The following is a 208,550-nucleotide window of genomic DNA, read 5'->3' on the forward strand; positions in this document are numbered from 1 at the left end:
CTCCGCCCTCGTCAGTGCAGGGGAGACAGGAGTGGAAAATCCGATTGTTTTTCCTTTTGCTCTAGCCGCAGGGTGGAGACCTCTGGCCCACAGACGTGGGTAGACCAGGAGGCTGGAGCCGATAATAGTCTGAACAGGGGTATGTGGAGCACTGGGTAGATTCGAATGTACTGTACTTAGGGTGGAGGGAGTGTGAAGGGGCTCCTGGTTTCTGCCTGATTGGATGGAAGGTGGTCCATGAGTGAGGAAAGTGGAGCAGGGTAGTTTGGCAGAAGGAACATGAGGCCTCTGCCGTGCACCAGGCCTCCAGAGCCACTAGGTGGGGAGTTGCTAGTCCTTAGGGAAGCCAGGCAGGTATATGTGTGCGTCTTTGCATGGGCAGGTATTGGTGAAATGGCCTCGGGAGCGAGGAAAGCAGGCCCAGGTCCAGCCAAGAGGCCCTGCCTCTGGGGCAGGGAGGGAAGAGAAGTGGGAGGAGGCAGAGCAAAGAGTCTAAGGATGGAGAAAAGCCTGGTCACTTCAAACTGCTGAGAAGTCAGCTGAAACTCCCCCATGGGAAAGGGGATGGGGCAGGTATCCATACCACCACCTCCTGGCTTTCCAGGGGACTTCAGCTTCTCAAGTCCAACAGCTCCCCCACCCTCCTGACCTCCTCACCTACTCCCCCGCATAGAGCTCATGGTCCTTGCTTTGCTTTGAAGCACACTGCCTTCTATCCATCTTTGTCTCCACCCCTCCCCTGCTGCCTTCTCCAGACCAAATTAGTATCCCTTCTGCTCTGGCCCTTTGGGGGCCCTTACCCCTTTCCCTCTTTCCCACTGTCCTAGTCTCCTGAGGCTGCCCTAACAAAGTACCGTAAATTGGGAGGCTTATGAAAACAGACATTTATTCTCTTACAGTTTTGGAGGCTGGGAGTCCAAATTCAGTGTGTTGGCCGTGTTGATTCCTTCTGAGGCTTTGAGGGGGCATCTGTTCCCATGCCTCTCTCCTAACTTCTGGTGATGGGCAGCAATCCTTGGTGCTCCTTGACTTGTGGCTACATCACTCCAATCTCTGCCTCCATCTTTGCATGGTTATTTTCCCTCTATCTATCTCTCTGAATCTCTTCTCTGTTGTAAGGACACACCCACGTGAGGTTAGGACCCACTTCACTCCAGGATGACCTCATGTTTTCAAAGATCCTATTTCCAAACAAGATCACATTCGCAGATACAGGGGTTAGGACGTCAGCACATCTTTTTGAGGAACACAGTTCATTCCATAACACCTGCCTTCATCTCTCTCCGTAACCCTGCACACTTTCTCCTGCCTCGGCTTCAAGGGTTCTTGGGTTTTGGGTGGGGGTATTTGAGAGAAAGTAGAAGCAATGAACAGTGCAACTTCCAAACACGTCAATCACCTCAGTTCCCCTCAGTCCAGTCTCCTTCCCAGCAGCTGAGCCCCTGCCCCTCTTTAGGATGGCCAACCGCTCCCTTGTGGACCCTAGACCTCCCCCACCCACTTGAGGGCTCTGCTCCCTCAGCCTCTTTCCTACTCCAAGAGGTGTTCCGTATCCACTGAGTCACTCTCCTCAGTGCACAAGCATGTCCCCATCATCCTTGGTGCCCTTTCTTGCTTTCCACGCAGTCAGACACCACAGGCTCGTGTCATACATGCCATGCCCCAGCCCTGGGATCAATCATTTCCAAGGAGCCTGGTTCCTTTAGCAGAGAGTGGTGTTTAGAAGCCAAAATATGGGCTCTGGAGTGCTCATTACTACTGGGATGTCTCTGCATGCAGGCCCACTCAGCTCACAGAGCTAGGGAATCTATGCACATGCACACACACACATACACATATATGTACACACACAGTTACATCTGTATTTTTTTGTATATCTGTCTATGGAAAATCCAGAGTTCACACTGACCTCTCCAAGTGCCAGTTGACACAGGGAATAGGAGGCGAGTTGTCTCCTATTCCCTGTGTAACTTCATACTTTGAGAGTGAAAAATTGGCTGCAATTATCCTTAATATATTTATTTCAACTACCCCCCGCCAAATAACCGGCTTCCCAGCACCACCACCCCTGCCCCCATGCCTGCACCCTCCTTGCTCTGCATGAGCTTTGTCTTAGTCTCCCAGGAATGCTGTAAGAAAACAACGCAAAGTGGGGGAATTTAAAGAACAGAAATTTATTATCACAGTTTTGGAGGCTGGAAGTCCAAATTCAGGGTGTCAGTAGAGCTATGCTTTCTGTGGGCTCTAGGAAAAGATCCTTCCTTGTCTCAGCTTCTGGTTTGTAGACAGACCCTCTCATGATGTCATCCTCTTTTGTGTCAGTTCTCCCTTTTGTAAAACACCGTTCAGAGGGGATTAGAATTAGAACCCACCCTACACTGTTAACTGATGATGTCTTCAAAGAAAGACCTTAGTTCCCCCAAACAGGGTCACATTCACAGATACAGGAGTTAGGATGTCAACATACCTTTTTTGGGGTCACAATTCAACCCATGATAGGCTCTGACACCACTGGGCCATCACAGCTCCCCCACACCCAGCACGGGTGTCCACCTGGCTCGGCTGAGCCAGGACTGAATTCAGTTACTCTCGTCATTCCTTCATCCAAAACCTCAGTAGCTTCCCATCAGCCCACCCTTCCTCCTAAACTTCCCAGTCCCCTCACCCCCTAGGAAGCACACACATGAACCCATCTCCGTCTGCCCCGGGGTTCTCGCCCATAACCTCAGGTCCTTCAGGTCTTTGCTCAGGCATGGCCACACAGACCTGTCCTGCCTGACCACCTGCCCTAGTGACCCATGACCTTGCTCCCTTTATTCATGGCCAGTTTGCTTCCTGCCCATCCCCCCTGCTGAAGGGTGGGTTGCCTGCTGGCTGCTTCTCCCCAGTCCAGGGCTCCAGCCTGCCTGGAACATCATGGCAACATTGTGGGCCCACAGAGAGTGGTGAAGGGGTGGGTGGAGAGGTACAGACAAAGCTGGCATTCTGAGTGGGGGGCACAGAAGCCATCCAGCATGATACCCAGAGGCTGGCATGAGGAGTGTGGCAAGGGCATGGACAGCCACTGCAGCCAGGATTCGAGGCAGCAGACAGAGGACCACGAGTGCAGGGTGTCTGGGGAGCCCAGGGCCTGAGTGTGCTGGCTGCCAACCTCTTGGCAGGGCCTGGACATGGCAGGAAGGAAGGGGTGCACGGGTTCGTCCAGGTGATGGGGGACTGGGGTGTTCTAGTCCTGGCAGTTGGGTCCCAGGAACGGTGGACCAAGGGCCCCAGGCCCTGAAGTCAGAGCCATCCCTCAAGTCCAACAGGCCTGATGCTGGCCTTCAATGCCCACCTGAACCAGGACTTAGAGAAAGAGGTGGGGAAGATGGGTCAGAGGATGGCAGGAAGTCTGGGAACCCTTGGAACCCAGCCCTGCCATCCTGGCCCCTGCCTGCCTGGCTCTGGTGGAGCTTCAGAAGGGTGGGCATCAGGCTGCAGGCTGGACCAAGCATCCCAGCAGCAAGGGGCACAGGCAGGACTGGGCCTCAGGGCTCCTGGTGGGGCCCTTCTGCAGTTACAGCTGGGGTTACAGGGCAAGGTCCCAGCAAAGGACATCCAGCCAGCGCCTGCCTAGCCATCCAAGGACTTGGGGTACAGCCTTGGCACCCCAGCTAATCTATCTGTCAGCAGGGCAAGGCAGGCCCTTCCTGGAACTTGCCCCATGCCCAGGCCAGAAACCTCATTTATATGTTTATGGTTGGGGTTCGAGGGGCAAAGTTGAGGAGAAGGAAGGAGGGCAGGAGTGGGGGGGGCCCAGGTTCTCTTCCCCCATACCCTGCCCCCACCTGGGGCTGCCCCCTGGCTTCACCCCCCACCCGCCACACAGGCTGAAGGGTCTGAGGTGCCACCTCTCCCCATCCCCAGACCAGTTCCTGCTGGGAGGTGGTCACCTGGGCAGTAAGGGCCCTCTGGCCCTGGGAACTCAGGAAGCCAAAGGGGCCTTCCAGCTTCCAGCCACTCCCTCTCAGAGCAGATAAGGAGCCATCCTAACTCTTTGGACTTTGGAGGGTCTGAAGGACAGCCAGGTCCCTTCCCCCTCCACCCCACCCTCCACCCCTGCTGCCCAGCCCCCTCCGCAGCAGGATGTCAGTCGGGCCCTGCTTGGGGAGCCTGTGTCCAGCAACCAGGAACCCTGGTTTCTCCTGGTGGCCCAGTCACTTACCCCCTGCTCTAGATAAGTGTCTCAGAAGTCAGGCTGCCATCTTGAGTCCACAGCCACCTGGTCAGCTGTGCAGATAGCCCAGGCCAGGCCAGACACTGCCCTGGTGGCCCTGGTGGCTGGCGTACCCTGCAGTCCTCCACCCAGCCATTCTTGAATGCATAATGCAGATGCCCTCCCCGCCCATCTGCTCTTTAGGAGGAAAGGGCCTAATGGGAAAGTAGGTCTTTTTACAAATCTGAATTATTCAAGTGGCTGAGCACATGATGAGGACCACAGCCATCCTTGCTGGCTGCTCCAGTGCATGCTCCTGCCCTCTGTTAAGGCCTTAGAGCCGCAGGGACACCTCCAGATCCCAGCGGAAAGGGTAGGGCAGTGGCCACTGGCTGCATTGGACAGTGATGCCCCATGGTTTTAGGGCCCAGACTTCAGGGTGTCCAAACGTCCTGCTGAGCCTGCCCAGATGCTCCATCTGCCCTATGGCCACCCTCCACTCCTCCACTAAGTGAGATGGAGCTCGACCTGCCTCCACGCCCCAGAGGGTGAGAGAAGAAGGGGGCACAACATGACTGTGCCCAGGGGATGCAGAATGTAGGTAATCAAGAAGAAAATGCTAATTAGCTCATCAGGCCTCCAAAGGCAGGCTCCGTAGAAGAACAGGGTCACGTTCTGCTGGGGGAGTGAGTGCGGGAGGCGCGCACCTCATTCATTTTTCCTCAAGCCCTCATCAGGTGCCGAGGAGCTGGTCCTGGCCAGGCCACACAGTGGGCAGCCTGCAGGCTGAGTCCCTGACAGTGGGGGCATGTCTGTCCTCATGCCGGGGGCAGCCCTGATGGCGAGGTCTGTGCCCCTGGGGAGAGTGAAACAGGAGGGGCGTGGAGGGGCAGGTGTGACTTTGGAGTAGCCAGTGAGTTGGGACAGCCCAGGTGCCCCTGTGTCCCTCCTGGTGGAGCCACAGAGTCCCTTGGGACAGAGGATGGCTTGTCCTTCCCCATGCCCAGGGGGTGCATATCACCTCTTCCTGCCATGCCTCCAAGCTGTGACCCTCCTGGCCACTACCTTTGGCCACATTCTGAGCTTCCCTCATTAGAGCACCAAAACGTGGAAGCGAGGGAATCAGAAAGAGTCCGGAAGGGCCAAGGAAGGGCCGCCTTCTCATCTGCATTTCCTGGGCAGAGGGCTTCCTTCCCTGAGGTTTGGATCAGAAGCCCTAGCCTCCTTGCCTCCTCTAGGGAGCCACCACGTGCTTACCACCCTGAAGACTGGTGCAAGGCATCTTGGTAGCGCGGAGGCAGGTGCCCGGCACTCGCCCACAGGGGCCACCGGCTACTGCATCCCGGAGATATGTCCTGAGGCCCTGCCTTCCTCTCTGGGCTCTGTGAACTCCTGGGACTGAACTTATGGAGATAGACCTGACACCCTCCTGGCTCGGGGGCCACAGGTGAACCTGAACTAGGGCTTTCATCACCATCCATGGAGGGACATGCCATGGTCCAGAACACAGACCTCTGAAGGGGGAAAGACACTATGCAAGTGGAGGAATCAGGTCTCCCCTCGTGTGCCCACACGTGTGCACACAGGAGTATGCACGTGGATACACAAACACACTTGTGGACCTGGTTAGCCAGGAGTCAGGGTAGCAAGTGGCAGGAGCTTCAAGCAGCTTATGTGAAAAGGGGATGGCCTGGCCCAGTGAGTCTGCGTCCAGATATCTGGACTTAAGGCATAGCTGGATTCAGGGGCTCGATGAGGTGGCTGGGGCTCCCCCCTTGTGCATGCTTGGCTCTGCTCTTCTTCCTGGTGCCTTGTTCTCTCTCCCAGCAGGGGAGACTACTGCAGGGCCCACCTTCCCATCACCCCTGTGGTGCAGCCCTGCTCAGAGACTGTCAGAGGTCTGTACAGCTCCAGAAGGCCTCACCCAGATCTATGTGCCTCTGGGGCCAGGGGGCGGGGCACCTCGATCGGAGGTCAGTAACCCATTAGAACAATGCTGCAGCACCCAGAGCAAAGGCAGCAGAAGGAGGAGGGCTGTGGGACAGGGAAACACGCAGGTGTCCCTACCTGCTTCTTGCCTAAAAACAGGACTTGGGCAACACCTGAGCTATTTATAAACATGGCCTCTGTTGGCTGTGGAGCTTCAAGGCCTACACTGGCTAATCAGCATCTGCTGCTCTGCCAGCCATTGTTTGAGGCCGCCCAGTCCAAGGTGAGGGGCCAGCCTGGGAAGGGTCAGCCCCAGAGCAGCTCTGAGGCCTGGGCTGGTCTGCTGTCTAGTCAGCCCCAGAAGGGATAGTTGAGAGAAACACAGGCCCCAGGCCCTCACTCCTCCCTGAGGCCAGGCAAGGCCCCAGCATCTGCCCTTCCCCCTTCCCACCAGGGACCATCTGTTCCCAGTGTGGCAGCCCCTGGGCCTCCCTGGGTGGCAGCACTACAGGCCTGGGCCCCCTGCAAACATGGTGACTCCAAGGGGGCCAGTGCCTCCACCCACCCTGACCCCATTTCCTGCAGGGCCTGGGCGGCTCCTTGGCAACCAGACCACAATTGTTCTCTGTAGGCGCTTCCCTAGGGCGGTGTCTGGGCCTGAGAGGGGCCCCAGGCAAGTCCTGGGCCTGGGCTCAGGAGCGCTGAGCTGAGCCAAGATGGAGAGTGTGTTACAAACACAGAGAGAGACCAAGAGTCAGAGGGCCACCCAACACCCACACAGCTGGGGGAAGAGTGGCCAAAACCAGCACCGAAGACAGGAGAGGTCATGGGGTGTTGGGGGGGGGTGGGTTAAAGGGTGAGGGTTGATACAGAGGGGAGGGGGAACTGAGGGGATGGGGAGGCCCAGGGAATGGGGGGATGTTGAGGGGGACACAGAGGAGACAGGGGCTGAGGGGACAGGAGGCAGAGAGGACAGGGAAGGGGCAAGAGGATGGGCGTGGGGGAGACTGAGGAAATGGGAAGGACAGAGGAGATGGGGTGTTGAGGGGCCAAGGGGAGCCAAAGGGACAGGAAGGCTTTGGTGCCCAGAGCCAGAGAGAGGGAGGGGTGGGGAGAGGGTGTCAGCTGAGCAGAGCATGAGGCAGGGGGGTGGGGAGCTTGTGGAGAAGTAGCCACCCTGCCCAGGCCTGGGAACTCAGAGAACTTGAGGCCCCTTCTAAGCCTCCCTTACCTCCTATCTACTGGGCCTGGCCCAGCCTCCTGGCACCAGGTGCTGCCTGGAGACTCTAGCTCAGTGGAGGAGAGGTCCCTAGGGGTGGAAGGGGAAACACAGCCCCAGCATGGTGCCTACCCTGAGTGGGCCACCCTTGCTTGGCAGGCCTCAGGCTGGCACAGAATGACAATGGCTTCCCAAGGACCCAACTCTTGTGGCTGGCCCCCCAGCCTTAACATCCTCTGAGATGGGGGCAGTCCGTGCCTCCCCAGCAGGGATGGAGAGTGGTCACAGTGTCTTGGCTCAGGAGCTGGGGGGTGCTCTGGGGCTCCTGGCCCAACCCTTCTCCAGCTCCCCATGCCTCCCTGGCTGGGCCCTTCATAGGAAGGGGAGGTTCAGGCTATTCTGGGATTTGTTTCCCTGAGGATTGCACCCTGCGATCACGCCTACAACAACCCCAGGTAAACAGCTCACACCTGTGGCACCAGCAGCAGGAGGCAGGTGGTCCCCGGGGTGCCTGCTGAGGGCCACAGGGACAGAGCTTTCCCAAGTCCCTCCCCGCTGTCGGGGAAGGGAAAGCCCACAGCATGCCCAGAGCCCTGAGCCCAGGTACTGGAACCTGATCTTCTACCCCCAGGAATCCAAGCTGAGAAGTCCTTAACCCAGAGGTGCTATAGGGCCACTGACAGCGGGTGGGTGGACACTGAGCAGCCATTCCTGGGGGAGGAGGCTCATGGAGGTGCTCTCAGCCCAGCCAGAGAAGCATACTAGGGAGCTGGGGTCCTCAAGCCAGCCAGGGCCAGAGCCCCTCCTCCCACTCCAGCCGGGTGCCATGCCGTGCCATGCCACCTTATGTGACACCATGCCATGCCACATCATATCACAGCACATAATACCACTACGCTACACCACGCTGTGTCATGCCATGTCTGACTGCACCACTCCACATCACGTCACCGAGTGCTAACACCAATGACGCACCCTGGCCCTGGGACACCTAGCAGGGACAGCCCCTCCCTTCTGGGCCTGGATCCTGGTCATTGTCCAAATTGCCCCTTGGGGCTCTTGGTCTCTGCTCAGATCACAAAGCTTAGAAGACTGTCCTCTCCAGCGGCAAGAATAATGCTCCATTGTATGGGTGAACCACATTTTGTTTATCCACTCATCTGTTGATGGAGTTTGAGCTGTTTCCACCTTTTGGTGCTGCAGTGGATATTGGTGTACCTGCTTTCAAATCCCTTGGGCACATACCTAGGGGTGGAATTGCTGGGTCGTATGGTAATTCTGTTTAACTTTTCAAGGAATCACCAAATTGTATTCCACAGTGGCTGCACCATTTTACATTCCCACTTAAAATGAAGGAGGGTTCCGATTTCTCTACATCTTTATCAATGCTTGTTATTTTCCTTTTTTAAGATATAACTGTCCTGGTGGTTGTGAGGTGGGATCTCGTTGTAGTTTTGATTTGCATTTCTCTAATGATTAATGATGTTGAGCACCTTTTTATGTGCATGTTGGCCATTTGTATATCTTCTTTGGAAAAGTGTTTATTTAACTCCTTTGCCCGTGTTTTATTGGATTGTTTGCTTTTTTGTTGTTGAGTTGCAAGAGTTCTTTATATATTCTGGATACTAGGCTCTTGGTTGAACCCACAATCAATGCCCATGGAAGCAACAGTCAAGAAATCAAACACTGCAAAAGACCTCCTTAAAGTGTTAAAAAGCGAAGATACTACTTTAAGGACTAAGGTGCACCTTACCCAAGCCATGGTGTTTTCAATTGCCTCATATGCATGGGAAAGCTGGACAATGAATAAGGAAGACTGAAGAAGAACTGATGCCTTTGAATTGTGGTGTTGGCAAAGAATATTGAATACAGCATGGGTTGCCAGAAGAATGAACAAATCTGTCTTGCAGGAAGTACAGCCAGAGTGCTCCTTAGAAGCAAGGATGGCGAGACTTTATCTCACATACTTTGGGCACTTTATTAGGAGGGACCGGTCCCTGCAGAAGGACATCATGCTTGGTAAACCAGAGGGTCAGTGAAGAAGAGGAAGACCCTCAACGAGATGGATTGACACGGTGGCTGCAACAATGGGCTCAAGCGTAACAACGATTATGAGGATGGTGCAGGACTGGGCAGTGTTTCATTCTATCGTATATAGGGTTGCTATGAGTCGGAACCAATTTGACAGTACCTAACAACTTAACAACAGACAGACTCTTGCCAGGAGCCCTGGTGATGCAGTGGTTAAACGCTCAGCTGCTAGCCAAAAGGTCAGCAATTTAAACCCACCAGCTGCTCCACAGGAGAAAGATGTGGCCATGGGCTTCTGTAAAGATTACAGCTTTGGAAACCCTGTGGGGCTGTTGGCAACAGGGGTACTAGACTCTTATGAGGTACATGATTTGCACAATTTTCTCCCATTCCTTAGGTTGTCTTTTCACTTTTCTGATGACATCATTTGATACACAAAAGTTTTTTTATTTTGATGAAGTCCAATTTATTTATGTTTTCTTTTGTTTCCTGTGCTTTTGGTGTCATATAAAAATTCATTGCCAAATCTGAGTTCGTGCAGATTTACCCTTAAGTGTTTTTCTAAGCCATTTATTGTTAAACTATTATTGTAGATCTTTGATCTAATTTGAGTTAATTTTTGTATGTGGTGTGACGTAGGGAAGGCAGGACAGGGTGGAGATCCAGTAGTCCCATCATCGTTTGTTGAAGAGACTATTCTTCCCCCATTAATGGTCTTGGCATCCTAGTTGAAAATCAATTGACCGTAGACATTTGTATTAGGGGACTCTGGAGGCTGAAGATACTGAAAACACCTAATTAATTAGTACTCCACCAGGCATCAGGCCACTCCTGGTCCACCTCCCTACCACATCACTAACTTCCTCTAAGTTGTTTTTCAGACTCTCCAGAGAGCCCTGGAAGAGTCCAGATCTAACTGGCTCAGAGTAGCCTGACATGGGCAGGGCAGACTGCCATGACCGACAAACAACCCTGGCTGCCACACATGCTCAGTAACACAAGAGAACTTATGTCAAGGAACCAAAAAACTCATGCCAAAGAACCAAAATCACCAGAAATGCATCATCGACAATAGTCCTGCCCATTTCAAAAGCGTTTGGTCCGTCAGCCACTTCCATGCAGAGTCTTCGCACCGCCTTGTCATAAATAATCAGTAGAAACTATGACTAGGTAAAACCTCTGATCCTGCCTACCATTTCCCTCCACCCTTAAATGAATACGTGTAAGTGTAAATTGTACATTGCTCGCACAGATCAGGGAACTCAATCTGAGGTTGATACCTCTGGGTTCCCCTTTGCTAGCCTGCGAAATAAACTTTCTTCCTCTCAAAGACAGCGTCTGAGAGTTTGGCTTCTTGCACGCTGGCTCAGACTCATCGGTCCAGTTTCAATTTCGGTTTATTTAAGGGCTCTCAATCTTTTTCATTAGTCTTTATGGTCACCTTCATGCCATTACCACACTGTTTTGATTACTGTTGCTTTGTAGTATGTTTTGAAATTGGGACATGTGAGTTCTCCTACTTCGTTCTTTCTGAAGACTGTTTTGGCTATTCGGGATTCTTTTCAAGTCCATAGGAATTTTAAGATCAACTTGTCCATTTCCGCAAAAAAGGCCATTGGGGTTCATCAGCTACTTAAAAAAAAAAAAAAAGATAAACTTGGAAAAAAGGCCCGGAAGAAGGGGGAGTGGTACCTTGGACTGCAGAGTGGTATCTTGGTCCTTCCAGTCTAAAAAGACAGAAGAGGCAGTCATTGGCAGTCAACTCTGAGGAGGACAGGTCTGGCTGGGTGTATGGTGGTGATCAGGTGTACAGGGCCAAGCAGGGCCAGGCGCCCAGTGAGGAGGACGCATGGATGGGCTGCAGAGGCAGGATGGGGCCATGAGTTGTGCAGTGATAGGACTTGCTGGCAGCTCAGGGACAGGGAAGAGGGACATACAACAGTCACGGCTGACACCAAAGTTTTGTCTGAGCAGCTGGGTGGCGGTGCTGGGAGGACTAGGGAGGGGCAGCTGGGGCTGACCTTTTCAGTGGGTATTTTAGTTTGCTGTGGGGCTGCCATGATAAAGTACCACAAAGTGGGCGGCTTTAAAGAGCAGAAATGAATCTCACAGTTCCGGAGGCTGGGAGTCCAAATTAGGGTATCGGCCCTGTTGGTTCCTTCTGAGGGAGCAGAGAGGAGTGGTGTCATGCCTTCCTCCCGGCTTCTACGACTGCAGGCAATCCTTGGCATTCCTCTGCTGCTTGTAGCTGCGTCTTCATGTGGCATCTCCCCCTCCCCCCAGGTGACTCTGTCTCGTGTCTATCTTCTTTCATAAGACACCACTAAAAAGGGATTAGGGCTAGGACCCACCCTACCAAACTAAACCAGTTACTATTGAGTTGATTCCAACTCATAGCAACCCTGTAGGACAAAGTAGAACTGCCCTATTACGGTTTCCAAGGAGCAGCTGGTGGATTCGAACTGCTGACCTTTTGGTTAGCAGCCAAATGCTTAACCACTGCACCAACAGGGCTCTAGGACCCACCTTACTCTGGTTAATCTGACTGATAATATTTTCATATCATCAAAGAAAATCCTATTTCCAAACAAGGTCATGTTCACAGGTGCAGGGGTTAGGACTTCAACATATCTTTTTGGGGGCTTAATTCAATCTGTACCAAAAAACTCAAACCCATTGCCGTCGAGTCGATTCTGACTCATAGTCCATTCTGACCTTATAGAACAGAGAGTAGAATTGCCCCACAGGGTTTCCAAGGAGAGCCTGGTGGGTTCCAACTGCCAATCTTTTGGTTAGCAGCCATAGCTCTTAACCACTATGCCACCAAACCAAACCTGTTGCCACTGAGTCCATTCCAACTCATAGCCACGCCATAGCAGTGGGGAAAGGGAAAGAATTTGCACTTTTTTTGGATCCTCCTAGCCTGAGGTGCTTATTAGACATTCAGATGGAGATAGAAGTCAGTGGTGGCTCCTAGGAGAAGGTTGGGTAGGGACATGGTTGTGGAACAGGTGTGTCTAGGTCCTGGAGAGCCACAGGCTGGACATAGGGCCGGGTGGATTGTCAATGTCCCCATAAGGAGGACTGGAAGGGACTACCAGCCAGGCTGAAGGAAACTGGAGGGAGCAGCACTTTGGGTCCAAGAGGAGCGCCAACATCTCTGGGCCTCCCCCAGCCCGGTTTGGCCAGCCATTGGGAGAGGTTGGGCCCTAGGTAGGGCATGGGGGCAGATCCTCTCCTGGATAGACCTTGGGGTTTCCAGAGTGCACAGTGTCAGGGTTGGGGGGCTCCCAGGACCAGCCAAGGGCCCAAAGTACAGAGGGTGATTCTCCCAGGGACCGCTGCACCCCATAGAGAGGCTGAGACTTCGAAGACCAAAGCATCTGTGTGGTGGGGTCCCAGGCAGGGACCAGGGAGCTGCAGGGTGCCAGCCTGGGCCTCAGGGTATGAGAGGGGCCATGCCAGTCTGGCTAGGAGTTAGGACAGGGTTGGCCAGGAAGGGGAGGCCCTTCTGGAGGTGTGAAGCCCGGGCCTGGGGACCTGGGAAGGAGAGGGGGCTCTGTTGTGGGCGGGCTTCCCGCTACTCAGCTCTGCTGTCCAGGGCCCCCTTGCCCACCAGCCCCAAGGAGCGCCCCACTCCCCCTTCTGCTCCTGTGAAGCTCTGCTTGTTCTGGAGATTGTACCTGTCACTGCTCCCTCCCTGTCCCCCACTGGAAGGAAACTCCTTGAAGCAGAGCCCAGAGCAGGCATTAAGCAGAGGAACAAGCAGGCTCTAGGCAGCAAACATGGGTCCAGGTGGGGTTGGCTCCCTGGAAGGAACCGCCCAACAGCCCCTGGGCCCCTCACTCCCAGTACAGCACCTGGCACCAGGTTGCTGGGGCAACCTGGAGCGAGAAAGACTGGCTCCAGCAGCTGAGCCTTCTGAACATCTCAGGGTCCTGTTGCCTCCTTTCCTGCCCCCTCCCCATGCTCCCTCAGCCCTCTCCCCATGCTTCCTTCCCACCTGCCCCCATGCCCCATGCCCCATGTCAGGTCCACAGAATGACTCCAAGACCCAACCATGATTCAAGCGTAGACCCAGTACCCAGAGCCCTCAGCTGCCTTCTGAAGTGCCAGTAGCTGTGGGGGTGGCAGGGGTTGGGGTGGGCTACGGCCAGTGGTGTCAAACATGAGAGGGTCCCGGGTCCCTGGCCTCTCCCGCCCACCTGTCCCTGTCCACTGAACTCTCTCAGGGTCACTTTCAGGGAATATTTGCCTTCCCGCCTGGGGGTGGGGTGAGGCAGCAAGTCTGTTTGCAGGCCCACCCAGGCCCCGCCCAAGCCCCAACACCCAGGATCTTAGCTCCTCAGCCCTGGGAGGGATCTTGATCCTGAAGGCTCAGTCCGAGTGTGCCCCTGGGGCCAGAAGGGAGCCCTGGTGGTGCAGTGGTTAAAGCGCTTGGTTACTAACCAAAAGTTTGCTGGTTCAGAGGGCTGTTTGTCAAGAATCCTTTCCCGGAGGCCTGGCTGCCACCTGGGAGGTGATGCAAGGTATGTTTGGATAGGGCAATGCATGGGGGTGGGGGCCCGAGGGCTGGGCAGGTGGAGGCTAAGTGTAGACCCCAGCAGCCAGGGATAGGGGCCCAGGGGGTTAAAGAGAAAACGTGGGATGGGACCCTCAGCGACAGGTCACTCCTGCCCCTCAGCTGCCCCTCCCGGAGATGCCTGGCCTTTAGGTGCTGGATGTTTTGGAACCTGGCGGGCGTGGGCTGGCACATGGCAGCTGCTGGGAGCCAGGGGCCCTGGAGCCTTCTGTTGTGACATCTGTCTGGGACTGGCAGCTCAATACAAGCCCAGTGGGCATCTCCCTGAGCTCAGGCCCAGGACTGCTCTGAGGTTCCTTGAGGGCGGGCCTAGCCTGTTGGATCCAGCCTTCTATGGGCTGGCAGGAATGGGAAACTTCAGCCTGCCCAACCCCTGATGTGTTCCCCCCACAAAGCATACAGCCTGGCCCTCCCTCCTGCCTGGCCTGCCCCTGCACAGGCCCATGGGGGCCACCCTAGGGGCTTGCCTCTGTGAAGGGGCTGGGCAGTACCAGGCCTTCTTGGGCCTCAGTTTCCACCCTGTGCAAGGAGCTGAGGGTAGGACTGACCTCCAGGGCAGCTGCCATTATGGGATTCCTGGAACTGCAGCCGGCAGAGAGGCTCTAGATACATTTTAAAGTCTCTTTACTTTTGGACAAATTAATTCTGAGGGTCTGGAACATGGATCCCTCCACCCTGAACCCCACAGAGCAGGTGGCTGGAAGAGAAGGGCGGAGAGGCTAGCTCTGAGCCCCTGTGGGGCCTGGGCAGAGCAGGGCCCATTGAGGGTCACACAGTAGCCAAGTAGCCTGGGCTGGGGGCCCCTCAGCGTTCCCCTGTAGTGTCTAAGGTCAAGGCCGCCGGCCCCTCAGGGAGGAGTCTCACTGGGCCAGCTCCCTTCCCCTGGTATTAAGGCTGCGGGGTGGATGATGGAGCCAATTTTCTCAGGGAATCTGGTACCTGCTGAGGACTCCCTTGGACCTGGGCCTTGGGGGTCCCGGGTCCCTTCCAACTCTGGCCTGCTGACAATGTCCAGGAGGTGGGGGCAGGCCTGTGTGGCGTGGGAGGGCACCCAGGGCTGGGGAGATAGAGTGGTGTAGGCCGTCCATGTGGAGGCCACTTGCTGTTCTCCCCCTGCCCGAAAACTTTCCATCAACTCTTCACAAACTCCTCGTTTGTGCTTCAGACCCCCTTAAACGCCCCTCTTACGAGAGGCCTTCCCAACAGCAATAATGATGCAATCATAGTGCTTATGGTGGGAGAGGTCCCATGCCTGGGAAGGGTGCCCCAGGATCCCATGGCCCTCAGCCCCTCGGCACCCCACCATCTGTCACGGCAGATCTGCTCTCGAACTTTCCTAGCAGGAAGAGAGTGTGCCATCACTAGTGCTCAGCCCACCCCAGGGCCTCCGACCTTGCCTTTGGCTTGTGCTGATTTATTACTGAATGGAATTGAAAATAGTGAGATTTTAAAAATTCAACACTTTTTTTTTTAGCCAGTTTAGCCATTTATTTATTTATTTTTTAATACTTTTTATTGTGCTTTAAGTGAAAGTTTACTAATCAAGTCAGTCTGTCACATACAAGCTTATATACACCTTACTACACACTCCCATTCACTCTCCCCCTAATGAGTCAGCCCGCTCCCTTCCTTCAGTGTCTCCTTTCGTGACCGTTTTGTCAGTTTCTAACCCTCTCTACCCCCTCATCTCCCCTCCAGACAGGAGACGCCAACACAGTCTCAAGTGTCCACCTGATACAAGTAGCTCACTCTCCATCAGCATCTCTCTCCAGCCCATTGTCCAGTCCCTTCCATGTCTGATGAGTTGTCTTCGGGAATGGTTCCTGTCCTGGGCCAACAGAAGGTTTGGGGACCATGACCGCCAGGATTCTTCTAGTCTCAGTCAGACCATTAAGTCTGGTCTTTTTATGAGAATTTGGGGTTTGCATCCCACTGTTCTCCTGCTCCCTCAGGAGTTCTCTGTCGTGTTCCCTGTCAGGACAGTCATCGGCTGTGGCCGGGCACCATCTAGTTCTTCTGGTCTCAGGATGATGTAAGTCTCTAGTTCATGTGGTCCTTTCTGTCTCGGGCTCATAGTTATCATGTGACCTTGGTGTTCTTCTTTCTTCTTTGATCCAGATGGGTTGAGACCAATTGATGCATCTTAGATGGCCGCTTGTTAGCATTTAAGACCCCCAGATGCCACTCTTCAAAGTGGGATGCAGAATGTTTTCATAATAGAGTTTATTATGCCAATTGACTTAGAAGTCCCCTTAAGCCATAGTCCCCAAACCCCGCCCTCGCTCCGCTGACCTTCGAAGCATTCAGTTTATCCCAGAAACTTCTTTGCTTTTGGTCCAGTCCAGATGAGCTGACCTTCCCTGTATTGAGTATTGTGCTTCCCTTCACCTAAAGTAGTTCTCATCTACTAACTAATCAGTAAATAACCCTCTCCCACCCTCCCTCCCTCCCCCCTCTCGTAACCACAAAAGAATGTTCAACACATTTTTCAAAAAAATTTTTATTGTGCTTTAAGTGGAAGTTTACAAATGAAGTCAGTCTCTCACACAAAAATTTATATACACCTTCCTATATACTCCTCGTTGCTCTCCTTCTATTGAGACAGCACACTCCTTCCCTCCACTCTCTATTTTCGCGTCCATTCGGCCAGCTTCTGAACCCCTCTGCCCTCTCATCTCCCCTCCATACAGGAGTTGCCCACATAGTCTCATGTGTCTACTTGATCCAAGAAGCTCGCTCCTCACCAGTATCATTTTCTATCCAGCCCAATCCCTGTTTGAAGAGTTGGCTTTGGGAATTGTTCCTGTCTTGGGCTAACAGACAGTCTGGGGGCCATGACCTCTGGAGTCCCTCTAGTATCAGTAGGACCGTTAAGTTTGGTCTTTTTACGAGAATTTGAGGTCTGCATCCCACTGCTGTCCTGCTCCCTCAGGGGTTCTCTGTTGTGTTCCCTGTCAGGGCAGTCATCGGGTTCAGCCGGGCACCATCTAGTTCTTCTGGTCTCAGGCTGATGTAGTCTCTGGTTTATGTGGCCCTTTCTGTCTCTTGGCCTCATAATTACCTTGTGTCTAAAAGGAATACATTCACGTAGTAAACGTCATTCATTTAAAAAAGTAAATGTTTTCCAGTTAGTCCCCCCCTCTCCTTCTCAGTCTCACTCCCTATTGCCTATTGTTAGCAGATTCTGGTGGATCCTTCCAGACATTTCCTATACACATGCTTGTCCTTTTTCATATTTTATCTTTATACGAACAGACTCATGCTGTTTCCCAAACTACAACTTGTTTTTCCTGGCTCAGGGTTTGGACATCTCTAAAGCCCAGTTGCCACCAAGTTGATTCCGATGCAGGGTAGGACTGTGCTCCATAGGGTTTTCTTTTTCTTTAGAAGAAAACAGATTTATCTTTTTCATTTTTTAAAATAATTTATTTTCGTTGTTGAGAACGTATACCAAAGCAGTATTTTCTACAAGTGCAATTCAGTAACGTTGATTACATTTTCTAGTCGTGCAACCATGCTTATCCTCCTTTTATGAGTTGTTCCTCCTCCACTAACATTATTAACTCACTGCTCAATCAAATTTCTATCTAATCTTTCAAGTGGCTGTTGTCAATTTGATCCCATATACAATAAAACCTGTGCAAGCTGGGACTAGTGTAAATGGAAACCTGTCAGAGAAAGAAAACAGAAATATTTTCCACTAAAAGGAGAGGTGGAAAAGTGGAAACACCGCACCCTGTCAAAAGTGGAAAACTTGGGAGACCTGGAAAAACAAGGCAGTCGCAACAAGTTCGGCTCTCACAGGTTTCACTGTAGATAGATCTGAAGAGAGCATAATGCTTAAGGCAAACCTCCTTTACTAGTTAAGATACACTATTGTTTGGTTTTAAGAAGACTTCAGGGGGATATTTTTGGTTTAAGGTTTAAAGATTATCTCAGGGCAGTGGTTTTGGGGGATCATCCAGCCTCCATGGTTCCAGAATATCTGGAGTCCATGAGAATTTGAAATTCTTTTCTGCATTTCCCATCTTTTGATCAGGATTCTTCTACAGAATCTTTGATCAGAACGTTCAGTAATGGTACCTGGGCACCACCCAGCTCTTCCGGTCTTGTAGAAAAGGTGGCAGTTGTTCATGGAGGCCGTTAGCCACGCTTTCCATTTTCTCCTCCTATTCCTGGCTCTCCTTCCTCTGTTCCTCCAGGCGAATACAGACCAATTGTTTTAACTTGGATGGCCGCCTGCAAACTTTTAAGACTCGAGGCACTGGGTACAGTGAACTAGGAGGTAGAACAGAAGCTGTAAACACGTTATCAGGCCAATTAACTGGGATGTCCCATGAAACCATAACCCTAAACCTCCAAACCAAGGAACCAAATCTCAGGTGGCGTTTGATCGTACATAAGCAGTTTCAGCAGCTACTCTTTTTTTTCTTTTTTGTCCTTGTTGTAAAGATATCTATCACAACTTTTACCAATTCAACTTTTTATAGGTGTACAACTTGTTGACGGCAGTTCTATTAATTGGCTGCACAACCCTACCCATAATCAATGTAAATTTTTCCATTACTGCAAGCCAAAAGTCAGGGCTCGATAAGCAAATAACGCCCCCCTTTCTCCCTCCTTCCCGACCCTGGTAACCACTAATAAACTTTGGTCTCTCTACATTTGCCTGTCTTTGTCTTTTTATATGTGAGGCTTAAGCAGTATTTGTCCTTTTGTGATTGACTTATTCCACTCGGCATATCTTCAAACTCCTTCCATTTTGTAGCATGTACCAAGACTCCATTCTTCTTACTGGCTGAGTAGTGTTCCATTGTATATATGTACCACATTTTGTTGATTCATTCACTTCTTGCTGGGCGTTTAGATTGTTTCCACCTTTTGGCTATTAGGAATAGTACTGCAGTGAACATTGGTGTACCAGTCTGAGTCTCTGCTTTCAAGTCTTTTGGGTATATACCCAGGAGTGGAACTACTGGGTCATATGCTTGTTCTGGAAACAGTGGTGGCATAGTGGTTAAGTGCTACGGCTGCTAACCAAAAGGTCAGCAGTTGGAATCCGCCAGGGGCTGCTCGGAAACTCTATGGGGCAGTTCTACTCTGTCCTATAGGGTCACTATGGGTTGGAATGGACTCGACAGCAGTGGGTTTTGGTTTTATTCTTGTTCTGGACCTCTGGTGGTGTAGTGGTTGTTCTACTTTAATTTTTTGAGGAACCTCTATGTTATTTTCCACAAGGGGTGCACGGTTTTGCATTGCCAGCAATGGATAAGGGTTTCACTTTCCCCACATCCTCACCAACATATGTTATTTTCTTTCTTTTTTTAATCTTAGTGAAATGCTATCTCATCGTGGTTGTGATTTGCATCTCTCTGATGGCTGTTAAGTGGACCATCTTTTCGTGTGTTGCGTGGCCATTGGAATGTCCTCTTTGGCGAAATGTCTATTCAAGTCCTTTACTCATTTCATGATCGGGCTGTGCTGATTTATTAAAATCAGTCCAGCTCTTGGCGTTTACATGCGGAGAGACCCCACACTGGACTCTCCACTTCTCAGCCATTCTTGAAGAATCGGGACGCCTGCAGCCCCTGCCCCACTGCCCCACAGGCGGCCGAGAGCTAGTCCACCTGCCGCGGCTGGGGGTGCCGTCCCTGTCCCCTTACATCGAATGAAAGGGCAGTTATGTCTGTTTTTTGTCCCTAGTAAGTGTTAAGGGCCCAAAAGTGAGCCTCACCGGCAGGGTGTGAAATGAGGGGCGCTGAGAGGCCCTGCGCTCGTGTAGGCGGCTGAGCTCGCACCGTGGCAGTCCCCCACCCCTGCCTGCGACAGCGACTCCTGCCCGGCCCCTCCCCAGGCAGGCGGACCTCAGACACTCCGGAGCCTGAACTGCTTCCCGGCCCACCCGGCCCGGTCCTGCCCAGCCCGGCTCTACTCCACCCAGCCCGGGGTTCCCGCTACTCGCGGCCCTCGAGCGCCGCCTGGTGGAGACGTGCGGAGCGGCCGCCGAGGGCCTCGCTTCCGGGTCGGCACGACGGGGCGGGGCCGGAGAGACGGGGCGGGGCCGAGCTAGGCTGGGCTCAGGCTCCTGCAGACCACCCGCCTCCCGACCCCCGCACTCATTGGCAGCGGGCTTCCGCGCGATCCAGACACACAGTAAAAAAGAAGCAAAGTAGCCGCTCGTTACAAAAATATGGCAAAGATAGGTCTCACCACCGATGGCTCCCCTTTCTTATTTCACAGACGGGGAGACTGAGGCACAGCCTGGTTGGCGGGACCGGCTCATGAACTTGGGGCGGAAGAGGCTGCCCCTCCCCTGGGACGCCGGTGGGATGGTAGGTTAGCACTGCCTCCAACCCCCCAGGTCCAGGAGGGCATCCCCTCCCCCAGACTCCAGGTCCAGGACAGCACTCCCTGCATCCCACCCCCAGATCCAGGACCCAAGCCCGCAAGGTCCGCGGTGCGCGCAGGTATTTGTTCCAGGCCAGTTGTTCCATTTTACCAAAATCATGCATGCTTTTCAGGGCTGGTAGCCCACAGCGTCTCCCAATCCCCGACTCCCCACCCCAAAACCCACTTTCACTGCTTTTGGCTGTTTCCTCTGGTTTTGATTTGATGGTAATCGCTCCCCTCGAAGAATGTGGCCATTTTTTTTTTAATTGTACTTTAAGTGGAAGTTTACAATTCAAGTCCGTTTCCCATACAAAAACTTATGCACATTGTTATGTGACCCTAGTTGCCCTCTCTACAATGTGACACCTTTATTTCCCACGTCCATTTGACCAGCTGCTGTCCCCCTCTGCCTTCTTCATCTCGCCTCCAGAGAGGAGCTGCCCACATAGTCTCATGTGTCTACTTGAGCTAAGAAGGACGCTCCTCACCAGTATCACTCTGTTTTATAAGCCAGTCTAATCCTTGGTGAGTTGGCTCCAGGAATGGTTTTAGTTTTGGGCTAACAGAGAGTCCGGGGCCCAAGACCTCTGGGGTCCCTCCGGTCTCAGTCAGACCATTAAATCTGGTCTTTTTACTAGAATTTGAGGTTTGCATCCCACTTTTCTTCTGCTTCATCAGGGATTCACCATTGTGTTCCCTGTCAGGGCAGTCATTGGTGGTAGCTAGGCACCATCTAGTTCTTCGGGTCTCAGGCTGATGGAGTCTCTGGTTTATGTGGCCCTTTCTGTCTCTTGGGTTCATGTTTTCATTGTCTTTGGTGTTCTTAGAATGTGGCCTTTTCGATGCTGATCTTTGGTGTTGAGCTTTGTGGCTCAATCAGTGGTTGATTTTTAAACCAATTTAGTGGTAATCTTGTGCCCCAGAACCCGCAGGCACATGGAGCACCCCGTGGAGGGGCTTTGGGACCCCAGAGGAAGGATCCTCAGTCTGTATGTTTCTAGGGGCACCAGCAAGGACAGGAGAGCCCAGCCTGCTGCTGCCACGAGTCACACTGAGTGCCCCAGCAAGACAACATCTGCTGGCTTGTTTTCAGGGCATTTCACTGCCGACCTTTCTGCAGCCAACCTACAAGTGAAGGTTGTGTCTCATCAACACTGAGCAGCTGGAGTGTGGCTTTTAATCCAGTCTGACAGTCTGTCTTTTAAGTGGCAAATGTTTTAAATGACATTATTTTGGTTATTGATATATTTGGATTTACTTCTTGAAAATAAGATTTATTTTTAGAACAGTTTTAGACTTACAGAAAAATTACAAAGAAGATACAGAGTTCCCCTATTCCCCACACCCAGTTTCCCATTTTAACTCTTGCCTCAGTGTGCTATATTTGTAATAATGTATCAACCATTTAATCAACCAATGTTGATACATTATTATTAACTACGGTACATGCTTTTTGTAGATTTCCTTTGCTTTCCCGGGAGCTCTGGTGGTGCAGTAAGTTAAGAGCTCAGCTACTGACCTTTTAAGGTCAGCAGTTCAAATCTACCACCTGCTCCTTGGAAACCCTATGGGGAAGTTATACTCTGTCCTATAGGGTTGCTATGAGTTGGAATTGACCCCATGGCAACAGGTTTTTGTTTTCCCCTAATGTCCTACCCAGGACCAAAACAAACAAAAAAACGCACTGCTTTTGAGTCATAGTGACCCTCTGGGTTCAAACTGTGGACCTTTTAGTTAGCACCCGAGTGAGCACTTACCCACTGCACCACTGGGTCTCCTCCCACCCAAGACATCGCATTATATTTAGCCCTCATGTCTCAACAGACTCCTCTTGGCTATGACATTTTGTCAGATTTGTTTTTGATGACCTTGACAGTTTTGAGGAGAGCTTGTTAGATATTTCATAAGATGCCTCAATTCTGATTTGCCTGATGTTTTCCTCATGATTAGACTGGGGTACTGTGTTTTGGAGTCTCTGGGTGGCACGATGGATTAAGCGCTCAACTACTAGGTTGGAGGTTCGAACCCACCCAGAGGCTTCTTTGAAGTAAAGCTTTGTGATGTGCTTCTGAGAAGTCACAGCCTTGAAAATCCTATGGAGCACAGCTTTACTCTGCACACATGGGGTCACCTTGAGTCAGAGTCGACTCCATGGCAACTAATAGGAACAAAAACAATGTGTTTTGGAAGACCACAGAGGGGAAGTGCCCTTCTCAACACATCATATCAAAGGTACTTGCTCTCAACATGACTTATCACTGATGACGTTGACCTTGATCGCCTGGCTAAGGTGTTTGCCAGATTTCTCCGTGATAAAGTTCTTCTCTCCCCCTTTCTACACACAGTCCTCTTTGGAAGAAAGCCACTACACGCAGTCCACACTTAAGGGTGGGGACTTGGCTCCATATCCTTGAGGCTGGTGTGTCTGCATAATTATGCTTCTTCCCCCCTTGCTGTGTCTTATTGGGTCTGTCATATTTCCTTTATTCTTTTTTCAGGTGTGGAAGTTTTACAACATATTTCTATTATTTCAGTGATTACCTTAACATGTTTGAGATGTTTCAAATCTAAGTCAGTATCTCTTACCACCTCCTAAACAATACTGGGATCGTGGGGCTCTTGAACGAGTGTCCTCTCCTGTCTTACACTTTGCTGGTTCAGGGTTTTGGTTTCACTTTTTAACATCACTTGTCCACACTGGGCTGCCCCAGACTTAATAGTACCCAGTTTATTCGGTGGTCCCAGGAAGCCCCAGTGGGGGCGAGAAGTAGTGAGGCAGGGAAGGGAAGGAGACAGTACAGGGGTGTCCCTGAGCAGGTGATGCTGTGGTCATTGGGGCTCAGTCCCCGGAGATGGGGCACCTGCAGTGTGGCCCCACCTATGGGACCAGGAGCTGGCTGAGGGCTCAGCTGAGCTTACTCCAGAGGCTAGAGGAAGCCTTGGGCAGATGCCGCAATAAGAAGTTGTCAGGAAGAAGGAAATTGGCAATGAGAAGCCATTGGGGGCATGGAGAGGTGGCCTCCCAAGCGTGTGCTCTCGCTCCCTCAATGGAGACGCTCATATCCTGTCCCCTATGGGCTTCCTGGAAACCCTGGTGGCGTAGTGGTTAAGTGTTATGGCTGCTAACCAAAGGGTCGGCAGTTCAAATCCACCAGGCACTCCTTGGAAACTCTATGGGGCAGTTCTACTCTATCCTATAGGGTCGCTATGAGTTGGAATCGACTCGACAGCACTGGGTTTGGTTTTTTTTTTTTGGTTATGGGCTTCCGGGCTCCTGCCAGTGCAGTTGCAGGTCCTGCAGCTCCTGTAGGGACAAACCCTAGTTAGGCCAGCGTGTCCCCAGCTGGGTTATGCTGCCACTTAACTTCCTTGTCAGCTCGGTGGCTAAAAGAGCAGGTGGGAGGTCCTGAAGAGACAAATATTTCCTTGAGTCGGGGTAGGGGTGGGAGAGAGCCTCCCCACTGTTTTCTGCAGGGGAGGGGGAGTTGGTTCGAGTACCAGCAGTTCACAGGGCTGTTATTGTTAGGTGTCTTTGAGTTGGCTCCAACTCGTGGTGATCTCATACATGGCAGAACGAAATACTGCCTGATCCTGCACCATCCTCACAATCATTAGTATGTTTGAGCCCATTTTTGCAGCCACTGTATCAAGCCATCTTGTTGAGGGTCTCCCTCTTTTTTGCTGACCCTCTGATTTACCAAGCATGATGTCCTTCTCCAGCAATTGGTCCCTCCCGATGACATACATGTCTTACCGTCCTCGCTTCTAAGGAGCATTCTGGCTGTGCTTCCTCCAAGACTGATTTGTTTGCTCTTCTGGCGGTCCATGGTATAATCAATATTCTTTGCAACACCGTAATTCAAATGTATTAACTCATCTTTGGGCTTCCTTTTTCATTGTTCAGCTTTTGGATGCGTATGAGTTGATTGAAAATACCATGGCTTGGCTCAGGTGACCCTTAGTCATCAAAGTTACATCTTTGGTTTTTACCGCTTTAAAGAAGTCTTTTGCAGCAGATTTGCTTAATGCAATGCGTTGTTTGATTTCCTGACTGCAACTTCTATGGGTGTTGATTGTTGATCCAAGTAGAATGAAATCCTCGACAGCTTCATTTTTTTCACCATTTATTATGATGTCGTTTATGGGCCCAGTTGTGAGGATTTCTATTTTCTTTCACATGGTGAAACCTGCAGGTGCTGAGGTTCAGAGGATTCTGGGGAGTACCTTTGGAGCACCCACCCAAATGTCCCTACCCATGTGTCAGGGAGTTAGGTTTTCCTTGCCATGGCCCTGACCTTGGCCTAGCACACCTGCTTTGGGTGGACCTTTAATGTTGTTGGAGGTCAGCTGCTCTGGCTATGAAGTCCTGACTTGGGCCTTGGCTTCTCTGCCCTCCTGCTGCAGGAGTGGAGTGCAAAGAAGCTGTATGAAACCAGAGGCCCCCTGGTGCTCACACCTGGCACTCACACCTGGCTTTCAAGTGCATGTTACTTGCCTGCCCTCGCTGTTTGCTACCTTTCTGGAGAGCATCAGTGGTCCTTGGCAACAGCCATCAGACCTCCTAGCACTTCCTTCCACGCTCCACCAGTGAAAGTTGCAGTGGGTGAGCCATCTCAGGGACGCGTGTGCCTGTGCCGGGACTGCCAGTGGGGGGCTTGTTGCAGCTGGGTGGTGAGGAATCCAGCTCCCACACTCCTTCTTACCCCCTGCTCTCTTTACTGGCGCCAGCTGGCTGCTTGGGTATTCTGAAAGCTGACCCTGAGATGGAGTTTGGGGTTAAGAGCTGTGTGTTAGGGTCAACCCTGTGAAAGGGGAGGGGTGGAGGCAAGACTAGGCAGAGGGAGAAGTCACACCTCAATGAAGGAAGCCTGGGCCCACCCGGTAGGTGCTCAGTAGTCAGCTGCCTGTATGTGAGAGTATGTGTGACTGTGAGAGTGTGTGTGTGTGTGTGTGTGTGCACGTGTGTATATGTGTGTGTGCATGTGAGAGTGAGTGTGTGACTGCATGAGTTTGTGCATACGTGGGGCCACAGAGTCTGCTGCTTCCTGTCCCTGCCCGGCTCAGGTGAGGGGGGTCTGCAGCCAGGCTGCCCTGGAGGGATGGAGGCCCCCAGTGGAGTGGCAGTATTTGTGGGCTCCCTACTTGCAGGCTCAGTTTCTCGAGGAAAGGGTCATTGCTCCCCTGCCCAAGGGAGGCGCTGGCTTAAGTCCAGAGCTGAGTGGGGAAGGGCTGGGGCTCCATGACCGCATACACCACCTTCCTTGAGCCTGCCTGTCCAGAGATAGGCTCAGACACCAGTCCAGAAGCAGCCCTCATCCACGGTCCAGTTGCTCCAGAGGACAGCTGTTATGTGGCCTGCCATGGGGGTGGCCCTGCTGATCTGGTGTCTTTCCTGTGGGCCACCTGCCTCGGTGCCTGGAGCCTTCCTGGACGCTGAGGGCCTGGGTCTCATCTCTCCAGTAACTTTCTTTCTCTCCCGGCCTTTGGGGCTCCCTTCCAAGTACACTGAGTCCTCCACCATCCCGTAGGGGTTTCTTCACATGTCATGTTGGGTTGACAGAAATCACCTAGTTTTGTTGAAACACTGTTTTACTTCTGATTCATATTCTTGTTTTGGGATTTTTGAGGGAAAAGAGTGGGGAAATCTCTTACTACCTTTGAGTCAGTTATTAGATGGTAGGGCCACATTTGCATCTCCCCCTTGGAGCATCAGGGTTGGGGGCACCGTCTTTGCTCTAACTTGGGTTCCATGAAACACAGCTTTGTATTCAAATTGTGAGGCCACCCAGATGTCTGGAACCAGGAATTTCAGAAGATAAAGTTCTGGGCAGACAATGATTGGAGCCCTCACCTCCCCATCCATTGGGCTTTGAGAGACACATAAGGGGAAAGATGTCAGCAGAGTTGACCAGTGCCAAGTGGTCATAGCAGTCCTCCATGTTTCTGCAGCCCCAGCTGGCTGGCCTCCTCCACGTCTCCTGGGTGTCCTGGAGCCAGGAACCCAGGGGGAACCCTGCCCTGGGCACTGTGACCTCTCTGGAGCTATGCCCTTTGGGAAAAATGTTCAGTGCAGGATTCCCGCACCTCAGGCCAGGGTGAACCACGGCCGGGGAGGGACCGGGCTGAAGGAGGGGACTCCTGTGAGCTGGCCCCTCCTCTAATGCTTGCCCAGCGGGAGATGCCCAGGGTGGAGGCGGCCCCTGGCCTAAGGCCTGGTGCCTTCTGGAACTACTCTGTGCCCGTCAGCACAAATCTTGTCGTCTCAGCAGCTGGCCTAGGCTGTGGATCCTGGCAGGCTAGGAGCTGGGCTGGCGGATGCCAGGTGCTTCACCTGCTCAGACTCATCAGGCAGTCACGGTCTCTCTCTGGGTGTTTGTGTGTGACTCTGGAGGCCATACACAGGGATGAGGGGGACTAGGTGGGGTCCTGGTCTGTGAGTACCTGGGTAGGGAACAGGCGGGTGTGGGAGAACCCCCACCTCCGTAAGTGCCCTGACCTGCACCCCCAAACCTCTGAGGACCTTGGCCAGCCCAGCAGGCCTCACATCCACAGCCTGGATGAGGGCAAGAAGGACCTTTAAGCCAGCTTGGGGAGCCTAGGGTCCCTGCCAATGGTGGACCATTAGATGCAGACAGGGAGGGGGTCGGCGTGTATATGTGTGTTTGTGCATGCGTGTGCACGTGTGATTGAAGAAGAGTAAGTCCATGTGTGTGGGCATGTGCATGTATATGCAGACGTGTCTGAAGGAGACTGAGCCCTCACGTGCATGCATGAGCTCCATGGCGATGTCTGTTCCTCACCACCTCACCTTGCCTCCCGGGGCTAGCTCTTTTGCTCACAGTGGAGGTGGTCAGGTTTCCCAGAGAAACCCCAAAATAGCCCAACTGCCCAGGGAGCTGGCCTGGCCCCTGCCTGCAGTCCAGCTCTGACCTGTTTGCCTCATCCCACCCCCAGCCCAGGCCCAGATCTGTCTCCTTCAGGACTGTGGCCCCTAGTCCCTCCTGCAATGGGCTGGCACCATTGGGTGCTGGGCTCTGGAGATGTGAGGGTCAACTCTGCTCAGGCCATTAGGGTCCACCTGGCCAGAATGGACCTCCAGCAAGAAATCTCATGAATAAGCAATGACATGCTGTGATGGGGGTCCCGCAGCAGAATGGGGGGGCCTCCAGGGAAGTAGATTCAGATGAAGAGGGAACAGCCGTGTGAAGGCCCGGACCACACCTCTGCCCCTCTCCCTGCCATGTGCTCCCAGCTGGCCCTTGGTGTCTAGTCAGCCCTGCCCAGACTCCCAGGAGGGCTGAGGCTGGGGTGTGAGTGGCGGCACCAGCCCTTGGCTGGGGACCAGGGAATGCCCAGGCCGAGGATAGAGAGGAAGGGGCTATGTGGGGAAGGAATGAGCTCATCCCAAAATAGGGCTGAAGGATCTTCCTGGCCATAAAAGGCTCTTGGACTCTGGACCCAAGGGACCCCAGACAACCTGGCCCAGCTAAAACCCCATAGCCACCTCTGCCTGCATATTCTGCCCACAGCAGCTGTGTGCCGCCATTCCTGCAGTGCCCTTGGGCAGCCATAGACATGGTAAGGATGTTTCCAGAGTTTCCAGGTGGGCGGGTGGTGGTCTGAGCCAGAGCTGGGACTGTGCGGTGGGGGAAGCTGGGGAAGGGGCCAATGCAAAAGGAGCCCCCAAAGGGCCCGATGAAGCCTGTGATCCCGGGCAGGAGAGAATAGTCCTTTTTGAAAGCTTTCCCATGACCCACTTCAGCAGCGGTGGAAGGCAGGGGTGGCCAGGTCCTGGACTCCTCCAGTTCCCTGGAGCTTTGCCTAGGCCTGGGCTGGGCTCCCTCAAACTAGGCCAAGGTATCCTTCATCTGCTGTCACCTGGCCCCATCACCTCGGCCCTGCAGCCATGCTGCTTCCTTGTACCTGTTGCCTGGCCCCTCCACAACTAGCTCCCCACACCTGGCCCCTTCCCCCTTAAGCTGCTTAGCGGTCCTCAACACTCACTGCACAGGCCACCTTCCCCTGGAACCCTGCTTGCACCCTGGATGGGCAGGGGGCCTTCTTTTTTTAACCACAGAGCCTTAGAGTGTCCAAGTGGATGGATAAGGGCGTGTGCACCATGCACCCCATGTCACCCGGGACCCCCAACCCTCCCCTGGAAAGAGGGTGGCTGAGGCCTGGCTGGGGCCCTGGAGTCCCTGGTGAGGGGGGTAGTGTGTGCCCCACAGACGGAGCGATTGACAGCCGAACAGATTAAGGAGTACAAGGGGGTCTTCGAGATGTTCGACGAGGAGGGCGACGGGGAGGTGAAGACAGGAGAGCTGGAGCAGCTCATGAGCTCACTGGGCATCAACCCCACCAAGAGTGAGCTGGCCTCCGTGGCCAAGGACGTGGACAAAAACAGTAAGGCCAGGGAGGTGGGGTGGGTGGGCAGCTGGCGGGGCCACCTATGTATGTGTGTGGAAGTGATGGAGCCCATGAGGGTGGGAGGATGGGGGAAATGGGGGACCCAGCCTGCACCTCACATGGCCCCTTGCAGACAAAGCGTTTTTCAACTGTGACGGCTTCCTGGCGCTGATGGGCATTTACCATGAGAAAGCAAAGAACCAGGAGGGTGAGCTGAGGGCAGCCTTCCGAGTCTTTGACAAGGAGAGCAAGGGCTACATTGACTGGAACATGCTCAACTACGTCCCTATGGGCAGCCAGGTGAGGGCTGGTCAGGAGGGCTGGGCAGGCTGGGTGCATGTAGTCTTGGGCTGGCTGGGTGGCCGGCCAAGGCTTAGCTCAGTGTGGGGGTCAGGCAGGTACGTGCTCATGAATGCGGGTGAGCCCCTCAATGAGGTGGAGGCTGAGCAGATGATGAAGGAGGCTGACAAGAACAGGGATGGGACCATCGACTATGAGGGTGAGCTGGGGGGATAGGCAGGGGGATGGGTGGGGCCCGGCAGCCGGGGCCAGGTCAGGCAGCTGATGTGTTTCTCTGACCTCTAGAGTTTGTGGCCATGATGACTGGAGAGTCCTTCAAGCTGGTCCAGTAGGAGCAGCTGCCACCCTCCCCACCCCTGCCCCCTCAGTGTCCAATAAATGTCTGTCTTGACTCTTGTGTGAGCCTCACTGTCCAAGGTGGGGAGCGTCGGTGGCTGTGAGGATGGGCCTGGGAGGGTGGAGGGTTTCCTGCCCAGCCACTAGGGCTTACTTGGGTCAGGTCACTTCTGCTGAGACACCTGATACCCCCTCCTGGCTCTGGGCTTCGGCACTCATGGCATCTGGTGCCTGGGCGGCAGCTCCATCTCTCTGCACCCCATGGGACCCCAGCCCGCCCTCCCAAGCCCTCTCCACACTGGCAGAGGCCACTTAGATACAAACTTTATTCTGTTTCTGAAAAGCTGTAGACGTCACAGCTGGGAGGTGCTCCTGGGGCTCAGGCCTGCTGGGGAGGCCAGGGGCTGGGGCAAAGCAGCCACTTGCCCAAGGTGGGGTGGGTGACTCTCCCATCCCTGGCCGTTACATAGCAACGAGGTTGGGCTGCAGCAATGTGCTGGATGTTAACCTTCCCCCTGGACGTTAGCCTTCCCAGGGGGAAGGTGGTGGGGATGGGCTGGCACGAGGTGGTGGGAGGCAGTGGGAGGCTCCAGTCCAAAGGCTCTGAAAGAGATTTCCACCCTGCAGGGGTGCCAGGGCTACAGCTGGGGGTGCTGGGCACTAGGGGCTGGCTCCTGGGGCACTGGAGCAGCCTCTAGGCCTGAGGCCCCAGGGAGGGGGCTGGCCCTTGAGAAGGGGGTTCCGGGAAGGGGGTTCGGCCTTAGGGAGGGGGCTGGCTCTTGGTGGCTGGGCTTGGCTGTCTTGACCGCTTCATCATAAGAAGGTGGCAGTTCCAGGACATACAAGCTGTAGGCAGGCGGGGCCTCGGTGTCAGGGTCCAGCTCCCAGAACGGCAGGGGCAGCCTCAAGGCCAGTGGGTATTGCACGGAGCTGTAGGCTGTGGGAACCGGGAGGGAGTCAGCCAGGGGCAGGGCTCAGCCCTCAACTCCCACCCTGGCAGACAGCCTGGGTCTATGAGCACTCACAGGTCACCGTGCTGTGCACGGGGCTGTCACTGTCCACAGAGATGACCGTTAGGTCGCAGGGCTGCTGTGGTGAAGGCAGGTGTGGCTGGGCTTGTGCCCGCTTCCGGAGGCAGCAGAACCGAACGCAGCTGGCCGTGACCGCGCACAGCAGCAGCAGGAGGACTGCGAGCAGGATGAGCCTGGTGGGAGGAGCAAGGCCCTGCCGCTGGGCTACTGCGGCCACCAGGCCCCTGCTCCCCAGGGCAGGTACAGCCATGCCACACATGACAGGTAAGAGAGCCGGAGAGTGTCTCTCCAGGCTTCCTCCCTGGCTGAGCCGCCTGAGGAGCCCGCCTGGCTGTCTCCCTAGGGCTGGCCAGAGGTGGCCTTGGGTTCGCTCCCAGGACACACTGTCCCCAGCAGCTGCACAGTCCTTGTGCCCAAATGACTGAGGACAGAGAACACCCACAGGGGCAAAGGATGAGGGGAGGGAGGGGTGTTAGAGGCCACTAGGGCAAGACTCACACCCGGGCCACTTAAGGTTGGGCTCCACATGGGGGCTCCAGCAGTGGCTCTGAGGCTGCCCAAATGCTGAGGGTCTGCCCAGGAGGCAGGTGAGGGCCCCAGCGCCTTCCCCTTGTGGGGAGCAGTGCTGGCATCGCCTCTGCGCTGGGACCAGCGGAGGCGGCCAGGATTGGGGGTCTGGCTTGCTGGAAGTCTGGCAGGCCTGACCCGCGGGCTCCCTCCCCGCCCTGGCTGCCTTATCCGCTGACTGGCGGCTCCGCGCCTCCACTTACCCCACGTGCCACAGGCTGCTCCAGCGGGCCTGGGGCGGGCACCTGCGGGGACGGCGGCACCTGGAGCGGGCGGGGCACCGGGCGCGGACCTCACCGCCCGACCCCTCCCACAGGCGGGGCCGGCACAGCCCCGGCGCCCGGACCCTCCCCCCGACTTACTGGTCCGAGTGGTCGCAGCTGCCGTCCGCGAAGCCCAGCGCCACCTGTGGGGACAGGGGTGAGCCGGGGCGGGGGCGCGGCCCGAGTGCAGACCCGCCCTTCGGGGTCCAAACCCAGCTGCGGCCCGACCCACCTGCGGCAGCGGCCAGAGAGCTAGGAGCAACAGGAGTCCGCGGGCCACTGGCTCGCCCAGGGCCATCCTCGGGGATGGCGGGGCGGGGGAGCCGGCGCAGAGCCGCTTTATGTAGGCCCCGCCCCGGAGCCCCGCCTACCAGGGGCCCCTCCCGGAGACACCGCCCCCGGAGCCGTCCGCCACCGCAGGTTTGTCCCCTGGAGGCCCCGCCCCTCGAAGGCCCCGCCCCAGGCCCCACCCCTGGAAATCCCCGCCCACGGGGCCTAGCTCCGGAGTCTTCTCCCACCGAAGGCCCCGCCCCGGAGGTCCTGCCCAATGGAGGCTTGGCCCTCAGAGGCCCCCCCTTCCCGAGCCCCGCGTGGCACCGCCCACTCCCTCCTCGCCCGCAGGCACAGTCTGCCCGCAGGCCCGGCCACACTCTGGGATCGTGGAGCGGGCACACCTCCAGATGGGCCCGCGGTCCCTCCTCGACTGGTCCAGGCGCCCCCGGGGCCGGCCCTGTGGGGGGCGAGGACAAATGTATGGAACCAACCGCACGGCTGCGCTCTCCACAAACTACTCGAGGTTAATAGTCGAGACGCCGAGCTCTCCAAACGCGGTCGTCCCGTGACGCCTGTGGAGTCCCCCGCCGGAGCCTGCGGGGCCCCGAAGTGCACGCCCAGCGCTTGGCCCCTGGGGCCTGGGATCCAACACAGCCTGGTGGCAGCATGCGCTTCCTCTCTGCCCGGAGCCCTCATCATTCTCCCGGGAGGGCTCGGGCCCATTTCTTTCCGGAGGGCCCCGACCTCTCCCCCACCCCACCACCACGGGTTAGGCCCCGGAAGGCAGGTAGTATGCCCTAGGCTCCCTGGGATCCCCCGCAAGACAGCTCCTGGTCAGGCTAAGGGAGGGGCCAGCAGCGAGGGGCAGGTGGGCCAGTCTTGTCTGCAGAGGGTGGGAGGCCCCCAAACGGTGGGTGTAGTCTGTGTCCCCCGCAAAGGGAAATGTCCTCCGAGAGGCCTCCTCTGCTTTGCCCCGCGTAGGCGTCGGTAGCTGCCAGGCCTTTGCTCCCTCCCCAGCATCACTCTGCCCTCCCAGAGCCTGCCACTGTCCCCAAGCCCCCCCCCCACCAAGCCCAACTGGTTTCTTGCCCCCCCCCTTCTTTCTGACTGAACTGAGCTTGGCTTTCGAGAACCAGCACAGGCAGGAGGAAGGTGGAACCGGCAGAATCCAGTCCTAGGCCAGGAGTCAGGGGGAGTCTCTGTCCTCAAGCAGCACTTGGGCAGACCCATAGCCGGCCAGTGGGCCAGCCAGTGAGCAGTTGAAGAGCAGCTGGCCTGGGGAGGAGATGAGGTCAGTGCCCTCTGGGGCACCTCACCTGGGGCCTGGGTCCTCTTCTTGTCCTCTCTGGTGAAGCAGGGCCCTCCAGCTTTGGCTGGTCAGCCCCACTGGGGGCAGGAAGGGACCTGGGGTGCTGCCTTCAAAGCCCAAGCCTCTGCTTGGCAGACAGTCCTGCCAAACCACAGCAGGGTCAAGGTCACTGGCCTCCAGGCCCTAAAGGCACCAAGAGTCAGGGCAACAACCCTAAAGTCCCCCTCTTCTCCACCCTGCTGAGTGAGGAGGACCAGTGGAGGGCCCAGGAAAGCCCCAGGTGCCACCCCCTCCACACCTGCAGAGAAGGCTGCACGTGCTTTGGTGGCTGCACGGGGTGGGGTGGGAGACTGTGCCCAGGGGACCAGGCTGAGTGGGCTCTGTAGGGTCCATGTCCAACAAGCCACCCTCCAGTGAGCAGGGTCGGTGGGGTGGGGTAGGGTAGGAGTGGGCATAACTCTGAGCTCAAGGGAGCATCTTCTTCTGGGCAGGGTCAGCTGTTGTTGTTAGGTTCTGACTCATAGTGACTGTATATACAACAGAGTGAAACGCTGCCCTGGCCTGCGCCATCCTCACAATCATTGCCATGTTTGAGCCCATTGTTGCAGGCACTGTGTCAATCCATCTCATCGAGGGTGTTTCTCTTCTTTGTCGACTCTCTACCTTACCAAGCATAATGTCCTTCTCCAGGGACTGGTCCCTCCTGAAAACGTGTCCAAAGTATGTGAGATGAAGTCTTACCACCCTCGCTTCTAAGAAGCATTCTGGCTGTACTTCTTCCAAGACAGACATGTTTGTTCCTTTGGAAGTCCATGGTGTATTCAATATTCTTCACCAACACCATAATTCAAAGGCAGCAATTCTTTGGTCTTCCTTAGTCATTTTCCAGTTTTTGCATGCATATGAGGTGATTGAAAATATCGTGGCTTGGGTCAGGTGCACCTTAGTTCTCAAAGTGACATCTTTGCTTTTTAATACTCTAAAGAGGTCTTTTTGCAGCAGATTTACCCAGTGCGGTACACATCCTTTGATTTCTTGACTGCTGCTTCCATGGGCGTTAATTGTGGATTCAGGTAAAATAAAATCCTTGACAGCTTCAGTATTTTCTCTGTTTATCATGATGTTGCTTATTGGTCCAATTGTGAGGATTTTTGTTTTCCTTATATTGAGGTGTAATTCTTACTAAAGGCTATAGTCTTTGATCTTCAGTAAGTGCTTCAAGTTGTTTTCACTTTCAGCAAGGAAGGTTGTGTCATCTGCATATGGCGGGTTGTTAATGAGTCTTCCTCCAATCCTGATGCCATGTTCTTCTTCGTATACTCCAGCTTCTTGGATTATTTGCTCCGCATACAGATTGAATAAGTATGGTGAAAGGATACAATCCTGATGCACACCTTTCCTGACTTTAAACCACGTAGTATCCCCTTGTTCTCTTCGAACAACTGCCTCTTGGTCTATGTACAGGTTCCTCATGAGCACAATTAACTGTTCTGGGATTCCTATATTTTGTAGTGTTATCCATAATGTGTATGATCCACACAGTTGAATGCCTTTGCATAGGCAATAAAACACAGGTAAACATCCTTCTGGTATTCTCTGCTTTCAGCCAGGATCCATCTGACATCAGCAATGATATCCCTTGTTCCAGGTCCTCTTCTCAAACCGGCCTGAATTTCTGGCAGTTCCCTGTCGATACACTGCTGCAGCCGTTTTTGAATGATCTTCAGCAAAATTTTGCTTGTGTGTGTTATTAATGATATTGTTCTATAATTTCCACATTTGGTTGGATCACCTTTCTTGGGAATAGGCATAAATATGGATCTCTTCCAGTCAGTTGGCCAGGAAGCTGTCTTCCATATTTCTTGGCATAGAGGAGTGAGCACCTCCAGCGCTGCATCTGTTTGTTGAAACATCTCAATTGATATTCCATCAATTCCTGGAGCCTTGTTTTTCGCCAATGCCTTCAGAGCAGCTTGGACTTCTTCCTTCAGTACCATCAGTTCCTGATCATATGCCACCTCTTGAAATGGTTGAATATCGACTAATTCTTCTTGGTATAATGACTCTGTGTATTCCTTCCATCTTCTTTTGATGCTTCCTGCATTGTTTAATATTTTCCCCATGGAATCCTTCACTATTTCAATTCGAGGCTTGAATTTTTTCTTCAGTTCTTTCAGCCTGAGAAACGCCGAGCGTGTTCTTCCCTTTTGGTTTTCCATCTCCAGCTCTTTGCACATGTCATTATAATACTTTATTTTGTCTTCTCGAGAAGCCCTTTGAAATCTCCTATCCAGTTCTTTTACTTCATCAATTCTTCCTTTTGTTTTAGCTGCTCGACGCTCAAAAGCAAGTTTCAGAGTCTCCTCTGACATCCATCTTAGTCTTTTCTTTCTTTCCTGTCTTTTCAGTGACCTCTTGTTTTCTTCATGGATGATGTCCTTGATGTCATTCCACAGCTCATCTGGTCTGTGGTCACTAGTGTTCAATGAGTCAAATCTATTCTTGAGATGGTCTCTAAATTCAGGTGGGATATACTCAAGGTCATACTTTGGCTCTTGTGGACTTGCTCTGATTTTCTTCAGTTTCAGCTTGACTTGCATATGAGCAATTGATGGTCTGTTCCACGGTCGGCCCCTGGCCTTGTTCTGACTGATGATATTGAGCTTTTCCATTGTCTCTTTCCACAGATGTAGTCAATTTGATTTCTGTGTGTTCCATCTGGTGAGGTCCATGTGTATAGTTGCTGTTTATGTTGGTGAAAGAAGGTATTTGCAATGAAGAAGTCGTTGGTCTTGCAAAATTCTATCATTTGATCTCCAGCATTGTTTCTATCACCAAGGCCATATCTTCCAGCTATTGATCCTTCTTCTTTGTTTCCAACTTTCACATTCCAATAGCCAGTAATTATCAATGCATCTCGATTGCAGATTGCATGTTCGATCAATTTCAGACTGTAGCAGCTGATAGAAATCTTCTATTTCTTCATCTTTGGCTCTAGTGGTTGATGCATAAATTTGAATAATAGTCGTATTAACTGGTCTTTCTTGTAGGCATATGGATATTATCCTATCACTGACAGCGTTGTACTTCAGGATTGATCTTGAAACGTTCTTTTTGACAATGAACGCAACACCATTCTTCTTCGAGTTGTCATGCCCAGTATAGTAGACTAAATGATTATCCAATTCAAAATGGCCAATACCAGTCCATTTCAGCTCACTAATGCCTAGGATATCGATGTTTATGTGTTCCATTTCATTTTTGATGATTTACAATTTTCCTAGATTCATACTTCGTACATTCCAGGTTCCTATTATTAATGGATGTTTGCAGCTGTTTCTTCTCATTTTGAGTCGTGCCACATCAGCAAATGAAGGTCTCGAGAGCTTTACTCCATCCACGTCATTAAGGTCGACTGTACTTTGAGGAGTCAGCTCTTCCCCAGTCATCTTTTGAGTGCCTTCCAACCTGGGGGGCTCATCTTCCAGCACTATATCAGACAATGTTCCACTGATATTCATAAGGTTTTCACTGGCCAGTTTTTTCAGAAGTAGACTGCCGGGTCCTTCTTCTTAGTCTGTAACCTCTGCTGAAATCTGTCCACCATGGGTGATTCTGCTAGTATTTGAAATACCAGTGACAGAGCCTCCAGTATCACAGCAACACGCGAGCTACCACAGTACAACAAACTGACAGACACATGGGGGAGGGACTTTATAGGACAAAGTAAAACTGCCCCATAGAGTTTCCTAAGGAATGGCTGGTGGATTTGAACTGCCAACCTTTTGTTTGGCAGCAGGGCTCTTAACCACTACGCCACCAGGGCTCCTTGCCCATAGAATCCTTCAGAATTGCAACTCAGGGCTTGAATTTTTTCTTCAGTTCTTTCAGCTTGAGAAATGCCGAGTGTGTTCTTCCCTTTTGGTTTTCTATCTCCAGGTTTTTGCACATGTCATTATAATACTTTGTCTTCTCCAGCTGCCCTTGGAAATCTTCTGTTCAGCTCTTTTACTTCATCATTTCTTCCATTCATTTTAGCTACTCTACATTTAAGTGCAAGTTTCAGAGTGTCTTCTGACATCCACTTTGGTCTTTTCTTTCTTTCCAATGATCTCTTGCTTTCTTTGTGTGTGTTGTCCTTGATGTCATCCCACAACTCGCCCGATCTTTGTTCATTATGTTCAATGTGTCAAATATATTCTTGAAATTGTCTCAGAATTCAAGTGGGATATACTAAAGGTCATACTTTGGATCTCATGGACTTGTTTTAATTTTCTTCTGCTTTAGCTTGAATTTACATATGAATAATTGATGGTCTGTTCTGCAGTCAGCCCCTGGCCTTGTTCTGACTGATGATATTGAACTTTTCCATTGTCTCTTTCCACAGATATAGTCGAATTGATTCCTGTGTTTTCCATCCAGTGAGGTCCATGTGTATAGTTGCCATTTATGTTCTTGAAAAAAGGTATTTGCAATGAAGAAGTTGTTAGTCTTGCAAAATTCTACCATGTGATCTCCAGCATCATTTCTGTCACCAAGGCCATATTTTCCAACTACTGATCCTTCTTTGTTTCCAACTTTTGCATTCCAATCATCAGTAATTATCAATGCATCTTGATTGCATGTTTGATCAATTTTAGACTGCAGAAGTTGGTAAAAATCTTCTATTTCCTCATCTTTGGTTGGAGTGTATATTTGAATAAAAGTCATATTAACTAGTCTTCCTCATAGGTATATGGATATTATCCTATCACTGACAGTGTTGTACTTTAGGATAAATCTTGAAATGCTCTGTTTGGTGATGAATGCAATGCCATTCCCCTTCAATTTGTCATTCCTGGCATAGTAGACCATATGACTAATTCTAAATGGCCAATACCAGTCCATTTCAGCTCACTAATGCCAAGGATATCAATCTTTATGCATTCCATCTCATTTTTGATGACTTCCAATTTTCCTAGACTCACACTTCATACATTTCATGTTCTGATTATTAATGGATGTTTGCAGCTGTTTCTTCTTGAGTCGTGCCACATCAGCAGATGAAGGTCCCAAAAGCTTGACTCCATCCATGTCATTAAGGTCAACTCTACTTTGAGGAGGCAGCTCTTCCCCAATCATATTTTGAGTTCCTTCCAACCTGGGGGGCTCATCTTCCCACACTATATCAGACAATGTTCCACTGCTATTCATAAGGTTTTCACTGGTTAAATTTTTTACCACTCTGGGCTCAAAGGAGCATCTTCTCCTGGGCAGGGTGGGTCAGCCCTGCGGAAATGAAACCAGGTGCTGAGTCTCTCCCTGAACCCTAGTTGGGCTTTGGTGTGAGGACTTAAGCAAGGGTGTGTCTTTGACCTTCGTTCAGGGTCACTGGGGTTCTGCACCTTGGGAGGAGCCTGAGGCCTAGGTGCTGTCTCAGGGCTTTGGAACCATCTGCCCTCTCCCCTGCTCCCTGGGCCTCTCCGGGCCTGGGCAACCCTCAGCTCCAGCCTGCCTGCTGTGTTCCCCATGCTCCAGGCTTGGGCCTCCCTTTGGCGGCCGGCAAGACCCTCATCCTCCTGGAAGCCGTTCCTTAGCCTTTCTTAATTGTTTGATGGACTGAAGTGTGTGTGTGTGTTTATATGTGTGTGTGTTTGCACGCGTGATCCTCCAGGGCTCTGCGCCCACCAGCGAATGACTTGGTTGCTGCAAATGTGGTGGCTCATAGAGGTTTATTGACAGGCTGTGGGCCGGCTCTCCCATGTGGCCCCTTAGGGCTGAGCAGGGCTGGTGGCTATGGCCCCAGGGGCTTAGGGTCCCAGCAGGCTCCCAGATGGCTATATCTTGGTACCGGAGAGGGGTGGGGGGCTCCAACCCTGGGCTTGCTGGTCCAGCATAGATGGGAGGCTTCAGGACTTGAAGTAGCAGCCCTGTATGTGGGGCTGGAGTCCTGTATGTGGGGCTGGGGTCCTGTCTGAGGGGCAGTGCTGAGGGTGTCCTGACTATTTGGTAGACTTGCCCAGCAGAGAGTGGCCAGGTTCCAGCGAGGATCTGCCTGGCCCATGGCTGATGGAAAGGGCTTTGAGGGGGATGAGAGGGTCTGAGACAGGCTCTGTGAAGTGGCTCCTGTGCCTCAGGGGCCAGTTACCACCTGGGCCACCAAGAGGACCTTGTAGGTCTCCTTCACGTCCCCTCTGAGCGTCAGCAGGGCTGACACCATGAGTGGGCGATCTGGCTGGAAGGGGCAGAGGAGGAGCCTTTTGCCACTGGGCACCCCATGCTCTGCCCACCTCTCCCTGCCCAGGACCCCCATGCTGCCCATCTCAGGGTGGGGCAGGGGTGTTATCCCACCCAGGGTCCCCCACGCCGCCCCTCCCTGGGTGTGGCAGGTGTCACCCTGTTGCCCACCCACTAGCTGCTTGGGTTCTGGGGCCCGGGGCTAGGGCAGACCCCAGCCTACGTCAAAGTCGGCAGTGGGCATCCATGCGATGTTGATGGTCTTGGTCTGACCTCGCTCCACAAAGCCCCGGGAGGGCTCCACAGTGAAGCCCTTGTGCTGCAGGGCTGAGACGCTATCTAGGCTGAACTCCACGCTCTGCAGGGCATGGGGGGGGCGCTCCTGGGACTGGGAGCATGGGACGGCCACTCTGCCCACCTCTCAGTTCTGACCAGCAGGCTGCCCTCCCCGAACCTGCTGCAGGATAAGCCAGCCAAGGACAACTGGGGGCAAAACCAGGGGCTCCCAGGGCAGGGCAGTGCCATCAAGGCAGAGGGGCCATCACCTTCTTCAGAGACAGCTGGGAGGTGCGGATGCAGCCCACCTGCAGCTCGCGGGTGGCAGGAGGGGCTGGCGTGTTGGTGTCCAGCTGCAGGTATTCCAGGGTCACCAGGATGGACTTCAGCTCCTCAGTCTCTGAAGAGAGAGGGAGGGCCTGACTCAGGCAGGGGGTGCACAAGCAGAGGGTGCAGGGACAGGGTATAGGAGTAGGGTGTCCCCCCTCGCAGGGCTCACCCTCTCTGTGCTCCGGGTCAAGGGCAGGAATCACAGTCAGAGACTCCACAGGAACGTCCAGGGGGTCGCCACCCTCCACGAACATCATGTGCTCACGGGCAGCACCCTTCAGGAGGATCTGATGGGAGATTCTCTGGGGACAGAGGAAGTGGCCCTGTCCCTGCCATTCTGGGCTCGGGGGGTTAGACTGAGAGAGCTGGGTGCAGACCTCCTTGGACCTGGGACCTGAGTCCCTCCACCCTGAGGACCCCAGGTCGGTGGCATGCAGGGCAGAGGCCCTCAGCCTCAGACAGACAGCAGGGATCTCCCAGTGCTGGGTGGGGATGTCGGGCCCGTGGAGTGGGGGCGTGGGCGGGGCGCACCTTGTCAAAGAGCACCACCTGGAGCCTGTCAGAGAAGTACAGGCTCTCGTGATCTGGGCTGAAGGTCACGGTGAAGTCCTGCGCCCTCCCAGGATCGATGACGCCCTCGACCGGGACCACGCTGAACACGCTCTGCCCATTGTGGTTTTGAGTGCCTGTGGGCGGTGGGGCGTGGCCTGACTGCAACACCCCCCGCCCCCGGCGCCTGACACGCCCCGCCCTGTTCCTCCACTGCCTCTCTCCCGTCCACCTCAAGCCCCCCACCTTCTTGATCACCCTGCTCCCTCAGCCTGCATCCCCACCCTCAGTCTCTCGCCTCACCATCCCCCAGACCACCCTGTCTCACCTAGCAGGAGTACAGTGAACTCCTTACCCTCCCATTGGCTTAACCTCATCCTGCCCCGCCCCCAGCTGCACCCCTGCCCCTCCTCTTCCCAGTGTCTCCTCCCCAGCCCACAACCCTTTGCCCTGAGTGCTGGGCCCCTCCCACAGTTTCCTTGCCTGCCCCTGCGACCTCCCTTTCCTTCTCCCCGCCTGCAACCTCACCGACCACGTCAGTCCTCTGGGCGGGGGAGACTAGGAACTGTGGCAGCTGCTGCCGGTCCTCCCTCCGGGAGCAGGACAGGCTGTCCAGCTTTATGGAGAACTTGATGGGCAGCGAGGAGAGGTTCTGCAGCTGTGGGGGCGGGGGGGGCCACAGGTGCGTCCCTCAGTCCCAGCTGCCTACCCTAGCCCAGGGGCAGCAGCGCAGCAGCAAGGCGGCCTGTAGGCTGGAAAAGACCCAGCACCCACATCTCCATGTAGTGTCTCTCTGCCTCACCCACTGCCTTCTCCAGAGGGCCCCTCAGGAAACTGTGCCCATGTTCTGCTGTGGGGGAGCCCACCTCTTGGAGGTCTCCACTTCAGGGGGTCTTACCTGAGCTAGGCTCCTAGGAAGGAGTTTAAGAGCAAAGCAGGAGGGCGAAGGAAGGGGCATCAAACAGAGGGGATGGCCTTGCAGAGGCCGAGGTAGGGGGAGAAAGACCTGGGGAACAAGTGACCACTGGCTGATGGGTAGAGGGAACCAGTGCCCTGCCTGCACTTCACCAGCCCACCCTTTTCAAGATGGGGCTGACCCCTCCCTGGTGGAAGGCCCTCCACCTCTGTGGCCCTGCCCAAGGGTGCCCAAAGGAGGTTGGAGGCCTCGGCTGGCCTGAGTACGCTTCACCTTGAAAGTGGAAGACACAGACTCCCTGGCTATCACGTAGCCCATGTTGAGGATGTCCCCTTCAATGGAGCAGACGATCATGGAAGCGACACCGGTGCCCAGGAGGGTGAGGGTGAGTGTGCCCCTCTTGGTGATAATGTCCAGTGTCTCCTGGGCCTGAGGAGACCCCACCCTCAGCAGGAGGCAAATACCTCTCAGGTCACAGGGGATGGGGTTTTGGCACAGGCCTGGCCTGATCAGCTGTGGCCTGAGCACTTGGGCAGCCCTGCAGAGCCCCCAGGCCCAGCCCCGGCCCAGGACAGCCAAGACTCACCAGGATGCTTTCACGGGGTGAGAAGGACAGCCCCAGGACCTGAGTCTCACCCATGGGGAGCTTGTTGAAGGGGTTCAGCAGGACAAAGGGGCCGTTAGGGTTCAGCACGGAGAACTCCACCTGAAAGCCGCTGTCAAGGAGGGGACTACGGGCTGTGTCTTAGGGTGGGGGGCCCCCACCCCGTTAGCTGCTCTTGCCAGGGCATTGCAGGGAAGGATATGGCCAGGTCCTCGGAGGAGATGTTCTGGACAGAGATCTTCTTTATGCTGCGATGTCCTAAAACAGCCGGAGGACAGGCGTGGGCAGGTGGTGACTTGGGTGTGTGGGTGGGTGTGGGCCCCAGAGCCTGGCCCAGCTGGACTTACCGACGGCCACGTCTCCAAAGTTAAAGACGTTCTTGCCTTTGTCAGATGTCACCACAATGGACGGTGCCACCGTTGGACACCACAGCTCCAGGTACAGGGTGTTTTGAGGGCTGGGAGCCAGGATGAGGGCCACATTCAGGGTGGGGTGGGGTGGGTAGGCACCCTAGCACCCCAGCCCCACCCACTGCCCAGGCCGAGTGGCCTCTAGGCCAGAGCAGACAAGGCCCAGTGGCCTTGTTACAGACCCACCCCATCCTGGGTGCCCCGCACCTGAAGCTCAAAGTCTCTGTTTCCTTCCTGTCCTTGATGTCCCCACTGGCAACGACACAGGGGACCACAAACTTGTCAAACTTTCCCCTGAAAGCTCTGGCCAGGGCAGCCTGGGCAGCCTGGAACTCTTCAGAACTGGAATGAGCCAGCAAAGTGCGCTTGTGTCCTGTCACTGTCTTATGGCAGCACTGGGTCCCACCTCCTGAGCACAAGCCAGCTCAGGCAGCAGCCCCACCCTGAGGGCCCTGGGTTCAGAGCAGCCTTTCTGGGGAGGACAGGGTGGTGAGAGGCAGCAGCCTGGGGCCACACCGTCTGAGTTTTGTCTGACCAGCCGGCTGTCCCACCTCCTTCCCTGGTTCCTGTGGAGACCCTCTCCCTGACCCCAGGGCCCTGGTCGAGTTAGCCATGGGGTGCGCAGGTGCCCTCAGCCCCTAAACAGAATGCCATGTTCTGGGACCCCAGGGATGGGTCCAGGGCTGTCAAGAAACCCAAGCCTATTAGAGCATCCTGGGGTCCACTTTGGGCACTGGGAAGGCTGAGGTTGCTGAGCTGGTAGTAGCCTCTCCCCAAGCCATGCCTGGGACACTCCATGAGGTTGGCAGATGCCCAGGAAGGCAGAGCCCAAAGGGCTTCGAGGTAGCACCTGGATCCAGCCATGCCTGAAGCCAGTGGTCCTGACCTCTCAGTCATGTGAGTCAGTACAACCCTCTGCTCTAAGCAGTTGAGTTGCTTCTCATGTCTGTGGGGGAGGGTCTCCATGGGGCCATGTCTGGGTCCCATCAGAGGGACCTGGAGGGGAGCAGGTAGGGCAGCCTCTTCTGGGCCCACCTGGCCTTGAGCTTCTGCTTCTGCAGCTCTGGGTTTGGGGGAGTAGAGATCTGGAACTGCCGCTCCCGGTTCTGCAGTCGCGTGGGGGTGATGGACTGCCTCCGGAGGTCCCTCCTCTGAGTGACTGTGTCCTTGCGGGACTGTAGGGAGGACAGATGGGTTGTGGGGCTGCCCTGAGGCTCCACCCTCAGCCTGGCAATCACCACGGTGCCCATATGGGCTCTTCTAGGGCCCAACCCAGGTGTGGACCAACCGCCTGGCATAGGAGCAGCAGGAGCCATGGGTTTGGAGGTCACAGTGACCTGAAAACTAAGCGGCTTCATAAGAGGGACTGACAGCAGGTGCAGACAGGACAAATGATGGAGACAAGTGAGTATGGGGGGATGGAGACAGGTGAGTGTGTGGGGAGATAGAGACAGGTGAGTGTGGGGGGATGGAGACAGCTGAGTGTGGGGAGGAGATAGGTGAGTGTGTGGGGGAGTGGATAGGTGAGTGTGTGGGGGAGTGGACAGGTGAGTGTGTAGAGGATGGAGATAGGTGAGTGTCGGGGTAGGAGATATGCAGAGACCACCACAGGTCTGCTGGGGCAGGAGTTGGCCTTTTGCCTCTGCAAGTGGAGAAGTATCTCACACGGTACCGTCGAGCAGATGACTACTTTCATTCCCTGGTTCACAGATGAGGAGTCTCAGGCCCCCAGTGGGGAAGGGAGTGGGGTGCTGGAGTGCACCCCATAACGCCACAGCCAGGCCAGGTGCTGGAGCCTTGTAGAACGGCCCCTGACTCCAACCCCCACCCCCCTCCCCCCCACTCCCCACAAACCAATTTGGCCTCAGCCTCCTTGCTCAGCACCTGGAGGGCTTCCTGGTGCACCAGCTCCTCGGGCAGCACAGGCTGGAAGGCCACCTGCACCAGGCACCTCTGTGGGGAGAGCAGTGATAGTTTATAAAATCAAACTGAGGCTCTCAGCAAGGCCAAGATGGCTGAACACCTAGGCTCTCAATAAAGGGTTAATCCAGATCTCTCTGAGTAAGCAGGGGCGAGAGACAGAAAGAAAAGTAATGTATGTGCTTAGAATGTTCCAGGAAGCATGTGATGCAAATGTGATGTCCTCAAAAAGAATGTTTGCACAGATGGCCTGGAAGGAGATAAGATTAACTGATATGGAGAAAACTGTTTTTGAAACATTTGTGTAAGGAGCCCTGGTGACATGGTGGTTAAGATGCTTGGCTGCTAACTAAAAGGTTGGTGGTTCGAACCTTCCAGCTGCTCCGTGGGAGAAAGATGTGGCAGTCTGCTTTTGTAAAGATTTACAACCTTGGAAACCCTATGCGGTGGTTCTACTCTGTACTATAGGGTCGCTATGAGCTGGAGTTGACTTCAAGGCAGTGGGTTTGGTTTTTGGTAACTTTGTATATAAAAGCTCAACTTTGTTTCCAGAAAAACAGGATTTTGGGAATTCTTCCTGAATACTGCCCAATTTGAATTGTTATATTCCCTCAATGAAACTCTTTACTTTTGCTTTAAATAGACTCAGAGACTTTACTCTGTGACATTTCTGGTATCAGATGTGTGGAATCCGAAGGCACATTTTCTTCAGTGTCTCCTGAGACATTGATGATTTGGGCTTCTGGTACCGGCAGAGCTGTTTTTTGGCTCACTTTTTCTGCACTTCTTCGGAGTCACCTAAGGTAAATAACCTCTCAGATTTCAAGCTCTGTTTCCTTGAGTTGAAGCTCTCTGAGTATTATTGAGGGATCTATTTTGTGTTCATGAAGGCGAGTTAAATTAACTTCACTTTGTACTTGCAAATCTGTTTTCTGGTTTGTTTCTGCAGAAATCTGTCACTAGTCCTGGTGAATTTGTTTTGAGAAAATACTGTCTGGTCCTTGCAAGGTTGAAAATAGGTAATGCCAAATCACAGGGGGAGGTCCTGTCTGGAACTCCTGCCTGTTTTGTGAACAAATGCTTTGGTCTTGTAACATGCTCATTCTTGTCTAAGTTGGCATCACCTGACCAGGAACAATTTAGAAAATCACTTTGGAGATCTTTTGATCTCTCCAAATTAATTTTTCTGCGCAGTAAATTGGAAAGCAAAGGCTCTTGAATTAAACAATCACAGTAGAATGTCTATTTTGATTGGTATTTAGAGGTCTCCAAAAGACACCAACATAGCAAAATTGCATCCCTGCAGGATACTGTTTCCAAGTTAACTAAACAAAACAAGGAGCTGCAGAGTCAGGTTTCTGTTTCACTTACCCCTGCTGCTCTGATACCATCTGCCCCTTTGCCGGCTGCTTCTTCCTTACACCTGCCTTTACCCTCTTACTCTTCTAACAATACTTTGAACTTCCTCTTTTCCAAAGGAACCTGTTAAAGAGCCTAAATCTGTTTCTGAAATGCCTTTTAAGATAAAATACCTGGAGAAAGCTAACACATCTCTGCAGATTACTTTCTCCCCTTGGTCTAAAGCAAAATTTCTGTGGTGGTAAAAGAAATTCCTAACCCTTGAGAGGACCCTCAGAAATACATAGAGGAATTTAAAATCCTAACTGAAACTTATGAGCCCGAATCTCCCCCCTCCGCCCCGCACCTACTGGGACACTGGCTAGTCTGGGGTTCATGTTCAGAAGCACTATAAGCTAAATATAATTTAAATCTCAGTGATCACTTTAGGAAAATAAGTTCCCATTTGCATTGTCTCTTTTAAAAAATTTTGTTTAATGCTCAGTTTTAGTCAAAGGGTTTGAATAAGATCCCTCCATCTGAGACTAGCAAATTAATAAGTTTATCTAGGATCTGTTTTTCTGAATTGATATCACCCAAGATTTACTGTATACATTTTTAAGGAATTAAGTAGTTTATGTTGTGTGGTATTGCATAAGCCTGGTTTTTGAGATGGCCTCACAGACTGGTGAGTTTATGTGTTTTTTTTTCTATTTAATTTTGTTCTGAGAGCTTGCCTTTAGCCTAGAATGTTGTGTCTTTTCTTGTATCAGGTTGAAGGCCATGGCTAGTGTTCTTCATGAGGCTGTCTAAAATCTCAGTTCTTTTCTCTTCCAAGAATACTACTCTAAGAAACTTTGACATAAATCAGTCTATTTGAAAAAAGCACTGAAAAAAAGAATAGATTATTTATTTTAATGGTATAACAAGGCATTAAAAAGGGACAAATTATTCTAAATTGCTTCTCCAAAGGATCCTATAATGAATGCAAACAACAGAGTTATGAAAATATAATTCCTACCTCCAGATGGTATTATTAAATTAGATTATAATATTTCTTCAAAGAACTTACTCTGATTGATAAATGAGCACTTATACAAATTAAATAGTCCTAATATCCCCCAGGAATTATTGAGAATACATTCATTCTGACAAGGGCATATAAGTTACTGTTAAATTATAGTCTTTTTTTTTCTTAAAGATATAATTTTCTTGGTTTATTTAGAACATGCTAGCCTGGAAAGAAAGAGAAAAGGCAAAATGACTGGAATTTTTAAGAGACGGGGGGAAGAGAGAGAGAGTAGTTTTGTCTTACAGTAGAATGGTTGTGCCAGAATATGAAAAATAATAAAAATTTGAGGGTATGTAGGAAGTTGTAGAGGGCCTGAGAGTAAGTGACCTTTATTTGCCTTAGTTTATAATACCTACGAATAGTGAGTTTGAAAAGAAACAATGACATGTCTTTAAAATACTTTTTCAATATTAGATAAATTTTAGTAGATTTATTCATAAGATGGGAAAAGACTGGTTAATTTTTACTGCAAAATATTACAAGGTAAATATACTTTCTATTAAAATAGCAATAAGATGATAGGCTATAAAAAGGGTTAAGTGGGGTGAACCAAAAGCCTTTTGTCATGGCTGAGTTATAATAGTGATAAATTCTAGTAAATGTTAACTATTATGTGAAATATATTTGGTCAATGGATATGAAAATTAGAAAAGATGGTAAATGGATCACTCCAAATGATTTTAACTTAAATTACATATATGAAATATGTTTTGTTTAAGGAAAATGAGTACTTTTTATTAATTCAAGAATAAAAACAAAAATACATAAAATCCTGGATGGGTACAGAAGGTTGTGGAAGGTTAGAAGAAGATTAAGTAGAAGGTTATCTAAGATTTAATGGGTTGTTTAAAAGCTTCAGTATCAAATAATATGCAGACCTGGAAATTGATTTTCTGCTAGGTTGTTCTTACAGAAAGGTTGTAAAATGACAGAAGGCTAAACATATTGTCAAGAGAATAGCAAATGACAAAGGAAAGAGTCAAGAGACCCCTTCCCAACAGAATAGAAATCTTTAGAAGGTTATTGAAAAATAAGATAAATAACATGGACATGAATGAGGTCTAAAACAAGAAAGGAGCCCTGGTGGTGTAGTGATTAAGAGCTTGGCTGCTAGCAGAAAATTTGGTAGTTCAAGTCCACCAGCTATTCTTGGAAACCCTATAGGGCAGTTCTACCCTGTCTTACAGGGTTACCATGAGTCAGAATCAACCCGACAGCAATTTTTTTTTTAATAAGAAAAATACTATCTGTTATGGATTGAATTGTGTCCCCCCAAAATGTGTGTCAACTTGGCTAGGCCATGATTCCCAGTATTGTGTGACTGTCCACCATTTTTTCATCTGATATGATTTTCCTATGTGTTGTAAACCCTACCTCTATAATGTTAATTAGGCAGGATTAGAGGCAATTATGTTGATGAAGCTGAACCCAACCTACAAGATTAGGTTGTATTTGAGTCAATCTGTTTTGAGATGTAAAAAAGAGAAAAAAGCAGAGAGACAAGGGGACCTCATGCCACCAAGAATGAAGAACCAGGAGGGGAGTGCATCGTTTGGACCCAGGGTCCCTGTGCTGAGAAGCTCCTAGACCAGGGGAAGATTGATGACAAGGACCTTCTCCATGAGCTGACAGAGAGAGAGCCTTCCCCTGGAGCTGGCACCCTGAATTCGTACTACTAGCCTCTAAGACTGTTAGAGAATAAATTTCTGTTTGTTAAAGCCATCCACTTGTGGCATTTCTGTTATAGCAGCACTAGATAAATAAAACACTGTCTTAATACAGTTATCAGAAATTGAGTGGATCAACAACATAAAAACTCATGGACAAATCTACGGTTAGATTAAAAAAATATAAGAAATGGTAAAAATCTGGAATGAGAATATAAACTGTTATGGATTGAATTGTGTCCCTCAAAAATGTATGTCAACTTGGCTAGGCCATGATCCCTAGTATTGTGTGATTGTTCACCATTTTGTCATCTGATGTGATTTTCCTATGTGCTGTAAATCCTTCCTCTATGATGTAAATAAGGCAGGATTAGAGGTAGTTATGATAATGATGCAGGACTCAATCTACAAGATTAGGTTTATCTTGAGTCAATCTCTTTTGAGATATGAAAGAGAAGTGAGCAGAGAGACAAGGGGACCTCATGCCACAAAGAATGAAGAACCAGGAGGGGAATGTGTCCTTTGGACCTGGGGTCCCTGCACCAAGAAACTCCTAGACCAGGGGAAGACTGATGACAAGGACCTTTCTCCAGAGCTGACAGGGAGAAAGCCTTCCCCTAGAGCTGGCCCCCTGAATTTGGACTCCTAGCCTCCTAGACTATGAGAGAATAAACTTTTGTTTGTTAAAGCCATCCACTTGTGGTATTTCTGTTGTAGCAGCCCTAGATAGCTAAGACAGAATTTGGTACCAGGAGAGTGGGGTGCTGCTCTAACAGATACCTAAAATGTGGAAGTGGTTTTGAAACTGTGAATGGGTAGAGGCTGGAAGGGTTTTAAAGTGCCTAATAGTAAAAGCCTGGATTACCTTGAAGAGAATGCTGGTGGAATTATGGACATCAAAGACAATTCTGGTGAGGCCTCAGAAGGAAGTGAGGAGAGATGTTACACTGGAGACAGCACAGATGGTGAGAAGCAGCAGAAGAGGAACAGCAGTAGCAGACTCAGGAGACCAGCATGAGAGGGTGTGGGAGCTGATGCACAGAGTGATACAGCTGAGTGCCTTTGTGCAGGTGGCTTCCTGCTGGAGTGGGGTGCCTCTGGGCACTTATTGGTGAAGCTAGGCTTGCTGACCCATGGAGAAAGGCAGCGGAGTTTACTGGTGAAGCAGGGTGCCTCCAGGCACTTACTGGTAGAACTAAAGAGTTTTGGAACTCTTGCCTAAGCAGGGCAGATGCTGGCTGGCCCAAGGGCCCAAGTTGCTGAGAGGCCAAGGGACCAGGCAACAGAAGCTGAAGAAACAAGGAGCACAGGATTCAGAGCTGCCTCAGTCTCAAAGCGTAGGGCTACGACTTCTGGGGTCTCAAAGGATGGAACCACGGCCTGCTGGGTCCCAGGGGTGGGGCAACAGCCTGTTAGCTTTCAAAGAGTCAGATCTTCACCAACTCAGTTCCAGAGTGTGGGGCTGCCTTTCACGAGAGCCAGCAGGATGAGGCCAGATCCGCTACCCAAAGCTGAGGAGTTAAGGCTGCCATGCCCAAAGGGCAGAAGAATGGGGCCTGGCGGGGCCGAGGGGTAGGGTTGCCACTTAGACAGACTAGAAGAATGGGGCTGCCTTAATCTGAGGGAGCAGAGTTGCTGTTCCAGTGGGCCTGGAAGGGAGAGTTGAAGCCCAGGACTGAGGGGCCTCCACCCAGAATCCAGAGAATGTGGCCAACACCCAGAGTTTGGGTGGCAGGACCATTGCCTAAATGGTCTGAGAATAGAGGATTATTTTCAAGCCTTGAAGGTTAAAGTAATATGTTCTGCTGACTTGCTCGGTACCTGTTATCCCTTCTTTCCCTCCAGTTTCTCCCATTTGTAATGGAAATGTCTACCTTGTGCCTGTTCCACCATTGTGCTTTGGAAGGAGATAACTTGTATTCTGGATTTCACAGATGAAGAGGAATTTTGCCCCAGGATGGGATTTGGACTTGGAGTTGATTTGGGACTTCTGGGATGATATGATGGGGTGAAAGTGTTTTACATGTGGCAAGGACATAAATTTTGAGGGGCCAAAGGGCAGAATGTAATGGACTGAATTGTGTCCCCCCAAAATGTGTGTCAATTTGGCTAGGCCATGATTCCCAGTATTGTGTGATTGTTCACCATTTTGTCAACTGATGTGATTTTCCTACGTGCTGTGCTGTAAATCCTACCTCTATGATGTTAATGAGGCAGGATTAGAGGCAGTTATGTTAATGAGGCAGGACTCAATCTACATATTACGTTGTATCTTTAGTCAATCTCTTTTGAGACATAAAAGAGAGAAGTGAGCAGAGAGACAGCGGTACCTCATACCACCAAGAAAGGAGTGCCAGGAGCAGAGCTTGTCCTTTGGACCTGGTATCCCTGTGCTGAAAGTTTCTAGACCAGGGGAAGACTGATGACAAGGACCTCCTCCCAGAGCCAACAGAGGAGAAAGCTTTCCCCTGCAGCTGGCACCCTGAATTCGGACTTCTGGTCTACTGACTGTGAGAATAAATTTGTTTGTTGAATCTATCCACTTGTATTTCTGTTATAGCAGCATTAGATAACTAAGACATAAACTATTTAAACAAGCTTTACTTCAACCGTAATTATGTTTTATAGCATGTAGGCTTAAATTAATTTCCAAGATTTTAAGGTAACTTACTGATATTAAATTGAGTTAATAGATATTCATTATAATTGAAGTTTATATGCTCTTTTTTATGCCACCTATATTTAGTGTGTTCATTTTTGCCACTTAAAGGGTTGTACTATAAGAGATATACAACAAAGACAAAAAACTAAAAGAAAGTTTATTAAAAGGGAATTTATTTGATATAGTCAAAGTTCTTACTTGCTGCAGCTAAAAGTTCCATGGGTTAATTTATGAGAATTTTGGGGGTCAAATAGCAAAGAATTAAATTTCTCTCTGTTAAGATAACACAATTTTCTTTGATTACGGGGTTGAAGAATTTTCTTATTCTTTGTGCAATCTGCCTTGAAGGCAAAGTTCTGACAATAAATTCCTGAGTCAAGAACCAAGCCACATGGCTTTGAAAAAAACTAAGGTTTTTACCTTTAAGATCTTTAGTTAAATAACTCAGGTATTGTTCCTCAGTTACCTATAATAAAGTCCTGACTATTCTGAAACTTCATGGAGAGCCACAAAAAGATTCGCTTCTGTTTTATAAAAAGAAAAGTGCTTAAGAAAAAGGGTTTATTTAATATGGTATGAATTACATGAAACATGTTGTCAAATCAGGAGAAGTACCAAATTGTCTTTGAATTAAAATTTCTGTGTCACTGTGGTGCGTTGCATCTAGGGTCATAAAAGCTAGTGAGCGGCCATCTACGATGCATCAATCGGTCCCAACCCACCTGGAGCAAAGGAGAATGAAGAATACCAAAGACACAAGGAAAATATTAGCCCAAGAGACAAAAGGTGCCACATAAACCAGAGACTTCATCAGTCTGAGACCAGAAGAACTATATGGACCCTGGCTACACCAGTAACCACCCTGACAGGGAACACGACAGAGAGTCCCTGACGGAGCAGGAGAAAAGTGGGATGCAGAAGTCAAATTTATGTAAAAAAAAAAAAAAAACAGACTTAATGGTCTGACTGAGACTGGAGAAACCCCAGAAGACATGCCCCCCGGGCTCTTCGTTAACCCAGAACTAAAACCATTCCTGAATAGATTGGACTATAAGACATGAAATGATACTCGTGAAGAATGTACTTCTTAGTTCAAGTAGATACACCTAGTTCAAGTAGATACACCTAGTTCAAGTAGATACACCAGACTAAATGGGCAGCTCCTGTGTGGAGATGAGATGAGAAGGCAGAAAGGGATAGGAGCTGGTTGAATGGACACAGGAAATTTAGGGTGGGAGGGAGGAATGTGCGATCACATTATAGGGATAGCAGCTAGGGTCACGTAACAATGTGTGTATAAATTTTTGTACGAGAAAGTAACTTGAGCTGTAAATTTTCGCCTAAAGCACACACACAAAAAAATCATGTGTCAGTAATGTTTGCCCTGTATTAGACAGCAAGTGCATAATTTTATTATTTTTATTGCTAACTTGGTTGTAGCTTTGTTTCCTTTGACTCTCAGATCATCAAAGCCAATGTTTTTTTTTTTTTAATAATTTTTATTGAGCTTTAAGTGAACGTTTACAAATCAAGTCAGCCTGTCACATATAAGTTTATATATACCTTACTCCATACTCCCACTAAAGCCAATGGTTTTAACTAGGGAATTCACATGTTTACCCACAAAGTCTTTATTATTATTCAAATGTTTAGAGACTTGATAATCTTAGTATATTCTTAGTATATCTGACTATTTAGCATTATGTCTCAAGATGATTACGTGTTATAGCTGAAGTTCTTTGAAAATAAGGTTATTCATCATGTTTAGAAATATTTTTGTCTGAAGTTTCTTTTTAATTCACTTTGGCTTTGCATTATTTTTGTAATTAATTCCCATCAAATCATTTCACTTTTAAGAATTTATTAATCATGGACATTTTGTCATCTGCAGGTAAGTTTTATGTTGTTGATTTACTGAAAATGCTTGACCAAAATATTTGAACAAAAATAGACTAAATCAAGATTTCTAGAACTCTTATATAGAAGCTGATGGGGTTTTCAGACTGCTACTGATCCAGAATTACATGTAGCCAAAATTAACTACATAGGACTGAGTAAACTAAAAGAATTACTATAAGGTTTATATGAGAATACTGCTGATGTTCAATGTTCTGTGGTGTAGAATAATTACTGGAAAGCCCTCGGTCCTCCCTTATGTTGCTCCTACTGACTCCACATTTTTCAACTTGGATTGTTAAAATATTGTCACAGGTTAAAGAAGCCTTTGATAACCAAAGCCAGACTCCCAAAATCTGCCTAACCTTATCCTGGAGACTAAGTATATTAGAAAAGACACCAATTAAAGGACCCATTAGAACCCTGTTGAAAGGGACCATACCTAATCATATCACCAACCCATGTGCTGCCAAAACCAGGAGTCAAATTCTGAATCCATTTATCACAACTGAGAAAAGGCCAAGCCACATATGTAGACCAGCCAGCTCTCTGGGTAACTAAAAATTACCCTGAGATGCTCCAGATGCCAGAACCAGACAACATTTGAGTAGACAGCTAATCCAAAGATCATGGAACAAGATTCCATGTATCTTGCTGAAATTTGTGGACTTTGTTTAATAATTATAGCTATCTTTATGCTGTTTGCTTTACTCCACTGTAATCTTGTTCTTTAATAACACGAGTTTCCATTTAGCTCTTATACTTCTCTTTCTAATAGTTTCTTCTCTTTTTTTTGATGTCTTCAGTTGGTTACCCAATGGTATTAGTTCTCAGTTATGCTCATTATCACAAACTAGACTAATTCATTTGATCATTATAATGTTAGTTATAAGACTTGTTAAATGTATTACACATCACATATCTAACTTTTACAGTCATACCGCCAGACCCAAAGTTATGCGAAGAATTATGTATCTTGAGGAAACTCAAGTTTCTGGAACTTTCAAGCTTTTGCGCTAGCAACTCCATCACTTTGTGTACTGCTGAGATGTTCCTCTAAAGAATTTGGCCTTTTTTTTTTTTACTCCAGGTGCCCCTTACCATCAGATCACAAGAAGCAGAGTGACTAAGCAATGGCATGGGAAGATAAGAATATAATTATTGAATAAAAGCTTAATAGTGTTTGGGGTCTTAAAGGCTTGAAAGCAGCCATCTATGTTACAGCACAACTAAAAGACCATGCAGAAGATAGCACTCTTTTAGTGGTCATTGTGATCTAAGAATTTCTATAGAAATACTTGATCAAAAGGGGGGAATGATAAAGAGTTTCTAAAATCAAACTGAGGCTCTCAGCAAGGCCAAGGTGGCTGAAGACTAGGCTATCAATAAAGGGTTAATCTGGATCACTCTGAGTGAGCAGGGGAGAGAGACAGAAAGTGATGTATGTGCTTAGAATGTTCCAGGAAGCGTGTGACAAAAATGTGATGTCCTTGAAAAGAATGTTTTGCACAGATGGCCTTCTGGAAGGAGATAAGATTAACTGACATGAAGAAAGAACTGTTTTTGAAACATTTCTGAAATTAGTCATGCCTTGTGTAAGGAAAAAAAAAAAATTTTTTTTTTTTTTTTTTTTTTTTTTTTGTGTAAGGAGCCCTGGTGGCATGGTGGTTAAAGTGATCGACTGCTAACTGAAAGGGTGGTGGTTCAAAACCAACAGTGACTCCGCAGGAGAAAGATGTGACAGTCTGCATCCATGAAGATTTACAGCCTGGAAACGCTATGGGGTCGCTATGAGTCAGAATCTATTTGACGGCAGTGGATTTAGTTTTTTTAACTTTGAGCCACCACTCACCATCATGGGCAGCAGCCAACCCTCAGGCCCTCCTCCACCAGGGCAACTGACCTCACAGGCACCTGGCCACAGAGGTGGACTCTAGCCCCAGGCCACACAGCTGTTCACCTCATCAACTTTCTGTCCAGAAAGAGCATTTTGGAAATTCTTCCTGAATGCTGTCTGATTTGAATCGTTATATTCCCTCAATAACCCTCTTTATTTTTCCTTTAAATAGACTCAGAGACTTTACTCTTTGACAGCAGGAATGGCCCTGAGTGCTGCCATCGCACCCCAGGGGACCTGGCATTCCTGCTCGTGCCCCTGCCCTCCTCGCACACCCCACACCTCCCACCTTGATCCTGGTTTGCCAGTTGTCTCCTCTCCTCTGCAAGATCTCTTTGGGAAGGCCCCACCCTCAGCACTGTCCTGCAATTGTGGTAGGCTGCCTGCAGGACTTCCAGGCCCCCCTTACAATGGGGCAGGGTCCTGGTGACGGAGACACTGAACCCAGATCTGGAATTGGCTGGGCCCTGCCTTGAAACATTTTGAGACTGGGGGTGGGGGTGGAGTTCTGTGCCCTAACTTGTCTGCCCAACTTTCTAGCCTCTCCAAGCCTGTATCTGTTCCCTCTACAACCTGTCCCTCAGATGTCCCCTCCTTGACAGGGCATGGGGGCCACTCATCATGGCTCCAAGTGCTTAGTGAGTATTCAGTATATTTGGTGGAAGGAGAGATGGAGACACAGAAAGACAGAGAGACAGAGATAGAGACAGAGACACAGAAAGACAAATAGAGACAGAGAGATAGAAGACAGTGAGAGAGACAGAGAGATAGAGAGATAGAGACAAAGAGAATAGAGATAGAGAGGCAGAGACAGAATGTCCCAGATCCCCCATTGGGGATGAGAGCATTCTTCAGTAGCATTTGCGGAACTGAGTGGACTGAATTTAAACCTCCTGTTGACTGAGTCACACTGGCCAGGCCTTATCCAATCCTGCATGCCAGTTCTGCTCAGTCCTTTCCAAAGCCCTCAGCGTAGCTGTCACCCCGTTTTTTAAGGTAAGCAGTTAAGCTGCAGGCAGGGAAGGGAGCGAGTGAGCCCATGATCCTTCTGTCCCCCGCCATAATGCAGGGGGAGGCAGATGAGGTAAACAGCTGTGTGGCCTGGGGCTAGAGTCCACGTCTGTGGCCAGGTGCCTGTGAGGTCAGTTGCCCTGGTGGAGGGGGGCCTGAGGGTTGGCTGCTGCCCATGATGGTGAGTGGTGGCTCAGAGTTCAGTGATCTCCTCCCATGGCCTGGGATGGCCCTGGCTCCATGCTCATGGGCCAAGGAGGCTCTGGCCCTGCTTGGGTTCGATGAGGGCCGGATTGGAGCCCCCTCTGCCACCCAGTGAATATCCGTGGTCCGAGTGGACAGCTCACCCCCCACCTGCTTTTGGGGCCTGCACCCACCTTTCCAGGCAGCACCGTTCCCACTGACGGCGAGATGGTGATGGGCGAGTCTGGGGGCAGTAGGAACTCGAAAGATGTGGGCCCCACTGGGGCAACGTCCTGGGAGCTGATGCGGGGCACTGAGTGGGTCAGTGAGTTCATGCTTAGGTGGGAGTTGATGACGTACAGGGTGGTCACGGAGGTGTCATACAAGGCGGTGGCTGCAAACTTGATGTGGTAGTGGGACAGCTCCAGGGGTGGGTGGATGCCCACAGCCCGGCAGGAGAGCTTGAACTGCCTGGGGTAACAGAAAGGGCAGGTTCAGCCAGGTGGGGCATGCTGAGGGAGACTCCTATGTGTGGACATGCCTGACCCCCAAGGCACTGACTCAACCCTAAGCCTGTGACCTGTTACTGTGGGTGCCAAGTGTTTTGCTCCTGACTTTGTTAATGAAGCAAAGGTCCCTGGGTGCTGCAAACGATTTGCACTGGACTACTAACCGAAAGACTGATGATTCAAACCCACCCAGCGGTGCCACAGAGGAAAGGCGAAGATTATAGCCGAGAAAACCTCTGGAGCTCAGTTCTACTCTGTAACACACGGGATCACCATGAGTCAGAGTCAACTTGATGTCAGCGGGTTTGGTTTTTGGGATTCATTACGGAATTTTGAAAATACCATGTGCTCTGTGCCCATTTCAACTGGGTAGCTAAAATTTTAATCATAAGGTTAAAAAAACAGCTGCAAAGGAGGTAATTTCTAGCTTATTCTGTTATGTAGTAAAATGTATAGATTTCTCTTTAAACACACGAACCCCTCACCCCCACCCCATGGTGAGTTAAAGCCCACCATCATCCATTAATAAAAAAGAGCAAGGTTTTGAGTATTTCAACCATTGGCAATTTTACTTTCCATAGTCTCCTTGAGCTTCTATTTCCTTTGCCCTTTCCCCATCAAATTTTATCTTAATGACATATATTTTTATGCTTTAAAGGATGAGACTGACTACCCCATCATACTTGTCTGGAACAAAAATGTGTCCATACATTGAAATATTTCGATGTATATTTTTAATGTTCTATGACCACAGAACTTTAAATGTTAAAATAAAAAATTCCTTCTGGATGGAGAGATCCCTGAAGTAATTATTAGTGTCAATTCACTGAACACTTCAATATATAAAACTGCATGTGCAAAGGAAAGCTTTGCTGAAAGTTGCTTTTTGACCAGATGGATGGCACTGTGGTTTGCCATGGCCCCAGTGTCCCTGGGAGACCACAGTTTGTCTGAAGGGGAGATGGGGTTTGGTGTGTGGATGTGGGTGCTGGGGAGTGGAGGGCACTTTGTCCCCAGCTCTGTTCAACCCTTTGAACTCCTTTTGATTTATATGCTGCCGATTCTCACATTAGCATACCATCCACCCTACATTGCCTTTAACAGTCTGTCTCTGGCACTCAGGTCCTAAAGGTTTTTGTCAGCCACGGGGGCCTCTGGGTGGCACATCACCGAGGCTCTCCTGAGACTTGCCAGATCCCAACATAGATTTCAAGGCAGTGGCTTTAATCCAATCCTTTCAGAAAGGACTGGGCCATGATGACACTGTCCACCCCAGACATGTTAACCAATATCGCATTTGGGGATACAATGCTTTTATCTCAGCAAGTGCTTTAAAACTTTCTTTTCCCCAAAAACCATTGGGTAAGGGTTTGTTCTTTCAATGCTTGGAAGATGTTCTCCATCTAACCTCAGAGGTAGAGCTGACCTTCCCATCAAACTGTTGGCCCAGTCAAGTCTGACTTTGGTTCCAAAGGCAAATGTCTGGTTTCATTTTCATTTCTCACAGGTGTACTGACACCTGTGCCTAGAGCCACACTCCTGCATGATGGATACAGACTCTCTGGGGTGTGTGAGGTGCAGACCGAGGCCCCTGGAGCATTTCTGAGTTCCTGGCTCATCACTCACTCAGCTGTAGGGGCCCAGGGACGGGGACTAGCTTGAGGTATGGCGTGGCCCGTTGTCTGCTGCCTGAGGTCATGCTGACCCCCTAACCTGAGCTGGGAAGTTTTCTTTCCTTTTCTATTCTCTCGAAGATCCATGTGAGATTTGGCATCGTTAAAAAAAAAATGTTTGGAAGAATTCATCAGTGAGGCCATCTGGGTCTGAATTTCCATTGTGGGAAGTTTCCACATTTTGGATTCAATTTTCTTGATGGTTGTAAAAACGAGTCAGATTTTCTATTTTATCTTGTGTCTGTTTTGGGAAGTTGTGTTTTTTTGAGGGGCCTGGGCACGGTGACTAGCATGACCTGGGCCACAGGCATGAATACAGAAAGGGTTGGCTCTCTTCAGGCATGAAAGGCAGCATATTTTCAGCTCTTGCTGTGGGTCTGTGGTCCTAATCCCACACTGCAGACACAGCTAGGTTTCACGTCTGCTTCTGAGTGTTAGTGTTGGGGTGAAGGTATTGGTGCCACGATGGCAAAAGAGCACTACGCTAGTTCCTCATGGATGGTTGTTTGGTTTATGGCTAGGAGCTGGGGCTGTGGGGGTGGCCCCTGACCTCACAGCTGTCTTCCTGGGGAGTTGCTTCAGTCAAAGGGCCTCAAGCTTCTTGGACTGATCTAGGCCATCAGCTTTAGAGTCCCAGGTGGTTCCCCAAGGAGGGTGCAAACTATATGAATGAACGAGTAAAGGCACTGGGCCAGGAGCAGAGATGGGATGCAGTCCTAGGAGTAAGATAAGTGTCTCCCTTTCCTTCCTGAGTATTACAGAGGAGCAAGGATGAGAAGAGAGAAAAAAGAAATGAAGAAAGAAACCACACATAGACTCCTGCATTTTCTGCTAGTCTAGGGGCAGCTATACCCCACAGGCTCAAAAACAAGTGCTGTCAGAGTCTGCCCAAAACCCCCCAAAACACTCAGCACAACTAGGATGGCACAACTCAAACCAGAGACATCTGGGACAGCGCTCGGGACATTTACTCAATTTCCACAGGTCCCTCCCTGGCTCCAGCCACTGCATCTTTTGCTTGGCTAACAACCCTCAGAATATGAGTGACCTCTGGCACGGCAAGGAGATGGTGGGCATTTGGTGGGCCAAGTGGACACCACGGACAGCAAGCTGAATGTCCTCTGTCTTGCTGCCCTCCACCTGTGAGGATCTCCTATTGAGAGTCTCTGAGCAGCCAGGGCTGTGGGGCTGGCTGCCTGTGGCAGGGGGAGAAGCAAGGAAGAATTCAGAGCAAAGGCAGACCTCCTGCACAGGGGCTTGCTCCCTGGATTAGATACAGGCTCGATGTTGGATCATAATGGAGTTGAGTTTAAGAACCAAAATGAGACTGACTAACCCTAGTGACCTAGAAAACAATGGGATCAGACTGTGATGTTGTAAAGGATGGGAGAGGGTGTACAACTCAGTGAAGAGCATTACTGATAAAAGTAAAATGATTTCATGGTTATATTTCCAAAGAGTTGAGAAAACTACAAGGAATGGTTACTGGAGCATCACCTTGTGGTGCAGTGAATTATGTAATATGGCCCTTCTAGCCATAGCCTTTGTGACTCCCACAGAATGATTTGGTGGGACTATGCAAATAAGGTGTTTGTGGCCCACCAAGGGGACTGGATAGTCTGCTAAGAATGCAAATAAGGTGCAAGAAGCCCCTGTGGGGGTGGGACCATGCAAATAATGTGTATGGAACCCTAATGAGGGGATTGGTCAGTTTTGCCATCCCACTAGGCTTAAAAGGAGGGCCAATCCTAGAGCAGAGGGAGGAACCTCACTACCACCAAGAGGAAGAGCTGGGAGTGGAGCGTGTCTGTCTTAGTTATCTAGTACTAAAAGTGGATGGCTTTAACAAAGAGAAATTTATTCTCTCACAGTCTAGTAGGTTACAAGTCCAAATTCGGGGTGTTAGCTCCAGGGGAAAGCTTTCTCTCTCTGCCAGCTCTGGACGAAGATTCCTTGTCATCAATCTTCCCCTGGTAGAGGAACTCCTCAGGCACAAGGACCCCAGGTCCAAAGGATGTGCTCTGCTCCTGGTGCTGTTTTCTTGGTGGTATGAGGTCCCCAACTCTCTGCTTGCTTCCCTTTCCTTTTATCTCCTGAGAGATAAAAGGTGGTGTAGGTCACACCCCAGGGAAACTTCCTCCGCATTGAATCAGGGAGGTGACCTGAGTAAGGGTGGTGTTACAATCCCACCCTAATCCTCTTAACATAACACTACAATCACAAAATGGAGGACAACCACACTGAGACAGATAGGGTTAACTGTGCTGGTAGCTAAACAAAAGAGCTGTTAAAAGATTATCATCTAGAAGTTGGGTACAGGAACCACACCCTGTTGTGAGACAGATAGGGTTAACTATGTTGGTGGAACAAAGAAGCTTTTAAAAGATTACCATCTAAAAGTTGGGTAAACAGGAACCCACCCTGTCAACATAAGATTGAAACAATCCATGAATTACTATCTCCTTCTTAGTGTTTTTCTAGTCCCCTCTTCCTTTACAGGCTCCGCATGTGCAAAAGAACAAAGTGTGACCTCTGTTAAACCTTCCTTAGCCTTCTGAAGATGGCGATGTAGTGCCAAAGATCAAGTGTGCTTGCACTATATCCCATAATAAGTGATGCCAAGGGCTGCCAAGAGGGCTCCATCTTGAATATCAGTGGGTTCCATCTTAGATTCCAGATGTGCACACAACCTAATTAACATACACTACCATTCTGAGAAGTACCCACCTCTTGAAGAAGTCCACTAAATATTTCATTACTCTGTTGTCTTCAGCGAACCCATATAAGTCCTAGCCTTGCTTCCCTTTTTGAGTCAGTCTTTTGGAGAGGCTTAGGTCCTCGCTGACTCCTTTTGCTTGACTCAAGCAAAATAAAGCTTGCTGAAGATAAAGTTCGTCTTTCATGTGTATTCTTACTCAGGAAAAGACAAGGACCCTTTGTGTCAGATTGGCAATTGGTAACAAAATTTGGTGAGCCAGCCAGGATACTAGGGGCTCAAATTAGCCCCAGGTTAGGAGACGCAGACCAGAGGGATGGAGCCTCCAGAATAGACCTCTACTCAGAGACAAGTGGCCACCTGGACCTTTTTGTCTGGTGTCTCTTTGAAGCAGTAAGTTTGGGGGACTCTCCCCTCAGTCCTCCTTCCCCCTTCAGCAACTTTTATTATCCTCTTTTTTCTGCGTACCTTGTCTCCATTTTCTTTCTCTCTTCTTCTTTCCTCTTTCCACTGAATGGGTTGCGAGTCCCAAGGAATGGGGGTTTGTGGAGAGTGTTCCAGTAATTTGGCTTCCACGAAAGGAGAGTTGGGAACAAGGAGTGAGTTCTTGTGAGGAGCTGATCACCCCATATCCCAAGGGTGGGTCGCGGATCTTGGATACAGCTGCAGAGTGCCCGCCGAGTGGGTTGTGAACCCCATCAGAGGGTCATGGAGAGCCCTCAGTAAACTGAGCGGGTTGCGAGCCTCCAACAGGAGGAGGCTGGGTACAGCACTCTGCAGCGGGTCACGTACCCCCAGTGGGAGGTTGTGGAGAGCACTCTGATAGTCTACTTCCTTGACTTTGTTTTTTTCTTTTCTTTCCTTTAGCTTTTAAACTATTCTCGCAGGAGGCTCTTCTACTGGTCTCTGGTCCTCCAATTTTTTTCCTCTCTTCTTTCCTCTTTCCACTGAATGGGTTGTGAGCCCCAAAAGGGGGTGCATGGAGAGCGTTCCGGTCATTTGGCTTTCGCAAAAGAGAGTTTGGGGACAAGGAGTGAGCCCTTGTTAGGGGATGATCACCCCACATCCCAGGGGCTGGTCGTGGACCTCAGACAGAGCCACAGAGAGTGCCTGCCAAGTGGGTCGCAAACCCCATCAGAGGGTCACAGACAGCACTTGGTAAATTGAGTGGGTCTTGAGCCTATGACAGGAGGAGGCTGCAGAGAGCGCTCCAGAGCATGTCATGTACCCCCAGTGGGAGGTCGCGGAGAGTGCTCCGATAGTCTACTTCCTTGACATTTTTCTTTCTTCTTTCCTTTCGTTTTTAAACTGTTCTTGGTGTTGGTGACTCTAGAGTTTGGGCAGATGTATAAGTGTGTGGCGGCCGTCATTTTTGCGTGTCTGAATGTTGTCCATCTCTGGTTGGTGCACCCTGCTTCTGGGGAATGGATGTAGACATCTCTGTCTATTTAGATTGAGAGATTGAAGCCCCTCCGTCTGGCACTGGGGATAAGAGGCATCAGGAAGATTGAAGTGGAGATTCAGACAGTCTTAGTAATGTGTTAGTCCTCACTAAGATCATCCTCACCCCTTTCCCTTTCTGGCTTGTCAGGTCTGAGTGCTCTTTGTTCATCTTATGTGTGACCAGGGCTGTCTGGGAGGTTGAGATTGCAAGATTATCTCAGTTGCCTCTGTCTGAGTCTTATGTGTAATTTGTGTGTGATGCATAGAAATTAGTTGGTGAAAAGAAATTCAGGTTGAATTGGAACATACTTATAGAGACTCCTGAGAGTTTATGATTGGGCTGGAGAAAAAGATGCATGGGGAGAGCAGATTTTCAGTTTAGACAGGGATTCAAATGAAAATACAGAGAACACTCCAGGCAGAGTGTGAAGATAAAAAAAAAAAAGAGAGAGAAAAAGAGGTTTGATCCCAGGGGTCCACCCATTTCCAGGACCTTTAATAATTGACTATCAGATATATAAACATGGGAGCAAGACCTAGCATCCCTAAAGATTCCCCTCTGGGATGCCAACTTCAGAACTGGTCAAAGTTCAAACCAAACAAGCTAAAGAAGCTAATCTTCTTCTGCAACATTGCTTGGCCCCAATACAAACTACAGAGTGGAGAACAATGGCCAAAGGATGGGTCACTCTTGAATGACACCATTCTGCAACTTGATTTGTTTTGCAAGAGACAGAAAAAGTGGGGGGAAATTCCCTATGTGCAGGCATTTATGTCTCTCTACCAAGACCCAGATTTAAGGAGAAAGTGTAGGATGTGTGTGTTCGGGTGGCGGGGGACAGCAAGACTAATTCCAAAGATCCAGATCCTGACATACTAACTGATCCACTGCTACAGCCTCCACCTAAGCCAATGGCCCCTTGGGACCCAACCACCCTGAGAACCAATGACCTGGGCCAAGAGGGCCTGAAGGCAGAGCCCCAGATTTCGCCTCCATATCATTCACCACAGGCCCGCTCTTCAGGAGTTCAGGTGGAACCCAAACCTGATCCCTTGCCCATGGGGTTAAGGTCTGGAGCGAAGTTGTATCCTCCCTTACCGACCTCACCACCATGTCTTACTCCACATCCAGGCTCCACTGCTTCTCTAATTCCAGGTTTGCGTAAAATCCCTCAGATCCTTAGTTCTCCACACGGGGCTCCACAAGCCTTGACTTTTCCCTTAAGACAAGTAGTGGATGGAGAGGGTGGGATGACAAGAATACATGTTCTCTTTTCAGTAGCAGATATCGTACAATGCAAAGAGAAGTTTGGGATTTTTTCTGAAAACCCTGATAAGTTTAGAGAAGAGTTTGTAAAACTTAGTCTGACTTTTGATCTAACCTGGAAGGATGTGGTTGTGGTTCTAACAAATTGTTATACACCATATAAGAAGACTAGGATTTTGGCTAAGGCCAGAGAACATGCAGACAGCCTCATATTGGCTAACCCACAGCACAGTATTCTCAGGGTAGGAGGGGAGGCTGTCCCCGATCAGGACCCAAAATGAAATTATGAGGATAGATCAGGGGAGGATGAGACATTTTATTACTTGCATTTCAGAAGGGGTGAAGAAATGCATGTCTAACCCTGTGAACTATGATAGAATAAGGGAGGTGACCCAAGAAAAAGAAGAGAACCCAGCAGTGTTCCTCAACAGGTTGACCGAGGCCTTTAGGAAATACACTTACACCGACCCTGAGTCTGCTGAAGGAAGGCCCTTAGTGGCCATGCATCTTATAACTCAATCCTCAGTGGATATAAGGAGGAAATTGCAGAAGTTAGAGGCAGGCTCACAGTCCCCAACCTTGTGACTAGTAGAGGAGGCATTTAAAATGTTTAACCACTGGGACACTGCACAGAAGGCAGAAAAGAATAGAAGGATGGAATGGAAGGCTCAATTGTTAGCTGCTGTCATCCAACCCCCACCTCAAGGCAACCCCTGGGGAGCTCAACAATGAACCACATCTGGACCATCAAGAAGACCAAACCTGCGGCTGGGCCTGAACCAATTCGCTAACTGCAGGGAAGAAGGGCATTGGGCAAAGGAGTGTCCCAAATGTCCCAAAACGGGGCATGTGGTTGACCCCTACCCCAGAGGCTGAACCCTCGCAGTGGCACTGTCAGACTGACGGGACCCAGGGGACTGCCCAGCTCCAGGACAACAGCGTATGTTGACCATCTCCACTGTGGAGCCTCGGGTTGCCATCGACGTGACAGGTAGGAAAGTTGAATTCTTATTAGACACTGGAGCCGCCTACTCTGTCCTGACCCACCATAGAGGGCCCTTCTCTACCCATGCCTGTTGTTACGGGGGTCGACAGGATGCCAGAGATAAGGAACTTTACCTTTCCCTTCGCTGTGCTGTGGGGTCTATTGCTTTGCAACATTCCTTTCTGTATATCTCAGAATGCCCAACCCCTTTGTTGGGCCGTGACCTTTTGTCCCAGTTGGGAGCCACTGTCTCCCTCCAGTAGGCTCAGGGAGGTCTAAATAGTGAAGAAACTTTAGATATTAGCCTGCTAGCCACCTTAACCACAGATCCCCCAGAGCAAAGGCTCCCACCGTCAATCCTAGCTTGAGTAAATCCAACAGTTTGGGACAGCTCCACCCCAGGATGTACCAAAGATGTTTCCCCCATTGTTGTTAAACTTAGGCCAGGGGTAGGGTACCCGTGGAGAAGACAGTACCCCCTGAGATCAGAAGCCCAAAAAGGAATTCTCCTGGTCCTGCAGAAACTCCTAGAACAAGGACTTAAACGTCCTTGCCAATCCCCCTGCAATACTCCTATTTTACCGGTGAAGAAACCAAATGGAGAATACCAGTGTCTCCAAGATCTGTGAGCTGTGAATGAAGCAGTAGTCCCCATCCACCCAATAGTTACAAATCCATACACCCTCCTGACGTTAGTACTAGGGGATGCACAGTTCTTCACTGTTTTAGATTTAAAAGATGCTTTCTTCTGCATCCCCTTACACCCAGACTCCCAGTACCTATTTGCTTTTGAATGGAGAGATCCAAAATCTCAAGAAGCTACCCAGTATACAAGGACTGTGCTTTTACAAGGGCTTAGAGACAGACCTCATTTGTTTGGAAATGCTTCAGCCCAAGATTTGAGGGAATGAACACTCCAAGATGGAGTCCTCCTCCAATATGTTGATGATCTCCTCATAGCTAGCAAAACCAAAGAAATCTCAGATGCTAACTCAGTTACTGTCCTCAACTTCTTGGGTGAAAAAGTCTACAAAGTGTCACCCCAGAAGGCCCAAATATCACAACAGCAGGTTCAGTATCTGGGCTTTGTGCTAGTTCCAGGGGTCAGAATGCTGGGCCCCGACAGAAAAAGAGTAATTAAGTCCCTTTCTACCCCCACCAACCGGAAACAGCTTAGAGGATTTTTGGGCATGGGTGGATTCTACTGGATATGGATACCAACTTTGGCCTTATAGCCAGGTCCTTGTATGAGGCTTTAAAGGGAGAGGAGAAAGGGCCCCTAGAATGGAGGTCAGAATACCAATAGGCATTCCAGACCCTTAAAACTAAGTTGTGCCAAGCCCCTGCATTAGGGCTCCCTGATCTAGCCAAACCTTTCAAATTGTATCTCTATGAAAGATGAGGCCTTGCACTGGGAGTCCTGACCCAACAGGTGGGCCCTGCAACTCACCCCGTTGCCTACTTTTCAAGGCAGCTAGATTCAGTTGCCCAAGCATGGCCCAGCCGCCTTAGGGCTGTGGCAGCTACTGCCCTATGGGTAAAAGAAGCCTCTAAGCTTACACAAGGTCAACCCCTAGAAATTCTTACACCCCATCAAGTTCACACAGTACTAGAAATAAAAGGAAACCAATGGCTGTCTGGGGGTTGGATTACTCAATGCTAGGCCATTTTGTTAGATACCCTAAAAGTATGTCAGACTCTAAACCCCACTTCCCTACTTCCCGACACCAAAACGTCAGAATTAGAACATAGCTGTGTAGAAACAATAGAGCAGGTCTAGTCTAGTCGAGAAGACTTGCAAGGAACACCACTAGAAAACCCACTGATGGGAGTAGTCTGGTACAAAAAGGAAAGCAGAAAGCAGGGTATGCAATTGTTAGCACTTGTGAAGTCACAGAAATGAAGGGACTACGACCTGGTACTTCAGCCCAAAAGGCAGAGCTTATAGCTCTGATTCGGGCCTTACAGTTAAGACAAAATAAGGTCCTCAATCTATATACAAAGTGTGGATTCCTTGTTCTTCATACCCATGCAGCAATTTGGAGAGAAAGGGGGTTGTTGACAGCTCAAAATTCCACTATCAAACACAAGGAACTTATACTAAAACTATTGGAGGCAGTACAGCTACCTAAGAGACTGGTAGTGATGCACTGTAAGAGACACCAAAAAGAAGATACTTTGATAGCCCAGGGCAACAGGAAGACTGATCAAACAACAAGGCAGGCAGCCATAACTATGACACCTGAACCAGTGTTAGGACTGTTTCCAAGCCAAGTTGTGACTGAAGGTCCAAAATATGAGGCAGAGGAACAGAGCTGGGCAAAGGCCCAGGGCTACAAGACAAATTCTGAAAGACAGTTTGAAGATGAGGAAGGAAAAATATTAATCCCTAGCCCAATGGTTTGGAAAGTTGTCAAGGGCCTATGTGACTCCACCTACTATGGACAGGAAGCCCTAACTAATCTACTAAAAAGAGTAGCCAAGGGAAGAGGCCTAGAAAGAACAGTCAAATGAGTGGTAAAGGCCTGTGAAACTTGCCTATGTAAAAATCCACAAAACCACCCGATTCCCCCTCCTTTGGCCCAACCAATCCAACACCAAGGCTTATACCCGGGAGAAGACTGGCAAATAGGCTTCACTGTGATGCCTCCTAAGCAAGGATGTAAATATCTGCTTGTCTTCGTAGATATGCTCACAGGGTGGCTCGAAGCCTTCCCCACCAGGTCAGAAAAAGCCACTGAGATATGTAAGGCCCTCCTCAAAGAACTTATTCCCCGTTTTGGTCTGCCAAAATTGCTCCAAAGTGACAATGGCCCCGCCTTTATAGCAAAGATTACCCAGGGCCTAGCATCATCTTTAAGTATTAGATATAAACTACACATCGCCTGGCATCCTGAATCATCGGGAAAGCTAGAAAGAATGAGCCAAACCCTTAAAAGACATCTGGCAAAACTTTGTCAGGGAACTCAAGAGACCTGGCTACAGATGTGGCCTGTGGCCCTGTTAAGAATAAGAATGGCCCCCAAGAGTAAGTTAAAGCTCAGTCCTTTTGCAATGTTGTATGGAACGCCATCATTAACAACAGACCTTTTTTTGACGCTGAAAAAACTAATGCCCTGCAGTATGTTATAAATCTAGGCCAGGTGCAGGAAGCCCTCAGAGAATATGGAAATAAAATACTGCCCGCCCCCACTAAAGGTGAAGATACCACCCTTAAACCCAAGGGTTGTGTCTTGCTAAAATCCTGGAAGAAGGGTCTCTGGTGGACCAACTTCAAGAGAAATGGGAAAGAACTCACCAGGTCATATTAGCTACTCCAGTATCCATAAAACTGAAGGGAATAAAACCATGGATTCATAACTCTCGGCTTAAACCTTATCTTCCTCAGGAAATCAGGGAGCCAGAAGAGGCCCTACCTGAATATACCTGCAGCCCCATCGAAGACCTCCGGTTCTTGTTCAAAAGGACAGATAAGTAACCCTAAATGGCCAAGAAACTGATACTCTCCCTCCTGCTACTTCTCCTCTTGCACAGAGTAGCAGGACAGTGGGAAGACAACTCATTTAGTCAGACTAGTCCAGGCATACAACTCAGGGTCAAACTTAACTAACTGTTGGATGTGTTTTCATGAACGACACTCTGCCACGACCAGCCACATCTCTTTTGAGGTTTTTCCAGTCACAAATTTTTCTGACACTCCCAATGCATACATATATCTCTATTACCCTGTCTTACACACAGCTGCTATTCCTATTGGTAGGGAAGATATTTTCTAACCATGCCTTATGGTTCAACCCAATGAAACTTTCCCTATCCTATGACCAAAACAATAAATAGAACCTTTAAACTAAGACCCACTAGGCACCCAAATACTAAGTTCCTTTAATTACACTCATGAACGGAGTTGCATTCTAACTGATAGATTGCAAGAAGGTGGCACACACCAATGGCTCTGCACAAAGCTCCCTTTTAATACAGGCATCCGATTAAGCTGTTACCAACTCAACTCCACCACATTCCAAGTGCTGCACCTTAATAGAACAAGTTCTACCACTGACTGTACTCCACAAAAGACCATCTGTATTTTCCCTTCAACTACTTCCCAGGTCTGGCTCTTACAACCCTTTAAGAGCCCCAGAATATGGAGACCTTTCAATACAAACCCAATTATTTATGCTGTAGTCCAGACTCAACATAACAGCTCCCTATTTTCTTGGTTGCTTAATGTCAATACTTCTATAAAACTACACAACACTGACCATAGCCCACTCCTATGTGTCCCTAGGGGGTTCTGGTTTGCCTGCCTAGACAAAAATAATTATACCTGGGCATTGGGATGCCTTGACCTGGCCGTGGTGAATGCTGGCTGCTTCCTGGGTGTTGTAACACCTAACAACAAAACAGTTACAATCTTCCAAGCCTCTTCAACTCCAAACGCAGGTTCTTCAAGAGTCCTTACTTGAAGAAAAAGGGAGACTATTACCCTTATAGCCCTAGGGATCACTGCGTTAGTTAGAGCCCTCACCAGACTCACAGTGTTTATAATAATGCCCAGGTCCAAAATGTGTCTGGGATCCTTCAAGAAGTCAGTACTGACCCCAGACAGAGTCTGTTGGCCCTGCAGAAGTCCCTGGATTCGCTAGCCAACATGGTCATGGACCACTGGATTGTCTTAGATTTCCTCCTGGCTGAACAAGGGGGCATCTGCACAGCTGCAAACACCTCGTGCTATATGTATGTTAATACCTCTGGGGAGGTAGAGCTTCGGGCTCAGAGAATCCTCCAACATGCTGAATGGCTAAAGACAGCCCATACCCAAATGAGTAACAATATCTGGAACCAGCTTAAGGGGTACCTGCCTTCCCTGACTTGGTTCCTTCCCCTTCTGGGACCCACAGTAACAATCCTCTTATTGCTTTTGTTTGGCCCATGTTTATTCAAACTACTGGTCAAATTTGTGACTTCCAGGCTTAAGCAATTCCAAATAAAGGTCATGATGCTACAGGGATACCAACCAGTCTCAGCTATAAATAACCCTAGTTCCTATAAATCTCTAGAACAGGCAGAGAGAGATTTCTGCTCTATTAGGCAGCACAGCACCCATTTGCCAGCATGAAGAAGTTACAGAAGAAGAGACCTTCACCCATGTTCCCTTTAAGAATAAAGAGTATGAAATCTCTCAGGGGGGATTGAGACAGATAGCATTAGCTGTGCCAGTGGCTGAACAAAAGAGCTGTTAAAAGATTATCATCTAGAAATTGGGTAAACAGAAACCACACCCTGTCATGAGACAGACAGGTTTAACTGTGCTGGTGGAACAAAAGAGCTTTTAAAATATTACCATTTAAAAGTTGGGTAAGCAGGAACCCACCCTGCCAACATGAAATAAGATCGAAACAACCCATGAATTACTATCTCCTTCTTAGTGTTTTTCTAGTCCCCTCCTCCTTTACAGACTCCTCATGCACAGAAGAACAAAGTGTGACCACTGTTTAACCTTCCTTAGCCTTCTAAAGATGGCGATGTAGTGCCGAAGATCAAGTGCACTTGTGCTACATTCCATAAGTGATGCCAAGGGCTGCTGAGAGCACTCCATTTCAAATATCAGCAAGTTTCATCTTAGATTCCAGATGCATGTGCAACCTGATTAACATACACTGCCATTCTGGGAAGTACCTGCCCCTTGAAAGAAGCCCACTAAATATTCATTACTCTATTGTCTCCACCGAACCCACACAAGCCCTAGCCTTGCTTCCCTTTTAGAGTCAGTCTTTTAGAGAGGCTTAGATCCTTGCTGATGCCATTTGCTTGACTCAAGGAAAATAAAGCTTGCTGAAGATAAAGTTTGTCTCTCGTGTATATTCTTACTTGGGAAAAGACAAGGACCCTTTGTGTCAGATTGACAATTGGTGACAACACAATACTGGGAATCATGGCCTAACCAACTGGACACATATTTTTTTGGGACACAATTCAACCCATGACAATGTCATTTGGACCCGCCGGGGTCCCTGCGCTGAGAATCTCCTAGACCTAGGAGACAGAGAGCTGTAATACTGGAGATAGCACAAGACAGCAAGATGCAGGAGCAGAGAAATGGCAGCACAGCAGAGCCAGGAAGCAGGTGCAAAACAGTGCAGTGGGCTTCCTGGCCCATGGAGTGAGGTGGCTACAGTGGGTGTGCTGACCCACAGAGCAAGAAGGCTAACAGCCTTCAGGCAGGAGGCTTACTGGTAGAGTGAGGTGCCTCTGGGCATTTATTGGTGGAGCTGAAGAGATTTGTAACACTTTCCTGAGCAGGGCAGGGCTGAGGGGCTGAGAGGCCGATGGCCAGAGAGAGGCCTGCCTGTGACAAGGCTGAGAAGAAGCTGTTCTGATTGAAGAACTGCATCCTGAATCATTCCTGATCCTGAACTGTAATGTGTTAATTCCCTAATAAACCCCATAATTATAAGTATTGTCTGTGAGTTCTGTGTGGCCATTGCAATGAATTATCGAACCCAGCAGAGAAGTAGAGAGCGCCATGGGACAGATGGCTGGTGTCAGAATTGGTAAAAATAGGAAAAGAATTGGAAAGAGGAAGTATGTCTGACCTCTGCTCATGGGAATTAGCCTTGGGCTGTTGATCTTGATTCTCCTTTCCCCTTGTGATGTTAGAGGAGGTCTGATGACACTGTTGTGCCATTTTTACACACCTGATGCCAAAGTTAGACAAAACTAAGAGAAAATGGTGCCTAATCTTAGATAAGGCATGGTGAAGAGATCCACAATCAGGGTTAGTGAGGCAATGCCAAACTGAGCCAAAAAAAAAAAAAATTCTAGCAGACCAGGAATAGAAGGAAGACTCCTTAACTAACGAAGGGTGTCCAATAGACTTTAATAAATTCAACCACCGTGGATGGAGTTATTTCTGGCATCTGTGCAGGAGAAAAGGAGGAGAGCAACAAGACATCTGCCAGGCTGAGAAGTCCTGAGGAATCAAGAGATGCTCACTCAAAGGTGCAGGGAGCCCATCTTAGACCAGCAGCTGGACCTGGGAGGGATGTGCATGGTCCCAAAATGGGTGTGCAGCAAGGAAAAAATGTCCCTCCTAGAGCAAAGTTCCATGCTACTGAGAAACTTCTGGGAATGAAGTCCAAATGTAATGGACAGGCATAAAAGACAAAGCAAAAAGAAGGTTCAAATAAAAGGGGGGAAGGGAACAGAAAAGATAGAGCCAAGAAAGCTGGAGATGGAGCTCGAGGGCCAGAAGTTAGAAAAACTATCTAAACTGGGCCCCTTGTAGAAGTCCAGGAAAAGTAATTGCATATAAAAATGAGCAAAAAGATTAGGATTAAACAAGATTAAGATCAAATCACAAATCAAGTTGTTATAAGACAAAAGAGAATAAGGGGCAGAAAACACTTAATCAGACAATAAAAACATGCCAGAAAGATGTGCCATGAAAGACTCAAAAGTGCAAATGCAGTAATTCAAAATGCACTAAAAAGCTTGAGGAAATACAAGATAGGAAGTGGCTACATAAATCATAACAACAAGAACTGAGAAATGAGGTGTTAGAATTCAGGAAAGAATTACAAATAAAAGAAATTTCAGAAATGAAGCCTCAACTAAAAGAAACTCATGAATGAAGGAACACAGCAGATAACTCCTTAAGAGAAATATAAGATTAAAAGGTAGAGTATTTAAAAATTAAAAAAGAAAAAAGCAATGAAAAGAATTCAAGAGACAGTGGCAAACACAGAAGAAAGGCAAAGAAGATCCATCATACATATAACAGGAGATCCCAAAGAAGGAAACTGAAGAGAATAGAACAGATATGAAGGACTAAAATTCAAGGACGCTTTCCTGAAATGCAATTAAAAATTTTTGAAAAATACTGTGTACCTGAGAAAATCAATCAAGAACAATCAACTCTGCAATGTAATCTTATAAAATTCTTGAATTTTAAATAAAAAGAAAAAAATGTCTTTAAATATCCAGGAAAAAAGAAAATCTGATGTCATCAGATTTTGACAGACATGCTTCATGCCAGAAGACAGTGGAAGAAAGAAAACATAAGCCTTTTTATTCAGCTAAACAAACTTTCAAGAATAAAAGGCACAGGCAAACTATCATCAACATATAAAAAATCAGGGAGTACTGTTCCCACAAACTCTTCTTTAGCAACGTAACAGAGAATGAGCTCTATTCTCATAGTCTCTAGACCTCAACATAGGACTAGTGGTAAGCATCACGTACAATTACCCATAGAATTAAGACCAGATGTGAGACATAAGGCAGAGACTATAGCATATACTAGCTATATGCTTTGTCAACATACGTAAAATACAACTATAAAACATGAAGAAAGAATGGGGAGAGCATATGGAAACATGTTTACATTGTTTTTTGTTATATTGTTGTGGCAGTGCTGATATTGCTTTCATGAGATTTTGTATGAAACATGGGATAAAACAGATGAGTAGTTATGTGATATTTTGAATTCTCTCAGGAGGGTTCTCAGTGTGGGAGATAGGAGACATGGAAGATGTCAGATATAGACAGTCCTGAATTTGAATTGGATGTGTCAGTGTGAACTTTTGAGGTATTTTATCTCCTAGCTTTGTCTACTGAAAAGACCTGGAAACAGTGACCAACATCCATGAGCAACCCCAGCATCGAGACTGTGGTCTCTAAATGCTACTCCCATTAAAAGGAGTCAGCGAGTGTGCAAAGATGGGGGTGTGAATGGGTCCCCCAGGAGGAGGGATGGGGGGTGGCTGGCCAGGAAGCCTTGAGCAGTGGGCATGAGTTTACCAGGAAAGTGGGCAGGCAGTGGACATGAGCTTTCCAGGAAGGTGGACAGCACATTATAGGTTTTCTCCCTGTCACTGCAGAGGTGGAGGGTGGAGAATCAGAAGTCAGCCGTGGAGGCTGTGTTGAGTATGATGCAGGGAAGTGTGTGTGGGTAAGTTGGGCTACACTCCATTTGGCTGGAGGGTAACCTGGTAAGCAGGAGAGGACATCGGGGGTGAGGGGCAGTGAGGAGGGGATCAAATCAGTGGACTGGACATCCCTGAGGGGCACTCCAGGAGAAAGGACTGGTGTACATGAGTCACATTTGGGAAACCAGGCAGGGACATGCTTGTCCCTTCATGCTGTTTAATTACTGAGGCCTTATGACGTGAACTTTCCGTAGCCCTCTGCCAGATGGCTCCTGTCTTAACTTTTGGCAGTTTCAATTTGCATGTAGATAGTTCTTTAAAAATTAAACACATACATTTGTTCATCCAGCACATATTTATGGCGCTTCTGTGATGGGCTAGATGCTGTTATAGGGCACTGGCTTACCTTAACAATGAAAACAGACAAAACCTCCTCTTCTCATGGGACTTATTTCCAGAGGGCCAGGAGAGAGCTAAACAAGCTACCAAAGTTTCACGGTATGTTGTTGTTATGGAGTCAGCCCGATTCATGGCAACCCCATGCACAATGGAATTAAATGCTGCCTGGTCTTGTGCCATTCTCATGATCAGTTGCAGATCAGACTGTTGTCATCCACAGGGTTTTCACTGGCTGATTTTCAGAAGCAGATTGATAGGCCTTTCTTCCTAGTTTGTCTTAGTGGGGAAGCTCCACTGAATCCTATTCAGGATCATAGCAACACACAAGCCTCCACTGACTGGCAGATGCACGGCTGGGAATCTAACCTGGGTCTACTGGATGGAAGGAGAGAATTCTACCACTGAACCACCACTGGCCCATTCACAGTATGTTAGAGGGTGAGAAAAAACTGAACAGGGGTAGAGGGTTGAGGGGGGATGGTAGGAGCCCCCACTGGAAGGTGCTTTTTCTCTGCGACTCTAACTCTCATTTCACCCCATAATATCACACTGCCCATGAACCCATTCCCCCTTCCAGCAGGTCCTGGCATACTGTGGAGCCACTAGCCAGGCTGATTTCACTCAGTTGTCTAGACCTGACCTCACTTGGTTGTTGAGGTCCAGCCAGGACAGGGTAGCGTGAACCTGGGAACACGGTGGAGACAGAATGAGATGGAAGGAGAGGCAGGTGGAGTGGGCGCAAGCACAGAGGGGAGGAAGGGCCTCTGGCGGGCCTTGACACCATCTCTGAGGCTGTCCTCACGCACACTCACATCCCCACCCAGGGTCCCCCGGGGTTTGACACACTGCTCCCAGCCTCTGAACCAAAACGTTTTCACTTGAGGCGGATGACTGAAGCTAGCAGTGAGAACCAGCCCTTATTACAGAGTGCTTCTCCCCTTCCTGCTTCATCCCCACCCTCCATGACCTCCTTCTCCCTTCTCTTAAGGAGGATCAGGGACCCCTCAAGTCATGCAGTGTTTCAGAGCAGGCTCATGTCCAGATCCCCCTGCTGCTAGAGGGGTGCTCTCTACACACATGCAACTCTCACACACACTGAAACATGCACACTCACACACATGCACTCACATATGCATTCATATACATGCACACAAAGACTCACACATTACACATTTACAAGTCCTCGTACATGCAATAATACACATGCAAACTCACACACCCTCATACACACAAGCACACTCACATATACTTGCACATACTCACATACACACAAGCACACTCACATGTACTTGCACACACTCATACTCACACATGTGCAGTCACACACATGCACACACACTCAAATGCTCACACATTCGTAAACATACATGCATGCACATGTGCAAACACACACATGCACTTATATATACAAACTCATACTCATACACACATGCACTCACACACACATGCAGGCATGAACTTATACACACATGCACACACATATAAAACTCATATGGGCACATATATATGCATGCACACACATGCTCACATACAAACGCCCTTTTATGTGCTCATACACACAGTGCACTCACACATATGCACACACACATGCACACTCACACATGCACACACAGGTGAGCTGGCCAGTGTGAAAGTCAGCCAAACTCCCAGGCCTGTCTCTGTCTGCCCAGGTCTGCGGTGTTGTGCAGCCCATCTCTGTGGTCAGCCTGGCCCCACGTTCAACTGCTGAGACTTCTTGGCAGGTGGGGTCCAGAAGCCAGGCTGGTGGCACAAGGGTAGGTGGGGAGGTCGCCCTGAGCTACATGTGCCAGGCCCTGCACATGGCCCTCACCTGGTAGCCTCACCTGTTAATCTCTGATTTGCAGACCAGCTCGAAGCTATACTCCCTGGCCTTGGTGGGCTGGAAGATCACGTCAAGTTGCAAACTTTCCAGTGGCAAGATCGTCCCAAACCCATCGTTCGGCTGAATGTCCACGAACTGGCAAATGAAAAAAGCCATTGATGCCAGAATGAAAACTGTTGGTCTTGGCTGGGGGAATGTCTCAGAGGGAGCTGTGTGGACATGCAGGTAGCAGAGATGTGTGTGAGTGTGTGTGTGAGAAAGTGTGAGAGTGTATGAGTGTGCGATGTGTGCATATGTGCATGAGTGTGTGATGGTGCAGTGCAGTGAATTACTTAATATGGTTCTTGTAGCCATAGTCTTTGTGACTCCCACACAATGATTAGGTGGGGGTATGCAAATGAGGTGCTTGTGGCCCACCAAGGGGGCTGGACTGGACAGCTTGCTAATAATACAAGGTGCATGACACCCTTGTGGGGGTGGGACCATGCAAATAAATTGTATGGAACTGTAATGAGGGGATTTGTCAGTTTCGCCATCCCAGAGGCAGAAAGGGGAGACCTGACTACCATCAAGAAGAAGAGATGGGAGTGGAGCACATCATACAGACCCAGGTTCCCTTCGCTGAGACCCTCCTAGACCCAGGAGATGGAGAGAGGAGCTGTACCACTGGGGACGGCAAGACTGTGAGAAGCAGCTGTAGAGAAATGGTGGCAGCAGAGGCAGCAGAACCAGGAAGCTGGTAAGAGATGGTGAGGCGAACTTCGCAGCCCATGGAGCATGAGAACTGACTGCCTTCAAAGCAGGAGGCTTGCAGGTGGAGTGGGGTGCCTCCAGGTACTTGTCAATGGAGATAGGCTTGCCAATCCACTGAGTGCTTTCAGGCTGAGGCTTACTGGTGGAGTGGAGTGCCTCCTGGCACTTACTGACAGAACTAAAGAGCTTTGTAACACCTGCCCGAGCAAGGCAGAGGCTCGGCTGAGGGGCCGAGGGCTAGAGAGAGACCTGCCTGCAGGCACGGCTGAAAAAGAGGCTATTCTGATGGAAGAACTGTATCCTGAATTGTAACCTGTTACTTCCCTAATAAACCCCATAACCATGAGTATGGTCTGTGAGTTCTGTGTGGCCATTGCAAATGAATTATTGAACCCAGCAGAGAAGTAGACAGTGCCACGGGACGGACAGCTGGTATCAGAATTGGTAAAAAGGTTGGAGGGTGGAGGTGTGTTTAACCTCCACCTCATAGGAATCAGCCTTAAGCTGTTAATTTTGATTCTCTTTCCCCCTTGAGAAGTTACAGGAGGTCAGACTCCTCTACCACATCATTTTTACGGATGGGTGTGATGGGTGTGTATGGATATGCAATGGGTGTGTGGGTGTGTGCATGAGTGGACGGCAGGATCAGTGATGAGGCAGCCCAGGAGGGGTGAGGAGGAGGCTGGGGCTGGGCTTGTTTGCCTGCCCTGTAAGGCCCGGGCAGGCATGAGTTCTGGAAGGAAGGGTGGGGAGAGGAGTCTGGAATCCAACAGAGAGGGGGCTTCAGGGGTGTGGCGGAGCAAGGAGGGAAGGAGAGACAGAAACCAAGAGGAAGAGGCAGAGAGAAGGGGCAAGGCAGAGATTCATGGTAGAGGGTGGGGTTCAGGGAGAGGATGGGCAGAAAGACACAGGTGGCAGTGGAGTCCAGGGGAGGGTCTGAGGCCTGTTGCTACCTAGGACCGGGGCCCATGGCAGCAGCTGCCTGTGACCTGGCCCCCATGGCATTCCCACGCTTGGTCCCCCTTCCCAGCCCCCCAGCCATGGCTGACCACGGGAGGTACCTTGGGAAGTCCAACGAACCCAAACTCCTGGGGTAGGAGGGAGTGGTTGTGGAGGGTGATGTTGGTCTTAATTGCCTCGTAGATGGTGCAGTATCCAAAATCCACCTCTGAGGGGCTGATTTCCAAGTCCGAGGTGGTCACGATGGCGTGGACAATGAACCCCACAGGCCTGATCTGGGTACAAAGGGCAAAGACGCATGCCCCGTCACCGGCAGTAGGTTTTACTCCGAATGTTCCCAGGAACAGCAAAGGCACCATGACGAAGAACGAGTACCACTGCTGCCTTGTGGGCATGGCACACCAATTCTTCAGGAACACAGAGTCTGTCTTTAAAGGAACCACGGTTTCTTGGGAGTGCCCTGGCTTGTGAGACTGTGAGGCCGAGTCACAGGCAAGTGGCCATGGGGAAGCACATGTGTGGGAGGGCACATTGTCCTGATGTGAGTGCACATATGTGTGGTAGTGTGCCTGTGAGTGTGGCGTGTTTGCTGCACTGGGTGTGTACATATGCACACCTCTGTGTATGTGTGTGTGCACACATGTGCCTGTAAGTCTGTGTGGTGCACTGGCTGTGTACGTGTGAGTACCTGTGTATGTGTGGTGTGTTGAGTGTGAAAATGTGCACCTCTGTGTATGTGTGTGGCTGTGAATGTGTGCGGTGCACTGGGTGTGTACACGTATGCACTTCTGTATGTGCGTGCACGTGTCTGCCTGTGTATATGGCACACAGGGTGTGTACATGTGCCCACCACTCTGTATGTGTGTATATGAGTGTGTGCATATCTGTGCACGAGTTTGGAGGCCTGGGGCAGCCCGCCCTGGACAGGATTTGAGGCTCTTGGATCATCCAGGCTCCCCTTTGGCCGACAAACCACCCGCCTACTTCCCCCTTGTGCTCTTGGTGGCTTGGGCAAGAGACACCTCTAGCCATCAGCCATCAGAACCCGTCCCAGAAGGCAGGTGATGGTGGGCTCTGTGGACCCAGCACCCTACTTTTCAGAGGCTCACTCTGCACAGAGCCCAGCCTCCCAGAGCACTATGGTCCCCCAGAGCAGCCCAGCTTCTAGGGACTTGGGGTAAGGTGCTGTGCCCGGAATGGGGCCACACGGACCTGGTCAGCCACCCAGATGGTCATCGGGGCCTCCAGGACTCGGGACTCCTTGTCAAAGTATTTCCCTGCATCTTCCGGGAGAGAGTGTCTGAAAGAGGTGAGTACATGCATATGTAATTTTTCTCCTTTGTATTTTCTGCAATGCCAGTACAACCATTTATAAACAGCACTTTGGATCATGGCAGCGCTGAGACATATGAAACATGGAGCTCCAGAGCAGATCCTGTGGCAGAACTCCTGGGCAGGGCGACAGACCGTGCTCTGCAGGCTGAGTCTCTCCAAGCCGAGTCTTTGAATCAGCTCAGCACTCCAAAGAACACCACCATTGTCTGACTGGGGGTGTCGGCCTGTTTCTGAACAACTGGGCTCAAACCCACATACGTACATTTATTATGTTTTAAATTAATAAGCCATTTGCAACTTAAAGGAATCCAAAAAAACCCCTTTCAAAATGCATAATCACTTGTTTAAAAGTTTGCCGTCTCATTATAAAACGAAACCAACAGCGTGATAAGAAATTTCAGGGACTGCACAAATAAGAAAAAGGAGCCTTGGTGGCACAGTGATTAAGCACTTAGCTGCTAACCAAAAGGTCGGCAGTTCAAACCCACCCAGAGGCTCCCTAGGAGAAAGATGTGACAGTCTGCTTCTGTAAAGATTACAGCCTTGGAAATTCTGTGGGGCAGTTCTACTCTATAGGGTCGTCATGAGTTGGAATCGACTCAATGGCAATGGGTACAAATAAGAAAAGAGCTCATTGTCATTATGATGGGCAGCTGCCAAGGCCAAGTCAGGGAGGCAGCTCTGATTTCAACAAACTACCTCAGCCGCCGCCCCCCACCCCCTCCTTGGCCCTTTCCCGCTCCCCTCACCGTGGCAAGAACTTGAGCTGCACCGAGTAGGATGACAACGCCTGGATGTAGCCGGTCTCAGGCAGGAGCTCTATGTGGCCCCGCAGCTCCCTGCAGACCTCGAACCTCAGGCGCAGGGCTGCCTTTGACCTGAGGATGTTGGACATTGAGACAGGGGCTCAAGGTCTTGGGTTCCAGAGGTGGGTTTTCCTGAAATGGAATCTGCAGCAGTGTTAAAGGTAAAAGTACTTCAACTGGAAAATGGCGCTAACGATCAGTCCTCAGAGCCCAGAGTCTAGAGGGAGGGTCTGTGGGGCAGGGGGTTGTGGGACCTGGGAGGCATGTACGGTGGGACCCCCAGGGGCTCTGCCCTCCTTCTGCCTGGGCCAAGGCTTGGAAAACGGTGTGCAGGTCCTGGCCCAGTCCTGGGGCAGGCAGATGCCCACACCCCCACACCCCCGGCCTCCCCCCTCTTCTCTCACTCCTGTACCCCTCTACCCCTCCACCCCCAGAGCAGAAGCCCCTGCAGAAGGAACAAGGGGGGCAAATGTTGTGGGGTGAATTGTGTCCCCCAGACATGTTCAAGACCTAACGCCCCCCACCTGTGAAATGACCTTGTTTGGAAATATGGTCTTTGCAGTGATCATTAATTAACAGAAGGTCATAACAGAGTAGGGTGGGTCCTAACTGTATCTAAGTGGTGTCCTTGTAAAAGAGGGGAAGAGACAGAGAGACACAAAGGGGGAACAGGAAGACAGCAAGTGGCCACTGAGGCAGAGACTGGAGTGATACAGCTACAAGCCAAGGAACTCCTGGGGCCGCCAGAAGTTGCACCCAACAAGGGAGGACCCTGCCCCAGAGACTTAGGAGAGAGCAAGACCTGCTGACACCCTGAATTTGGACTTTTGGTCTCCAGAGCCATGAGAAAATAAACTCCTGTTATTTAAATCTGCCCACATTGTGGTCCATAGTTACTCCATGAGTACAGAGTAGAACTGCTGTATAAGATTTTCAAGGCTGTGACCTTTCAGAAGCAGGTCACCAGGCCTTACTTCCGAGGTGCCTCTCAGTGGGTTTGAATTGCCAACTTTTTGATTAGTAGTCGAGCACTTAACTATATGCGCCACCCAGGTCCTTACGAGTCGGAATTGGCTTGAGGGCAATTAACAACAACAACTTTGTGGTTCCTTGTTCTGGTAGCCCCAGAGGACTGAGATGGGGGCCTGGGTGCTCGAGAGGCGGCTCACCCTGTAGAAACATGACTCCGTGACCCGTTCCATCCTCCCAGCGCACCCTCCCGAGACCATGGGGGAAGGAAGAGATGGGTGCAGGGGGATCAGAGGGGTCTTCCAGGTGTGGTCTGTCGCGTGGTGCCATGGGTGGTGTGGCAGCTCCTGTGCTGTCACAGAGCTCTCCAACACAGCGCACACCCAGCCCGCCACCTACTAGTACCTGCATGTTGATGATGCGTGCCACATCCGGGCACTATCTCTCTCCAGCCTCACGTTTAGCTGCCTTCCAGATACTTCCCAGTGGTCATCAACAGGCCTCTAAGACTCCTTATAATCCCCGCCAGCCTTCCTGAGGAGGGCTGGACACCTCAAAATGACGTCGCATATGCCCCCACTTGGGCAGACACCGGACCGTGTTGACATGTGTGGTGTGTCAGCGTGATGAAGGCACTCTGACCCATGATCTGCTGTCATGAATTGAATTGTGTCCCCTGAAAATGTGTGTCAATTTGGCTAGGCCATGATTCCGAGTATTATGTGATTGTCCACCACTTTGTCATCTGATGTGATTTGTTGTTACCGTATGATGTTAATGAGGTAGGCTTAGCGGCAGTTATGTTAATGAGGCAGGACTCATTTTACAAGACTAGGTTGTATCTCTTAAATCAATCTCTTTTGAGATATAAAAGAGAGAACCAAGCAGAGACACGAAGACCTCATACCACCAAGAAACAAGAGCCAGGAGAACAGCATGTCCTTTGGACTTGGGGTCCCTGTACCTAGAAGCTCCTAGACCAGGGGAATATTGATGACAAGGACCTTCCCCCAGAGCCAACAGAGAGAGAAAGCCTTCCCCTGGAGCTGGCACCCTGAATTAGGACTACTATCTTCCTAGACTGAGGAAATAAATTTCTGTTTGTTAAATCCATCCACTTGTGGTATTTCTGTTACAGCGGCACTAGATGATCAAGACACCTGTACAATGAGTCTCTGCGGCAGCCGGCCCAGACAGCCAGGGCATAGTCAATGACTGGTGCTTCCCTATTTTGCTCCCCATCCAGCTCAGGACCAGCTAGAGAAAGCCGAATATGTCCTCCTAGCCAATTACAGGGATACCCCCACCTAGTCACCTGCCCCGGTCTCCCCAGCTAGCGCCTCCCTCAGGGCGCACTGAAGCCGTTCCTACTTCACTCTTGGCTCCCCACCCTTGCCTGCCTCTGAGTCTCTGTGGCTGACACCTGCGTGTCCGCTCCAAGTAAACGGCTTCTCTTCTCCACTGAGAGCCTTGTTATTTCCACAGGAGGGGTGATCTCTAAGCTAAAGAAGGAGAAGGTCCAGCCGCAGGGTGCTGGGTCCTTGGTCCACACAGAAGCAGTAGTTGCAGCTTGGAGACTCCCACCCTCATCTGTCTCCTGGCTGCCCAGGCCTGCTGCCCAGTGCCCCAGCTTCTGGACTCCCACCGCCCTGAGCCTCCCATCCACAGAGAATTCAACGGCAAAACGAAGTCGGCTAAGGGACACATACAGGGAGCCAGGCCCTGAAGGGGAGCCCCCACATGAGACACCCCTCGGGGCACGAGGGTCTCTCCTGTGGCCCAAGTGGTAGAAAGCCTCCCTCCTTCCTCATGTCCTTTGTACAGAGAGGCCTGAGTCGGCTCCACCAGTTTCACGTTTTATCTCAGATGCTGCTGGTGGGCCTTCCTTGAACACATGCGTTAACACCTTTTGCTACCTCTCTGTCCATAAAACTGGCCAATGAATCAAATCCACAAATGGCTCGTACTGAACTACAGCAATCCTTAAACAAACTTACATTGTCAATCTGTGCCTGGGAAGGGGGCTACCGAGAGAGTAAATCCGACCCTCTGGTCCCTCCACCCATTACGATAAAGCACATGGCACACACAGTCAGAAGCAGACACCCTTTCACCCTGAGACGGACTCAAGAAAGCACAATGCCCCGTCTCCCGGTCTCCCCAGTAAACACATCTGAGCTCTTCCTTCAGGCTCCCACCTCTCTAGTGACACCGCTTTATCCCTGACTCTGTCACACCCTCGCAGATCAGCCAGCCATGGGAGGAAATTGCATCCCCCCACCCCCGCCCTGTAACCTTGGTAACCTGTGCTTTTTCCTTCAAGTTCCTGATGTACAAAGAGATGAATGCAGAACAATACAGGCTTGGGGCGGGGGGCGGGGGGAGGAGGCACGAGGTGCTTGCCAGTGAAGCGGGCTGTGTGGGAGGAGTGGGGGCACATTGCACTTCCTTGTCTGCCTGGGTCAGAAGCACGGGCATGGGGGGACAGATTTCGGGGGTCAGTGATGCTCTGCCCTCTCACCTGGGGCCACATACACACACGGGTATGATTCATGGAGGTTTACTGTGCTCTCTTCTGAGGACCTGCCCACCTTTCTCCAAATGAGGGTTACATACCAATAAAACGGACAGGGCTGCGGGGACCCGGATGCCCTTGCACACATGCAGGGCACGCACCTTCTGTTCTCGGTGCCCTCTCTGAGCTTCTGGCCCAGCTGTGCTCCTCCTGCCCTCCCCCCAGGTCCCTGGCCCAGGGGCTGCAGAAAACTCTCCACAGCATGTGTGTCTTTCCCTCTGCCCATCCAGGGTTAGGGGCTCGCGCCGTGTGACCTGAGCGTGCGGGTTGGTTAGGTTCCTATCACTGCTGTCACAACTTCCAACAAACTCAGTGGCTTAAAACAACACTGATTTGACTGTCTCACAGTTCCGGAGGCCAGAAGTCTGAGATGGTTCTCACAGAGTTAAAATCATGCAGTCCGCAGGGCTGGTTCTTCCTGGGAGTTGGGAGCTGGGGAATCCATTTCCTTGCCTTTTAGGGCTTCTAGAGGCCTCCCATATCTCTTGGCTCTTGGACCCCTCCTCCATCCCCAAAGCCAGCAACTGCATCTTTCCATCCTCTGCCTCTGTCATCACATCCCTTCTCTTGACTCTAACCCTCCTGCCTCCCCCTCCTAAGGACGCTGTGATGACACTGGGCTCACCTAGATCATCTAGGACAACCTCCCATCTCAAGACCCTCAGCTTGATCCCATCTGCACAGTCCCAGGGCCTCTCCCAGCACAGAGTCCTGGTACAGCCGGGGCTCACCTTGTGTGTACGAGCACGGAGTCCTGGTACAGCTGGGGCTCACCTTGTGTGTACGAGCACGGAGTCCTGGTACAGCCGGTCATACATGCAGATCTTCAGGTCCACGTTGGGCTTTGGCACCCAGACAGGCACGTCGATGGCAATGCCAACGACTTTGAAATACAGCTGGGTTGGAAACGGAAATTCAGCAAACACTCACATCAGTGCCTGGGGTAGCAGAGGAGTGCTGGCCGGCAAAGAACTTGCCAACGTTGCTCCATAACTTGTTAAACTTTTTCAGGTACCAGGAGGTCAATAATCAAACAAGCCATGCTCTGAAGTTCTGTGGCACTTTTCATGTCGTATAATTTCTAAAAACATTTTCTTATAAATATTTCCAAACATAAAAAAAATAGTCTATTGAATTGCCATCATCAGCTTCATAATTACCAACATTTTAGGCTGCTTAAAAGAAAACTTTTACTAAAATATAACTCATCATACAGAAAAGTGAGCACATTATGAATCTTTCATAGATTATAAAAAATGCAAGCTCACCACCAGCCCATGAAGGTGGGGCACACATGGACTGGGGTGGGGGCAGGGGCGTTGCGAAAAACATAACCTGTTTCTGGGGTCAGAGATAAGAAGATCGGACAGAATAAACAGAAAACTTGCCCAACAAAATGGAGCTGCTGGAAGGGAAAAGCGGCAACATAATGTAGAGATGGTGGCGTGCTAGCAAATGCTTACAACCAGCTCTGGGGGTGGGTGCAGCACCGTCCGTCTGCTGAAAGCCAGCCACCTTATGAACAGCCCCTCTCAGATGGCCTGGCTTTCAGGTGTCACCTGTCTCCTGCTGACCCTGGTGATTCATTCATCAGACAAGGGCTGGGGAGAGGAGATGGGGTGAGTATGAGCCTGCCTGTGCACAGGAGCTCCTGAAACAATGGGGGTTTGGTGGGAGGGAAATTCTAACAATTCTAATGACAGCTGCATAAAACCTAGGGGTCAAGGGCCGAAAAGGGGAAGAAATAAAAAGGTTCCAGAAAGTTCATTTTATGTTGGCCATAAGGAAGTGTGGGAATTCTGGAACGCTTAATTGTGCTCATGTAGAACCTGGAAACCCTGGTGGCGTAGTGGTTAAGTGCTACAGCTGCTAACCAAGAGGTCAGCAGTTCAAATCTGCCAGGCGCTCCTTGGAAACTCTGTGGAGCAGTTCTACTCTGTCCTGTAGGGCTGCTATGAGTTGGAATCAACTCCACGGCAGTGGGTTTTTTTTGGTATGTAGAACCTGTACATGGATCAAGAAGCAGTCATTCAAACAGAACAAGGGGATACTGTGTGGTTCAAAGTTGGAAAAGGTGTTCAGCAGGGATGTATCCTTCCACCGTACTTATTAAATCTGTATGCTGAGCAAATAATCTGAGACGCCAGATTATATGAAGATGAACTCGGCATCAGGATTGGAGAAAGACTCATTAACAGCCTGACATAGGCAGATGACACAACCTTCCCTGCTGAAAGTGAAGAGGACTTGAAGCACTTGCTAGTGAAGATCAAAGACTACGGCCTTCAGTATGGATTACACCTCAACATAAAGAAAACAAAACTCCTCACAACTGGACCAATAAGCAACATCACAATAAACGGAGAAAAGATTGAAGTTGTCAGGGATTTCATTTTTACTTGGATCTATAATCAACGCCCATGGAAGCGGCAGTCAAGAAATCAAATGATGTATTACATTGGGCAAATCTGCTGCAAAAGACCTTGTTAAAGTTTTAAAAAAAACAAAGATGTCACTTTGATGACTAAGGTGCACCTGAACCAAGCCATAGTCTTTTTTCAATTACCTCATATGCATGCCAAAGCTGGGCAATGACAAAGGAAGACAGAAGATCTGATGCTTTTGAACTGGGTGTTGGTGAAGAATATTTAACATACCATGGAGTGCCAGAAGAACAATTAGTCTTAGAAGAAACAGAACTAGAACACTCCTTAGAAGTGAGGATGGTGAGACTTCAGCTCACTTACTTTGGACCCATCATCAAGAAAGACCAATTTCAGAGGTAGGGCCAAGATGGTAGAATAGCCAGATGCTTCCAGCGATCCCTCTTAAAACAAAGACCAGAAAAATCAAGTGAAACAATTGTATTTATGACAAGCTAGGAGCCCTGGACATCAAAGGTAAAGTTAGAAAATGGACTGAGCGGCAGCGGGAGGGAGAGTCGGTTCAGAAGCAGAGAGGAGCTACCGGACCTGAATCGCCAGGAGCCCTCAGGCACCATTCCCGGGAGCGGCTGTGGTGGGCTGGTACTAGCGTTCGGCCACAGTTTCCTCAGGAGAAGCAGCCAGCCGCACAGCCTACTCATACCTCCGGACCCAGAGAAGAACGGTGTTCTCGCCAAAAGCTAAATTCTTGTGTATATTTTACCATGCCCCCTGCCCCCAAGCTGGCTTTAGTGGCTGTTGATTTCCCTGGGCCTGAGGTAGACCCATTTGAGCACCCTGAGCCATGCTCTCGGCCTTGAAGAAGGAATAAATTCACAACAGGGGGAAAAGATAATTTGCCAGCTCCACTAACCTGGGGAGCGCAGGACAGAAGTGGCTCCTGTCCAGGCATAAATGTTCTGTGGACTTTGAATAACTTTTCCTCTGCATGGACCCGTGTGGGCCTATTTCAGGAGAATAGGCCCTTGCTGGCAGACTGCAACTGTTTAAGCTGTGCCATGGAGAGGTGGGTGTGTGATATTTGACACTGCTTTACCTGTTAAAAAGGGTCCTCACCTACCCACATCAGGGACACAAGGACTGGTGGCTCCACTCAGGTCACCCAGCCACCCGCGACAGGGGTCCAAGGATAACTGGTACCTCCCAGTCTTCACAACCAAGAGGATTGGGTGCCCATGGTCCATCTGCAGAACCCACCCACTTGTATGCTCTAAGGAACAAGGACATGCTTTCCTCAGATACACTCGGGGGATGGTTCTCAGCCCTCTTCCTTGTTCAGAGCATGACCCCCTGCTGCAACCAGATACCAGTATCTACACCAAACACCCCTGCCCCTCTAAGACTGTAGGACAGAGCCTGTACCACACGCTTGATGACCAGCTACCTGGACACCTGAGCTGAAGCCACACAAGAAAAGTAAATGGACTCATAAGCTCATATACCTGATAACAGCTCTAGCCATCTGGTGACAGGACGTCAGAGCTCCAAAGGTGAAAATAATCAAGCTAGCTCACTCAAGCAACCCATTTGGACATATCAAAACAAAACAAAGCATGAAACTAGGATACAGTCAACAAACATAAGAAAGACCAATTTCTAGAAAAGTACATGTGTTTGGTAAAGCAGAAGGTCAGCAAAAATGAGAGAAACAGTGAGATAAATTGACGAAATAGCCACAATGATGGACCAAATGGCGAAAGGCTGGGCAATGTTTTGTTCTGTTGTATGTGGGGTCACCATTAGTTGCAGCTGACTCACAACTAACAACAAGAAAGTGTTGGCAGGGCACCTTGCTGGGGGACAGTGCATTTTGGAAGATTCTCCTCTTTCCAAAGAAGCAGCAGAAAGTCATGACTGAGTGTGAGGGTAGGAAAGGAGAGCGAGCTGTGAGTGGAATGGAAAAATAGAATTTCCAAAATAACACAGGGGGAATGGAATAAGTAGCAACTCAATGAAAAGAAGAAAATTAAAAAAGAGGAACGAATGTTGAAAGATAAAAAAATTTACCAAGATGGCAGTAATGACATAATGCATGTTCATTATTAAACTCTGTGAACCTGCTGGATTTTCTCATTAAAGGCAGAGAATGATCATCTGGGTTGATAAACAAAACCAGGGCATAATTTATTAAAAAAGAACGACTATGGGGCGGGGTGAGCAAAATGTGAAAGGAAAGCAGATGTGGTTGTAACATCATCCTAGACCAGCCAGAGCTTGAGGGAAAACGCAAACAGCAGGATGAAGAGGGTGTTTGTGCTGATGAGAGGCACAGCTCATGAGGAAGAAAAAGCAGTTATAAACGTTCATGCACCAAACAATACAGCAGCTATACAAAGCCCATCTATTAGAAATGTAAAGAGAACTTGCTAAAAACATAATCACAAGGGAAGATAGATACTATGGGAAGAACACAGAGGAACCCAATAATCCTGTTAACAAATTTGTTTACAGCCCTTCAGCAAATACACTTTTTTCATAAGCACACATCACATTTACAAAATCTACCTTGCTTTTGGTCACAGAGAAAACCTTAACAAACTTTAAAAACAGGTCATTTACAGATCATACCCTCTGATCATAATTTAACTTAATAAACTTAATAAATGATAAAAAGTAATGAATAAAAGTTTAACTGGAAATTAAGAAAGACACTTCTAGGGATTAAAAGTAAGGGCTCTGTGTGTGCGGGGGCACATGTACGTACATGGTGTCTGCATACATGTGCGTGTGCATGTGTATCATATGTACACATGCATGTATATGTACTGTGTGTGCATGTGTATGCATGCACGTGTGTGTGCATGTGTGTCTGTGTGTGTATGTTGGTTCTGCTGCTAACCATCTGTGTCACCAACCAGCCACCTGATCATAGCAACTGCTCCTGTGGCTGTTGGGGTGCAGCGCAAAGGTGAGTTGCTGCTCAGCCTGAGTGGAGGCTTATGTGGTGGGAATGAAGCGTGGGAAGCAGCAGCAGGAGTACTCACTGTTGGGCACTGTGGATTCTTAAACACGACCTTGAACTTGGTCTGGACCTCTCCTGGGATGATTGGGGTGAAGATGACAGGCACTTTGATGGAGCTGAAGGGGCCAATTTCACCTTCTGTTACCTGCACAGGGAGAGACACACCTAAGGGCCTTCTACTGACCACCATGACACATTCCTGGGGTGGCCACTGGGCCACACACAGATGCAGGCTGAGGGGCTTTGCCCAGCCTGGACCTCCCCCATGAGGGTTTATGCCTGCAGCAGGGTCGCAGCTGAGAGGCCACCTGCCCCACAGCTTGACCCTGTTCCCACCCTCCCCCCGCCATGCCTCATGCTCTGGCCCAGGAAGCACCAGCTTTAGGGTCTCCCCACACTGGGCCAACCCCACCCCTCAGGAAGCAGGCTGGTGGCTCAGGTCTCGCCTAGTGCCATTGAGATCCAAGCTGCCCAGAGGCAGCCAGCCAGAGGTCAGACTACAGCCTCGTTTGGCTCAGGTCGAGCAGAAACCTGAGCGGGGCTGGGCTGCCATGGAGATGTATGGCTGCCCCAACTTGGGTAGTGTGGGTGTGGGGGTGGCTGGGCCTCCTGACCTCTCCCAGTTGGATCTCCACTTCGTCCTCGCCATGAGGCATCTCCATGACGGTGGTCATCGTTACCCCTTCGGATTCTGGAAAAGAGGTGTGTCAGATATGAAGTGGGGGGGGGGGTTGCAGCCCCCACCTCACCCCCACCAGGAGCCTGTCCTCTCTGCCCCATAGCTCAACTGTGGGTGGGCCTCTGTGGGCCAGAGTGGGTGCTTGGGTGCTGGGCCGACCCACTGTCCTTTCATTGTGGGGCTCACCCTTGGGGTCCTGCCTGCCACCCGGGCTGCTGGTCAGAGTACTGCAGGGTACAGATGAGACCCCAGAGAGGGTTCTGGGAACTCCACCTTGCCCCCTCCTCTTCCTGGGGTTGTTCTAAGGCCCTGATGGGGGGCGGGGCAACCAGGTCTGCCTCCCCTGCCCCCCCGCCCCATTTCTGGCCTGGCTCACAGATTTGCTTGTTCAGACAGGCAGAGAAGGAGGAGTCTGGAAGCACAGGAGGGATAGACTGGGGTTCGTGGGGGCCTGCAGGCAGCAAAGGGAAGTCCCTGATTTCTGAGCCCCTTCCCCTGTCTTGAGATGGTGAGGATGGAGTCGCTGGTGTGAGACCCATGGTGCTGGGCGTCCTAACCCCTCATGGAGCTCAGGGTCCCGAGTGGTCGTGGCATCTTCTCTGACCGAGGTCTTGTGAGTTCAGGGTGCGATGGCTACTCCCTGTGGATGCCTGCTGAGGAGCCCCCAGGCCCCTAAGCCCAACACTGTGGTGGGGTAAGCTCATGGCTGAACTGTCTTGGGGTGTTTCTTAGGTGAAGACGTTGAGGCTGTGTAAGCAGACCACCCACGGGGGAGGGGAGAAAGCCTGAGTCTTCGAGGGAGGTTGCCATCATAAAGCCCCACACACTGGGGGCTTCTGAGAGCAGACACCCACGGCCTCAGTTCTGGAGGCTGGGAGTCTGAATTCAGGGTTTTGCAGGGCTGTGCTCCCTTTGAAGGCTCTGGTGGGAAGGGAGATCCCTCCTTGTCTCTCCTGGCTTCTGGCGGCCCCAGGCGTTCCTTGACTTATAGATGCATCGTCACATGGCCAACGTTCCTCCCCATCTGCGTCTCTTCTCTTCTATAGGACACTACTCAGATGGAGTTAGAACCCACCCTATTCCAGTATGACCTCATCTTAACTGACACCTCCAAAGGCCTATTTCCAAACAAGGTCATGTTAGGACTTGAACATGAATTTTTGGGGGACACAATTCACTCCTTAAAAGGATGGAAGGCAGGAAGAGAAAAGGCCTAGGTGGGGCGCTGGGACAGGTGTGCTGGGAGGGCAGCGAGGAGGAGAGGACAGGGAGCCAGTGAGCAGGTGCACCTTGAGGGTGTCTACCTGTAAAGCTGATGAACAGGGTGGCAGTAGCTGAAGGAAGAGGGGTCATAGAGGTATTCAGTTGAGCTGAGGAAATAATAGAGCTAGTGCCACAACGATGGAGGAAAGACAGGTGTGGGGGATGTGGGCAGAGGAGAGCTGATGTAGACTGTGGCCCCTGTGCAGCAGAAGGGGGTTCAGCACAGGGGAGGCGGTGGGCGCCTCCCCCACCACAGCCACCATTTCTCAGTAAACTGCCATCTGGGGAGGATTCAACGCAGTTCAGGGTTTTGTAGGTCTGCATGCTCTGCATCCTGACTTGTCGGCTTTTGGTTTTGACTCATTCCTGGGGCTCACTGCCTGTGGCTGATGGGAAGGGCCTGGGGAGTGGATTCTGCCTCCGTCTGAAAACGGCTTTCTGTTCAGTTGCACAGAACAGACACCTAATTCACCATGGGAAGTGTAGCTCAGCAAAGCGTAGGTCAGCAGCCTTTCCCAGGGTCTCCGTGCCTCCGGCCTAGCTCCAGGCCAGGTCAGGGTTGTTAGGCGTCTGCAGCCAGACTGGCTCAGGTTCCTCTGGGCCAGGCTACTGTGGAGCACCCTAAGCTGATGTGCTGGGTCCACCTTGGGACTTAGTACCCTGGACTCCAGGTCCTGCTTTCCTGACTCTCTGGTAGCAGCTTCATTTCCTTACAGAGCAGGATGCATCATCCCTGGGGGCCTAAGGCTGTCAGAGGCAGAAGACCCCCAGTTTTGGGCTTCTACTATTGTACCCATGACATCAGTCTAGGCCAGACGGCAGGGGGCAGAGTTGGCTGTCCACCACCTGGACCATTACATTCTTTGCTGCATCAGGGGTAAGCGCCATGGCAGCCTGGAACTGAGCCTTGAGTCCTTCTCTGCACCCTGAACTCCAGCTGGACGCTGGGTCCATCCTGCTTCATTCTGTGTGGATTGTGCTGTGGTCTCTCGGTGTCCAAGTGTGGACCCATGTTTATCCATTTGTCTGGAACATAAGCTTGCATACATTCTAGAATCAGACTCTTCAATGATTAGGAACGTTGTATTTAAACATGTGTCCAATTTTATCTGCTCCATGAATTCTGTTTCAATCTTGGGCACGTACTCCCTGCCTGGAGTTTAGGTATGTTTCAACACAATATTTTAGAATATTCTCAGCAAATATGTCTTTAAGTATTGTCTTTTCCTGACTCTAATAGGTAACAGTAGACCTTCTCACTCTGTCCTCAATGTCTCTTACCATTCCTTTCATGTTTACATCTCTGTCTTTCTGTCTACATTTACATATTTTCTCTGAATTTGTTTTCTAATTCACTATTTCTCTCTTCAGTAATGTCTAATCTGCAGTTTAACCCATTGATTGAGATTGTATTTTCAGTTATATTCTAGACGTTTTATTTGGCCCATTTTCAAACCTACTCGATCTTGTTCCATCGTGATGTTTTCAAGTCCCTCTAATTTTTCAATGTATTAAATATACTTGTTTTTATTTTTGGTGTATGATAATACCAATATTTGAGACATACAAGATTGCAATTACCTTAGTTGTTTCTGTGCGTGTTCAGTGTTTTTTTTTTTTATTTCCTTTTATTAAGGAATATTTACATACATTGAAAAATCACTTTTTTGTGTAAACTCTTGGTGTTTTGACATATGCGTACAGTTGCATATCCACTACCACAATAAAGATACAGAACAGTACGATCACTCCAGAAAATACCCCCATACCTTTTTGTAGTGAACTCACCCCCATCCCAAGCAACCACTGATCTGTTTTCTGTCCCTATAGTTTTACCTTTTCTAGAATGTCACATAACTGGAGTCATATGGTTTGCAGTTTTTTGCACCTGGCTCTTTTCACTAAGCATAACGCACTTGAGCATCACCCAGGTTGTCATGAGCATCAGTAGTTTGTTCCTTTTTATTGCTGAGTAGGAGTGCATTGTGTGCATGTCCCATAGGTGGTTTTTCCATTTGCCCGTTGAAGGACATTTTGGTATGTATCAGTCTTTGGCAATTAAAAATAAATCCTCTATAAACATTCACATACAGGTTTTTGCGTGAACAAATACCTTGGCAAATACCTAGGAATGGAACTGCTGAGTTGTATGATGCTTACCTTTATAAGAAACTGCTAAGCTGTTTTCCAAAGTGGTGGTACCATTTTGCATCCCCAGTGGAAATGTATGTGAGTCATTGTAGCTCCTCGCCAGCACTTGGCATTGTCAGGTTTTCTTTTCCTTCAAATTTACCCATTTTAATATGTGTGTAATGAGATACCATATTATGGTTTTAATGTACATTTACTTAACTAGTAATGATGTTAAGAATCTTTTCATATGTTCATTTGCTATACATATGTCTTCTCTGGTGAAGTATGTGTTCAAATCTTTTGCCCATTTTGAAACTGGGTTTTTTTTTTTTAAATTATTATTGAGTTTTGGAAGTTCTTCAAGTATTTTTGATACAAGTTCTTTATCAGATATATGATTTACTAATATTTTCTGCCAGTCTGTTGTTTGTCTTTTCATTCTCTTATTGGTGTCTTTCAAAGACCAGACATTCTTAACTGGAAAAATGGATCATGCTTCTGATGTCATATCTAAAAAAATCTTTGTCTAATCCAAAGTCACAGATTTCTTCCAATGTCTTCTTCTAGAAGTTTTACAGTTTTAGGTTTTACATTTAAGTCTATGATCTATTTTGAATTCATTTGTGTCTACGGTGTGAGGAATGGATCAAGGTTAATTTTTTTTGGCATATGTCTGCCCAGTTGTTACAGCATCATTTGTTGAAAAAATAATCCTTTCTCCAAGGAATCATCTTTGCCCCTCTGTTGATCATATTAACTACATATGTGTGGGTCTATTTCTGGACTCTCCATTCTCTTCTACTGAATCCATGTCCTATCCTTTTGCCAATACCTCATTGTCTTGACTATTGTAGAGTTACGCTGTTAACTTCTGTTGAGTTGGCCCCATGCACAACAGAATGAAACACTGCCCAGTCCTGCACCATCCCCATGATTGGTTGTAGACTGGACCTTTGTGATCCATAGAGTCCACTGACTGATTTTTGGAAGTAGATCGCCAAGCCTTTCTTTCTAGTTCGTCTTTGTCTGGAAGCTCTGCTGAACCCTGTTCAGCATCATAGCAACATGCAAGCCTCCACTGACAGATGGGTGGTGGCCGTGCGTGAGGTACATGGCTAGGAATCAAACCTCGGTCTCCCACATGGGAGGCAAGAATTCTACTTCTTAACCACCAATGTCCCTGTCCAAGTAGCCTAGCCGAAACTAAAACAATGGAAGATAAATTTTAGCTGCTGTCCAACACAGACAGAAAAGACAGAATTTGAAGTTTTAGTTCAGCCAAATTAGTGGTATGCTTGAATAAAAGTACAATACTCTTTAAATGAATATAGTTTTAACTAAGTGAATAAGTTAGTCTCCAGGAGATGTGCATTATAAGATGTGCCAGAGGCAGAAGAGAAAGAGTGCCAGGTGAAAGCCTGGATCATCAGAAAAGAATGAAAAGCATTATAATGGTAGATATCTGGTTAAATGCAAAAGGCTATTTTTTCTTTTTCCCCTCTAAATTTCTTTATAATACATAAAACTATCTAAAACAAAACATGTAACACTATATCATGTGGTTTATAATGTATGTTGCTGTAATATATATGACAACCATTGCATAAACGGTGGGGGTTATAGATGGGCTCATACGACTGCAAGGTTCTTACATTTTTACGTGAATTGGTACAATTTTAACTCTAAATAGACTATGAAGAATTAACAATGTATATTGTAATCCCTAGGTCAACCATTAAGAAATGCAGAGAGAACAGCTGTGTGAAAAGTGAAATTTCACTTCTCTGACACCAAATGTGTTGATGAGTCCAAATTAATAATCAATTCTCTTCTCCTTCATTCCACTTCTGTCCTGATACCAGCAGCACATGCAGCAGTTACTCCATTCCTCTGAGCCTAACCACTTGGAGCTAGCTCAGCTCTCACAAGTTAAAGGGCACAGTCCTCCAGATTGGCAAGTCAGCCCAAGACCTCAGATGCTAACTCAAGCTCAGGGGTCCCCACGACACCATCATTTCTGATCTGCTGGTTACAAACTTGCAGTTTTCCCACTACTGCTTCAGGATGCCAGCCATAAGCTCAGGAGTCTCCAGGGCTCCCCCTACTTCTTACCTGCTGGCTTCCACTACTTCCATAACTCACTAGAACAACTTAGAGAACTTATGGAAAGTGCTCTACTTACAATTACAGCTTTATTATAGCAAAAGGATACAAATAAAGAGACACACAGGACGAGGTCTGGGAGCTTCCAATATGGAGCTTCCATGCACTATCCTCCCACATGCACCCATGTCTTTCACCAACTAGGAGGCCCATGGAGTTTCTGTGTCCAGAGCCTTCACTGGGGCCTCATTACATAGTCCTGATTAATTTACTCAACCTTCAGGCCCCTCCCCTGAAGTCAGCTAATATCACACAGCAGTCTTTCTGGCTTGGCCAGCCCACATCCAGGAGGCACCTCATTAGGATAAAACCTCAGGCTGGTCTGGAGGCCTCATCAAAGATACTTCCATCACTGGGGAAATTCTAAGGTTTTAGAGGTTCTCTCTTAGGAACCAAGGACAAAGACCAAATTCTTTAAGTAAAGTTAAATTCTTTACCCCACAATAGCCAGAAAGCCAACAGATTAATTAAAATGGAATTCTAAAAAAATATTAAACCCCAAAGAAGACTAGAAAAGAGGAAAAACAGCAGAGAAAACAACAAACAAACAAAAAACCAGATAGGACAAACAGAAAAGAGATAGTAAAATGATAACACGAATCCAAACATATCAATAATTACATGAAATGTAAATGGACTAAAACACTCTGATTAAAAAGCGGAGATTGTCGGAATGGGTTAAAAAAGAAAACCCAACAGATACCTGTCTGTAAGAAATACACAGAAAAGTTGAAAACAATTGGTTGGAAAAAGACACACCAAGCAAATAGTAAGCATAAGAAGACTGAGTGACTATATTAAAATCAGATGAAATAGACATTAAGATAAAGTCGTACGAGGGAGAAAAAGGGACCTGTAATAGTGATAAAAGAGACAATTCTTCAGGAAGGCGTAACAATTGTAAATGTATATATGCTTAATAACCAAAAAAATCATAGCTCAACACACTGCGTGACCAGGGATCTTACTGCTTAATAACAGAGCTTCAAAAATTCATAGAATTAAAGGGAGAAGTAGATAAATCCACAATCAGAGATTTTTATATCAGCCTCTCTGTAACTGAAAAAACTAGACCAAAAAAAAAAAAAAGACACGGAAGATCTGAAGAACACTATCAACCACCTAGATCTAACTGACAGATAGAACACTCTATCCAGCAGGATACAATTATTTTCAAGTACACATGATATGTTCACCATGGTAGACCACATGCTGGTCTATCTCACAGCCTCAACAAATTTAAAAAGATTGAAATCATACAGAACACGTTCACTGAACACAACGGCACTTAATTAGAAGTCAATAAGTTATCTAGACAAACTCTAAATACTTGGAAGTTAAACAATACTCTTCTAAATAACCCATGAATTAAATAAGAAATCCCAAGGGGAATTTAGAGTACTTCAAATTGAATGATAATAAAAAACAACATATTAAAATTTGTGAGATTCTGCTAAAGCAGTGCTTAGAGAGAAACGTATAGCTTTAAGTGCTTACATTCCAACAGAAAAAAGATTTAAAATTAGTAATCTAATTTTCTAGCTTAAGGGGGAAACCTTAAGAATAAAGCAACTCCAAAGCCAGTAGAAGGAAGGAAATAATGAAGATAATCAATGAAATAGAAAACAGAAAAACAATAAAGAAAATGAACAAAGCCAGCAGCTGGTTCTTTGAAAAGATCAACAAAATTGAAACCCCCCCAGTTATATGGATCAAGTAAAAAAAAAAAAGAGAGAGAAAGACTACAAAAGGACCAACATCAGGATGAGACAAGAGATTTCAATGCAGAGCCTACAGATATTAAAGGAATAATGAGAGAATATGATGAGCTTCCTGCCAACAAATTCAACAATTTGATGAGTAGAAAACCTGAATAGCCCTACATCTTTTTAAGGAGTTGAATTTATTTATCGAAAACCTTCCCACTCCTCCACATAAACTCCACGACCAGAAGGTTCACTGGTGAATGCTACCAAACACTTAAGAAAGAAAACACAGATTTTACACAAACGTTTTCAGAAAATGGGGAGGGGAGTGCTGAGAACATCAATTTGTTTTGTGGGTCCAGCATAACTCTGATACCAAAACCCGACAAAGACATTGTAAAATTATCGAACAATATCATTAACACCATATGGTAGCAAAATTTTGCAGAAGATGATTAAAAAATGGCTGCAGCTATACATCAACAAGAAACTCCTGACTTTCAGACTAGATTCAAAAGAGGATGTGGAACGAGGGATATCACTGCTGATGTCAGACAGATGTTGGCTGAAAGCACCGAAAACCAGAAGGATGTTTACCTGTGTTTTATCGACTATGCAAAGGCATTTGACCGTGTGGATCACAAATTACAATAACATTGGGAAGGATGGGAATTCTAGAACACTTAATTGCGCTCAAGCAGAAGCTGTACATGGATCAAAAGACAGTCGTTTGAACAGAACAAGGGGATACCGTGTGGTTTAAAAGGTGTACAGCAAGGCTGTATCCTTTCACTTTACTTATTCAATCTGTATGCTGAGCAGATAATCTGAGAAACTGGGCTAGATAAAGAACGTGGCATCAGCACTGGAGGAAGACTCATCAACAACCTGTGATATGCAGATGACACAACTTGCTTGTGGAAAGTGAAGTTGACTTGAAGTAATTACTAAGAGGATTAAAGACTACATATAGCCTTCAGTATGGATTATGACTCAACATAAAGAAAACAAAAATCCTCACAACTGGGACCATAAACAACATCATGACAAATGATGAAGAAATTGAAGTTGTCAAAGATTTCATTCTACATGGGTCAACAATCAACGGCCACAGAAGCAGCAGTCAAGAAATTAAATGACGTATTGCATTGGATGAACCTGCGGCAAAAGACATCTTTTAAGAGTTAAAAAGCAAAAATGTCACTTTGATGACTAAAATGTGTCTGACCTAAGCCATGGTATTTTCAGTAGCCTCATGTCTTTTTTTTTTTTTTTCATGTCTTAGTCATCTAGTGCTTCTATAACAGAAATACCACAAGTGGGTGGCTTTAACAAAGAGAAATTTATTCTCTCACAGTTAGGAAGGCTAGAAGTCCGAATTCAGGATGCTAGCTCCAGGCAAAGTCTTTTTCTCTGTTGGCTCTGGGAGAAAGTCCTCGTCATCAATCCTTCCCTGATCTAGGAGCTTCTCAGTGCAGGGACCCTGGTCTGAAGGATGTGCTATTCTCCTGGCTCTTGTTTCTTGGTGGTATGAGGTTCCTGTGTCTCTCTGTTCACTTATTTCTTTGATATCTCAAAAGAGATCAACTTAAGACACAACCTAATCTTGTAGATTGAGTCCTGCCTTGTTAACATAACTGCCGATCATCCCACCTCATTAACATCATAGATACAGGATTTATAGCACATAGAAAAATCACATCAGATGACAAAGTGGTGGATAATCACACAATACTGGGAATCATGGACTAGCTGAGTTGACACATATTTTTTGGGGGACACAATTTAATCCATAACACCTGCCATCTCCAATGACCACACATCTCCTCATAGATGCCATGAAGAAGTAATGGCTTCTCTTTCTCTTTCATGTTCCAAATCCCACAAGAGGGCTTCCCATTCATGGAATCTAACTGGAACTCTGCAGACAAGGGAGTCCAGTAGTCAGGCTACACATCCTAATGTAGGGGAGAACTTACTGGAGGGGCTAGAATGAGATGTAGCATCAACAATACCCCTCACATTTACCATCTATTTTGGCCACCAAATCAAGTCCAGAGACCCAGGGTTAAACAAAACCGTTGCGGTGTCTACTTTCATGGAGCACAGTTTGGAGACAATTTAGATGAAAAGCAAGTGAAACCTGGTGTCTTAGGCTGCGTTCTCTAGAGAGGCAAAACCCGTAAAGCATATAAATATATATATAGAGAGAGATTTATATCAAGGAAATGCCTCACGTTGTTGTAGAGGCTGGAATATCCCAAGTCCGTGGGTCAGGATTGAGGCTTCTCCTGATTCATGTAGCTGCAGGGACTGACAAACCCAAAATTGGCTAAGAAGATCAATGAATCCCAAGATTGGCAGGCAAGACTGCAGGTAGGCTGCTAGCTCAAGTCCCAAGAACCAGAGGTCAGACAAACAGACATCAGGTGCAGGATCTGGCAAGAGCAAAAAGCCCCCGAGCCTTGCCAGGATGTCAACTTATATTTGATGCAGGCCATACCCCCAAGGAAACTCCCTTTCCACTGAATGGCTATGCACAGCAGATCCCATCATGGGGGTGATCACACATCAACTCTCAACAAGGATTAAAACCTGTAAGCGGCCATCTAGGATACTCCACTGGCCTCAACCCTTCGGGAGAAGGAAGAATAAATAAACTAAAGATACAAGGAAAAGATTAGTCTAAAGGACTAATGGACCACATTCGAGTCCAGTACACTAGATGGTACCTGGTTACCACCAATGACTGCTCTGACAGGGATCACGATAGAGGGTCCCAGGTAGAGCTGGAGAAAAATGTAGAACAAAATTCTAACTCACAAAAAAAGACCAGACTTACTGACCTGACAGAGACTGGAGAAACCCTGAGAGTATGGCCCCCGGACACCCTTTCAGCTCAGTAATGAAGTCACTCCTGAGGTTCACCCTTCAGCCAAAGACTGGACTGGCCCATAAAACAAAACAAGACTAAAGGGGCACACCAGCTCAGGGGCAAGGACTAGAAGGCAGGAGGGAACATGAAAGCTGGTAATAGGGAACCCAGGGTTGAGAAGGGAGAGTGTTAACATGTGGTGGGGTTGTTAACCAATGTCATAAAACAATATGTGTACTAACTGTTTAATGAGAAACTAGTTTGTTCTGTAAACATTCATCTAAATTACAATTAAAAAAAAATCTCAACAGGGAAGTGATCACAACATTATACTACTGCCAAAACACTGAGAATTGTGGCCCAGCCAAATCGATACACAGTCTTAACTATCACGCCTCATGTGCATGAGAAAACTGGACAATGAATAAAGAAGACCAAAGAAGGCTTGATGCATTCAAATTGTGGTTTTGGCAAAGAATATTGAATATACCATGGACTGTCAGAAGAATGAACAAATCTGTCCAGGACGATGTACAATCATAAAGATCCTTAGAAGCAAGGATGGAGAGACGACATCTCACATACTTTGGACGTGTCATCAGAAGGGATTACTCACTGAAGAAGGACATCATGCTTGGTAAAACAGACTCTCAGTGAGATGGACTGACATAGTGGTTGCAACAATGGGGTCAAGCATAGCAGTGATTGTGAGGAAGGTGCGAGACTGAGTAATGTCTTGTTCTGTTACACATAAGGTTGCTGTGAGCCAGAGGTGACTCTATGGTACCTAACAGCACTATGCCGTCCCACAGACCTCCCAGATGACTTAACTGTGCAGTCTGGCCTCCTTGTGCACGCATGGATATGGAGTGAGGAGACTCTAAACCAGTGCTTGATAAACAGCATCCACAAAACCCTGTAACAAACGTCCTATTTAAAAAAAAAATAGCGACTTTCTGTGATGAAGGGGATGTTCCATTTCTGTGCTGTTCAGTGTGGCAGCCCCTACCCACATGCAGCTCTTAAGCATCTGAGTTGTGGCTAGTGTGAAGGAGGGACTAAAAGTTTTACTATTATTTACTTTTAATTAATTGAAATTTAAATAGGCACAGCGCTGTCTTGTACATCCACTGCTGATGGGAGTGTGATGGTGCAGCCACAATGAAAGCCACGCTGGCTCTAGCTGATGAAAGTGGAGGCTGCACACCCTGCACTGCAGCAGGGACATGCCCAGGGAGGTGCCCTGTACAGATGGCACAAAGAGATGCCTGTGGGGATGATCACAGCCTCACTGTCCCCCATAGCACGTGCCTTGGAAGTTCCCAAATGCCCACTGGCAGGAGGACAGATCCCCACCTTAAGGGACATTCACAAAGGTGATGTGGTTCAGACAGGGAACAATAACCTCAGCAACAATACCAACTCAAAGAAGGACACGTTCATTATGGTTCCAGTGATATAAAGGCTGAAAACCAGAGAAAACTGCGCCTTCTGGGTCTATGTGCACAGGTGGAGAAAGTATAAAGAAGGCAGGGAAAAGGTAAAGATGGTTCAAGCCTATAGGCGCAGGTGGGTGTGGCAAAAGGATTTCCGCTCTGTGGCCTTTTGCCTTGATTCTTTGGAAAAATAGCTTGAGAGATTTTGCCCCTAAACCCTGAGGAGTCACCTTTGCCCTAGTTTCTACCCCAGAGGGTTTATTACTTTTGTCTAGGTTGGTTCACATTTCCCGGGTAAGCTGTAAACAACTTGGTTTTGATACTTTTCTTTTGGTCCTGGGCTGCAGCCTGCCCTGTGATTAGTACGGTCAATAGACTATGCAAATGAGGTGAGCTGTAGCCCAGCCCTGCTTACTATGCAAATGAAGTATCTGTGGCCTACTGAGAGGGAATTTGTCAGTTTGTGGTCCCCTCGCTGGGAGGGGCCCTGACTTGAAATTGAAAAGGGGTTGTGTATATACATGCAGTGAGTCCCACTGTGGTTGGTGAGACAGAAGCAAGAAGAGAAGCATCAGGAAGAAGCAGAGAGAGAGAGAGAGAGAGGAGGCAAGGCAACTCCTAATAGACCTGTAACGGGTCAAGGACTGTAACACTGACGACAGTAAGAGGCCGGGAAGGGGCCCAGAGGCAGAGCCAGTGGTGACATACAGCAGGGCCAAGAGGAGCTTGTCTTCACGGGGCCGAAAGGAGCTGGGAGAGCTGCCCTGCACTGGAGAACGGAGACTCTGCCTACATGCTTCCTGATCCTTATTCCTCAGTGTAGCCTGTTCCTTAATTAACCACATAACTGTAAGTATGGTCTGTGACTTTTGTGTAGCAATTGCAATGGATTATCAAACCCAGAAGAAAAGTAGAGTGCCATGGTTGGGATGGCTGGTATCAGAATTGGTAAATAAGTTGGAAGGTACAGGTATGTCTGACCTCCACCTCATGCGGATCAGGCTTGGGCTGATCATGATTCACATTATCCCCCCTGATGTTAACCCGGTTTGGATGCTACTAGTACTACTACTATTACTACTCTTCCCCTTTTACAGCAGGGACCCTAGAGGGTGGCAGGGGGCTTCCAATTTGAGGTTTGTCTTCCTTCTTGAGCTCGGGGCTGGATGCATGATGCTCGCTGGAAACTGCATGAGCATGTTATATATGCTTCTGTATACACAACCACAATGACAAAGTGCTGTCAGAGACACATCAGCTCCGCCTTTGTTCCCTGGAGCCCTCCCTCCCTACCCTCCTTCAGGCAGGCCTGGCAGTTCCAGAATCCTCTGTTAACTAAACTACAAATGCAAGTTTCAGTCTGCTCCACAGCCATATTTATCTGAATATAAGAGCATTTTCTTACTGTCGACAGTAAAAACTGAAGCCCTGGGAAAATCCAACAGCCTCAGCAGCATAGCCACCCACCGTCCTTGGGGTGAACTGTCCCTTTGGCACTGTGGGCTCCTGAGACACTGTGCCCTGGGATCCTCAAACCTGCCATTCCCTCTCCTCTCAGCCTGTCACATGCAGCCCAGGGGGGAAAGTCTCCATTCTCACTTGTGTAGTCAGGGGCAGAAAGGGGGGCCAGGGTCCTGTGCTGGGGTCGGCTGAGGGCCACATGCTGGACGACCGGTGGGGCCAGCTCACCTGCGTGGCGCCTCTCCTCCGGCTCTTTGCTCTCTGCCTTCCTGGTCTCCATGGGTGAGTACTCATTGGCCTCAAACATGTTCTCAGAGACACTGGGCCTGATGACTTTATCGTACAGATTTTTGTCGTCGTACATGAAGAGACTGCTCTAAAAAGAGAACAAGACATCAACATTTAGCGGCTTTCCCATCTCATTTTACTGTCAATACCCCTGACAGCCAGCAGGGCCCCCACCCTCTGGCTGTGGTCCAGTGCTGCCCATGCTCTGCCTGCCTGGGGCTACAGACCCTCAGGGCCTGTGCGGAGCTCAGGTAGCATCCCCCCTCCACTCCGTCACAGATGGCCTCCAGCATCACAGACTCTCCCTCCTCCTCAGCTGGCCTTGGGGACAGACCCTCCTCCCGCCTGAGTACTTTGAGGTAGACCCAGGCACTGCTCTCTCCTTCTATACTCTCCCTGTGGGGTCAGCCCCCCCAGGCTCCATCCTGGTCTGGCTCCCCTGAGCTTCAACCCAAACTCCAACTAGCCTACAGGCCAACCCAGGCAGCTCACTCACCGTATTCAGGGAGGTTGCCTGCTCGCAAGACTCAGAAGCGGGCTGGAACTTATATCCTGTGCCCAAGCCACCAATGTTGGTCAGCGTGATGACCCGGGATGCAGTCTCACCTACCACGTAGCTGCCAAAGTCGATGAGGTTCTTATCGAGGGACAGCTGCAAAAGGACATGGCAGCCTGGGACCCTGTGGCTTGGACACGCTGTGGCGGCCCCAGCAGGTCTCCACTCTCACTGGCCCTCTGCCCACCCTGGACATGTTCACACTGGAGAAATACTAGGTTTATGTGTGGATTCGTGACTAAAATAAGCGACTATGTTCTGGCAAATGGCAGAAAAGACTCTCACTCTGACAGAATTAAAGTGTTTCCTTTTTTAAAAAAATCTGTGTAAAGGCCCTAGAAGCAGAGCTGCGGAGTTAAGACATAGAGGTCAGGCCTGAGGCCCCTACAGGACACACTCCTGTTTCCTGCCCACCTCCCCCTGCCCTACCCTTGGGCAGAGCTGTGGAACAGCTTCATGAGCCCTGTCCTCGGTTTCCTTTGCTGTCTGACGTAAGTGCACTTTAGGGCAGAAGTCTGTTAAGGGTGAGGGGTGGTATGTTATGATGTCACTAATTTACTTGGAAGTGGGTCAGCAAACACATAGGTAGCTGGATGAAACAAGTGTGGCAGGAAAAAAAAAAGACTCAAGGGGACACAAAGAGCTGTGGGAAAGAGCACCATCTTCTCAGATGAGTCCTGGGATCTTGGACCAGAGGGTCCTGCAGTCTGAGGACACACAGAGCAGGATCTGGCCTTGTTCTTTCAGTGTTGTGTGAGTGCCCATCTTTTCAGAATACCCGCTACATGTCACCCACCTAAGGACAGGCCAGAGCCACCCAAGCTGTGCCCCACATGTCCCCCACCACAGGAGCACACGGCCCTCACTGTGCCCATACCGTACCTACACACACGCATGTGTGTGCACATACACGTGCACACACCCTGAAGCATGCGGCCACCACCAAGTCCACACTCCATGCCCCCCCACCACAGAATGCACATTTCCCTCATGGGGTCCCTGACCAGGGGGTCCTGAGAAATGTCACTTTAGACATTTTGGAACTTACGGAACATTTCTTGGTTGAACATTTTAGTGGAACAGAAAATCCACCCGTCTGAGCCAAAAATGAGACGTTTCCTTCCAGATCTTTATTTACCTAAACAATAAAGCAATCCCAATCACTGTAAGTTTTTGTAACTTTACCCAGTTGCACATACTGTGTGTGTCTACATACCCATGGTCTTACTGGGCCTGCCTGCTGCCTGAAACCCCGGGGGGAAGAGGTCAGCAGAACATGCTCAGGAGGGTCACATACGCTGTGTCTAGACCTGAGGGTAAAGAAGGTAAGTCCTGGACCCTCCCCACAGCAAGGAACCAAGGGCAGTACTGTAACCGTGTTCAGGATTGCACAGACACGTGAATATTTCTTGGAAATAAAAGTGCAACAAAGCAGAGACCCGTGTGGCCTTCCTGAGACACAGAGTGGCCCTTCCTTCATCCCAGTGTTCCACAGGGATCTGAGGACCCAGCAGCACCCAATTCTATCCACCACCCCACAGAATAGTGTGAGAACAATTCCCTTTTACACTGCCTGGCTTCGGGGTCAAAGCACTCACCATAGGCTTGAAGGTGACAAGCACTTCACAGGACATCCCGGCTGACATAGGACCAGGGGGATCGAAGCTGTAGGCACAGGACCAGAGCACATGTAATTACATCTACACAAGGGGAGACTTGCCATCTATACAAGTGACACAGGTCAAGTGGGATAGACTATGTAGAGTGGTTACACCTGGGCAGATGAACCTCCTCCAGGTGAGCTGGGCCTCTGGCCACCCCCGTCCTGCCCAGCCTGCCTTGATGAATGCTGGGGAGCAATTCTTGGTCTGTTGGTTGTACTGCCATCTGCCAGACAGTGCCCAGTTCACAGAAGATGCTCAATTAATATTTCAATATTTGTGAATGAATGAATGAGGCAAATCCCAGAGGCTGACTCCAGAGGATGTGGTGGGTGACCAGTGGCCACAGCTCCTCTGGGGACATGTGACCACCCTAGAACCAGAACCTAGAGTGTGAGCCAGGGAGGAAGCTAGCATTAAAAGCCCCATATACATACTTCCGTAAAAGACCTAAAAATTGCTAAAAATATTTCTTTAGATAAAGGATCACAGTATCTGAAACTTACTCTCAAATATCTCAGAATAAAAATAGTATGCATGTATCTAGGTGAAGTATGACAAAGCACGTAAAATTTAAGAGTCATTATGAGATGAACAGAAGTAGAATGCATATTTTTGAAACTAATTGAGAAAAAGAAGGGAATAATAGCAACAGAGTATAATAAACTGCCCCCCGCAAAAAAACCCCAGACCGGTGCCATCAATTCCAACTCATAGTGACCCCATAGGACGGAGCAGAGCTTCCCCATAAGGGCTTCCAAGGAGTGCCTGGTGGATTCAAGCTGCCAACCTTTTGGTTAGCAGCTGTAGCTCTTAACCACTACACCACCAGGGTTTTTATATAAAATAAGATGGTAAAAATAAATCCAAATACATAAATAATCATAGTAATGTAGTCAGAATTAATTCTTCAGTTAAATGAAAGAGATTAGAAGATTGAAAAAATTTTAAGTAAATACTTCTACAAAACAAAATCACACAAAAAAATAAAAACAAAAAGAAGAACTTTGGAAGTGATGCCAAAACAATGAGAGAACTAAATGTAAGTTGGTAGAAATCAGGAAGGAAATGGAAGAAAAAAAATAAAATTTTCTCAACACTGAAGGTAAAATTCTAAGGAGCAGAAGAAAACACAAGAAAGATCATTGTGAGAAAAATGAGAAATAGAAAATGTGAAAAAAATAGAAAAGAAGAAAGTATTAAAGAGAATCAGAAAGAAAATGATAGACATAAAAAAACCAGCAAAGAAGATCCAACATATACATAAATGGAGTCTCAGAAGAAGAAACATTCAAAGAGAATAAAATTTAAATGTACAGCTCAAGGAAACAGTCCTGAAATAAAAGATGGCTTTAATCTTCATACTGGAAAGACACAGTAACTGTCAGTGAAAACTTACCCAGAATGGTCAACATCGAAACAAACAAAGAAAGCAAGCTTGGGCAGCCAGGCAAAAAACTCAAGTAATTTATAAGGGGAAAAAATTGAGTTGGTCTCAGGCGTCTTCAACACAAGAAAGATGGAAGAGCAACCTCTAAAAAATCTTCAAGAAAATTTGATGACAAACTGTCATTCAAGTACAAAGATCCTACATAAAATATTCTAAACATGAAGGAACTCTGGCATTACCACTGCCGTGTGCCATTCTTGAGACGATTCTTCTAAGGATGGGTTTCACCCAACCTGAAGAGATAAAATCCAGCCAAAGGTCTGGCTGTGAGCACTGGATATATTTAACAGTAAAACTGAGATTAAAACAAATGTAGGGTTGGGTGATAGAGCAGAATATAATTATTACAAATCATGACAAGGCAGAAATTATATGAAAAGAGGCATTTTAAATGGGTTATTTGATGGGACGAATGTTGCTGATAATCCCCCCGCCCCTTCTGAGCCCAAGTCCATCCTCTTACTCAATGTGGATGAAATCTCTGAGGTGTTCCTCCACACCCACTAGCTTGCAGTAGTTAATTGTGTATGTTGCGTTTATCAATGTGATCTTTTTCTTGTACACTTTGCCAATATCAAAGTCCTAGAAATATCAGAGGAGAAGTGTCAGAGAGAAGCTGCAGCTATAAGCATTTAAGAAGCTTTTCTACAAGATGACTCTCTTCTCATGGGCAGGAAAATGGTGAGTGTGTATGGTTTCAATGATGACACATGAGTGATCAGCATTCTAAAAGCTAGCTGGACCACCTAAACTGTTCTCAAGGGAAGGCTTTCCCCTGAATTAAGAAGGGCTTCCCTCCCTTCCTTGGGGTCCATGAAGAGCAGGGGAAGGAGGTAGCCAGGCTTATAAGAGCCTAGGCAGGAGTGGGCTCTACAGGGACCAGGGCGTCAGCGCTGAGAAGGGAAGGCTCGGACAATGTAGGCTCTAGGGTTGGCACCTGACTCCACTGAATGGACCATGGAACAGGTAAAATCCAGGGAACCCACTAGATTACTCTCTTCTACAAACCTGGACAAACGCAACCAGATAAACACAACCTCCTTAAACTCCCTCGTCTGCCACTCTGCACCTGCCAAAATCCATCCTCTCTGGGCTCAACTCATGTGATATCAAAATCTTCCCATTGGAAAGGGCCTGGCCAGCAAGGGCCTGCCATGTCCCCCAGAGGCTCAGCACTGCGCAGTTTTCTGAGGGCCCTGGCATAGAGCTTCCTGCCCTGAGTGTGCCCTCTGCAGGGTGGTCCCAGGTCCCTCTGATGAGACCACCCCTCTCACACTCAGCCTCCCTCTGAATGGCAGATGGCACCCCCCTAGGCCCCTGCCACCTGAGGAAGGCTCCTGGGTACAAGGGTTAAGAGAGAACACACCAGATGTAGGATGGTGGGGAAGGACTCCTTCACTGCCAGGACAGCCCTGATGGCAGGGGCTTACCTTGAAATGGATGAGCTCAGGCTTGCTGTTGAAGGGGCAGCCTTTGAACTCATGCCCAGATACCACCTGTTTTTGTACCACCCCACTCCGCAGCCGCTCCATGGTATGGGCCAGGATGTCCTTGTCCATCTTGGTTCCACCCACAGGCTTCCGGTCCATGTCCTCCTTGGGCACCTGGTTCAGATACGGATGGACAGAGGTCCAGCTCACTGACTTCAGCCTGGACTGCAGGCTCTCTGCAAGACCCCTAAGGGCAACTTGGAGGTGACAGAGTTGGCCAGATGCAGAGCCAAAGATCTCCAGGTGCCAGCAGAGCAGGAAAGAGTGCATCATCCTGGTGAGACCCCTGAATTCCCGCCTTAATTTCTGGTCCACAACCATTGCAGAAGGAAAAGAGAAAGGAATGAAAAACAGAGACGTCCAGGATTCAGGCAGATTTCTGGGAAACAGAGGCAAGGAGTGGACTTTTCTCACTTTTTAAATCAAGCAAAGAGAGAGTTTTCCAGAAAGTTCTACAGGAAGCACTATTTCCTCAGGGGCCATGTCAGCCTGGTTTGGAGGAGGGGCAGCAGCCTGTATGCAGAGGGTGGTAAGTGGGAGATAGGCGGCACAGCTATGGGAAGTGCCATGGCCGCTGGCCACGAGTCAGGCCCAGATGGGTCTGCGGGACAGAGAGGAACCTGGGAGAGCCAATGAGAAATCACATACAAAGGTGCACAGCTGTGAGGGGTTCAGGGAAGTGGGCTGTCACCTGGTATGGCTTGTAGTCCTCTTTCCAGAGCCCTGAGATTTCTGGCACCGCAAGTGTTTCCTCCTCTGGGTTGGTGAGGGCCCCAGGGTCACCCTGCACGGACTCGCTGGAGAGGGCTTGCAGTAGCTGGGAGGCTTTAGGGTACGCCAAGTACTCAGGATCCTATAATCAGGGGTAGAGATGCCTGTGCTCTAGGGATGGCCTGGGAGCTCCTGCAGCCCATGGGCCTTCTCTGGACCAGGCTGTCCTGGTGACGGGCTGGAAAGGCAGGGCTGCACTACCTGTTCTGAAAGAACCCTGTACTCCTTGTTATAGAACTAAGACACCTTCAAGACGCAGGTACAGGCACGAAGGGAGAAAGCAGAAGTCATGTTGACCAAGCAGGGCACCGTACTTCCAGTCTCTTTATTCTTTACACAAGGAGATGCCGGCACACCCTGTCCTGTAACTTTTTCCATTTAAAATATAAATTAAAATCTTGATGCATGCATCATTAAATATTTTCTACAATGCCCACAAGAGTCCATAAAATATTCCATCTTAGTCTGCAGAATGCTCTAATGTATGGTATGCTGTGGTTGTTGGCACTGTCTCTAATCTTCGCTACAGGAGCTGAGCCCTGAGGAAGCCTGCTGCATTGGTTGACCCCTGGGCAGCTGTGGTGCTTCCTTAGACTAATTCCTCCACCTGGGCGTCCTTCCTTGGTTCATTTGTAGGCAGCGTGACTCCACCAGGCCACAGAAGAAGTGGGAACGTGCTAGTGAGCCCCTTAGACGGAACTTCCCTCCTGGAGGGAGAGACGTGAAAAGGGGACATGGACAGGAGGATGGTGTTGCCCAGGGTGAGAAATGCTCCCCCAGAAGCCTCCTGGGCGCTGTCCATGGAGTGGAATAACAAGAGCGGTGGGTCATGTGGGCAGGCAGGGGAGGCTTCTCTGTGAGTTGACCAGAGCATGCAGGGAGAGACACTGAGGGCAGAGGAGCTGATGGGGGCTCAAGGCAGAGGAAGAGCCAGTCAACAGCATGGATAGGGCAGCCAGGGAAGGGCCTGGGAGAGAGAAAAGCACCTTCTGAAGGGCATGGGCAGGCAAGTGAGGGCCCTAAGGGACAAGGTGAAGGAGCTGAGGCTGGCTTTGCCAGTAGCCCTTTGCTGGAGCCTGTAGCTTTGATCTTTAGGTTAGGGTGCTCACTCACTCAGAGGCAGAAGCTAAATGCCCAGCACAGGAGGTTTGAGAGGTGAGTGCGAAATAAACTATACTCCTATCCCCACCCTGCAACTGATGACAATGGACACAGAGCAGGCCTATGGTACCAAGGAAGGAAAGAAAGAGGGGAAGAGAGGGAAGGTGAGGAAGGAGAGGGGAGAGCAAGGGAGGGAAGGAAGGAAAAACAGGGAGCAACGGGAAAGAGAGAGGGCCAGAGGGAAAAAGGGAAGGAATGGAGGGGGGACAGGTGGGTATGTGTGGCTGAACAAGTTCACAACTCTTTCCTCACAAGCTGCCCTCGATCCCCTGCCTGGCCCTGCTGCTGGGAGTCATGTAAAATGGTGAGGGTCCATCTTGTTGGCAGGCTGCTGGGATGTGGGGGAAGGCCCTGGCAGGTATGCCAAACCAGGACACTGAGTCCTGTGGGGAGGGCATGGCTGTGGGCACCCATGTGTGGGGCAAGCCAACAGGCTGCTATGGGAGAGTGGCCTGTGGGAGGCCAGACACCCACAGCATGGGCCTTGGTCCCTTGCCCCTGAGCTGGCACCGGGAGGACACATCTCCAGGCAGGTGCTGCTTAGGGCAGGAATGATTGATGCCTCCTGTGGTGGCTGTGGCTTCTGTCCTGTGACCATCAGAGGGGGACTGCAGCGGGCGGGGGGGGGGCACTTTGCAGGCAGAAAGTTTAGTTGAACCTGAGAAGACTCCTGGTGGGCGTAGCAACGTGTATACGTGAATAAACATCAACATTCTAAAGCCTACCCTTTATCCATCAGACATATGCTGTAGAATGGCTTGTCCAATAAACCATTCCAGCAACTCCTGAGTCCTGTCCTGGGCTTTGTTAAGAGCTACGACTGCTAACTGAAGCGGTGGCAGTTCGAATCCACCAGGCGCTCCTTGAAAACTATATGGGGTAGTTTTACTCTGTCCTATAGAGTCTCTGTGACTCGGAATAGACTCTACGGTAATGGGTTTGGGTTTTTTTGTTTGTTTTTTGGTTCTGGGCTTTAGGATTTGTCAACATGACTGACTGTTGTGCTACGGCCAGCAGCAGGGGGCGCCCTGAGCCAGGACTGGGGCGGAGCCAGACGTGGAAGGGGCAGCTGGGCTGGGCCCTCAGAGGCGCTTTCACACCTGGAAGCTGGGCCTCTGTGGCTGGCGGGACAGGCACGTCTCTCTACTTTCTGAATTCACTTCTCAGACGTGGAGTGCGTGAAGGTGGGACTGAGCCCTGGTGGCCTCTGCTGGCTCAGCCTTACCAGGGCACAGGGCACTCCAGCTCTCTAGGGGCCAGGGCTGTGGCGCACCAACCCCTGTCTGCTACCAGAGGGTTGTTGTCAGGTGGGGGGAGCTTGGCACTCTGCCCTGTGACACTCTGACAACCCTGCCATATAGGGTGCAGGTTGAGGGCAAGACAGGCTTTGCAGAGTACGGGAACTTCACGGGCAGCAGGGCACATGACACCCAACACTGCTGGGGACGGTCCTTGCGGAGGGGACAAGGGGAACAGACAGAGTCATGGGGGGGCGGCCTCAGCAGCACACAGGCAAGAAGGTCCTTGCATAGCAGGAACACGCTGAGGATGAGAAGGAGCGAACCCCGGTGGCAGGACTGGGCGGTTTCTTCTGCCTTGATTTTCATCGAGAAGCTTATATAACAATTTGGATGTGGGTCCCCAACGCCCCCTCCACCCAACATGAGGTGTGTGGATGGGGAACAGGAAGGGTGTCTCGCTCACCATCAGGTACAAGGGGGCCGTGGTGGCCAGGCCCTCGCAGAAGTCAGACACATAGCACCAGGTCTTGTCCCTCAGCGTGAGCCTGTTCGTGGACTGGGCAGGGGGTAGCTGCTGCTTCTTCCTCTTCTCCTCAGCCTCCTCCTTCCAGAGCCGGCTCACGATCTCAAGCCTCCGCTGCTTCTGCTCCTCCTCGAAGGCCCTAGGGGAGGATGCTGCTTCAGAGCAGGGAGGACACAGCTGCCCTGGCTGGGGGACAGGGTTTGGCCCTCCCAGTCCCTCCCCACCACTCAGGCCCAGCTCGGCTCTGGGGTGGGAACACAGTCCTGGTAAGCCCCAGGCTCCTGTGTGGGGAAGATGGAAGGAGCCAGAATGCTGCCAGGTTGGACGTCCAGGGCCTGAACCCTAGCCTGGCCTAGTTCCGATGTCCAGCCCTGCCCAGTCCAGCCCAGTTGGCCCAGGGCCTGTGAGGGACCTTGGCCCCTCATGAACTGCTCCTACCCAAGCTTCCAGGCTGAGGCACACGGAGGGCGGAAGCAGAGCTGAGGCCATTCACTCACTCATTCATTCATTCTCTCACTTGCTCTAGCTGCCCCTTGCTGGGTGCCTCCCATGTGCTGGGCCTGTGCTGAGCTGAGGCCCATAGTAGGCAAGCGGGCAGGTGACTGCAGAATGCCTGGGGTGTCCAAAGTGTGGTCAAGCCTGTGGACACACTGAGGCTCTGTGACTCTCAAGGGACAGACCACCCTGACCAAGGGAGGATGAGAAAAGCAGTCCTCGTGAGGGTAGCCTCAGGTAGAAGCATCTCGAAGTTCAGCCTTGCTACATGACATCACCAGAGCTCCGGCACCATGCAGGGCTGAGAGGCAGGAAGCAGGTGGGAGGGGACAGGGGCATGCACAGGGGCCTCATGGAAACCAAGCTGGACAGCTTGAATCCTGCAAGTCCCACTTCTGTGGCACTGGAGGCTGTGGACAGCAGGGGCTGGGCAGGAATGGGGGGCTGGCCAGGCTGAATCACAGGCCAAGGTCAGGCCCCGGGCCTCCAGCCCCAAAATGGGAGCCCAGGAAGAGAAATCTCCCCAAGTCCCCCCATGCTGCCTCCTGCCCACCCTCACCGTTTCTGGGCCTCCAGCTCCTGGCGCCGGCGCTGATGGAAAAGCTGCTTGAACGCATCCCCGCCTTGGGCCAGGATTGCCTCCTTCTCGACCTGGGCCTTTCGCTCGGCCAGCTCAGCCCGGGCCCGGCCCCATGCCTGGAACTTTCGGAGCGTTTCCTTGGACATAGAGGTCACAGCATTAGCATATGCACATGCACATGCACCCACACACACAGGTGCACACATGTACATATGCACACAGATACACGTGTGCACACGTATGAGCACACACATGCACACATACCCATACACCATGTATACACATGCACATACATGCATACATGTGCACACATGCAAATAGACTTTCTTTCAAATGAGTATCCCTAAATCGATTCTGACGCTGTAGATGGCTGTGGTGAAATGTTTGTGAAAATCACCATCATTCCTTACCCATCCCCCGCCCCCATGTTCTCCACCTGAAGTCATGAGCCCCAGCCCCAGTTCTGACCCTGTTCCTCCCAGACTCAGGACCCTGCAGGAGCCTCCCATGTTGAGCGCAGTCTGTCTCTGCAGGTGGTGCTGGCTGCTCGCTCCCCAGCCTCCTTCCCATGGCTCCCACTGCTTAGTCCCTCGCCATTTCTGCCTTGCTGCATGCTCCTCTCCTCTTGCCTCCGACTCTTTGCGGATGCTGTTCCGAGTCTTCCCACTCCACTTTCCAGCATAGGGCTTGTTCCTTCATTACCAGCTTCCCATTGCCTGGTCTCCCACTTAGCCTAATCTGGGTATAAGGCTCTCCCACACGACTGGGCCCCAGGAGAGCAGGGTGGAGACTGTTCTCTTCCTGGTGGGCAAGAGGCCCATGGCAGGAGTGCAGTAAGCCTCCAGGAGCACCTGGATGAGGGTCCAAGTGCAGGGGCTCGGGAGGACATGGTTGGCAGGCGGGCCAGGTGTTGGGAGGGGAGGCTGTATACCCGGTTTGCAGTGATATTGTTCTTCAGCGCCAGCACGGCGTCCATGCGCCTCTTCAGGCGTTCGCGTGACTCCATCTCCTCCTTCTGCTCCTGCTCCCGAATTCTAGAAGAAGGAAGTGGGCACGCACCTGGGTCATGCTGGTGGGGCAGTCATTACAGAGCAGGAAGGGCCCTTGGGTGTTGGACATCGTCACCAGGAAGTTATAAAACATGACCACGGAAAAGGTAAAATAAGAAAGCACTGTGGTTAACCTCCAGCTTACAAGGAAAAATGGTTTAAAATACACTTCTCTAGACTCTAGAGGTTCCTTGTATCTTGTGGCTCTCTTTCAAAAAATAAATAGATAAGCAACTCAACACTAAAACGCAGACTTATTGCTCTTTGATAATGTGGTGTCGGTCTAACAATAGAGTCAGGGAACTTCAGGGCAAAAGCAAGTGGCCCTCGCTCCCTGCGCCTCCCCAAATGCGTCAACAAGGACGGGTCTGGGGAGACGCCAGCACCTGCCCAGGGAGGCCTTCAGGAACTTGATTGCGATCCTGTGGTTCTTCTGGGCGTCTTCCACCAGCTTCTGGTGCCGAAGCCCATGTTCCTTCTGGACATACATGGATTTCCTGCAGGGACACGGAGGAGACAGGAAACAGGAAGTTATGCAATAGCACATAAGCGCATCCGCTCCGAGGCCTCGTGCTGCTAGAACAGCCGAGTTTGGCCTGCAACAGCCGCTCTCTCACACTTTGGCCTCCATCCTGTGCTCATGCTGAGGGCTGGGGCATGGGGCCAGTGGAAAAAATAAGACAGCACTGGGTACCTGAAATAGCAAAAATGTGTGTGTGTGTGTGTGTGTGTGTGTATACATGTGCGTATAGTGAGGTTTATGGGTTCAAAGAAAAAAAAAAAAAACGGTATAAAAGGGGAGGAGGGGGAGAGGCAGACAGAGCCAGGTGGGTGTTGGCAGACTGCAGCAGGGGACAAACTCTGTAGGGCTGACAGTGGGGAAAGCAGAGGGCAGTGGGCAGTGAGCAAGCATAGGGTTAGGGCTGTAAGTGGGCTGGGCCCCACTCACCGGATCCTCAGCAGCCGGTTCCGCTCGGCCTTCCTGAAGGCTGCCTTCTCCTTGCAGAGCCGCTCGGCTGCCCGTGCCTGGAGGCGCCTCCCCTCAGCTGCATCCTCTTCCCTGAGGGCCTTGCGGGCAGTATCTAGCTGACCCTCCAGGATCTCGATGTGCCACATGGCATTCCTTGCAAGCAAGAGGTACTTGTCATTCTTGTCGAAAAAGGGTTGGGCCAGGATTTTGGAATCTCGGGGTAGGAGCCTGAGGCAGAGCTGTTCGTGGAGCATCTCTCCAGCGGGAGTGGGGGGCCAGGCTCTGAGTTCTGCAAACATCCCAGGGGCACATGGGCCCCACGGGGAGAGGGGGCAGCCCCCTCCTCTTACTCCCATAGCTCTGCCCACATTCCTAACATCAGAAAATCCACTGTCATATCCACAGCAACCTGGGTCCCACCTGGCTCTGCTACCTCCTTGGTGGCCTTGGCCAGTGTGCCCCTGGCCCGCTTGCCAGGCTGTTTGGGACTGACTTACCAACCTGTGGCCAGCCCACCGCCCAGCCTGAGGAAAGCACTTGCGGATGTGAGCTGTGACCACCTTCTGCTGGGATGGAGGTCATGGGAGCTTATGAACCCAGACCAAGCACTCCATCTTCCCATGCCCCCTATGTGTCTGTCCCGTGGCCCAGGAAGCACATGGCAACTGTGGCTTCTGTCAGGGACATTCCTGGTTAACTCTCAGCCAGTGACATTCCGTTTATGCAGCAATATGCTTGGCAGAGAGTGCTCCTCAGGACAGAAAAGTCTGTCTGGGAACTAGCTGTCTTCCAGGCATGCCTGGCAATGCCATCTTACAACATACTTTCAGTGTGCAAGAATTCCTGCCAACTGTGGTGGTGCAAGCTGCCACCTGCAGACGAGTCTGCTCGTGGTGACATGTGCCAGAGCACCTGGTGGATGAGGGTTCGGCTGGAGTTGGCCCTGGTAAGGTGCAAACCCTTGATGAGGTTAGGCAGAGAGTTTCCAAAGGCACCTCTGCCTCCTCTTCCAAAGGAAATGTCTCAAATGTGTTGTTATTCAGCATAAAATTTGCTGTAGATTTTCAGTTGTTGTTAGGGAGGAGCCCTGGTGGTGCAGTGGAGCGGACTCAGACTTGGGGAACCAAAACCAGACCCATTGCCATGGAGTACTCATAGCAACCCTATAGGACAGAGTTGAACTGCCCCATTGGGTTTCCAAGGCTGTAATCTTTACTGAAGGAGCCCTGGTTGCGTAGTGGTTAAAGTGCTCGGCTGCTAACCAAAAGGTCAAAGGTTTGAACCCACTACAGCACCTTGTGAGAAAGATGTGGCTGTCGGCTCCCATAAAGACTACAGCCTTGGAAACACTATGGGGGAGCTCCACTCTGTACTACTGGGTTGATAGGAGTCAGGAGCAACTCAATGGCAACGGGTTAATGGGTTATTAGGTGGCATAGAGTCTATTTTGACTCATAGCGACCCCATGTGAAAAAACAGAACTGTCCCATAGTTTCCCAGGCTGTAATCTTTACAAAACCAGATCACTAGGCCTTTCTCCCACAGAGTCGCTGGTGGGTTAGAACCACCAACCTTTTGATTGGCAGCCAAGCACTTAACCGTTGCACCACCAGGGTTCCTTTTAGGTTTTTAGGAGATACTCCTAATCATGTAAAGAGCGTTTTTTTCAATTCCTATTTTGTTGAGAGTTTTTTTCAAGGGGGAGTTTTGTTTAGGGGACACTGAATTTATGCTAAGAGTGGTGAGTAATTTGAAAAAGGATAGCGAGAATGGTTACACAACTTGAAGAATGTAATCAGTGTCACTGAATTATATATGCAGAAATTGTTGAGATGGTGTATGTTTTATGTATAATTTTTGTCACAATAAAATTGAGAAACATTTTTTAAAAAGTCTTTTTTATAAAATCGTGAATATATATTGAACTGAGATGCTCATAGTTTTTTCTCCTTTACTGTTTAAATGTTAAGAATTTCTAATGCTAAGCGCCTTTTTTGGCTTTCTTGGATATAAACTCCAACTTGGCATGGCGTGCACGCATGCGTGTGCATGGTGAATGGCTAGATTCAGATGTTTAATATTTTATTTAGGATTTTTCATGTATTTCATAAGTGAGATTGGCCCGTAAATTTCCCTTATAGTGTCCTTGTTTGGTTTTGTCCGTGTTTTACACCAAATTTGTACAACTTTATTTTAAAAACTGGGCATATGATGCTCTTTGTGGGGATAATTTTAAATAACTGATTCCATTTTTCAGGTCTTCTGTGACTGGAAGCATTTCCTGACATTTGCTGATGTGTAGTGTTTTCTTCTCTTCCTGGGTCAGTTAGCCTCTATGGCACATCCAGGGTGGGATGACTTTTATTCACCCTGCTCTTGACTCATGGTGATTCTTCAATCTGAACATTTGTGCTCTCATCTAGAAAATTCTCAGCCATTATTTAATTGACTATTGCTTCCCCCAATTCTCTGATCTTTCAAGTGGCTAAATGACAACTTAAGGTGAACTAACAGCTGATGAGATCTGTGTGTGGAAGGCAGGACACTGACTGGGAAAGGTTGGGATTCTGAGTGTAGAAACGAGGACGTTTGTGTAGATTTGCACAAGTCTGAGTACCCTGAGCTCTGAGCCCCCTTGAACTTCCCTTCCCGGTGGTGGTGGCCTTTCCCTCCCCTCTCTTGGATAAGGCTGGCCCTGCTTGGCCTGAAGACTTTGTGATGCCACACCTGGGGCCCTATGACCCCTCACCTGAAGCCCTGTGATGCCTTTCCTGAGGCCCCATGGCCCCTCACCTGATGGCCTGGGGCATCTTACCTGAGGCCCCGTGGCCCCTCACCTGAGGCCCTGTGAACCCTCACATAAGGTCCTGTGACCACCTGAGCTTGCTGCCCTGTGAGGGGAACCCAGTTCTCTTTGTGCTCCTCCTGGCTACTCCTCACTGCCTCAGAACCCAGCACGCTGTAGGGGCCAAGCGCAAAGTCTGACCCAACAGGAGGCTCCAGGACTAGACAAATACAGCAAATGTCTTATCAGTAGAAACCTGGGCAGGGGTATGCACCTGTAGCCCACCTGTGCAGCCTGCCCAGAAACTTAGGTCTTGCAGATGGACCGTGGGTCACCTCAGGGGGCCAGCCAGAGAGTGCTGGACATAATTGGGTATGCTTACCAGCCATTCTGGACCCCTGTGGTCACCCGAGCAGCCAAGGGTGGCTCTGATGGTCTGCTCAGCTAGCTGGCAGAAACCTGGACTCAACAGAGACCTATGCTGCATAAAGCTGAGACACCAGATATTCCATGGCATCATGTAGAAGAAGGAATTCAAGTCTCCAGAGTGATACTATGTTGGAGAGGTTTTATCATTTGCTACTTGTTTGTCCAGGGCTTAACTATGTCCAGAGAAGATTCAGGGGACCCTCAGTTCACCGAGGCTTTGGGAAATACTCTGGTCAGGAATGTTCCAGGACCCTTGAAAAGCACTGTTGTGGCACTCTGAGTCAGGGACATAGGCAGGAGATGCTGCCTTGGGAAGGGGCCTCCTGTTTCACCGGGAGGATGAAGTCCTGGGGAGACAGGCTTCACTTGTGGAGGGGGGTGGGCAGCAGGCACTGTGCCTCTGCACAGACAGGTCAGCAGGAACATCTGGCCATGGCTCATTGATTCTGGGGTCCTTAATCTGTCAGTTTGTCGTACTCTGGTGGCTGGCATGTTACTGGAATGCTGGAAGCGATGCCACTGGTATTTCAAATACCAGCAGGGTGACCCATGGTGGATATGTTTCAGTGGAGCTTCCAGATCAAGACAGACTAACAAGAAAGGCCTGGTGATCTACTTCTGAAAATTAGCCAGTGAAAACCTGATGGGTCACAACAGAATATTGCCCTATCGCCCAATTCACTTGCTTTGGACACGTCATCAGGAGGGATTAATCAATAGAGAAGGACATCACATTTGGTGAAGTAGACAGCCAGTGAGGGGGAGAGAGACCTTTGGCTGAGGTGGATTGGCAGAGTAGCCACAATGAGCATGCTGGCAATAGTGAGGATGATGCAGGACCAGGCAGCATTCTGTCCTGCTGTACATGGGGTGGCCATGAGTCGGAGTTGACTCAATGGCAACTAACAACAACAAGATTGAAATAGATGAGGATCCCAGTGAAGTCCGACTTCATCTGAATAACTGGAAAAACTCCAGTTTTGACAAGAAGAAACCTAATTTCAGCAACCAAAAAAGAGTCATAGACCTTCACCCAATTCTCTGACCCTGGTGGATTCACAGACCCAGAGTCCCCTGAAAGAGAGGAGGCAGGCTCCCTCGAGGAAAGGCCCTGCGATAACATCTCATGATAGTTTGTAACTTTCTCTCCCAGCCCTCTGTGAGACACCTGCGGCCATCTGCCAGGGTAACTGTGCCCTGGGGAAGTGAAATGCCTGTCCTTTTTGTGCTGCTGGACACTGGCTCTGAGCTGACATTTAAGGGAGCCAGAAGGCCACTGTGGCTGCTGATGAGAGTGAGGACTGAGAGGTAAATGAGGTGCCTAGAGGGTCCACAAACGCACTCTGTAATAATTTTCTGAGTTGGAAATAAATTTTTGGCAATTGGCAGGATCCTCACAATGGCCTCCTGACCAGTGGAACAGAAGCTGTTGTGGCAGAAAGGCCAACAGAAGCCCCTCGAGCTGCCTCTCCCTTCAAGAATCAACTGAAAGCGCTATTGCATGCCTGGGGAATAGTTGAAATAAGCACCTAGCCATGAGGATGTGGGGGTAACAGTCTCTACCATGTCCCCTGCAGCCCAGCTCTGCAGCCTGCCCAGAAGCTTGGGTCTTACAGATGGACGGCGGACTGCCTCACCATTGTGTGGTCTCTGTACAGGGCCATTGCTGGGGCAAAGCACCACAGACACCAGCACTTCGTATGCAGCTTCCATCTAGAAATACATTTTTCTCCATTCCACTAAGTAAAGAACACCAAAAGTTGTTTGCATTCACCTGGAGGGAATGGCAGCACGACCTCAATGTCCTCCATCATACCTGCTTAGATTTTTCAGCTCTGTGATCATCTCACCATCCAACAAGACATCATGCTGGTCCACCACACTAGCCCTAGTAAGGCCCTAGTAAATAGCAGCAGGTATTCTAGGGGCCCAAAATAAGACACAGGTATGCCACAGGGTGGGGGACAAATCCCATGAAAATAGGGGGGTCTGCCACCTCAGCAAAGTTTCTAGAAGTCCAAAGGTCTGAGGGATGAGAGGCTATTTCTTCCAAAGTAAAAGACAAATTGTTGCACCTTGCATCCCCTACCACCAAGAAAGAGACAAAAAACATGGAGGACATTTTTGGATTTTAGAGGCAGCATATACAGTAAAAACTGCAAAAGCTGGAACCTGTGTAAGGTGGAAACCTGTCAGAGAAGGAAAACACAAATATTTTCCACTAAAACAAGCAATATAGAAAAGTGGTAAGACTGCACCCTATCAAAGGCAGAAAACTTTTGGGACCCAGAAAAACAAGGCAGTCCTGTCCAGTTTCGGCTCTCACAGGTCTCACTGTTCTTCATGTACTCCATTTACTGAGTAACTCGTAAGGCTGCCAATGTTGAGTGAAGCCCAGAGTCAGTTTCATAGCCAGAATAATGGTGTCCCTAAATATGTCCATGCTCTAATCCCTGGCATCTGTGAATGTTACTTTACATGGTGTTATGGATTGAGTTGTGTCCCCCAGAAAGATGTATTGAAGTCCTAACCCCTGTTCCTGTGAACGTGGCCTTATTTGGAAATAAGTTTTTTTAAGACGGAGTAGGATGGATCCTATAAAAGAGGAGGACATGGAGACTGACAGGCAGAGGAAGAACAGCCATGTGATAATGGAGACAGATGCGGCTACAAGCCAAGTATTGCCAGGACCCACCAGAAGCTAGGAGAGAGGCATGGAACAATTCCTCTCTCAGATCCCTCAGAAAGAATCAACACGGCCAACATCTTGACTGGGACTTCGTGTCTCCAGAATGGACAGACAATAACTTTATGTTCTTTAAAAGGGAATTTGCAGATGTGACCATGGCCCTTGCGATGGGGAGATTGTCCTGGATTATCTGGGTGGGCCCAAACTAATCACATCATTTCTTAAAAGCAGAAAATCTTTCCTAGTGTGGTCAATCAGAGAGAGAGTTGTGACGGAGGAAAAACAAGGGATGTAATGTTGGCTGGCTTTGAAGATGGAGGAAAGGGGCCATGAGCCAAGGAATGCAGGTGGCCTCTAGAAGCTGGAAAAGGTAAGGAAATGGAGTCTACCTTAGAGCCTCCAGAAGGAATGCAGCTCCCTAACACCTTGATATTAGCCCAGTGAGACTGGTGTTAAACTTCTGACCTCTAGAACTGTAAGACAATAAATGTGTGTTGTGTTAAACCACTACGTTTGTGATAGTTTGTTATGGCAGTGATAGGAGGCTCTTAAGTGCAATGCAAGCAGCCCTGCTGTTGGGATTCAAGGGCCCTTCAAGCATCTGTGGCTCACTGGGATGTTGTATGGGTGCTCTGGTTTTAGAGCAAAGCCATGCCTGCTCTGTACATTACCATTCTCCTGTTCTCTATTGGCTCCTCAGGAGACTGAAGCTTGTGCCTAGGAACCAAATGATCATGGGATCTGGCTGCGATCATGACCTGCATGCTATTGCTTATCTCCTGTCTCCCCATTAAAACGTAGGCTCCACGAGGCAGGATTTATCATCTGTCCTATTCACTGATGAATCCTAAATACTTAGAACAATGTTTGGCACAAAGCAGATGCTCAATAATTATTTGTTGAATGAATGAAGGAGTAAATGAGTTTATACTAACCACCAAGCCATAAATTCTGGCAGGCCTAACAGCACTCTATTACCAACTAGAATAGTATATATGAGACCCCTGGAGGACGCCCAAAAGGAAAAGGTAAATTGTGTGAGCAGGTAGCCCACGCTCCCAATGCACCCACTCCAGCTGCACTGTCACCCCTTCCCCAACCCACATGAGGGCCTCACTGGGAGATGTGTGATCTGTTGACAAGTGAAGTGCAGTGGAGCCTCGTTTACAGAAGATTATGCCCAACATGCTGACTCCAGCAGAAGTAGACTCCTGCAGCATCACAGGCCCACTGAAGGAGGCCCTGAGGACAGTGGGGAAGGGAGTCCTCCCTGTGGAGGACCGGTTGGTCCTGCTGCCTGCTCCCTGGCTGGTCATGCTGCCTAGGAGAGCTGGCGAAAGTACAGATCTATGGAGACTCAGGGGCAGTGGCTGACAGTTTGGCTGGGTAGTCAGAGGCTTGGAAAGAGTGGGCTAGGGGATGCCAGACATGATTTAGGGAAGAATTGAGTGTCTGGACTTCTCAGATGGGCCCAGAGTGTGAGACATCAGGGTCAGTAAGAATGATCACCAAAGAGCCCTTCTTAGAGAAGGCTTTCATAGGTCAGATGGACAAGATGGCCAGGCTCATAGATGTCAGTCAGCCTCTTTCCCCAGCTGCCCAGGGCTTGACCAATGGGCCATGGTGGCAGAGGAGGAGGCTATGCATGGGGCAAACAACAAGGACTTGCCCAATCCAAGGCTGACCTGACCACTACCACTGCAGAATGGCCAAGCAGGAGCAGCAGCAACTAATGCTCAGCCCCCACTTTGGCATTTTCTAGAGGACTAAGATGGCCTTTCATCATGATGAGAGGAGTGATTTGTACTCTTAGGAATAGCCACTTACTCTGGATATGGCTCTCCCTTCTCTGTCCATAGTATTCTTCCCATCATCACAATTCTCTGAGGGTTTATAGAGTTTTTCACCCAACATGACTTCCAAGCAAGAAAATAATTTTACAGATGAAAGAATAGAGGCAATGGGCAAACACCCACAGAGTTCACTGGTATTATCAAGTGCCCCACATACGGAGCAGCTGGTCTGGCTAACAGAATGGCTTATTTGGGACTCAATATGTGTCATAATCAGTCTCCAAAATGACCCCGAATAATCTCTGCCTCCTTTTATTCATACCTTTAAGTGGTCCCCTCCTATATAGTATCTGGTTTAGTCTGTGTGACCAAGAGAATACAGCAGAAGAGCTGTTATGTCATTTCTAAGATGACACTGCAGCTTCTGTTTTGGTCTCTATCTCTCTTTCGTTCTTGCTCTTTTTCTATCTCAGATCCCTCACTCTGGGAGAAGCCAGCTGCCATGTTGTAAGCAGTCCTATGAAGAGGCCGAGGTCATGTGTCCCCCCAAAATGTATATCAACTTGGCTAGGCCATGATTCCCAGTATGGTGTGGTTGTCCACCATTTTGTAATCTGATGTGACTATACTATGTGTTGTAAATTCTAATCTCTGCCTGTGATTAATGAAGCAAGGTTAGGTTATGTTAAAGAGGATTAGGGTGGGATACAATATCCTTACTCAGGTCACAGCCCTGATCAATATAAGAAGAGTTTCCCTGGGGTGTGGTCTGTATTACCTTTTATCTTACAATAAAAGAGGAGAGAACTGAGCAGAGAGATGGGGACTTCCTGCACCAAGAAAGCAGAGCCAGGAGCCAAGTGCGTCCTTTGGACCTGGGGTCCTTAAGCTGAGACACTGCTAGACCAGGGAAGATTGATGACAAGGACCTTCCCCCAGAACCAACAGAGAGAAAGGCTTCCCCTGGAGCTGGTGCCCTGAATTCGAACTCCTAGCCTCCTAAACTGTGAGAGAATAAATTTCTCTTTGTTAAAGCCATCCATCTATGGTATTTCTGTGATAGCAGCACTAGATAACTAAGACAGGCCTCAACTCAGGCTGGGCCTCCATCAGGAGACGGAGGACAGAGGCCACCATGCAATGGCAGAGGTGCGCCACTCAGATCCGTGGCCCAGCAGCACATCCTGCTTCTCAGCCTCCTGCTCCTGAAGGAGGTGGCAGCTCCTTGAGGGGCCTGGTGTGGCTGTCTGCTTCTCCAGGTCTCCCAATCACTCTGTGAGCTACTTATAAAAAACCAGTTGGTGTCATGGCAACCCTATGCGTGTCAGAAGAGAGCTGTGCTCCACAGCGTTTTCAATTTTTCAGAAGTAGATCTCCAGGCCTTTCTCCCAAGGTGCCTCTGGGTGGGCCTGAACCTCCAATTTTTTGGGTAGTGGCTGAGCTCATAACTTGTTTGCATTACCCAGGGACTCTTGAGCAATTTATGTTGTTGTTGTTGTTAGTTGCTGTCAAGTTGGTGCCAACTCATGGCGACATACAATCATTGGTATGTTTGAGTCCATTATTGTGGCCATCATGTCAATTCATCTCATTGAGAGTTTCTCTCATTTTTGCTGACCCTCTACTTTACCAAACATGATGTCCCCTTCTAACAATTAGTCTTTCCTGATGATGTGTCCAAAGCAAGCAAGACAAAGTCTCTCCAGTCTCGCTTCAATGGAGGATTTTGGTTGCAGTCCTGACAATCAGCCAGGCACTCAGGAGGCTGGCTGCTCCCCCGCTCCCTCACCCCGTACTCACTCATTTTCCTTCAGTGAAGAGGTGATGCTCCTCTCCAGGTCCCTCTCGTTCTCTAGCTCTGTGCCCAAGCGGCTGCAGGTGGCCTGGAGGCGCCCCACAGCAGCACTGGGAGGGCAAGTGGCAGGAAAAAGGAGAGAAGGCGGGAAAACAAGTGAGAACCTCAACCACACAGAGATAGTCTGTGAACCTGTGGCCAAGGGGAACTCTGGAATCTTCCCCTGTCTCTGCGATACCTTCACCTAGCCTTGTACTTACTGCTCATTGAGAAATCGATCTAAACAATGAAGGGCTACCCTCATGGACTCACTGAGAACATGCACCGTGCCTCACGGCCTTGGGGAGTCCCACGAGGATGTGGCCCTTCGTCACCTTAGCTCTGTGCAGGCCTGGAGGGGGCGTGGGCTGCACAGGCACACTTGCTGAATGACTCGAGGGGCAAGGTGGTTTAAAAGCCTGGGAGGGCCTCCTGGTTTCAAGTGGCCACGACTTCTTTACTTCTCCCTCTTCCCTCCCACGGTTGTGGCTGCTCCAGCGCATGGGGCCAATCAGCTCCGGTGGTTACGTTTTGAGACAAACCTATCCATGGGGAGGGGTGAATGGGCGATGCCTCCTCTTGATGCCGGCCAGCACCCGGTACCCAGCATCCAGTTCTGCTGGGAGAGCAGGTGGGCAGGACACCTAAGAGAGCTGCTCAGGGCGTCTGGCTTTCCACAGTGATCAGAGGGCCCACTGTGTGTGGACGAGGACAATCCTGGGAAGCAGGAACTGAGCAGCAGGATTGGTCCTAACGACTCTGGGAGACACCTGGCCTGCAGGACTGCGCTGCAGAGACCACTAGTCCCCCCATGCCAGGCACTGCCCAGATGCCAGGGCCCTGTCACAGTGGGGGCTACAGGCTCACCGGGCCCAGGGGCTTTGAGGCTGCATCTCCATGAGCTGCCTCATCCACCTGGTCTGTTCCGTGGCCCTCAGGCCCCTCCACCCTCCAGGGGTACAGTATCTGCCCCACTCAGTCATCACACCTTCTCTCTCCTGCAGCACAGGGCCAGTTACAGGTCAGCACCCTGGGGTTCAGACTGCCAGGGCCAAGACCTGCTTGTCCCATCAGCAGGTTACTCTGGGCTGGTCACCCACCGTCCCTGATTCCGAGTTTCCCTGTCTGTACAACGTTGCCTACCCCAAAGGGTTGCTGTGATGGTCATACAAGCTGAGGCACATTTAGCTCTCATGCCCATAGTGACACTCAGTGCATGTCATGAGCGTGGGCGACTCACCAACCAACACCCTGCCCTGCTGTCGGGCTGAGCCCAGGCTCAGAGCTTCACATCCTGGCAAACACCATCCACCCTACTGCTCAAGAAAAAAGGCAGTTCTGACGATTTCTTTCCTTAACCTAAACCACCCGGGATCTGTCCACCTGCTTGAGTCAACAGCCCCCAATCCTGTCCACCACTACCTGCCTCCCCCACCATGCCAGTCTATCGCACTTGGCCCTGCTCCTTCTCCCCTCCCCTCGCCTGCCCTACCCTGCTCACCGAGGCCCACCCTGCCCACCACACCTGGCCCTGTGTGGAGCCCCATGGCAACTACACTCCCCCACTCACTGGGGCCGTGTCCTGTCCTGGCCTTTGCCTGTGCTTTCCCACTGCCCAGGACGCTCTTTCCCCAGGTAACCACATGACAGGCTTGTCTTGTCACTCAGGTCCCACCTAAGGTCGTCTTCTCAGGTGGCCACCTTCCTGGCCACCTGCCTCCAGAGTGGCCTGTCACTCTTCATATTTCATCATCTTGTCTGCCCTCCTGCCTGCCTGAACACAGTAGGTGCTTCGTAAACTATTTGTGGACCATGGATGAAGCTCTGCTGCCCTATGCTTATGAGCCAAGTGACAAACACTGGCTTGGTGCTCAGTCACCTCCTGGTTCCCAGCACAGATGTACCACCCACCAGGCCACCTGGAGGGAGACCGGACAGCCGGCTGGATGCCAAGACCTACATGTTGTTGGCCTCTTTCTCCTCAGCGATTTCTGCCTCCACGGCTGCCTGCTGTCTGGTGATGAGGTCGATCCTCTGGCGGCAAGCACGCAGCTCCTCTCTGGAAATCGGGGCAAGAACTTGGATGAATGGCTCCTGCAGTTCAGTCATCGCCCCCTACTCAGGAGCCTGCACTGTACCTGGCCTCAGGGAAGGTGCAGTGGGTGGGGTGGGCTGGGCACCAGACACATTCACAAACCTCAGGGGTCTCCCCCAACCCTGTCCAGGGCGGGGCCACAGTCACCCGGTGTTCCCAGGGGTCTTCCTAACTCGCTCAGGCTACAAATGCAGTGTTCTGTCATCTGTTTTCTGGAAACCCTGCTGAGGGGGGCACCTGTGTGACCTCCACGCCCAGGTGGACATGCTCTCAGTAGCTGAGGACAACTTCAGGAATGGGGAGTTTACTTGAAGCAGCTTAAGTGAGAAATCTCTGCAACCAGAGCACCCTGGTGAGGGAGTGGGAGGGCCACAGGGGCCACAGGCCACAGCTCCCCGGCAGCATTCTATAATTGCAGACCGGGGAAGACAACCAACCAACCTCAACTGTGTGACGCGGACCGAGTCCCAGCTCACACCCTCGCTCTAAAACAAACCTGGGGTCACATGGGGGACTCCACTATGACACTGCTACAGGATGATATTAAAAAAAGAAACAAAAAACAGTTGCCTTCGAGATGACTGCAACTCGTGGCGACCCCATGTGTGTCAAAGTAGAATGGTGCTCCAGAGCTTTTTCAGTGGCTGATTTTTTGGACGTAGATTGCCAGACCTTTCTTCTGAGACACCTCTGGGTAAACTTGCACCTCCAACCTTTCACTTAGGAGCCAAGTGCATGTACTATTTGTGCCACCCAGGGACTCTGGGATGATATTAGAGAAATATTATTAATTTTCTTAATTGCAACAATGGTGCTGAATTTATGAAGAATGTCCTTATTTTCAGAAGATGCTGAAGTATTTAGGAATAAAGTATCATGATGTCTGCAACATGCTTTCAAATACATCAGAAAAAAAAACCTATTACACACACACACACACATACACACACACAAAGAAGTTACAGCAAGAAATGCTAACAGTGGTTCCAGGCGGTGGCACCCTGGTGATGGCTGTGCTGTTTTCTACTTTTCTGCATGTTTGACATTCTCCTTAGTCAGTGTTTGGGGGAATCCTCTCTTGGGGCTGTCCTAATCAAGGTTAAGTGGGGAATGCGGCAGGGCCCTCCACTTCAGCATAAACACCACAACAGGTACCACAGACGTTCTGACACTGTACCCTGGGTCCTGCCTGGAGAGCTGTGGGCAGTGTTGATATCAGGAGCCCACCTGTCATCTGGGGCCTCACAGAACCAAGAAGCACACTCCAGGAGACAGCATGGGAGCAGTTCTCCCAAAGCAGATGGTACCAGAGGAAGAGCAAAAGGGGCTAACAACCCTGGATGCCAACCACCCACTGCATGGGGTTTGCTAAGTCTTCTTCCAAGCAAAGACTTGAAGAAGGGCAGGAGACTGGAAGGACTCTTAGTACCTGCCACAGACCATGTTACAGCAACGCCACGTGCCAAGGGGAGCCAGCAGCCCGGCACATAGTGAGCGGACAACCCAGATGGCAGGGAGGACCCTGCCTGGGCCAAGGTGTCCTGGAGAACCTCGGGGACGACCGCTTGCTGGGCCTGATGTGGTGGCTCAGAGTATGCTCACCGACTAGTGCTCACCTTGTTTTTTGAATGAAAAGATCTTTCTCTTCATGTACTGTATCAAGGTGTTTCAGGTCCCTTCTCAGGCGCAGAGCCCGAGTTCTGTCTTTGTCAGCTGTTTTTGTTTTCTCTGCATCAGCATTTTGTTCTTTCCCTGGACTTAAAGAAGGACACCAGCTGCCATTCGCACCTACCAGGCCCTGGTCCTTCTCCTGGGGCCCAACCCAGCTCACTCCTCGCTTGCCCCCTTTCTGTGGGAGGTGGAGGTGACCCAAGGGGAGCAAGCTGCAGCTTGGGTTGATTACCAGCAGTTTTCCAGGGGAGCATCGCTCTCCACTTCCTGAAGAAGAGCTTCAATCTCAAACTCTTCATCTTCTAATCTACCCATGTCTAGAAATCAAGACGAGAGTTAGAATAACAGAAAGTAGGTTTAGATGTTCAGTCTGAAGTTCTAGGATCAGTCCTTGTGGTGAAATGAGTTTCTTGATGTCATGAATTGAATTGTGTCCCCCCAAAATATGTGGCAATAGGGTTAGGCCATGACTCCCAGTATTGTGTGGCTATCCTCCATTTCGTGCTTGTAATTTTAAGCTAAAGAAAATTAGGGTGGGATTGTAACACCACCCTTACTCAGGTCACCTCCCTGATCCAATGTAAAGGGAGTTTCCCTGGGGTGCGGTCTGTACCACCTTTTAACCCTCAAGAGATAAAAGGAAAGGGAAGCAAGCAGAGAGATGGGGACCTCATACCACCAAGAAAGAAGCACCAGGAGCAGAGCAAGTCCTTTAGACCCAGGGTTCCTGGGTGGAGAAGCTCCTAATCTAGGGGAAGACTGACGAGAAAGACCTTCCTCCAGAGCTGACAGAGAGAGAAAGCCTTCCCCCGGAGCTGATGCCCTGAATTTGGACTTTTAGCCTACTTTACTGTGAGAAGACAAACTTCTCTTTGTTAAAGCCATACACTCGTAGTATTTCTGTTATAGCAGCACTAGATGACTAAGATACTTTATGTGGCCTTTTACCTTGGTTCTTTGGAAAAACAGCTTGAAAGCTTTTTCCCCTAAGCCTGGAGGAGTTACCTTTGCCCTAGTTTTCTACCCTAGAAGGTTTGTTACTTTTCTCTAGGCTAATTGACATTTCCTGGTTAAATTGTAAACAACTTGGTTTTGACATTCTTTGTCTGGTTCTGGGTGGCAGCTGCCCTGTGACTGGTATGCCCTTGCAAAGACTGGTTAATGGACTATGCAAATCAGGTGAGTTGTAGCCTACTATGCAAATGAAGTGTCTGTGGTCTATCAAGAGGGAATTGGTTCATTTGTGGCCCCCTGCTGGGAGGGGCCAGGCCTTGAAATTGAAAAGGAGTTGTGTATATAAGCAGCCAAATCCACAGAGGTTTCTGACACAGAAAGAAGCAGGAAGAGAAGCAACAGGAAGAAGCAGAAGGAATCAAAAAGAGAGAAGCAGAGAGAGAGGAGGCCAGGAACCTCCTGAAAGAGGTGTAACACGGGTCAAGGGTTGTAACACTGAAGACAGCGACAGGCCCGGATGGGGCCTAGCAGTAGAGCCAGTGGTGACAGGCCCAGAAGGAGCCCAGTGGTAGAGTCAGCAGTGACAGACAGCAGGGCCAAGAGGGGTCTGTCCCAAGGAGGCTGAGAAGAACACGTCCTGAAGGGACCGAGAAGAGGCCTGTCCTCAGGAGGTCAAAAGGAGGCCTGCATGGTTGAGAGGAGCTGAGAGAGCTGTCCTGCACTGCAGAAGGGAGATTTTACCTACGTGTTTCCTGATTCTGATTCTAAATTGTAGCCTGTTGATCCCAAGTTGTACTCTGTTCCTTAATAAACCACGTAACGATAAGTATGGTCTGTAAGTTCTGTGTGGCCATTGCAATGGATTATGGAACCCAGCAGAGAAGTAGAAAGTGCCGTGGGAGGGATGACTGGTGTCAGAATTGGTAAAACATTGGAGAGTAGAGGTATGTCTGACCGCTACCTCATAGGGGTTAGCCTTGGGCCCATCTTGATTCACATTATCCCCCCTGAAGTTAGACAGGCTGTGACATTACTACTACTAACCAAAAAAAAAAAAAACCAAACCCCTTGCCTTCGAGTGGGTTCCGACTTATAGTGACCCTATAGCCCCATTTTATAATCCTGACAAGCTCAAACTGGGCAGCAATGATGGCAACCACTTCTTAGAGCAGCAGCTCTCAAAGTGTGGCCCAGGGAACCCCAGGGGGTCCCTCAGACACACTCAGGGAAACTATGGAGTCAAAACTGTGTTCATGATAATACTGACACATCATTTGCCCTTTTCATTCTCATCCTCTCACAAGAGTACATGGAGTTTTCCAGAGGCCACATGGCATGCGGTATCGAAACAGGCTGAATGCAGATGCAGATAGGAAAATCCCGCTGCTGTCTATTAAACCAGACAGTAAAGAAATACTGTTATTCTGCTCACTAAACTTTTTTGGTTTGGGAAAACATGGCTTTTTTTTAATTCAAAACGTAATGTTAACGTTACATGTAATGGGTTTGTTATTGTTACTTTAAAAGGATAAGTAAATGTTTTCTAAAAATTTCAGGTCTAAATTCTAACACAGTAAATGTAGGCAGATTGAACACATAACAAAACTCTTTGGGGTTCTCGATAATTTTAAGAGTGTAAAGGGGTCTTCAGACCAAACAGTTTGAGAATCGCTGCCTTCAAGCAGACTTCCAGCAAAGAATGGTGAGTTGAACTGTATTGGGTTTATCTCCACTCCCTCATGTTAGCTCAGTAAAATAACTGAAAAGGAGTCTTAAAAAGCATATAAATCCCCAATGACAAGGAGAACAGAAGAGGGAAGACAGGGGATGAAAGAAGCCAACAAAAGTTTAGACGATGGAGAGCACGTGGACAAGCGGACAAGTGGCGACTGACTTAATCCGCCACAAAAGCTGAAAGATGAGCCTGGGTAGGGGCAGCAGGGAGCAGGGAAATGAGTTTCTAGATTGGAATGGCCCACCCAGTGCCCAGCATGTGACCCAAATCCAGGCACATCTTTAAAAATTCAGATCATCAGAGATTTTGTTTTTGAAACTCCAAAAGCTTCCAGGAAAAGAAAAAAAAAAAAAATAGGTCACAGCTAAAGGATTATGATAAAAATGGCATCAGGTTTCTCAGTAGGGGCACTCAGTAGGAAACTAGAAAAGTATGGTCCGCCGCTTTCAAAATTCTCAGCCACAATTTATCTTTCACTCAAGTAAAGACAGACTAAAATAAGCTCTCTCTCAAAGAAAAAAATATGAAGTTAAAAAAGGTAGTCTCCCTGCAAGAAGGGAACTAAAGGGCAACTACGAAGTACATCATTTGTCTTCTTCCTTGTTGCTGAAAGTTATTTGTGAGAGAACCTTCGTAAATGTTGTCCAAAATCGGGCCGTCATTCAACTCCTCCTCAGGGAACAGGCTCATATCTTCTTCCATTTTGGGAGGTGGAAATTAGCTACAAACGAACAAACAAACAAAATTTCATTCTTTCTACTACATAGCTTCTGCAGAATCACAAAACACAGGTAAACAAGACCACAGATTTAAGGAAAAATAAATAAATAAAAACAAACCCCTGCAAATTGGATTTCTTCCTTTCTTTTTTATCACTGCACTTTAGATGAGGGTTTACAGAACAAATTAGCTTCTCATTAAACAGTTGGTACATACATTGTTTTGTAACACTGGTCACCAACCCCACGCCATGTCAACACTCTCCGCTTTTCGACCTTGGGTTCCCTGTCACCAGCTTTCCTGTCCCCTCCTGCCTACTAGTCCTTGCCCCTGGACTGGTGTGCCCCTTTAGTCTCATTTTGTTTTAGGGCCTGTCTAATCTTTGGATGAAGGGTGAACCTCAGGAGGAACTTCATTACTGAGCTGAAAGGGTATCCAGGGGCCATATTCTTGGGGTTTTTCTCGTCTGTCAGGTAAGTCTGGTCTTTTTTTTTATGAGTTAGAATTTTGTTCTACATTTTTCTCCAGCTCTGTCCAGGACCCTCTATTGTGATCCCTGTCAGAGCAGTTGGTGGTGGTAGCCAGGCACTCAGTCTGGTGGAGGCTGTGGTAATTGCAGTCCATTAGTCCTTCAGACTAATCTTTCCCTTGTGTATTAGTTTTCTTCATTCTCCCTTGTTCCTGACAGGGTGAGACCACTGCAGTTTCTTAGATGGCCGCTCACAACCTTTTAAGACCCCAGACACTACTCACTGAAGTAGAATGTAGAACTCTTCTTTATAAACTACGTTAAGCTAATTGAGCTAGATGTTCCCCGAGACCATGGTGGATTTCTTAATAATTAAAAACTTCTTTTAAAAAAAAGACATTAAGAAAATAAATAAACCACAAACTAGGAAAAAAAGTATTTGTAGCACATATATCTGACAAAGGTCTTGTATCTAGAATACATAAAGAGCTCCTAAAAATCAACAATATAAACTTCAAAAACCCAATTTAAAAAGAGCAAAAGATTTAGAACAGACATGACAAAAGAAGATGCACAAATGGCCAATAAGCATATAAAATTGCACAACATTGTTAGTCATTAGGGAAATGCAAACTAAAACCACAACGAACTACTGTACATCTATTAGAATATCTAAAATAAAAAAGACTGATAATACCAAATGTTGGCAAGAGTGTAGGATGATTGGAACTCTCACACATTGCTGGTGGGAGTGTAAATGGTACTTTGGAGAATTGTTGGGCAGTTTCTTATAAAGTTATAGTTACCACATAGCTTAGTCACCTAGTGCTGCTATAACAGAAAATACCACAAATGGACAACTTTAACAAACAGGTATTTATTTGCTCACAGTTTAGGTGGCTGGACATCTAAATTCAGGGTGTCAGCTCTAGGAGAAGGTTTTCTCTGAAGGTTCTGGAGGAAGGTCCTTGTCTTTTTGAGATTCTGCTTCTGGACAATCTTCTTGTGGTTTGGCATTTCTCTTCTCCCATCTCTGCTAGCTAGCTTGCTTTTTTTTTTTTTTCCCTAAATTTTATTTATTTTGTTGTTGTTGAGAATATGCACAGCAAAACAATGATTCAACAGTCTCTACATGTACAGTTTAGTTAAATTCTTCGAGTTGTGCAACCATTCTCATTGTCTTTTCTGAGTTGTTCCTCCCTCATGAACATAAACTCACTGTCCCCTAAGGTTCGTATCTAATCTTTTGAGTTGCTGTTTTCAATTTGATTCCATACAGATCATTCTTAAAAGAGCATAATGCTCAAGGCAGAGGTTTTTTTTTTTTTTTTTACTAGTTAAGCTAAACTATTGTTCAGTTTTAAGATGAGGTCAGTGGATATTTTTGGTTTATGGTTTTAAAGATTATCTCAGGGAAATAGTTCTAGGGGTTCATTCACCCTCCATGGCTCCAGAAAGTCTAGAGTCCATGAGAATTTGAACTTCTGTTCTGCATTTTCAGGATTCTTCTATGGAATCTTTGATCAAAATGTTCCACTTGCTTAACTTTTGATACCATAGCCTGACAATAAAAGTAGACAAAGGAAAATTACAGCCCACCCTCACTCATGAACACAAACAAAAAAACTCAAAGTATTACCAGCCTAGATCCAATAATATATAATCAGGATAATATATGCTGACAAAGATGAATTTATTTAGCATTAGAAATCAACTAATTTAATCCACACATTAACAAATCAAAGGAGGGAAATTATATGATCAACTCAGTAAATGCAGATGAAAAAAATTATCTGATAAAATTCAATATCCCATCTATAATATTTAAAAACTTAGCAAACCAGGATTAGGAGAAAACTTCTTTAATGTGATAAAAGACATATAACAACAACAACAAAAAAAAAGCCTAAAGCAAACTTACTTAATCAAACAGCTTTAAAAGCATTTAGGACTGAGAACAAAACAAGGATACCCACTCAAACCACTTCCATTCAATATTTACTAAACTCCCAGCCATAACAATCAGATGTAAAAAAAAGTAAAAGACAAAGAATGAAAGGAAAAAACAATCATTATTTTCAGATAATATGACTGTGTATGAAGAAAATCCAAAAGACTATACAGATAAATTATTAAAATTATCAAGACAGTTTAGTAATGTTGCTTGATACAAACTTAGTAATAAAAATCAATTCTATTCTTATTAATCAGAATAATGAGAAAATAAGATTTTGAAAGCTACCGTTTATATTAAGATAAAAAATATGAAGTCCTTAAGAATAAATATAACAAAAGATGTGCAAAACCTCTAAAGAGAAAATGATGAAACTCCCCCCAAGAGACATTAAAAGAGACCCAATAAAAATAAAATATTAAACACATGTATATTCATGAACTGGAGACTCAACGTTGTCATGATGCCAGTTCTCTCTAAATTGATCTATTGATTCACTGAAACTCCTATCAAAATCCTAGTGTGTGTGTATGCGTGTGTAAGAGAGAGAGAGAACTGACTGGTGAATTTGAAAATGTGTATGTAAGAACACAGGTATAAGAACAGCTAAGACAATCTTAAAGAAGAACAAATGGGAAGGGACACCCTACCAGATAATGAGACGTATTATAAAATTAAGACAATATAGTGCTGTGGCTGGGACAAACGGACCAATGGTACAGAACAGAGAGGCCAGAAACAGGCCTTGTGAGTGGAAAGGAGTGGAGCTCTCAATCAACATGCCAAGAATCTGGCACCCACCTTGAAGAGAGTTCCACATGGGTTAAAGGCTCACATGTGAATGGCAAAACTCTTCTATGACAGGGGGAGGAGCAGTGGGGGGGGGGGATACTTCATAACCTCAGGGTTTCTTTAAACAAGGCACCAAAAATTGTAACCACAAGGGAAAAAGTTAGTGGAGTACCCACTGCAGTTGAGTTGATTCCGACTCATAAAGACCCTATAGGACAGAGTAGAACAACCATATAGAGTTTCTAAGCAGACTGCCACATCTTTCTCCTGCAGAACAGAGTGGCTGGTAGGTTTGCTGACCTTTTGGTTAGCAGCAAAGAGCTTAATCACTGCACTACCAGGACTCCTACTGGTTGAGTAACCTAGTAACCTACATTAAAATTTAAAACTTTTGTTCAGACGACAGCCGAAGGAGAGTTAAAGAACAGTGACACAGTAGAAGGTAATTACAACAACCAACAAAGGCTTACTGTCAAGATTATTTATGGATAAATAAAGAAGACAGCCCAATGGCAGCATGGGGAAAGGGCTTTAGCAGGCACTTTACAAGAAGGGATGTTTCAATGGCCAGTAAACAGGCGGCCATATGTCCAGTTTGTTGGCTTGTCCTAGCTAATTCCTGTTTTCCTTATATTAATAATCGTGTCCCTTTAACTCTTAATAGAGTCCTGGTTTGGATGATAAATTATATGGTCATCCTACCAACAAACCAAGAAAAGTTAGTCAACCTCATTCCTAATTAGGGAAATGAAAACTAAAGCCACAATGAAATACTATCACATACTCATCAGACTTGGGGAAAGGATATGGAGCAGTGGGGATGTTCACATTGAAAGAGGAAGTAAGAACTGGGACAACCACATTGAAAAGAACTTGGTGTTACTGGGAAGGCTGAAAATAGCTGTAGCTCATCTTCATTACCACATAGCATTCCATCGTACAATTCATGTCAGCCTACTGTTGGTGGCCATTGGAATGGTTTCCAGTGTTGCTGCTGCAACAAACACTGTTGCTCTGTAGAATCTTGTTATGTCTTCTGGTATTTAAGCATAAGAGTTTCTGTACTCACCTCAGAGAGGCACTGCTAGCCCTCAGTATTAGTTTTCTATGGCTGCTATAAATTACCATAAACTTAGTTGCTTGAACCAACATAAATTTATGATCTTACAGTTGTGGAGGTCAGGAGTCAGAAATGGGTCTCGCTGGGCTAAAATCAAAGTGTCAGCAGGGCTGTGTTTCCTTCTGGAGGCTGTAGGAGAGAATCTGTCTCTTGCCTTTTCCAGCTCCTACAGGCTGCCCATAATCCTTCACTAAGGCCCCATTCCTCCACCTTCAAAGGCCAACAACATTGGACCGAGTCCACTGCCACCTCTCTTGTTCTTTCTCTTCTGCCTCCCCTTTCCACTCATAAAAGCTCTTGTGATTACATTGGGCCTACACAGATAATCCAGGATGATCTCCCCATTTTAAAGTCCGATGATTAGCAACTTTTATTCCATCTGCAACCTTAATTCCCCTTTGTCATGTAACCTATTTACAGGTTCCAAGGATTAGGACATGGACATCTTTGGGGTGGCATTATATTCCCTACCATACCCTCTGACTCAGCAATTCCTCCCCTAGGTGGGTACCCTTCAGAAACTCTTACACATAAATACCAGGAGACATAACATGATTCTACAGAGCAGCAGTGTTCATAACAGCGGCAATGCTAGAAACAATTCCAACAGCCTTGAACAGTAGGCTGATGACCCATTCGATGGAATACTATATGGTAACAAAGATGAATGAACCACAGCTAATGACATGGATGAATCTGTCTCCTATAAGCACCTCTAGCGTAGTCAGTGAGATAGAGACACAGCACAGCTGAATTAATGCTAACCACACAATCTGACCCTTGATCAGATTTTCAGCTTTACAACTCTGAGTCACTAAGGAAATGTTTGTCCTTGGCGGTCAAAACCAGGATGTGAAACAGTGTGTCCTGAGGGGTCTTGACACAAATATCCATCTGCATCCCAAAAATGCATGTGCTTAGGAAGAGTACCGCCACCAGTAAGGTATTTTTTGCCAGACAAAGAAAATTACGTGTAAGTATTTTGTGACCATTGTCTAAGTACCCTGTGACTATTATCTGTAATCTCTACTTACAGCCATTAATGATTTATAACCAATCAGTCTGTTACAGCTGTACCCTAAGGACCAATGAGGTACCCCTCCTCGCCTCGCCAGATCCCGCCTTGCACTTCCCTAACCGAAGATGCACCAGTCACAAATATCCTGCAACTAGTTCCCACTCTAGCAGTATAATTGACCCAAACCTGGACCCCCTCTTTGGACACCACTGTCCCATTTTGATGGGCTGTGTTGTTCCCAGTTAGAACTGTAACCTGAGCCTAGAATAAACCTCTGTGTTTTATTTGCACAGCTTCTGTCTTCTGTACCATGGCAACGTATTTGGTGGCAATGATGGAATCCAGAAGTACTCTGCCTGCATTGACCCTGTAGACTGAGGACTCAGAACACCAGGTGCTGGCAAGGGCCTTTTCCGTCCCCTCCACCTCCCTGGCTCTTGGGGATCGACAGGTAGGCCTTTCCAGCCTGAATTCTGCTCTTTTTTGGATTGCAGCTTGCTGGGTTCGTTTGGGGCTCTTTCTACTTCCCTTCACTTTTGGTTCGCTGCTGGCCCTAAGTTGTTGAGCAGATTTTTGCAGTGCCTCTCCCCAGTCACTGTTGTTTGCTTCTGCTTCCCTAAAGAGCTAATTCAGGGTCTTAAGAGTGCCTTTTTTCATTCCAGAGTTTTAAGGCTTATCTCTTTGTCACGAGTGGTTGTTATATTAGCTACTAACATTTAGTAGTTAAGTGCTACCTCTGCTAACCAAAAGGTTGATAGTTCCAATCTACCAGGTGCTCCTTGGAAACTCTATGGGGCAGTTCTACTCTGTCCTATAGGGTCACTATGAGTTGGAGTCGACTCCACAGCAATGGGTTTTTTCTAAGGAAGAGAACACCCAGCCCTCAGGGACTCCTGCTGGCTTTATGTTCAAACATTATAGTCCAGATTCCTGTGCATATTTAGATCAGTGGCATGCAATAACCAAGGATAGTGTTGAAAAATGTTAACCAAAGTGGGGAACTTCTGACATGTCAAAAATTACCTTTTTGTGTTCAAAATTAGAAAAACAGGGGGCCTGTAGAGAAACAGGAAACCCTGGTGGCATAGAGGTTAAGTGCTACAGCTGCTAACCAGGAGGTCGGCAGTTCAAATCCGTCACATGCTCCTTGGAAACTCTACGGGGCAGTTCTACTCTGTCCTATATGGTTGCTATTAGTCAGAATCGGCTTGACGGCAGTGGGTTTGGTTGGTTTTGGGTACAGAAACAACGGGACATTTTTTTACAACTGGTACCAGGAATCTGCAAAAAGGCAACTGGAAGGCAGGCTGGCTTCCCTTGTGAAGTCACTCTCCAAACTGGACAAAGCACAGAAGTCTACTCCCTCCTCTGATTCTTCCCCGACCCTTCCTGCTGCTTCTTCTGCAACCTAACTTCCCCTTCCTTTGTCCCTGCTTCCCCTACTCACAATCCCCCTCCTATTTATCCTGCCTTGCCTACCTGTCCCCCTGTCATGGATAGAACTTTGTTCCCCAAAAATGTGTGTCAAATTGGCTAGGCCATGATTCCCAGTATTGTGATTGTCCACCATTTTGTCATCTGATGTGATTTTCCTTTGTGTTATAAATCCTGCTTCTGTGATGTTAATGAAGCAGGATTGGAGGTAGTTATGTTAATGAGGCAGGACTCAATCTACAAGATCAGTTTGTGCCTTAAATCAATCTCTTTCAAGATATAAAAGACAGAAGCAACCAGAGAGACATGGGGACCTCTAACCACGAAGAATGCAGAACCAGGAGGGGAGCGTGTCCTTTAGACTTGTGGTCCCTGCACTGACAAGCTTCCAGGACAGGGAAGATTGATGACAAGGACCTTCCCCCAGAGCCAACAGAGAAAGAAAGCCTTCCCCTGGAGCTAGCATCCCAAATTCGGACTTCTTAGCCTCCTAGACTATGAGAGAATAAATTTCTCTTTGTTAAAACCACCCACTTGTGGTATTTCTGTTGTAACAGCACTAGATAACTAAGACACTCCCAATATCTGCCGATGCTTTCCTTACATCGTCTATCCCTCTCACTGGTGTCCCTATGGGGCCAGAATCTGAAACGATTTTAGAAATGCCCTTTAAGGTATGATACCCTGAAGAAACTAATAAACTTCCCCAAGTAACTTTTGCCCCATGGGCTAGGACTGAGCTTCATGCCATTATTAAAGACTTCCCAAATCCACACAAGGACCCTCATACTCACCCAGGAATTTCTTATTTTGACCCAAATTTATGAGCCAGGATTGGCCAATATGTACAACTTTATCCATATGATAGTTGGGCCACGGGATGCCTCTAGAGAGATGGAAGAAGCTAAGTGGAAATTCCCTGAAAAATCTTTAACCATAGATCCTAAAGCCCCTGCAAATAGACTTTTAGTTGAAACCAAGGCTATTATTGATTTACTCATTAAAGTTATACCTAAAGTCTTCACAAGAAAGGTAGATTGGGCTAAAATTCGAGGTTGTACTCAAGAAAAAGGAAAGAATGTTTACAACTACTGTGACTGCCTCACCAAATTATTTGATGAATATTCAGGATTAAAGCTAGAGGATACCAGGGCCAACATTGCTTTCAATTCAATCTTTGTTAACAGACTTCAGCCCGAGCTTAGTCATCTAGTAAGGTGTCATAAAACGGATTGGGAAAACACTGAAATCAGCAAATCAGCTACACTAGCCTGTAAACTAAGTCAGACTTTAGAGCAACAAGCTAAAGAAGCACAGCAGAAAATCAGGAATAAACAAAACAAGTTAAAGGCTTTGCAAATGCAGCAATTACAAACCTCCACTAGAGGGTAGCCCTGACCCGCTGAGAAAATTACGGGAAGAAAGCTGCTGGAGTATGCTACTATTGCAAGAACCTGGAACATTTTAAAAGATATTGCCTCAAGCTTAAGAACAAGGCAGTACCCTGCCTTTGGCCCCTTCGGTGGCCAAGTGACGGAGCACTGGGGATGAAATAGGGACTTTTCTGTATGTTCCCCTGGACTCAAAAGAAGAAATTGCCATCAATTGATAAGACCACGTGGCTCTTGTTTTTTGTTTTATTTATGCGATGGATACATGGATTGTTTTTCTAATGTTGAACCATTCTTGGACACCTGGTATGAAACCCACTTGGTCGTGATGATTTATGTTTTTGATATGTTGTTGAATTCTATAGGCTAGAATTTTGTTGAGAATTTTTACATCTAAGTTCATGAGGGATATTGGCCTGTAATTTTCTTTTTTTTGTGGTGTCTTTTTTTTTTTTTTTTTTACCTGGTTTTGGTATCAGGGTTATGCTGGTTTCATAAAATGAGTTTGGGAGTATTTCATCCTTTCCTATGCTCTGAAATACCTTTAGTAGTAGAGGTGTTAACTCTTCTCTGAAAGCTTGGTAGAGTCCTCCAACGAAACTGTCAGGGCTGGGGATTTTTTGGGGGGCTTTTTAAATTACCTTTCGATCACTTTTTTGTTATAGGTTTATTTAGTTGTTCTACTTCTGTTTGTGTTCATTTAGCTAAGTATGTGTTTCTAGAAATTTGGCCATTTCCTCTAGGTTTTTGAATTTGTTGGAGTACAATTTTTCATAGTATACTGTTATGATTCTTTTAATTTCAGTTGGGTCTGTTGTGATATCACCCATCTCATTTCTTTTTTGGGTTATTGGCTTCCTGTCTTGTTTTTCTTTTGTCAGTTCAGCCAACTGTTTATTGATTTTGTTGATCTTTTCAAAGGACCAGCTTTTGGTCTTGTTAACTCTTTCAATTGTTTTTCTATTTGCTATTTCATTTAATTCTGCTCTAATTTTTATTATTTGCTCTCTTCTGGTGCCTGAGGGCTTTTTTTTCTTCTTTCTTTGAGTTGCAGGGTTAATGTTTTGATTTTGGCCCTTCTTTTTGGATGTGTACGTTTATTGCTATAAATTGACCTCTGAGCACTGCTTTTGCTGTGTCCCAAAGGTTCTGATAGGATGTGTTTTCATTCTCATTTGATTCTGTGAATTTCCTTATTTCATCCTTAATTTCTTCTATAACTCAGTAGTTTCTGAGCAAGGTGTTGTTCAGTTTCCATATGTTTGATTTTTTTTTTCTTGCTTTCTCTGTTATTGATTTCTACTTTTATGGCTTTATGGTCAGAAAAGATGCTTTGTAATATTTCAATGCTTTGGATTCTGTTAAGGCTTACTTTGTGGCCTAATATGTGGTCTCTTCTGGAGATGTTCCATGTCTGTTGGAAAATATACTTGGCTGCTGTTGGGTGGAGTGTTCTATATATGTCTATGAGATCAAGTTGTTTGATGGTGCCATTTAGATCTTCCATGTCTTTATTGAGCTTCTTTCTGGATGCTCTGTCCTTCACCAAAAGTGGTGTGTTGAAGTTTCCTACTAATATTGTGGAGCTATTTCTCTTTTCAATGCTGTTAGAGTTTGTTTTATGCATTTTAGAGCCCTGTCATTAGGTGCATAAATATTTATTATGGTTATGTCCTCCTGGTGTATTAACCCTTTAATCATTATACAGTGTCCTTCCTTATCCTTCGTGGTGGATTTTACTTTAAAGTCTATTTTGTCAGAGATGAATATGCCACTCTTGCTCTTTTTTGATTGTTGTTTGCTTGATATATATTTTTCATTCTTGCAAGGTGAAACTGTTATTAGGATCAACAGGGAACTTGTAAATTCCTTGCGGACACTGAGGCAGATTTATCAGGCCACAAACTCCACAAGTTTGGAAAAGCCTCTACCCAGAGAACTAGAACTTTTAAAGTTGTGGGGGTTGCCAACTTAGAACAAACATTAATGCACTCTCTCAACCTGTCTTTAGGATCCATTAAGGATTTACATCCTTCCCTGCTTAGCCTCAACATCCCTGTTAACCTACTAGACAGAGATCTTCTCTTTAAGTGGAAATGCCACTTGAAATTTACTGAAAAAGGAAAAAAATTATTATGTATACACCTTTTCCTTACACATGACTCTGAGAATGATCAGAAAGATGCCTTGTGCTATGCCCATGCCCTTAACTTATCTGAACCTCAGATTTTAGCACCTTTACTTCCTCTTCCTATGGACCACCTCAGATCAGTGCCTGATTATCTGTGGGCCACCTCATCCACTGATACTGGATGCGTCCATTCAGCTGAACCTATTAAGGTGCAAATCGATACCACTAAATTTTTACCCAAGGTTTTCCAATATCCTATTAAACCTGAAGCCTGAGAAGGGTTGGCTCCTATAGTTAAAGAATTTTTAGAAAAAGGTGTCATTATTCCCTACACCAGTCCACGTAATACTTCAGTGTTCCCAGTCTGTAAAGCTGGTAACCGAGGTTGGAGATTTGTTCAAGACCTGTAGGCCATCAATAAAATGGTAATTCCTAGATTTCCCATAGTTCTGAATCCCCACTTATTATTATCCAATGTTCCAGCTAATGATACTTACTCTACAGAAGATTTGTGCAGCATCTTCTTCAGCATTCCTGTTCATCCTGAGGGTCAATATTTATTTGCATTTCCCTGGCATAATCAACAATACATCTGGACTGTTATGCCCCAAGGTTTCACTGAGTCCCCCATTTACTTCTCACAGGTTTTGCATGCAGACCTACAATCATTAAGATTTACCCATGGGTTGGTCCTTCTCCAATATGTAGATGACCTGTTTGTTCTCCCACCGAGGAGGCTTGTTTAAAGGGTGCCATCATCCCGTTAATTCACTTAGCAAACAGAGATCACTAAGCTTCTAAGAGAAGCTCTAACTTGCACAACAATCTGTCAAATATCTAGGACGTATATTTATCAGTTATCTATTGACCCCAAGAGAAAAGATGCCATTTTGGCTTTTCCTATGCCTAAAACAAAGAAGCAACTTAGAGGATTTCTTGGCCTTTGTGGTTACTGTCATTCTTGGAAAACAAATTTTTCATTACTAGCTCAATCTTTATATCATCATTGGAAAACCTCTGGGCCCAATTCCTTTCAATTATTGGGAGGAGGAGAAACAGCCATCTACAAATTAAAGGGCTCTCTCATACCCCCACCTTGGGTTCCCTAATTACATTCTAAGTTTTTCATTCTATGTGCATGAGGTAAATGGAAATGCCTTGGGGGTGCTTACCCAGGGGCAGAGGACAGCAGAGACTGCTTAAATATTATAGTGTTTGACTGGACCCCGTGGCTAGGGGATACCCACCATGCCTCAGGGTGGTCGCTGCCACTGCCTAGTTAGTAGAAACTACTTCTAATATTGTGTTGGGAAATGATTTAAATGTATTTGTCCCTCATGCAGTGTCTGCCATTCCAAACTCAGGGTTAACCCAACACGTATCTGCTGGCTGGATGACATCTTATGAAGTTCTGCCTCACACATATGCTTACACACTATCTCAGGGTTAATCTCAGCAACCCGTATGCCCTTGCCAGATGATTAAGAAACACCACTTTCATGACTGCATTGGTTTAACTGACCATTTATTAACTATCAGACCTGACTTGCAGGAAATCTCTCTTGACAATGCAGATCTTAATCTAATTGTAAATGGTTCTTATCTAAGGTTGGTCAGCTCTCATTTCCAGGGAGGTTATGTTGTCACTACCTCCACTGAAGTCCTTGAGAGTGGGCCTTTTGTTGATGGTACCTCAGCCCAGCTGGCTGAATGGATTGTGCCTGCCAGGGCATGCAGGCTGGCTTCCAAACTGTCAGTAAGGATCTACACAGATTTAAGATGTTTTTGGAGTCATGCATAATTTAGGATGCTATGGAAACATAGAGGGTTTCCTTATACCTTTAGGGACCCAAATAAAAAATGGCTCCTTGGTGGCAGACCTTCTGGAGCCCATGCTGCTTCCCTCTGCAACTGCAGTCATTAAAATCCAGGCCCACCAACCTAAAGGGGCTCCTCATACAGAAGAAGTTAATAGAAACAATTTAGTCAGCTGGGTGGCTATATCAGCTGCCTCAACTAAATTCTAGGCAGCAGCAATATCCACTGAATGCCAGGAATGCCAAGGACTCCATGTAAGACATACAGATGGGGACACTTACGTGTAGGATAACACTACTAGTGAATCTATAAGGCATGATTTAATAAGTCACCAATGGTTGGTTCCAGATGAAGAAAAGGACCAAGGGAAAAAAGGAGGGTGCCACCTTAACGGTGTCTCTAGAATCTAGGAAGGATCCAGTGGAAAACCCAGACCCCACCATTGGAAGCCAGTCCTCCTTAAGTCTTTACATGTTTCCTTCGCTCAGACACTTCATTCTAATAATCACTGGGGAAGAGACAAGCTTATAGATATCTTATCAAAAGAATGGTGGGACACTTCTGGGATGCAGACAACCATGTACCCCCACACTAAACTACTCAATATGCTCTCAACTTAATGCTGGTTGTGCCTGTGAGCCTCCCTTGGGGAGGTACCCCTTACTTCTTGGTGCCAATGCTTGAATGACAGGTTGATTTTATCCAGCTGAAACCCTCCAGTGGATATAGATTTGTCTTAGTTATGGTTTGTAAGTTTTCACACTGAGTTGAGGTTTTCCCTAGCCAGAATGCTGTGGAATCATTTGCAGCCAAAAAAAAAAAAAAAAAAGATTTTAGAAAGGAGTGCCCCCAAAATACTATGTAGTGACCAAGGCACCCATTCTACTGGACAAGATATAAAGGACTTATTCAAGGTTTTTTCCATCTTTCAGAGACTGCATTGCCCCTACCACCCTCAGTCCTTAGGTTTAGTTGACAGAACAAATGGTATCATTAAAAATCAATTGGCAAAGCTATCTTATTCTTTAGGGCTGTCCTGGGCACAAGTCTTACCAATAGTTTTACTAAATCTGAGGACAGCAACTTTCTGCCCACACAATCTGACACCATACACAATTGACACTGGACGTCCCTTGGCTCTTCTTTATAGATCAGCCTGGATTGATTCAAATTTTATACAAGCCAGCTTTCAAAAATACTATAAAGCACTTATGCATTATGCTCAGACTTATAACAGTTAACAAGGGAAGCCTATAACCAGGAGAAGCCTATTAAGCCTGCCAAAAGGGCTATTCAACAAAGAGATTATGTATACTGGAAAAAGCATCAACTAAAAGACTCCTTGGAGCCACGAGTCTTTTCCCAACACAATATTATTAATAATTCCTGTGCTGTAAAGTTAGAAGGAATTAAAGCTTGGATATCTCTGTCATAACTGAAGAAGCCTGCAACCCCCAAGTGGGCCATGTAACCCACCAAAGTACTCAAGTTAAAGTTAAAAAAAAAACACCAGGATGAGAAGCAGCAAACAGATGAGCAGATAGCTTCTGCCCAAGATATCAGAGCCAGACCTGTATAAAGCCATTTGAAATTCTTGGACTAAGTTTCTTTCTAATTGTTGTATCTATAACTTTCACCATAATCTTCCTTCAGACTTTTAATGTAATTCCATGCGTGTTATTTTGAAGAACTAAACCTTTGTTTATCAACAGTATTCACCACTCATAGTAAATCACAAGTAACTAACTTCCTACAGAAATCCTGTTAGTCATAGCCTTATGCTTAATATTGATCACCTTTGAAATTGTTCTGTTCCTTAAATTAGGATTGTCCTGTGGTAATCTTGAAACCTTGCTATATCTTTTCTTATTAAGTCTAATAGCTATTTGTTTTTTGTTTTTATTATAGCAGCAATCCAAGCTCTAACTCCACATACTCATATCTTATTTACTGGAGGTTTCTATCTTGTTATAGCTGTCATTTGCATGTTAGTAGCCCTTATGTACCTTTTTTGGACAATTTTCTTGCACGATGAAGCTTACCTTATGTATTCTTCTATTTTGGCTCATAGTTCAAACTGATGCGTGGCACAAAAATGCCTTTGTCTGGTTGACCCAAGCAGTGGCCAGTGTGGCCAATCTAACTAAATGCTGGATTTGTCACCCTATTACCCAGACAGTGCATGGAAATTTTGACCCACTTGCATTGCCCATTTTGGACTACATACATATTCCTATGTTTACTATTAATTCTAGTGTCATCACCAAATGAGCTGTGTGTGACTATGGCATTCCTCCAATTCCCCTACTTACCTCTCAGTGTCTTGTTTCTGGCTAACCCAAGCATCTAACTAACCTGGAGTTAACTATTGGAAAGAGGCCCCTCCTAAACCCTTTGTCAATAGTAGTAGGTACTATACGTCCCTAGTACATTATTGTAATTATGAAGATCCAGAAGCCCCAGTCTGCCTTAACCTTGCTAATAGGAATTTGTTAGCAGGGCTGCCTGTCTGCAACAGTTCCTGTGCAGAAAACTGGCTCATACAAGCCAATCAAACTAGTCCTCCTCCCTATAATCGAATAGGGGAGGGGGCTGTGTGCCCTCCTTACGGGTATTTGTGTTATGTGGTGGAGCAGACTACTTTGAAACACAATTCAATGGTAAACCACTTACCTGGGCTTTATTATGCTTAAATTGGTGGAGTATGTATGGTCAGTGTACAGTTGGGACCCTTGGGGTACCACTTCTATAATGAAAGTATACTTTGGAATACATGATTTAAAACACCTCTCTTGGTTCCACAGGGAAATTTTTGGGTCTGACAGCAGAGGAATCAGGAGATGGATGAGTGTTTCTCTGAGTACTCCTACCAGTCTATGGTATCCCTGAGCTTGAAAGATCTATTCACAACCTATTAGCTACCATGGAAAAGATAGTTAATGATGTTGCTGAAGGAATGGCAGTCCAACAAAAATCTTTAAACTCCCTAGTTAAAGTTGTGCTGGACCAAAGAATAGTTCTTGACTTCATGTTAGCCCAAGAAGGAGGTGCCTGTACTATAGCCGATACCTCCTGTTGCACTTGGATTAGTACCTCTGGGGAGGAAGAATAAGATATGAAACAAATCTGTCAGAAATCTACCTTGATATAGGGCTGGGTTTTTCTCTCACTGATATGTTTAGTTGGCTTCCCAAAGGAATGGGAGCCTAGATCAGATCAATTTTGTTGGAATTAAGATTTTAATAGTTATTGTCATCTTAATCAGCACCATTACATGTTGCATGAAACTGATCACCCATGTTTTGATCTCGAGAACTAATATGATGCCCATGAAAAGGATAATGTATGTGGAAATCATTTAAGTTGGTGATGACTTGGATGAAATCCTGTTTGAGGGACCATAAGAACAGATCAACCTCTAGTGGCCCCTGGTCCACTGTACTGGACACTATCTTTTCTGGGGCTGGCCCTCCTGACTGTTTCCCTCTAGAGTATGGTGAAGATCACTAAAGGCTGCCCAACAACCAGATAAACCTTGTAGAAGACAAGTTACTCCTTTGTGGGTGACATGAGACCAGCTCACCCTAATGATGAGAACACTATGTCAAGTTAAATGAGTTACTCCTTTGTGGATGACATGAGACTAGTTCATTCTGAAGATGAGAATTCTGTCATACCCAGGTAAAAATACCTACTGGTGCCCGGTCACTGTTGCCAAGTGGTGTCTGAGGTCTTAAATGCTTGCTGGATTAAGTAGACACTAGAGTACAGCCACTTGAACGTAGCAGTAGAAAGCATGCAAGGGAGACCACTCTGTTCATCTGTGATAAAAGGGTGCTCTGTGAGATCTTTGATCAAAAGGAGGGAATTGTCTCCTGGAAGCACTCTGTCATGGACTGAATCGTATTTCCCCAAAATATGTGTCAACTTGGCTAGGCCATGAATCCCAGTATTGTGTGGTTGTCCTCCATTTTGTGATCTGATTATTCTCCATTCTGTGATGTGTTATAAGTCCTAGCCTCTATGCCTGTGTTATGGTCCCATTCGGGAGTGAGCTGTCTGTTAATTAGGCAGAATTAGGTCATGTTAATGAGGAATAGGGTGGGATTCAACACCCTTACTGAGGTCACAGCCCTGATCTGATGTAAGGGGAGTTTCCCCAGAGTGTGGCCTGCATCACCTTTTATCTTACAAGAGATAAAAGTGGAGAGAAGTGAGCAGAGAGGGACCTCCTAAAACCAAGAAAGAAGAGCCAGCAGTGGAGCACGTCCTTTGGATCTGAGGTCCCTGCAACGGGAAACTCCTAGACTCAGGGGCAGATTGATGACAAAGACCTTCTCCTAGAGCCGACAGAGAAGGCCTTCCCTGGAGCTGGTGCCCTGCATTCAGACTTCTAGCCTCCTAAACTGTGAGAGAATAAATTTGTTTGTGAAAGCCATCCACCTGTGGTATTTTTGTTATAGCAGCACTAGATAACTAAGACACACTCCCCAGTGTTGTCAGTGAGATAGAGGCACAATATGACTGAATTAGTGCTAACCACATGAATTAATGCTAACTCTTGATCAGATTTTTAGCTTAACAACTCTGAGTCACTGGAAATATGTTCGTCCTCTGTGGTCAAAACCAGGATGTGAAACAATGTGTCCCAGTGCTCATCTGCATTCCTGAAAATGCACATACACAGGAAGAGTACTGTCACCAGTAAGCTGTTCTTGCCAGATAGACAAAGAAAATATATGTGTAAGTATCTTATGACCATTGTCTAAGCATCCTGTAACTATTATCTATAATCTGTAATTACAACCATTAATGATTAGTAACTAATCAGTCTCTTACAGCTGAGCCCTACGGGCCAAAAAGTTACCCTTTGTCGCCCCACCAGATTCCACTTTGTACTTCCCTAATTCAAGATGCACAAGTCAGGAACATCCTGCAGCTCGTTCTTGCTTACTGGTAGAATTGACCCAAACCTGGAACCCCTCTTCGGACACCACTATCTCATTTCGGTTGGCTGTGTTGTTCCCAGTTTGAACAGTAACCTGAGCCTAGAATAAACCTCTGTGATTTTATCTTGAACAGCTTCTGTCTTCTGTACCTCGGTGACATATCTTGTAAACATAAGTGTGAAAGGAAGAAGCAAGACACAAAGCCTTCTTCCCCTTCTCTTCACTTTCAAAGTAGGTGCCCCATTTGAGGCAGGTGAAGTGGAATCTGCAGAGGCCCAAACTGAGGTATCAGAGGGTGTCCGTGTCTGGAGGTTCAGGATCATAGTGGGATGTCCAAATTTGAGTGGGAGGACAACATCCCTATAAGGAGGTGGTCTAGCATAGGGTGTTGGAGCCCAAGTAGGAAGAGGCAGGCATCCATTGTGAGGAACACCCAACTTGAGCTGGGGAGAAAGGGGCATATTTCTGTAGTCTCAAAGCATCTCCCCACAAAATACTTGTTAACTACAAAAGGGAAAAGAATAAGTCCCAGGGAAAATGCCTGGTAGAAGCACCTTAACTGTGGGATCAAATCAAGCATTGTCCCTGATATAACAAATCGACTACTGGGAGCCACTGAACACGATGGAACTAACAGAACGTGGAGTCACTTTTGTGATTTTCCTGTCAAAGATGCAAAACAGGAATTGAATCATGAGGAAATATAGGACAAATCCAAATGGAGGGACTTACTACATGACTTGCCTGTAACCTTCAAAGGTATCAGGACACGAAAGCCAAAGACAGATTGAGGAATATTCCAGACAGAAGGAGACTAAAGAGACATGACAACTCAGCGCAACGTGTGACGCTGAACTGGGTTCTTCTGCTATTTAAGACCTTATAGGATCAACTGGCAAAACACTCTTGAAGGGATCTGAGGATTAGATGTAGTGATATGTCCATTTTCATTTGCCTGCCTCTGATGGCTGTGGTGTGGTTATGCTGAACATAAGAATGTCTTTATTTGTAGGAAAAACACTCTAAAGTATCTGGGAGTGATAAGAGCATCATGTAGTCAATTTACTCTCAAATGGTTCAGGAAAAGAAAAGGTTTTAGTGCTGAACTTGCCATTTTTCTCTAAGTTTGAAATTGTTTCAAAATTAAAAAACCAAATACACATATAGTATCATTCCTTTTATATTATGTTTAAAACCAGGTAAAAACTAACTGTATTGCTCAGGAATGCATACACAGATGGTAAACTAAAGAAAAGCAAGGAAAATAGAATCACAAAAGGCAGCTATGGTCAAGAGGGAGGGGTCTGTGAGTGGCAAGAGGTGACCCTTGGAGAGCTGCCAACATTCTATTTCTTGGTGTGGATGGTAGCTACCTGATGTTCTCTTTATAACCAATCCTTAAATTGTACATGTGAATTTATGCACCATCTGTATACAGGGAATATGGATTAGAGAATTCTTTTAAACTGTGTGCACCACCCAGCCAGGTCTGCTCAGTACCTAGTTCAGTACCTGCCTCGATGTTCAAGAAATTTTTGCCAAATAAATGAATTCATGCAGATAAAATGAGTTATTAGTTTACGGAAAATACAGTAACAGAAGTCTATCCGCTTCCAAAAACTGGCTATACATTTAAAAGCCAATTAGAACGACTTCGGGATTATGACTGGTGTTCTTCCTTCCAGCCAAGTTTATCCTTAAGTTTTGTTCAGTATTTCCAGAAATTTTCAGAAACATTGCAACACCTGCTTCAAAATCAGAAGCAGAATCCTCAGCTGAAGCTGCACCACCACTCTGAGGGTCCCTCAAACGAACCAAGCAAGCCAGTTGCCGTGGAGATGACTCATGGTGACCCCGGGTGTGTCAGAGTAGAACTGTGCTCCACAGGGCTTTCAATGGCTGATTTTTTGGAAGCAGATCATCAGGCCTTTCTTCCTAGGCGCCTCTGGGGTACTTGGACCTCCAACTCTTGGTTAGCGGCCAATTGCATTAACCGTTTGCGCCAGCCAGGGAGTCCTTAAGCGAAGCAAAACATAAAAACCAAACCCGCTGCCGCCGAGTCGATTCCGACTCATAGCGACTCTATAAACTAAGCAGGAGGCAAGAACGGAATTAACAAAGTTATTTCTCTTGCAGAAATTCAGTGATAAAGGCGTTTTATCGCTGTGGCCAAGTTCTGCCTCGGGGCGATCACAGCCACTGAGCCCCAGGCTCCCGCCCACTCCACCCACCTCTCCACCGGCCAGGTCCCAGCGGCCGGCTCCTGGTAGGAAAAGTCCCTTGGCGGACGCCCCTAGAAGGTGGAGGCCCTTCAGCGACGGCGGCTCCTCAGCGGCGGCGGCTCCTCAGCAACCGTGGCCCTTGAGCTATCGCTTCTCCAAGGCGAATAGACGCGGGCTTTGGTGTGGGAAGCTCCATGGCAACGGAAGGTTCCATAGCGGGCGGAAGCGTGCTCCCCTGTTCGAGAGAATGGTTCGTTCCAACGGTGCGGCGCCTGTGCCTACTGCGCCGGCGCTAGGGCAGACGCTGGCGCCAGGGCAGACGCAGGCGCAGGCGCAGGCGCAGGCGCAAGCGCAGGCGCGGGTCCCGAGTTGGCGGCTGCGCGGGGACCACTGGGTATCCTTGAGCGTTTGAAGAGCTGAGTTCCCGTCGCGGCGACGGCTTGCTGACCCCGCGCGTGGGGAAGAGGCCTCTGGCCGCGAGGCGGAGGGGCCGTTGGGGGCGCCCCGGTGCTACGACCCGTAGCTGACTGGAGGAAGCGCGCCGTGAGGGAGGTCAGCGGCGGACTGTGTGAAACTCGCGGAGACCCTGTCTCGGCCCTGCCTCCCGTGGCCCAGAATCCGGGAGAAACACGTGTATGTTCGTTTGGCCCAAGTCGTGGCTTAAGTGTGGATTAGTTCCTGACTTAAAAAAAATCACAGGATTTCCATCTTCTCTTTGAAGAATGAAAGATCTGGCGCAATGTGTCTGCGTGCCTACGGCTACACTAGATCAGGGCTGAATTCAGTTTGTCCCCTGTACCTCCCGCTGAATGTTCCACAGTCCCCGCCACTTCCTCCCGGGGCCCAGGGTCTTGCTGTTTATCCCTTTATACCTGGTCTTCCTTTCTCTCTACGTGGCCTGCCTGGCCCATGGGGATTTGTATTTACAACCGGGATGTGAGAAAAGGGAGTGACCCTTTCACCGCCCCACCCTACGCCAGGACCAGGCACCCAAGTTGAATCAGACATATTCCGCTGCCCTTGCAGAGCTCAGCATCTGCATGTGTCTGGCAAGGTGGTTGACCTTCCTAGCCGTATTCTGCCTCTCACCCGTGGCTCCTGATGCTACAGTGAGGCTGGTAAGTACTTATTTTTATGCTGAGGATGGTGATCCATCAGAACCAAGATGCTTGCAAAAAGTATAGCATCTGTGAGAAATTACATTGAACTAGTCCGGCGACACCACTTCAACTCTGCCTTCATCTCCCTTTAGTAGTGCCCAGATCTTCCCCCTCAGAATTCTGGGCTTGAGGAATAGGGCTGAGTTACCAACTCAACCCATGGTTGTTTTTTCTAAGAGAAATTATACTTCTCTCCGCCGCCCCCGCACGAAAAAAAAAAGTGCCCCTAAAGTACAGAGTAGAACTGCCCCATAGGGTTTCCAAGGGCGTAAATCTTTACAGAAGCAGACGGCCACATCTTTCTCCTGTGGAGTGGCTGACGGGTTCAAATGCTGACCAGTCAACAGTTGAGCACTTAACCATGGCTCCACCCATCAGCGTTGCTTCTCTGAGCCTCTTTGTTAATGATTAATGCCTTTTCTACTAAAGAAAGGGAAGATATCAAAAGACTGGAGACAGACCAGTGTCCATCAATAGGGAACTGGTTGAAGAGACTGTGCTACAACTAGTTACACAACAATATACAGTTGTAAAAGGAATAAGGACTGTTTCTATATTCTGTTATGGAATGATCTCAGGACATATTGTTAAATGAAAAAAAAATCAAAATGCAAAAGAGCATGTGTAGTATTTTATCTAAGAAGGGGCAGGGGACAATAAGAATATGCATGTGTATTTTTTTTTTACATTCCGCCATGCATCTGTCAGTTTGTCGTACTGTAGCGGATTGTGTGTTGCTGTGATACTGGAAGCTTTGCCACTGATATTTCAAATACCAGCAGGGTCACCCTTGGTGAACAGGTTTCAGCTGAGCTTCCAGACTAAGACAGACTAGGAAGAAGGACCTAACAATCTACTTCTGAAAAAATTAGCCAGTGAAAACGTTATGAATAACAGTGGAACATCGATATAGTGCTGGAAGATGAGCCCCTCAGGTTGGAAGGCACTCAAAATACAACTGAGGAAGAGTTGGCTCCTCAAAGTAGAGTCAGCCTTAATGACATAGATGGAGTCAAACTTTTGGGACCTTCGTTTGCTGATGTGGCTTGACTCAAAATGAGAAGAAACAGCTACAAACATCCATTGATAATCGGAACGTGGAATATACGCAGTATGAATTTAGGAAAATTAGAAGTTGTTAAAAATGAAATGGAATGCATAGTTTGGTATCCCAGGCTTTAGCAAGCTGAAATGGACTGGTTTTGGCCATATTGAGTCAGACAATTACATGAGCTTCTATACTGGGAATGACAAACTGAAGAAGAATGGAGTTATGTTCGTTGTCAAAAAGAACATTTTAAGATTTATCCTGAAATGCAGTGCCGTCAGTGATAGGATAATATCCATATGGGTACAGGGAAGACCAGTTAATACAACCATATTCAAATTTATGCACCAACCACTAAGGGCAAAGATGAGGAAATTGAAGATTTTTACCAACCTCTGAAGTCTGAAATTGATCAAACTTGCAATCACGATGCATTGATAATTGCTGGTGATTGGAACGCAACAGTTGGAAACAAGAAAGATCAGTATTTGGAAAATATGGCCTTGGCGATAGAAACCATGAGGGAGATTGCATGACAGAATTTTGCAAGACTAACGATGTCTTCATTACAAATATCTTTTTTCAACAACATAAACAGCGACTATACATGTGGACCTCACTGGATGGAAATCACAGGAATCAAATTGACTACATTTGTGGAAAGAGATGATGGAAAAGCTCAATATCATCTGTCAGAACAAGGCCAGGGGATGATTGCAGAATAGACCATCAGTTGCTCATGTGCAAGTTCAAGCTGAAGCTGAATAAAATTAAAACAAGTCCACAAAAGCCAAAATAGGACCTTGAGTATATTCCACCTAAATTTGGAGACGATCTCAAGAATAGATTTGGCACATTGAACACTAATGACTGAAGACCAGATGAAATGTGGGATGACATCAAAGACATCATACATGAAGGAAGCAAACAGTCATTAAAAAGACAGGAAGGCAAAGGAAAATGAAGAACACCAAGGCCACACGACAACTAAGAGCCCAAGAGACAGAAAGGGCCGCATGAACCAGAGACCTACATCATCCTGAGACCAGAAGAACTAGGTGGTGCCCGGCCACAATCGATGACTGCCCTGACAGGGAGCACAGCAGAGGACCCCTTAGGGAGCAGGAGATCAGTGGGATGCAGACCCCAAATTCTCATAAAAAGACCATACTTAATGGTCTGACTGAGACTAGAGGTATCCCGGCGGCCATGCTCCCCAGACCTTCTGTTGGCACAGGATAGGAACCATCCCCGAAGACAACTCATCAGACATGAAAGGGACTGGTCAGTGGGTGGGAGAGAGACGCTGATGAAGAGTGAGCTAATTATATCAGGTGGACACTTGAGATTGTGTTGGCAACTCTTGTCTGGAGGGGGGATGGGAGGATAGAGAGAGAGGGAAGCAGGCAAAATTGTCAAGAAAGGAAAGACTGAAAGGGCTGACTCAAGAGGGGGAGAGTAAGTGGGAGTAGGGAGTGAGATGTATGTAAACTTATATGTGACAGACTGATTGGATTTGTAAACGTTCACTTGAAGTTTAATAAAAGTTATAAAAAAAATAAAAATAAAAAATAAATTTTTATTAAAAAAAAAAAAAAAAGACAGGAAGGAAAGAAAAGACCAAAATGGAAGTCAGAAGAGACTCTGAAACTTGCTTTTGAATGTAGATTAGCTAAAGTGAATGGAAGAAATGATGAAGTAAAACAGCCAAAAATAAGATATCAAAGGGCAGCTTGAGAAGACAGTAAAATATTATAATGAAATGTGCAAAGACCTGGAGTTAGATAACCAAAGGGGAAGAACATGCTTGGCATTTCTCAACTGGAAAGAACTGAAGAAAAAATTCAAGCCTTGAGTTGCAGTTCTGAAGAATTCTATGCCAAAAGTATTGAACGACACAGGAAGCATCAAAAGAAGATAGAAGGAATACACAGAATCACTTTAGCAAAAACAATTGGTCAACATTCAACCATTTCAGGAGGTAGCATATGATCAAGAACCGATGGTACTGAAGAAAGAAGTCCAAGCTTCGCTGAAGGCATTGGCGAAAAACAAGGCTCCAGGAACTGACAGAATACCTATTGAGATGTTTCAACAAACAGTTGTAGTGCTGGAGGTGCTTGCTTGTCTATGCCAAGAAATTTGGAAGAGAACTCATGGCCAACTGACTGGAAGAGATCCATACTTGTGCCCATTCCAAAGAAAGATGATCCAACAGAATGCAGAAATTATTGAACAATATCATTAATATCACATGCAAGTAAAATTTTGCTGAAGATCATTCAAAAGCAGTTGCAGCAGTACATCAGGGAACTGCCAGAAACTCAAGCTGGATTCAGAAGAGGATGTGCAACGAGGGATATCATTGCTGATGTCAGATGGATCTTGGAGCGAATACCAGAAAGATGTGTTTTATTGACTATGCAAAGGCATTTGACTATGCAGATCAGAACAAATTATGGATAACATTGTGAAGAATGGGAATTCCAGAACACTTAATTGTGTTCATGTGGGACCTGTACATAGACCAAGAGGCAGTTGTTCAAACAGAGCAAGGGAATACTGCATGGTTTAAAATCAAGAAACTTGTGTACCAGGGTTGTGCACTTTCACCATACGTATTCAGTCTGTATGCTGAACAAATAATCTGAGAAGCTGGACTACATGAAGAAGAACGGGCATCAGGATTGGAGGAAGACTCATTAACAACCTGCGATATGCAGATGACACAACCTTGCTTGCTGAAAGTGAAGAGGACTTGAAGCACTTACTGATGAAGATCAAAGACCACAGTCTTCAGTATGGACTACACCTCGACATAAAACAAAAACCCACACAACTGGACCAATAAGCAGCATCATGATAAATGGAGTACAGATTATCAAGGATTTCATTTTCCTTGGATCCACAATCAACATCCATGGAAGGAGCAGTCAGGAAATCAGATGATATATCGTATTGCACAAGTCTGCTACAAAAGACCTCTTTAAAGTGTTAAAAAGTAAAGACGTCACTTTGAGGACTAGGGTGCACCTGACCTTGGTCATGATATTTTCACTGCCTTCATATGCATGCAAAAGTTGGACAGTGAATAAGGAAGACCGAAAAAGAATTGATGCCTTTGAATTATGGCGTTGGCGAAGAATATTGAATATACCATGGACTGCCAGAAGAATGAACAAGTTTGTCTTCAAAGAAATACAGCTAGAATGTTCCTTGGAAGCGAGGATGGTGAGACTTCATCTCACTTTGGACATGTTATCAGGAGGGACCAGTTCCTGGAGGAGGACATTGTGCTTGGTAAGGTAAAGGGTCAGCGAAAAAGAGGAAGACCTTTGACCAGGTGGATTGACACAGTAGCTGCAACAATGAGCTCAAACAGCAAATTTGAAAGGGCTCCTGCTGGCCAAATCTAGGACAATTTGAGTGTCCAAAAGAAAAGTAAGTGGAATGGGTTGAAACAAATCAAATATGTTAATATGCATGAGTTTATTTTTTAAAAATAAAACCCTCATTGGTCACTTTTGAAGGGTGCTAGGATAGGAAGTTACTATTCCAAACACCATTATAACAGCCATGGAAGGCACCCCTCAAATCTCCCTTCAAGAAAGAACTTGCATTGAGAAATAGTATAAACTGAGAAGAACACATTCTTTTGTGGTTACGAGAAGGGGGAGGGAGGGAGGGTGGGGGGGTTATTTACTGATTAGTTAGTAGATAAGAACTACTTTAGGTGAAGGGAAGGACAGTACTCAATACAGGGAAGGTCAGCTCAACTGGACTGGACCAAAAGCAGTTTCCGGGATAAACTGAATGCTTCGAAGGTCAGCGGAGCAAGGGCGGGGGTTTGGAGACTATGGCTTAAGGGGACTTCTAAGTCAATTCGCAAAATAAATTCTGTTAAGAAAACATTCTGCATCCCACTTCGAAGTGTGGCGTCTGGGGTCTTAAATGCTAACAAGCAGCCATCTAAGATCATCAACTGGTCTCAACCCACCTGGATCAAAGGAGAATGAAGAACACCAAGGTCACACGGTAACTATGAGCCCAAGAGACAGAAAGGGCCACATGAACTGGAGACTTACATCATCCTGAGACCAGAAGAACTAGGTGGTGCCTGGCCACAACCGATGACTGCCCTGACAGGGAGCACAACAGAGAACCCCTGAGGGAGCAGGAGAACAGTGGGATGCAGACCCCAAATTCTCATAAAAAGACCAGACTTAATGGTCTGACTGAGACTAGAAGAATCTCGGTGGTCATGGTCCCCAAACCTTCTCTTGGCCCAGGACAGGAACCATTCCCGAAGACAACTCATCAGACATGGAAGGGACTGGGCAATGGGTTGGAGAGAGATGCTGATGAAGAGTGAGCTACTTGTATCAGGTGGACACTTGAGACTGTATTGGCATCTCCTGTCTGGAGGTGAGATGGGAGGGTAGAGAGGGTTAGAAACTGGCAAAACGGTCACGAAAGGAGAGACTGGAAGGAGGGAGCGGGCTGACTTATTAGGGGGAGAGTAAATGGGAGTATGTAGTAAGGTGTATATAAGTTTATATGTGACAGATTGACTTGATTTGTAAACTTTCACTTAAAGCACAATAAATATTATTTAAAAAAAAAAAGAACGAACTTGCATTTAGCTGTGAGGAGTCCGGTTAGTGGCCAGCCTCCAGCCGCGATGGCCCTGAAATCTACATCAGTGTTTGAATTGAGCCCACTCCTTTTCTGGGTATCCGTAGCTAATGACTGAGCATGGCAGGGGCATTAGGTCCTGGCCATATTCGCCAACATAGGACTCTTCTAAAGGACAATCTGTGTTCCGGAGCCCCTCCAGTGGGTTGGTTTAAATTTTGCCAGATTTGCATTATAGTCAACTTCTCCCTGCCCAGTTCTGCTTCCTCCTGCCTTCCGTCACAGGTGTCAGATCCGTAGTGTGGTCTGAACGCGTTCTCCATTTCCTCCCCCTTGATCTTTCACAGGTATGAACCCCCAGTAAATCTTTTGCACTCCTGATTGCATTTCATGGTCTACTTACCAGAGGGCCCAGATTGACACAGTTGGTAGTAGGAATGGTCTGAGAAAGCAGATGGTAAGATGGGGATTTGGAACTGGATCACTCATTGCCTGGCTGGCAGTGAGGCGCTCATCCTGACTAATATGTGGCTCTCTTGCATAAGGGAGCAGATCATTTCACTAATAATAAATAATAAATTGGGAGAATGATGACTAGTACAGTGATTCAGTCTTTTGAGAAGTATGTGTATTTAGGAGGGTGGGGGAGATGCATACAAGAACAGTACAATTATTGGGCTGTTATTAGTTGCATTGATGCCCTACAGAAGGATAATGAAAATTTGGAGACAGTTAACAAACCACTGAAACTGTGAAGGCCAGAGCTGCTTTGGTAGTTTATAAAGAGGCCCTTATGTCCTGTAATAAGAGAGATTAAAAAAATAAAAAAGCTGAGAATCAAAATGAGGACCGAGCTGCTGAACTTCAAAGATAATTGAACCTCAGCCAAGGTAGATTCGCTATGTCAAGGTCAGGTTCCTGGTTGGGAAAACCTGGTACCTTGACACATGAGATGGGGATATCTTGGTGGATACCCCGAGGGTTTTGGCTCCTGCAGTGTGATGAATTTCTCTTTATACATGGCCTTTCTGGCCATGGGTTTATAATGCTGCCAAAAATAATAGGTTGGACTGCAGCCTACCCTGTGATTGGTCTATTTTATGCACCCTGCAGGGATTGGTCAGTTCACTATGCAAATAACATGCATAAAACTGCCCAATAAAGATTAAGTGACTTTGTGGGGATCGGTTGGTTTATGGCCTGGCTGGGAGGGCCATACCGTTAAATTGATAAGGAATTTGCCCATATAAGCAGCCAACCCAACAGAAGTAGAGAAGCCATGGGAGAGAGAGGGAACCTCCTGAAAAAAGCTGTAATATGGGTCAAGAACTGTACCACTGAAGGCCGTGTGAGATGGTAGCAGCAGTACAAGAGGCAGGAACCATGGGACCAGCAGACAGCTGTGGTAGTGCTTGCCAGCTGAAGGGAAAACAGACTTTGCAAGGCCAAACGTGGGCATCCCCATGTGGTCTGCTGGTTCATTACAGTTTGCATTCTTATGTAAGCCACTGTTGTCCACTACCACTGTAAAACCTCTGTCCTCCCACTGTGTGGTGTGGAGATCTGCTTTGGTTCTGCTGCTGCCCAGGACTTGCCTTACATGTAAGTCTCCCTCATAAACTTCTTTGCTGCCACCCTGGAATTGCCCACCTCTTTTTTTGGTCTTTCACACCCTCCAATTTTTAGAGGCAAATTTCAAGTTACTGGTCCTTGCCTGGACACTGGCCCACAGAGAGAGAGAGCTGAGCACCTTTGGGGAGGAGGCTTGCTGGCAGAACAGCGTGCCTCTGGGTACTTGTTGGCAGAACCAAAAGAGCTGTAACAGTTTCCTAAGTAAGGCAGAGGCCTGGAAAGGCCAAAGAGTAGAGGCAAGGCCCAACGAGGCCCAGTGGTCAAAAGAAGGGCTGCCGGCTGTCATGATCCAGAGAAGGGTATGCCTGTGGGCATGGCTAAGAATGAGCTGGCCTTGCTTGGAAGCTGTCTTGATTGGAAGCTGTCCTGACTAACAAAGCTGATCCTGTCTCCTGAGTTATCCTGTTACTTCCAAGTTGATCCTGTCTCCTGGGGTGTAGCCTGTTACTTACCTAATAAACCGTGTAACTGTGAGTATGGTCTGTGAGTTCTGTGTGGGCACTGCAACAAATTTTCAAACACAGCAGAGAAGTGGAGAGTGCTGTGGTATCAGAAATGTTGAAAAAGTTGGAGAGTGGAGGTATGTCTGACCACCTCATAGGAACCAGGCTTGTGAGGATGCTGGTATCTCTCCTCCTGAATATAGATGAATTCAGACACTAGATTACAGCTCCCCAGACTCTTCTGAAACTTCAGAGCCTGGCTCACTCATTCCTGTGAGAAGTAGCACACCCATTATGTGGGAAGACATTGCAGAGGTGCCCCCAACAAGGCAACAGGGCCCGTTCAAAATCTGCCCCATCTCCTCTCCTGGCTGCCAGACTGGTAACTAGGGGTGGGTTGCAATACAGCCTAGTAAAATACAAGCTGGGCCTGATAAGAGAGGAAATGGACTATCTGCCAAAGGAGCTGCAACTATTAGCAGCATACACCAGACATTGGAATGGATTTTGAGGGTGTTTGGTCAAGGGGGCCAAAAGGTAACACTGGGAAAGGGAGTTCATTAACTTGTGGCATTCTCTTGGGCTATGGGATTTAATACACTGGCAGGGCCCCCAGAGGGTGGTGAAAACTCACTGTCAAAGTGGGTGAAAATTTTCCAGATGAAGAAGTATAATCCCACAGATCCAAGGAGCTCAATAAACCTCAAGCAGAATAAATATAAAGAAATCATACCAAAGCAGATGATAATCGAATTGATGAAAATGAGTAATAAAGAGAAACTCTTAAAAACATCCAGAGAAAAGGCACACATTTTATGCAGAACAACAAAGAAATGTCGGCAAACTTCTCATGAGAAGCCCTGCCAGAAGATGATGGAGCAACAGCTTGAAAGTAATGAAAAAAAAAAAAAAAACCCCACTGACAATCTAAAATTCTATATGAAGAGACAATAATTTTTAAAAAATGAAGGCAATTTTAAAGTGTGTGAATTCTATCTCAATAAAACTATTATTTAAAAAAAATTAATGACAACAAAAGAAAACAAAGGCAAGCTTCTGCTTTTGACTGGATTTGCTCTCCCTCTTAAAATAACTAAAAAACTGGGCAAAATATATGGAACAACACTTATCATGATACTGGACATCAGGCAGTACAGAACATTAATCCCCGAGAGATTGGAAACAAATATGATGAGCCCTTTGATTGCCCCAGCGTACTGCCTGGGGAAAGTTTCCGGGCCTCTGTGCAGGGAAGGGGAACCCAGATGAAGTATGAAACATAAAAACTGATAGATTTCATCAAGATTAAAATTTTTGGCTTTTCAAAAGACACTGTTAAGAAAATGAATAGACAAGCCCAGACTGGAGAAAATATTTGTAAAATATGTATCTTGCAAAGAATATAGATTCAGCTTGTATCTCGAATATATAAAAAGCTCTTAAAATTCAACAGTAGGAAGACCAACAAACTCATTTTTAAAAATTGGCAAAAGATTCGAACAGAGACTTCACCGAAAAAGATAAATAACAAGTAAGCACCTAAAAAGATGCTCGGCATCAGTAGTCATTAAGAAAATTCAGATTAAAACCACAATGTGATATCTCTACATACCCACTGGAATGGCCAAAATTAAAAAGACTTATAACACCAAGTGTTGACAAAAATGTGGAGCAACTTAGAACCTCCTACATCGCCAATGAGAATACAAAATGGTCTAGCCACTTTGGAAAAGACATTGGCAATTTCTTACAAAGTTAAACATACATTTCCTATATAATCAAGTCATGCCACATCTACATAATTACTCAAAAGAAATGAAAACAGGTCCACACAAAGACTTGTACTTGAATGTTCAAAGTAGCTTTGTTCATAATAACCCAAAACTGGATACAACCCAAATGTCCCTCTAGGTGGACAGATAAACAAATGGTGGTGTGTTTGTATTACAGAATACTACTCAGCAATAATAAATTAATGCATGCAACAATGTGAATGAATCTCAGACGCATTATGCTAAGTGAAAGAAGTCAAAAGACTACTGTATTAGTTAAACATTGCTGTGTAACAGATTACCCCAAATTTAGTGGCTTAAAATGTTTATTATCTCCCAATTCTGTAGGTCAGTGTCTCTCACAAAGCTGCAATCGAGCTATCGGTCAGGGCTACAATCGTCACAGGATTCAACTGGAGAAGGATCTAGTTCCAAACTCATTTGGCTGTTGTTGGCAGGAATTAGTTCTTTGCAGTCTATTGGACTGAGGACTCAGTTCCTCTTTGGCTGTTGGCTGCCTTCAGTTCCTTGCCACACCAGTCTCTTCCCCCATTAGCTCACAGCATGGCAGCTGGCTTCATCAAAGTGAGCCAGCGAGAGAATATGCCAGCAAGACCTAAATCATATCTTTTATAAACTAATCTGAAAAGTGATATCTGATCACTTTTGACATGTTTTATTGTTAGAACAAGTTACTAGATCCAGACCACATGTAAAGGGAGGGGATTGTACAAGACCACGAATACCAGGAGGCAGGGATCACTGGGAGCCATTCTAGAAAGCTGCCTACACCAACTTCATACTACATGATTTCATTTATATAACATTTTTAAAAAGGCAAAACTGTAGTGACAGAAGGGAGTCCCTGAGGCAAATGGTTAGTGTATTCTGCTAACCAAAAAGCTGGAGGTTCAAGTCTACCCAGAGACACCTTGGAAGAAAGGCCTAGTGATCTATTTCTGAAGAATCAGCCATTGGAGTCTCGGGGGACATCAAGCTCAATTGGCATGACATAGTTTATGAAGAAAATGCTGTATATTCAACTGTGGTGAGTAGCATCTGGGGTCTTAAAAGCCTGCAAGTGGTCATCTAAGGTACACCTGCTGGTCCCATCCTGGCTGGAGCAAAGGAGAATGAAAAAAACCAAAGACACAAGGGAAAGATTAGTCCAAAGGACTGATAGACCACAACTACCACAGCCTCCACTAGACTGAACCGAGAACAACTAGATGGTGCCCAGCTACTACCACCGACTGCTCTGATAGGGATCACAATAGAGGGTCCCAGACAGAAAGAGGGAAAGTCGTAGAACAAAATTCAAATTTAAAAATGAATAAACAGACTTAGCTGGTCTAACAGAGACTGGAGAAACCCTGAGAGTATGGCTACTGGACACCCTTTTAACTCAGTACTGAAGTCACTTTCGTAGTTCACCTTTCAGCCAAAGATTAAACAGATCCATAAAATAAATGATGAGACACGTGAGGAATGTGCTTCGTAGTTCAGCCATATATATGAGACCAAATGGGCACACCAGCCCAAAAGCAAAGATGGGAAAGCAGGAAGGGACAGAAAAACTGGACGAATGGAAACAGGGAACCCAGGGTGGAGAAGGGGAGAGTGTGGACACATCAAGGTGTTGGCAACCAATGTCACAAAACAAGTCATGTATTAATTGTTTAATGAGAAACTAATTTGCTCTGTAAATCTTCACCTAAAGCACAATTAAAAAAAAAAAAGAATCCGCCATTGGAAACTCTATGCGGCACCATTCTACTGTGGCACACATGGGGTCACCATGAGTTGGAATTGACTAGACAGCAGCTGGTTTAGTGACAAAGCAGTGGTTACTCGGGAACAGGGGTAGGGAAGGAGGTTGACTGCAGACGGGCAGGAGGGAGCTTTCTGAGGTGATGGGAATATGTAATTCATGATTATAGGGGTGGTTATATAACCCTAAACATATCTTGAAACTCATCAAATCGTATATTTAAAACGAGTGAAGTTTACTGTTATGTAAATTATATCTCAATAAAGCTAATTCAAAATAAAATCTAGATGGCAGGCCATGACCTAACGGGCCAGGCATGACCTGCCCCTGGCCTGCCTCGTTACCCTCCTTCACCCATCACGTCACAGAGGCACTGGCCTGGCCTTCCTTCTCTTTGCAGGAGCCAAATATTCCTGCCAGGGTCCTCTGCACTTTATGTTCTCAGGCTGGAGCATTTCTGTGGTTCTTGATGTAGCTGGGGTTTTTTTTCCCCCCGCCCAGAAGACCAAAATATTATTCAAGTCTCAGCTCAAATGTTACCTTATAGAAAGGCCTTCCGTGACAGCCCTGTCTCAAGTGATGTCGAGTCGATTATGACTCATAGCTACCCTATAGGACAGAGTAGAACGTTCCTACCCTACAGGAAACCCCCATAGGGTTTCCAAGGCTGTAATCTTTACGGGAGCAGACTGCCACACCTTTCTCCTGTAGGATGGCTGGTTGGTTTGAAATGTGAGCCTTTTCCTTAGCAGCCTAGTGCTTTAATCACTGCTCCCAGGCTCCTTAAAACAGTTTTTTATTATTTTGCTTAAATTCCTTCATAGCATTTATGAAATTATCTCATATTTTGTTTACTCACTTAGTGTCTCTCTTCCCACCGTACAGGGATGCTCCACAGGGACAGGGGCCTTTTATATCTTCTTTGCACATCACTATAGCCCCACTGAGCTCTGGTGGTGCAGTGGTTAAGTGCTCAGCTGCCTTCTCCCACCAGTTGCTCTGTGGAAGAAAGATGTGGCAGCCTGTTTCCATAAAGATTACAGCCTGGGAAACCCTATGGAGCAGTTCTACTCTGACCTATAGGGCTGCTATGAGTCGGGATCAACTTGATGGCAAAGGGGTAGCCCCACTATCGAGACTAATACCCGCCACAAAATAGATACTCCATACATATTAGTGAAATGAATATTGATCTGTGTAGGGACCTTTCTTGAGGATGTTTAACAAATATCAAGCATGAAAACGATTATAACAAATCTGCTTTTTTTCCCCTCTAATATCCTGTGTGGAGAATCGGCATCTAGGACCAGCAAGAAAATAGCCACTGGCACCATGGGTGTGTTCCTCACACAGAGGTTGTCGAGTAACACAGAGACCACAGCCCCAGCTATTGCACACTGGGTCAGGGGAAGGATCCTTTCTCCCTAGCAGCCCTTTTTAGGAATTATCCTGTCAATTGAGTCATGCTCGGATCTAAAGTAGAATGTTTTTCTCACTTGATTGACAAACCCTTTTGTCAGGAATGTTAATTTGTGTTTAACGTTTTCCATCGTGCGAAAGAATTCAAATTACCACTTAAAAAAAAAACCCTAAAATATGGGAATAGAATTCAGACTTGTCCACATTAAACAGGAGTAATTGCACTTGGATATCTATTTGACTCAAGTGTAGAAAAAAAATTTTTTTCCTAAGCACCCAAGTTTAATTGTTGATTGGTTCTCAAGGCCGTGGTTACTAAAAACAGCACCACAATTAAGCACAGTTTCCAAGTGAACTGCATCTCTGGTTTAAGAAGATGGTTGATCTCTGGCTGCTACAAGTGTTTTGCATTTGATCCTTTCTGCCAAGTTTCCTCTGGTTGTCTAAACGAATGGACTCATCTGAGAATCATGGGATTAATAATTATACTCCAAGCTCCAGAAAGTTCTTCCCTCTGTCCCTGCCATTTTCTCTATTTGATGCATTTTCCCAGGGAAATAATGAAAACAACCTCACAAATACATCCAGCAGGGATTTTAAATTTAGCGAGAGCAGGCCCCTCCCCGTTCCCTATGACTCACTTCTACTTCCCAGAGCTGTCCTGCTGCTGCAGGGCTGCTGCGATGAATTCAGGCCAGCTCGCTACCCAACCTTGGACCTGGTGCCATCCCCTCCCATAAGCTGCAAGCACCCAGCAAAGTGACTGTCCAAAATAGTGCAAAAAAAGGCTGCAGGCTAATGATCTAAATAACTAAGTCAGTCAGCAGACCAGGCTTTTGTTGTTTTCCAGATGCCCTTAGGGCCTGGCCATCCAGGGGAGTGTGGAGCCAGTGACTCCCAGGGGTTAACTAAGGTGCTGTGCTTCCATACCTTCCAGGGCCAAATGCCTGTGTGTCCTGCTCAGTGCCATATGGGGAGAGCTTGACACCTCCTCACACTACACAGAGGAGGGAGGAAGCAGCAGCTATTGCCATAGCACCTAACCAAGGGCTCCGAGTGGATCCTACCTGACAGAGAAGCCACAGCTTTGCACATCAGATGAGCAAGCAGGGGGAGATTCGGAGGAATTAACTACACCAGCAGGGAACAAGTAAGAAACCCCCCGGTGGTGCAGTGGTTAAGGCACTCGACTGCTAACTGAAAGGTCAGCGGTTTGAAACCATCAGCAGTTCTACAGGAGAAAGATGTAGCAGTCTGCTTCCATAGAGATTTACAGCCTTGGAAACCCCATGGGGTCACTGTGAGTCAGAATCGACTTGACGGCAGTGGGTTTGGGTTTGACAGGGAACAATTGCCTTGGGTATGAAGTTAGAGTTAACAGTTCATTACCATTCCGGTGATCCAGTACCAGAGCCTTGAACTCTATCCTCTCAGCAGTGCAAAGACAAGGAGGGAATTGCTCAGGTGTCTCCTTGGGAACACAGACCTCATCTAGAATGGAAGGCCTTTGGTTCACAGAGACCCTTGTTACTGATTGTGGAACAGTTTTACCAAAATTGCACTTGGAGGGTAGAGTTCTCCCAAAACCAGTAACAAGAGTAGAATAACATGGGAATAGCCTACCCGTCTGTCAGCTTGTTGTACTGTGGTGGCTTGTGTGTTGCTGTGATGCCGGAAGCTATGCCGCCGGTATTGCAAATACCATCAGCCCACTCATAGTGGACATGTTTCAGCAGAGCTTCCAGAATAAGACGAACTAAGAATAAAGGCCTGGCTATCTACTTCCAAAAGTTAGCCAATAAAAACCTTATGGATCACAACAGAACATTATCTAATGTAGTGTGGAAGATGAGCCCTTCAGGTTGGAAGGCAACAATGGACTCAGTAATGCTGGCAATCTGGAGGATGGCACAAGAACAGGCAGAGTTTCATTCTGTTGTATGTGGGGTCACCATGAGTTGGAGCTGACTTGAGGCAACAAGCAACAACCTACAGTATTTTCCAGAGAAGGAAGATAGCCTGAGAACCTGCATGTTAAAGACTTGTTTTTAATAACAACATGGTATTATTATTAAGGACATTGAGACTTTTTTTTATTGTGCTTTAAGTGAAAGTTTACAATTCAAGTCAGTTTTTTCCTACAAAAACTTATACACACATTGTTATATGGCTCTAGTTCCCCTACAATGTGATAGCACACTCCTTCTCTCCACCCTGTATTTCCCGTGTCCATTCAACCAGCTCCTGTCCCCCTCTGCCTTCTCATCTCGCCTTCAGATAGGAGCTGCCCACATAGTCTCATGTGTCTACTTGAGCTAAGAAGCACACTCCTCACCAGGATCATTTTATGTCTTATAGTCCAGCCTCATCTTTGTCTGAGAAATTGGCTTTGGGAATGGTTTTAGTTTTGGGCTAACAGAGAGCCTGGGGGACGTGACCTCTAGGGTCCCTTCAGGCTCAGTCAGACCATTAAGTTGAGACTCTTTTTGACAGAGTTTAGAGTCGGGGATTTCTGATACCAAGGATAAAGATCCTCTACTTTCACCCTCTCATTTTGTAAATGAAGAAAACCAAATCAAACTAAATCCATTGCTGTCAAGTCAATTCTGAGTCATGATGGCACCAGGTATTACAAACTAAAGTTACACTCCATATGGTTTTCTTGGTTGTAATCTTTATGGAAGCAGATTGCCAGGCCTTTCTTCTGCGGCACAACCACTGGGAGGGCTTGAATCACCAAATTTCTAGTTAGTAGACAAGCACATACTGTTTGTGTTACCCAGAGACCTGAAGAAAACAAGGCCCAAGAGAAATTACTGCCCTGAGGGCACCAGGCAGCGGGGCATGGCTGGGACTAGCACCGAGACCTCCTGACCCAAGGAGCATTTCTATATCCTCAAGGGGAGGAGCGAAGGTGTGCGGTCTTCATTTATAGGTGAGGAAGCTGCTAGAGAGTGGAGCTTGTCTTACCTGGTGGCAGACCACAATGGATTGGGATCGAGGTTCTGATTTCTGGCCCCTCAGGTGGGGCTGCTCCTGAATTGGCCCGCTCTAGGGTGGCTGGAGCTTCTCTGGGGAGAGCCAAAGGTTAGGACAGGAACACCTGACTGATTATGTATTGGTGGAATGTGACCGACGTTCAGAAATGGCGACAAACCAATTTTCAAAAAGCATGAAGATTCCCGTTCTTTGGATCCAAACTGAAACACCAATTAAGGACAATACAGAACAAATGTGAAACATGCAGAGAATTTAAGTTTAGTAAAGTATCTCAGCCAGAAAGCTCCTCAGAAGCGAGGATGGCAAGACTTGGTCTCACATACTTTGGATATATTATCAGGAGGGACCAGTCCCTGGAGAAGAGCATCATGCTTGCTAGACCGGAGGATCAGCAAAAAAGAAGACCCTCAACAAGACGGATTGACACAGTGGCTGCAACAATGGGCTCAAGCATAACAACGGTTGTGAGGATGGCACAGGACAGGGCAGTGTTTCGTTCTCTTGTACATAGGGTCGCTATGAGTTGGAACCAACTCGACAATAGCACTTAACAACAAACAACAAGCTATCTCAGCCATTCTGGAGAGGGGCTGCTGGTAGAAAATCCATGAATGATGGAAACTACTCTGAGTCTAAAGTGTCTGCAGACAAATTATTTGCCTCCTTGTCTGTCCTGGCTTTGAAACATGCTGCCTCTAGGGCTTAAGGAAGAAGAGGCCATTTGATGCCACCAGACACTGAATCTATGGCCGTGCCTGTCCTGTTAACCCATAGTCTACTCAATAGCGCACACCTGCAGTGAAGGTTTAATATTGATTTCATGTGTTGGAAAATAGAGGAGAGAGTGGAGAAAATAGCAGTAGAGCCTGGTACATCCTGGACAGATAGAATCAAGCGCTTCAAGCTCAACAATATTTCTCAGAGGACACCAGCACCTAGATCTTCTTGGCTATTATTGAAAGGAGTGTAATAGCAGTGGTGGTTTAGTGGTAGAATTTTTGCCTTCCATGTGGGAGACCCGGCTCAATTCCCAGGCAATGTACCTCGTGGGCAGCCACCGCTCATTTGTCAGTAGAGGCTTGTGTGTTGCTAGGATGCTGAACAGGTTTCAACAGAGCTTCCAGGCTAAGACGGACTAGAAAGGAAGGTCTGGCGATCTCCTTCCAGAAATCAGCAGCGAAAACCCTATGGATCACAAAGGTCCCAACTGAAACCGATCATGGGGATGGTGCAGGACCGACAAGAACTAGTTTCATTCTGTCGTGCATGGCGTTGCCAATGAGTCAGGGTCGCAGCTAGTAACAAATGAATCCAGCTACAGTCCTGGGATGGATGCCTGGACCAGTGGCTCTGAAGCTGAGAACTGAAAGGTTGAGCACTGTGTCTGTTTCCTGAGACAGTAAAGGAGGCAGTGGCCCAATCGTTTGGAGACTCTGTGCCTGTATATTTCCTACATTTATTAAAAACAAACAAACAAACAACCTGCTGTTGTCAAGCCTATCCCGACTCATGGCGACCCTACAGGACAGAGTAGAACTGCCCCATAGGGTTTCCAAGGGATGGCTGGCAAATTTTGAACTGCAGATCTGTCGGTTAGCAGCTGAGTTGTTAATCACTGCACCACCAGGGCTCCTCATTTATTAAGCCCCTATTATATACCAAGGAGCCCTAGTGGTTCAGTGGTTCAGCCCTTGGCAGCTATAGCCAAAAGGCCTGTGGTTCAAACCCACAAGCGGCTCTCCAGGAGAAAGATGTGGCAATCTGCTGCCATAAAGATGACATCCTTGGAAACCCTATGGGGGCAGTTCTACTCTGTCCTATACGGTCGCTATGAGTCGGAATCAACCTGATAGCAACAGGTTTTTTATTATATATCAGAGGCTGTTAGACACGAGAGGCACTAAGAAGAACCAGGCGGACCAGACTCCTGTCACATGATGCCTGCCCTGACACTTACGGTTCTTACCCAGCCAGAGCTCTGGGCGCTTTTTCAGGGATTAGCCCTCACTCTCCCAGCAAGCCTGCGTGGGCGGCAGGGACAAATGAGAGTGAGGAGACGGCCTAGAGACAAAAAACGGCTTGCCTAGGAGCAGATTCAGACCCCAAACCTGTGAAGAGATTGAGGTCAGCGCTTTCATTTCAAAGGGACCGGCTGTAGGCAGGAGGACGTTTTCAACAGACTTGATGGCGTTTTGTGGAACGCAGTCTGCCTCTGAGGCAGACAGCTGAAACCTGTCCCCTCTTCTCCTGGCACTCAGGCTGAGCCGGAAGCTCCTGCAGCCCTTTCCGCGCTTCCCTCCTCCTGCCCTGGTGGGTCGGTTACCCAGCCGTCCTAGGGGCTTTAGCCCACATCCGCACCTTTGCACCTATTTGTGTTTTCAGGAGTTCAGTTTATGTTGTCATCTAGTCTCAGGAATCCAGGAGTAAATAAATGAGGCTAAACGATGAGTAAAGTTTGTGATCAGCTCCTTGAGGAAAACTGCTGCAGAACTTTATTTTCAAAAGAATTTTAAAAGAGCAGCGGTAAAGAGCTCCGCTGCTAACCAAAAGGTCGGCAGTTTGAATCCACCAGCCGGATGCTCCTTGGAAGCTATATGGGGCGGTTCTACTCTGTCCAATAGGGTCGCTATGAGTCGGAATCCACTGGACCGTTTGGTCTTGGGATTTTGGTTACCCTCTTAGCTCTGGCCGGGGGTGGGGCAGTGCGACTGGGGGCGGGGCGGTCCTGTTAGGGGGCGGGCTTCGCGCTCCGCCCGCCCCTCGCGCCCATGCGCGCTCCGGCCCCGCCCGCTTGTGCCTCCGCCGCCGCGAAGCAACTTTGCCTGCGCGCGGTGGGCGCGGACCCTGGCACCGCCCGCCCTGTCCCACGCGGAGCCCGCCCGCCAAGGCCATGGCTACGCTGGCCTGGCTGCTGCCTCCGCTCCTGCTGCTCTGCGCCCAGCAGCAACGCGGCACCAGGTGAGCGATCGCCCCCGGCGCCGGGTGCGCGCTGCTGGGGCTGGTCGGGGCGGGAAGCGTCCCCAGTCCGTGAGGGGCCCTCGGGGTCCCGCTTCGGCAGAAACCGAGCTGCTGGGCACCTCCATAGCCCGGGCGCGAACCGCGGGCACCCGGACCCCTACCCCGGGTCTCCTCCCGCGCAACCTCCTCTCCAACTCGCTGCTACGCTGCTGTCGGCTTGCGGGACGTGGCGACCCACGCGCTGGCCACCCCCACCGCCCCTGGTCGCTGTCCGCGTCCCGGTGCTGAACGCGGATGCCACCGGGCGAGAAGGACGTCGGAGAGGCTGTGCTACCGCTACCATTCTCCCGTTGCCCGGGGCACCCGGCGCCGTTCCTGCCCTGGCTTCGTCCCTGCCCTGGCTGGTGCCCTTCCAGGCGCGGAGCTGAGCGCTCAGCGTGGCACGAGCTGGAGGCAGGAAGAATGGATCATGAGAACACGGGGGAGGCTGCTCCCTCTCGGATGGGAGCCGAGCTACACAAATGCGCTTCCAGGGCAGCCAGCGGGCCTGGGATTAGACCCAGGAAAGCATATCCTAACGGCTGGGCATAGTTGTTTGAGAGTGCCGGGCTTAGGAAGGCAGGCCTCCTTCAGGATATTTCAGGTGGTGTAGACTGAGCCCCCAAGTAAGAAGGTAGGAAGCCAGCCTGGTGCCCCTCGGAGAGAAGGGGAGAGCCTGCCTCCGCAGAGAAGGAAGAGGCAAAGGAGAAAGGTCCCCAGCTGGGTTCCCTTCCCCCACTTGCAGTGGCCAGCAGGGTCCCAGCCCCTTTCTCCTCTCTGAGGACCTGAAACAGGTTCCCAGGTTGCCCTGGTGTCCAGGTACCAGCACTAAGCCTGGCCTTCTCCCACGAGAGCCGTGAAAGTCAGCGAGGAATCTTTTGGAAACTGTCTCAGTGCAGGAGCAACCAAAAATCCAGAGCAAAGACAGGCGTCCAGCTTCCCAGACCTCGCGGTCGATGTCTAGGAACCGAGTCATTGTACAACAGCCAGTGTTTTGGCTGTAGACATTCAGTCGGCCTGTAGTGTGGGAGAGGGCATTTTTCTCCCTCTCTCTGGGTGGGTGTCAGAAGCTGAAAGCCCTGGGGCTGGCTGCAGACATAGCCATGGTCTGAGACCACAGGCACCACATTGCCCATGAGCTTATGAGTGGCAGCCCTGTCCTCAGAAGAGCTGGGCCTTCTTATCAACTCCATGGGCCCTCTTCCAGAAGGGCAAAGAGACCCAGGTATGGTGTAGATGTAAAGGCTGGAAGCACTAGGGTACGCTGTCAGCTCACATTAGGTAGTGTACCTTAGCTGAGATTCTGAAACTCAAGCAGCTCTGAAACCCCAAAGTTGTAGCCTAAGTTTGGCACTAAAGCTCATTTGGAATCAAACCTGCCCCGAGCTCAGGTGAGGCTATTGATCTTACTTCTGGTGGCTATTTATACATTCCTTGCTTTGAAATCCTCCAGACCCACCAGCTCTGCATATGTACCATATTACCTTTTGAAAATCTGAAAAGTTCAGAATTCTAGACTTTGTTTGGCTCCAGGGATGCTGAGCAGAGGTTTCATGCCTGTTCACTGGTTCAAGACAGCTGGAGATGCCAGCCCAGGCCACAGTTAGCCCCTGAGAGGGGCGTGCCATGGGGGAGGTGTCTTGGATGGGAACGGGTGCTTTCAAAGCTACCAAAACCAAAAAACCAAACCCAGTGCTGTCGAGTTGATTCTTCATAGCTACAGTGCTGCTACATTCCCATCTCCTGTTCTGATGAGAACAGCTCCCATCCTGCTACACTTCAAAGGCTATCATTTGCCATGATTCCTGATGATGCACATGTGATGAGTTCCGACCCTCGGGGCTGGGCTAACCTCCTGCTCATGACTTGACCCTGCAGCTCCGAGGATGGTGTGGGTCTGAGGAACAGCCCTTGAGGGAGGGCGGTCAGCCTTAGCATGGTGCTGCCCATTTGGGACATCCCCTCCCATCACCTTGTGTCCCTCCATTCCAGGGCCCAGAAGGAAACCGTCCCCCCTTCCCTCAGCCTCCAGGTCCTCATCCCTGAAGTGATCTTGCCTCATTATGGGGAAGACTTCAAGACAACTGAAAGCCCCTTTTGGAACTAACGGGGGGTCCTGTTCCAGCCCTCACTCTTTAGTCCAGATTCCAGTGGGTCCTAGTGGGAAGAGCTTGGTGGGACTAAGGTGGGATAGCGGCATAGGTGGGGATGCACAATGAGGCAGGGCTGCACCATGCAGAGTTTGCAGGTCCACCAGAGCTACCCTCCCTTAGTCTGAAGGTCTGTGTGCACAATGGGCATGCGTTGCCAGCTTTGTGCCGAGTGGGGGCCCCCAGGATGCTGGTAACCCGGCTCCCTGCCCCTGCACGCTGCTGCAGTTCCCTCTTTGCCTTGGCAACTGAGATGCTGGAGCGGCTTTCGTTACTGTTCACATACCTGTCAGGAATACGTGGGCTGTGTGTGGACTGAGGCAAGCTCCTGATGGGGGGCACTGCCTCATCCAACTGCCTCTGCCTTCCCTGTCTGTCCCTAGGGGTGGGTTTGCTTCTCAGTGGGGCCAGGAGAGGCAGGGAGGCCTGAGGTCCATGGGGCAGCCCAAGATGAAGACCCTGGTGTTTGCGGCCTGCTTTGCTCCATGAGTTTGAATTCCTGAACCCAAGCCTTTCTGTTCATCTCTCTGAAGGACACCCCAGTCCTAGGCCATGGTCAGCTCCCGAACCATCAGATGAAATCTCTGCTCCCTTCTGGGTTCTCCGCATGAGGGGTCTGTACCCTCCCCCCACTCATTGCCTCTGCCAACCCTGCCTATACTGAGCAGGGGGAAAAAAGGGGGGCCATCCAGAATTCAGAGTTGTGCATGTAGCATACCCCCTTGTGCTTTGGCCCTTCCCTCCCCCCACCCACCCCGTTCCCAGCTGGAAAAACGACCCCACTGTCCTAGGTGAGAAGAGGTATCGTGGGAGGGAGAAGCTTCCCTTCTGAGCAAGCTCCCTATGACCTGGAGACAGTGAGGGTTGGAAAGTCTCCTGGCCTTTTGCCATCTTAAGGGTCGCCTCATGGTGGGAGTGGGGGGCCAGGGCTGGTCTTGCTTTCATGCCCCTGAGTAGGCTGGGGACTGGGCAAAGGGGAAGGTGTGTCTGCATGCACCCCCTACCCCCGCTGGTGAGAGACAAACTCAGGAAGGACAGCATCCAGGCCACTACCCCTGCTGCAAGATGGCAGCTTGACTGATCCAAAAGAAAGCTAATTCAAATCCCTTTACACTTGACCTTGAGGGTGACCTCATTTGCCTTTTTAATTATGCTTCAACTGGAGCCAGTACTAAATTAATTCCCTTTTATGCTTTGTATCAAAGCACCTGCCCTGCCCCCAGCCCTGTACCAGGCTGTCACTGAGAAGGACCAGAGGCAAGCAGTGTCTGCCCATTTGGAATAGAGCACAGACCTGGAGGCCTTGTCCAAAGTCACTCCTTCTGCCTGTGGTGATGTGCCAAAGTGGCCATACAGGGTCAATGAGTGGTTTTCAAAATTTCATTAACTAGGGCATTTTGGGGAACCCTGGTGGCATAGTGGTTAAGAGCTACACCTGCTAACTAAAAGGTTGGCAGTTCAAATCCACCAAGTGCTCCTTGGAAACACTATGGGGTAGTTCTACTCTGTCCTATAGAGTCGCTATGAGTCGGAATTGACTCAACGACAATAGGTCTGGTTTTTGGGTTTAGGGCACTTTTGCCTGGTGGCACACCAGTTAAGTACTTGGCTACTAATTGAAAGGCTGGCAGTTCAAACCCACACATTGGTTTCATAGGAGAAAGACTTGGTGATCTGCTTCCGTGAAGATTATAGCCCAGAAAACCCTGTACGGCAGTTCTACTTTGTCACATGAAGTCTTTATGTGTAGGAATCAACTTAGCAGCATACAATGCACACAGGGCATTTTTAACTCAAATTAAATCCTTTTCGAAAGGTCAGTGTATAAAATAGATAAAAGGAAGGCATCTCTGATTGAAAAGAGGATGGAGTCTGGAACCCCACCTGCTGTGCCTCCCTGAAAAAGCTTCTAGAACCCTCTCAAAGAGCGAAGTGTAAAGGGCACAAGCCCAGGCAGTCAGTGCTGAGAGACAGGAAGCCCGTATGTTCAGCTCTACTTGGGGCCACCACTCAGCTACTGAACTCATTACCACACCCCTTCAACCCACTCCTGCCCCAGTGTGCCTGCCTGGAGAAATGTCACTACAGTCCCCAGCTGCTTGAGGTGGAACCCCGAGGCCATCTTGGGGCCCCCTGCTCTGGTGCCTCTCCCAGGTGTGTCAGCCTCTCTCCATCCACTGTTCTGTCCAGACAAGTCCAGCGATGTCTTCCTGACTCCCAAAGCAGCTCCCACCCTGGCCCCTCCCAATCCTTCAGCCAGAATCATAGCTTCCAGGCATGGATTTAACCCAACTGCTCCTTGCCCAGAGCTCTCAGGGTCTCTTCATTGCCCTCAGACAGAGTTCACTGACTAATTGTGGCTACATGGCCCTTGGAGGATGAACAAATGAGTGAATGAATGAGTGAAGCATTAGGAGCAACTTCTTGGAGGAGGTGGGCCTGAAACTGAATCTTAAGGCAAGGCTTGGAGAAGCGATGGAAGGGAAGAGGTGGGTGGGGAGGGCCAGTGTGAGCAAGAGAGATGAGGGGAAAGGGGCAGAAAGGGTGACTGGGAGGAGGGGGGCAAGCTGAGCTGCTGGGAGCCCCTCTGGGTAGCCTCTGGGCACTCCTAGAGTCCCTGCCATGCACAGTAGCTCAGTGGCATGAGCAACCAGCGAGCACAGCCAGCAAGCGCGACTCCAGCTGCTCTGGAGTCAGCCTAAGCCGCAGAAGCTCCTGGGGACCTCTTCAGCAGGCCTGCGTCTTCCTAGGACTGGAACAGAGGCTGGAGCTGGATGCAGCTCACCCCAGTCCTTGGCCTGCCCTGGTCCTGGGGTGGGGCTAGCCCCTGTGGCCTTCCTCGTCCACTCCCGGCTGTCTGGTTAACACCTCTTTCCACACATTGCCTCCCACAGAAGGAGCTTCCAAAGGGAGCCACTGGAGGCCATTGGGTGGACTCTGTGCAACCCAAGGTGGCTTCTGCAGGGCTGGGTGGAGGGCCAGAGAGCTGAGCAGAAAGGGTGGGGAAAAGATGGGAAATCTTGGGCCCAATGCCCAACCTTGGGACTGACTCTGGTCCTGGTCTTGGGGGGTCCTCCTAGTGCCGCCCACCCGCCCTGACCATCCCCAAGAAAGGACAAAGCCCCTGGCTCCCTGCCTATCTGTGACCCATTCCCTTGTGTCCCCCAGAGCCGTGAATGACATTGGCGATTATGTTGGCTCCAACCTGGAAATCTCCTGGCTCCCCAACCTGGATGGCCTGGTGGAGGGCTATGCCCGGAACTTCCGGCCTGGCATCGGTGGTGAGTGAGGGGGAGGAGTGTGTCAGGCTCCAGTCATGCATCCTGTGGGCTCTGTGCTGGGAACAGGCCTGGCTGTCCTCTGCAGAATTTGTCAGACTTGCCAGAGGGTAGCCTCAGCCCTAGGCCCCCTTGGGGAGGCAGCCAGTAAGACAAATCCTTTCCAACAAAGATAGTACCCAGACCTCACTCTCCCCCTGCAAACTCCCTGCTGTTCCCTCCCAGCCCGTCATCCCTGGGCTCCCAGTGCAGAGCCTGACCTGGCTCCTGGGGTGGTGGGTGTCCAGCCCTAGTCCCAGCCTACTCAGACCCTGTTCCTTCTCCTCTTCTCAGGTCCCCCCGTGAATGTGGCGCTTGCCCTTGAGGTGGCCAGCATCGATCACATCTCAGAGGTGAACATGGTGCGTGGTGCCCCCTCCACCCCGCCCCCTGTTGTATGCTTTTGGGGCGAGCCGAGGGCTGACTGTCATCCTCCCCTCCCCTACTTGATCTCCCCACAGGAGTACACCATGACCATATTCCTGCACCAGAGCTGGCGGGACAGCAGGCTCTCCTACAGCCACACCAACGAGACGCTGGGTCTGGACAGCCGCTTTGTGGACCGCCTCTGGCTCCCAGACACTTTCATTGTCAATGCCAAGTCTGCCTGGTTCCATGATGTCACCGTGGAGAACAAGCTTATTCGGCTGCAGCCTGATGGGGTGATCCTATACAGCACCCGGTGAGACCCAGTGCCCCTTCCCACCTGACGAGGTGATCTTGTACAGCACCTGGTGAGCCCTAGGCCCCCCTCGGCTGCCCAACAGGGTGATCCTGTAAAGCACCTAGTGAGCCCCAGAGCCCCCGCTGCCTGAAAGGCAGTTCTGTACAGCACACGATGAGCCCTGGGGTTCCCACCCACTCACCTGTGGCCCACCACATCCAAATCCCTACTGGAGAAAACCGAACATGTGCTACAGGGAGCAGGATGGAATGGGTGCAGCCAAGGCATTTCTACCCCCCACCCCCCCTCGCCGGAGCGTTGGTTCCCGAGATCGCTAACTGGGAGCCGATAGACCTGGCTGTGTAGCCTTCGCAGTCCTTGCAAATGGAATTTGTGGCCAGCTTTAAAACACTAGAAGATTTTGCATGAAAACCTAGATCTTTTGCCTGTTTATAAAATCAGGACTCTGGGCAACACAGGGCCCATGCCTTGGCCCATCAGTGGAGGGGTGGGTGCAGCTTGTGGACCTGGTCCCTGGGGGCAGGGCCGGATGCTCCTGCTGGTACCTGCCCTTATAGCCCCCAACTTAGTCAAATGGTCAGGCATTTTGAAATATAGAGAAAATCAATGAAATCCAGTTCTTGGTAGCCCTAAAGACACACTCACAGATACCTATAAAGTTTTTCCCCAGATGTCTGGCAGCATACAGCTCAGGCCCCAAGCAGCTCCTGGCAAGTGGGCAGCCCCTCAGGGTTGGAGCAGAATGCTGGACTCCTCTGGGGCAGTTGGGGGGGGGCAGGGAGGGGTTGTGGCACTGGACAGGGGCTCCTTCAGGGTTGGAGCAGGGGAGTCTGGGCTCTCGGGGAAGGGGATACGGCACGGGGCGGACTAGCTGTCCTCACCAGCATGCAGGTGACTGGCCCCCTTCTCTTGGCAGAATCACCTCCACGGTAGCCTGTGACATGGACTTGGCCAAGTACCCCATGGATGAGCAGGAGTGCATGCTGGATTTGGAGAGTTGTAAGTCCTGGCCTGGGCCCAGGAGGGGAGGGGCTGCGTCCTGGGAGGCCAAGCTGGTTCCTCCGGTGACTGGTGTGGGCAGGCAAGACTCAGGTATGCACAGGGTGGGAGGGGAGCTGTTCAGCTCAGGACCTGGGCAAAGTCTGCCAGGCTCAAATGGCTGGGGGAGCCAGAAGGCCTGGAGCAGCCTGGGCTCCTCCCCCATCCTGGAAGAGCTGGGCTGTGGGTCCCAGACATGGCGGATGTCAATGTTGCTGTGGGGCTAAGTGTGGCAGCCCTTGGGGGGTCATTTAGCAGTGGGGTCCCCCACTCTTACCAGCACTCCTGGCCCCACCCACTTGCCCAGAGCCAAGCCCTGCCCTGGGCCCTCCGGGATGTGGGTGCTCTGTGCGTTGCCCAGCTGTGGGCTCTCCTACAGATGGCTACTCCTCTGAGGACATCGTCTACTACTGGTCGGAGAACCAGGAGCAGATCCACGGGCTGGACAAGCTGCAGCTGGCCCAGTTCACCATCACCAGTTTCCGCTTCACCACAGAACTGATGAACTTCAAGTCAGGTGAGGCCCCCGCCTGGGCAAGGCCTCTCCTGAGAGCCGGTTCTGGTTGTGCAGGGCCTCGTTGGCTCGGAATTCCCAAGGGTGTGGCTCCAAGGGCTGACTTGGGAATGGTGGGCATGGGCTGTGCACAGAGGAGGGGCTCAGGAGAGGCCTCATGGGGGTCCAGTTGTCACCATTACAGCCCCAGTCTCCTGTTGTTTCACGGGTGCTAGCAACGCTGTGGGTTTGAGGGGACCCAAAGGAATGGAGGGACTCTCTCAGCTCCAGGACCAGAGGATTCGGGAGTTAAGCCTCTTTGACTGCCTGTCCTCTGTCTCCCATCCCCTCCTGCCCCTGCTGCCCCATTCTGGAGTGGCTGAGCCCAGCCCTGGCTACTTCCTCGGGGTTTGGCTATATAGGGGTGGGGTGGGTTGTGGGAGATAGTGGTGGGGGCAGGTAGGAGAGGAAGGGTGAAGCTTCCCACCGTCTGGGACCCTGGGCCAGGTCAGCTGAAACAATGCATGATCTTCCTGTGCTCCTCTCACTGGGGGTGGGAGTTCTGTCACAAGGCCAAGGCAGGGGGGCTCCTGATCCATCAAGCTGAGTGGAGTGGTGGGGAAGGTGGGCTGTGGGGTCTTCCTTCACTCTGAGGCTTAAGGTGGACCCAAGTACCACCCCTCTGAGTTCTGTGACATGCAGTGGGGTGGGCGGGACAGGCACTGGGTCCTAATGGTGGGGGGGGGGGGTGCGGGAGAGGGCAGGTGCCAGGTCCTGATAATCCTCTCCCTCAGCTGGGCAGTTCCCGCGTCTCAGCCTGCGTTTCCACCTGCGGAGGAACCGGGGTGTCTATATCATCCAGTCCTACATGCCGTCCATCCTCCTGGTCGCCATGTCCTGGGTTTCCTTCTGGATTAGCCAGGCCGCAGTGCCCGCCAGGGTGTCTCTAGGTATGGGGGCCTCGCACCTCCTTCGAGGCTTCGGGAAAGGTGGTGGGACAGGGTGCTGGTGGAGGGTGCAAGCCAGGAGCAGAACTGGCTACCTGTGGGCTGTGAGCCCAGGCCTGGCACTCAGCCCCTCCTGCCATCCCTGGCCAGAGAAGCCTGAGCTGCATCTAGCGGGGTGGGGCCAGCAGACACCCCTTCTCTGGGGGTCAGGACCCTGCAGGGGATGTTGGGAGTGGGCGAGAGAAGATGGCAGGGGGCTGCAACTGAAGGGCACCCCCTTGTGCAGGCATCACCACGGTGCTGACGATGACCACGCTTATGGTCAGTGCCCGCTCCTCCCTCCCTCGGGCCTCAGCCATCAAAGCCCTGGACGTGTACTTCTGGATCTGCTATGTCTTCGTGTTTGCTGCCCTGGTGGAATATGCCTTTGCACACTTCAATGCCGACTACCGGAAGAAGCAGAAGGCCAAGGTCAAGGTCAAGGAACAGAAGGCCAAGGTGAGGCTGAGCCTAGGTGAGGCTGGGCTGGGCTGGCTTTCTTTGCATGTGGTCTCCAGGTCTGAGGACAGCACCTCCACTGGCTGGCCTGGCAGGTGGTGGGCAACATTACTGGGTGCCACTTAATTTTTCCCGGGCTCAACTTGGGGACACCTCTGCCAGCTGGCTGAGGGTTCACTGCCAGGCCCTGAGCTCCTGGACCGCAGGTTCCTACTGGCTGGAGTGGGGTCCTTAATGGGAGGTCCTCGGTGGGGGATTCTCCGTGCAGGTCCTCAGTGGGAGACCTATCCCCAGGGCCAGGAGCTGTGACAGGCTCAGCCCTGCTTGCCCCTCTGCCTCTCACAGATCGACGTGAAGAATGCCATCGTGCTGTTCTCCCTGTCTGCGGCTGGTGTCAACCAGGGGCTGGCCATCTCCAACAGACAGGGCCGCACCCCCGGGAACCTTATGGGCTCTTACCGCTCTGCGGAGGTAGAGATGGGTGAGACCAGGAGGCAAGAGGGGCCCCGCTCAGGCGGTGTGCGGGTGCTCTTCAAACCCATCGACGCAGACACCATCGACATATATGCCCGCGCTGTGTTCCCGGCGGCCTTCGCAGCAGTCAATGTCATCTACTGGGCGGCCTACACCATGTGAAGGAGCTGGTCCTTCGAGGGGAGCGGCGCTTTGAGGGGGACATGGGCACTCCTGGGAGAAAGGCCCTTGAATCAGCCAGCCTGCTCCATGCATTTCAAAGTGGGGTGATGGCAGGCCAAAGACAGGCAGAGAGCCTTGACCCCCAGCCCTCCAGGCTTGATCCTTGGCTCCCACCTCCATCCTGAAGACTGACTCCTCCACAGGCGTCTCGTGCAGTTGGAGCGAGACAGGGTGCAGCAGAGCCCCTGGTCTGCCCAGTTCTTCCTGACCTGGCCAAGTGAGGCAGGCCACCAGACCCTGGGAGGATCTGGGGTTTTAGACTCAGAAAATGACACAGATCTTAGGGTTCCGTGACTTGTTTTGTCTTCAGCTGTGTTCATTACTGTTGTCCTGGATGGAATGGTGACAAGGAGCAGCTCTGAGGGCTCTTGGGTCCCTGCATGAAATAAAGCCCAGGGCATGGCTGACAGTCACCCTTCATCTCCGAGGCAGCAAGGGGCCCCTCCCCCATGCCTGGAGCCTCTGCCCACCCCTTTGGAGGGCTCTCATCCCCCACCCCTGCTGAGTGGCAGCATGTGAACCAGGGGCAGTCCATGGAAGCCCCAGGGCTGAACAGGGTCCCAAGATAAGGAGAGAAGGTTGTCCAATGCCAGGAGCTGGGGAGGGAAGTCTCTGGAAAGTGTGTCTTAGTCTCTGGGGCTGATGTAACAGAATTCAGCAAACTGGGTGGCTTATCGGAACAGGAATTTATTCTTTCACAGTTCTGAAGGGTGGGAGTCTGAATTCCGGGTGTTGGTGGGGCTGTGCTCTCTCTATCTGCTGTAGAAGAAGATCCTTCTTTGTCTCTCCCAGCTTCTGGTGGCCCCAGGCGTTCCTTGGCTTATAGATGTAACTACTTCTGTCTTCACATGGCTGTCTTCCCTCCGTCTGTCTCTATCTCTGAGTCTCTTCTCTTTATAAGCACATCACTCAGATGGGATTAGGACCCACCCTACTGTAGTATGACCTCATGTTAATTTAACCGATGACACCCTGAAGACCCTATTTCCAAACAGGGTCATGTTCACAGGTATTGGGGTCAGGACTTCAACACATCTTTTTGGGGAACACGAGGCAGCCCATAGGAGAGAAGAGCCAGCCTTCACGCATTGTCTTGTGTTGCTTCTACAACTGGCCTTCAATGGGCCCATTTCTCAGATGAGGTACAGGTCCAGACATGTGCTTTACACCCTCCTCATACACAGGGCAGAGGTAGGGCTCGTATCTGAGCCCAGGGCCAGCTGATCCAAACCCCATGGCCTTCCTGAAGCCCTGTAGCCACTGGACCCTGAGCAAGGGTTGGACTGGAACCCTCTGGCATCTACTCGGCCACCCTCCGTCATTTGGTCATGTCCATGTCCATATCCAGGGAGAGCAGCAGACAGGCAGAGGGGCAGGAGGCCAGGTGGCTGAGGAGTCCACTCCCCATCTTGCCCCACGTAGGTCCCTAGGGCCAGGGTGAACTGTGGTGGGAGAACTGAGTCTGCCGAGTCTTCACAAACACCCACAGCCCTGTCCTCCCTGGTGCAGCTTGGAAGTGGAGTGACAGCATCAAGCTTTTGATAAGGGCCAGGGTTTTCCACTACTGTGGTTACTGCCCTCAGAAGAGGCAGCAGTGCAATTAGAGTGACAGCTGTGTGGGCTCTGCTGTTTGCTCTGCCTGGAGGCCGAAGCCACCCAATGCCAGGCTTTCTGGCCCCAGGGCACCCCTCCCGTAGGAGCCCCCCCCCGCCAACAACATGTAGGGGGAGCTTGGTGGTGACTTTATGAGAATCAGGAAAAGCTGCTGGCCGGGCCATCTGCCCCACAGCCAGGGCCAACTCACTCAAGGTCCGAAGCAGCCGAGCCCCAGGCCTGGGGTGGCAGGACGCTGAGGGCAGGACATGATGGATTAGGTTCAGGTGACAGAGTGATAAGGCTACCACTGAGTCCGAAGCCATCCAAGTCAGGGACGCAGACCACTTCCGGAGCAGAGGAGGACACGGCCCTGAGCCCACACTGTGCCCAGCCTCCAGCTCCACCCTACTTCCTCCTCATTCCTTAAAGATCCCTTCCTATGATGCCGCCCCTCTGGGCTCCCGCTCTGAAGAATGAGAGGAGGAAGGGAGGCTGACGGACGCCAGGCCCCGGTACAGGCAGACCTCAGACAAGTGAGGGAACAGGTGGCCAGAAGCAGGAGGACTGGATCTGGGTCAGCTGGGCCCCAGGCCACCTCCAGTTGGTGGGGAAGATGGTGGCCAAGGCCAACCTTCTGAGAGGAGGCCTTGTGGCAGAGACATCACGCCTGGACTGTGGGCAGAGCCAAGGTGCTGACTGAGGGGGTGGAGCAGGTCACCTGCATCAGTCCCTGAGGCCCCCAAGTCCCTCTCCCCTCCTCAGCTCGGTACAGAGCCATTGCTCTCCTCCTTCCTGGGACCCGGAGAGTCAGGGGGAGCCCAGGTCCCCCGATGGGCACTCATGTAGCTACTGGGCTGGGCCAAGACCGCCCCTACCACCTCCCATCCCTGGTGGACTGAGGACCCTTGAGGTCTGAGGAAGGCAGGGCAGGAGAGCTCCAGCTTCCTAGGATGTTGGTGTGGGCAAGGTCTCAGAGCTTTGGGCTAGCCTGGCCCAACCCCCTTGCAGCCAGGACTCTCCCCTAGCCCTGTGCCTGGCTGTCTGCTTTGCCCTCTTTCTGCTGCCGCATGCCCACGAGGAGCTATTTAAGGCGGACTCTGCGGCTGCCTGGGCCAGTGCAGTGAGGCGCAGCCCACCCCCAGAACCTCCGCCCGCGTGCAGCGCACTCCCCGCTTGCTCCCGGCTGTGGCTGCTATTTCTGCCCACGTCTTACAGGGAAGGCTGGTGCTTTTTAAATACTGAGTTCTATTCCTGTAGTGATGATCTGAGCAGATTAAAGGCTACATTGGAGTTTGCAGCTGAGCCATCCTGCTGGGGAGAGGGCACCATACCCTGTGGCAGAGGTCATGGGGGCCAGAGGCCAGGGACGGCATTCCTCTCCTCCTCCTGGTGGGGTGGAGTTGCAGCGGAGGCTGGGATATGTGGGTTGAGAACTAGACTTCAGTGTGTCCCTGACCAGAAGCAGCTCCTCTGCAAACATGGAAGCAAAGGGCGGGGGTATGAGGGGCCAGAGCCTCAGGAGACCCGGCACGGGCTCTCCCCCATCTCAAAGGCAGGATGAGTACTAACTACACCCTAGGCGTCTGCCCTGCGCCTCCCTTGAAAGTCAGGCTGATGGACTTAACCCCAAACCAGAGTCCAAACCTATGGGCATCTTCGTTTGGGCCCCTGTGAAAGCAGAGCCTCAGACAATCTGAGGAGTCCCTGCGGGGTGTAAATGGTTAAGTATTTGGCTGCTAACCGAAAGTTGGCAGTTTGAGTCCCCCCAGAGGCACCTCAGAAGAAAGGCCTGATAATTTACTTCTGAAAAATCAGTTATTGAAAATCTTATGGAGCACAGTTCTACTCTGACACACATGGGCTCACCATGAATGGGAATCAACTCAATGGCAACTGGTTTGGTTTTTTATTCGTCTCCTAGTGGGAAACTAATAACGATTCAGTGGTAGAATTCTCACCTTCTATGCAAGAGACCACCAGGCCTTTCTCCCTAGTCTGTCTTAGTCTGGAAGCTCCACTGAACGCTGTTCAGCATGATAGCGACACGCAAGCCTCCACTGACAGACAGGTGGTGGCTATGCTTGAGGTGCATTGACAGGAATTGAACCTGGTTCTCCCTCATGGAAGGTGAGAATTCTACCACTGAACCACCACTGTACCTTGTCTCAGGATAAACTAAAAAAAAAACCTGTTGCTGTTGACCCGATTCTGACTCATAGTGACCCTATTGGATGGAGTAGAACTGCCCCCACAGGGTTTCCAAGGATCGGCTGGTGGATTGAAACTGCCGGCCTTTTGGTTAGCAGCCTGCTCAGGCTCTCAGGATGGTCAGGATCAATTATTCCCACCAGTAACTGGACTTGACTGCAAGGGGTTATATGCCTTCTGGTCTAGCAGCACTCATGGCTTTAGGCTCATTGGAATCCTGCCGTGTCCCCTGGTAGAAGTGGCTCCTTCAGAATCAGCCTGAGTGAAGCTGTGTGGGATCACATGTCAGTAAACCAGGTCCTCTGCCATGTGTGATATAACGGCTCAGGCAGAGGCACTTGAGCAGGGAAGGCAAACCCTGTATCTGGAGTAAAGTGTCAGTTCTGGGGAAAAAGGATTGTTGCTCCAGGATAGCAATGATCTGGTGTAATGAACTTGCAAGAAGGGGCTGATTGGTCCCCTCCAGGGATGGTACCCTGTCAAGGCCTCAGCAGCAGTAGCTAGATTAGCCCCAGTGAGAAGAGGCCCAGGTGGTTGGGCTCATGCCCCAACTTTATCCCTGCCACCAGCTACTCTGTTCTGTTCATGAGCCTATTGTGTAAGCGCTGTGTGACTGAGGGCACAGGCAGGCTGGCCTCCAGTGAAAGGGTCATCCGTCCACCCGGTTGCTTGTTACCCTCTTTGCAGTGGTCCTCTCTAATGGGCATAAATATGAGACAAAGACTTGCACCCTTGATGTCTTCTTTCATTGTCCCCCATGTACCTCATCTCCACTTCAGAGTTCCTTGATTCTGATCTTCAGATCATGTTCCTTTCAGGTCCCTAACCAAGTGGTCAAGCCATTTGCTATGGTTCAGGAGTCTCTGTCCCCTACCTATAAAGATGAAAATCAGTCTACTGCTTAGGTTTCTAGCCCTGAGAGAATTTCCACCACCACTTGTCTTACAGTCCTAGTGCTCCTGTAATAGAAACACCACAAGTAGGTGGCTTTAGAGAGCAGAAGTTTATTTGCTCACAGTTCAGGAGTCTAGAAATCCAAATGCAGGGCATCAGCTCTAGGGGAAAGCTCTCTGTCTGTCAGCTCTTGGGGAAGATCCTTGAGTCTTTCAGCTTCTGTAGCCCCGCGCTTTCTCACTTCCTTGGTGATCTTCCCCAAGGTGTCTTTCCCACCATTTGTGTTTACTAGTCTCTGTGTCTATTCTGCTCTTTGTATAACTCAGAGGTAATTAGATTTAAGACACACCCTACACTGATAATGGCGTCGTTAACATAACAAAGAATCTTATTCCCAAATGGGATTACATTCACAGGTATAGGGTTAAAATTCCAACACGTATTTTGGGAGGATACAATTCAATCCATAACACCACTGTTCTTTAAGTTTCCTTTTTATGTGGCTATGTTGCAGCAACAAACCCATCATCACCTCCAACCAGCATATCAAGATGACACATCCATAAGCCAGGCTTGAAGTATTTTCTCCCCCGCCTCCATGAAGCCATAGATTTGAGCTGAGGGAGAGGTGTTGATGAAATGAGAGAAATGACACAGGCGTCTGAGCCACCTTTTATGTAGCTCCTCGACTCTCTGGACTTGCTTAGTCCTAATCCCACATGAACTATTTCTATGGTTTGCTCAATAGCTGCTGCACCCACCCAACTATGACTTGGCCAATCTAGAAAGACTCTGCTCATGATGGGCAGCTCTGGTTATATGATCACTTGATGTACCATGATCACACACTGTCTCTGCTAGGGCCCTGTCCCATTCCAGGAGCTGCTTTTCTTATAGTGGAGGCAGCATGGCCTCATCTAAAATCCTAGGGGAATTTCCATGAGACTCTCCAATTGAGGCCGGCTGGCGATTACACACAGCCTCTACATCTACCATATAAATTTCTAGCATCATCGCATCTGCCAGGTCATATGGCCCAAGTGGCAGGGCTGCTTAAACTGCCACCTGGACCCACTGCAGAGGTCTGTCTTTCTCTGGGCCCCACTCTGGCGTCTTTCTGTGTTACTTGGTACATAGATCAAAGCAGTATTCTCATGTGTGGTATTTGTTGCCTCTAAAACTCAAAGACAGCCACCAAGGACTGTGCCGTATGCAACAAGTTGCTCTTTACTTAAGAAGGAATGTCCCAACAGGACCCAGACCATTAGACCCCTAAGATCTTCCCTGATGTGGCAGAACCTTGAATCTTTGTGGAATTTATCTATCTTCTGGCAAGAAGTTGTCTTACCAGGGCATACAGAGTACTCACCACTTTCTGTTCACTGGGTCCAATTAGCATGATATTGTCAACGTAATGGATTAGTGTGATGTTCTTTAGAGGTCCAGATGAACAAAGTGCCTGTGGACTATATTGTAACAGGGTGCAAGAGAGTTAATATAGCTCTGGGACAAGACAGTGAATATGTACGTCCTTATGTAGACGCAAACTATATTCAATCCTTTTTTTCTAATGGAGATTGAAAATAACACATTTGCTAGATCAACCTGCATGCCAAGTGGCAGAGGCTGTTAGTTGTTTGAGTAAAGGTACCACATCCAGCACAGTGGCAATTGGAATTACTGCGTGGTTAAGTTTATTGTAGTCCACTACCATCAACCACCTTTCACTTGTTTTTTTTAGAGGCCAGGCAGGTGAATTGAATGAGGATGTGAATGGGGTCCACCACTCCTACACCCTCTAAGTCTTTGAGAGTGGCATTAATACCTGTAATTCCACCCAGAATGAGGCATAACTTCTGATTTACTCTCTTTGCCAGAGGAAAGGGCTGTTTCAGAGATGTTGACTTGGGCTTTTCTACCATAGTACCTCTTACTCTACAGGGCAGGAAAACAACTGGAGGATTCTGACAGTTGATAAGTGAATCCATCCCATTATGAACTTGGGGACCAGGAAATGACCACAGGGTGGGTCTACAAACCTATTAGATCGACTGTGAGATAGACATGGGCTAGGACTCCTTTTATAACTTAAGCCACCATGCCAACTGGGGGCCACAGCAACATTTTGAATCCCTTGATATCACTGTTAACTTAGACCCTGTACCCAAAAGTCCGAGAAAATTGTGGGTGTTCTCCTTTCTCGGGGTGTAGTCAATCCGACTAAGGGCATTAACGAAAGATTTGGGGGATATTTGTTGCATATATATGCACGGTGTTGTAGAATCCTTCTACAAGGAAATCAAGCCCCCTCTTCAACCAAAGGCTCTGGGCTTGAGAATGGCTTAAATTTGGAAACAAGGCAAAGAATCATAATTTTCTACTGTGGCTGTTGACTTAGTCCGCTGCTTGCCAAAGCTTGGTTGTTTCTGGTTGCACAAGTCAGGCAATAACCTAGTTGACTATTCATCCATCCCACCCCAGGGACACGCTGGTCTACCAGCTAGCACCGCAGATTCCTAGGGCTCAACACACCCTGGTTTCCTTTCTGGACCTTTTTCCCATGACCGTAACTACACCCACCTTGCCTCTGATGGTTCTGTGCAGCCTTCTATCTCCATAGCTGCACTTCCTCCTGTTAACATGGGCCTGTATAGCTGGCTATCCTTGAGCATCTCAGTAATGCTGGCACCCTCTCACTAGCTAGCACATTTCTTATTGCTTTATTGAAAGTCTTAGTTACCAGTGCTGTTGTAACAAAAAATACCACAAGTAGGTAGCTTTAAAGAACAGAAATTTATTTTCTTATGGTTCAGAAGGCTAGAAGTCTGAATGCAGGGTGTCTGCTGTAGAAGACAGTCCTTCTTTGTCTCTTTTAGCTTCTAGTAGCTGCTGGCAATCCTTGGTGTTCTTGGACTTGTAGATGTATCTGTCTTTGTTGATGCATCTATCTTTGTTGTCTGTCTTTTCCTTGTGTGTGTCTGTCTATCCTGCTCTTTCTATAAGACACCACTCAGAAGGTATAGGTTTAGGACCCACCCTATTCTGGTATGACCTCATTAACATATCACAAGAAAACTACTATTTCTAAACAGGGTCACAGATACAAGGGCCAGGATTTCAACATAACTTTTTTAGGGGACACAATTCAATCCATAATAGCGTGTCTTCTAGGCCCTCCTGTGGGACCTCGAATCATGTGGTGGTTCCCATGTTTCATTCCAATAGGTCTGCCTCCTGAGCCTCTGACCCCCTTCCTCATACTCTCCGAAAGAAGTTCCAGCATCTCTACCATCATGTCCAAGTTTCAAAGAGCCATCCTAAGTGTATTAGGTCCTATTCCATTTTGCTGGTATGTTAAATCCTTCCTTATAGGTGAGTACTTCCATATAAATAAACTCTTCCTTCTCCCTGCATGGCACAAATGTTTAAGTACTCAGCTACTAATCCAAAGTTTAGCCGTTCAATCCACCCAGATGCACCTCAGAAGAAAGACCTGAAGTTCTTCTTCTGAAAGATCACAGTCATTGAAAACACTGTGGAGCACAGTTCTACTCTGAAATACATGGGGTCACCATGAGTCAGAGTAGGTACGACAGCAGCTGGATCCAGCCTCATATACTACTCCTCTCTCTCACCCAACATCCTCAAGATCCACTCCCACATAAGACCCAGTGTTACCAATTACCAGTCTGATACAAAGGGTCCTTGTCTTTTCCCCAGTAAGGATACACAAGAAAGACAAACTTTACCTTCAGCAAGCTTTATTTTGCTTGAGTCAAGCAAAAGGAGTCAGGGGGGATCTAAGCCTCTTCAAAAGATTCAAAAAGGGAAGTAAGGCTAGGGCTTATATGGGTTTGGTGGAGACAATAGAGTAATGAATATTTAGTGGGCTTCTTTCAAGGGGCGGGTACTTCTCAAAATGGAGGTGTATGTTAATTAGGTTGCCCGGGCCTCTGGAATCTAAGATGGAACCCGCTGATATTCAAGATGGAGTCCTCTTGGCAGCCCATGGCATCACTTATTATGGGATATAGCGCAAGCACACTTGATGTTCAGCACTACATCGCCATCTTTGGAGGGCTAAGGAAGGTCAAACAGCAGTCACACTCTGCTCCTCTGTGCATAAGGAGCCTGCAAAGGAGGAGGGGACTAGAAAGACACTAAGAAGGAGATAGTAATTCATGGGCTGCCCCAATCCTATCTCATGTTGACAGGGTGGGTTCCTGTTTACCCAACTTCTAGATGGGAATCTTTTTAAAAGCTCTTTTGTTCAGCCACCAGCACTATCTGTCTCACCAGGTTCCTGCTAACACATGTTAGCCAAGAGCTGCTATTCTTCTGGTGAATAAGCTGTTTCTTCTGGTAGCAGCTACTCTACATCCTTGCCTAGGCCTTGAAGAGACTCAACCCCAGTTATTGGGCTGGTTGCAATGAGAGAAGGCAGAGGGAGGTTCTGAGGAGGATGAGCATCATCTTGTACCCACTTCGAATGTGGTATCTTTAGGGACTCCAGGGAAGGGAAGCCTTCTCTCCTCTAATAAGAGGAGGAGAATCCCATCACAAGCATCTGCTCTTCAATGCTACTTTCAAGACCAGCTGTCTTAGTTTGAGTGACTCCAAAGCAGAGACTGATACAAGGACTTCAGAGCATATAGTTAACTTGGGAAGTGACCCCAGGAGGTAGGAGTGAGGGAGGGGAGAGATGGGAAGGAGGAAAACCAATAAAGTCAGTGTCGTTGAGCTGGTTACTTTCGTGAACAACTGTGACTCCATCTCCGTGGAGATCCATGTGGAAGATCCATGTAGAATACATGTCAGAATTGTACTTCTAAAGATGGGATGCTGGGGCATGTGTTAGCCAATTCCCATTCCCCATTGGCTGAGAATTGCCCCCAGGGATGTTAAATCCCCCATACTTTCAAGCTGCCCTGCCCTTGGGCTGAGCAAATTCCATGGAGTCAAAGGAAGTCCTGAGGCAGAACAGCATAGAGATGAGGTGGACTTTTGAGATGGGATACTGCCAGTGTGCACTGGAATTGTCTACCACAGTTGCTCTGAAATTACAGGCGAACTGAGGGGATATGGCACAGGGCACCACAAACATCTATTACTAGGGGGTAGGGATTTCCAGTAGAATAAAGGCAACCTTTTGGGGGGAAAAAATGAATGGAATTTCCCCTTTCCCTTTCATAGTGAAGCCTCCACCCGAGACTCCTCCCCATCCCGCCCACCCTGCTCCACTCCTCCGAGATTCCCCACCCCCCTCGCGGCCCACCAAGCCACAGCTTCTAGCTGCGGCTTGGTCCAACCATGCTGAGGCGCTAACCACAGTTTGAATTTGGTGGCAGAATCCATGTGCATGTGCATGTGCAAACCAAGATTTTGGCTCATGTGCAGGCCCTGAAGAACTGTGTCCTCAGTCTGTCCTTGGACCTGAACATCACTGACATGATTCAACATCCGGACCTCCAAATGTGAACATGGGAGGGCTAAGGGCGGAGAGTTCCAGGCACCAAACCCAACCCCCAGACACCTTTGGAAATAAAAAGCTCCCTAACCCCTTCAGAGAGCGAGCACGTGGCCTTATGGTCGCTAGACCCCAATTGCTCCTTGCGCAGACAATAAATTTCCACTTTCTGTTTCCCTTGCAGCTAGTGGTGTGGCATCCACCTTATTTCGAACACCTAATAGGACAGGACAAGGACCCTCATCCTGTTACAATAGCACTCAACTATGACTTTTCCTTAGTTGGCAGGTCACATAATACAGTGGCTAGAAGTTTGGGTTTTGGAACAAGCAAGATTGTCTGGTTTGAGTCTCAGCTTTACCGTTCACTGTCTACATAACTTTGGGCAGGTTACTTACCCTCTCCAGGTCTCAATATCCTCACCCACCAAATGGGGGTAATTATGGTATCTTTGTTTGCTGGGTAGAAACCCCAGGTTCTGCTCAGTGTGATTCTTATCAACCAATAAACGAAAGACCGAGGTTGGGAGAGTTGAAAGGCGCCTTTATTTCATTGAGCAAGAAAGGAGACAGTGGAGGCTGCTGCCGCCAAGCTCATCAAGGGCCAGGGGGAAGATTACTTTTAAGAAGTTTATAAGTAGGAAGTTCGTACAAGTTACATCAGCAACATTCTTAATCATACGCAATAAGGTTTACATATAATTTAATTCATCGTGTGTTCAGAAATCGCAGTTAAACTCCACCCAGAGGCAGGGAAGTTACTGCGTTTGAGATCTAAAAGGTTATCCTGAATGTCAACATGGGGCCTAAACCGGTTTCCTACAATTTTCTCTAGTTTTGGGGCAGCAGTTAAGGAGAAGCGAACCAGGATTTAAAGTAAAGTTATGGTGTGTGTCAAGCAAAGGAACCAGGATTCTAATGTAAAGCTAAGGGGTGTGCTAAGCAAGCTGCTTGTGGCAGTTGAATTTCCCACAGCCTGGGGACCTCTGTCTTACCTTCCTCACACGGGAAGCCCTGATGGTGCTCGGCTGCTAACGGAAAGGAAAGGTTGGTGATTTGAACGCATTTTCTTTCACAGAACACAGGAGAAAGATGTGGCACTCTGCTCTGGTAAAGAGTCAACCCAGCCCAGTGCCGTCGAGTCGATTCCAACTCATAGCGACCCTATAGGACAGAGTAGAACTGCCCCACAGAGTTTCCAAGGAGCGCCTGCCGGATTCGTACAGCCTCGGAAACCCTTTGGGGCAGTTCTACTTTGTCCCATAGGGTCGCTGTGAGTAAGTAGGAATTGATTTGACGGCAGCGGGTTTGGCTTTTTTGGTTCCTCACAGGGCTGTTGTGTGCATTACCCGGTGTAATAATCAACGGTATGCATTTGATAAGTGTTGCTTATTTTCATTAGTTGGCCCAAGGCATCCATCTACCTGGGTTGGGAGTCAATTAGATTGGTTAGAGAAGTGCAAAAGGAAGACCACGGTTAGTAATTAGCTTTGGATATTCGAAACAGGGTTTGCAGCAAGATAATAGCCATGCAATAAAAAAAAATACAAATACGGACTATATAAAATTGTCTAAATACTTTTAGCTCCCATTTAACATACGAAAGACAGTTCTAGGAGACTGAGATCAAAGATATACCTCTTAGCTAGGTGTAGTGCCCTGCGGCTTGCTGTTCTAAGGAGAAGAGGATTTGACACTGAGGAAATGGGAAAGCCTACCTGTCCTAGTGCAGGGGTTTGTGGAAAGGAAAAGGAAGTTAGAGCGAGGAGGAGGAAGCAACAAGATGGCCCATTGGAGGAAGGGCCTCGTACCAGCTCACAAAAGACCATGGTGTCATCTCAACTCCACGTTCAGTGATTTTATGCCACTGGAATTCAGCAGGAGCCCTGGTGGCACAGTGGTTAAGAGCTTGGCTGCTAACCAAAAGGTCAGTAGTTCAAATCTACAAGCCCCTTCTTGGAAACCCTATGGAGCAGTTCTAAGACAGGTCTGGGGTCCTGAGGTAAAATTAACTCTCTTGTGAACAGAGGCTGTAAAAAAAATTCCAAAGCAAACAAGATATGTGAGGAAACCAGTATCTCAACCTGAGGCTAAATTTTAAATGATAAGCAACCAGATTTCCCTTAACGCTTCCTCTTAGGATTGTTTTTCAGGCAAACCAACTAAAACCAGAATCTCGTACAGGCGCAAAAATGGATTTGGTTGACCGCTGCATGTCCCCAGCTCATAATGAGTCCTGTCTAGGAACCAAGAAACTCATGTCAGGATCTAAAAACGCCAGATACGTGTCACCAGACAGTGGCTGGACCTAATTCAGAAACGAAAATCTGACAACCGCTTCTGTCCTGAGTCTCAGCCCAGCCCGTTTTTTTTTTTTTTTTAAATATACGTGCTATCTTCCGGAAGTCCACTTTTACTTTTACTGCTTGGTATAAAACTTCTCCCAGCCCTTTGTTCTGAGAGACAGTGTTTTGAGAGTGATTTCTCTTGTCTCCTACTTGCTGCGAGTATTAAACTATGCCTGTTTTAAATCCACTTGACCCTCAGTTATTCTTTTTATTTATTTAATTTTTATTAAGCTTCAAGTGAATGTTTACCATTCCAATCAGTCTGTCACATGTAGGTTTACATACATCTTACTCCCTTCTCCCACTTGCTCTCCCCCTATTGAGTCAGCCCTTTCAGTCTCTCGTTTCGTGCCAATTTTGCCATCTTCCCTCTCTCTCTATCTTCCCATCCCCCCTCCAGTCAAGAGTTGCCAACACGCTCTCCAGTGTCCACCTAATTTAATTGGCTCACTCTTCATCAGCATCTCTCTCCCCGCCACTGACCAGTCCTTTTCATGCGTGATGAGTTGTCTTCGGGGATGGTTCCTGTCCTGTGCCATCAGAAGTTCTGGGGAGCATTGTCTCTGGGATTCCTCTAGTCGCATTCATATCATTAGGTATGGTCTTTTTATGAGAATTTGGGGTCTGTATCCCATTGGCCTCCTGCTCCCTCAGAAGTTGTCTGTTGTGCTCCCTAGCAGGGCAGACATCGATTGTGGGCACCAACTAGTTCTTCTGGTCTCAGGATAATGTAGGTCTCTGGTTCATGTGGCCCTTTCTGTCTCTTGGGTTCTTAGTTGTCGTGTGGCCTTGGTGTTCTTCCTTTGCCTTTGCTCCAGATGGGTTGAGACCAATTGATGTATCTTAGATGGCCGCTTGTTGGCATTTAGGACCCCAGGCGCCACAATTCAAAGTGGGATGCAGAATGTTTTCATAATAGAATTATTTTGCCCGTTGACTTAGAAGTCTCCTCAAACCATGTTCCCCAGACCCCAGCCCCTGCTCCGCTGACCTTTGAAGCTTTCATTTTATCCCGGAAACCTCTTTGCTTTTAGTCCAGTCCAATTAGGCTGACCTTCCTTGTATTGTGTGTTGTCTTTCCCTTCACCCAAAGCAGTTCTTATCTACTGATTTATCAATAAAAAACCCTCTCCCTCCCTCCCTCCCTCCCTCCCCGCTTTGTAACCACAAAAGTATGTGTTCTTCTCCATTTTTTCTATTTCTCAAGATCTTATAATAGTGGTCTTATACAATATTTGTCCTTTTGCCTCTGACTCATTTCACTCAGCATAATGTCTTCCAGATTCCTCCATGTTATGAAATGTTTCAGAGATTCGTCACTGTTCTTTATCGATGCGTAGTATTCCATTGTGTGAATATACCACAATTTATTTACCCATTCATCCGTTGACGGACATCTTGGTTGCTTCCAGCTTTTTGCTATTGTAAACAGAGCTGCAATAAACATGGGTGTGCATATATCTGTTTGTGTGAAAGCTCTTGTATCTCTAGGGTATATTCCGAGGAGTGGGATTTCTGGGTTGTATGGTAGTTCTATTTCTAACTGTTTAAGATAACGCCAGATGGATTTCCAAAGTGGTTGTACCATTTTACAATCCCACCAGCAGTGTATGAGAGTTCCAATCTCTCCGCAGCCTCTCCAACATTTATTATTTTGTGTTTGTTGGATTAATGCCAGTCTAGTTGGTGTGAGATGGAATCTCATCGTAGTTTTAATTTGCATTTCTCTAATGGCTAATGATCGGGAGCATTTTCTCATGTATCTGTTGGCTGCCTGAATATCTTCTTTAGTGAAATGTGTGTTCATATCCTTTGCCCACTTCTTGATTGGGTTGCTTGTCTTTTTGTGGTTGAGTTTTGACAGAATCATGTAGGTTTTAGAGATCAGGCGCTGGTCTGAGATGTCATAGCTGAATATTCTTTCCCAGTCTGTAGGTGGTCTTTTTACTCTTTTGGTGAAGTCTTTTTTTTTTTTTTTAGATGAGCATAGGTATTTGATTTTTAGGAGCTCCCAGTTATCTGGTTTCTCTTCATCATTTTTGGTAATGTTTTGTATTCTGTTTATGCCCTGTATTAGGGCTCCTAGGGTTGTCCCTATTTTTTCTTCCATGATCTTTATCATTTTAGTCTTTATGTTTAGGTCTTTGATCCACTTGGAGTTAGTTTTTGTGCATGGTGTGAGGTATGGGTCCTGTTTCATTCTTTTGCAAATGGATATCCAGTTATGCCAGCACCATTTGTTAAAAAGACTATCATTTCCCCAATTGACTGACACTGGTCCTTTGTCAAATATCAGCTGCTCATACATGGATGGATTTATATCTGGGTTCTCAATTCTGTTCCATTGGTCTATGTGCCTGTTGTTGTACCAGTACCAGGCTCTTTTTGACTACTGTAGCTGTATAATGGGTTCTGAAATCAGGTAGAGTGAGGCCTCCCACTTTCTTCTTTTTCAGTAATGCTTTGCTTATCCAGGGGTTCTTTCCCTTCCGTATGAAATTAGTGATTTGTTTCTCTATCCCCTTAAAATATGACATTGGTATTTGGATTGGAAGTGCGTTATATGTATAGATGGCTTTTGGTAGAATAGACATTTTTACTATGTTAAGTCTTCCTATCCATGAGCAGGGTATGTTTTTCCACTTAAGTATGTCCTTTTGAATTTCTTGTGGCAGAGTTTTATAGTTTTCTTTGTATAGGTCTTTTACATCCTTGGTAAGATTTATTCCTAAGTATTTTATCTTCTTGGGTGCTACTGTGAATGGTATTGATTTGGTTATTTCCTCTTTGGTGTTCTTTTTGTTGATGTAGAGGAATCCAAGTGATTTTTGTATGTTTATTTTATAACCTGAGACTCTGCCAAACTCTTCTATTAGTTTCAGTAGTTTTCTGAAGGATTCCTTAGGGTTTTCCATGTATACGATCATGTCATCTGCAAATAGTGATAGCTTTACTTCCTCCTTGCCAATCTGGATACCCTTTATTTCTTTGTCTAGCCTAATTGCCCTGGCTAGGACTTCAAGTACGATGTTGAATAAGAGCGGTGATAAAGGGCATCCTTGTCTGGTTCCCGTTCTCAGGGGAAATGCTTTCAGGTTCTCTCCATTTAGAGTGATATTGGCTGTTGGCTTTGCATAGATGCCCTTTATTATGTTGAGGAATTTTCCTTTAATTCCTATTTTGGTAAGAGTTTTTATCATAAATGGGTGTTGAACTTTGTCAAATGCCTTTTCTGCATCAATTGATAAGATCATGTGGTTTTTGTCTTTTGTTTTATTTATGTGATGGATTACATTAATGGTTTTTCTGATATTAAACCAGCCTTGCATACCTGGTATAAATCCCACTTGATCAGGGTGAATTATTTTTTTGATGTGTTCTTGGATTCTATTGGCTAGAATTTTGTTGAGGATTTTTGCATCTATGTTCATGAGGGATATAGGTCTAAAATTTTCTTTTTTTGTAATGTCTTTACCTGGTTTTGGTATCAGGGAGATGGTAGCTTCATAGAATGAGTTGGGTAGTATTCCGTCTTGTTCTATGCTTTGAAATACCTTCAGTATTAGTGGTGTTAAGTCTTCTCTGAAGGTTTGGTAGAACTCTGCAGTGAAGCCGTCTGGGCCAGGACTTTTTTTTGTTGGAAGTTTTTTGATTACCGTTTCAATCTCTTTTTTTGTTATGGGTCTATTTAGTTGTTCTACTTCTGAATGTGTTAGTTTGGGTAGGTAGTATTTTTCCAAGAATTTATCCATTTCTTCTAGGTTTTCAAATTTGTTAGAGTACAATTTTACGTAGTAATCTGAAATGATTCTTTTAATTTCATTTGGCTCTGTTGTGATGTGGTCCTTCTCGTTTCTTATTCGGGTTATTTGTTTCCTTTCCTGTTTTTCTTTAGTCAGTCTGGCCAATGGTTTATCAATTTTGTTAATTTTTTCAAAGAACCAGCTTTTGGCTTTGTTAATTCTTTCAATTGTTTTTCTGTTCTCTAATTCATTTAGTTCAGCTCTAATTTTTTCATTTGTTTTCTTCTGGTGCCTGATGGATTCTTTTGTTGCTCACTTTCTGTTTGTTCAAGTTGTCGGCACAGTTCTCTGATTTTGGTTCTTTCTTCTTTTTGTATGTGTGCATTGATCGATATAAATTGGCCTCTGAGCACTGCTTTTGCTGTGTCCCAGAGGTTTTGATAGGAAGTATTTTCATTCTCGTTGCTTTCTAAGAATTTCCTTATTCCCTCCTTGATGTCTTCTATAACCCAGTCTTTTTTCAGGAGGGTATTGTTCATTTTCCAAGTATTTGATTTCTTTTCCCTAGTTTTTCTGTTATTGATTTCTAGCTTCATTGCCTTGTGGTCTGAGAAGATGCTTTGTAATATTTCGATGTTTTGGATTCTACCAAGATTTGTTTTGTGACCTAATATGTGGTCTATTCTAGAGAATGTTCCATGTGCACTAGAAAAAAAAGTATATTTTGCAGCAGTTGGGTGGAGAGTTCTGTATAAGTCTATGAGGTCAAGTTGGTTGATTGTTGTAAGTAGGTCTTCCGTGTCTCTATTGAGCTTCTTACTGGATGTCCTGTCCTTCTCCGAAAGTGGTGTGTTGACGTCCCCTACTATAAATGTGGAGGTGTCTATGTCTCTTTTCAATTCTGTTAAAATTTGATTTACGTATCTTGCAGCCCTGTCATTGGGTGCGTAAATATTTAATATGGTTATGTCTTCCCAATCAATTGTCCCTTTTATCATTATATAGTGTCCTTCTTTATCCTTTGTGGCGGATTTAAGTCTAAAGTCTATTTTGTCAGAAATTAATATTGCTACTCCTCTTCTTTTTTGCTTATTATTTGCTTTATATATTTTTTTCCATCCTTTGAGTTTTAGTTTGTTTGTGTCTCTAAGTCTAAGGTGTGTCTCTTGTAGGCAGCATATAGATGGATCATGTTTCTTTATCCAGTCCGTGATTCTCTGTCTCTTTATTGGTGCATTTAGTCCATTTACATTCAGCGTAATTATAGATAAATAAGTTTTTAGTGCTGTCATTTTGATGCCTTTTCATGTGTGTTGTTGGCCTTTTCCTTTTTCCACATACTTTTTTGTACTGAGACGTTTTTCTTAGTAGATTGTGAGATCCTCATTTTCATAATGTTTAACTTTATGTTTGTTGAGTCGTTACGTTTTTCTTGAGTTATGGAATTGATATTCCTTTTTGTGGTTACCTTATTATTTACCCCTATTTTTCTAAGTAAAAACCTAACTTGTATCGTTCTATACCGCCTTGTATCACTCTCCATCTGGCAGTTCAATGCCTCCTATATTTAGTCCCTCTTTTTGATTATTGTGATCGTTTATCTATTGATTTCCATGATTTCCTGTTATGTGTATTATTTTGTTTATTTATTTATTTTTTAGAATTAATCTTACTTTGTTTGTTTTTGTGCTTTCCCTATTTGAGTTGCGTTGATATCAGGACGTTCTGTCTTGTGACCTTGTATTGTGCTGGTACCTGATATTATTGGTCATCAGGCCAAACAATCTCCTTAAGCATTTCTTGCAGTCTTGGTTTAGTTTTTGCAAATTCTCTAAACTTGTGTTTATCTGTAAATATCTTAATTTCGCCTTCATATTTCAGAGAGAGTTTTGCTGGATATATGATCCTTGGTTGGCAGTTTTTCTCCTTCAGTGCTCTGTATACGTCGTCCCATTCCCTTCTTGCTTGCATGGTTTCTGCTGAGTAGTCTGAACTTATTCTTATTGATTCTCCCTTGAAGGAAACCTTTCTTTTCTCCCTGGCTGCCTTTAAAATTTTCTGTTTGTCTTTGGTTTTGGCAAGTTTGATGATAATATGTCTTGGTGTTTTTCTTTTTGGATCAATCTTAAATGGGGTTCGATGAGCATCTTGGATAGATATCCTTTCGTCTTTCATGATGTCAGGGAAGTTTTGTGTCAGGAGTTCTTCAACTATTTTCTCTGTGTTTTCTGTCCCCCCTCCCTGTTCTGGGACTCCAATCACTCGCAAGTTATCCTTCTTGATAGAGTCCCACATGATTCTTAGGGTTTCTTCATTTTTTTAAATTCTTTTATCTGATTTTTTTTCAGCTATGTTGGTGTTGATTCCCTGGTCCTCCAGAAGTCCCAGTCTACATTCTAATTACTTGAGTCTGCTCCTCTGACTTTCTATTGCGTTGTCTAATTCTGTAATTTTATTGTTAATCTTTTGGATTTCTACATGCTGTCTCTCTATGGATTCTTGCAACTTATTAATTTTTCCACTATGTTCTTGAATAACCTTTTTGAGTTCTTCAACAGTTTTATCAGTGTGTTCCTTGGCTTTTTCTGCAGTTATCCTAATTTCATTTGTGATATCTTTAAGCATTCTGTAAATTAGTTTTTTATATTCTGTATTTGATAATTCCAGGATTGTATCTTCATTTGGGAAAGATTTTGATTCTTTTGTTTGGGGGGTTGGAGAAGCTGTCATGGTCTGTTTCTTTATGTGGTTTGATATGGACTGCTGTCTCCGAGCCATCACTGGGAAACTAGATTTTCCAGGTAATCAGCTGGTACGCTGGCTCTTAGTTCTGAAAATGATTGCTGTCTGCCAGTATTTGTTCATTCTCCGTCTCTAAGTCTGTGTTTGTTGTTCAGAGTTCGTAGATTGTTATGTATGTGATCTATTCACTTGTTTTTCCAAGTCTTTGTTGCAAGAGGGATCCGCAGTAGCGTCCACCTAGTCCGCCATCTTGGCCCCACCTCCTCAGTTATTCTTAAGGAGAGTACAAGATGTGGACCCATTGCATTCAGTAACAGTTCTACTCTGTCCTGTGTGATCTCTATGAGTTGGAATCGACTCAATTGCAATGGGTCGGCTTTGGGATTCAGCAAACACTGCAAACTGTGGCTTCTTATTTTTTAGAGGGTAAGAATGCCACACCACCACTTGGTGTGCTAGGTAAGGTAAAAGGACATCAGAAGTGGCACCCACTCTCCGTTTTGGATTCAACACAATTAAGAGGGTCCTGCTGTGAGGTCAAATTGTAAATGCAATTGGCTGCTAACCGAAAGGCTGGCCGTTAAAACCTGGGAAGATGTTTTAAGGTCAATCGGCAATCTAAAAAAAAAAAAAATTTATTTATTTTTTTATCAGCCACAGTTCTGCTCAGACACACATAGTGCTGCTGTGAGTCAGAGTCAACTCAATAGCAACTTTTTTTTTTTTTTTAAGTTTGCTGTGTGGTGAGGACAGGATTTTAAATTCTTATGGAATTCAGATTTTCTGGAGATGTTGAGGTTAAAATGACCAACCTGAAACTATTGCCTAGAGGTAATCTTTAAACTTTGACCTTTAACTGATGCTGTCTCCTGAACATCATCTTTTTTAAAATTATTAGATTAAAAAATTTTTTTTTATTGTGCTTTAAGTGAAAGTTTACAGCTCGAGTTAGTTTCTCGTACAAAAAATTTATACACACATTGTTATGTGACCCTAGTTGCTCTGTCTGTAATGTGACAGCACACTCCTCCTTCCCACCCCAGATTTCCCATGTCCATTCATCCAGCTCCTGCCCTTTTCTGCCTTCTCATCTCACCTCCAGACAGGAGCTGCTCATTTAGTCTCATGTATCTCCTTGAACTAAGAAGCACACTCTTCACGAGTATCATTTTATGTCTTATAGTCCAGTTTAATCTTTGTCTGAAGAGTTGACTTCAGGAATGATTTTAATTCTAGATTAATGGAGAGTCCAGGGGCTATGTCTTTTAGGGTTCCTCCAGTCTCAGTCAGATCATTAAGTCCGGTCTTTTTACTAGAATTTGAGTTCTGCACCCCACTTTTCTCCTGCTTCGTCGGGGACTCTCTGCCATATTCCCTGTCAGGGTGGTCATTGGTGGTAGCTGGACACCATCTATTTCTTCTGATCTCAAGCTGATGGAGTCTCTGGTTTATGTGCCGCTTTCTGTCTCTTGGGCTAATATTTTCCTTGTGTCTTTGGTGCTCTTCATTCTCCTTTACTCTAGGTGGGTTGGGACCAACTGATGCATCTTAGATGGCTGCTTGCTAGCTTTTAAGACCTCAGACACCACTCACCAAAGTGGGGTGCAGGACATTTTCTTAATACACTTTGTTATGCCAGTTGACCTAGATGTCCTCTGAAACCATGGTCCCCAGACCCCTGCCCCTATTACTCTGTCCCTTGAAGTGTTTGATTATATTCAGGAAACTTCTTAACTTTTGCTTTAGTTCAGTTGTGCTGACTTCCCCTGTATTGTGTGTTGTCCTTCCCTTCACATAATTCTTATCTACTCTCTAGTGAATATGCCTTTCCCTCCCTCCCCACCCTCATAACCATCAAAGAATGTTTTCTTCTGTGTTTAAACCTTTTCTTGAGTTCTTATAATAGTGGTCTCATATAATATTTGTCCTCTTGTGGCTGACTAATTTCACTCAGCATAATGCCTTCCAGATTCATCTATGTTATGAGTTGTTTCATGGATTCATCGTTGTTCTTTATCACTGTGTAGTATTCCATTGTGTGAATATACTGTAATTTGTTTATCCATTTATTCGTTGATGGGCACCTAGGTTGTTTCCATCTCTTTGCTATCGTGAACAGTGACGCAATGAACATGGGTGTGCATGTATCTATTCGTGTGAGGGCTCTTATTTCTCTAGGATATACTCCAAAGAGTGGCATTGCTGGATCATATGTATGGTACTTCTATTTCTAGCTATTTAAGGAAGGCCAAATCAATTTCCAAAGTGGTTCTACCATTTAACATTCCCACCAGCAGTGTATAAGTGTTCCAGCCTCTCTACAACCTCTTCAACATTTATTATTTTGTGGTTTTTTGGGCTAATGCTAGCCTTGTTGGGGTGAGATGGTATCTCGTTGTAGTTTTGATTTGCACTCCTCTAATGGCTAATGATTGTGAGCGTTTCCTCATGTATCTGTTAGCTGCCTGAATGTCTTCTTTGGTGAAGTTCATATGGTTTGACCATTTTTTAATTGGGTTATTTGTCTTTTTGTTGTTGAGGTACGTTGTAGATTTTAGAGATTAGACCCTGATCAGATATGCCATAGCCAAATTTTTTTTCCAAGTCTGTAGGTTGTCTTTTGGTGAAGTCTTTTGATGAGCATAAGTGTTCGATTTTTAGAAGCTCCCAGTTATCTAGTTCCTTTTCTGGTGTTTGTCCACTATTAGTAATGTTTTGTATTCTGTTTATGCTATGTATTAGGGCTCCTAGCATTGTCTATATTTTTTCTTGCATGATATTTGTTGCTTTGTATTTGTATTTAGGTCTTTGATCCATTTTGAGATAGTTTTTGTGCATGGCATAAGGTATGGGTCTTGTCTCATTGTTTTGCAGATGGATATCCAGTTATGCCAGCAACATTTGTTAAAGAGACTGCCTTTTCCCCGTTTAACGGACTTTGGGCCTTTGTCAAATATCAGCTGCTCGTAGGTGGATGAATTTATACCTGGATTCTCAATTCTGTTCCATTGGTCCATGTATCTGTTGTTGTACCAGTACAAGGCCGTTTTGACTACCACGGAAGTGTAATAGGTTCTAAAATCAGGTAGAGGCCTCCCACTTTGTTCTTCTTCAGTAATGCTTTACTTACCTGGGGCCCCTTCCCTTTCCATATGAAGTTGGTGATTTGTTTCTCCATCTCATTAAAAAATGCAATTGGAATTTTGATTGATATTGCATTGTATCTGTGGCTTGCTTTGGGTAGAACGGACGCTTTCACAATTTTGAGTCTTCCTATCCATGAGCAAGGTATGTTTTTCCACTTATGTAGGTCTGTTTTGGTTTCTCACAGTAGTGCCTTGTAGTTTTCTTTGTACAGGTCTTTCACATTCCTGGTTAGATTTATTCCTAAGTATTTTATGTTCTTGGGGGCTATTGTAAATGGTATTGATTTGGTGATTTCTTCTTCAAAGTTCTCTTTGTTGGTATAGAGGAATCCAACTGATTTTTGTATGCTTATCTCGTATCCTGATACTTTGCTGAAATCATCCGTTAGTTCCAGTAGTTTTCTTGTGAACTGTTTGGGGTTTTCTGCGTATAAGATCATATCATCTGCAAATAGAGATACTTTTACTTCTTCCTCACCAATTTGGATGCCCTTTATTTCTTTTTCTAGCCTAATTGCTCTGGCTAGGACCTCCAGCACAGTGTTTGAATGTCATCTTTAAATCAAACAATTGTTGCTATTAGGTGCTGTCAACTCATAGTGATCCCATGTGACAGAAACCCATAGGGTTTTCTAGGCTTCAGATCTTTCTCCTGCAGAGCCACTAGGTGGGTTTAAACCACCAACCTTTTGGTTAGCAGCTGAATATAGTGTAGTTTAATTAACGAAGGATATTTTCCCCGAGCATTGTGCTCGTTTAAAGAATTTTCTATGTGCAGTTTGACAACTGCAAACTCCAAAGGTCAGAGTAGAAGCTATGTTTTAAGGTCAATCAGTAATTATCTTAATTGTTCTTTAAAAGAAAATGTTGTATGGAATCCTGCATGTCTACAAGTTATTTTGTAAACTCTATTCTGGCCCTGTTTCCATGGCAAAGATTACTAGTGATTAAAAAAAAAAACAAACCTGTTGCTGAGTCAATTCCGACTCATAGTAACCCTATAGGAAAGAGTAGAACTGTCCCACAGGGTTTCCAAGCAGTGCCTGGTGGATTTGAACTGCCGAGCTTTTGATTAGCAGCTGTAGCTCTTAACTACTATGCCACCAGGGCTTCCTACTAGCGATAAGCTAGGTTATAAAGCCTGCAAAGGATTTTTCTTCTCAGGAACATTTTGACTCTCTAGTCATAAGTGTTGCCCTGATTTGCAAATCATATACTAAATAAACTTTAGTTAATTTCTATTATTGGTTTAATATTAATTTTAACAGTGGTCAGAGACAGTTTCTAGACTGCCCTCCTGAGTCTCTAGGGTGCCTTCTCTGGGTACACTGTATTCAAGTGAGTTGACCTCATGACAGAGGCTGGAGGACCACCTGGGCCAGGGACCTGCATGGATGACCAGGCAGAGGCTTGGGCGAGCCACCAGCCAGGAGAGCTAAGGGGAGGCCAAGGCTATGGAGAGGCCTCTGGGCCCTACTGAGTAGGAAGAAGGACCCACGGTTTTCTGTTAGAGGACGGTCCTCCATTGGAAGACGGCTCTTCATGGGTCTCTTGTTTTTCTGCACATCTTGTCAGCAGGTACTGTCTTTCGTTTCAGAATATCTCTTCAAGGGTGTTTGGAGGGTGAAGAGCTTGGGATGCCAGCATACATAAAACTGAGCAGGCTAACTTGTTCACCCGCAAGTAGGGGAAATCTCAGATCCTTTATAGTCCTTGCCAACTCCTTAGCCACAGTGATGCAAGCAGGGTGGCCAGGTCAGACCTGACCCAGCAATCCCCAGGCCAGCTGCTTGCCATCCAGGCTCAAGGAGGGTCTGGTGGACCTGCAGGATCTGAAGACCCCTTCCCTCCATACTCTTGAGTTCACAGAGCCCCCTCCCTGCTACATTCAGGTGCCATCTTTGTTGTGGGGAGGAGGGGAGGTGAGAGTGTAGAAATAAGAGAGATTGAGCAACTATCTCAAGAGAATGAAAATAGCCCAAAGAACCTGTCTGAATTATTGGTTCAGAGTGAAGGTTTAGCTATTTTTTGCCTGCCGTCTTGTGGCTGGGGCTTGTGAAGACCGAGTAACATACAGAAAACTGGTAAAGTAGCGACCTTCTGTTCTCCTCCCATGGTTGTATGACGTCTGATGACTCATCCCACAGTGACAGCCTTCACCGGAGGGACTGAGGATCACCCAGGGTGGAGGCATCGTCCAGCTGCCCAGTGGGGCTCCTTCTGGCCTCAGCCTTCTGCCACAGGCTGCCAGAGTAGGGTAGGGGCTCCCCTGGAGCAGATTCTCAGCCATGAGTCCTGCTGGAGGATTCTGAGCCAGCCCTGGGACCTGATGGCATCAGCTTACCCTTGGACTGAGTCAGCTCTGACAGAAAAAACAACATGAGAACAATAGAAAAAGCCGTGCCCCTTTCCCTGAGCATTTAAATGTGCCCACGCTCTGCCTCACAAGCCTGTTGTCATGTGATCCTCCCACCTTTTGAGGGACGCAAACGGCCCCCACTTCTCACAAAAAAACCTGAGGCTCAACAAGGTAAGGTCTTGTGGTAGGAAGGCCTCCAGTCCATGTGGCTCGGAGGCCAGGCTCCTGTCCTCACCCAAATCACTATGGAACTTCTTGAGTGTTTCCCAGGCCAGCCCCCACCTCCCCGTCTAGGACAGGAGCCAGGTCTACAGGAGCTTCCATACCACAGGCCCTGTACTCGTGGCTCCGTTTCAAACAGACTGGTGACCTTTCCCTCTGGGCCTAGGATGGTCTGTTCCTGGGTGGGTCCAGGGACACAACAAGCCCCGTGCAGCCAGCTGGGTGGTGGTGGGGGGGTGGGGGAATGTGGCCATGGGCTTCTGTCCTTGCCCTTGGATGCCGACAGGCCCCCTTTCCTGGGTACCGAGGACTCAGTTGCAGACCCTGGAGACAGTCCACACAGGATGGTCTGGCAAGGCTGACAGCTTCACCTGGAGGCAGTGCCTTGGCCGGTCCCCAGGAGGATTTTGAAGGCACAGTGCCCAGGGTTCCTGGAGGCACATGGTGAGGAGGCAGACAGGTGGCTGCAGTGGTATCCTGGGTGGCTGCTATAGACTCCAGAAGGTCAGAGGTCTTGAAGCTATAGTACCTCATCCAGGAGGTGGGTGTGAATAGCCATTTTTTGTCAAGGAGATACAATGAGGCCCTTCCTGAAAGGAGCTTCTCAACCCCAGCGCTCTGCAGGGGGAAGGTTGTCAGGGTCACTGAGGGAGAGGGCTGCCTCTGACTGTCCCTCTCTGGGGTTGTAGCTAGGCAGCTGCCCACAAAGGGCCCCTGACCCTTGGTGACAAGCTCCTGGGGATTCACCTCTGCATGGGGAAGCTGGGATGGCTTCCAGAGACAGAGAGATGCTGGGCATAGCCAGGCTGCCAGTTCTGCAGGCCCAGAGCCTCCCACCGGGCAGGGCCCTGCTCCTCCATCTGCTGGTTCACTGGGGCCAGCACCACCTAGACAGGGGACCCACCTCCTTCTGTCCTGCATAGCCTCTCCCGCCCAACCTGAGTGAGAGTGTGTGGGAATGGGAAGGTGTGTGCATGTATGCACGCATACGCTTCTGTGCATGTGTGCATGTGTTGCATGCATGCACGTGTACATGTTTGCATGCATAGGAATAGATTACATGTGCATGCATTGTGTGCATGTGTGTGCACACACGTGTCCATGTGCATGTCAGTGTGCACGGTGTGAGTGTGTGTGCATGTATGTGCTTGTGTGCATGTACACATGGGTGTATATGGATGTCTATGCACGTGCATGTGTGTTGCATGTTCATCATGCACATGTGCATGTACTTGTTTGTACATGCGTCTGGGATCAGGATGCCACTCACTGGGGGCTCAGCACACCCTCTGGCCTGATCAGCTTCCACCAGGGCACTGCTGCAGTCACCAGTTCGCCTCCTCACCACGTGCCTCCAGGACCCTTGAGGGCTGTGCCTCCATAGGAACAGATGGCCAAGGGAAGGGTTGCTAGTGTGTGGGGCCCAGTGGACTGCGAGGGCCTTCAGGCTGGTCCCCTGGGGCTAAATGGGGAGCATGGAGAGGGCAGTGGGGCTCCGGGTACTCAAGGATGTATATTCTCCAAACCTGCATATTATAAGTGGGGAAACTAAAACCACAAGAGGTTAGTTAAAGTGGCAGGCATGGGTGGAAGCTGGGATGGGACCCTGGTGTGGTTGATGCCAGGGTCTGCGCCCTTCCCCAAACCTCCCCTCTCAAAGACTGTGAGGCGGGGCCATGGACATCTCCACGTTCGGCAGCACAAATGAAATGGCAGACACCACCTGATACACAGAGCTGTTTGCACTTGGAGCTATTCAACCAAATGACTGGATACCTTCAAGACTCTGAATGTATATTATCAGCTTGCTTTTTAGAAGTTGGGCTCAGCTGTACCTTTGGGACCTGTCCACTACACCCTTGCCAGGCCAGTGGCTTAAACAACCTTTGGCTGTTTCTTAGTCTGGCAGCCTGACCCGTGGACTGGTCCTTTCTTCCCTTGGGCAGATAACAAAACAGTGCCAGGCCTCTCTGGTCATCCCACTCTGGGGGCCACCATTCCAGGGAAAGAGAGCAAGGCAAGCCTGGTATAAAAATGGAGTGGTAGAGGCATCTGACCTCCTCTGACTTCACAAGGGAGAGGGAGAATCAAGATCAACAGTCCAAGACTGATTCTGATAAGGCAGAGGTCAGACATGCCTCCACCCTCCAAACTTTTTACCAATTTTAACACCAACTGTCCCTTCCATGACACTCTCTACTTCTTTGTTGAGTTTGATAATTCACTGCAATGGCCACAGAGAACTCAAACAATACTCATGATTTTGGGGTTTATTAGGGAAGCAACAGGTTACAGTTCAGGTTCATGAACACTCAGGATACAGCTCTTTGATCAGGACAACTTCTTCTCAGCTGTGCCTGCAGGCATGCCTCTCTCTGGCCCTTGGCCTCTGCCCTGCTCCGGCAAGTATTACAAAGCTCTTTTAGTTCTGCCAATAAAACTGCCCAGAGGCACCCCACTGTGCCAGTAAGCCTTGGCCTAAAGGTGCTCAGCTCTAGCTCTGTAGGTTGGCAAACCTAGCTCCACCAAGTGCCAAGAAAGCCTCCTGCCAAAGGCATTTAGTTTTCTCACTCTGTGGGCCAGGAAGCCTGCTGCACCATCTTCTGCTGGTCTCCTACCTCGCTGCTGTTTCTCTATCCCTGCTTCTCGCCGTCTTCGGTGTTACAGCTCTCTCTCTCTGTCTCCTGGTTCTAGGCGCTTCTCAGCACAGGGATCCCGGGTCCAAAGAATGCACTCCACTCCTAGCTCTTCTTTCTTGGTGGTGGTGAGATTTTCTCCTCCCACATCTGGGATGGCTCATTTTAAACTCTGCAGAATGGCAAAACTGACCAATCCTTTTGTTAGGGTTCCATAGACCTTATTTGTATGGTCCTACCCCCGCGTGTGTGCCATAAACTTTATTTGCATTATTAGCAAGCTATCTAATCCCCTTGATGGACCAAAATTACCTTATTTGCATACATACCCCCAATCACTTGGGTGGGAGTTACAAGATTATGGCAAGAAAGGCCATATAAAAGTGATCCATTGTATCACACCTGGCCTCAGCCAGACAGTGGCATGGGCCACACCAGCACAGTGGCCTGGGGTGCTGGTAAACCAGGTCAGGGCCTTTCAGCTCCACCATGCTGTGTCTCTATTAACCACAGTGCCGCCTATTTCCATGTGGCTAAAATCGCTGGCATTCCACCCCACAGAGGATTTACCAGGAGTTGGCATGGTGACTCAGCCCACATCAGACCTGAATGGGTTTAAATGTCATGTCAGGCAGCCCCAGGGGATTTTAAAGTGGGAGCAGCACCTGGGAGCTTCGAGGGCCTCTGCCTGTTGTGCACTGAGTGCTCTCCAAACGGAGCCCTGATGGGGAGCCCTACCTCTGGTGGACCTCCCAGCCCAGGAGAGGCACATACTGAGCAGCAGGGGTGCCCACAGGCCTGGGTGGGGCTTGGAACTACTGGCCTTGGAGCCTTGCAGTGACGTCTGGTCCCATCCCTGCCCGTTGCCAGCTATCTGACCCTGGACCAGGAACTGGTCTTCTGGCCCTTGGTGTCCTCATCCACAGGATGGGGCCCTGGAGGTAACACCCAGTACAGACGGGTACTCTGAGGGCAGGCATGAGGGTGCCAGGGAGGGTGTGGACACTGGAGCTGGATTCCTGGGCTCAGATCTGGCTCCTCTTGCATCAGATCTGGCCTGGGCCTTACTGTCCTCGTCTATGGGGTCAGTGAGTGGGCGCGGGGGGTGCCACAAGACAGTGCCCAGCACAGCTGCCCTTGCGTCCAGCATTCAGCGTCCTCCTGGCCCCGCAGGTGCTCCCAGGGCAGCCT

At 48.2% G+C, this 208,550-nt stretch overlaps 4 protein-coding genes across 10 annotated transcripts; 2 read left to right on the top strand and 2 right to left on the bottom strand.

Annotated features, from left to right (window-relative positions):
* The first annotated feature begins 28,041 nt into the window (after positions 1-28,041).
* Positions 28,042-29,384, top strand: CALML6 (calmodulin like 6). Its single transcript, XM_049875497.1, has 5 exons — positions 28,042-28,050; positions 28,575-28,749; positions 28,886-29,030; positions 29,151-29,251; positions 29,338-29,384. Exons 1-5 carry the CDS (start codon positions 28,042-28,044, stop codon positions 29,382-29,384), a joined length of 477 nt encoding a protein of 158 aa, XP_049731454.1.
* Positions 29,385-29,705: 321 nt separating this feature from the next.
* Positions 29,706-31,614, bottom strand: TMEM52 (transmembrane protein 52). 3 transcript variants are annotated; one of them, XM_049875861.1, is made up of 5 exons: positions 31,482-31,614; positions 31,349-31,392; positions 31,190-31,231; positions 30,414-30,592; positions 29,706-30,325 (listed from the first exon to the last, which is right to left on the bottom strand). In XM_049875861.1, exons 1-5 carry the CDS (start codon positions 31,545-31,547, stop codon positions 30,027-30,029), a joined length of 630 nt encoding a protein of 209 aa, XP_049731818.1. In that variant the 5' UTR covers positions 31,548-31,614; the 3' UTR covers positions 29,706-30,026. The 3 variants fall into 3 exon arrangements, with proteins under 3 accessions (XP_049731818.1, XP_049731817.1, XP_049731819.1); XM_049875860.1 differs by having other exon boundaries at positions 31,190-31,249; XM_049875862.1 differs by lacking the exon at positions 31,190-31,231.
* A 6,898-nt stretch (positions 31,615-38,512) lies between these two features.
* CFAP74 (cilia and flagella associated protein 74) lies at positions 38,513-150,468 on the bottom strand. 5 transcript variants are annotated; one of them, XM_049877643.1, is made up of 39 exons: positions 150,308-150,468; positions 130,910-131,001; positions 127,824-127,908; positions 127,537-127,677; positions 125,786-125,884; positions 123,792-123,896; positions 114,275-114,448; positions 113,712-113,822; positions 113,208-113,310; positions 112,256-112,413; positions 111,142-111,340; positions 108,197-108,358; positions 107,446-107,619; positions 106,479-106,597; positions 104,503-104,569; positions 103,953-104,042; positions 102,845-103,000; positions 102,289-102,436; positions 88,959-89,035; positions 88,367-88,489; positions 83,713-83,834; positions 79,338-79,466; positions 78,466-78,553; positions 77,355-77,528; positions 75,542-75,675; positions 55,973-56,249; positions 43,987-44,085; positions 43,168-43,307; positions 42,340-42,474; positions 42,070-42,179; positions 41,925-41,980; positions 41,705-41,824; positions 41,392-41,547; positions 40,731-40,860; positions 40,185-40,339; positions 39,823-39,955; positions 39,593-39,723; positions 39,271-39,405; positions 38,514-39,045 (listed from the first exon to the last, which is right to left on the bottom strand). In XM_049877643.1, the coding sequence occupies exons 2-39, from the start codon at positions 130,980-130,982 to the stop codon at positions 38,944-38,946; spliced, it is 4,890 nt and encodes a 1,629-aa protein (XP_049733600.1). In that variant the 5' UTR covers positions 130,983-131,001; positions 150,308-150,468; the 3' UTR covers positions 38,514-38,943. The 5 variants fall into 5 exon arrangements, with proteins under 5 accessions (XP_049733598.1, XP_049733597.1, XP_049733599.1 ...); XM_049877641.1 differs by having other exon boundaries at positions 38,513-39,045; positions 39,593-39,955; positions 44,017-44,085; XM_049877640.1 differs by having other exon boundaries at positions 38,513-39,045; positions 39,593-39,955.
* A 19,579-nt stretch (positions 150,469-170,047) lies between these two features.
* GABRD (gamma-aminobutyric acid type A receptor subunit delta) lies at positions 170,048-180,554 on the top strand. The gene is made up of 9 exons (XM_049877646.1): positions 170,048-170,136; positions 175,494-175,606; positions 175,937-176,004; positions 176,104-176,324; positions 177,244-177,326; positions 177,745-177,882; positions 178,653-178,808; positions 179,092-179,303; positions 179,649-180,554. Exons 1-9 carry the CDS (start codon positions 170,069-170,071, stop codon positions 179,937-179,939), a joined length of 1,350 nt encoding a protein of 449 aa, XP_049733603.1. The 5' UTR covers positions 170,048-170,068; the 3' UTR covers positions 179,940-180,554.
* The last annotated feature ends 27,996 nt before the right edge of the window (positions 180,555-208,550 follow it).

This window comes from Elephas maximus, chromosome 3, assembly GCF_024166365.1.
Source record: "Elephas maximus indicus isolate mEleMax1 chromosome 3, mEleMax1 primary haplotype, whole genome shotgun sequence".
Taxonomy (NCBI): Eukaryota; Metazoa; Chordata; class Mammalia; order Proboscidea; family Elephantidae; genus Elephas; species Elephas maximus.

Excerpts from the sequence above, each read along its gene's own strand:
- CFAP74 (XM_049877640.1), bottom strand. The coding sequence starts at position 130,982 with ATGGAAGAAGATATGAGCCTGTTCCCTGAGGAGGAGTTGAATGACGGC. Across the intron at positions 114,449-123,791 it reads TCTTCACTGAAGGAAAATGA|GAATGCCATGTGGCACATCG; the intron begins GTGAGTACGGGG and ends CTTGCTTGCAAG. Across the intron at positions 56,250-75,541 it reads TGCAAATCAGAGATTAACAG|GCAGTTCAAGCTCTCCTGCC; the intron begins GTGAGGCTACCA and ends CTGTTACCCCAG.
- GABRD (XM_049877646.1), top strand. The coding sequence starts at position 170,069 with ATGGCTACGCTGGCCTGGCTGCTGCCTCCGCTCCTGCTGCTCTGCGCC. Across the intron at positions 177,327-177,744 it reads CATGCTGGATTTGGAGAGTT|ATGGCTACTCCTCTGAGGAC; the intron begins GTAAGTCCTGGC and ends GCTCTCCTACAG. Across the intron at positions 179,304-179,648 it reads TCAAGGAACAGAAGGCCAAG|ATCGACGTGAAGAATGCCAT; the intron begins GTGAGGCTGAGC and ends TGCCTCTCACAG.
- TMEM52 (XM_049875860.1), bottom strand. The coding sequence starts at position 31,547 with ATGGCCCTGGGCGAGCCAGTGGCCCGCGGACTCCTGTTGCTCCTAGCT. Across the intron at positions 31,250-31,348 it reads AGCTGCGACCACTCGGACCA|GTGCCGCCGTCCCCGCAGGT; the intron begins GTAAGTCGGGGG and ends CGCCCGCTCCAG. Across the intron at positions 30,593-31,189 it reads AGCAGCCTGTGGCACGTGGG|GCTCATCCTGCTCGCAGTCC; the intron begins GTAAGTGGAGGC and ends TCCTCCCACCAG.
- CALML6 (XM_049875497.1), top strand. Across the intron at positions 28,750-28,885 it reads CAAGGACGTGGACAAAAACA|ACAAAGCGTTTTTCAACTGT; the intron begins GTAAGGCCAGGG and ends GGCCCCTTGCAG. Across the intron at positions 29,031-29,150 it reads ATTGACTGGAACATGCTCAA|GTACGTGCTCATGAATGCGG; the intron begins CTACGTCCCTAT and ends GGGGTCAGGCAG.